The 257500-nt window shown below is 43.7% G+C and overlaps 12 protein-coding genes and 1 pseudogene across 14 annotated transcripts in view; 5 read left to right on the top strand and 8 right to left on the bottom strand.

Annotated features, from left to right (window-relative positions):
* Window positions 1-9042: 9042 nt before the first annotated feature.
* On the bottom strand, window positions 9043-15989 carry lrrc69 (leucine rich repeat containing 69). Of its 2 annotated transcripts, none has more exons than XM_030347670.1 (9): window positions 15617-15989; window positions 15394-15520; window positions 11044-11116; window positions 10636-10831; window positions 10485-10556; window positions 10218-10319; window positions 9876-10055; window positions 9442-9552; window positions 9043-9254 (listed from the first exon to the last, which is right to left on the bottom strand). In XM_030347670.1, the coding sequence occupies exons 1-9, from the start codon at window positions 15875-15877 to the stop codon at window positions 9207-9209; spliced, it is 1170 nt and encodes a 389-aa protein (XP_030203530.1). In that variant the 5' UTR covers window positions 15878-15989; the 3' UTR covers window positions 9043-9206. The 2 variants fall into 2 exon arrangements, with proteins under 2 accessions (XP_030203530.1, XP_030203531.1); XM_030347671.1 differs by having other exon boundaries at window positions 10242-10319.
* A 269-nt stretch (window positions 15990-16258) lies between these two features.
* otud6b (OTU deubiquitinase 6B) lies at window positions 16259-21076 on the bottom strand. The gene is made up of 8 exons (XM_030347672.1): window positions 20480-21076; window positions 20118-20257; window positions 19787-19909; window positions 19283-19483; window positions 17617-17737; window positions 17439-17500; window positions 17238-17344; window positions 16259-16583 (listed from the first exon to the last, which is right to left on the bottom strand). The coding sequence occupies exons 1-8, from the start codon at window positions 20553-20555 to the stop codon at window positions 16499-16501; spliced, it is 915 nt and encodes a 304-aa protein (XP_030203532.1). The 5' UTR covers window positions 20556-21076; the 3' UTR covers window positions 16259-16498.
* Window positions 21077-26180: 5104 nt separating this feature from the next.
* Window positions 26181-33260, top strand: LOC115535339 (ras-related protein Rab-5A). The gene is made up of 6 exons (XM_030346389.1): window positions 26181-26368; window positions 27946-28147; window positions 28458-28609; window positions 29062-29184; window positions 30138-30231; window positions 30671-33260. The coding sequence occupies exons 2-6, from the start codon at window positions 27982-27984 to the stop codon at window positions 30784-30786; spliced, it is 651 nt and encodes a 216-aa protein (XP_030202249.1). The 5' UTR covers window positions 26181-26368; window positions 27946-27981; the 3' UTR covers window positions 30787-33260.
* A 1331-nt stretch (window positions 33261-34591) lies between these two features.
* On the top strand, window positions 34592-54417 carry kat2b (K(lysine) acetyltransferase 2B). The gene is made up of 18 exons (XM_030346386.1): window positions 34592-35240; window positions 36965-37091; window positions 37210-37355; window positions 37488-37574; window positions 37730-37911; window positions 45942-46133; window positions 46860-46963; window positions 48097-48222; window positions 48891-49024; window positions 49766-49974; window positions 50339-50465; window positions 50543-50653; window positions 50911-51054; window positions 51170-51284; window positions 51380-51416; window positions 51541-51604; window positions 52643-52727; window positions 52855-54417. Exons 1-18 carry the CDS (start codon window positions 34764-34766, stop codon window positions 53046-53048), a joined length of 2661 nt encoding a protein of 886 aa, XP_030202246.1. The 5' UTR covers window positions 34592-34763; the 3' UTR covers window positions 53049-54417.
* Window positions 54418-54614: 197 nt separating this feature from the next.
* On the bottom strand, window positions 54615-63760 carry sgo1 (shugoshin 1). 2 transcript variants are annotated; one of them, XM_030346387.1, is made up of 10 exons: window positions 63628-63760; window positions 63313-63450; window positions 59889-60103; window positions 59623-59675; window positions 59458-59519; window positions 58396-59319; window positions 58014-58145; window positions 57477-57641; window positions 56192-56369; window positions 54615-55066 (listed from the first exon to the last, which is right to left on the bottom strand). In XM_030346387.1, exons 2-10 carry the CDS (start codon window positions 63446-63448, stop codon window positions 54910-54912), a joined length of 2022 nt encoding a protein of 673 aa, XP_030202247.1. In that variant the 5' UTR covers window positions 63449-63450; window positions 63628-63760; the 3' UTR covers window positions 54615-54909. The 2 variants fall into 2 exon arrangements, with proteins under 2 accessions (XP_030202247.1, XP_030202248.1); XM_030346388.1 differs by having other exon boundaries at window positions 56192-56300.
* Window positions 63761-68032: 4272 nt separating this feature from the next.
* On the bottom strand, window positions 68033-114780 carry LOC115536270 (zinc finger protein 385D). Its single transcript, XM_030348052.1, has 7 exons — window positions 114604-114780; window positions 98377-98472; window positions 97711-97864; window positions 88164-88469; window positions 85244-85455; window positions 82706-82807; window positions 68033-69605 (listed from the first exon to the last, which is right to left on the bottom strand). The coding sequence occupies exons 1-7, from the start codon at window positions 114712-114714 to the stop codon at window positions 69363-69365; spliced, it is 1224 nt and encodes a 407-aa protein (XP_030203912.1). The 5' UTR covers window positions 114715-114780; the 3' UTR covers window positions 68033-69362.
* An 8939-nt stretch (window positions 114781-123719) lies between these two features.
* Window positions 123720-129486, bottom strand: LOC115535613 (ras-related protein Rab-25). The gene is made up of 5 exons (XM_030346968.1): window positions 129119-129486; window positions 128356-128551; window positions 124825-125018; window positions 124440-124520; window positions 123720-124238 (listed from the first exon to the last, which is right to left on the bottom strand). Exons 1-5 carry the CDS (start codon window positions 129153-129155, stop codon window positions 124123-124125), a joined length of 624 nt encoding a protein of 207 aa, XP_030202828.1. The 5' UTR covers window positions 129156-129486; the 3' UTR covers window positions 123720-124122.
* Window positions 129487-130938: 1452 nt separating this feature from the next.
* On the bottom strand, window positions 130939-139349 carry ubqln4 (ubiquilin 4). The gene is made up of 11 exons (XM_030346967.1): window positions 139133-139349; window positions 137923-138074; window positions 137520-137695; window positions 136845-137107; window positions 136600-136758; window positions 136184-136406; window positions 135849-135988; window positions 135242-135325; window positions 134951-135066; window positions 134505-134814; window positions 130939-132819 (listed from the first exon to the last, which is right to left on the bottom strand). The coding sequence occupies exons 1-11, from the start codon at window positions 139274-139276 to the stop codon at window positions 132667-132669; spliced, it is 1920 nt and encodes a 639-aa protein (XP_030202827.1). The 5' UTR covers window positions 139277-139349; the 3' UTR covers window positions 130939-132666.
* Window positions 139350-140642: 1293 nt separating this feature from the next.
* On the top strand, window positions 140643-143528 carry LOC115535633 (lens fiber membrane intrinsic protein). The gene is made up of 5 exons (XM_030347007.1): window positions 140643-140850; window positions 141566-141780; window positions 142150-142299; window positions 142630-142764; window positions 143156-143528. The coding sequence occupies exons 2-5, from the start codon at window positions 141606-141608 to the stop codon at window positions 143215-143217; spliced, it is 522 nt and encodes a 173-aa protein (XP_030202867.1). The 5' UTR covers window positions 140643-140850; window positions 141566-141605; the 3' UTR covers window positions 143218-143528.
* A 1791-nt stretch (window positions 143529-145319) lies between these two features.
* tinagl1 (tubulointerstitial nephritis antigen-like 1) lies at window positions 145320-188590 on the bottom strand. The gene is made up of 12 exons (XM_030347006.1): window positions 188404-188590; window positions 175051-175364; window positions 172866-172932; window positions 164099-164191; window positions 163864-163978; window positions 160634-160760; window positions 160184-160334; window positions 159729-159915; window positions 155525-155570; window positions 154000-154123; window positions 149082-149127; window positions 145320-148838 (listed from the first exon to the last, which is right to left on the bottom strand). Exons 2-12 carry the CDS (start codon window positions 175355-175357, stop codon window positions 148677-148679), a joined length of 1425 nt encoding a protein of 474 aa, XP_030202866.1. The 5' UTR covers window positions 175358-175364; window positions 188404-188590; the 3' UTR covers window positions 145320-148676.
* LOC115536422 (uncharacterized) lies at window positions 183175-183290 on the top strand (annotated as a pseudogene).
* A 21215-nt stretch (window positions 188591-209805) lies between the features above and the next one.
* LOC115536146 (rap guanine nucleotide exchange factor 5) lies at window positions 209806-214479 on the top strand. Its single transcript, XM_030347830.1, has 6 exons — window positions 209806-210012; window positions 210193-210243; window positions 210373-210460; window positions 210665-210729; window positions 210836-210890; window positions 211216-214479. Exons 1-6 carry the CDS (start codon window positions 209965-209967, stop codon window positions 211332-211334), a joined length of 426 nt encoding a protein of 141 aa, XP_030203690.1. The 5' UTR covers window positions 209806-209964; the 3' UTR covers window positions 211335-214479.
* A 19205-nt stretch (window positions 214480-233684) lies between these two features.
* Window positions 233685-257500, bottom strand: part of rapgef5a (Rap guanine nucleotide exchange factor (GEF) 5a) — a 44334-nt gene continuing 20518 nt past the window's right edge. The window contains exons 10-26 of the mRNA XM_030347275.1: window positions 253877-254022; window positions 252563-252663; window positions 247727-247805; window positions 247208-247352; window positions 244984-245075; window positions 244559-244589; window positions 244245-244323; window positions 242068-242217; window positions 241478-241575; window positions 240031-240153; window positions 238887-239065; window positions 238191-238281; window positions 237954-238004; window positions 237742-237829; window positions 237415-237479; window positions 237254-237308; window positions 233685-236940 (exon numbers count right to left, since the gene is read on the bottom strand). Coding sequence (XP_030203135.1) covers window positions 236822-236940; window positions 237254-237308; window positions 237415-237479; window positions 237742-237829; window positions 237954-238004; window positions 238191-238281; window positions 238887-239065; window positions 240031-240153; window positions 241478-241575; window positions 242068-242217; window positions 244245-244323; window positions 244559-244589; window positions 244984-245075; window positions 247208-247352; window positions 247727-247805; window positions 252563-252663; window positions 253877-254022 — 1692 coding nt within the window. The 3' untranslated portion in view covers window positions 233685-236821. The remainder of the gene's footprint in view (window positions 236941-237253; window positions 237309-237414; window positions 237480-237741; window positions 237830-237953; window positions 238005-238190; window positions 238282-238886; window positions 239066-240030; window positions 240154-241477; window positions 241576-242067; window positions 242218-244244; window positions 244324-244558; window positions 244590-244983; window positions 245076-247207; window positions 247353-247726; window positions 247806-252562; window positions 252664-253876; window positions 254023-257500) is intronic.

The raw sequence follows: 257500 nt of genomic DNA, 5'->3' as shown, positions 1-257500 counted from the left end.
GATGGCTGCTGCTATACTGTAGATATTGATAAATTCAACCATGTTTTTCACATAGTTTTAAAGAGCATGCAAATGTTTCCTTTTTATGTAATGTTACACGAAATAATCATGTACTGCATATTGTCTTTGGAATAACTTTGACTGCGTGTGTGTGTGTGAGTGTTTGTGTGTGTTTGCCGTGTGTATGTGTGTGTGTTTGTGGGCGCGAGAATGCGTGTGTATTCTTTTATGCGCGCATACATGTGATTGCTGGCTTGTTTGAATGTGTATGCATATTCATATTTCAGTGTGTTCCTGGGCCTGCTGCATTATACTGCCCCCACCACCACCATCTGGTACCTGGTCAGCCTCGCTGCCCTCCAGAGGGCACCTGGCCAGCAGCTTGCTCACCTGGCCTCCACGGGCCCCCACAGCCCCCTGCCAACCTCCACAACTGGCCGGGGCCAGCACACCGCCAAGGGAAACAGATTGCAGGGAAGACAGCAACAAACCTGTGGTACGTTGTGAGACACTAAAGACAAACTAAAGAACTGTTTTACAGTTTTTTTGGTGTTTTTTGTGAAATCCACCTGGTAGACCTGGAAGTTTTCAGTCTACCAGGATACAGGGGGAAATAATGGACAGTTTAGACTCCCGGCTACGTGATAGTTTGTAGCCTCAATAGACTCTCATCAGATGAAATGACAGAAAGATGGCTTTGCCAGCCAAACAATAAGAATTTCTCCATTTCCACACTAATCTTTTTCTTTGCATCAGCTGAGAGATTAACTCCCAACATAATCACACTTTAATCCACAATGCAGAATATCTAGCAGTGCCAGCTTCCCACTTCCATACCAGCTTGCGCCAGTCTGCGGCGGGTAGGCAGACGATGCACTTGGCACAGAATGCCAGCTTGTCCTCTGCTATCAATTACACTCCTTCCTCCCTGCAAGAAAGGTGCTCTTTGTACTCCATCACACACACAAACACACACACACACACACACACACCGAGCTACACAGGTACTGTACACACAGACAGCCACACACGGCCGACACCCAGCGGACGCAGGGGGACAGACACCTGCAGAGTGTTTGTCACCTCTTCTGTTGGCATCTGCGACCGCATGGCATTGTGGGAGAGACGACCATCTGTTGTCACCGGGGCTGGATTGGAAAGGGCAAGTGGGCATGAGGCATCAAGCTGCTCATTCTGCTGGCGGCTGCCGTGTGAGGTGTTGTGCTGCTATGTCGCTGCCGTCCCCGCGCATTCCAGAGGCTCTTACCAAAGTTGCTATTCCAAACAACTATGTATATAACGCCATTGTATACATACGGTTGATCCTTATACAGTTTTAAATGATGATTCACGCATCGTCAAATTGATATATGCATGCTGAACCTGTATGTAGACATCCCACCCCCCCAAGTAAGTGTAAATCAAGGCAAAATATATTCACACTAATAGCTTTGGTTCATTTTATACAGGCACTATACTAGGAGTTTATTAGCACTTTACAGTTGTATTTGTTATGATTTTATGAAAGAGACAAACATGAGTTGGTGTGAAGATCGTGACAATAACCATGTTCCACATGCGCAACACTTGTCATTTGACAGTAGTTGATAGTTGCAGCAAATGCAACTGCCTTAATTGTTCCTTGTGGGACTGTTTTACTTAGATAAAAGCAATACAGCAAACTCTATTTAGTTAGCCTAATAATATATGGAGGTGAAAAATGTGCGCAAAGGAAGAAAAAATAACTGTGTTATATACAGCTTTTGACAGTGCTGGGTCTATGTTTAATGAATCAACACAGAAGAAAGTAAGCACTGGTAAAGACCATTCAATGAGTAATGCGTTATGAGTCAAAATATTTACCCTTTTAGCAGTGTCACCATTCATGCCTTGTGAAAATGTCTTACTGAAAAGATAAATTGGGATGCTAGCACAACTAGGGATACATAAAACAAGCAAAAATCGATATCATTGTGAAGTGAAAACAATGCAAAATACAAATTCTACACGTGGCAGCTAAAGACAGAGAAGAAAGGATACTATTCCACATTTCCTGAAGAACATGTGTACAAATGTTACTAGAAAAACGATGGTTCCAAAAAACAAGAAAACGACTATAAGGCAATTCTGTCATCCGTTGGATGAGTGAATTGCCTTATACATGCCTGAATGTAGTCATAATATCGATGTATAACTCCAAAAAATACCCGAAGAGGTTATTGTCAAGACAGAAACATTTATTGACTAGCCTGGTAAATTAAAATGTGGCAGCTAAAGTCTGAGGAGGACACTATAGGCCACATAGTCCTAAAGAACATGGGTACAGCAGTACAAACAATGGGAGTCCATACAAAAAAATAGAAATAGACTTGAAGTCGAGAAAGAGAGAAAACAACTGAAACTACCAATCTAAAGCATGCCTTAACCCATATCCTCCTAAAAGGACATGTGTTCAGTTGTTGGTTGACTGCTCGCTAGTCTTGCACCATCCCGCATCAGGGACAGATGTTTGGCCAGCCAAGCCTGCGGCGCCACAGGCACTGTGTGTTGTAGAGCAGATGTTGCTATACCTGGTGTCCCCGGCCGCCTGCCGCTCCGTAACGCTGGCCATGCACCGACGGCAGGTCACCTGACCCACATGCTGGGCTTCCAGATTGTGTGTTGCTGTCAATCACCTTGACGAAGCGACTGCGATGGAGATGTTTGGGACGTAAGCCGGAGAGAGAGCTCATGGGGACGACCCATCCGGACGTTTAGAGAGCTGAGAATTTGTAGGTGTAGTATTGTATGTGCTTCCACTTACAGATCGAGTAAGGAATCGTATATTTTGATAATCAGAAGGTAGTAAAACCAAGTCCAAAGAGTTTAACATTTCAAAAATGTTGACACAAAAGAGATGAGGAGCAAGGTGCTATATGGAGAAATGTAAATTACAAAATTCCAACACAATCAAACGCAACATGCCTTCTTACGGAGCGGGAAAATTGTTTTGAAGTAGGTTAACATCAAAAAGTTCTCCTTTTCAGCTTCCCATGCCTATGTCTTTGCTCCCAGAATAATCACTTAGCTCTCTCATAAAAACAAACAGCAGCATGTAGGCCTACTCCTTCCCTATTAATATCAAATCCTCATGTTCTCGAAAATATTTGAAGACCTCTCAAGATAAACAGATGTGTTCCATTGAAGTCTCAGCGATGCGTGATTGTGTGTGTTTATTTAATATATTTTTTGGTTGCTGTTATTTCGATAACAAAGGGCGGGTGGTAGGGGTGGTGTGTTTGCGGCGTAAGTGGTACTGACCCAAAACTGCCAGAGAGAGAGAGAGAGAGAGAGAGAGAGAGAGAGAGAGAGAGAGAGAGAGAGAGAGAGAGAGAGAGAGAGAGAGAGAGAGAGAGAGAGAGAGAGAGAGAGAGGCCGTCCTGCCGACCGGGTTCTATAGTCCCCTTGCTCCCCTTAATGAGCAATGGCTCCATAATGGCGCAGTTTCCTCCTTCCAACCCTAGAGGACAGACAAATATATATTAAATCTAAAAATATATAGCTAGTGCGTATGAGTCACTATTGCTTCAGGTCAGAACTTCCAGGTCAGTCTAGCTTGATGAAGGAAAATCTGAAGAGTTGTTGTCTTGCACAATCTCTGCCATCTCTTTATTGATATGCATCAAGGACTGAAAGGGGGGAGGGGTGGTCCTTTCATCTCCTTTCTCATATTTGGTTACACTTATTAGCTTTAATGGTCACACATCTGTTGTTACCCATCTGATAAAATGCTTAGAATTTATTTATGCCTATGAATTGTAATAAAGACAAATTATTCCTGACTTCGCCACATGCATTATCGCCTCAGTTCATCAGACATACCTCAACGATTTCGCGCATTGTTTAATTTTTAGGGAGGGGGGTGGGGGATATACATATATAGCGAGAGAGCGAGCGAGCGAGTGAGCGAGAGAGCAACACTGCCCTCGAGTGGCGGCCGTGCGATAAACCAACACAAAGGAATTGACGCCAGTAGCCGTCAAACAGACAACACCCTGGCCGTGTGCCAGCAGCGGCTCGATACAGCGATACGTCAGAGGCAGCCAAGCGAGACAATAGATTCCCCTGATTGGAGCGGTGGACTCTTGTGGCTGTGACACTGGCTCTGAGCTCTGAAAATCGAATGGCTGTTTTTCCCTCCTCATCCTCCTCAGAGCCACAGGGCAGCTAATACAGCAATCAATGCTACTCATTTGAAAAGCACCACTTATGTGTTTGTGTCTGTTTGTGTGCATGTGTGTGAGGAGAGTAGAGGATAGCAGATAGATACATAGAGACCAGAGTCAAGTCAGTACGCTGAGATGAGGACAGCAATCATAGATTTGTTTTGTGTGGGGACCCGCAAGGGTCTATCTGAAAAGGGAGAGGTTAAATGTCCCATTTAAGACATGTTATTGATAAGTTAAACGTATTACCCCGGCTTATGAGTGTCAAATAAGCAATATACGCCCTAGCTACATTTTTGGTAAATAAGAATGTACCTACCGGAGAGGTAGCAGAGGAACACACCAATGATACATTAAGGTCAACCATCTCCGTAGAAAAAATTGTTTGAAACCAGTTTGAAATCAGAGGCCTATGGAAGACATTTTGACTGCAGCCGGGCACAATTTACCGATGTTCAAATACAGAACGTTACCTTAATATTTGAAGCTGCTAAGAAGTGTTTTCTATTCTGTCCATTAAGCAAACTCAACTTTGGGCCTTGTGTTTCTGTCAATAACCCACATATATCGCTTATGAAAATGATCATAACCTTGATAATTTGTTCTGAAGCTACTCTGCACTCTGGCTGGTTGTTCATTTTGAATTATTATTGATTGTATGCTTTGATTGTTCTCATCCGAAAGTCTCCGTTGGATGACTGAATTGCCTTATAGATGCCTGAATGTAGTCATAATATCGATGTATGATGAAAAGGAAACGTTGTCCTTTTGAACCGTACCGTAAACGCTAAAGATCTTGTGTCTAAGAGGCTCTTAAAACCTTGTAGAACTTCATCTCCTGCGATTGCACCAAAATAAATCAGGAACCCATCACTCTAAAGACTTTCTAGCGCTAAGCCTTTCCAGTGACAAGAGTGAAAAACAAAATACCCACATACCAACAAGATAATAGCAGTCATGGTGCAGAGATAACACTCTAACAAAGACGGTATGTAATGAAGCTACCACGGCACCTCTCTTCTTCCATACATCATCCTGACTGAACGCTCACCCCCCTCGCCCCCTCCGCGCTGCGCCACCCATAGTAAATGACAATTTATGCACCAGCTACTTTATCATTCTTTCCTCCCTTCATCCACCACCACCACCATCCCGTGAGGTAGCATCATGTGAGAGATCTTCTTCCACCCACTGCCCCCCTCCAACATCCCGACCCCACCCCTACGCCCCTCCCCTCTCCCAGTAATTATATCAGAGCGAGAGAATGAGTTCATTAACATATGCTGGGCATGTCAGGAATGTACAAGCGCCCCTTTTGTAGACGCTGTCAGCGTGCTGCTCGTCCTTATGCCGCCTCCTCTGAGGACGCCACTTCCTCATTTGCATACACGTCAATCAAGCCAGAATTTGTTTATTATAGATATACACTATCGAAAAACACAATCACACTCACTCTGCCTCCCGCTCTCTATCCCTCTGGATGTGGTGGTCAGAAAGGTTGTGTGGTGTAGAAGGTGAATGTGTTTAAGGGCACACCAGGGTTTATATTAGCATCGAATATATGGGAGAGACACAATGCATAGGAGGGGGAGGGCCAGGGGTGAGCTAGCAAACCGTCATTATCCCGGCAGCGTGGGCGGGTGCCGCCTGGAACCGATTGTGATCGCATTAGTTAAAGTGTTCTCGAATGAATTCAGGCATTATTCTACATGCTATCCGTGTGCGTGGCTATTTATAATGCATGCTCATGGGAGAATGTGTGTATTTGAGGTCCTTTCTTGATCCAACTTGTAGAGCATGGCATTAGGCTTACACCAAATGTGCACATAGTTGACCCTGTGTGTGTGTGTGTGTGTGTGTGTGTGTGTGTGTGTGTGTGTGTGTGTGTGTGTGTGTGTGTGTGTGTGTGTGTGTGTGTGTGTGTGTGTGTGTGTGTGTGTGTGTGTGTGTGTGTGTGCATGCGGCCAGAATTCGAAATGGTCGCCTGCCACCAGCCAATTGCGAATAAATTGGTCCTTTTGGCATTAGCTAAAAATCTCAGGGTTACATATGAAAACAATGACTTCCACTCTGGCAGTTTGTTTGCGTGGAAATAGTGTCCCCAAAAAGTGTTTGTGGATGTGTGATTGTGTTTAATCTTTTTCACAAAACACTGGACACCAAAGCGACCGACAGACAGACTCGGCCTGGGGCCATCGAGCTGCTAGTGCCCCCCCCCCCCCCCCCCCCCCACCCCCCCCCCCAGGAACGCTTGAGGAACCCAGCATCTGGCGTCAAGAGGACCCGTCCTGATCTGGTGGCCTTTCAACCCCACAGCTATTATCACGGAGACACTTCCGTGCACTGACCTATTTACTGCAGCTAAGGGTGCATATGCTATGTGTCTAGCACCGTCGAGCTCCAACACCAAGCTAAATCCAGCTAGTGAATTGTGTACGTAGAATGTTTCTCTGTTCAGTAACAATGATGTATGAATAGTTTGAATAAATAGAAACAACTTGCCTTGCTGCCATAGTTCCAGCTTAGGTCATTTTTAGTCATATTGCCACAGACAGACAGGAAGCAGTCATCAATCTGTGATAAAATGCATTATTTCAAAAACAGAAGCAGATGAGTTCTGAACAAATGATCATAATTAGTGAATATCGGGGACTAGCCCCCGAGACAGAAGGTCGAGGGTGCTATTCCCCACTATTCACGGAGGCTGTGGTGAATAATTGTTTTCAAATATATAACACGTGAGCACTCCAAAAATAAACAAGATAACACTTTCTGCCGGGATTTATTTGTTTTTATTCGCGGTTTATTTGTTTTTAAAGCGGGATATTTTGAGATGAAAACAATATCTAGAGTTTGAGATCTCAATCATGGGATATTGCCCAATATCCCGAGTTTAAGATCTCAATCATGGGATATTGCCCAATATCCCGAGATAGCAAACACAATCAAATTGCGCCATCATAGGAGGGCCACAAATAGCGTATACTAATGAAAATTATCATAAAAGATGTACTAGATTTCTAAATGGGCATGGAGGTGAATTGCGAAGTTATCATCATCAGTTAACAATCAATTAATCATATTGATTAAACTATGTAATAAAATCAAGACTTTTGAGGAAATAATCAACTGTAAGTCCATTTAAAGAAATCGAAATGTCTTAATAGTATACACTAATATACATTATACACTTTTTCATACGTAGCATACCGCTAATGCTTAGATGATGCGTGACCTTGTCAAGTTGGATTTGAAAGACCTGAACACATCTCAAAATTAAATAATGAAGATACCTTTTCGGTGATCAAGGGGATTAAACATGCCAAATGAATTAGTGTATTGTACAGTTACAGTACACAGATGTGCATCCATACACTTAACGTATTTACCACAAGCATTAAATATCCCTCATTCTCTTAATGATAACCATGTCTCAACCGCCACTGTCTGTCGGCTCTGGGTCTCACCTTGCCCCTGCAGCCATTATTCAGTTCTACAGACAACTGAAGTCCAGCCAAATCGCATATCTTTTGGTAGTTTAAAACATATTATGTTGGACATCTATATAAAAAAAACAATATAAAAAAATATACAAATAACAAATGGATGAATGCCAGACTTTAAGCACGGAATGAACAAGTTCGCTACAGGGAGTTTAATCTACATTATCTAAAGAAATATGGAAACCCGAGTAAGGATAGGAGAGAGGAAGGAAAAGAGTGCCCTTCTTTGTACCTGGTTCGATGTCTCCCCAACCCCCCCCCCCCCCAGAACGTGTCTTTACTGTGACTGAGGACCTGATGACCATGTCCATCAAGGCCTAAGCTCTGTCTCTCCTCCTCTCCGTCTTGCTCATTGTCACCACCGCTCGCTCTAAGTGCTCTTTCGCCCACATCACTTGGAAATTGATTGAAACAAAATGTCACAATTATGCCCTGTAGCTTGCCGCTTCAATTATTCATCAATTAGGGCCCGGTCTCTCTTTTCAATCCCTTTCTCCCTCCCCTTCTCTCTCTCTCTCACTCCCTCTCTCCTCCAAGCAGACTTTTCATTCAGTTTGCCTGAGATGTATGGATCCCCTGCTGTTAACCAGTCCAAAGTCATTAGTTTCTGGGTTTGCAATTAAACCTGATGCATAATGCATGAGGCTCCGGCGCTCTGCGGCGGCCATGGCCACGGCTACGGAACGAAGCTTCGCAAGCTCTAGAGGCGTGGATAGGAAATTAATTTGCTGAAATGAAGTTCTCTCCCTCTCTTCCTTTTTTCCTCCCTCTGCCTCCCTTCCTCACTCTCTCCCCCTCCCTCACCGCCTCTCCCTCCCGTTCTTCATTCCTCCCTTCCTCCTCACCCATCCACGCACACAAACACACACCCTCCCTCTCTCTCTCTTTTACTTTTCTCTCCCTCTCTTTCTCCATCTCCCTCTCCCTAGGTCTCTCTCTCTCTGTCTCGCCCCGTTCCTCTCTCTTTCCTTCTTCCTCTTGCTATGTCTCTCTCTCTCATTGGCAGGTTGAACAGATGCTCCTATCTCTGGATAGAGGGCTTTTGAATATCTGGGACCTCTGTGGAGGTAGATCAGTACAGGGGTCCCTTCAGACGCACACACATTAGGACCAATACATTATATTTCGTTTTGACGAATGGTTTGACTACTCTCGGACCATGATGAAAACTATTTGTTTTAATTCAGCCCTTTTTTTTGCAATAGGTCACTTTTTGCAATAGGTCCAACCAGGCCATTATAATGAAAATAAAATAGTAGCTATTAATTGTTGGCTGCTACTAAGCCCCAATTTAACTTTTGTACAACAAATCACAACCAAATATAAATTAATAGTTTTCATTTCTAATTATTGATTTATTTTTAAAAAAATAGTCATTGCCCAAATAAAAAGGCAAGTATACAAAACTAAAAACTGATATTAGGTGACCAATTTGTGTTGTACATGCTGTATTATTGCTCATATACATTCTATGTTGTTTTCTGACGCGCTGCGGTGGTTATCTACTGCCCTCTAGTGACCATCTTTGCATAGGTTGGCATAAGTTCTGAAATCATAAAACAATGTTCCTCTCAGTATTTCAATTGGTAATTGTTAATAATGCATACATTTTTGTGAATTAATAATAATGTCATAACATAATTTAGTCACATTCCTCACCAAGTGTATCAAGTCTTTGCAAATAAACTAATTTACGAGGATATACTAGAAATGTTGGGACTATACAAACTAACCTCATCACTATGCAAAGAGACGCCATAGTAGGAGTGGCCTTCCCTGTTGAAGCACTCGTATGAACATAGTACAGCTCTCACCGGAACGGTCCGCAAACTCATTTTCATGCCCTGAAACACAAGACAGACACACAAAAAGACACAACCACATGGGCACACACGCATGCACACACACACACACACACACACACACACACACACACACACACACACACACACACACACACACACACACACACACACACACACACACACACACACACACACACACACAACCAACCAAAACAAAAAGGCATTAATGGAATTAGTGTTCCGAAAAGCCATTTGTCTCCAAACTTACCCCAGGGGGAAAACCCAGACAAAGTAGAGAAGACAACCTGTTTTTATGTTTTTGTTCCTGCGTACATTGATGAGTAGTAGCAAGGCGCCCATACCTTTTTTACACGGAGAAAGTGCACACACTCTAACCAGAAGTTGAGGATTGGGCCCAGACAGAGAGGGCAGTGGCCCCAGCCAGCTAATATAGCCTCCAGGTAGGGGTAGAGAGGAAGGGCCCTATGGACCTTAGAATGCTTGTTTCTGTCCTCCAACAGCACCAATCTAGCGGCCAGCTCCTACAAGAGGAGGTTATATATTTAGTGATAAAAGAGAAATGATTACTAATTCATTAATATCAATATAATTTCATCCAGTGACATGTACACATTAAATAAAATAAAACAAATATACAAAGAAAGAGAAAGACATGTTTTGTTTTATCAAAGATATTGCTTCACCTTTAGTGAAAAAACGGTTTTAACCTGCACAGAAGTTATTGGTAGTTGCTGGACAAATTGGTTCCCTTCACAATAAAGTTCTTGCAGTGGCAGCATATGAAACTGTAACACAACAATAACACATTTTACTCTACTACACTATTGTAAAGGTCAGATATTATTCCATCATGAAGTTAATCAACTATATACCCAAATACCCAAAAATGTGAGTGCTCTTAAGAGGATAAAGCGAAAGACCGAGCGACTCATAAGAGGATAAAGGCCTACCTCAACAGGGAACATGGACAGTTTATTTCCAGCAACGTCTAGAGTCTTCAGCTTTGCTAATGCCCTGATACCCTGTCGTGGAAGGCATAGTATCAGGGATACAGCATTTGTTTTTCCGAACAATTGGAGAAGAAAATAAAAGATGTGATACCTCTGGAAGAACCTTTATTCGGTTTCTGGCCACATACAACCTAGTGAGCTCTCTGCAGCTGTACAGCTCCCCAGGGAGCCAGGACAAGTGGTTTCTGCTCAGGTTCAGTTGGATCAGGTTAGAGAGCTGTCCAAACTCTGGAGGAAGAGCTTCCAGTTTGTTGTCAGTCATGGTGAGACGCTCAAGTTTAGCCAAACTAAAAGACAATAAGAGTTGTACGTTATAAACGGAAGAGTATAAGGGCCACATGTGATTCTATTTTTGGAGTTCTGAGTTTAATCTCAGAATTGTGACTTTAAAATCAGAACTCTTCCTGTTCTGACTTTAATCTCAGAATTCTGTGATTAAAGTCAGAACTCCAAAAGAATATCACATGGCCCTTATCCTTTTCCATAGATATGAACCTACCTTTTAATCTCAGGCGGAAGATGTTGAATCTTGTTGTGGTTCAGATTGAGGACAACAAGATTTCCCAAACCAGCTGAAATGAGACAACAACCATTTGTGTTGTAGCCAACAGTTGTAATGAGACCAGTAGTATGTTAATGAGTCCATTTGTGTGTTAACGTTACCCACCACAGACCTCTGGTGACTGTTGTAATGAGAGCAGTAGTGGGTTAATGAGACCAGTAGTATGTTAATGAGACAAGTATTATGTTAAAGAGACCAGTAGTGGGTTAATAATATTGCTTACCACAGAGCTCTGGTGGTAGCAGTAATGATAGAGCATTAGTGTGATAATGTTACTCACCACAGACTCGTTGTGACAGTTGTACTGAGACCAGTAGTGTGTTAATGTTACCAGTAGTATGTTAATAAGACCAGTGGTGTTGATGAGACCAGTAGTGTGTTACTAAGACCAGTCTTGTGTTAATGAGACCAGACTAGTCGTTGGTTAATGAGACCAACTCATTTGAGTTCCAGAGAACATGTTTTTGAAGCTGTTTGCTGGAAATAGCTTTTAGGAAAGAAAATCTCGCCTACCGCTATTCCCCTCAGAATGTGCTGTTTCTGGTGTCTATAGCTTTAATGCAAATGAGCTGCTGCCCATTGACCAATGAGCTGTCAGACTGAACCACAGCATGGAGGAGAAGGGATTGTTGCCGTTTGTGGACTACTGAAGCTCTATATAATATAATATAATATAATATAATATAATATAATATAATAATAATAATATTATATATGGGTATTTACATAATATTATATCTAATATCACGGCCAAAACCTATGTGCGCCTCGGATGGTATTATGAATCATAAAGACTGCCTGACGTCTCTGGTACTTCCACAACAAGTAAAGACTCGTAGTGGGGGATATTTCGGTCATGGTTGAGAAGAATTGGGGGAAAGGAACTTTGGCCTTGACTCTCTGAAGTCCATGAACCGCGACAGAGAGGAGAATTGAACTCCGGGAGCTGAGCTACCGGACTGCTGCCGAGCTCCCCACGCCGGAGCTGCCAGCTTCGACGGCAGTTCAGCTACCGGAGTACATCGCCGGAGCTGCAGGACTGCCGCCGAAGCTTCGGCGGCGGCCGGACTGCTTCGAAGGCGGCGGCCGGACGGCTTCGACGGCGGCAGCCTGGCAGGGGTAGCTCGGCGGCAGTCCAGTAGCTCAGCTCCGGGAGTACAATCCCTTTCTCCTCTGCAGAGTTTACCACCGGCCACTAGGGGATGGATTCAGAGCCGGACAGTAACGGAGTACATTTACTTGAGTACAGTACTTAAGTACAATTTTGAGGGATCTGTACTTTACTCAAGTATCATTTTTTGGGAGTACTCATGACTTTACTCGAGTACATTTGAGAGGCAAATATTGTACTCTTTACTCCATTACATTTCTATCCATGACCGTGAGTACCCGTTACTCCTTCTGAAAAATAAAAAATAAAAGGAGAAAAGAAAAATCACGGAAACCCTCAATTTGTTGTTTCCCTCTCAAACGTGATTCCCTCTCAAATTGATTAGGACAGCCTTCAGCCTATCAGCAATCACCTTCGCTTTCCGCCAAAGCCAACTCCATGGTCAGAATTAGATGAGAGACGATTGTTGATTTGATTGATAAAAAAACGGAGAAACACACATACATAGAATTGTTAGCTGAATTTTCTTTTCTGATATTGCATATTTATGTAATCTGAGCAATTGTTTTTATGTTCTTGAGTATACTGTTATACTGTATACTATTGTGCTATTGCCATGGTAAAAAGATGACAATTACTTGATTTTACTTTCAATTCCTTTTACATTCTCCAAGGTGTTAACATTTTTCATAACTCCATGCAGGACGTTTCTATACATAAATGTAAGCACTGTGGCAGTAGTAATGCAATATTTAGAAAACATACTCTTGTACTCTTGATACTCAAGTACTTTTAAAAACAAGTACTTCAGTACTTTTTCTTAAGTAGACATCTGACTGTAGTACTTTTACTTGTACTTGAGTAAAATTTAGCAAGGGGTATCTGTACTTTTACTCAAGTAAGGAAGCTGTGTACTCTGTCCGCCTCTGGATGGATTACAGACCGCTGGCTGGCTCAGTTAGGAGTCAACCTTATTGTGTTTGCCAGCATTACAGACGCCATTATCATTCTTGATTACTATAGTTGTTGTTGTCAAGGTTGGTTAAGTTCCTGAAGATATTTATGTTAGACATGTGCACATAGGAATAACTGGTTGTAGCTTATGTTGTTATCTTGTGTATTCTTCATCGTTGTCATTAAATAAGAAGTTTGACATCGGGGAGTGTATTTCTTCATCCTCCATGTCTCCTCCTCCGGACAGTCCGGCAGTTCCGGCAGGGGGAGCCACCGAGTTCCCCCTGCCGGTAGTGATGGGTCGGTCGCGAACGAACCGGTTCAAAGAGCCGGCTCTTTTAAGTGAACGATGGGAGTCGTCTCCAGACTCTCTTCTCTCATTAAGCAAGCAGTGAGGGGCGGTGATGCGCCCCTCACTGATATTAGAAAATGTAATTTTTACTTTTGAATACTAATACGTTGTATTGATTTTGAATAATTGAAAGTAATATAGGCCTACATATATACCAGTGGTTCTCAACCTTTTTTGAGCAAACGCCCCCCTGACCTTACCCTGATCCTCTGGCAGCCCCACCCCCCCCCCAATAAAAAAATAAAAATAAACTAACAACCCCACTCACACTCGTGTTATATTGCTTAAAGTTGTCAGTGCATCGTTTTTCATTGATTTTGCGTTGGTCACTAATAGCAATGAATGCCCTCTGAGTCGGTTTTGGTGCAAAAAATATACAAATATTCATGACATGCAATAAAACTTCCAGAGAGGGAGGGAGAGAGAGAGAGAGAGAGAGAGAGAGAGAGAGAGAGAGAGAGAGAGAGAGAGAGAGAGAGAGAGAGAGAGAGAGAGAGAGAGAGGGAGAGAGAGAGAGAGAGTTGAGGAAGAAAGAAAGAAAGAAATTAAGAAAAAGAAGAGTTGAGGAAGAAAGAAAGAAAAAGAAGATTTGAGGAAGAAAGAAAGAAAGAAAGAAAGAAAGAGAAGAGTTGAGGAAGAACGAAAGAAAGAAAGAAAGAAGAGTTGAGGAAGAAAGAAAGAAGAGTTGAGGAAGAAATAATTGGATTGAACATTCATTCACCGTGACCACGGTGCGGGCACTCCCGCGACTCCCGGCCGCCAGGTCTCCCGTCGTGCCCCGGCCGCGGCCCCCTGCGGCCCGGGCACCGTGACATTGGGCACCGCGACCACTCCCGCGTCTCCCGTGACTCCCGCCATGCCCCGTGAACGAATGAATGAATTCATTCGTTCAACGAGGACTCCACGAAAACAGATCGCACGCAGAGGCCTAATAAGGCCTATATATTTTGTATTTGAAATGCAACGGTCTTTTCGTGGAGACTACGCTCAGAGCAGCTGGAACTGAACAAGAGGAAGGAGGAAAATGGGCTATAACAAAATTTGATATTTTTTTCTTGCTATCGGCCATGTTTGATTGTGTTGTGTTGGTTATTGAACTGTTAACCCGCAAACTTGGGTTATGTTTATCAGTGTTACTATAGAGATCATGACGATAGCTGATGTAACGGGAGTCCGGGCGTGTGCAGGACCGAACCGCGCTGTATTATCACTGTTCCACTGCGAATAGACAGTAAAAAAGTAGCTGAGACGGTAGAGGGGTTAGAAACCAATAAATAAAATATTTATTTTTCACCCCAAAAAATATATATATGTAAAAAAAAAAGTTTAGAAACCATGATATATATGGATCAAATATATAGGCCTACATATATAGGGATCAAACTTGGCTAAATTGTAAAAGGTATATGTGGTAACATGAAGAGCCGTTTGGGAGCTGAAAGAGCCGGCTCTTGTTGGTGAGTTGATCCAAATGATCCGGCTCACTGAATAGAGCCGAAATTCCCATCACTAAGCTGCTCATCCCCTGGTCCACAAAATCTTAGCTATGCTCTGATTTGAGGGAAGTGGAGAAGTGAGAGAAAATATTCAAGTGTGCCAACTCGCTCGTTTGGTAACAGTAGGCAGGGTACTTTTAGAAATGCTTTTCGAAGTTTGTATTCGTGTGGGAGCACCAGAGACCCAAAACAACACCCCAAATCCCAGGAAGTGTTGTTTTTATAATATGTCCCCTTTAATGTTACTGACCAGTGACTCGTGACAGGGCCGTGATTCGGTTACCAGACAGACCAGTAGTGTGTTAATGTTACTCACCATGTTAATTTTAATGTATGTTAATGTTACCTACAGTTGTAAAGTTAATATTACTCACCACAGACTAGTGGCGACAGGGCCGTGATTCGGTTACCGGACAGATACAGCTTCTTCAACCACTTAATGTGGCCCAAAACCGACGGGATCTCTCCGAAGGCATTGTTACTCAAATGGAGTTCAGTCAGCTTGAAGACAATATGAAATGAGGGATACATTGTATTTAAGTTCAGAAATATAACCGTTTTCCAGTGTCTATTTGAAGTATTAACGTTATAACTCACATTATATAGGGACGTCAGCTCTTCGGGCAGGGCTCTAATCAAGTTATTCTGTAGACGTAGGACACACAGATTTTGAATTTCCGAAATCAATGTTGGCACGCTGGTGATCGCTTTACCAGATAAATCAAAAGACTTGGCATTTCCTCGAATAGCTCTAATAACCGACTTCTGAGCCATTGTTTTAGCAGGTGATGTTTCCATGGAGACTCCCGAGGTGTTCGTAATGTGGACACTGGCGGCCTCTAGCGGTGAATCCCTCATATAACGATGTCTATATTTGTATGACAGTTTATGTTCAACTGTACTCTACGTGTAATTCAACATAACTAACTTCATTAAAAGATCCAAATAATACGCGAATGTCCGTTATATTTTATGCATTACGATGATGGGTTCACAAAATCATTGTGCACACATACATTTACATATTCTGGCCGTAACACAATGCACCTCAAGTAGGCCTATATATATATATATATATATATTCACAAAATAGAAGGAACTATCTATTCATTCTCAAGCTTGTTTAGAGATAAACTAAACATCTCAGTCAGTGTCTAATATAAATACAAATGAGCATGCCTTACACTTCTTTCATAAATGGTAGAAGGTTTTTTGCTGGGTTGAGGATTTCTCCATGAGTTCACAAAAAATCCACTGAATGTTTAATCTTAAGCCTCAGCTAGATTCAGTCACACTCATTTGATACAACCTGGGAAAGTTAACTACTCACACTGTTCCCTTTATACCAAGCAAGCAGATACACTTTTGTTCTCCTAATGCAGCACACTAAGCCTCATTAAGACACTGTGTTTCCCATGAGATGCCATGCTTCCAAAAGTGTCACAGCAGTAACTTTTGAAGCACTCATATATTAGTAGCTCAGCTATCTTCTTCGGTGGCAGGCTCCTTTAGACGTTCCACAGAGTTGTAGTGCTCTCCCAGGCCGTAAGCGTGACGCATGTAGCTGAAGAAAAAAAAGGAAAGTCTTTATAATAAGTACAATTCAACCAGAGTGCGAATGGTAAAACAAAGCTCTCCTTGTTCAAAAATACCATTTACATCTGTTGGCCAGTAAAGATAGCTTTCATTAACCAAGTCATTTATGAAGGACAGAAAGGGGAATGTGAATGCCATTATTTAATAACCCATTACAACCTGACATTTAGAAATGAAAAGGATTCAGGGAATCATCTGCACATAACCAGAGTAATCGGAAGGGAGGAGTATTATTGAAGCTTTTATTTTCGCTAGACCTCGATAGAATTACCAACCAATACCAAATTGCAGCATCGGTTAAGGAAATATAGCCCAGAAATGTAAATCTAAAATTGCTTGTATAAGCCATAAATCGGAATGTTTCTTGTCCATGCGAGTCAAAAATGACGATATCCGATTTATTATAAACATTATTTTGCCAAGAAATGTAGCAGTCTTAGTTTGAATTTAAACATGAAGTGTTCAGTATTCGTCATCCATGGGCCCTTGGAATCACCCACATACATCTCAGTGGCTGACCCAGCTAGCATAACAACCAATATGACCACTAGGTGTGTCAGGCCCATTAAACCAAACAAGCATTGCAACATGACTTCCATCAATTCAACCAAAATAAACTCACACAAGCGTGATAGGGGGACTGTCGTACTCCTCTCCTATTTTTATATCCAACGCATCCGCCTGGATCACTTCTATGGGAAGCTTAAGGACTTCAGTAAGTGCTCGCAGCTGGGGGCAGAACACAACAACAGAAAAGCATGTTTTACTACTACTTACTACATTCATGGTAAAACACCAAATTGACATTGATACGTGCGTATACCTCCAGCTGTCCGCCCCAAGCTGCAGTGTGATCAACTTCATTGCAGTACTTCTCAAAATCCTCTGGACACACACACACACACACACACACATACACACACACACATTAGTGAATCCTTTTTATGACTTGGTGAAATGGTTTTGTTTCTGCATATTTGACATGCCTCCAACAGTTGTACCTGCACTGTACATGTCACCCGTGTTGGGGTGGGTGAGGAATGGGATGAAGTCGTCAGTATGACCTCTCATGTGCTCAGCGGTGCACGATCTTAGTCCTTTTAGGCTCATGGTTAAGCCTGGCTTTAAGACAATACAAAAACAGCTTCAGATATTCACCTTTGTCAACACATTTGAGAACTCATAATTTATGAAAACAATTAATCACAAATGGCAGCAAAAGCAGTATATATTTGCCAATAATAAATCGGTATCACAATATTATTATTTTTATATATATATATATATATATATATATATATATATATATATATATATATATATATATATATATATATATATATATATATATATATATATATATATATATATATATATATTAGAGCTGTCAATTAAAATATTTAATCGTGATTAATCGCATTAATGTCATAGTTAACTCACGATTAATCGCAAATTATTTTTCTATGCTAAATATCCCTTGATTTTTTTGTCCCATAATTCTTCTCATTTTAATTATCTTATCAACATGGTGAAGTGCATCGGCTTGCCGTGTGCAAATGATTTTTTATTGATAACAACATTGGCATATACACTGATCAAAACAGGACGATACAAAAAAAGAGCCTATAGTGCAATTAAATGACTGCTTTGAACAAATGTCATTTGAACATAGCAGTCAGGCTACTGCTTCTTTGTTTTGAGCCAAAGAAAAAAAAAAAAATACAAAATAATTGCGTTAATCGCGCGATAAAAAATTTAACGCCGTTAAATTTGGTTTGCATTAACACTGTTAATAACGCGATTAACTGACAGCTCTAATATTAATATATATATATATATATATTAGTGCTGTCAAGCGATTACAATATTTAATCGCATTAACGTCATAGTTACCTCGCGATTAATCACACTTTTTTTTAATATTCTAAATATCCCTTGATTTCGTGCTGCTAGCCCTTTAGTGAGATCAGAGTGTTGAGAAGAGACCCGCAGTGAATTAAACCCGGTCCACTTGACACCGGGCAGGTGGTTGACAGTGGTAGGCCTACCGTAAAACTTAAATAGCCCAGGCTTTTATTTGTTTCAATCACTGAACTTAACGTTTCGGGGCTGTCGGGCTGATTACTGCGGGATAACAATATTGAGTTTATAAAAGTTCCTTGCAGCGCCGTCCGGCAGCATGAGCTGTGCCCCCGCAACCTCTCACTCACTCAACAGACACAATACTCAAACTGTCAACATCGCAACAAGTCAATTTTGTCTAGAGGGGAGTAACTAAGCGGCCCCTCCCGAAGTGGTACAGCCCAGGTGGGCCCTTGAACTCCGATTGGTCAGAAAGACGTAACAGCTAATGACAACTTTGAACTCTCGGGCAGGATCGAACAGAGACACAAACACTTTTAAGGAGTTTTTCACCCGCTCCGTATCCTTGCTTGCCCCAACAAGTCTGTGCGGCGTGCTTATTGTTTTGTTTCTGGTGTACGCGCAGTTAAAATTGGTTTGCGTTAACGCCATTAATAACGCGTTAAACTGACAGCACTAATATATATATATATATATATATGTTATGGATAACATTACAGTCTAATATAACGATCAAAGATAATATATGGTCTTAAGAGCATAACTATCATTAGCTACAGATGAAACAGCTTCTAAGATACGTACCAACGCGCGGCGGGCTAGCTGGTCCTCTATTGCGCGGTACAGGCAGTGTCCGTCGGACGCAATCTCCTTGATCTGCAGCTGGCGCTCGGAGAGCTTCTGGGCCAGCTTCAAGCCCTCCTGGTGACGGGCCCCCAGCAGGTTATCCACCTCCGCCTCGGCTATCCGGCTCTCTCGCTCCTTCTCCTGAGCAGCCTTCTTATCCTGGAAGAGTGGTTAGAGTGGTTAAGTGGTTAGGATCTAAAAAGGTACTGGGTTGAAACCTGCAGCCCACAGTCTACCAGTAGTCCAGGAATATAACTGTTTTCCAGTCTACCATCCTTGAGCAAGAAACCCTAAACCAACCACTGCTAACCTAATTATGAACTAGGGGATAATAGATTCTTATTCCTTCCCGTTTCTTTTGGGAGAATTTAACCTATGGGTGACAAGTGTAAAGCTCTTTAAAAAATGATGAAAGCTTGGCCCCCCATTTAAAAAACAAATATACCTGAGTTAGAGTCTCACCCTTCTCTTCTGAGCCTTGGTGGGACGAGGCAGCTTCTCGTCGGCTTTCTCCTGGTCACCATCCAACCCGAGGCTCTCCACGCCATTCACCACCTCCTCCACCTTTACTGCCTCTTCCACCACCTATCCGACCAATGTAAAGTTAGAACCTAGTCAATGATAATAATGAATAATAATAACGTTTGAATCCAAAAAAAAACCGGTATAATTTTCAAATACTGAAAAGGTTTTTTTGGACTAGACACGGCGATGTCTTGTCTTTAGGTATGTCGAGGTAGAGAATGAACTGCTGACATGCTGCATGACATTGATCACATTATTTGGCCTTTACTTGCGTAGCTTTGAGCTGACTGATTTCCTCCTCTTGCTTCAAGTTGAGTTCAGCTTCTAGTCTGCAGATGTCTTCTGTCAGATGTTTGCGTCTCTTTTTGTCGTTCTTGGGGACCGTATTCTTCATGCTTTGGATTGTCGCTGCAGATATCGCACAAAGCTAGATGTATTAATTGCGTATACACTTTTGCAAGGTCCGTGAGAGGGGGACAGAGCATCGCATACAATTGTGAATTATCAGATGGTCGAAAATAAACACAATGAAATACAGCTGTTCTTCTAGTCGAACATGGCTAATAAAAGCCTGCATTTTAAATTGAGCCACCAACACATCGGCCATGAGAGACGGATCATTTTAAATACCTTGCAAGTCTTTCTTTTCCCTGCGGTGTTGCTTTGCCAGAAGCTCCTCTGGACTGCCTAAAATATCCTCCTCCATGTCTTCTTTGGGGGATTTGATTGGGTTGAAATAGAATTCGAGCAAATCCAATCACACAGATATCCTCTAACCCTTTGCTATTATACTTCCAAAATGCTTACTGAAGATAAAATATGAATTGGATCTAAAGAAGCACGTGAGGCGGGGGTTCCCGGAAATGACAAAACCTTGACAAAACGGGTGGAGCCTCTTCTTCTTCGCTCTCCTATCATACATCGGAAGGCCATTAGCGCCTCCTGCCAGTTATGCTATCGATTTGTATGGTACGCCCGTACGTCTGACCGGTCTCGAGAACGTGACGTAGTTTCCTGGCTTGCAGCACTTATGGCGTGTTCCTCAATCCTCGGACGAGTTGCAAAGTCGATCTCTTACAGCGTAGCTGTATCAAGGCCTAAACACACCGGCGCCGAAGCGGCGCGTAAAAAAGTCTGCCCCCATTATTCCGGATGTACTAGCCCACACCGGCGCCGACTAGCCGCGCGGCAGCTTTCCGCGCCGCGCCGCCCAACCAGTCTTCGATCCAATATTCTATTCCCTAGCGTCGCCGCCCCTGAAAAGGCGCTTTTTAAAAGCTCGTTTGTACATCCCGGGTCCCGTAGGCACCTCCATATCTACCCCTCACCACTGGATGTCGCCCTCTTTCATTTGTGAGAAACAATTACGAGAATGGACGATGAGAGACTCTTCGTCGAGGTGGAAAAATATGTCGAATTGTATGACCAATGTTCCCGTCATTACAAATCCAACTCCAAAAAGGACATTGCCTGGAGAGCCATAGCTCTGGAGATTGGCTCTTCAGGTGAGAATTCCACAATGGTGGACTAAGTAGGTTACCCAAACCATTAACCATAATGGGAAATAGACGAAATCAGTCACATACAGTATAACCACACCATGTAGGTAGAAACCAGATTACTTGTAATATTTTTTTTTTTATTTAAGGCAAGGCAACCTCATTTATATAGCACTTTACATACATGAGGCAGACTCAAAGTCCTTCATATAGAAATACAATAAATATACAATACAATAAAATAGATAGGCTAAGTAGAAGAAAACACAGGCAAAGTTCAAAAATGCATTGTCATGTATTAACTGTCTCTCAGGGTTTAAGGAAAAATAACATAAGTGTCTCGAGCACGCAAATAAAATAGACTGCAGAGTCCAGCACAGCAAAAATATCACTATTTATCCCGAGGGATCAGATATATGTATGTATACACGTATATATTGTGGCAACCCGCTCCTCGAATGAGCCGGGTTCCAGGTATAAATCACGCTTGGCAGTGAGGGTTTAGCCGATCACGGCATTTATTACAGACAACTTAAATCATATAAGGTACTCGCGGTCTCTAGGGCCTCCGTGGGCCTCTATGGAGGTAGATTTGTGTCTTTATTATGCAATCAAAAATAATAGGTTTGAGAGCAAAACTTTCCACACTGCAATCAAAAAATAGATTTGAGAGCAAAACTATCGACACTGCAATCAAAAAATGTTTTATTGCAAGATAAATTAATGTGATAAAAAAAATATTAATGGGAATCCAAAAGTTTTGTTTGCAAACCCAAAAGTTTTGTTTGCGAATCAAAAAGCTTTGCTTGCGAATCCTGAAGTTTTGCTTGCGAATCCAAAAGCTTTGCTTGCTGTTGAGCTGAATCTCGTGGGCGGGACCTACGCCAAAAGATGTAAGACACGTCTCTATTGGCCAGTCTCGATCGGAGTGACAGCTTGGCAACATCCACAGTTAGTAACGAGAGAGGGAGTTCTATTTCATGTAGGCTACGCCGTCTAGGCTTCGCCTTATGGGCTTGTCCCGTGCGCGCGCTTGCGTGCCCTGAAAATCCCGTAGGCCTCCCTGTCAGCCGACAAGGAGACCATGGCAGAGGAGAGCAGGGCGATGTTGTTGACCGCCGCCGCGGATTGAGAGGCACAAACGAACAGGCCGACAATCTGCTTCTGGAGGCGGTCGGGGGGCAGCGGCTTTTCGGATGTTGCCAAGCTGTCACTCCGATCGAGACTGGCCAATAGAGACGTGTCTATCATCTTTTGGCGTAGGTCCCGCCCACGAGATTCAGCTCAACAACAAGCAAAGCTTTTGGATTCGCAAGCAAAACTTTAGGATTCGCAAACAAAGCTTTTTGATTCGCAAACAAAACTTTTGGATTCGCAAACAAAACTTTTGGGTTTGCAAACAAAACTTTTGGATTCCCATTAATATTTTTTTTATCACATTAATTTATCTTGCAATAAAACATTTTTTGATTGCCGTGTCGATAGTTTTGCTTTCAAATCTATTTTTTGATTGCAGTGTGGAAAGTTTTGCTCTCAAACCTATTATTTTTGATTGCATAATAAAGACACAAATCTACCGCCATAGGCCTCTAGGATAGGGCTGGCTCGGCCCTTGCTGTCTCCGTCACTCGTCGGCCCTTTCCGTCTGCTCCCGAGTGCCTTTTAAAGTCTTTCCCTGGCTGTGTCCAGCCAGGTGTCTCCCATCCCGCTGATTGGGGTTCGGTTGGTGCTCTCCGTCGCCGGCTGGTGGGTGACGGTGGTATCGGCCATCCCGGACCAACCCCCGGACCCAAACCCTTCGTCTTCTCCCTGCCCGCCTACGGCGCAGCAGAAGAAGGGCAACCACCCTCTGTCTGGCAACAATTGTTCTGTTGAAATAAAAAAAACTCAATAAAATGTAAAATAGCTTGTGTTCAATTAAAATGGATAACTACTGTCTGCATACATGTAAATGTGTGGCTATGTTAAGGCTATATAGATGGATAGATATCTACTTTATTTGTCCCAATGGGGACCAATAAAGCCATCCAGTAGCTCAATACAATAAATATACACACAATAACAATTGGCCTTAAAAGGTGACTGCACTATATACAAAAAAGGCTTAATAGAAGGTCCTGCACTTATTGAGATGGTTGATGCAGTAGATGAATAATTGCAAAATATAAAATATATAAGAAATGACAGTAAATAAAACGATAAAGTGCACTACAAACTAAGTTGGTAGATCTGCTGCTTGAAAACATACTTTCACTGCGCAGATTATACATTTTTTCAAATTATTCAGCAAAAAAGATGGAAACTAATTAAACTAGGATACAATAGGCTACTCACCCATTGGCCTAAACACACCGGCGCCGAAGCGCAGCGGCGCGCATTTCACGTGCCGCCTGAGAAGTATAAAAGCAGGAAGTCACCTGTCAATCAACCGCAACAAAGAGACGAAACGCCATAAATGAGTAGCCTACGTAGCCTAGTTTATTTATTTTCCATATTTTTTGGCTGAATAATTTGAAAAATGTATAATCTGCGCAGTGAAAGTATTTTTCCAAGCAGCAGATTTATCAACATAGTTTGTAGGGCACTTTATCGTTATATTTACTGTCATTATTTTATATTGTGCAATTATTTATTTTATATTGTGCAATTATTCATCTACTGCATCAACAATCTCCATAAGTGCAAGACCTTCTATTAAGCCTTTTTAGTATATAGTGCAGTCACCTTTTAAGGCCAATTGTTAGTGTGTATTTATTGTATTGAACTCCTGGATGGCTTTATTGGTCCCAATGATGGCTTTATTGGTCCCCATTGGGACCAATAAAGTAGCTATCTATCTATCCATCTATATAGCCTTAACATAGCCACACATTTACATGTATGCAGCCAGTAGTTATCCATTTTAATTGAGCAAGCTCTTTTACATTTTATTGAGTTTTTTTTATTTCAACAGAACAAATAACTGTTGCCAGACAGAGGGTGGCTGCCCTTCTTCTGCTGCGCAGTAGGCGGGCAAGGAGAAGACGAAGGGTTTGGGTGCACCCCATCAATGAACGGAGACAAGAACAGGGGGTATACCACAATCTGGTCCAGGAGCTCTGTGTAGATCCTGAGAGGCACGCCAATATTTAAATTCGCCACTAGGAAGTGTGCAATGGCAGAACCGTATGGAGTAGTCATGATGACCTATAATCTAGTTATTATCCCTCTCTGGTATACCTGCATATATATGTATATACTTTTTTTTATCCCTCGGGATAAATACAGTGATGTTATTGCTGTGCTGGATTCAGTAGCCAGTGTATTCTATTTGAGGGCTCGAGACAGTTATTTTCCCTTAAATCCAGAGAGACAGTTAATACATGATCTGATACCAGAGAGACAGTTAATACATGACAATTCATTTTTGAGCTTTGCCTGTGTTTTTCTTTTACTTATCTATTTTATTGTATGAGTGTTTCTATGTGAAGCACTTTGAGTCTGCTTCATGCATGAAAAGTGCTATATAAATGAAGTTGCCTTGCCTTACATAAAAATATATATATTACAAGTAATCTGGTTTCTACCTACATGGTGTGATTATATGTGACTTGATTTAGTCTATTTCCCATTATGGTTAATGGTTTGGGTACTTAGTCCACCATTGTGGAATTCTCACCTGAAGAGCCAATCTCCAGAGCTATGGCTCGCCAGGCAATGTCCTTTTTGGAGTTGTCTTTGTAATGACGGGAACTTTGGTAACACAATTCGACATATTTTTCCACCTCGACGACCAGTCTCTCATCATCAATTCTCGTAATAGTCGGTGCCGGTGTGGGCTAGTACATCCGGAATAATGGGGGCAGACTTTTTGACACGCCGCTTCAGCGCCGGTGTGTTTAGGCCTTTGGTTCATTCTGACAGCTCATTGGTCAATGGGCAGCAGCTCATTTGCATTAAAGCTACAGACACCAGAAACAGCACATTCTGAAGGGACAGAAACTGTCACGCTCTACTGAAGAGGCTGGCAGATTAGAACCCAAAAGCACGACTTAGAGACAAGCAAATTACAATGATGTTCTGGTTTACTTTGTCAACCAAATCAGCAGGGACGAGGCGGGGAACGTAGTCGGGGACGGGCAGGATCGGGAAACCGGGTCGGGAGATAGGCGAATTGCTGTAGACTTGCATGAACAAAACAGCGAAGACAATCTGACACCAGGTGAACAGTGTTCAGCTAATTTATAGCCTCCACTAATCACCTGATGCAGCCCAGCTGCGAGGGGTGAATGAATAGAGTAGTGAAGGAGGCGTGGCAGACAGACCGTGACAGAAACAGAGGGGAATAGCGGAAGGCGAGATTTTCTTTCCTAAAAGCTATTTCCAGCTTCAAAAACATGTTTTCTGGAACTCATATACTATGTTTACTTGTTTGGAAAAAAACCTAATATGTCTCCTTTAAAATCATAATTTCACTGTTCATTCAACACTTGGTGTTCCTAGTGTACTAGTTTAAAGCTTTGAGGTCAAACCACTTTGCAGGATCATCTGGCTGAGAGGCTGTGAAGTTTCATGAGGCGTCATCTCGACACCAGTTAATGGATGTAGGATGTAAGGATGTGTTACTGTTGTGTTTACATTATCATTCCATTATCATTAGAGATACATATATAGTAAGGTGTTTTGTTATAATAATATCGTGTGTGTGTGTGTGTGTGTGTGTGTGTGTGTGTGTGTGTGTGTGTGTGTGTGTGTGTGTGTGTGTGTGTGTGTGTGTGTGTGTGTGTGTGTCATCTGAAATATATTTAATTTAATTGACTGATGACAATTTCATTCTTGGAGAGCATCCGTGCGTGTGTGACGTGGCGGAGGGGGGGAGACAGACCGTGTTTGTGTTTTGAGAGAGAGAGAGAGAGAGAGAGAGAGAGACAGAGAGAGAGAGAGAGGGTGTGTGACAGAGAGACTTGGTTCCTTTATGTGTTGTTCTTTAACATCTCTGCGCTGCCCTTACATCATTGATTCGTGGTGATCATAACCCGAGGTAAAGTGCTAGTGTTGTAACGTTATGATGATCAGTTGTCAGTGGGGTTAGCTTGTTGATGTTTTGGCTACACTGTAATGTCTAATGTTTTTGATTGTTGATATGACACGCTATTAAACATAACGTTGTACTATCGGATACGATTATCTAACCTTGAATTGACATGTAGCTCACATGGTTTTTGTCTGTTGGTGTCACATTAATCAGGTCAGTGGGTGGATTGCTAACGCTTAATGCTAACAGGCTAACGTAAATGTGAGGGGATCGGACCCAATTAGACCCTGAAACCACTAAAACAGGTGCTGGTCTGATATGGATCAACACACACAGCTGTACATGTACAGACGTTGTTTGGCTATGTGCCTGTGACACATTGCAGCCCCGTTGTATTGTCAACATGCTAGTTAGCGGAATGACAACAACACGCTATGTAGCCGGTATTTATAAGCTAGCCGATAGCTATCAGCTACCCGATTGCTAAAAGCTATCTGGTAGCTGTCAGCTAGCCTATAGCTATCAGCTAGCCAGACAACAAAACAAACTGGAAAACGGCCTCTATAACTTCAACATAAATGCCAGCCTCGAGGTTTGATGTGGCTATGGGTTTATTATATCCGTGTTAACCTCTCAGACCTTATTGTTTATCAATGCTGTAATACGATGGTTGATTTACTTTTTTTAAAAAATCTTAATTTTGCTAACAACCAATTTATTTTGCGGCTGTCACAAATTAAGTTCTGGCCAATCAAATGGCTAAAAATATGTATGGCCAAGGCGTTAATATTATTCACATTTTCTCTACACGTGTCAAGAGACACGTAGACAACGTTACATATATCTTTATTCAGTTGCATTATATATACATTGTACAAGAGTAACCACCAACTAACCATTGAGATACACTATCGACTTCCACAGAACTTCACAACAGTGATATGCACATGTGTTGCTTATGTTTGAATTACTCATAGGCTAGTCATTTTAAAAAAAAAAGACCTACAATGTTTTAACATCGTCCCTATAACTGGCTTTAAAAGGAAACCACAATGACATTAAATCACGATAACTATCTGACAGACCATTAAATTCCTATTTTATCACAGGTGGTGGAATATCACGTGTGTTTATAATTGTGAAGCCAATTGTTTGCGACGATGCCTAAAGCCCAGTTCAGACCAAAGATTCTCCTCGAATAGAGATCCTAGCAAACGTTTAATTTCAGGAGAATTACCCACATATTACTCTATTTTTCGCATTAAAAGTATATTATCAATTAGAAATTTCAATATTTTGGTTATAAGGAAAAAATACAGATTGAATGTTTATTAGCTTGAGATGACCCAAGAAAATAACTAGTTTTCTAGTTGTTATTTCGTTATCATGCCTTTTATATTTGAAATATTTTTTGGCTTGTGTCTTCTCTTTCCTTTATTTAAATTCTTACTACATGTTCTACTATTAAGAAAGCAAATGTCTGCTCAAATGAAAATATCTCGACAGGAAGGTGAAAATGCATCCGGTCAAACATTTAAAATAATGCATGTTATTTTCTTAATATTTTGCCTCTCACTGTTTAGCCAAGTCTGATACAGGACCCAAGGCGATCTGTTTAGATGGCCAATCGCGGAGGAGCTACGAGACCCAATGGGCCTAATTCGGCAAACAAGATTTGCCAGTTTAAGTTGGTCCTGCTCGGGGAGTCTGCGGTTGGCAAGTCCAGTCTTGTGCTTCGCTTTGTCAAAGGACAGTTCCATGAGTTTCAGGAGAGTACAATAGGAGGTAAGCCGCACACTATTTGATAGAACCTGGGAGGGGGTTAAATATTTTACAGATGAATTGTGGTAATTGTATATCATTTTGTATATTTAACTATGACTGTAAATGTTGGAGGACTGAGATGTGTGATAGGATGGAGATATCTTTTTCAAATTAAAAAATATTGAGTATGTGCTGAACTTTTCTGCTGAAACTTTTCCACATAATAGTTATGCGGCGATTTATGGAGTTTGTCGTCATAGCCATACCCTCCTTTTTTTTTCGTTCACCAATCTTCATTGAAATCTCATTGTCTTCTGTCTTTCTTCTTCAGCTGCGTTTCTGACCCAGACCGTCTGTCTGGATGACACGACGGTGAAGTTTGAGATCTGGGACACGGCCGGCCAGGAGCGATACCACAGCCTGGCACCCATGTATTACCGGGGCGCACAGGCCGCCATCGTAGTCTACGACATCACCAACGAGGTACGTTCATGCCTTCACATTTTTATTTTATGAGATTTTATTCTCTTCTTTTTGTCGCAACGTATGTTGCATGCTCCTCGGCTCAGACTGTTCAACTACTAAATGAGGGCAATTGTATTTGGGGGGAAAAAAGGGAGACGCAAAGAACAGGGGAATTACTGACAAAGGGACATTTCCCAGATTCTACTCGCATGTCTCCCTAACAAAGTTACGTAGTTACGTGGTTCCAGTGCTGGCTGAGGTTACCTACAGCGCTTTTGTCAACATTAGCTTACTACTTATCAGTGATTATCTTTAGTACGTGTACAGATACATTTACTTTATTGATCGACGTGGAATTTATTTGGTGCAAAATATGCTAAAGGTCTTTGCAAGGAGAAACCCTGTGAGAGATTCACTTCTAACAGGGAACCTCTCTCCCTCGTTCACTGTGTGGTTGTGTGTGTCTATAGGAGTCCTTTGCTCGGGCTAAGAACTGGGTAAAGGAGTTGCAGAGACAAGCAAGCCCCAACATTGTGATTGCCCTGTCGGGTAACAAGGCTGACCTCGCCAGCAAGAGAACCGTAGACTTCCAGGTCTGAACAAATATTTGCCCCTCACCATTGTCTCAACAAGGATTTTCTTCTTTACTATTTAGTCATTTAGTCATTTCTCATTGGCTTTGTGTAGACCCCTCGCACACATTTATATTTATTCTTTTTTGAGGGCCGCAGTAGTTATATCCATTAGGGCCCGACCGATATTGATTTTTGAGTGCCGATGCCGATTATTTTCAGAGAAAAATTACGATTTAATCGGCCGATTAAAAAAAAAAAAAAAGAAAAAAAAAAAAGCATATAAAACGTAGTTTTTGATACCTTAAATATACTTTAAACACTTTTGACGAATATGTGAATTGAATGCAGAACCTTTGAGTGTTTTAGAATACATTTACAGTCAAAAATGAGTAATGTAAAATAAATAACTAACTCCCAATGTGCTGCGCTCGTGAGCAGTGACTAACACGTGCGTGCTGAGCAGTATGGTCTCACCGTTAGGGTCTACAGTATAACAAATGAACATGGCCTGGGACCTAAAGAAAAACAGGCACAACATGCTCAAACAACGCGTCTTGTGTACATTGGTGAGGTGAGCGCGCAGCTGCCTGAGCGAGCGTGCTTTCATGTTGTACGGTAAAATTCAATCTCCTCTTTTTTACTCCAGCTAAAGTTGTTAGTTACCAAGGCGAGTAGGAGCGCAATCTGCAGGATACTAAGCGCAATAACATTTAAAAAAATAAATAAAAAAATAAATAAAAAATCGGTTGTAATCTGCGTCTTTTTGGCCGATGCCGATTATTTTCAAAAAGGCTATAATCGGCCGATTAAATCGGCAGGCCGATGAATCGGTCGGGCCCTAATATCCATACACATGTTTGGGCAATGATTTATATGTTGTGTGCGTGTATTTAATCTTAATATCTGCCTTTGTGTTTGTTATTGCTTGAAAGCAGCTGTCAAGCAAATATATAATTGGTGTGTTTTGACAGGAAGCCCAGTCGTATGCAGATGACAACAGTTTACTCTTCATGGAGACGTCAGCCAAGACCTCTATGAATGTGAACGAGATCTTTATGGCTATCGGTGCGTTTTACTGAATACTTACTTTTTTTTTTCTGATTGTACGTAATCTGCTTATTCCTTGAAGCTTGATGAATGGCTGTTGTACACTAGGGGTAATTGTTCAATATCATGGTTAATGGTCTTATTGGTATCCCATAGTTATTAAAGCAAGATTAGATTAAGATTAGTGATGAGTGATAAATTACACAAATATTGACGGCAGCGAAAAGGGTTTGTAGGGTATCATACCTTTTTTAGATGACCATATGTTTAATGCAACGATGCTCAAGAGGTGGACTTTTTTTGAAATCATAAGCATATATAGATGTATGTAGATAGATTGATTGATAGATAGACGGACAGATAGATATCAACAAACTAACCAATACACAATATTTGTGATTGTTCTCATTCATTTGCTATTTGTTTGCATGTGTATTTGTGTCTGTTTGCTCCTCAGCTAAGAGATTGCCCAAGAGCGAGCCGCAGCCGGTTGGGGCGACCGGCGGGCGTAACCGGGGTGTGGACCTGACGGAGGCAGCACAGCCGGCCAAGGCCCCGTGCTGCAGTACCTAACGTGTTACAGCTGCCGCTGCCGCTGCCTAACTCCCATCCAACCCTCACTGTCTCCTCTCGTCTAGTAGTAACTAACGAGACCCCCATTTTCCTCTCCTTCTCATCCATCCATGACCCAAAACGCCTCTGCACAGTTCCCAACCTGACTCGTCTGAGTCGTCTTTCCAACGCTGGTCTGCACACAAGTCCTTCCAAACTCTTCTCTGCAGTAACCATTGCAATGGCCCGACTGTGAATTCAAAAAAGTGCCCCCCTTCAGCTTTTCCATCCCTCTCCCTCCCTCACCCTACCAGTGTCTTTCGATTGTTTGACTGTTGCGTTTGGATATTGGCTCCGCCCTTGCCTTCTCTCTTACCTGTCTGTTTGTAATCCCAGGTGGAGCTGAGAGGCAAGGCACTGCTTATTTTCTCCAATATAATTTTAACTTTTTGGTTTGGTAAGAAGAGTTAACGCATGTATATTTAGGAGTGCTGAAGTGAAAAGAAAAAGTATGAAAATGTAACATCTTTGAAGTCTTGAGAAAAAAGAAAAAGGAAAATTATGAAATACCTCTTGGCTTAAAAGTGCTCTCAACAGAATGGGAACATTTTTTTAAAATCCAAGACTTCTTCCTGCCCACCGATGTCTGGACAGACGCGGCACCAGGTTCTCCTGTTCTGCCTGCCGAGATCAAACATAGCACAGGGGTCCCCGGACCCTCCTTCCTAATGCCTTCACCAGCCCATCCATAAGGATCCATCCATTCCCCTCTTGTGTCTGCTTCCATGGTCCCTAGTGGCGTTGTGCAATGTCTTGCAGTGTTCCTCACTCTGACTTCAGTGTCTGCAAGGACCCTTGAGATGTGACATGATTTCCCCCCCCCCCCCCCCCCTCAAATATCAACCTCTCTCGCGCATGCTTGCACTCTTTCAAGAGACACAGGGAGTCCTTGAGTCTAACACCCAAGCAGTGACGGCATCTGCTTGTCTCCTAATTATGCAACCCCACTTATCCACCGGTAGTTAGGAGAGGAGTGTACGACATTCACACCTTGCATCGACTGCTTTCCATAATTCTCCTCTAGACACGTTCTGTAATGGGGGTCAGGTTGTTCAAACAAGAGGCTCGACCGTTACTTGTCTCCGTAATTTCTCCTTAAGCAGACCTTGGCTTGTTTTCTGACGAGTTCCTTGAAGTGTGCATCTTTTTTTTGCTGCCTGGTAAGATGATGACTAGGATGGTGTTGAGGCTTTGGGCATATTCCTACTTTGAGTCGAAAATAAGTTGTGATTTTCTTTTTTCTTTTTATAGAAGGTGCTTTAGACACTGCTGTGTGCCACCATATGCAGGGGTGACCTGGGATGTTCATATGGTAATTACTTCTGTACACACACACGCACTGACACGCGCACAGCCATTTGCACATGCAGATCCAACATGGAGACCGTAGAAACCCCTACCCTTCCTCTTCAATCCATTTTGAGACACCTTTGTACATAACACATGATTAAATATACATACACACCCTGTTATATATATATATATATATATATATATATATATATATATATATATATATATATATATAATTGTGCACAAACCTGCATTCGTTTCCTGCATTCTTCTCCCCCCCACCCCCCCCACACTGTTACATTAGACACGCAAAATATCCAGTCAGTAACCTTTTTGAACGGTTTGTCTTACTCATGCCTTGCACTAATGACGCTCATGGATATATCTTGTCATAATTACAGCCAGTGTGATATAAATATATATATACATATATAAATAATATACTGTAAATAGGGTGTTGCAATGTAGTCTACTTTTTTTTCAAATTTGCAATTGATAGGACTAATGCTTGCTAGGGAGTTGTCCGGAAGTTCATTGAAAAAATGTAATACTTGTACAGTTTGTGGTTAAAAAACAAAACCGGTTTGGTCTAGGTGTGGAGTTTTGTTGCGATTATTAATTTTTTTCCCCACACAAATGGTTAAATTATAATCAATGGTGGTCTTTATAAATGTCTTTAATGCTATTAACAAAAACATGAAATAGCTTTTATGGTCTGTCTTGTACTTTTTCTCCCAAAAAAGAAAGAGATTATATTTCAACGTTTGGTCTTCTCATTTGTTTGTTTAACGTCTTTCTCTCACATTTCACTATATTTGGTTCCCCTTTTTGGTATCAGACAAGCAAAGAGAACTTAAGATAAAACTTCACATCCAGAGTGGGAGGATGTAGTTTGCCAATAATGTCTGTATATTTCTGACTGTTGGAACAGTCTTCACCCGAGATCGAAGAGACACTGGTGCATCATGGGGAATGAAATTAACATGTAGTAGGGTATATATATATAAATATACGTCGTACGTATTTCGTTTTTTGCTGTGGACAATAAATTGCAGCCGAAAACATAAAAATGCAAGCATTTTACAAAAATGTATGTAATGACCAAATAAATACTGAAATAAATGTGATCATTCATTATTGAATTTGGGATTTTAATCTATGTGTGAGGGTAAGTCTGGGAGTGTGAAAATTAGCAAGCAAAGTGAATTTCCTCCTTGTGCTTCTAAAATAAATACTAGGAGTGTAATAAATCTTTCATTTGTCCTTGAGTTGAGGAACACTGTCTTTATGTAATCAATGTGATGACAGTTCTATCTTGCTTTAGTGATGTCTATAAGAGGTCAATGACGTGTCTTAACATGATTTATAACTAGAAAATGCATTTCCTGCAGAAAAAGTTGATTGCTGTAGTGCAAAGTGAGGTTGAATAATGTTTGAGTAAAGCCACATAGTTTACGACCTAAAGAAATGTTAAATGGCTTAAATCAAGTGAAGGATCTAAATGGGGTAAACATGCACAACATTTAAACATTTTAAAATGGTTGGAAACAAATAAAGTGAAGAGTTAAACAAATAGCTAATGTGATCCAAGTTTGAATATATTTGAGATAAAATATAGAATAGGTGAGCTGTTCCGAGTGTGTGTGTGTGGTACTTAGAAAAGTATGTTATTGACCTTATTCCTTCACATCTAGTAAATCGAAATAAGCTCACAAAAAGATTGAGGCTTATAACGTTGGACTCCTTTGAGTCTCTGCTTTCATATGGCATATCGTTTATGCATTGTTTTTAGCATTTAGTTGACTTCCATTGTAGATACAATAATATTTAAAAAATAGAATATCTTAGAAAGTTGGAATTGAGTGTCTAGGTGAAAAATTGTGGAAGGAGTAGGGTCCCGAAGTCTGTAGAAAGAAGGAATTTATGAATAAAGCTTAAGAAGAAAAATAGTTGAGTACTGCATGCAGCACTCACCTAATAGCATACTTTTCCAAGACTCACACTCTCTCTCTCTCTCTCTATCAGAATAGCACAGCTATTCTATATTTGATCTCAAATGCATTCAAACTCTTTCACTTGATCTATTTGTTTTACTCTTCGGTTTATTGGTTTCCAACCCTTTTATAGTTGGAAACCATAAAATGGTGTGCATTTAAATGGTGCGCATGTTTACCTTCTTTACTCCATATAGGCTCTACTCAAATCCCTTCACTTAATTCATGCCATTCAACCTTCCTTTACGTCTGTGACTTTAGTAGCCTAAAACATTTATAGCCTCCCTTTGCACTACAGCACTGACAGCATTTTCTGCAGGAAATACTTTTTCTAGTTAAATATGAAACCTAATACTCATTTAAGGCTGATGACTGATTCATCAATGTGCATTGATTGCTTTTGAACAATGATTAAGTTATTTCCATCGTTACATTTGACCTTGAATTCCTGTAATAAACACATTTCTCTGACCTCTCCCCTATTATACTAGTAGATAGGCCGATCCCATTTAGCCCCCTAGTGGAAAAAAAGAGCCCTGCAGGTAAGAAATTAAAAACAAGGATGAGCGCCATGTCTGATCCTCCGGTTGTGTAATAGACAACCAAACATCAGAACTCTCTTCCCCCTCCCGGTGGGGATCCATGTGAAGGATGGCCGAGAGTGCGGGGATACAACAGGGTTCTCCTGCCGTCGGGGCTGCGGGCTCGGCCCCGGCCGCCCCGGGAGCCGGGGGGACGGCGGGCTCGGGCTCGGCCGCCCCAGCAGCGGGGACTGAGGGCTCGGGCTCGGTCCCCGCAGCCCCGGGAGCCGGGGGAGTGACGGGCTCGGGCTCGGTCCCTGCTGCCCCGGGAGCCGGGGGGACGGAGGGCTCGGGCTCGGTCCCGGGAGCCGGGGGGACGGAGGGCTCGGGCTCGGTCCCGGGAGCCGGGGGGACGGAGGGCTCGGGCTCGGTCCCGGGGGCTGGGGGGACGGAGGGCTCGGTCCGGGGGACGGAAGGTTCGTTCCGGGGGATGGAGGGCTCGGTCCCCGCGGTGGGCTCCGCTAGGATCGCTGTGAAGAAGGCGCAGCTCCGCTCCTCACCTCGGCCCAAAAAACTGGAAAAACTCGGAGTGTATTCCTCCTGCAAAGTATGTGATTTTAGATTATACGCGATCATGGTAGATGTTTTGGAAGTGTTCTTCTTCTTTAAACCCATTTTTTCATGCTGGGCAGCGACAGTTTGTAAATTGCAAACGCAGCAGAGGAAGCCATTGGCGTACCATATTTATTTTCATTTTGCTTACATACAGAAATGATAAAATAAAATAAAATACCGATTATGCATTACTCTGCCAATGGGATGAGCCCCCTCCCCCCCTACATCCGTCAGCCTCCTAGTCTTTACTCGTCTCTCTCTCTTGACGGGGGGTCGAGGGAAGTAAACACTGGTTTGGCGCTCAGTCAGCTCCTTGTGAGTGTTGTTAACCTGTGTTTGTGCACTGTTGAACAACACCAGTTCATTCCACTATGAAGCGGCGTTGTCTGCGTATCGTCTTCTAAACTTGTGTTTGCATATCGCATTTTAACGAGTTCTTAAATATCTGCAGAGAAGAGATAGCGTCTTTGTTTTGACAGGGTGACAGCTGCTGGAGGGGGGCGGAGTGTGTTGACGTTTTAAGGCGCATGCTCTGTGCGCAGGCCAGGCTGCCCTATAGACACACTGCTGCTTCTCTGTGCGCCAGGCCAGGCTGCCCCAGCGACAGAAACAGGGCTGCTGCTCAGGGCTCATGCTACACCCACCTCAGAGCTCCCCCTACACCCACCTCAGTGCCCACCCTAAAGGGCTGATTTTGGTCCCACGTTCCTGCAACGCAAGGGGGTTACGGACCCTTTACGTCCTTGCAGACCCTCCCTTGCGTCCACCGCAAGGGCCTGACGTGCGGCTCTCAAAAATGTTAACCCTCTGTCGAGGCGACGAAGCAGCAAGGGCTGTGATTGGTCGGCTTACTAAAACCTGACGTAGAACCATAAAGATTCACGACTGTGTCGAAGCGTCTGCGTGGATATTGCGTTGCGGGAACGAGGGACCATAATCAGCCCTTAACATCCACATCAGTGCTCACCCTACCCCAACCTCAGTGCTCAACCTACCCCCAGCTCAGTGCTCACCCTACACCCTACAACCGCACCTCAGTGCTCACCCTACCCCCACCTAACAGCTCACCCTACACCCTACACCCACCTCAGGGCTCAACCTACCCCCACCTAACAGCTCACCCTACCCCCAGCTCAGTGCTCACCCTACCCCCAGCTCAGTGCTCACCTTACCACAACCTCAGTGCTCACCCTACCCCCAGCTCAGTGCTCACCCTACACCCACCTAACAGCTCACCCTACACCCTACCCCCACCTAACAGCTCACCCTACCCCCAGCTCAGTGCTCACCCTACCCCCAGCTCAGTGCTCACCCTACCCCCAGCTCAGTGCTCACCCTACCCCCAGCTCAGTGCTCACCTTACCACAACCTCAGTGCTCACCCTACCCCCAGCTCAGTGCTCACCCTACACCCACCTAACAGCTCACCCTACACCCTACCCCCACCTAACAGCTCACCCTACACCCACCTCAGTGCTCACTCTACACCCACTTCAGTGCTCACTCTACACCCTACACCCACCTCAGTGCTCACCCTACACCCACCTCACAGCTCACCCTGCACCCACCTTAGAGAATCCCTCCCAAAATGTAAGGTGGAACGGCTCAAAGATTTCCCTGAAACGTTGTCTATCCTATATCCTGCTGTGAACTACACTCAGCGTACCAAGGTTGTAAACACCTCTCCCCCCCCCCCCATCTTTTTGCCAATGCGCAGGCTGAAGGGGCTTGTAAGTGCAATGGCTGGAAAAGTCCAAACCCTCCTCCTACACCACCGAGGACCGACCAACAGTCGAACGCCGTCAACTTGCAGGACCCCTGTCGAAGCTGCTCACACACTCTTGGTATGTATCAACATAGACCAAAACATGGCCTCAATTGACTACACAAGTAGCTAGTAATTAAAGCGGTCCTTTCTTTAAAAAAGGGTTGTGTACATTATTTGTGTGATCTGTTTGTCAGGTGACCATGTGACTCACCTGGAGAACGTTTCGGAGGACGAGATGAACCGACTGCTGGGCATTGTGCTGGACGTGGAGTACCTGTACACTTGTGTGCACAAAGAGGAGGACGCAGACACCAAACAAGTGTACTTCTCCCTCTTCAAAGTGAGCATCTGTTACGCCGCCCAAAAATAACATGGAAAAAAATGTCCATTCCTGCCTGTTAGTGTCTTGGAGATGACAACTTACACACCTGTTTCCTGCTTTGTCTCTCTCCCTCCCTCCCTCTCCAAACAGCTTCTAAGGAAGTCCATTCTCCAGATGGGGAAGCCCATGTTGGAGGCCCACGATAATCCTCCCTTTGAGAGACCCAGCATAGAGCAGGCAAGAACATGCAAACACATGCCCACAGTTTTTCCTGACACACAAAACGGGAACCAGGCCCATCCAGACCATCTCCACTCAACACTATACTCATACAATTCAGTTCATCTCAAAGCTTATTAGGTATCTTATCTTCTCTGTGGTCTCTTGTATAGGGCGTGAACAGCTTTGTGCAATACAAGTTCAGCCACCTTCCGTCGAAGGAGCGGCAGACCATCGTGGAGCTGGCCAAGATGTTCCTGAACCAGATCAACTACTGGCAGCTGGAGACACCGTCCCAGAGACGGCAGAGGGGGCCCAACGAGGACGCTGCTGGTTACAAAGCCAACTACACCAGGTACCACACTCCTGCCTGCACCCAGAGAGCAGAGTTGATCTATGCTGTTAGGGTAAAAAGGGCTCTAGTGTTTTCTTCTGAACATCACGGACCACTTTGGTAATGGACCGAAATACATCGGACAGTTAAGTCCATGCCCAAAAAATATTTGTAAATTTATTTTGGGGTTATAAATGGTGAAGACACACTTATACACAAACTTTAGACGCCCTATTGATTCGTTAACCAGTACTAACTCCATTGGGACTTTCCAGACGGATGTTGAGTTGGTTAAAAGGATGTGTGGGAATGCAGTACAACTGAGAGTTTTTCCGGACCTTTCTGAAATGTGCTCACAGACAAAAAAAACAACAACTTTGGATAGCCTTGTTGTCCAGGTGACTCCCAGCTGGAAGGTATTTTAGTTTCAACTGCCTGATGTTTGCTGTTTACATTAGGGGTGTAACGATACATGTATTCGTATTGAACCGAATCGGTACCGACGTCACAGTTCGGTGCATGGATTTACACAGAGAATACACGGTATTAAATTAAATAAAACTGGCGTGCAAATTAATTAGTGTAATGCCGAACGATCTGCGGTCTTCAGAGACAACTGAGATGCCTGAAAGGGTGCAGGCAAGTTCGAGCTACACACCCAGTTTGGTGATTGGCGAAACGGTGAAAGCCTCGTTTATTGAAGAAAATGTTGCACAAAAGTTTGCCGTCCTTCTTGGACGTCCTACATGGTTGATCTTTGCTCATTGTGCGCGTTCTTCTTTTTCCTTGGATTTATTAGGAGGCTACACTATGTCGGGCTGCTATGAGGTCACAATGCAGTGTTTCCCACACATTGACGAGACTATGGCGCCCCGCCATAGTCTAATTTGGGCCGCCATAGTCTCTGCGTGCACATGAATTATTATTATTATATATATATATATATTTTTTTTTTTTTTTTTGCTCAGACGAAGTTCGTGTCGCTCTCATTGGGATTGCATGAGAGCAGAGGCGCTGCATCCCATTAGGCATACCAGGCAATTGCCTGGGGCCCCGGGCCACCCCCCCCCCCCCCCCCCCCCCCCCCGTCAACAATCGCTTCATACCCCCCCCCCCCCTCCCCCCCCATAGTCTCCAAAATTTCTGTGGGAAACACTGCAATGCCAACGTAGCTGCCGCGGCTATCGCAATCCGGTTTACCCCCCCCCCCCCCCCCCCACCATAAGGGTACTGTCAGCGGTGGAAACGCGAGCCGTAACTGAGCTGCACCGAAACGCACCTTCACTGTTCCACCAAGCCGCACCGAACCGACCCACACCCTCCGGTGGAAATGCGCAAATTCTGTGTACTTTGCAGATTCATAAATAAGACATGCTGAATTTTCAGTTTTAGAACTGATTGTCTCATCTGGAGTTGATGTGGGGTACTTATTGTTTACTGTTTACATCTTAGATTACACAGTTCAGGCTGTTGCAGCTAGCTCAGTGGAGAGACAGTATGGCACTAGGTGGTACAACCTGAGACAATAAAAAAGAATTGCCTTCTGCATTTTTGTTTTTCCTTTTCCCTTCATTGTACCGAACTCGTACCGAACCGTGATGTCTGAACCGAGGTATGAACCGAAGCGTGACTTCAGTGTATCGTTACACCCCTAGTGTACATACCGATGCCTCAGTCTTGACACATCATCAGTGATCTGCCTGGAATCATCAGACGTTTCGGGTCTTTCAACATAGTACGCCCTCCTCTAGGTGACCCAGCCGGGGCTGATCTGACCCCAGCTTGTGTTGAGGTGGCTAGATAGCTACCATGACTCCATGGGTCTCCTCTTTTGAGCCACAGCCATTTAGGCCCTCTCTGCCACAGCGGTGGTACGGCGGATGGCTCTCCTCCTTCTCTCTCCCTCGATGCCCAAACGGCTGAAGGCTCTGGTCGGGCTGCAAAACCCCTGCATCCAACCTCCACCGGGAGACACCTTGCTCTCCAACCAGCCTGCTGAAGGTCACTGACTAGTCCCGCGTACTTGGATAGCTCTCAAAGGCTTTCCAGGCGGTCTTCTCATCTCTGCTCCCCAGCTCTGACAAAGACAATGGTTTTCTTGGAGGGTCGGAACCGCATGCCTTTCGCTGATGACTTCAGCGGTACCGTCCATCTCCAAGTGCCCTGGTGCAGCAGCAGGATGTGTTTGAGGGTTCCTCGTTTGGAACACAACGGGCATGCTGGTGTCTCGGCTAAGCCCCATGTGTCCAGGTTTGATGGGCTTGGAAGTACATCATATACTTCCTGGATGAGGAATTTAATGCGGTGAGGCTCGGCTTTCAAAAGCTCAGCCCAGGTCACTCTCGTCTAAACTGCATTCTCCTATCTTGTCCAAGATCCCTGTTGCTTCATTCCCACTTCCTTGACGGTCCTTGTTCCTTCAACTGCAGCTCTCACCTCCTCCTGAACAAGGCGGCGGAGTTGGAAAGGAGACTAGCCCAGCTCTGCTAATGTGACCACTCCCACCATGCTCCTTTGACGCATCCTTGCCTCTGCCTCTTGAACTGCGACCTCTGCCCTCAACTTCCTTCCATTCAGATCACGTGAGTCCTTGTACTGAACAACTTCTCTAGCTCTTGTTACCTTAAACTCCTCCAAGGATTTGAAGGGCAGTTGCAGTTTATTGGTGTTCCAGTAGAGTACGAGGCTGCTCAGGCTCCTCGGTTATCCAAGCCATCTCCGGAGGTGGCTACTTACCCTCCTCTCTAAGGTCTCCACTGTTGGGATGGGGACTGCATGGACAAGGAGGGGCCAAAGGATCCTTGGAAGAATGCCGTGTTGGTATATCCATGCTCTGAACTTTCCAGGTCGGCCTAACTTGTCCACGGATTTCAACCAGCCATCCAACTCAGTGCAGGTCGACTGAATAGATGTAGTTTTTCTCAGAGAGCGGTCAAATACCTTGCCTAAGCTCTTGAATGGCTTCTCTGAGATGGTTACGATGGCTGGGCCTGTGATGTTAGAGCGGAATTTGTCTTCCACCTTTCCTATCCTCAGCACCATAGACCTTGATTCTGTCATGACTGTGAGGTCATCCATGAATGCCCTGATGGGGGCTTGCCGTTGACATGATTTCGATAGGGGCCCGCTGCACTCTGGCTCAGCAGACTTGGTGAGCATGTTCATGGCTAGGCAGAATAGTGTCACAGAGATCGTGCACCCTGTGATGATACCAATCCCAACCTTGTGCCAACGTGATGTTATTGCTCCTGAAGAAACCCTCATCCTGAAATTGGTGTAGTAATTAGCAATGAGGTCTCCACACTTGCTTGGGACACGATATTTTGTCAATAATCAACTTGTGTGGAATGGAGCCAAATGCATTTGCCAGGTCAATCAACAGTAGTAACAGGTTCCCCTTGTTCTCTCTTCCCTCCCTAATCAGGGACTGTAGGTGTTCTGTTCAAGGTAGGTACACAGCCGTTTGGAAACAGTGCTGAGGGACATCTTTGCCTCGACACACAGTAGGGAGATGATGCAGAACTGGTCTAGTTGGGTGGAGTTTTCCTCCTTCGGGATCCACACCCCTTCAGCTACTCTCCATTGATCTGGGATCCTCCTTCTCCAGAAGACTTGCAGGATTTTCCACAGACGCAGCAGGAGTTTGGGACAGTTCTTATACACTTTGTATAAAGTGCCACTCAGTCCTGGAGCGGAGCTTGCCCTTGCTTTGCGGATGACCTCCCTGACTTCCTTTAGCTGCAGCTCTGACATGTCAAACGCAGGCATAAGGTGCATGTTCGCACCTTATCTCGCTTTGGATAAAAGTGTCTGCCAAATGACTAATCTCTTTCACAGAGCTGCAAACTTGTCGCTTTTCGGCAACAATCGCCGTTTTCTTGGTCAATTTGGTCATTCACGTGAATCGTGTAGAACCGGAGAGTTTTGTTTTTGGGGGGAGGGGGGGGGTCGAGAATTGCGAAAAATTATTGGATCGTTCTTATGATTGACATTTCTCTGGGCCAATCGGAATCTCAGCACTTGCTTCAGAATCTTTCTTATAATTGACATTTCTCTGGGCCAATCGGAATCTTGAAGCACACAGCGCCAACTGAGCTCGCCATTGGATGAGACGGTCGCCTACCGCTCATGCGCGCCAAACAACGCAAGAGAGCTTGCGAAACCCTCGTCCAGAGGGGTGTTCCACGAACGGAGGTTTACCAAACACTGAGGCCCCGTCCACACGAAGCCGAAACAGGCGAAACCGTTACGGTTTCGATCTATCCGGTTTCGCAGTATCTCCGTAAAGACGAAGCCAAGCGAAACCGGGTAGATCTGTAGAAACGCTGTAGTACACATTCCAGGCCCATAAGGGGCGCTGGTTCTGCTACAGAAATCTTTGTTGTTGTGAGTTCTGAGACTCCGCGGGCTTACAGTCATTGGCTAGAGGGTCGAGGGGTGGGGCGATGATGTCATGGTTTACGGTTTCAGTCGGTTTCAGGCGTCCACACGAATCCAAAACGAAACCGGGTAGATTTGAAACCACCTCCGAGGGTGGTTTCAGAAGTTTGCGGTTTCGGTCAGCGGATTCGTCGGCTTCGTGTGGACGGAAGGCCGAACCGTACAAGACCTTTGCGGTTTCGCCATGAAATCGGCTTCGTGTGGACGGGGCCTGAGTTAACGCTGAACTCTAGGTTGATTTACCCTGTGCCGACTAACCCAGAGTTTTCGGTTCGACAGCAGCGGTTATGCATTAGTTCAATCAACTCGGTTGGTTAACACAGGGTTGTGCGCGTCACCGCCAAACCTAAAAAGACGTGATGTATGGATCATGGAAACCCTGTTCGAAATGGCGAAACGGGCCGCTTATTTCAATGAAATGGAACTTCAGGTTCTCCTGGAGAGCTATGACGAGGAGAAGGACATTATCACAAGAAAAGGGAACGCTAAAGCCTCTGCAACCCGGAGAACCAAAGCCTGGCAGCGGATCGCTGACCGCGTAAATGCGTTAGTTACACCCAGAGGTGGGTAGGAACGCGCTACATTTACTCCGTTACAAATACTTGAGTAACTTTTTGGATAAATTGTAATTTTAGGAGTAGTTTTATTGCAACATACTTTTACTTTTACTTGAGTAAATATTTGAAGAAAGAACGGTACTTTTACGCCGTTCCATTTGGCTACGTGACGGTCGTTACTTTGTTTTTTTTAGATCTTTTCTTTTATTACATGCGAGATCTATTTCTATCACGTGAATATTCCTTAGCCCAAGTGAAGGAGTTCAAGTACCTCGGGGTCTTGTTCGCGAGTGAGGGTACTATGGAGCGTGAGATTGGCCGGAGAATCGGAGCAGCGGGGGCGGTATTGCGTTCGCTTTACCGCACCGTTGTTACGAAAAGAGAGCTGAGTCGCAAGGCAAAGCTCTCGATCTACCGGTCGATCTTCGTTCCTATCCTCACCTATGGTCATGAGGGTTGGGAGATGGCCGAAAGGACGAGATCGCGGGTACAAGCGGCCGAGAGGCAATTGAATAACGCCTGCACACACACACAGGCACGCACGCACGCACAACGCAGAGTGGTAATCGGGAGAGTTGGGAAAATTCCCTGTGGCCCGTTAACGGGGGGCGCCGGGTCAACATCGACTCGCAACCAATTCGGTTTTGTCTAGAGGAGTAACTGAGCGCCCCCTCCCGAAGTGGCACAGCCCAGGTCGGCCTTGAACTGCGATTGGTCAGAAAGACGTTACAGTTAATGACAACATTGAACTCTCATGCAGGCTCGAACAGAGTGACACACAAACACACACACACACACACACACACACACACACACACACACACACACACACACACACACACACACACACACACACACACACACACACACACACACACACACACACACACACACACACACACACGTTGATGTATTTAATTTTGCAAAGATTTAATTTGTTATTGTTTTAGTTCAAGGGTTATACTTTTTTTTTTTAAAGACCTTATTTATTTAATTTAAAAGGATGTTATTTACATTATCTTTATTTGAACATTGCTGTTTTATATTTTGTTGGTGTCTATTTTGTACCGTTTGTGTTGCTCTGTTTATTTAAAAAATAATTCGGAGAAACTCAGTACTTGTACTCTTGAGTACTTGAGTAGTCTTTTCACTGCATACTTTTTTACTCTTACTTGAGTAATTATTTTTACGAGTACTTTTACTTCTACTTGAGTAATTCTAATCTTAAAGTAGCAGTACTTTTACTTGAGTACACTTTTTAGCTACTCTGCCCACCACTGGTTACACCTCAAAAGCATGATCCTTAATATTTGAGCCATGAATATATAAATATCCCAGTTAAGCATTCTTAAAGATCCTACCACATAACCCCTTTCTTCTAAAAAAAGATGTACTCCGATGGCTTCCAAGCGGTCAGCGGATCAAGTAGGACTATAGAAATGAAGTATAAAAAACATAAAAACTGGTAAGCTTTTGCCACCATCGTATTGGTATAAATTTAAATTAGCCATTTTTTTAAGCAAATCGTGAATAGGCCGACAGTCGGCAGACTGGATCTGGCCCTCAAATTGTCTTGACCCCGGTGGAGGAGCTGTTAATAAACATAAATTCAGGGCGCCCTGGCATGGAGGTGGTACCTGGAGGTACCTACCTCCTCAGAGAGTCAGGGGCCATACCCCACTAGGGCTGTCAAAATTGCTCAAAAATGACATTCGAATGTTCGTTTGGAAAAAAATCACGAATTCGAACTATTCGAATATCTGGTTGCCTATTTTACGCAGTTGCCGTCAATATGTCAATAATGCGACAAAACCATGGTTCAAATTAGTGGGATATATATATATCATATGAACAGCCCAGTAACGTGGAGGCCTAATCATGAAAAGCCACAACTTTGTATCGCTTGCATTTCACCACCACACCTGCAAGCGCGCAAACTATAGCAATCTGAAGAAGACGCCCGCTTCTGAATGTTACAAAGTATGCTAGTGGTAACGTTCCTTGCTTTGCTTACCATTTATCGAGAAGGCCTATTAAAATCGATAAAGAAAAAAATGCATGTCGCCTACGTCTTCCACCATGCCAGCGAAAGGGCCAGCACTACGCACCGTTCGGATTCATGAAAAAAAAGCTGTCTCGGACTTTGCCGAGAACATTGCGTTATAGCAGCTTTCACCAGCCAGACTACTAGCTCCCTGAGCTCTGCTTCGGATGCTTATTGAATGGCATAGCCGAGCTGGAATACCTATATCCAAGTACGGAAACCCCGAGGGGATAAAATACATTCGCTCTTCACAATACTAGTCTGTTACACTTGTACCGCGGGAGTGTTTTTTCACATTCGAATATTATGAGGGACATCGCGAACAGACAGAGGCTCATTCACAAAGCAGATAGAGGCGCTTGTACCGCGGGAGTGTTTTTTCACATTCGAATATTAATTTTCACGTTCGAATTCGCGTTTTTGGATACATTTCGAACGAATATTCAAACTTCGAATATTCGTTGACAGCCCTACTGGTTGAATGTAGGTTTTTGTGTTTTCTTGTATTTTAGATTTTTTTTGCCTTCGAAGTAACACATGCAAACCATGTGCTTGCCACAGCGCATACTATTCCAAATGTTTATTTTTTTTTTGGTAACTGGGTAGAAAACCTAAAAGTGACAATTCATCAACTTCACAGAATAATAATTATTTTTTGTCTCTCCAATAATAAGAGACAAAAAAAAAAATGGTGACAGTTGTAAATAAAATATTTTTTATAAGCCTTAAGGATGTTTTGACATTGATTTTTGATAAAGAGTTTTGTTAAGTCACGCTTAGAGTAGTGTCATTTGTATATTACAACAAAAAAGAAATCCCCCTGTGACACTGTCACCTTTTTTCCTCTGAGGAGTGTGCAGGTCTGCTTTCAACCATCATCAAGACCACCTCCTTTTTGATAAATATAAATGATTCAATTATAACATAAGTATAATCTTTTTATAAAAATCGATAAATATAGCGATATATATGTCTGTCTTTTTTTTTATGTGATGCACTCTTCCTTCCAGGTGGCTGTGCTACTGCAACGTGCCTCAGTTCTGCGACAGTCTCCCCCGCTATGAGACCACGCAGATCTTTGGCTGCACACTGCTGCGCTCCGTCTTCACCGTGATGAGGAAGCAGCTGCTGGAGCAGGCCCGGCAGGAGAAGGATAAGCTGCCTCCCGAGAAACGCACCCTCATCCTCACACACTTTCCCAAGTAGGAGATCACACTCACACACACATCTTTGCACACTTTCCCAAGGCAAACACACACACACACACACACACACACACACACACACACACACACACACACACACACACACACACACACACACACACACACACACACAAACATCCTCACACACTTCCCCAAGAAGGAGATCAATCTCACAAGCACACATCTTCACACACTTTCCCAAGTAGGATATCATACACGCACGCGCACGCGCACACACACACACACACACACACACACACACACACACACACACACACACACACACTTCCTCTCACTCTTCCCCAAGGAGGAGATCCCACACATACTCAGACAGGACAATGAAAAATGGTCATTTCATATCATTCATTCAGCCAACCCTGGTGTTTGTTGATTATTTACAAGTTATAGGCGGCTTGTACATATCTAATTTAGTTATTTGCAATTATGGAACAGTATAAGTTAGGAATATGTATTTTATTTGATAATTTTCTCAAGCTCTGAGAAGTATTCTCAGGTCACACATCTTCCTTATATTTAGCATTGTCATACAAATTGAAATGATTTATCTGTGAACTAACGGGAACTACTTCAAGTACGACCAGCTGCTATGAAGTTTAGTTGAGGTCACTTTTAGGTAACTCTAGCAGAGTCACTGTTTTATTCTAAAACAAGGGAATGCATTGTGGAGCTGCGACGACATTATTGTGTTTACCTCTGGCCTAGATTCCTGTCTATGCTGGAGGAGGAGGTGTACAGCCACAGCTCCCCCATCTGGAGCCAAGAATTCCTGTTGGGATCCACGGGACTACAGATCCCTATCCACACAGGTCGGACCTGCACCAACAACCCCATGCAATCAGGAACAGAAAAACAAGAAAGCTTGATTCTGAATACTGAACTGTGTGATGTATTTCCTGAGGATACACACACCACCTGCATGCAGCAGTAGCATACTTGGAGTAATAACCGGATATAAGAAACATTTAGATGATTTAATGTTTAACCTTTAGTATTAACCAGTTAAAGATCTTCTTAACGGTCAACAGGTTAACAATGGACGTCCCTACCTACTATGTTGATTGCTTATGCTATCTTGTAACAGTTTCCTTATGACGATCCTGTGAGTGTTAAAATAGTCTTGTGTCCAAGGGTCAGCAATGAGATCTATACAGACAAATTAAAGCCAGTATCTATGTCTGTAAAACGATTAAGTGTGTGGTACTTTCTCAACATTAGGCCATATGCAAAATAAACATTAACGAAGGGCACATCAGTACATATTTATTTGGTTTAATTACAGTTTACGTGGAAAAAGCCGGTTGCAAGCAGTACAATGCTATTATAGAAAGTACGACACATCTAAATGAATTAAGCGTAGACGTAAATAAAAAGAGGCACTACAAAAATCTACAAAAGACGCTATGCTCCGCTGTTTCATACTGCTGTTTCATACTGCTGTTTCATACTGCGTATATTCTGAGCAAAATCAGCTACATTTCGTAGATGGAAAACCTGGATCAGAGTCCTTGGTCTCCAGCCATTTCAATCCAGTCTGCAAACCCTCTATTGCTTCCCTCACTTTCGGGGAGGCTCAGTTCTTCCTATAATATTACTTGTGTGAATGTGGTTAATATTTTTAAGCTCTAGGGAAACATTTCTAATTATACCGTGCCCAAAAATTTGGGTCCAAGAATTATAGTGGAAGTCGCTCTAGATCGATGCGCGTTATTTCTAAGGTATATTCGACCTGCAAGCACTCTGCCCGCACGGGCACTGTGCTCTTCTCCCCAACACTGACTCTGGACCTGTTCTCCAGTCAGGCAGGGTGATCTCATGTGTTTCAAGGGAGTGACTTTGGGAGAGGCCTGTAGTAGTTTTTGGTTTGAGACTTTCTAGCTTACACTGGCTGGTTCCTCAAAATTTTTAACACTTACTTGAACAGACTTATCTTGTGTTGCAGTGATCAGTGCATCCCCGGTGGCCAGACCGCTGTACTACAGTCCCAGTCCCATCCAGGTGGAGATTGTGAGCTGTGGCAGCGTTAGTCCTGCGAGGAAGATGGTGTCTCTACTGGAGATGAGCACAGGTACTCGTAATGACCAGGAGATATGGCGAACATACATATGAGATGATTCAGAAATATTTGAAGCGTGGGCACAACATTAAACTTTTAATTGTTTTCCATCAGTAGTTTTTTGTGAACTGATACATTTCTCACACACTCTCCAGTTTGTTTGTTGGCTCATATTGCAACAACTAGCTTATAGCTTAAAAAGCTGGATGTATCTGTAGTCAATGCTGATTGACAGTGATGCTAAAAGGCTTGCCATCAGTACCTGGTAAATGGACTGCGTTTACAATATTGCTTAACATTCACCCATTCACGGCGGAGTCAACCATGCTTATCGGGAGCAATAAGGGTTAGGTGCCTTGCTCAGGAACACTTCGACACTCAGCTAGGAGGTGCCGGGGTTCGACCTAGCAACCTTGCGGTTACCAGTAAACCCGCTCTACCACCTGAGCTACTGCCTCCCACAGTACCTCTGTCTTTGTAATATATAATCGTACTATCGACCCTGCCAAAACCCCTCCCACGTTAGCCACCCAGCAGGTGAGCTTTATTGAGTTATTTTAAATCTGTGTCCCACCTACTCATTGGGAGGGGCTCCATCTTACAAATTGCGCATTTAACTATCGTCTCCTTATATTTCTAAGAAAGAAAAAAATGTTGTGTCTGTTTTGTTCTCTGTGTAGTTGGAGAGAAGCGTAAGCCTTCGGAGCCCCTCCCCCACGAGGACGCCAAGAGGCAGAGAGTGGTTGGAGACATCCCCCAGGAGCTGATCAACGAGGTCATGGCCACCATCGCCGACCCCGCCGCCATCCCAGAGGTAACCAGGGACTGGGGACTTCCCCTTAGCTCCTTCGACAATTACATTTATTAACCAAAGCCTTGTTTTGTTTCTGCCCAAACTATTGATGATGTTGATTCACTACATTCAACGCAATACATATAATAATACGTATTATTCCTTGATTAGCCATAATTTGTTCCCTTCCAGATAACCTATCCCCATATTTTGGGTACTTTATTTAGGGGTCCTACGAAACCGTAGGAACCCTATTGTAATGGCTGGTATTATTATTAGGGGTCCTACGAAACCATAGGAACCCCTTGTGTAATCGTTAGTATTATTAGGGGTCTTACGAAACCATAGGAACCCTATTGTATTCGTTAGTGTTATTATTGATTGAACCTGACTTTTTGTTTTAAAAACTTTTAGAACTCGTGAAATGAGTAGGGGAATCAAAAGATGGGCCAGAATAACACATAGGTGGCGCTATGACAAGGCCTGGAAGGTCATAATTTTAACAGGCTGCCGTTACCATTAGGAAGCTGCAATATGCATGAAACTTGTTATACTTGCACCATTCATCATGATGAACAACTTCAAATCACAACCCTTACTGTCAGACCATTTGGATATTGTGCAGTGACCACAACATGACCAAACACCCACATGTCACAGAATAAACAACAATAACCATATGGGACTACAATAGTAAATGATTCTGTGGATGAACAGTGGCCCGCCCGGTTTTGGTCATGAAGAACACGTCCTCTTCCTCAGACCAACCTGCTGTCAGCGCACTCTGCGCGTGACGAGGCAGCGCGGCTGGAGGAGCGCAGGGGGGTGATCGAGTTCCATGTCATCGGGAACTCGCTGAACCAGAAGCCCAACAAGAGCATCCTGATGTGGCTGGTAGGCCTCCAGAACGTCTTCTCCCACCAGCTGCCCCGCATGCCCAAGGAGTACATCACCCGGCTGGTGTTCGACCCGTGAGTGGACTGCCAATTTCACGTTGAGCTCATCTGTGAGGGGTTAAGAACAGATAGTTCTGGATCCATCCCACACGGGACTTCTCTGTATGCTTTGCACATTAGGAAAAGCCGACTTTATCTTGGTCTATGGATTTCTCCATCTTAATCTTAAGCTATTTATCTATATCTCTAAAACGAATATATAATTCCAAGGTCAGGAAACAGGTTAGTTAAAACCCACACACCCTAAGCTAACATCTCAAGGATGTCATTTATTTTCCTGCGGTTCAGCAGTTATATGATTTGCCATACTCGTATGTATCTTCTGATACCTCCATGTGTCGACATTATAAAGAGGAACTTTAACTTCCTCTTGTCACAGGAAGCACAAGACACTGTCGCTGATCAAGGATGGCCGAGTGATCGGAGGGATCTGCTTTCGGATGTTTCCCTCCCAGGGCTTCACCGAGATCGTCTTCTGCGCTGTTACGTCCAATGAGCAGGTCAAGGTGAGGCGAAGCCCCGCCCTCTGTGCTGTTCATCTCTGATTGGTGAGTTTGGACTTGTTAACCTTTCTGTTGTGCAGGGTTATGGCACCCATCTGATGAACCACCTGAAGGAATACCACATCAAGCACGACATCCTCAACTTCCTCACCTACGCAGACGAGTACGCCATCGGATACTTCAAGAAGCAGGTCGGATCCTATCCATCAAATGCATATTGATCACACACACACACACACGTCTGCTCATCCAAAACAGATACAATTCTGTCTCTCTCTCTCTCTCACTCTGCCTTGTCTCTCAGCCTTGTCTCTCTCTGCCTTGTCTCTTGCTCACGCTTCCTTGCCTCTCTGTCCCTCCCACTCTGGCTCTCTCTCAGACTTGTCTGTCTCTCGCTCTCTCTATCTCTTTCTCTCAATCTCTTTGCCTTGTCTCTCTCTGTCATCAGGGTTTCTCTAAAGACATAAAGGTTCCCAAGGCGAAGTACGTGGGCTACATCAAGGACTACGAGGGGGCCACACTCATGGGCTGTGAGCTGAACCCAAGCATTCCCTACACAGAGTTCTCTGTCATCATCAAGAAACAGAAAGAGGTGTGTGTGTGTGTACATGGGTCGGCGGAATAAACCTCCCAAATGTTCTCCGCTCTTTTTGGATGGAACTTTTTGTCACCTGTCTTTTTAAACACTGGCTCTCTCCATCCCTCAGATCATCAAGAAGCTGATGGAGAGGAAACAGGTGCAGATCAGGAAGGTGTATCCGGGGCTTTCCTGTTTTAAGGAAGGAGTCCGGCAGATTCCTATCGAGAGCATCCCAGGAATACGTGAGCTTCCATATTCCTCTCATGCATTGTGTATTGTGACTACTCTTCATCTAGTGAAGGCTGTGCCAATGATATTCAATTATTTAAACCAACAGGTGAAACTGGATGGAAACCCATGGGCAAAGGCCAAGGGTAAATGGGATTTGAGTTTATACACCTGTAGACACTCTACTTGTTCAGAACATCATGTAGATATAACCGTTCCCATATTCAGCTGATGTTTCAATCTGACTCGTTTTGCTTTGGTTTGTTGTAGGAAGGAGCTCAAGGATCCAGACCAATTGTACAGCACTCTGAAGACCATCCTCCAACATGTGAAGGTGAGGGAGCTTCACATTTATTTATACTGTAGATAATTTACAGACAAGCTCTTATTTAAATAGTTCAGGGTATATGCAGGAATCATAGAGATGAATTTACTACCTTTTACTACCTTTTTTACTACCTCCACAATATTTATTTCTACCAACACGACATCAAGCAGCGGGGCGGGGGGTATGCTAAGCACCACTTACTACTTACTATAAGGTATAAATGTGACACTGCCGCGATCCCTGTAGCCCTAGTGCTGCTGCTGCTAGCACCGCAAAACAACGACATAGAGAGTAGAGGTCTGCACTCCTGCGGGACGCGACGCAAAATAGTGAAGCGCGGGACAAAAAAATGAAAGCTCATTGCGGGGGCGGGCGGGATGATAGAGGTGCATTTGCGGGTGCCGGATGATACACTGCACTCCCGCAAATTAAATATGAGGGTAAAGTAAAATATACAAATTATCATGAAGCCCTCATCAATAAGCAAAACCTACTTTTCCAACAACTTTTACTTCATGGTCGAAGCAGCAGCTGATTCTTTTACCTTTCATTTTTTTAATATGTGACTGTTTCGTGTTTCAGTTACTGAGGCCTATTTAATGTTTTGTATGGTTGAAAACATGCAGGCTTACCAATAAATATGTTACCAATACTGGTAGCCTAATGAATTATGGCGACCAGGCTACTCAGTTCAGGTCCTGTTAGCACCGTATACTGTATTTTTTAGGCTAGATGAAGTTAAAACATGTAAACAGATATTAAGCAAAAAAATGGAAACTCATTTTATATTGAGGTGGTGGTGAAAAATGTACTACCAAGTCAAATTGCGTGTTACCTTTTACTACCTTTCAAGGGCCTTAATTTTTTATTTTATTTTTTACTACCTTTTACTACCGCTCAGACACCCTGTAGTTAGTTGTAAGTAGATAACCAAAGGAGCTTTTACCCTGCTCTTTGGGTGGTTGTCTTACGGTGGTCGGTGAAGCCCTTTCAGACTGATTATGATCAAGGGCTACACAAATCAAATGTTCTGTTGTGTTCTAGAGTCACCAGAACGCTTGGCCCTTCATGGAACCTGTGAAGAAGACGGAGGCTCCTGGGTACTACCAAGTGATCCGCTTCCCCATGGGTACGTACGGGATAGTCCGCCATGTCTGCTCAGAACTAACACAGCTCACCATATCTTGTGTTCAGTGGGTAGGATCGGGGAGCCTCATTAGAAAGTGCAGCCATCTGTGGTGTTTATTCTCCAACAGACCTGAAGACGATGAGCGAGCGTCTGAAGAGCCGATACTACGCCACTCGCAAGCTCTTCATGGCCGACATGCAGCGCATCTTCACCAACTGTCGGGAGTACAACCCGCCCGAGAGCGAGTACTACAAGTGTGCCAACTTACTGGAAAAGTTTTTCTACACCAAATTAAAGGACGCGGGGCTCCTTGAGAAGTAAACACAAACTATCTTGAATTCTAGACCCTCACCAGGACTGGTTTCTATCCAGAGACTGAGGACTGATCTTGGCATTCAAACGGTTTTGTGGTTATCATCGACAAGATGAGAGGGTTTCTCATGTTTGGGTCTCAGAACACAGCGTTTATGACAGATATCAAATGCATGCTGTTACAAGATGCAGAACCCGTTACTTTAAAGTGGCATTTACGCTAATAGGAGCCAGACACTAAAGTTCACACAGCAGGGACAGCCCCCTCTCAGGGGCCAAGGCTGTCTCCAGTAGGCTGGGATTGTTGCCAAACTAGTAATGTTGCTTGCCATGTGACGCCTAGAACAAATTGGAAAAGGACAAATGACGAAAAGCCGTGTGATTTGATGCGCCGATGGCCATGCAGCTAGCAGTACTTTCCATCGAAACAAAAAGTTAAGAGTGGCTTTAAGTGGAAATCATTTCAGCCATGCCAAGTTGTCAGAGCGATGTTGGTAAATCGAACCAGCGTTTCCGCCCTCCCCCAGCAAAAAGTTTAGGTAATGTTTTAATAAGGCTCTCTGCTTCCCGCCTTCTTGTTAGTTTAGAGACGCTGAACTCCCGAGACTAACGAATAACAAATTCAAGTTTCAAAGACGCACCTTACGCTCTCTTTGTGTCAGTCTATCAGTGACTCCTTCCATTCCACTGTACCTCTCTGTTGACTCAGGTATAGAGATCAGAAACCTTATGTTTTACCATCGGAATCATCGCTCAACTAGTGTTCCCTGTGAAGAACTGGAGAACGTTAGAAATGAGGATCTTCTGTTTCTTTTGTTCCTGTTTGTTTGAACAAAAATAAGCTGATGTGTTTGATGTCAATCATATCAAATTTATCGTTCACCACGGAAAAAATCGAAAATGAATTAAGTGTTCACACCAAGTTTATCCTGCCAAAAAAAATGGAACATTTTAATCATTTTAAGCACTTAGCCTGTGTATTTCGAATGTGTAGGTCTATTTTACTTTCAGGGCTTGAAGCTCCTCTAGATAAGCTGCATCAGGCAAACTTTGAATAATTAAGGCACTTTTTCGTTTTTATAATAAGCATTCTTTAACAAGGCAAATTTTTCACCTATTTTTGTTAACTAAAAAGCCTATCGCCGTTGACTTACAGCTCATTTAATTATCTAGTTTTATTCTTATTTATGTTCTTTAATTTAAAAGGAATAGTGCTTATGGAAGGTCTTAATTTATTATTTTTCTTCTGCAGATTGAGATTGCTACCTTTGTACTTTGGAGATAAATGAAAGATTGTGCAATACCATGTCGTTTTTGCTGTTTTGTATAAAAGGAAATGTTTGTACTTTTCGAGCTTAAAGAACAAAAAAAAACTGAATTTTTTATTGTCTGAAAAATATTTCATGCTCTTTTACAACTTGCTTTAATGAAATAGCATTAGCTTATTTTATAGACAGAATAAATAGAAGTGAAACGATGTGTCGTCTGTGTGTGGTTTGAAAACCATTGTTTGGCCACAGCAATTTTGGATATAATATTTATATATTTAGATAATGGGGATCGTATTGCCTTACATGTATATATAATCTCAATGTTTATTATCATTAAAAATCAAAAAACAAATGTTAAATGAAATGAAGACATCGACGATAAAAGGCTCAAGTTAGGGATTCTGACGCTCCCATTAGTTAAGGCCCCCATGAAGTTCAAGGTCACAGAAACCATTTACAAAAGAAATGACCTAAAAAAATACAATTCACTACGTTTTAGGTTGGAAAAGTAGTTTCAGTTTCTAATCACAATAATCCCGCCTGCTCCAAATCACATAAAAACATCGCTCATATAATCAACAAGCCCAGATCCGGAAGCATCAGCGGCATCCCACAAAGGACTCGTTGTACTTGAGCAGCGGCTGCTGGCTCTTCCTGGACGCCCCCTTCACAGACCGCCGGGCCCCCGGGCTTGGTTTGAAGATCGGGGACCGCAGGAACTGCAGGTCTGTGTGCTTGTCACCGCGTCTCAGTTTCCTGGCAGGAATCGAAAAACGCATTAACAACCCGATGTGGTCGGTGTTGTAAATACAGGATGTGTTAACACGCAACTGACATTTTAGATTTTATTTTCTTAGCTTTACTTGAGCTTTTTGTATGCATTGTCCCTAATGTGCATTTAAGTAGCAAGTCGATGCCCCTTGCCTCGTCACAAGAATTTCAATGGACCCAATTATAAGCACACAACAGCAGCATTCAACCACAAATCTGTTTACAAGACACCGATTGGTGGGAATAAACAGGATTTGTGGAAACAGATATTTAACATAAACGCTCTAGGCATCAAAGAATAGGAAACCCCCTGTAACTGCAACGTCTAGACCCACTGTTGTCAAAGTGGGGTACGCGTATCCTGGCGATACGCTGAAGGATTTAAGGGCACCCATGGAACCTAACCAAATACCCGTTCCCTTCATCTGTTTAAACTTTTGTTTCTTACTGGTCGTAGTAGATACTTATACGTCACTGTTAGTGGACCCTAAAGTGTTCTGATCTAATCTCCAATATCTCATTACCATTTGAGAATTGAGGTATATTGTTTATTTCGATATCTAATGCCACAATAACAGCACACATATCTAAAAAGTAGAGCTGTCAGTTAAACGCGTTATTAACGGCGTTAACGCAAACCAATTTTAACGGCGTTAAACAAATTATCGCGCGATTAACGCAATTATTTTATTTACAAAAAAAATATTTTTTTTTTTTTTTTTTTTTTGGATCAAAACAAAGAAGCAGTAGCCTGACTGCTATGTTCAAATTACATTTGTTCAAAGCAGTCGTTTAATTGCACTATAGGCTCTTTTTTTGTATCGTCCTGTTTTGATCAGTATGCCAATGTTGTTATCAATAAAAAATCATTTGCACAAGGCAAGCCGATGCACTTCACCATGTTGATAAGAGAATTAAAATGAGAAGAATTATGGGACAAAAAAATCAAGGGATATTTAGCATAGAAAAATAATTTGCGATTAATCACGATTAATCGTGAGTTAACTATGACATTAATGCGATTAATCACGATTAAATATTTTAATCGCTTGACAGCTCTACTAAAAAGGCATCTCAATCAGTGCTGCGATCTACGTGGGCACTACTCACGCGCCGAGTGACGGCTCCTTGTAGTCCACCGTCAAGGTGCAGCGTCTCTTGCGGCTGGGTGTGGAGCCGTCGGAGGGGCAGGACCCCGCTCCTGGGACCTTCAAATAGGCTGTGGGGGACATGTTGGTCACATCACACAGACTCAAGCCCCGCCCCACTGACTTCACACCAAACCCACCTGTATGTGAAGAGGTGAACGAGAAAGAGAGGAAGGGGTGTTCATTAGGATGTACTCATGTACAAGTGAAGTGGAGGGAAGTTTGTGCACTGAGAAAAAACACACAGACAAATCTTTGAAAGGACAAATGGAATGCCTACACCTGTGCAGAATAAACAGCAAAGATATATGGCTATCAATCTTGTGTAAAATGTATCGGCAATTCTCTCACAGTTTGCAAAGATCAGATTAGATTATTTTGCCATGGCAGGTAAAAAAGTAAAACCTCAAATGATCTTAAAGGTACCATGGCATGATTATTATGAGTTCCCCTAGCCTGCTTATGGTCCCCCAGTGGCTAGAGATGACGTTAGGTGTAAAACGAGCTCTAGGTATCATGCTCCGCCTTTGAAAAATGAAAGCTCAGACCCTCCGATTTCGAATTTAGCCCAATATGTCGTCATATGGGGCCACGTTACCTCCCCTTTCTCTGCCTTGCCCGCCCCGGGGAATTTGGCCTGCCAAGGAGCTACGACGTACAAGCACCAAGTGTGTGTGTGTTTTGTTGAAGGGGACTTTTTTTTTGTGTGGACCAGTGGACGAGCAGCTCCGGCGGGGGGAACTCGGCATGATAATATATATTATATGATATCTATGTATAATATGATATTATCTAATTATAGAGCTCAAGGACTCCCGCCGGAGCACCCGGAGTGTTCTAGATATTTACAGAACACGGCCACAAGCTGGGTGCGCCTCGCCAATGCGTTACATCTACTGTAAACACGAGCGCAGCGTGGGCGCAAGCTGCTCAGGGCCACACCCCCACCCTCCACCTTGACCCGCCTCTAAAAAACAGCACGTATGTGGAAAGCTCATTGTGGGACTGGCTTGTAGTGTCTGTAATTCTGCACCAAGGCTGAATTTATTGAACGTCTTCAAGTACTGTATTAGGGGCCCACTAACACCTATATAAAAGCATCCATAAAGAAGCATGCCATGGGACCTTTAATATTGAACCCTGTTTCAGACGACCAAAGCGTTTGGAAACCGAAACACTGCCCTACACCCAGATGACACCCTACACCCACCAGGGTGCCAAGGAGGGGGGGGGGGTGGGGGGCTTACGTTTCTTGCATATGTTGGTGGTCTTCCGGGGGCGTTTGCTGGGTAAGGCGGGGGTCGTGGGGTCCGAAGAAGAAGGGTCCATGGAGATGGACAGGACGCTGTCTATCCTCATCATCTCAGCCTTCAGGCCCGGCGTCACCACCAGCACGCCCGCCTGCTGGAGCTCTGCACACACACACACAGACACACACACACGCACACACACGAACACACACACACACGCACACAAGCTAACGTTAAAAGCGGTAAAAAATATATATATACGCTCTATGCAAATGCAATGCATTATTATTATTAACGTTGCTCTGAGGAGTGCTATGGGAGTTCTTCATAGGTTGGCTTGACTGAGATCACCAGAGTCAACCAAATTAAATTTTTCCTTTAAATTCCTTTTTTATTCTCATTTGCTTGTACTGATGTTGCGGTTATGCCTCAATTTCCCTGAAGGGATGATCACACATCCACCCATCAGTGAGGATGTTAACCAGTAGAGGTGCCCTCAGGAAACAAAGGACAGGCCTATTCCTCGAGACTAACCTGATGGGCTTTCCTGGTTGGCCGTTTTTGGGGCGGGGCTTCTGGAGGACATCCAATCAGGGGATTCAGGGCAAGGAGGCGCCTTACTCTCTTGCACCATAGCCGTATTTTCTGTTTCCTTGTCTCTAAAGACTTTATACACACACACACACACACCATTTTTATGTACATCGAAGTTAGTGACTAACTCTATAGATCAACATCCTAATACAACAAAACACAAACAAGCCTGAATACCATTTTATATAGGAAGGCACTAAGTATTGAGTTTGCGTTTTATTGTTTTACTCTACTTTTCACTGTACAGCACTTTGAGATTGTGTAAATGAAATTGCTTTATAAACAAAATGAACAATTATTGTTATTATTCTGAAATGCTCACCGGACACTTCCTGTTGTGGGTGGAGGACCACCCTGGTGACCCTTCTCCCCCTGCGCCCAGGCAGCGTCCTGCTCTTCTCTGGGGAGCTGCGTTTCCTCCGGCCCCTCCGAGGGACGTACAGCTCCCCCTCCGACTCAGGCGAGGACAGGGGGGGCTCCCCCGGGGGGGATTCCCCCGGGGGGGATTCCCCCGGGGTACCTGCGTGTGGCTTCGTCAGCGGGCTCTCTCCTTCCCCGTCTCTGTGGACGGCCGTCTCGGCCTGTGCCGTCTCGGCCTGTGCCGCCTCGGCCTTGGCCTTGAACGGGGTGAGGTGGACCGCCTCCTCGCAGTCGAAGTCGAACGTGTCGTTGAAGCCCAGTGAGGTGTTGAGATTGTCGGCCGGCGGACCCTGTGCGGCAGGGGGCCTGGCTGAGCGGTCCCGACTCTTGGAGCGGGTTCTGCTGACCTTGGTGTTCTCCCAGGGTTTCTTCAAAGGGCCCCGCTCCCCCTTGCGAGACCTCTCGGGGTTCCGCGCGGCGGGCTCTTGTTTGACCCGCTGTGGCTGTTGCTGCTGGGTGTGTTTCTTGCGAGGCTGCGGCTGGTGTGTGGATATAGCAGGGAGCGGCTCGGGGGTGGAGTGCTGGATCCGATCGGAGCCGATAGGGTCGGCGGGCCCTGCAGTCGCTCCTCCTGGCGGTGATGCTCTTGGGTTCTGTGCGCTACAGTCACTGTGTATGGGGCTCGCCGTCAACAGCCCCCCCGCCACCAGCATGCCCTCCGCCATTGTGTCCACAGAGCCCCCAGGTTTGCTGAACGAGCACCGCTGCTGGGTCTGCTGGGAGCGTCTCCGGGTGCAGCTCTCCGCTCTCCGGCGCCTCACGCCCACAGTGGAGGGCAGGGTGAAGACGAAGGCACTCTCCCCGGCCTCTTCAGGTGCCGGGGGTCCTGGACACATCCGTGTTATTACTCGTGTTGCCAGACGGACATTGCAATGGTTGTCATTTATATTAACTTTTTTACATTTAGTGTCAAATTAAAAGCTGTGTGAGGTCCCTTAAATTGTATTACTAGTTTTGTGAATACCTTGAATTACAGTTGGCTTTTCTTCTGATACAGGGGATTTGTGAGAGGTAATCTGTGTTTGCCTGAAACATGGTAAAAATAACAAGTATTACATGACTAAAGTCAGTATATGATAAAGAATTATAATTGTTATTGATGATTAATTATTTCAGTTGCGACTTTTACCTTGACAATTCCAAAGGATTGTGGGAGGCAGCTTCAATAGAAGTGGAGTCACACTAAAAGAAAAAGAAGATAATGGAATTCAGGAAGGAATTACAAACACATAGAACCGAACTCAACGTTCTTCCATTGTAACACATTAGGATCAGGCAACAGCTGCTGAGACCTCATATACCCCTGACCTTGGAGGACTAACGTACTTACTAACTAACATGAATGCCTTGCTCTTCTAGGACTAGGAGGTATCAAAACACCAAAGACTCGCTCACCTTCCTTGCCGTGGCGTCCTGGTCCGTGAGTTCCTGGTCCCGGATCCTCCTCTTGAGCAGCAAGAGGTGGAGGAACAGCGCCTGCTGTTCCTTCTTCAGCTGCAGGACCACCCCGTAGGCCTGCCTCAGCTTCTCCTTCTCCGCCTGCAGGGCCAGCGCCAGCGCCGTGTTGTTCTGCTGCACCCCCTGCAGGATGCTGCCGCTCGAGTTACACACTGATGGACCAAGGAAGATCCGGTAGTTTAATGTTTTATTTTACTTTGGTTGGGCAGCATATTATACAGGAGCAGTTTGATTTGAATAAATATACGGATGTCATGTTTTACATTTAAACTAAACTAAACTGTAGCTTATTAGGCCAAAGAAACTCTCTGCTTGAGAAGTTAGTTTGATGTTGGCTATTCAACAGATATTCAGATATTCATTTCCTATGGAAAATTGCTTTTTGCTCAATAGCTTCCAAGTTTTGGGACCTAGACACCCCAGACCAATGCCGACCTGTCCTGCTATGTGGTACTAACAAAATACACCTCACTAAAAATTCATATTTTGCACCTCCTATTTTATTTAAATATTTTAAGAATCCCATTCATTTCCTTTGGAAAACGGCTTTTTGCTCAATAGCTTCCTAGTTATGGGACCCAGACCGATGTAAATCTGTTCTGCTAAGTAGCACTAATAAGACACACCACACTATATGTCTTGCACGCCATTTTCCCAAAATTACAATGTGCCTACTGTCCTTATCAGTTGCACATAACTCCTGTCTTGGCCCAACTTCACTGGTTACCTATCAAATTTAGAATGGATTTGCAAGTTTTGCTTTTTGTTTTTAAAGCCCTTAATGGGTTGGCACCCCATTATTTAAGCGACCTACTAAGTCCTTACTGTCATTCTCGGCCTTTAAGATTTTCCTCTCATTAACTATTAGGCTATCTGTCCCAAACTCTTGCCTAGAAACCAAAGTTGATAGGGCTTTCTTTCCCCGCCTCTGGAATAACCTCCCTATACATAGAGTGGCGAAGTCACGCCCCTTCCGGTAGAGCCCATGGGACCTATAAGATCGAAAAACATGAATGGGTTCCAATGGAGAGAAAGTAATTGTCGGTCTTTATATATTTTTTTCAGTCTAGGATAAAAGCATCGAAAGAGGTGAAAACCATTCGAAGAGTTTGACCGTTTATTGTGCGATTGTACAGTTAAAGGCTGTAGCGAAAACACAATGAGAAAGACTACATGTCTCGTATGTGCCGTCACGCTCCTTGCGACTGGCGTGGACAAGACAGACAATCTCCCCATCGGCATAACTGAAACCCTCCACATGCCAACTTATAATGGTTTTCACCTCTTTTAATGCTTTTATCCTCCCCTTGGAAAAAACCTAACATTATCAAACTTCTTCACGAAAATGTTTAGTTTTCTTTGCATGAAAAATTAGCATTTAAATCCACAAACAATTTATATGTAATCCGGGGCATAGAAAGACTGGGATCAGAAAATAATTACTTTCTCTCCATTGAAACCCATTCATATTTTTCAATGGGCTCTACCGTAAGGGGCGTGACTTCGCCGCTCTATATAAAACCCTCCTCCACTATCGGTAGTTTTAAGTCTAATTTAAAGACCTATCTTTTTTCCCTGGCCTTTAACATTCAATCATTTCCATTTGGTTGTTATTTTATTTTCTTCATCAGCATTATTCATTCATCCCCTACCTACCCCAACCCCACCACCCAACATTGTCTTTGTTTGATCTTTATTTTATGAACTGTATCACCAGTATCATCAGCCTGGTAGTATTTCTTCACCTAGTCAATAATAATATTCAGATCATTATTCCTTTTTTACATAAATTATTATCTTTGTTATTCATTTGATGTTTGTTTTTTTTATCTTTTCTATTTAGCACTATTCTATTGATTCACTTATTTTCACTTTTAATTAATTATTTGTATTTTATTATCTTCTATATATTTTTTTTTTCTTTTATTTTGTGTGCACTTTGGGTCAATTTAAAATTGTGTTGAATGTGTTATATAAATAAACCTGACATGTCTTGACTTCTCTATTGTATTGCACTGTTCTCACATACTCATAATCACGTGCACGGGCTCTTTTGAAAGCTGAGACTCTAGATCAGATTATAACAGACACAATAACTGTGTCTAGTACACAGTTTAAACATTTTAGTAATATGGGTAATATAGGATAGTTGTGATCTTAGAAGCACACTGAGCCCTAGCCCCATATGTCTTTGTCAAAGTAGATCAATATAGAATGATAAATGAAATTTTGACAAATGTAAAAGTATCAGTGTCAATTTTTCTCAGTGTATTTTTGAAGATAGAGAAAAAAATGCCTGTTCACCGACAATCCATACTGTAATCAAATAAGAACCCCTTTGAGTACAAGCACAAGTAAGGGCTTAAATGAATGGTAGTCATCTGTGGAGGGGGGCATATCAGCATATATCAGTCATTGTAACTCACACCATACAGTTTGACATGGAATGCTGAGTACCTTTCGATAGTATATAGTCTACCATTGACTTAATACAACTCATCACTCTCAGCTCTCTCCCCCCAAGTGTACCGAGTTGGGCACTGCAAGGCAACTGGTTTTGCACCTCCTATTTTAATGTTTTCATAGTGCCTCTTTAAAGACAAACCATTCATTTAATATTGAAAATGGCTTTTTGTTCAATATTGTTGCATCGAGCGTAGGCACAGTTCCGGGCTTGTGTAGCCCGATAATGCATCGTCTAAATGTTCTTTGGGTAAGTCCACATAATGAAATGATCACTGAAATATAGAAACAAAATGCTGAATGGAAAAATACTTTGTTCCATTCCAATGCTCCTGCTGGTGCCCCTGGTGGAAGATAAAGCCAAAATCTGTTTTCTGATATCTGGAAGAAGAATATTGTAAATGAAATAGTAGGTGCAAAAAAGTACAATTAATTAATAAATTAACCAAAAAATACACATATACCAGAAGGGCTCTGCATTTTTCTTTAGAAAATGAATAAAATTGTAGTGGGAAAACATAGAATAAGGTGTGTTTGATTAGTATATCATAGCAAAATAGTTCTGCATTGGTCTGGGGTGTTTAGTGTTTGAGTGAGGTGTGTCTTGTTAGTACTACATAGAAAGACAAGTCTGCATTAGTGTGGGTTGTCTGGGTCCAATAACTCAGAAGCTATTGAGCAAAAAGCAATTTTCCATAGGAAATGAATATCCGAAAATCTGTCGAATATGCAACATCAAACTAACTTCACCACGGTCTGATTGAGCATATGCAATGAGCTGCAATACATTCTGGTATATTGCAATAAACGCATTCCTATATATACTTGTTATTAACGTAATACTGCTGTAACATGAACCGAACATACGATCATTGTCTATTGAGTGGTCGTCCCTCACCATTTGTCTTGTTGATCCTCTTTCCTCTTGGGGCTGAGGCACCAGCCAGCCGTTTGGTCCTCTTATCCCTCATCTTCTCTTTAATGTCGTCCAGACTTTGCTTGAAGGATTTCTTCTGCCCCCTTTCCCTCGCCATATCTTATGATAATGACAATGATAATATAGATCAGTGGTGGGGATCATCAGGAGGAGGCCTAAAGACCCACAGGGTTAGGGCTAGGTTTCATGTTAATGCTAGCATGCTGGATTTAACTTAACCGCCGACCAACTCTGTCTAATAAAGGCTCCTTAACTTCAACAGCAAACAGACCGTACCTGTTTTATGTTGTCATGAATAATATCCAAATTCGTTTGGAAGGTAAATAAGATAAAGAAGTAGCGTGTTTCAGTTATGCTTCCGTTTTTCTCTGTTGCTTCACATTCAAATTGTCCGCTGCGACTGATGATTGGCACACAGCAAAGTGTTACGTCACTTCCCCTGTACTGACCGACGATGGCCACGAGATGGAGCCAAATACTATTTATTCTACTATATATAATATAATATATTATAATATATTATACTATACGTAATACTATATATCCTACTATATTTTTAACTATATATTCTAATATATAATACTATATATTATCCTATTATCCTATATATTATACTATATATAATACTATATACTGTACTATATAGTATGCTATATAATATACTATATATAATACTATATACTATAGTCACTATATATTATAGTGCATATCATACTATATATTATACTATATAGAATACTACACACTATACTATATATTATACTATATATTATACTGTATATAATACTGTGTATAATACTATTTATTATACTAAATATTATACTAGATATTATACTATGCATAATGCTATGTATAATATTAGATATTATACAATATATTATACTAGATACTATACTATATATAATACAATTTAATACTAGATATTATACTAGATAACTATTCATAAATGCATAACTTAAATATCTGTTAACTAATAAGGCATAATGGAATTCTTAAAAAGTTTAACCAAAATAGAGAGAACGATGGATGAGTGGATGGAAGGTTAGATGGACCCATAAACAGATAGATTGATAGACAAATAGATAGAAGGACAGACAGACAGCAGACAGACAGACAGACAGACAGACAGACAGACAGACAGACAGACAGACAGACAGACAGACAGACAGACAGACAGACAGACAGACAGACAGACACATAGAAAGATTGACAGATTGACAGTAAGTATGTGCTGGGCTGTCATCTCAAAGGACTTCAGAGTCCTATCCCCTCTAAAGGGTGGGTAAAAAAACATTGAGAAGGAATTGAAACCTTGATTCACATAATCAAGTTAACTTAATCACATTGAATTATCAACATTAACATTCTTATATGTCACCAACCATCCAAAAATGATGACTGACACTGACATTGGCAATAACCTTTGTCAAATTACGATAGCAACTGGGTGACCCACAGAGAGTTACATCCAGAAAAGTGTCTCCTTAGCCAGCTTGTCCTGGGACTCCGCTGGCCCACACACAACAACCACTACATCAGGCAAAACCAAATGATCAGAAAAAAAAGGAAAACTATTTGGCACGTTGGAAAGAGACCACCAAAATCCAGATTCAGTTTGCATGCTTGTCCCTTAACAGAGAATACACAGTTGCAGAATACCTGAACACCGTGACCGACCTAGTTGTGATGAGAGAAGGACCTCAAACTCCCCATAAATAGACTAATCTCCCTCGACTGACATTTTCCAAAATGATTGCCCTATTGCACGCATCCTCCATATTGTAAATACTGAATATCTTTAATGTATCTGTTAATAGGAGATACTTCCATTTTTATAATATCCCACAATTTACTTTTTATATATCAAGTACTTAATATTCTCATATCGTGTGTAGGTTTTGTATTGAATGTTTTATACTTTGACCTCTTTATTGTTAATCTGCTTTGGCAATGTAAATGTTTGTTTCTCATGCCTGTAAAGCTTTTTAGGGGTCCAAGCAGCAAAGCTCAAAGCCCTATTGTTTCTGTAACGTTTTTTGAATGCCCCCAAAGGTGACGCTATTTTAAAAAAGTATGAAATAGCCTTATTTCTCCTTACCAGATTGACCTGGACTCAAAATTCTTTCATCATATGAATCTCTAAAATCAGATGTATCTTTTTCACCCTGGTCTTCTGCTCTAAAACTTTTTACTTTTCCCATAATTTCATAGAAAAGCCAAATGTCCACAGTCTCAACCCATTTTGCCTATATGACCATTTTGTTATTTTATAACTACCATACGGCTATCATTAGGTGGATACCATTAACAGTGCACATTTCAGATCTGTACTCTTTTAAGAAAGCCCTTAATTCTCTTGTGAAATGTGTGCTTGGAGTTTTTTTGATGTTGTGTGCTTATCAATCGACATTTTCACGATGTGAATGAGGCTTTTATGCAGTTGAGGAATTCCAGTGGCTCAACGGGATAATGCTGTGTACTGGTGATCCTTAGGTTTGGAGTTAGAATCCTGATCAGAGCATTATGAATATACTGAACACGACATTCTGTCATTGCCAATCATTTAAGAAACACAACATTGAACAGCACCTGAAATTCATCAGGCAATCAACATTCCTGCTCATTCGTTTCCAAGAATCGGTCTGCCAAGAAACAATATGGCATTTAGGGAAACTTCTTCGTTAACCATTTTCCTTCATAATGAACTCTGTCATATTAATATTTCTTCCATTTGTTGAATGTTGAATTTCCCCAGAATTTCAAAGATTTTTCAGGTGTTTGCTTAAAAGAAAACCCTTAATTCATTTGAGAAATGTTTGCTTGGAGCTTTCTGGATGTTGTGTGCTTATCAATAGACATTTTCACCATGTGAATGAGGCTACATTTCAGGTTTGTCAGTAGCTCAATGGGATAATGCCTTGTACTGGTGATGCTTAGTTTAAGAGTTCGAATTCCGATTAGACAATTATGAACATGACATTCGGCCACTGCTCTGCAGCCCAGTCACCTGAAAGCCAAGGCACAGTATGGCATTAATGGAAACATCAACATATTTTCTTCATAGTTATATGTCATATTTATATATCTTCCATTAATGTGTTCTTGACTTTTCATTTTGCTCAGACCCTGTTAATCACCGCTTGCGGTTATATTTTTAATTGAATTTAGTGCCCCTCAGTCACTGGATTGCATAAGTAGAGGTAGGGGAGCCATCAGCCAACACAGGCTCCTTATGGGGGGACAAACATGGTGACACCCCAAGTGGTGGCTCAGAAGGATACAAAAAGACAGAGCGCAACTGTTCTGTCAGACAGACATACAGGCAGGTAAACACAGACATTGACGGATAGTCAAAGAGGCAGGCAGGTAGGTGTAGGTAGGCAAACAGACAGACAGAAAGACACAGAGACAGATGAGACACACAAAAAGGGATTGATTTCAATGTCAGAGTATAAAACAGAAGTCAGGTAATGAAAACGGACTTCCTACTACATACGTGTGTAAAATCAAGTCAAAGCCAACAGTGGAAGAAGAACTTTCTCGGAAAATAGTGGGTTAGTGTTTGTAATGAGCTGGATATATGTTGAGACTGTGGGATGAGCCACAGCAAATGCCTGGCTCCTCCTCGTTCATATCACAACAACAGAGCATGCTTGTTAGGTAATCTCTGTTTCTGTGATTAATGATAGTCAAAGCCAAAATAAAATAAATGTATTTGTTTGTTTCCGTCACAATACTTTTGGGTTAATATTCACAAGGTTGAGGATCTGGATCGTTTGAAGAGTTGTTCCAGTCCAGCCAATCACATAATCTCCAGGGCTCTAGATAGACAGCTCTGCGGGGGGGGGGCATTGTACCTTCCAGCTATGCCTATGAAGAACCACATGGAGACATTTCTTTCGTCCTCTCTCTTTCTCTCTGTCTCTCCATTTCTCTTTCAGCTCAGTCCCCTGGCTGCTCAAACAGGCCCTCAAATGGACCAAACAGCAGCGACCTCAACAAACTATACGCCTTGAGTGCAACAACAGCAACAGAGCTACAGGGAACACTGTACAAACCTCAAGTACTTAATATTCTCATATCGTGTGTAGGTTTTGTATTGAATGTTTTATACTTTGACCTCTTTATTGTTAATCTGCTTTGGCAATGTAAATGTTTGTTTCTCATGCCAATAAAGCTTTTTAGGGGTGCTATTAAGCAAGACATTCATCCCTAAAGGGCTTTAGAGCTTCTTCAACGCAAGGAAGACAGAGACAAAGATATCAAAATGCCCTTTGGATGCGTCTTGCGAATAAACAACTCCTCTTCGACCGTGGCTGGATAACAGTCTCTAATATCTACCATATTGCACCCACCATAACAGAGATTTAGTACATAACAACAATAGAGCTAGTTAATTAAAAGAAGTAAAAGCTAATGTCCTCCAGGCAACGATGAAAGAACGCGCAACATTCCTGCTCTGCCTTCCATAGAGACGAAGGGGGCTGAGGAATAGGAGTAGAGCTACCAGATAGATAATCAAGGAGAGCCTTCATCTGGATGTCCTCTATCGTTCATCGTATTTTGGTAACAGTATGAGGAACCGTGGCAGGATGAGCGTGGTTGGGTATGGTTGCACACATGAAGCCCAGAGGACGAGAGAGTATGAAGAGGCAGAGGAATGACTTCTTGAAAGAGGAGATGTTTACTTTGATCTAGATGGGTTGTCTTATCCACGGATTCCAGACCGTGACTACTGGGGCACACACACATTAGTAGAGCGAGAGAGCAAAGGGGCTTTTCATTTTGAGCGTGACAATGCCTCCACAGCAGCAGAGAGATGTGTACTTAATGCATTTTATTTATCACTTTTCTTCTCCTTTCTATATGCTTCAGCAGGACCATATCTGGAGGATATGGTCATATCATATCATACCATATCATTACTGTTTCTATATTTATCTTAAAATCCAATACATGGACAATTTAAGATCTATCAAAAATATAGATAGATGTTTGAGGTACTCTCAGGCACACACACACACACCTGCAAGGATTGTCATTAAGATTCTGCCATTCACAATTCAACACCATTACTATTAGAAAATAATACAAATCTGAAATCCTTCATGCTAGGGTTTATAGTCACATACATCTGGAAAATAACCTACAGCTTCTTCAGCCACCAAGGAAGACTTCTTACATGTGGTTTTAATTTGCGGTCTAAATACTTTACTGATTCATAAAGACTTGGTTGACCAGGGAACAGAGATACAACTTTGTTAAGTTACAGAAAATGTGAATCCTTTGAAACTAAATAAGTGATGAATACAGCAGGTCTTCCGATGAACAGAAAAAGATGGCATCTTTTTTTAATGCAAAACTCTCTTTCATCCTCTTCTGCTATGTGTATCGTCAGCACAGCAACCATGCAGTAAACTGCGGTACCCCTAAAAAGACTACATCTGTAGGAGACGCACCACACACACACACACACACACACACACACACACACACACACACACACACACACACACCGAAGTAGCAGCCACATGTGTTTCTTGTTCAGTGGATGGCGCCATATGATCAAACGGATGCTTTGACAAGGGAAACCATGAGAGATGGTCTTCTCATGGAGAAGACCATCTCTGTGCAGCAATCCTTGCTGCAAAGGAGACTTGTATTCACTTTCCAACAAGTTCATCTTTCTGCACATACTGTATCTGCAGCTGATCACAACGCAATCCTGATTGATGGTTTTACATTACGCCAAAGTCCAAAGATATGTAGTCAGGGCTATGTTTTGAGATTAGTCCAAGAATATCTATCACATCAGATGGCCTCGGGATTTCTGTGTGTGTGGGTGGTTATTGTCTGAAGGCCCCGGGTCCTTGCCGCCTTAGGCTCACGCAAATATGGCATAAGCTCAAACCCCCATAAAGAAAACACAGACATAAAGAATAAGCAAAACAAATAATCAAAATGAGAGGAACTTCCAGTTTGTTTTATTGCTGTCCGAGTTGTAATCCAAGTCAGAAGGGCGAGAACAAAAGCGGCGTGTGTGTGGAGGAGCAGATGGGCATGACCGCCGGATGCAGCAGAGTCTGTTGGAGCTGCTGGTTCTTAAAGAGGGCGGGGCTGGAGGTGAACACGGGCCGGAGGTGAAAGGGGACCATGGCTGCCACTGAAGCAGCGCTAAGGTGTCGGTGGAGGAGACAGGTGGAGCTGGTCAGGGTTTTGGCCAGGTCGGGCTCCTTCCGCAGTGCAAGGCAGACCTGCAGAGAGGACAGAACGAACACGTTATGCCACGGTGTTAAGGAGGCTTTACAATGATAAACCAACTAAGGTGTATCCCAAAGAAGCAGGGGGGAGAAACGGTCAGAGCTTGAGGGGAAATTGCATTAAGCATTACAGTGCACATAGCATGCACGTGGCAAAGTGAGAAAACCAGGGCAATAAAGTTGGAGAGAGCATTCAAAGCAGTGGCGGTTCCTTAGAGGAGGCAACGGAGGCAACGCATCGTGATTTTCGTAAAAGAATTAAAATAAATTATTATTAAAAGATATTTATTTTTCAAAATTATCTATGTGCAATGTGTGTTTATTACTGTATAATTACATGAAAATGTAGAAAATGTTAAAAAACAACAACTGCGAAGTGCCTTTGCAGGCGTGGAGGCTGGCCGACGTTACTCTCAGCATGTTGTGTCCAGGGTTGGCCACTGAAGGGAACGGAGGCAAAGAGGCCAAAACCCACTTTTGCCGCCTTTGAGAATAAAAAATAACCAATCACAATTCAGTTTCACTGTTGCAAGGTAAATCATCTATACCATGTTAAACATAGGAAGGGAGGCCAGCCTCATCTACTCCTTGCAACCAATCACAAATCAGTATTTTTTTAAATAATGTTCTGAGCAAATTCGTTCTTTCTAGTCAGTTGCCGCGGCTAACAAAGATTACGACTAACAACGATGTCAACATGGAGGAGAATATGATTCAATATATACAAGAACACAATTTTCGAGGCTACAGTTTGAGCATAAAAGAGAATGGAAGACCAACACCGAGACTGAACTTGATCCAGACCACAAAAGCAGGTGGCTCACGAAGCTTCAAGGAGGAGAACTACGCTCGGACGGAATGGCTAGCTGGCTCTGATCGGAAATTATTCTGTTGGCCTCGCATTTTGTTCAATGAATCACCTACACCTAACCATGGATTAGCATTGGATTTGATGACTTAAAGAAGAACTTGCAAAGAGCCATGGAGAGACATGGCAAGTCCAATAGCCACATTAACTCCAACTTAAAGTTGAAACTGTTTGGACGTGTGCGGATGGATGAAGCCCTCAGCCAGGCAGCTAGCATCGCTACCCAGCGCCACAATGGACTTGTGAGAAGAAATCGGGAGATACTACGTAAAATAATTATTGCAGTGGTATATCTTGGGAAGCAAGAGCAGGCCTTCCGTGGGCACAATGAGTCAGCTGAATAGCCTTAATAAGGGGAATTACGTTGAATTGGTGGACTCTAACTGTGAGGTAGATCCTGCTAGCTCAACATCTAGAATCAGCCACAGTTTTCAAAGGGACATCAAAAGCCATAAAGAACGACATCATTCATAGCATAGCAATGGTGATTAAGGCAGACATCGATCGCGAAATTAGTGCAGCTCCATTCATCGCCGTGCAAGCTGACGATACAACTGATGTGTCCTCTGTCATCAGTGTCAGATCTCTGTCATCCTTAGATATGTGAATGAGAAAGGGAATGCGTGCGAACGATTCTTAGGATTTGAGGATGTCAGTGCAGAAAGAGATGCCGCGGCTTTAACTGAAGTTGTAACGGGAACATTAAGAAAGTACAATCCGGAGGAGAAATTAATATAATCTACACTGTTGTACGCATATCGTTTACTCTGTCTTGGTTGTTCAGGGATGGCTGTCCCATTAAATGTTAGTTTACTGTTTTGGTTTTCTAACGAGGTAAACGAGTCGCGCATTCGTGTGCCCAACGTGAGGAATTGTCTCTTTCCATTTAATGCAATTTCCACAATATTTTATTCATATGATTGGAAGATATGTGTCGTTGACCCTGTAGGCTGCCATGCCATGCATTACATTTAAGCAGCACGCTCGCACCAAGAATGAACTTAACTTTATGAAGTTGAACTTTGTCTGCACGTTTAATTAAAAGTTTGAAGCATTGTGCTCTGCTGATACACTGTTAAGTGTCTAGTTTATTTTAGTTATTATTCTCTCTAACGACGCCTCCAAACGATGCGTCACGCGAGTATGTTTTTTCTAAAGTTGTGTAGAAAAGACATGCATGTGCGGGTGCACTGCGCACGTTCATGAATGCACGTTCACGTTTGCCTCCCTGGTGAGCTCGGCCAGGAACCGCTACTGATTCAAAGACGGAGTGATGGTATAGGCAGGGTATATAGTCTATAGCACAATTGCTTCAACCTTATCCATGCTGAAATGGGATGTGGATGGATTGGCATTGTAGAGATCATGGAGGTTCAGTTAAAATGATGTTGAACATTGTACACTTAAGCTGTCCTGGCCACTTCTAAGGCAGGTGTTGGCCGGTATCACCCCGGCTCCTTTCCCACAATTCTATCTCACATCCCTTCCCCTTAATACAGGGAAGAAAATTGTCAAAGCTTAAAAGTAAATAAAAATAAAGTTCAAAGGATGCCCCCCGATTTCTTGACTCTCACTCACTGTTTACAGGGACACAGCAATACCCGACAAGACACACCAAGACACACCAAGACCCACCAAGACCCAACATGACCCCAACAAGAAACACCAAGATCCACCAAGACACACCAAGACCTTCAAGATCCACGAAGACACACCAAGACCCAACCAGACACAACATGACCCCAACAAGAAACACAGAGACCCACACACACCAAGACACACCATTACCCACTAAGACCCACCAAGACACACTAACGTTGAACCTCAATTCACCCCTTCACCCAAACCCATACTCCTACCCCTCACTTTTGTGCGGTCACGCACTGGATAGGGGTGTCCCGATTGTCATTTTATTGAGGGGTAGGGGGTAAGGGGGAGGGCTTACAACCCCTTGAAAGTAAGAATTTCGATGGCCAAACTAGCAAACGCGGGTTGCGACTTGCTCTCGCAATACCTAGGGAGAAAATGGAAAATCAAGAAAAATCCTAGGCAAGATGGCGGGCGAAACATTCAGTCTAATTGTTTTCAAACGTCCAACCATTCCGACAATTTCTGTTTCCATTGTCGGAGTTAGGGTTAAGGTTAGGGTTTAGGGGAAGGGTAAGGGTTAGGAATGGGGGCATGTCAGAATGGGGGCATGTCTGACTGGCAGCATGTCGGAATGGCAGCATGTCGGAAATTGATTGACATGCAAATAGTCAAGGCATGGGGGCACTACTTAAAATGGTGTCTCATCTCAGATGGTTTGTAGTGTTTAGAACCCTTTTCTTTGCCGTAGTCTTGTTGTAAAATTACTGTTAGGTTAGCACGTAATTTGCCCTTAAAGGAATTTTGGAGGATCAATCAGCTTATAAAGCCTGGCAGCATACAGAGCTTTTGCAGTGGTGCAGAGGTGAGGGCATTGAACCTAATCATGCCATACTGGTTATCGGTGTAGATGAAGATCTTGCAGTGGGCCAAATGGAGAATGTCCTAGCGATGTTGGGGACGTGGAAGGAAATTCAGCAGTTATGCTGGTGGCCTTTTTGTTCTTTCCGCATGCAAAGAAGCGGTTGCTTCAAGTTGGGTTCCCCCTGAAGTGAGGCCTGCTGATAGTGAGGCAGTATGGGAGATTGTGAAAGCTAATGAAACTCCCCCTGCTCCTGATGATTTTTCGTTGAGACGTTGAAAATCTTCTTAGCAACTGAGGGTAAATCAGTAGCTGATTTACAAAGTTTTGCACTCCTTCTGTTCCCCCTGGAGGGAATTCACATTCAGTTCTCTAGTCTTTAATTTATGCTATCAGTAGAGCTAATAAAGGCCAGACTTAGAATCATAGATATCGCCGTTTTAGGATTTTCTCCGGTATCATTGCAGCTCGGCTGGGGAGGATTACTGGTTAGAACAGGAAGTGAATGGCCTGAGCAGGAAAACGGAGGCAGAATCCTGGAGGATTCTGCAGAGTGTTTGAGGGGTCTTAACCCGTGCAAGCTCTGAAGAGTATTAGAATGCACTGGATAATGCGTTTGGGTCTGCAGAGTCTGGCAAGGACCTCTATTTCTCTTTTCGCCTTATACAGCAGAAGTTGTCTGACTATGTCTGGAGCCTTGGACCTATTCTGGCCAAGGTGGTTAAGAAAGGTGGTATTTCAGCCCGAGATAAAGGACAGAGTGAGAGTTGAACAGCTGCTTCGTGGAGCAATTGGTTCTGATTGGAAGACTGCGGTTGAACGAAAGAAAGGCTTATACCCTCCTGATTTCCATAATTTACTTACCGAGATCAGAACGGATGAAGAACATGAGTGGACACGGTAAAGAGTGAATACCCGTGTATAAAGTGTTGCTGCATGAGATGAGTCTGCAGAGACTGAAACAGACATGATGAGGAACTGAAGGCTGACTTCAAAGCTCTTAAAACCCATGTGTCAGAGATGAATAAGAGGCCTTCTTTCGTTGAAGAGGAAGCCTATGTTCGCGCGTTAACATCCCAGTCATTCCAGTCAGGCAAGGACGCAGCTGAAGCTGTTGCTTTGCAAAAGAAAGTTAACAGATTAGAGAAGAAGATGAAGTCTATAGGCGGTAATGTAGCTGAGCAGCAGGTTGCAGCTGCTGCTGTTGCAATGAAGACTTCTGATCGTGGGTCTTCTGCACAGAAGCAGAGTTTTAGGAGTGATGGTGACCGCTTCTGTTACCGGTGTGGGGAAGACAGTCATATCGCAAACAACAAGTGCTGGAAACTGTTCCTGACAGTGATTTTAAGGATTAAACCACGCATTGTTCGGTCAGAAAACAAGCTGTGCAACCATGAAAACTGCCTCGTTTCCTGAGGGTCTGATTGGTCTGCCGTCTACTGTGCAGGTGAAGGTGAATGGTCACCCTTGTACAACGATGGTCCATTCTTTTTGAGAAATGGTATGACAAACACTTATCGGATGTAACCATCCGATAAGTGCCAGATAAGTGTCTGGCTTGGCCATTTGGGCCCTTAGTGATACAAGCTACCCATACTTAGGATATGTTGTAGTCAACATGCAGTTCCCTAAAGAGCTTGTTGGGAAACCAGAAACATTGTCAGTGTTGGCTTTGATTTTCCTTGGCCTAACATGCCATATCAGGTCCCAGTGTTTTTAGGCACCAACGCTAGCTTGTCTCACCGACTTGCTGCTCTATGCAGCCATCAAAAGAGTGAAACTCTGGCTCGTACTCTATATCAGCTGTTTTGGGCTCAAGAAAGAGATGGTTTCACAAAGTGTTAGCGAAGGGGACCTAGATTAAACTGTCGGTTTGATTGGATGGATGGACTTTTGCCAGTCAGAGCCTGAAGGCATAGTTGTGGGGGAGGCGAGTGATGCCACGCCATTGCCTCAAGGTGTGATGTTTCAGCCTGTGGTAGCCCCAGGTAAGGCTATTGATCCTAAATGTATCTCTCTGCTACTGAAGGATGAGTCAAAGAAAGAGGTGAAGATACTTCAAGGCACACCACTACTTAAAATGCAAGTAGCTGACTTGGTGAGTTCGCCAGTGACTGGTGAGACATCAGAAGAGATAGACCCCAGGACTTCCGGTGGAGAGGGGAATGGAGTAGACGCATGCATCGCGCTCTCCCGCGCTGACCTGTAAAAACATACCTTTTCGCAACCCAAACCCGATTCGACTTCTCAGTAAGAATAAGTAATAGTTTGCACATGCCTCATGGCCTCCGGAACCAGGCTGGCTAAGGAAAAAGAAACCTTGAGAGACGACTCGACTGCCATGGCTAGCCAGATTAGCATGCCCGCTCTGACTACCTTGCTCGAAGAACACCGTCGCTCCATTTCAGCGACGCTGTCCGCCGAGCTCAGGTCGGCGTTTATCCCTCTCGAAGCTAAACTAGACACGGTGCAGGCTACTGTGACTGACTTTGGTGAACGAATTGCGAGTCTGGAGTCCAACGCCAATTTAACTGAAGAACGCATCCAAGCTCTTGAAGTATCATGCTCCACCTTATCAGAGACTTGTGCTAAGCTCAAAACCAAAAACATCGATCTAGAGGGAAGAAGCCGGCGTAACAACATCAGGATTGCCGGCCTGCCTGAGTCCATTGAAGGCCCACGACCCACGACCTTCTTCTCGGATGTCCTGAAGGAGATATTCGGGGACCAGGTGCTCCAAACTCCGCCAGAGCTAGACCGGGCCCACCGATCCCTAGCTGCTAAACCGCGACAAGGAGACAGGCCCAGACCCGTGATCGTCTGCTTACACCGGCACCAGACCAAGGAGCTAATAGTCCGGGAGGCCCGCAAACGGAGGAATGACCTGAAGTACCGTGATTCGCCGGTCCGCATCTACGAGGATTACTGCCCCGACGTGTTAGAGCAACGGGCGGCCTACCGCGATGTCATGGCTAAGCTGTACAATCTGGGCCTCCGGCCGGCTCTGCTCTACCCAGCTAAACTCCAAATCACTAAGAAAGATGGCAACAAGAAACGCTTCTCCTCAATCGAGGAGGCCACTGCCTTCGCGGGTTCGCTGCCCGCTCCATGAGGTTACCTCACTGACCCGTCTCATCGGCTGATGTACGGGCTAATCCATTAGCGGCTAATGTTAACAACACTACTGGCACGGGCCTCGGGATGACTCGCCCAGCTGGTAAGAGCGTCTCGACAGGATAATGTTTAACACACATTGACTGTGAACTCTTACTAGTGTCGTAAGATGCTCTTCGAACATTGTGACTCTGTTACCTTCTGTAAATCTCACCTGGGCTTGTTGAACCGATGCTAAGTATGGTGTTTACCCCTGTTTGTTTTGGTTAGCTTTGCCACTTGGCTCATTTAACTTTAACCTCTGACCATGCCTTTTACATTTTATTAGGGGTAATATCAGTTAAATGTTTAATACGAAGATGTCCGCTACATCAGTGTGAATCCGCATAAATTGACTGTTTTGCTGTAACGTTCAATTGGTCTTAAGCCATAATGTTGGAGGTGCTTAAACTTCCTTTGGTTAGCTATTGCTTTTTTCTTTTTTTTTTTTTCTTTTTTTTCTGTACTGAATGGGTTATACACGTAATCCTGCGGGAGTGCTGAAGTCATGGGGATCCGTGAGTATAAAGAAACTGGAAGCTATACAGGAGTTTTTGAATGTGTTTATGGGGAATTTAGTTGTATTTTTTTTTTTTTTTTGTCCCCCCCCCCCCTCCCCCCTCCCAGGGCATCGCCACTGTACATCTTCACTTAACAAAGGGTAAGTAATGCAAAGAACAGCTACACCTCAAGGTCAGGGCTGCAGGTTTGTGTCATGGAACGTTAGGGGAGTCAATGGAGCAATCAAGAGGGGCAAAGTGATTTCACATTTGAGACAACTTAAAGGGGATATTTATTTCCTTCAAGAAACTCACCTTAAGACCACTGAGATTTCACGTATCAAAAGACCTTGGATGAGTCATGTATTTCACTCCAAATTTTCCGCAAGGGCGAGAGGGGCGGCCATTATTGTAAGTAAAAACATAACATTTGAACCAACCAAATCTATTGAAGATCCCAGTGGGCGTTTTGTGGCCGTTTCAGGCAAGTTGTTTGACATCCCAGTTATTTTAGTGAGTGTCTATGCCCCTGTATGGGATGATGACAAATTCATTACTGATCTTTTCTCCTCCCTCCCAGACATAGACAGCCATTACCCGATTATAGGTGGGGATTTCAACCTTATTCAGGATCCGATTCTAGACAGATCCTCGTCTAAACCCTTTACTCTCTCAAACTCTGCCACTACACTGAGATCGTTTGCAAATCAACTTAGCCTATGTGATCCTTGGAGAGCTCTCAATCCATCCACCAAAGCCTTTTCTTTTTTTTCCCATGTCCACCGTACGTATTCCAGAATTGATTTTTTTTTTGTGGATAGTAGGCTGCTGAACTGGGTCAACTCTAGCGAGTATCACAGTATAGTGATCTCAGACCATGCTCCTACATCAGTTGTCATAAATTTCCCAAACCACAACCCTACACGCACACAGTGGAAACTTTCCCACTTTTTACTGAACAATCCACATTTTAAAGGATTCTTTCAGGAGGAAATAGTCAATTATTTTCACGCAAATGACACCCCAGACATCGCTAGAAGCACTCTATGGGAGGCGTGTAAAGCATATTTGAGGGGTCAGGCGATTTCATTTGCTTCCCGGCAGAAAAAAGTGGACACGGAGAGGATGGTATGGCTCTTAGATCAACTAGTTAGTATTGACACACAATATGCCGCCGCTCCTACTCCCTCTCTTTATGACCAACGTCTCAAATTTCACGCTGAGTTTGATCTTTTGTCAACATCCAAGGTTGAATCAAAATTGTTAAAAACAAAGCAACGGTACTTTGAAATGGGTGATAAGGTGGGCAAACTCCTGGCCCATCAGGCTAGAACTGCAGCTCTCTCAAGACTAATCCCCAGAATAAAGCTATCATCAGGAACAGTAGTCACTGACCCCAAATTGGTAAATGATGCGTTTTTGAATTTCTACTCCGACTTGTACACGTCTGAGTACTCACCTGAAATTTGGAAGAGCCATAACCCCCTGGAGATGTTCTCATATCCTAAAGTCGATAGCAGTCTGTCTGACGAACTAGGGGCACCAATCACAGCGGCTGAGGTACAGGAGGCGATCGGGCAGCTACAAAATGGAAAATCCCCGGGCCCAGACGGGTTCGTGGTAGAATTCTACAAAGCACATTCAATCCTAATATCCCCACATTTGGTTAACGTTTATAATGAATCCTTTAATAGCGGCAGATTGCCACCAACCCTATCGGAAGCTAACATTTCTCTTTTATTGAAAAAAGACAAAGACCCCCTTGAATGTAGCAACTATAGGCCCATTTCACTTTTAAATGTGGACCAAAAGATTCTCGCCAAGGTCCTGGCCTCTCGTGTGCAGCAAGCCCTACCAGCCCTAATTTCCACAGACCAGACTGGGTTCATGGCTGGAAGGATCTCTTCATCTAACACTAGGAGACTTCTCAACATCATTGGCTCCCCCAACCCTGTCTTACCTGAGGTGGTAATTTCTTTAGACGCTGAGAAAGCGTTTGACAGGGTTGAGTGGGAGTATTTGTACTATGTCCTGTCTAAATTTGGTTTTAGCTCTGACTCTATTGCATGGATTAGACTGCTTTATGAATCTCCAACCGCCCATATCCTTACAAACGGAGTGAGGTCGCCCCCTTTCGCCCTCCGTCGGGGTACCAGACAGGGATGCCCCCTCTCCCCCCTCCTGTTTGCTCTAGCTATCGAACCACTGGCCATCTGGCTCCGGGAGGAGGGGAGAGTCGAGGGCATCACCAGGAATGATGTCACCCATAAACTGTCCCTGTACGCAGACGATTTATTATTATATGTGTCAAACCCTGCGTCGTCCATCCCTGTTATTACAGACATTCTAACCTGATTTGGCAAATATTCTGGTTACAAATTAAATTTTAATAAAAGTGAACTTCTTCCTATCAATTCCCTGTCTAAGAAGATGCCACAGTCTTCTTTTCCATTTAGAGTCGTTACAGAGGGGTTTCGATATTTAGGCATATTCATCACTGCTTCTTTTAATGACCTTTTCAACAAAAATTTTCGCCCTCTCATTGATAAGTGCAAGCTTGATCTGGCTCGCTGGTCCTCCCTCCCTCTCTCCCTATCCGGCAGAGTTAATCTGGTAAAGATGGTGATTCTACCTAAATTTCTCTACTTGTTCCAACATATTCCAATTTTCATCAGACAATCCTTTTTTCAGCAGCTAGATCAGACAATTTCATATTTTCTGTGGTTGAATAAGCCCCCCCGTATTAGAAAAGCTGTCCTACAACTCCCCAAAAAGCTGGGCGGTCTTGCACTACCCAATCTTATCCAATACTATTGGGCATGTAACATTAATAAACTCATTAATTGGATTGACAGAGGAGTTGCCATAGGCCCCTCTTGTGTTCAGTTAGAGCTACGGTCCTCAAAGTTTTCTTTACAGTCCCTCCTTACTGCGCGACTCCCCCTCAAGATTCATAATATTTCACAGAACCCTGTTGTTACCAACTCACTAAAAATTTGGATCCAATTTCGCAAACACTACGGCTTGAATGAACCCTCAACTTTAGCACCGGTTGTTAAAAACCATTTATTCCCACCCTCCCTGTCAGACCCCACCTTCAATTTGTGGCGTAACAAAGGTTTATTACATGTCAAGCACCTTTACAAAGATAACATATTTACTAATTTTACAGAGCTTGCAACTAGGTTTGCATTACCTCAATCTAATTTTTTCCGGTTTCTTCAGGCCAGGCACTTTGTTAAAACCAACTACCCTCACTTCCCTAACCACCCACCCGGGTCTCTGATTGACTCCCTGCTCACCCTCGATCCTGCACAAAAGCGTTCCATTTCCGTGATCTACAATGCTATTGACTCCCTTAACCCTGACCAAGCTACTCGTCTGAAACAGACCTGGGAGGAGGAGCTGGGAGCTCCAATTTCAGATAATCAGTGGGACCAAATCCTTAAGCTAGTTCATACATCCTCTATATGTGCCAGGCACAGTTTATTACAATGTAAAGTTCTTTTTAGAGTGTATTACACAAACGTCCGACTGGCGAAGATTTATCCAGACACCAGTGACAGTTGTAATAGATGTAAGCAGTCACCTGCTAATCACACACACATGTTCTGGTCCTGCCTGAAACTCACTGGCTTTTGGCGCCAAATTTTTGATACACTCTCAACAGTGCTTGATATAGACCTTAACCCTGAGCCTTGCACGGCCCTGTTTGGCTCCCCTCCACTCACTACACCTCAACTCCCTGCGTCTAAGCGCAGGGTATTGGCTTTTACAACTCTATTGGCCAGACGTCTTATTTTGTTTAAATGGAAACATGTTCTTCCACCTTCACTCAATAGCTGACTTAGAGAAGTCCTAACTCATATCAAGCTTGAGAAGGTTAGATTCTCACTGGCGGGTTCTGATAATGCCTTTAACAAAACATGGCAGCCCTTCTTGGAGTACTTAGATAGAACTATTATTCACCCAGACAGTGACTAGATGCCCCTCCCCCCCCCTAACCTCTTTTATTTTTTCCCTTTATTTTTATTTATTTATTTAATTATTCATTTTCAATTTTATTTATTTCAGTATGTGTCTTTCTTTCTTTTCCTTTGTCAAACAGTGGGTGGGAAGGGGAAAGGGTTAATAATGGTTCATAGGAGCAATTCTGGCTCAATTCACGTCTGTGGTTGCTTTCAACATACACTGTGTAAGACTACCAACTGCTAATTTTCTTACGAGATTCATTGCATACACTGTATGTGCGAATTGCTGTATGTGAACAAAAAACCGAATAAAAAGATAAAAAAAAAAAAAAAAGAAGAGATAGACCCCAGTCAGATTGATTTTGGTGATTCTCCTACTTCTAGGGAATGGAGAGGGACTTGTGCAAAGTGTTTTCACTCGACGAATGGGAAGTTGGCTTGGCCAACGGAGTGGGGCATCGCATTCGTCTGTCAGATCCCTAACCTTTTCAGAAGAGGTCCATACATTTGACGCCTGCCAACATAGAGGATGTATGTAAGCACCAGTGGTGTTTCCTCCCGGAGGCCAAGGGAAGCCAGGCTTCCCTGTTTTTTAGACTGTAGCCTAGTTGTCATCCAATAAAAACATTTATTTTAACAGTTTTGGTTATTCTTTGGTGCTGTGTTGCTGTCATTTCATCCACATTTTCTCGTCTCATTGAGCATTTCAAAATAAATTTCAATTTCAAAACAGCGCCCCTCTAAATGTTAAATACTGAATACGCGGTAAAACACGATATTGCACACTGCGAGGAAGCCCTTCTGTGATTAGTCAGCAGGGTGCCAAAGGAAACCACCGAGCCCTTGGCTTCACACCAATCGAATCATAGCATCAACATCAACGTGAACAAATAGCGGGAGATTAGCACGTTTGTATTTTTATCATATTATCGTATAACCAAGTGCAGTTATGGAGGGTGCTGATTTAAAGTAGGCCTATTTAGTATTATAGGTCTAAGTATTTAGTAATCTTCCGCAGTTATTTTGTTTGGCAAGTGTCAATCGTTGGACGCGCACATGCAGCATGAATGCTTGAATCGCTTGATGTAGTAAACACGGAAGTAAGGCGGAAGGTAGTTTGTCGACGTCAGTTCAAGACGACGCCACTGTCAAATTTGCGGGAAAGTTGCGGTGGTTGGTTTAAATTGCGACACCGCCAGGTTCGAAATTATCATACATGGTATTTCTGGTTCTTGCCACCTCTTAGGCCATAGTTCTAATGCTAGGCTGAGGCTACCTTCCACCACGTCTCACCAACGTGACGTCATCGCGAGTTCCATTAGAAAACACCCGTTACTACAAACACTGGACTTTTACACCATTTTGGAGACATTTTTAAAATGACATGCATATATTGAGTACTTTGTGTACCCATTAATCGACAGTGGTAGTTAACCTGCAATACGGCTTTTACAGCGCTAGGGGCTGGCTTAAATCAGGTGTATTCTGCCGGCCTTAGGCCTATCGCATTTGATAGTAGAGGCTTGAGTGCTGCAGAAAAGAGATATCATACTCCCCAGCTTGAGTTTTTAGCCCTTAAGTAGGCAGTTGTGGATAAGTTCCATGATTATTTATACGCGGTGAAATTCACTGTGATGACGGACAACAATCCTTGACGGAAAATAATTTGCGACAGGATAGGCTTAAGGGGTAGGCTGAAGGGGTATGGGTGAGGGTTTGGGTGAAGGGGTGCATTGGGATATGGCCAAAGATACACAAAGACATACCAAGACCCACCAGGACACACTAAGACACACCAAGACCCACAAAGACGTACAAAGACCTACCATGACCCACCAACACACACAAAGACCCACCAAGTCCCACCAAGACATATAAAGACCCACCAAGACACAAAAAGACCCACCAAGACATATAAAGACACACAAAGACACACTGAGACCAAGGAATAAGAGAATAAATGCATTCCATGGAGTGGGCCCTTAAACATCACACACACACACACACACACACACACACACACACACACACACACACACACACACACACACACACACACACACACACACACACACACACACACACACACACGGAGGTGGTGGGCTCTCACAGGATTTCTGACCGCATAAAGCCAGGGAGGGAGGGGTACTCACAGCCTGGAGTCCGTGCTCTCGTGGGGTAGGGGGGTAAGGGCTGAACTTGGGCTTGGCCGGCTTGCCTGCTGCCCGGTCTTTGTGTCTCCTGCTGCTGATGTGCTGGAATGTTATAAACAGAGAGAGGGACAGAGAGAGAGAGGAATATAAAAGAGAGAGAGAGGGATAGAAGCACAGACACAGACAGATGTCAATAGGCCCAGCGCCAGAGCGGAAAGCCAGCCGAAACAAATTTGCTGTATTTGGGTATTCACGGGAAGAGAGGAAATTAAGGAAAATGTCACCAAAGTTCTCCATCTGGAAATGTTTATGTTTTCCTCCTCCACATTTATCAATGTCGGAATATTTGTTAGCAGATTTTTAAAAGAATCAGCGAGTTTGGATTGACAGGTGCATACAGATGGACATCAATAGAGAACCGTTCACAGGTTCCGGTCCAGATCAACTGATGAATGACCACCTGGCTCAAATATTTACGCTGTTAAACCACCCTGAGAGCAGATTAAGTGTATTGTTGTGATCACACAGGTACACTGTAAATAGATGGCCTGTAAGGCTCAGGCGGGTGCAACATGCCAACCCACTAGCACAGGAGCACTACAAGTGACTGTACTTGCCGCTCTACTCTTCTCGCTTTACACCTCTGACTTCTGTTAGGACTCTGAGCTGTGTCACATTCAGAAGTTTGCTGATGACACGGCCATTGTGGGATGCATAAGGGGTGATAGTGAGGAGGAGTACAGAAGCCTTGTGAGGGATTTGTCATCTGGTGCCACACAAACCACCTGCAGCTCAACACCTCGAAAAACCAAAGAGGTGGGCATAGACTATGGGAAGTTCAGACTACAGCGTAGACCAGTTCAGATTGAGGGGGCTGTAGTTGAGAATGTTGTCTCCTACAAGAACCTTGGACTGTGGCTTGACAACAAGCTGAGCTGGGCAAGTAATACAGACCATCTGTACCAGAAAGCCTAAAACAGGCTATACTTCCTGAGGAGGCTTTGATTATTCAACATCTGCAGGAAACTCCTGTGGATGTTCTACCAGTCTGTGGTCGCAAATGTTCTGTCTACGCGGTGGTGTGCTAGGGGGGCAGCATATCTAAAAAGGACTCATCAAGGCTGGACAAGCTGATCAGGCAGGCCGGCTCTGTGGTCGGCAAGAAGCTGGACTCTCTGGTGACAGTGGCAGAGAGGAGAACAATCAACAAACTGCTGGCTATTCTGGACAATGTCGGCCATCCTCGGCACACTGTTATCAGCAATCAGAGGAGCTCGTTCAGCGATAGGGTGCTCCTCCACAAGTGAAACACCAAAAGACTGAAAAACTCCTTTGTCCCCCATTGCCATTCAACTTTGGAGGATAGAGGTTAGGGTGGAGCACCAGGCCTGACCCACCACCCACTACATAACATTACACTATATCAAACACAACTTGGCTGTTTGATACAGTTTTCGTGCACTGTGTTTTTGCATTGTTTAAGCACTCCTGCATGTAAATATTGGCTTGTATACTATGAATACTATTGTATATTGTGGCAACCCGGCCCCGACACGGCGGCCCTGGAAGCCCAGGGGGCAGGTAATACTAGCAGTCTACCACCCTTTTCCCCCAGAGGGCGCTAAGGGTCGCATTGGCACGGTCCCACTCAACCCCGGGTCCTGGCCCCAGGACCCGGTCTAGAGTTTGCATTGACGGGTGATTCCCCTTTTTTCTGTTTTTTGGACTTAATAAACGTGCCTTGTTGGCAGTTTGAGCATCAGAGACTCTTGTTCATTGATCGGAGGCGGGCTGATAGAACCGGGTTACCACAATATATTCTTGTATATTGTTCCCCTGCATTTACATTTTTAGCATTTTCGATTTAGCATTGAGCATTTTGTACTTTTTCACATTTATAGTTTTTTACTCTTATTTTATTTTGTAACATGGTGTTGGCTGCTGCTGAAAGTGCAATTTCCTGAGGAAACTTTCCCGAGGGATTATTAAAGATCCTATCTAACCTATCTTGTGTGTGCTGAAATGGCCGCAACACCTGCAGCAACAGGTGGTTAGGATTGGAACAGTTTATTGGTGATGGAACAAGATGTCTAAATGTATGCATCTTTCGTTTATTCTATGAAAGCAAGTAAATACATCTTGGTCTAGGTTTTTAAAAATTACATTTTCATTGGCCTGAGAAATTCCCTCATCAAGACAAGATAAAAAAAAATAAGGTTTTTAGCCCAGAAGGATCTTTCTGTGCAAAAATTGCAAAAATATGTATTCTGTTTTCACAAGGTAGGTGTGGCCTTTGATATCAGTTGCCCCAATCGTAATAAGACCAGTATGCAGTGTTATCCTGAAATGAGGGCATACTTTATTTGGAGTAGTTTGCACATTTTCACACCCTATCAATGAGCTCTAAGGTAAGTTTGTTGGCAAAGCCAGAGCCTGTGAAACCCTTTGAGGTTGTTACAGTGATGTGATGGCAGGAGAAATAAACTGTTTTGTTTTTGTTCGATTTATCGCCAACTGATATTTTTTCCAACCACACACCTGTTTGAGCTGCGTCTCGGAGTTGACGTGCACGTCGCAGATCTCGCAATGGAACGTCATGTTCTGCAGTCCCGTGGATGCAACCAAGGCTGCCACAGTGGGGCCTGCAGCAGTCGCAGCAGCCGCATACTTGGCCTTGACCCCTGATCTGGGGAATGACTTGATGGCTCCGCCCCCTCGCCTTGCCTCCAGCATGGTGCTGTGTTTAGTACCTAGAGAGAGAGAGAGTTCTTCAACTATAGTTGGCCCTCTTCTTTCAGGCGTGGGCGCTGTGCCACCATTCACCAAGCAGACATCTCAATACACATAAAGGGGGAGCCACATCAACTCTGACACTCATCCAACAACAGCTACGATTCTCACTCGCATCGTCCAAGGACAGCTTCAGAACACGGCGATCGAGAGAAGGGCGTTGCCCGATAAAAACACATTTGATTGCCTTTGTTTGAGAGAGAGAAAGGACCATGGTCAAGTTGCATCTATAGTAACTTATTGTTATTTTATATAAAAAGTGCAATATGGATGCAATGCTTGAGATTGAGTTTCTCAGTGGTGGTAGTAGTAGTGGAACACTATTTAACGGCTTATCTTTTTAATGTACATCTACACTTTTTTTAAAAGATTAGCCGTTAAATTCTATCCATCCATGGACATCCATCCATTCTATACATTGCATACCGTAGAGTTGACAAGGTGGTGAAAGTTTAAAATCTATCCCACCAAAAAATCCTGGCCTCCCTCAAAGCCACTCCTCCAAAAAATTTGACTAGCTTGCTTTAGCAATGAGTCTTCCGAGCCTTGTGGAAAGCTTTTGTCAGAATATGACCAAAAATGCACTGAGATAAATTGCCTGGCTTTAATCTTTGTGCAAAAAAATAAAAGCTACTTGAATAATCCCAGACCCATTTAGAGGTTTAGTCCTAGTTCAGTCTATGGAAATAAACACAAAAAAATAAATGTGAATGCCCATGTTTTTGAAATGCAGGTGAGATATTTCTGATTTAAATTATTGTGTACAATCTGCATTTGTGCATTGACACCAAACTAAGAGATAATTATCAGCTGCTTGAGCAGCAACACAATGCTTATTTATTATCCTGTTGTGGGCAACGCTTTAAAACACAGGATTTTTTTATCATTACTATTATATTTTACTGAACCTGAACATAAATTAACATTATCGTTATTATTATTGTTAGAAAAGCCTGTACAGTGCTTGTTGTGGATTCTATTAAACACCCGATACGGTACACCGTGATGGCTGGACTGAGTATCGGCCCATGGAAAGAGTTCAATGATACGTTGGTAAATATAAATTTGTTTGTAAAATTAGCTCATACACAATAAAACCGTATTTGCCTTTGCTATCTCTAAAACACCAAAAGAACCGTTAATATTATGAAACATTCTAAAAAGCTTGTAGATGGATGGTAAGGAATTTCAAGGGCAGTGCAACATAAAATGAACAACTTTGGTTTTGTTTGTATTTTTCCTCACTTTCCCACATCCGATCATCTTGCAGAAAGTGCAGAAAGCTTTTCTGCTTGTTACGGAAAACTATGGTGGCGACTTCAGCCCAGAAGCAAACTCATTTCTAGTTTAATAATTTGAACGTGTGAAACAAAATGCGAATTAATGTACTCTTGATGACATCCCCATTGCTATCACCGTCTATTCAGCCTCCTCTGCTGTGTTATAAAAAGGTCTAATATTTGAAGAAGTGGCAGATGTCTGCTAAGCTAGAGAAATTTAAGGCTACGTTTACACGATGACGGTCTGAACAGAAGACGCAAAAGTGGCGTCCCGTATTCACTTTTTATTCTGCGTTTAGACAAGCGTATTCGGGAGGAAATCTGCGTGCATACGGTGACGCAAAAATGTGTGGAATTCGACTGGGTATGCATGTCAGGCGGCTAGGTGGTGCTGTGATACACTATCACACAACACCGCCATGTCTGAGCGCATGCGTAGAATCTTCCTTCTTCTCTCATCCGTGCCGCAAAAAACTAAAAGATCCTTCTCTGTGCATTAATTCTATCTGTACATATCCTGTACATTTCGTGAAAAGACTCCTGTACGCTTGTTAGAGCTGCCAGAGCAGCTTGAAGGTCCGACGCATGGAAATAATCTGACATGTTTGTTTATTTCCTTGTACTGGCACATGTATGTGACGTAAACGCGTACGCGACGTGAGCAGATCTGAGCAGTGTTTTGCGTCTTGGCAGTGTAGACGTAAACGCTACGGCGGAGCGTATTCAACTTTTCCACTCTGGAGGGTTTCAGATTTATGCGTTTTCATGCCCCAAAAACGCTGTCAACGTCTAAACGAAAGGCACTTCCGATAAAATATTTTGTCGTTTTTACCCGCAAGCGTCCTCGTGTAAACGGGGCCTTAAGTCCGAGCCAGGGGGAGTATTTGCGCCCAACGAGAACGCCCCTCAATAAGGGCGTGAAACAGCTCGTTTGCGCTCACACTTTACTTCCGTAACAGTGTGACGTCAGACTGTGCAGTGGGCGCTGCTGTAGAGCAGAAATCACACCTCCCAGGTATCAACAATGTTTACAACTTCTTAGGGGTGTGAATTTGCAGACACCATCGCAAAGCGTCAGACAAATCACAGCAGAGTGGGCTACTCGGGAGGGGGGCCTTAAGGCGATATGACACAAAACAGAACGCTTTTGATAGACAGTGAAATTGGTTTTGCGGAAATCAACAATGTGAGAATAATAAGGGGTATTTCTAACATACAGGAATATAAACCTAGTCTAACAATCCCTCCAAAAGCAAATATTAACCCTAAAAAAGCATGATATGGGATCTTTAATAACACCATCCTATTAGACTACTCTAAACTACACTAAACTACGCTACAGCTCACTACACTTGACCACACGCTGAACAGACAGAGTTCTTCCTTACCGCTGTTATGGGCCTGGAGCTGGGAGGCGGAGTTTACGGCCACCTTGCAGAGGGAGCAATAGAGCAGACGAATGGCTTTGTCATCCTCACTCTCTGTCTCCTCCCCCGCTGCCATCATCTCCTCCACAATCTCCATCCCCACCTCCCCCACCGCCGTCTGGCCTTTTCCATCTCCGAGTGGTGCTGGTGGCCCCGATGGGCAAGGGAAGGTGGTGGAGGGGTCAGGCCCCTCCCCCTTCAGGGTGGCCACGCCGGTGCTACCCAGAGACTCCACCTCCTCCCGGGTGGAAGGGGTAGCAGCCCAATCTAAAGGCACGAGATAATAGACATCAAGAGAAAAGTTGGTGAAGGGAGGACGGAGTAAAGTGGTGCTTGAGTGTGAGTGTGCTGTTGATTGTTTGTGCGCCGTCTGTGCTCGTGTTTGTTTGTGTCTGGGCTCAAGAAATACCGGCTCCAAATGAAAGTGGTGGGAGGTTTAAGTAGAGAGACAAACGTTTGTCCAGTGTTGTTACCAGAGAAGAAGAGAGAGGAAATCGAGCAAGAGAGAGAATCAGAGAGAAAGGGGAAAGCAAGATAGACAGAAAAGATAGAAGAAAGAGAGGGAATGGAGAGGAAATGAATAGAGAGCGAGCAAGCGTAAGGGTGAGGCTTCACTGGACAAATAAGAGAGAGAGGAAGATAAAGAGTCTCTGCCGAAGGCAATTATGAGCCCCATCAACCTCCGCATTATATAGAACTGCTTTAAAAACGGTCAATAAATCTGGACTCTATCTATTGGGTTTGCCAGCTGGTTCAAAATACTCAGATTTAGATGTTCACTGCGCAATAATATCAACCATTACCATTGGTGGTGGTTAGGTCCCCCCTTCACTGTAAAGCGTCTTTGAGTGTCTAGAAAAGCGCTATATGAATTAAATCCATTATTTTATTATTGTTACTGATCTCTCTCTCTCTCTCTCTCTCTCTCTCTCTCTCTCTCTCTCTCTCTCTCTCTCTCTCTCTCTCTCTCTCTCTCTCTCTCTCTCTCTCTCTCTCTCTCTCTCTCTCTCTCTCTCTCTCTCTCTCTCTCTCTCTCTCTCTCTCTCTCTCTCTCTCGTAATCTGAAGAGCTGCCTTGTTTAGCGACTACGACTTGAAAATAGTCTCTCCTTCATTGTGTGTGTGTGTTTCTAATAATATATATCTTGTGCTGTCTTTGGCAAATAGACCGAACTGCAGCCACTTCATCACGGCTTTGCTTCTATCATATGAAATTTACTCCTACATGCGTGGAGAAAAAAAACGAACATAGGCACCCCACGCCTATGTTCGTTTTGTGTGTATACAGGCGGACAGTGGAAGGTGTGTGACTCAGACTGTCTATGTTTATGCTGAATTATAATGGCCCACTTCCTGGTTATGCCTTCCTCGGCCGCTGACTTCTCGAAAGATGAACTGCTAATCGGGAAGCTCAAATCCCTGGCTGGAGACACTGAGACAAAGACCCTCTTCGACGCCTACCAACACGACAAGCCATTCCAGCGGAATGTTGACCTACTTGGTAGCACAAGTACCATCCTCCTGAAGCATATGAAGGCTGCGTTTAAGCTCCTTCTATCAACGGCTCAAGTGGATTTCCCAACCCTTGGAGCGCAACTATCTACCTTCAAAGGCACCACGAAACCTGCATTTGCTACAGCAATCGTGCAATTCATCCAAGATGCACGTACCATCACCTGCCTCAAATGCAGCCAGGACTACTCCCCCTACAGCTCTGAGAACACCACCAGCGAGGTAGTGTGCCTCATGTGCTGTAGACCCAGACATCTCGGGTGTTATGCAGACACCTTGATAGACGAAGAAACTGGCATAGTTTTTCTCTGCAGCATTTGCCTCCCTGCTAGGAAGAACCCGGCTCCGGATTCACAGGTAGCTCCCCCTGTCGAATTGGAACCTGCTGATAACACCAAGCTCAAGTCAACTGCCCCTCTCAGCGAGCGTCTGGCATCTGATAGCGATCCCAGCGACAAGAAGCTCCTCCAGGACTCCGAGTACGATCGCTCCAAGCCAGTCTGCCCCCTGCTCCTGAAACATGAATGCTCCCATGGAATAACAGGACTAACAGGCGGTCCATGTGCTAACTACCATCCCACGTGGTGCAAGAAACACATGAGGAACGGTCCCGAAGGCAAACGGGGCTGCAAGAAAGGAGATAAGTGCCGTTATTTCCATGCTTCACTCTGCCTGAATGGTCTCGCCACAAAAATGTGTCTCAACGAGAACTGCAAGCTGATACACATCCGTGGTGTGAAGCGCTCTAAAGATGAGAAAACATCTAACAAAAAAAAAAAACCGCTGCAGGAAAGAAGACAACGTTCAGTGTCGAACGAAAGCCCACTTCTAAGCCCGTCAAGCGCAGCAGGAATGATAGCGTGTCATCCCAAAAAACGCAAGCAAACAAAAATTCCTCCAGCCCCAAGCCCCTGAACCACGAGGATTTTCTCAAGCACCTGGCGCAGATGAAGGCAGACCTGACAAAGGAGGTCACCAAGGATCTGTCCTCCCTGATCCAGACGTCATTCCAGACAATGATGGGGCTCCACCATCAGCAACGATTCAACCTGAACAGGCAGATGTATCACCCGTCTCCTATGCAGTACTACCCAGAGGTTCATCAATCCCTCTATCATCATCCTCCTCCTCCTCCTCCTCCTCCTCTACAGGGTTACGCAGCATAACATCCCCTCCCCTGCCAGACCCCGAAGGGATTGTAGGACGGCCATCTCCTCTCCCAATATCCACCACCTTCCTGCTAAACGTCCAGGGAATGGACCCGGGGATCAAAAACCAACGCTGGAAGATCAAGTCTCTTCAGGAGAACGTTGCATCGAGCACGCTGCATACCCCCTTCTTCATCCTCACAGAGACCCATCTGAAGCCCTACCATCTCGAAGCCGAGACCGGAATCCCTGGTTATACCACGTTCCGGGCTGATCGGGACAAACGTGCCCGAGGTGGAGTAGCCATCTATCTTCACAACACCATACCCGCTGACATGGTGAAAGTTTACTCCAACTCCTACTGTGAAGACGCACTGATCTACAACGCAAACTCCAACTTCTTGCTTGTCGGAGTGTACCGTCCCCCACTAGCACCGTTGGACATGTTCGACGACTGCTTGTGCGTTATACAAGACTTCATCAACGGTATAACAGGTGTACCCGAGCTGTACATCGCTGGAGACTTCAATCTCTCATTCATCGACTGGTCGACTAGGTCTATCAAGCCTACCTCCAGTATCCTAGCCTCTGACAGGAACACTGGTTTAGCAATACTAGAGTTTATGTCCTCCAACTTCCTTGAGCAGCTAGTAGATGAGCCGACCCGGAAGGACCTGAACATCCTTGACCTCATCTTCTCCAACAACACTGACATGATTCATAGCATGTCAGTCTCAAAGACCGAGAAGTCAGATCACGGCTCATGTCACATCCCGGCTCAAGGGAAGGACAAAGGAGGAGACCACGCAAGACCGGTAGTTTTACCAAATTATAATTTATTTAAACCTATTCAAAATTAAACTAATAAATGATGCGTGAACGTCAGTAGTCAGTAACGGGTGCGGTGTCTGGGTGAGTGAATGAGTGTATGGTGTGTGTAAAGCAGCATTAACTCAACCTAACTAACCCAAACCAATACCAAAACCAAAACAAACCATTCGTCAAGAGAGAGAGACCCAAGTGGCTGACTCCTGCAGCTTTTATAGCTGCAGGAGGGCAGCCAGCATGGGTGTCGACGATCAGCAATCAGCTCCTGGCAGCCTGCCAATCAGGAGGTGCCAGGAGCTGTCACCCCCCCCTCCATAAAAACGACCTAGGAACCTACGGACTACGAACTAAGAACCTACGGACTAAGGGCCACTGAATTTAGCCTGAAAGGGACTACTCAAAACCGGCAACAAAGCTACCACCTTATCCCCTTTACAAACAACCACCTCTTTACCATACCAACCACCTCTTTACCATACCAACCACCTCTTTACCATACCAACCACCTCTTCACCATACCAACCAACTCATCACCATACCAACCAACTCATCTCCATACCAACCAACTCATCTCCATACCAACCAACTCTCACCATACCAACCAACTCTTCACCATACCAACCAACTCATCACCATACCAACCAACTCATCTCCATACCAACCAACTCATCTCCATACCAACCAACTCTTACTGCTGTTTTAACTGCAACTGCAGCAACTCCTTCTGTTGTTCAAAGGTGAGACTCCCCCCTGGTGAAACCATCGTACTTGGTAAACCCTTACCTTCATCAGAAGCCAAAACCCCTTCCTCCATCAAAGTCGCCTTCAGGATACGTTTGATTGTGTCCTTCAGACGTGTGGCTGCAATTTCAATTCCGAAATGATCAGCAATTTTCAACAGTTGGTCCTTTGTACAGCTGTCCAGCAAGGTCTCAGAAAGAGACTGAATAAACGCTTCTACTACCGCAGCCATGCCAAAACAGCTTTGATCACTGGGATGCCACTAGAATAAGAACTTCCCCCCTAACTGCCTATCCAACCCTGAATAATCTTGACCCTAATGTTCATGCAGCTTGCGGTGGGTATTTACGCACTGTAAACCAGCCGGTTTGAAAGGCGACCTGCAAGCAGGCAACCCCCAATATCCTTTGGATGTGCCCCCGAGACAATTGACATTGAACAATTGACACTAACCACGCCCCACAGCACTACAAAAAGGGAAAAACAACAAAAGAAAAAAAAATTCACGTAACCCAAAGGGGAAACGCAACAGAAGCCTACCAGGGAAAGTTCAAACTCAGACATGAGCTCACCAGACAATCAACTCTGTTAGCCTAGCATGAGCCGCATTACCCACTATGAACCTGCTCCCAAACCAACTACTAACCTGTCCTATATGATATTCCTCCAACCTGTTCAACTACTCAATGCAACAACTTATTGACGAGCCCCCATGTCACATCCCGTCTCAAGGGAAGGACAAAGGAGGAGACCACGCAAGACCGGTAGTTTTACCAAATTATAATTTATTTAAACCAATTCAAAATTAAATTAATAAATGATGCGTGAACGTCAGTAGTCAGTAACGGGTGCGGTGTCTGGGTGAGTGAATGAGTGTATGGTGTGTGTAAAGCAGCATTAACTCAACCTAACTAACCCAAACCAATACCAAAACCAAAACAAACCATTTGTCAAGAGAGAGAGACCCAAGTGGCTGACTCCTGCAGCTTTTATAGCGGCAGGAGGGCAGCCAGCATGGGTGTCGACGATCAGCAATCAGCTCCTGGCAGCCTGCCAATCAGGAGGTGCCAGGAGCTGTCACAACATCGTGAGCTGTACTCTCCTCCATCCGCAGTTCCTGCTGAAGCAACCAGCCAAACTGCAGTATGCTCCTACTTCAGCTTTTGACGATATCAACTTCAACTCTGCTGACTGGGACTCCATCAACAATGCACTTCTTGCTGTAGACTGGTCTACAGTCGTCAATCCAACGACACCACAAGATGTTGCTTGGGACATGTTTGAAGGTATCATCGTCCAAGTTTGCAAGAAGCATGCTCCTTCACACAACCACAAACGCCAAGCCGCCGCATCCTCATCCTCTTCAAAGATCCCCAAGTCCCGAAGAGCTCTCGTCCGTAAAAAGAAGCGCCTCAACGCCAGGATCAACTCTATCAAGTACAGATTCGCAGGCCCTGCTCCTCCACGAAACGTCACCAAGCTTCTAAAACTTAATGACGAGAGAGCTGCCATCGAGCTGCTTCTGAAAGCAGACATCAAGCAGCAACGCCTGGGAGACTAATTAGCTGCCATCAGCAAAATAAAGACCAACCCCAAGGCCTTTTACTCCTTTGCAAAGAAGTCAAAGTCTCCTGTCTCCTCTGTTGGCCCCCCTACTGGACAGTGACGACCAGCTCCAGTCAGATCCCGTTAGAATGGGCAGTATATTGCAGGAGCAATATGCAAAGGCATTTAGCAACCCCGACAAAGCTAACCTCGCTGAGGTTCGTGTATCCAAGCTTGTCGCCCAGTCAGAGTCGATAACGGATATTGACTTTGACAAGCACGATGTCCTTGATGCTATCAAAGAAATGGGCCGCTACTCAGCTGCTGGCCCGGATAAGTTCCCAGCCCTCATCCTCAAGGAATGTGGAACCGTGCTCGCCCCAGTAGTCACTCAGCTCTGGAGATCATCACTCAACTCCGGAGAAATAGCGACAAAGTTCAAGAGTCAAAGCGTGATTCCTCTGTTCAAAAAGGGAAAAAGATCGGTAGCTGCCAACTATCGACCTGTCTCCCTAACATCTCATCTCATCAAGATGTTCGAACGGGTCTTCCGTGCTAAGTTAGTTGATTTTATTGAATCCAAGGATATCATCAATCAAGATCAGCATGGCTGCCTGACCCAACTCCTTCACCATGTTGAGAACATCATGTGTGATTTGAATGCTGACGAGAACGCTGACATCCTCTATCTGGATTTCAGTAAAGTATTTGACAAAGTCGATCATGCTATTCTGCTAAAAAAACTTAATCTCTACGGCATCCAGGGAAAAGTACACCAGTGGCGCTCCAGCTTCCTACACGGCAGAACGCAGCACGTTGTTATTGATGGTGTGGAATCCAACATCATCAGGGTTTTGAGTGGGGTCCCACAGGGCACTGTGTTGGGTCAACTACTTTTTATTTTGTACATTAATGACTTGTTCTCAGTTGTTAAACACAGCAAAGTAAAAGTTTTTGCTGACGATTCTAAGCTGCACAAGAATATCAGCTCCCCGTCAGACTGCCAGCTTCTCCAAGAAGATCTGCATGCGGTAGTTCGTTGGGCTAACAGCAACAACATGGAACTAAACGAAAATAAGTTCCAACTTTTACAACACGGTAAAAACCAGGATCTGAAGCACCCCTACCTTTTACCATCTGGGAAATCAATATCCTCAGACGACGTTGTAAAAGACCTTGGTGTGTACATCGACAAGGATCTCCGATGGCGCCAGCACATCTCCAAAAAGTCAACCGAAGCCTCTGGCAAAGCTGGCTGGGTATTGAGGACCTTTTCAGTCAGAGACAGAAACACTATGATGTTGCTCTACAAAACATACGTTCGCTCCATCATCGAATACTGCTGTGCTCTCTGGTCTCCCCACCTGCTCTGCGATATCATCATGGTTGAGTCTATCCAACGCTCATTCACTGCCAAAATAGCTGGCTACACGAACCTCAGCTACTGGGATCGACTCAAGCAGCTCGACCTCTACTCCCTGCAGCGCCGCCGTGAGAGATACATCGAGATTCTCGTCTAGAAGATCTACCACGAAGTGATCCCCAACAATGTTAACATCGTCTTCCAACATTCACAAAGGCGAGGTGTTACATGTTTGCGACCTCTCGGCAGCTCCAAGTACAGCAGCATCAATACAATGAGATTCCATTCCTTCTCATCTACAGCCTCTGCACTGTACAATGCTGTACCACCAGACATCAAGTCGATCCCAACCCTTGACAAGTTTAAGGCAGCACTTGATAGCTTTCTCCATTCTGTTCCTGACACTCCTCCTACCCCTGGCTACACTGGGGCAAACGGAAACTCTCTGTTGGAGTGGGCTGGTAGCAAGAGTCAATAATTGCTATCTACTATTACGGGAACGTTGGCGGTGGAGATACTCGATATCTTGGCCTGAGCGATCCAGCTCGAAGCCAACCCAAGGTACCCAAGGTAAGGTATACAAACACACACAACACACCACAAATACCAAGGCTTCAAAGAGGTTGACAAATGTTGCAGACACTCTCCCACACATCTGTAGGCCTTGTTCTAGAGATGGCTTTAAACACACACACACACACACACACACACACACATACACATTTACTGTACACCTCTCTATAAATGCAAATAGACACATGCACACATTGTTCATGGTGTGTTCTGTACATTGGGGTTGATCTGTTGAAAAGGGGCTACAGTACAGTGAGAGGCGACAGAAGGGAAGTCACCTGTGGAGGCTTCTCCAGTGAGGAGAGGGAGGAAGAATCCTTCTTAACATTGTTAGGAATAAAAAATGTAGCTTGGCCAGACTACTGTAATGAATGAATGCCTTTAAATATGACTACTTTAATGCCTTTGTATATGTAATGTTCGTTTCCCTGGGTAAAGGGACATTAGCACCCCCTATTGCCTATTGACAAATACTTCAGGGAGGACGTTCCTCCCTCAGCCTCCATTGACTCTCATTCATTTCCCCGAAAGTGTTGGCGGCCGGTGAATAACATGGGGCTCAACTGGAGAGAGGAGGAAAGTCCTCCTCTGAGGGGGCATAACTAGCTAAGGGATCTGGATTGCGCCAACGTCTATTCACGAATAGGCTGGAGCCCGAGTTCCGCTATGAACCAATAAGCAGGAGCCCTGGCTGCGCTATGAACCAATAAGCAGGATACAGCCCGGAGGGAGGGGTTATCCCCTCAAGTCTCTATGAGAACCAACAAACCCGCTCAGTCGTATGCCTCATTTCCACCGAGCGGTGCGTTACTGTTCGTTCCGGTACAGTGCGGCTCTGTTCGCTTATATTGGCGTTTCTAATGCCAAAAGTTGAGCAAATTTTTCGACACTCCTCCGTTGGGTTACCAAGCCGTCTGAAAGGGTGGCGAAAACGTGGAGCTACACACGCCGTTATTCTGAAAACACTTTAAAAATATCCCCTTTTGTATGTCCAGGTAACTGATATCTTTGAAACACAAACAGAGAGGAGGATTGACTTGATCAATTAATGATGTCCCTCAATCTTAATTGGCTTTACACCATCAACAACATTCTGGAACATCCATTAACATCCACATTTGCCTGAAACAGTGTTAGGCTTACAGCCCATGTAAATAGTTGTGAAATAATGTTCTTGTTGTTCTTTTAATTTTTTGCTACTCTGACCGTTCTGTTTGATATTGTGGAAAGGATGTTAGTGAATGATTGAGAGCATGGTGCATTTTAAATGGCATCACCTTTGGTCTTGTGTCTTAATTTTTCTTAAAACAATTGTAGCTGAAAATAAACAGCCAAATTACAACCAATAGCTTCAGTCATTGAGGGCAAAAATAGTCCCAGATAATTGTATTGTTTTACGAATCAAGATTAGGCCTGATTTGACGAATTGGCTTTACATCCTTTCCTTCTTTCCTTGTAGTCCAAGACATGCTGCCCACCGACTTTCAAAGTACAATGCTGCCACTGGTGGATTTGTATACATTTTATTCACATAATTATCCCTCCCTTCTATTTTGTAGTTCACCAAAACACCCTGAAACAACTTGAGTCTCACATACTTATGCCACCAAACGCCACTAACAGTGCAAGCAGGCCAATGGCAACCAAGCACGCAGTCCTTCCTCCCTCACTTTAAAATCCACCAGCCGCCACTGGAAGTCACACATTAAAGTCAGGGGAGCTGAGACAGCCAGACCACACGCGAGCAAGGAAAAGCATGCATGCATTTAGACACACACATGCATACACACACACACTACCTAGCAGTTCTGAGCTGCAGGGCTCTGTGTCTGGGGGGTGTTTTTTTTTTTTGATGAGCGGTTCAGGGGTCCAGGTCTTCTTGGTGTCCATGGAGTCCAGAGCCTTCAGCCTCTTGGCGTGCTTGGTGCCGCTGTAATGGGACGAGGCCTGCATCTGCACACACACGTCAACAAAGTGTGTTTCAGATCTAGTCCACACCCCATATGGTTACCTCAGAGTTCATCGACAGCTGACACCCCCAGGCTTTTAAAAAGCAAAACTTTTAAATAGGGACATTGTCGATACATAGAAAGAACATTCGATTCTCCAAACAAACCTACTGGCTTGGATTTGTCCACACACAGTTTTCCCAGGATGTAGTAAAAGTTAGAAATTGAAGTCAGATAAGATGTCTTTCCGACAGCTACCGACATCCACATATTCTTTCGGGAGGTTTATTTCACGCAAGAGTCACAACAATATGTGTACAAAAATAACAATCATTCAACGGTGACATTCAAATTCACAATTCATACAGTTGGGTGCTCGCTCAGAGCCAAAATAAATGACTTTTCTCTGAACTGACTTATCAAACAAGTAAAACATGGCCAGTACAGCATTAGCCTCCCCGCCCTAAGAATCCATGTAAAAGCACGGAAAAAGGGAAATAATACAACCCCACCCACCTCAGAGTTGAACTTGAGTCTGCAGACGCCGCAGGAACTGTGTCTCCTCTTCAGGGGCAGGGTGAGCGTGTAACCAGGCACCAGCAGGGAGTCCGTCTGTAACCCGAGGGCAGCCCCGTTGGGATAAGGGTAAGGTAACGCAAGATGTATACCAGACAGGTAATCAGTACTCTGACTGTTTCCACATGCTGATTAAGGTTCTGAACACCGATCGCTGTGTGTGTCAGAGAACATGACAGATGTGATCATTGCATCCCATCCTGATTGGAACCATGCATGCCCAAGTCTTTGTTGTTTGTTTTTGCCCTGTGAGATTTCAGAGCAAACAAAAGGTGACACTAAAGTATACACTAAAGCTGATTCTACATTCTGAAAAAAGCAAAACTAAAGTGGATGCAGCTTTCTCCCTGTCCCTGTGTCCCCTGCCCTGCTGTCCTTGAGTATCTTTAACTGCATCTTAATGTATAGAATTCTAGTGCCTTGAGGTCATTCTTTATAAGCACAATACGGTTTACCTAAACGATTATTGATCTTCACTGTGCTGGCTGACCAAATGATCTACTGAACAACACAATACTAATACAGCTTACTTGTTCCATCAAAGGAAACAAACAATGGAAGATGCCATTAGGATACAAACACCATAATGACACAGTGCCCTGCTGCATGCATAGCTTTTTGCCAGTTATCTGATCTCTGCTTCCAGATGCAATGAATCAGTATGTAAGTCTAACCTATGGATAAATTAGATTCACAATGAACGGTAACAGCATAAAGAGAGAGAGTGTGTGTGTGTGTGTGTGTGTGTGTGTGTGTGTGTGTGTGTGTGTGTGTGTGTGTGTGTGTGTGTGTGTGTGTGTGTGTGTGTGTGTGTGTGTGTGTGTGTTCACAGGGCATGTGATGAGTCTGTGCAGTAGTGTTGGAGTAGTAGTGCTTGTAGTTAGTGTATGCTGCATGCTACTTGCTACTCTCTGCTTTCAGCTGCTGCCACCGGATAGCCCTTTGTTATCAGGGGCGAAAAGAGGAGCCGAGTGCGTAAGTCTCCTCAGCCGGTACATAGCCTCTCCACTGCCAAGATCTCGTACACGCCTCCAGGTGGCACACACATGGTAACTGGTCCCTTGCGGTCCCAAGCTAAGTTGTACAGGATCTCGGAGCAGCAGTGGGCCCCAGAGACGTGGTATGCAGGCCCATCGGTGAGTGGAAATTCCCTGTTGCCCGTCAACCGCTGTCCCAGTTATGGGTAAATAGCCCCAGCTTGGGTAAAGTGAAGACCCCAACGGCGGAGCAGGCGGAAGATGGTTGTGTGAGAACCACCACAACGGCTGGGAAGGCGGAAGAAGGCAACCCCATAGCCACGTGGGTTAACTCAGGAGAGTACAGTGGCTAGGGGAGCAAACCCAGAAAACAAACCTGCACCTGGGGAGAGGCACAGGCGGAGTCCAACTGACTGGACCACCGGCAGTCCCCTGCAACTCCTGCCAGACGAAGGTCGTCATGGGTTCCCTCATGCCACTTGAGGTCCATCTGGTAGGTGTGAAGATGGTGGCAGTGAGGTCTGCGCACCCACACCCTCACCTTAATCCTCACCTATGCGCAAGCCTCTTGCCCCCCCCTCCTGTGGCGTTGTGGAATGGTGGTGGGTACAGGCCAAGGATGTGGCTGGGGGTATCTAGCTGAACCATGCTGAACCATGCAATGGAGTGATGGTCGTTAAGACTGTTGGATGGAGCAGCGCGTCTTTTCGGCAGCTTCCATTGCTATGGAGCAGCCCCACACTGCTCACCCCTGAGATGGGGAAGGACCTAGAAAAGGTGGTCGAAAGATGTTATGCTCCCCATTCTCCAGATGGTAAGCCGCAACCGTCGGAGCATCCCCCCTCGCGGTCGAAAATAAAAGATAAAAATAAGCTAAGCATTGCTTCGTGGTACGTTCGCACACTGCTGCACCTGGCTGGAACTTCTGATAGGCCCGACCGCAGGACAGCACTGGTGGCCCTGGAGCTTGCAAGATACATCATTGACATAGCAGCTCTCAGCGAGACAAGACTACATGGAGAGAACTCCCTGTCAGAGGGTGGTGCTAGGTACACTTTCTTCTGGAAGGGGGTCCCCGAAGGCACACGCCGTAATCATTTGGTTGGCTTTGCTATGAAGTGTAAACTGCTACAGCGCATTCCGGTATCCCCCATCGGCATCAATGAACGACTGATTGAGTTTCTGTCACGCAAGAGGCTTGTATGTTGAAAGTATGTTGAAACTTACGCCTTCATAGACCTGGGAAGCACAGCAATGTTCTGCACGGGAGACCAGCCAAATAATCTGCGCACAAACATTAAAGGAAAACCAACACAAATACTTCTCAGAACCATGGGTCAAGACAAACCTTGAGAACAAAAGCTCATAAGCAGCTACGTAATATTTGATCTGGAAGTGTGCAGACTGGAAGACACCGGAATATTGAGCAACCAAAGATGGAAAAGAAAACATACCCAGGCAATCAGCTATTCAACAGGTGGCCTTATCTCAGTGGAGTGCGTTTGCCAGAACTGGAAGAAGATGTAGGCGTACTTATTGGAGCAAACTGTCCGAAGGCTATGGAGCCATGACAGTCAATAACAGTCAACCTGGAGGCCCCTATGCTGTTTAGACTGCCATTGGATGGGTAGTGAAGGGGCAAATGAGAAAGGAACTGGAGGATACAGAGAACAAACTAGGGATCGACCGATACAGATTTTTTAGGGCCGATACGATACCGATATTTTTTCATCAGCCTTAGCCAATATGCCAATACGCCGATACGCCGATACCGATTTTCTTGAGCCGATATTTAGAGCCGATATTTAGAGCCGATACTGCTTTTGCTCCCTCAATCATAAAAATTACACTGATAACAAATGTTACAAGTCTCAATTTAAAAAAAGGAACATTTATTGAACTTCAATATAAAAAACAATATTTAACAAATAGTAAAAACAGGTGAGGTAGAACAAGTAAGGACAAGTAGATGAACAATATTTAACAAATATTAAAGACAGGTAAATATCGGCGAAAATCAGCCGCGTATCGGCCGATACGATACACGTAAAAACCGCGAATATCGGCCGATAATATCGGCCGACCGATATATCGGTCGATCCCTAGAACAAACCCCTTTGATGCTCTGTGAACAGGATCTCATTGATTGAAGTTAAGAAGTTACTTGTCCAACAGTACAATACTGATTTCCAAGAGTGCAAATATGATGACAAGGAAGAGTTGTCGCAAGAAGATAAATATTTCATGCAGTCTGTGCAGAAAATGGCATCTCTGGAGAATGGACAGCATTGGATTGCCGCTCAGGAATAAGAAGCTCCAAATGCCTAATGACCGTTGTGTGGCGTAGCAGCACATAGCCAGTTTGCACCAAAAACCTTGGTGAAAACAGGGTGTTCTACATACCACACCATGGGGTGTATCACCCTAAGAAATAATATATATGATCGACTGCAAAGCCTTGTTTCAAGGCCAGTCTTTGAATGCTGAATTACTACAGGGATCCGATCTGACCTACAAGTTGGTTGGTGTCCTTCTAAGATTTGTGAGGAGCCAATAGCCATGATGGCAGATATCAAGTCACTGTTTTATGAAGTCAGGTGCCAGAATACGGCGCGGCTGTGTCCAGACGCCGTCAGGGTCTCTATGTTTAGACTGTGCATTTTACCTATTTTTTTTTATATTTAATCTTTTTTACTGATGTGACTTTTAGTATGATCACATATGATCACCAAATGCTTTTAGAAATAAGGGATCAGTGCGGCATATTTTATGTTAGCACGTCTTTTGACAGCAAGTCGGCGTTTCAGCCTGAGATTCTCCGACAAACTGACAAACTGACGTTAAATAGCGACAAGCCCTGGAAACGGTCAAAACACAGAGGGAGAAGAGGGGGGATCCGGGACAGACTGAGGAGGAAGGACGCAGGCGGAGATGGCGCACACGTGTCGCGGGACCATCAACCTGGTCACGGCGCACATCGACACGGAGGACGCCTGCAGCATCGTGCTGAGCAGCGGGGGGCGCACGTACCACCTGAAGGCCAGCACGGAGGTGGAGCGCCAGAGATGGGTCACAGCCCTAGAGCTGGCCAAGGCTAAAGCCATCCGCATGATGAATGACCAGTCAGCTGAGCGGACTATCAGAGCGTCCCTACCCAACGTGAAGGACATCTACCACAAGAGGGTGGAGTCGAACATCAGGAGGGATGACACACACCCCAATGCCAGCCTCTTCACCCTGCTGCCGTCGGGTAGACGCCTACGAAGCCTCAACTCAAGGAATTTTTAATTCAACACCTTATTTTTAAATTTGATTTTATTTACTTTTTTTATTTTATCTAAATAAATTAACTAATTTATTTTATTTTATATTTTTATTTATTTTTGCACAGTGTGGAGCATTGACCCTTTAACATTTCACTTCAATTTATTGTATGTGACAAATAAAAACACTTGAACTTGAAAAGAAGCCGTAGAAATTGTTTAAAGAATGTAGCTACAGAAGAAGATGCCGTAACATTGGCAAGTGACCTCTGCACCTTGTCTGCCAGTGGAGTATTCAATCTAATGAAGTGAGCAACAGCTGGAAGCTGGCTGTTAATGGCCATCCCCGAAGTACACAAAGCCAGAGAAGCAAAAGACTTAGATCTAAGCCATGATGCATTGCCAGTCGAAAGGACTCTTGGCATACTGTTGGATACAGACTTGGATGCTTTTACTTACATCATGAAGATGCAAGACAAGCCGATAACGAGGACGGGCTTTTTATCCGTCAAGAACTCTGTCTACAACCTCCTTGTCTTCTTACGCCGGTCGTCCTGCCGGCCAAACTTCTGCTAAAAGAGCTTTGTAAGGAGCAGCATGGTTGGGATTTGAACATTGCCAATAAACATGCTGAAGATTGGAAAAGATGGAAAGAAGATGTTACTCACCTTACTGACTTCCACGTGAGCAGATGTTTATAACCTCCAGACTTCGGATGCACTGCCGCAGCACGTTATATCATTTCTCTGATGCCTCAAAGTATGCATACAGCACTGTGACTTATCTGCTGCTAGAGAACGAGCCAGGCAGGCAGGGCCGTAGCACCAAATCCTGGGCCCCTATATTATAGGTACTGATGTACCCCCCTGCGCCAGGTTGTTGAGGGGAAGTTAATCTTGAAGATTAACTTCAAGAACTTTAACCGTCTACCTTCTGGACAGACAGCACTACCATACTCAGGTATATCGACAATGAAACAGCTTGATTCAAAACTTTCGTTGCGAACAGAGTTACACTGATTCGTGAAGCCCTCCAAGCCGTCCGGCAGGAACTACCTCGGAACAGCAGAAAATCCTGCAGATCAAGCCAGCAAGGTACTGAAGGCCAAAAGGTTTGATGCAAGAAGGAACATGGATTAATGTACCAAACATCCTGCTGCAAAGTGAATATGATTGTCCCAAACAACCTGTGCAAAGGAAGGAAAGCCTTCAAGACGACCCGGATGTCAAGAACACAGTAACAGTCAACATAGTCATAGTCGAAGATGACGTGGAACCTATGAACAGACAAGCCAACTCCAACTCATCCATAAAGCCACCTGGGTGTCTGCTGACCACACCAGAGAAAATCAGATAGACCACATCTGCATAAGCCAGAAGTTGAGACACTCTTTGCTGGATGTAAGAAGAGGAGCAGATGCAGGACCACCAACTCTTCACAGCAAAGATCAGGCTGAAGTTAAAATGCATGAAGCACAGGAAAGGAAGGGTCTAATTCAACACACAGCAATTTCAGGATATAGCTACATCGAAACTTTACAAAGTGGCACTTCTATGGAAGTAAATCTGTCTCAGCGGATTTTGAAAATAAAAAGCCATTTACTTTTAAGCACTGAATATTTATGCATTGAAGTAACGTATCTGAATTTGTTACCTCTGAATTTAAATGCAGGCACGTGCCGTCCATATGGGCAGGTGGGGCAGCGAACTACTTGCAAAGGCATGCTCCCAAAAAGTAGTTTCTCAGTAAATCATGGCTTCAAGAATTTTTTTAATAATGTGAATTTCACATTAACTATCTATAGTTTCTGTAGGCTTTCCGACTATGGATGATGGTGGCGATTCTAGTTGAGTTTAACGTGTCATGCAATGTGGGGCAGGACAGCTCAGCAATCGTGTTCCCCCGTATGTTTATCGCATAACCCTGCAGGCTGCAATAAGAATTGCAATCCGCGCTAAAAGACTCCTGTGGTCGTAAAGTAGTCTGCCCCATGGTCATATTCTAGAACTGTTATTCTGCGCGTATCTTTCGTCGTTTCTATATCAGATGCAAATATGGCGAGTGGCGTTGCACCTGTGATTAACAGTGTTGAGATTCCGTTAAAAAAAACATTTGAGAGGTTCAAATTGCTTAATTAAATTTACAACATAACTTTCTTCTGAGCATGGTATGAAAATAAATAATGGCTATGTGGTTGCTCAAAGAGAAACGCTGTGTTTTGTTTCCCATGTCTACATTGCGTCATTTGAAACAAAATAGAGGCAGACGAGAAGACGCTGCTCGGCCCCGTGAACGGAAAATTCAAGTTTGAACAACTCCCAGACGGAACTGTAGATAGCAACACCGTTATCTGCAATCTCTGTAGTAAGGAATTTTCCTATCACCTGAGTTCATCAACCTTTAAATATCACCTCAACGCAAAACATTTGGTAGCAAGCTCGCAGGTACGAGCTGCCACAGCCCCTGAAGCTGGCGCTAGAGGCCAGCCACGTAGAGCCACACTCGACTCAGATGCATTGAATCTTGAGTGAGATGGAAATGTTATTAATTGGATCTTAAAGGCCCACTATGCAACTTTTTTAGCCAAAATTACATTAAGTATGCAGGTTGAGAGTTATGCTGATGGTTCTGCATCCATTTCTGGGTTGATTGGTGGGTGTGTCATTTACCCATGTCGCCTCTCCAGTGAAAAAGCGCATATGCAACTTGATCTGTTCGGACCGACACAATCCGGATGTGACGCAGCGGAAGTATCCTCGAAATGTAGTCAGATTGTAGTTTCGAAAATGCTTTACGGCACAGACACACACCCAAACATGGCACCGGCTAGATATAAACAGCCAGTTGCGAGGCAATTGTTGTCCGAGGTAGGAAACCCAAACGCCGCCGTGTTTGGGTGCATGATAGAGTTTAGATCGGGTTAGATTAAATAATCTCGGATATAAATAACGATCTCATCTCATCGTCATCCGTTTATCCGGGGTCGGGTCGCGGGGGGAGCAGCTCAAGCAGGGGGCTCCAGACTTCCCTTTCCCGGGCCACATTGACCAGCTCTGACGGGGGGATCCCGAGGCGTTCCCAGGCCAGTGTTGAGATATAATCTCTCCACCTAGTCCTGGGTCTTCCCCGAGGTCTCCTCCCCAATGGACGTGCCTGAAACACCTCCAAAGGGAGGCGCCCAGTAGGCATCCTTGCCAGATGCCCGAACCACCTCAGCTGACTCCTTTCTAAGTAAAGGAGCAGCGGCTCTAATCCGAGTTCCTCACGGATTACTGAGCTTCTCACCCTATCCCGAGACGCCAGCCACCCTTCTGAGAAAACTCATCTCGGCCGCTTTTACCCGCGATCTCGTCCTTTCGGTCATCACCCAACCCTCATGACCATAGGTGAGGATAGGAACGAAGATCGACCGGTAGATCGAGAGCTTTGCCTTGCGGCTCAGCTCTCTTTTCGTAACAACGGTGCGGTAAAGCGAACGCAATACCGCCCCCGCTGCTCTGATTCTCCGGCCAATCTCACGCTCCATAGTACCCTCACTCGCGAACAAGACCCCGAGGTACTTGAACTCCTTCACTTGGGCTAAGGACTCATAAATAACGATAATCGGGTTAAATAACTTCACATGGTGTGTCTGGTGTGTTTCCAGCATTCGTAGTGTTGATCAGCAGATATATAGTCCGCCAAGACGTTGAGGTTGCTTAGCAGCCAGAGACTCTGTCCATGCAAGTGAACGGAGCGTTCACTCTTCGTCATAACTATCAAACCAAACATCCTTCACATTCACCGAGCGAACATTCTGAAAGTAAAATGCACATTTCTCGCTAAAAATGTTTCCATAAACGCATTTAATGGCGTAATTATGTTACTATTTCCACCCAGAAAAAAGAAAGATGTCGGCCGTATGCTTCTGTGCAAGGGTCACTACTATGGTCACTACAGTAACGAATTGCTTTACGGCACAGACCCACAAACACGGAACCGGCTCGATATAAACACAAGTCACTAATGGATTGTTATATTCATCATATATCAGCCGACTAAAAAGAGACAGAGAAACCCAATGTCGGAGGAACAGAAGAAGAGAAAAGGGAGACAGACCGACAGAGAGGCCAGACACGAGTAAACGTTGGGCAAGCTTTTCAGGAATTGCGTGAACTGAAAGAAAAAGACTGCAAATCAGACGCCGACTCGGCCGTGTTGCTTTTGAAATTGAAAGTACCCTTGGGTGAACTTTGTCTGCGTAATATTCTTGATTCTGATAGTCTCTGTACACATGTGTTTGCTCAACCATTTTTTTGAGCCCTGTAAAAATTGTTTTCTCGACCGTTTTGTTGTGAGCCCTGTTTGTTTCTAGCTTGCTTGGTTGCAACCATATAAACACCTTTGTTTCCATGGGTGTTTTGCTGTTCGTCTGTCTCGTCCCCCAGATACAGACTGAATCCCCGAATCCAGGTTCTTGTTTATTTCGATTATTATGTTGGCCAAACCTCTTACACTGATTGTTCTGTTCAACCTAAGATAAAATAATTATAACCTAGGGTATAAATTCTCCCCGTCAACTATAAAAAATGATGGATTTATGTTTATTGCAATGCAAAGACACCATTTAAAAAATGTATAACCTTGCCTACACTTTATGAACATCTATTTCGGACATGGCTCCGCGCATTCGCCGGCTTCTTTGAAAACAAATGCACATGGCTCGCGTAGAAGAGCATGGGGAAGGGACGTCAACGAGTTGTTACGACAGTGTTGTGAAATATCTACTACGAAGCTTTAGGGGGCGCTGTGTAGAGAACTGTGCGTGCCAAAACCAAGAAAACAGCGAAGACATGCCCGAAGTTGCATAGTGGGCCTTTAAAATGCACCGTATGTTAATGAAAGATATGTTTTAAATAAAAGAGACATTGAACTTTAAAGTCTATTATGTCTTCAATTCATTAAATCACCCATCTGCCATAATTTACATTATTATTTTGAAATAGGCTGCTTTCTCGGAAAAATGTAAGTATGCGATTAATTTAGATTAATTAACCACAGAGTCGTTGTTACGAAAAGAGAGCTGAGCAAGGCAAAGCTCTCGATCTACCGGTCGATCTTCGTTCCTATCCTGACCTATGGTCATGAGGGTTGGGTGATGACCGAAAGGACGAGATCGCGGGTACAAGCGGCCGAGATGAGTTTTCTCAGAAGGGTGGCTGGCGTCTCCCTTAGGGATAGGGTGAGAAGCTCAGCCATCCGTGAGGAACTCGGATTAGAGCCGCTGCTCCTTTGGCCCCGTCCACACGAAGCCGATTTCATGGCGAAACCGCAAAGGTCTTTTACGGTTCGGCCTTCCGTCCACACGAAGCCGGCGAATCCGCTGACCGAAACCGCAAACTTCTGAAACCACCCTCGGAGGTGGTATCAAATCTATCCGGTTTCGTTTTGGTTTCGTGTGGACGCCTGAAACCGACTGAAACCGCAAACCATGACGTCATCGCCCCACCCCTCGACCTCCTAGCCAATGGCTGTTAAGCCCGCGGAGTCTCAGAAATCACAACAAAAAAGATGATGTCGGACTACAAGCTTGTAATCGTTCTGCAGCATATCATGTCCCTTGTTGGGTTGCTAAGCCATTATTTATTGAGAATCTAGTTCGCCATCGTAGAAGAGCTGTTTGTTTGTGTTGTTAGTGGTTCGGGGGGCAGCCTCTTCTTCTTCTGGATTTGTGTACCAGAAGCAGCGCCCCTTATGGGCCTGGAATGTTTACTACAGCGTTTCTACAGATCTATCCGGTTTCGCTTGGCTTCGTCTTTACGGAGATACTTCGAAACCGGATAGATCGAAACCGTAACGGTTTCGCCCGTTTCGGCTTCCTGTGGACGGGGCCACAGGAGTCAGCTGAGGTGGTTCGGGCATCTGGCAAGGATGCCCACTGGGCGCCTCCCTTGGGAGGTGTTTCAGGCACGTCCAGTGGGGAGGAGACCTCGGGGAAGACCCACGACTAGGTGGAGAGATATCAACACTGGCCTGGGAACGCCTCGGGATCCCCCCGTCAGAGCTGGTCGATGTGGCTCGGGAAAGGGAAGTCTGGGGCCCCCTGCTTGAGCTGCTCCCCCCGCGACCCGACCCCGGATAAGCGGATGACGATGAAGATGAAGATGAAGATAACCACAGAGCCTGTTATTAATTAGATTAATTTTTTTAATCGCTTGACAGCCCTAATATATATATATTAGGGCTGTCAAGCGATTACATTTTTTTTATCTAATTAATGACAGCCGTAATATATATATATTAGGGACGTAAAGCGATTAAAAAAATGCATCTAATTAATTACAGGCTCTGTGGTTAATTAATATAAATTAATCGCATAGGCCTACTTACATTTTTCCGAGAATGTATTTTAAAATAATTTAATTCAAGTAAATTATGGCTGTCAAGCGAACACAATATTTAATCGTGATTAATCGCATTACTGTCATAGTTAACTCGCAATTAATTACACTTTTAGAGTCTAGCCTTTTAGAGAGATCCGAGAGTGTTGAGAAGGACAGTGGTGAGACCCGCAGTGACTTCAACCCGGTCCACTTGACATCGGGTAGGTGCATGACAGTGGTAAAACGAAAAAAAATTTAGTTGATTAAACTAATGGTTGAAAATCATTAAAAACTTCTAAAAGTAATTGTATGTTAATTCATAATGTGAAAAACTGTTGAAGTTCATAATTTAGTGATGTAGTAATGATAAATAGATATATAAAAAAAATAGTAAAAAAATAAATATATTCAACACGCGGGACCATGGCGGGAAAAAGGCGGGCATATATTTTAGGTATTACGGTAACGTGTGTAAATTAATTTAGTTTGGAGTCTGACGTTGATGGAAGCTACACAGTTTTTGACCATGCGTTAGACGTGCATAAGACCGTGGATCTTGATTTGTATTTCCTACCTACTCATTCAGTCTACAGCCTCCTTCTGAATCTTCTGACGATGTCTTAAGCTCTTTGATCTGTGACACATCTGTGATTTGTGTTGAGTATGGATATCACCACTTGATTTAGACACCAGCCTTTTTGTCATATGTGTAGGAGATCAAAAGATATACAACGATTATTTGACGAATAACATTGTGTGCGGTTGTGCATGGTATGTATGACATGTTTGTGTAAAGTGTGTGCCTGTCTCATCTCTGTTTTTGTGTGTTTTTTGTGTTTAAGTGCATGTGCTTATGTGTGATATGTGTGCATGCACACCCATGACTAGAATAATGTCTGAAGCCTGAAGATGTGTGGGAGAGTGTCTACAAGCATTTGTCAGCCGCTTTAAAAGCTTGGTGTGTGTGTGTGTGTGTGTGTGTGTGTGTGTGTGTGTGTGTGTGTGTGTGTGTGTGTGTGTGTGTGTGTGTGTGTGTGGGTGTTTGTGTTTGTGATGTTTTCACACGCAGGTCGGAGGAGCGAAATGAAAATGAGCTGAACTACAGATGAAATCCTCCTTGACACTCTCCAAATAACAGTTTGTTTGCATCCTATGCACACACAAACACACATACGTGACCAAACTATTTAGCATGAGCCCGTACACACACAGACACAGACAAACAAACACACCAGCTAACACAAGCACATACATTCAACACATGCATCAGTATCCATGGTGATACATATGGGGATGCACATCAGGGTAAGAGCATTAATGGAACAAATGCACACTTATAGCATCTTCATTCGTACACAAATCATTGCTCACTAACGCACGAACGCCTACGCGTTTGAAAAAAATAGGAATTTCAAGAGAGCTCAGAGTTAACATGTGTCCGTGCCCACTTACTTAACGCCCGCATCTTTGCGTTATCAGCATCGCTATGCATATTTCTTACTGAGGAGGATTCCCATCACAACAGGAAAATATATTTTATGGGACTTCATTTCATTCCCACCGTCACGATGATGATGATGATGATGATGATGATGATGATGATGAAGGAAACTCTTTTGGGTGAAAATCACCAGGCAGCATAGGTTGTCAAATACGGTCAAATACTAATTAAATATATCTGTGTTTACTGCAAAAGTGTCGTAAGAAGATTAAGGTGAGAGGAGAGCTAGAGGAAAGGAGGGAGGAGAGGAGGAATGTGTGGTGATGGGGAGCACTGAGATGTAGACATGCGCACACACACACACACACACACACACACACACACACACACACACACACACACACACACACACACACACACACACACACACACACACACACACACACACACACACACACACACACACACACACACACACACACACACACACACACACACACACACACACACACACACAGTCCGTCCACACCAGAAGCGAATTGAGCGACCAAATCGCCGGAAGTCATTCACTTTCTATGGGCAAGAGCGACCAAAGCGACTAACTGTCCGTCCACACCAGAAGCGAATTGAGCGACCAAATCGCCGGAAGTCATTCACTTTCTATGGGCAAGAGCGACCAAAGCGACCAAAGCGACCAACGCTACCAGCGGCCAAAGTTGAGCGACCAGAGCGTCAAAAAGAAGTTGAAAACTTTTTAACTTTATGCAAATGACTATTATTCGCTTCAGCGACCAAACACTGACAGCCAATCGGAATGTAGACGCTCTTCGCTTGCGTGGATCCCAGGGAACATCGGCAGGCACTTTGGTTCCTACCTACCTTTATTCACTCACTGAACAAAATGTCGGCTGAAGTATTAATCGCGGCTGTAACTGGGCACCCGGTGTTGTACGAACCCACCCTTTTTCAGTTCAGAGATCGTAACGCCATAGTGGTTTGGATATCAAGTGATGATAAGCGGGAGTATTTATAGGCTACATCTAGAACGTTCGTATTTAAGCGGGAATCATTATAATTTGCTCTACATGCCACCAATCTAACCAACCAATCGCGTGTAGCATGCTTTAAACAATACCAAAAAAGTTTTTGAAATCGTCACATAAACAAACTAATCGACAAGACGAGGCTCACACCTCAGGCTCCGTGAATAGTGGGGAACAGAGGGATAAAAGACAAGAGATATATCCCTTGCATTTATCCCTCTATTCCCCACTATTCACGGAGCCTGAGGTGAATAATTTTTAATTAAATAGTCTAGATAGATAGATAGTCAAGTCTTTATTAATACCAAACGACACAAATCGTCGGGAATCCATTTAGGTGGTTCGTCCCACACAGGACAGTAGCATACAAGACCACACAGAACAAGTCTGACTGGACATACACACAATTCACATTAAAACTAGACACGCGTTGATAGATAGATAGACAGAAAGGCCTAGATAGATAGATATGTTCCATTATTTGCCTTGCGGAGCCAACCAGTCCTGTGCACGTAGGCCTATGCAAATTAGCCATGTGCGCTAATGTCTATTTGTTTTGAATGCGACGAATGAGTGCAGATCATGATTTGCAGATCCAGATCAGTGAAACATATTTTAACTACTACAGCACGCAGGGTTTTTTGTTCTCGGTTGTAATTAGCCTACATTTTAGGATTTTTTGTATATTGGGGGGAATCACTGTCCTACTTGTTGTCGAAGCACTTTATCGAACAAGCAAAACCGTCTCGGCAATATGGCCAAGGTGTATGGGAGAGTTCACTATTTGATATGGCTGTCTGTAGGGCCTACTAAACGCATACGGCTCCTTTAAATGCGTCTGCATAATCGAATTGTACGTCATGAGCGACTTGAGCGACCAAAGCGAACAGAAAAATTCGCAGCGAAACTTTGTGAGCGACAAAAGCGTCTTTGACGCTATGGTCGCTCCTGGTGTGGACGTACAGTAACGCTACCAGCGGCCAAAGTTGAGCGACCAGAGCGTCAAAAAGAAGTTGAAAACTTTTTAACTTTATGCAAATGACTATTATTCGCTTCAGCGACCAAACACTGACAGCCAATCGGAATGTAGACGCTCTTCGCTTGCGTGGATCCCAGGGAACATCGGCAGGCACTTTGGTTCCTACCTACCTTTATTCACTCACAGAACAAAATGTCGGCTGAAGTATTAATCGCGGCTGTAACTGGGCACCCGGTGTTGTACGAACCCACCCTTTTTCAGTTCAGAGATCGAAACGCCATAGTGGTTTGGATATCAAGTGATGATAAGCGGGAGTATTTATAGGCTACATCTAGAACGTTCGTATTTAAGCAGGAATCATTATAATTTGCTACACACATTAAAACACATTATTACACATTAAAACTAGACACGCGTTGATAGATAGATAGACAGAAAGGCCTAGATAGATAGATATGTTCCATTATTTGCCTTGCGGAGCCAACCAGTCCTGTGCACGTAGGCCTATGCAAATTAGCCATGTGCGCTAATGTCTATTTGTTTTGAATGCGACGAATGAGTGCAGATCATGATTTGCAGATCCAGATCAGTGAAACATATTTTAACTACTACAGCACGCAGGGTTTTTTGTTCTCGGTTGTAATTAGCCTACATTTTAGGATTTTTTGTATATTGGGGGGAATCACTGTCCTACTTGTTGTCGAAGCACTTTATCGAACAAGCAAAACCGTCTCGGCAATATGGCCAAGGTGTATGGGAGAGTTCACTATTTGATATGGATGTCTGTAGGGCCTACTAAACGCATACGGCTCCTTTAAATGCGTCTGCATAATTGAATTGTACGTCATGAGCGACTTGAGCGACCAAAGCGAACAGAAAAATTCGCAGCGAAACTTTGTGAGCGACCAAAGCGTCTTTGACGCTATGGTCGCTCCTGGTGTGGACGTACAGTCAGACAAAGAGAAAGAGAGAGAGAGAATGTCTGGGGAGGAGGAGCTGAAGGGCTTCAGTCAGTTTTCTTCTCCTTCTGGGTTCTTGGAGTCTGACGAGTGAAAAAGGACTGATAGGTTTTTTGTTAGAAAGGTGGGAAAACTGCAAACAAATGCAGCTGTACTCATTGGCAGTGCTCAGATAGCCATAGTGTTACTGTGATACTGATACTGATTATGGAGATACACAAACACACACTCTATAGTTAATGCAGTAATTAACAGTGCATTAATGGTCTAGTAATCCTTTACTAATGGTGTTCATGTTTACATATGTTGTGAATGTTAAATAAGGTAATGGTGTTCAGGTTTACATATGGTGTTCATGTTAAATAAGGTAATGGTGTTCAGGTTTACATATGGAGTTCATGTTAAATAAGGTAATGGTGTTCATGTTTACATATGGTGTTCATGTTAAATAAGGAAATGGTGTTCAGGTTTACATATGGTGTTCATGTTTACATGTAATAAGGTAATGGTGTTCATGTCAACAGAGGTTTTCATTTATACATTATAACAATAAGGCTAAATGTTAATGCTTTATACTGCATTAACTAATATTAATTAATGTTTACAGATCATTAGTTGGCTGTTAATAAACTGCTAGGTAATTGTTGATGAGCTGAATGCTAGTGTTCAATGAATGTAATGTGTTAAGACATTATTTAAATGTGTTGCCAAATTTTTTGCCCAAATACTTTTCATCATAATATTGTTTTTGTGTGATTGTGATGATTGTGTGTTGTTGTTTTAATCACTGCAGGCTACCTGATTCCAAGATTTATGCAAATGCACCGCAGCCCCTGAGTGGACATCGCCACGGAAACGATGACACATACGCCCTTCACACACGTTGTCGCCTGTACCCAGAACGCTGCTAAAATAAAAATGTTAGATCTCCACTGTGATAAGGACACTGTGATTGACAGCTCCAAGGAGGAGGGAGGAGGGAGGGCTGGAGAACCTGGACACAAGCCCCTGTTTCACACAAGCCACACAGGAATAGTAACAAACAGTAGTGCAGACTCTGCTTCCTCTGAATAAAGCGCTCTGTCTTACTGGTTTGGGGGGAGGGTGATGACCATGGCGATGGCGACTGGGGACATCACTCACCTTGCCGAACACAGGCAGGAGCCGCAGGGGAAGGTGATACTTGAGGTCAGACGAGGGCGGCGACACACCCAGCACCGCACGGGCCAGTGGCGGGAGACTGCCGTGGGACATGTTACCTTGAGAGAGAGTGAGTGGGTGAGTGGCTCAGTCAGTGGGTGAGTGAGTCAGTGAGTGAGTCAGTGTGTGAGTGAGTCAGTGGGTGAGTGAGTGAGTGAGTGAGTGAGTGAGTGAGTGGCTCAGTCAGTGGGTGAGTGAGTCAGTGAGTGAGTCAGTGTGTGAGTGAGTCAGTGGGTGAGTGAGTGAGTGAGTGAGTGAGTGAGTGAGTGAGTGAGTGAGTGAGTGGGTGAGTGGCTCAGTCAGTGGGTGAGTGAGTGAGTCAGTGAGTGAGTGAGTGAGAGAGAGAGAAAGAGTTAAGTGGAAATAGAATGTAGCATAATGGATTCAAAAATACATTCTATTCTGCATAATTTGAGCATTCAAAATAAAACCAAACAGTTTGTTAACACATTGCCAGGAAATAAGAAATGAATCATGTTCACAGCTGTTTTAGTCTATAAATAGTTATGTATTTGTTCAGAGTATACGCCTACTGGTTTGCATGGAAATGTCAACATTTAGCATGAGATGATGATGATGATACTAATACCGACTTATACTTTTAACAATGTATAGTTGTGGAGACAGTAAGCTAGTATAGGTACTTAGGAAAGTCCTGGATCATAAATTTGACTTTGATGCCAACACTGCCTCTATCTGCATAAAGGATAATCAGAGACTGTTTTTCTTAAGGAAGTTGAGGGGTTTTAACGTTGACAGATCAACTTTTACTTTTGCAGTCAATTTTTACTTTTGCAATGATTTGTTGTTTGTCAAGCTCAGCATGGTGAACGTTTTCACAACAAGTAAACTTAGTATTTGAGTTCCAGAAAACATGTTTTTGAAGCAGTTTGCCGGAAATAGCTTTTAGGAAAAAAGATCTTGCCTACCGCTATTCCCCTCTGCTTCAGTCCCTTCAGAATGCGCTGGTTCTGGTGTATGTAGCTTTAATGCAAATGAGCTGCTGGCCATTGACCAATGAGCTGTCAGACTGAACCACAGCATGGAGGAGAAGGGATTGTTGGCGTTTGCGGACTCCTGGAGCTCTATGTCTATATAATATAATATAATATATTATATATATATATATATATATATAATAATAATGATATTATGTATCATTATTATTATATATATATGTATTTATATAATATTATATCTAATATCAAGGCCAAAAGCTATGTGCGCCTCAGATGATATAATGAATCATAAAGACTGCGTCTGACGTCTCTGGCACTTTCACAACAAGTAAAGACTCGTAGTGGGGGAAATCTCGGCAATGGTTAAGAAGAATTGGGAGAAAGGAACTTTGGCCTTGACTCTCTGAAGTCCATGAACCGTGACATTGGTAAGAAAGGGATTGTACCCCAGGATCTGAGCTGGCGAACCCGCCGCCAAGCTCCCCGCGCTGGAGCTGCCGGACTGCCGCCGAAGCTTCAGCGGCAGTCCGGCAGCTTCGGCGGCAGTCCGGCACACAGACTTTTTTCAAAGTCTGTGTGCGTGTGGGAGCAACAGACTCAAAACAACACCCCAAATCCCAGGAAAAGTGTTGTTTTCATAATACGTCCCCTTTAAACTTTGCAAAAGACTATTAGCAACAACTTCAATGATCTTGACCATGTTTATGAAGTTGAGCCACTCAGAGGGTAGAGGCCATCCCTGCTGACCCTCAACACACTCTACATGCAGAGGTTGGACCCCTGCCATCAGGGAGGAGACACTTTCAAAAGGACTTCAAATCAGATAGATACCTGAGATAATGTGTGCCTTTAGCTGTTGGGTTTTTAAACAAGCTGTAGGCCGAGCTGTTATTTCACACACAATGTCAGGATGACATCTACTGTATGTTATATATATTTATGTTTTTATGTTTTTTATTTATTTGATGTTTTGTATTGGCTGTGTTGACTACTTGGCTGTTTGTAAACCAAATTGCCCCTTGGGGACAATAAAGACTACTAGCCTACTACTATGAGGGAGTCAAATTATCAGAATAGATAACATATTCAAAATAATACCGTTTAACAACTCAACTCAAGTGCCATCAAGCTCCTTAACCGAATTTGGAGAACTTTGGGCTCACGTAAACTGGTTGTTGTCTCCCACTATGATCCCAATGAATGAGCATTAGCGCTCCAGATACTATGATGAGACATGAGCGTCCCAAGAAGACTTATCACGACACACACACACACACACACACACACACACACACACACACACACACACACACATTCAACACGTGCATAATCAACGTTCGTGCATGGGCAATCTGTATATGTATAAGTGGAATATGAATAAGTGGTTGGTAATTAGTGCTGATTGTGCTGCGTGGCGTTTTTTGAACTGTGGTAACAAAACAAAACATCCGCGCATTTCTTACCGTTTGATCCCAGTCTGATTGGGAGGAGCAGAGCGGGTTTGTAATCACAATAATCAACATTGTAATACAAATAACAAAATAGCACCACTCCACCATTAGGGCTATCCAAATAAAAGTCCTTAAATCAGCTATATGGAGCAGTCCACATCGACTACATACCGGGTCCGTCCTCACTATTTATTTTTGATGAAAGACACGTTCAGGATGTCCTTAATATTACTTTATATTACATTCCCCCCTCATAGGCCACGCTACAATCACCAGGCAGCCTACTGTTCCCAGTAAGAATTTGAAATGTTACTACCTGACTATCAGCGAAATAAAATGCTTACATTCAATAGCTACCTAAAATGAATAGGCCTATATGAGCGCATCACTGCTCGGTACTGACAGACTGCCATACAGACCATCAGTCATCATCAGTCTCTGGAGTCCCACAGTTCGGGACTGACTGCACGTTGGGAGTTCAACAGCAACAAGTGTTACACACAGGGAGCAGAACTCGGATTAATCACAATATGTTGGCATTTTGTCTTTAATAAACAAGAAAGAGCAGCATTGAATGTACATACCAAAGAACATCGTTGCTCCTTTTTGTTCAGTGAGCAATACTCGAGTGTGTGATAATAGAAATCTCTCCCATCGCTCAGCAGGGTTGCGTCTCCTCCTTCTCTTTCGCGCTGCTGCACCACTATGCTGCTGCTTGTTGGGATCTGAATCCTTTAGCACCACCCCTCTCCCTCCCCACCACCCCCTCCCCACCTCATCATCAACTCAGCCCTCCAACCCCCCCCCCCCCACCTCTCTTCCTCCCTCCACCTTATCATCAACTCAGCCCTCCTCTCGCAGCGATCCTGCACAACACTGACAACAGTTGATATCGGAGACGTGTGTGTGTGTGTGTGTGTGTGTGTGTGTGTGTGTGTGTGTGTGTGTGTGTGTGTGTGTGTGCGTGTGTGTGTGTGTGTGTGTTTGTGTGTGTGTGTGTGTGTGTTTACACGTTTTACACATACGTTTACATGAAAATTTGTTGGAAGGTTTGAAGCTCCATACAGGCAACTGTTGATTATCAGTGCCATGCTTATTGCTTAGCTATATCTCAAGGTTATTTTGCGTATTAAGAGTGCATATGTGTGTATTCAGGATAAAACATTTAAAGACTAGCAACACAATGGAGACGCTGACAGAGAAAATAGGATAGGCTACAGATCCAAACCAAATATATGGGCCACAACCTACCATATCCAGGTCTTGTTTTTGGCCAATCCACTAACAAGCCATTGATCCGTTAAGAAAGCCATTGAGGCTGTCAAATGGTTACCTCTGCTTTTATTTTGAAGAAAAGGTCAACAAATACATCCTGAGCGACATTCACCTGTCATTCATTCACACCATTTGCCGATCCCGAGATGAACCTCGGTTACTTAGCTGACTGTGAATTGGCCCCTAAAAAGTTGTTATCTGGCCCAAGTCATCGTGAGAGGAGCAGGCGGGGAGGGCTTTGACGTACACAAGGGGGAGAGGACCGCCCCACGGTCTTTCTCTAATGTTACTCACACTGACTTAGAGGTTGTTAAGAATACTACAGTTAGTCAAACACTGCCTGCTTTATTACTCTATTACTGCACCCACAATTTCAATGTTTTTTTATTCTGTATTTTTTTTGCTGCATTAAAACTCGCTAACTAAACTAATTATGAGTAAGAATTAAGAACAGGCTAATAGCCTAACGTTACTGTGCACGTATTGCAGCAGCACTTATGAATCTGATATAGAAATGAAAGATAGCATGCAGGGTTATGCGATAAACATAGAGAGGAATCGCTGAGCTCTGCCCAAAAATTCCATGACACATTAAACTAAACAAGAATCACCAATATCATCCAAAATTATTGTCAACAGACCAAAAATAGTTGGAAAGCATGCAGAAAATAAAGATAGTTAATGTGACAATCACATTATTAAAAAAATCGAGTTGGAGCAATGATTTACTGAGGAACAATTATTTGGGAGCTTTATTTTCCAACTGCTCAATTGTTTGAATTCATGTTATGATCTTATAAGCACATGTGGTTTATTATGTCCGTTTTAAATCAGTTTAATTAATAAGGTGACAAGTTGATTTAAATCACAGAGTATGATGCTGCCAAACAACTTCTTTACACTGTAATGTAATAAGAACTGGGATGGGGGAAACAGAGGTGTAAAAGTTCTAGGCCTGAAGCAAAGAGTTTTGTGATTGGCCAGTGCATGTAGGGAAAAGCCACACCGTGTAGGAATATAACCTGGAGCCCGATGCCAGATCAAGAGTTCTTGCAAACCAACTCAAGTTTTGTTGTTACATCTGAGTAAGTGATAATAAAGTCTTTATCTTTTAAACCCTGTCCTTCTTGACCTCTAGTATTTTGTAAAAGTATTCAAGTGTTGTTTTTTTATCCACATATATATATAATATATATATATAATATATATATATATGAACCTCCATCGGAAAATTATATATATTTTAGATCGATGAAAGACAACGGCTGTTTGCATCATGTTTCAATATTTACTCATGCACAAACACTACAGTTGCCATGGCAACCGTGGTATTTAATGTTATGTTAAGTGGACTGGAGCTGAGGCTCTGAGTTTGTTGATGGCAACCTGTTAAATTGTGGGTCAGAAACTGTTGTCCTGACCCCAGATGGATCCAATAGAAGAGCCAAACACAACAAGTTGTGTTATGATATTAGAGGATTTTAAGGAATTAATTGCCCAAGCTGTATGGGAAGATAACACACACACATACAGAGTGTACTAACAGCCCTCCCACATGCACACACACGTTCACCTTTAAACACAAATACTCATTCACAAACAGAAACGTTTTTACACTGCAGAATATGCCCTTCTTATGCTGCCTTTTTCCAGCATGGTCCGAGGTAATAAAACGGCTTGATCTTGCACCCCAATTTACCCTCTCGGACCCTACACATATTGGCGGTTTCATTGTGATGTAAATGCGATTACACGGCTCTGCGGTTCCAGGGTAGAGGTGTTGCTGCGTAGTCTCTACAACAGAGACAACGCAGCAATATGAACATGAGTAGTTCTAATTAGAGAGATGTTGAGATCCACAAGCTGCTGACCATTATGGGAGAGAAGGTTATGCAGTCGCATTTAACGAAGATATTGAAAGATGGCGCTCTACGAGAAAGACGAGGGTCTTTCCTTATGTCGGGATAAAAAACATGTGGTCAGCAAAATAAAGAATATGTTGGTGTTTTCGACCTTGTAAATAGTTAATCGGGTTTGTAGCCTACACTCAGATGTATACGCATTCTTGCACGTGGGTGGCTTGAATAATAAAAAATAAAAACACTTAGAGTATGTCAATTATTCTAAACAGGTCAACTCTCCGGGCGTAGCCCTGCCTACTCCAATGAGCAAAGAAAGCCGGCTCCGTGACGAAGGGGGATTTTACCCCCCCTCGGTTTTACACAGGCAAGACAGTGAAATTGCAGGTCATGCCAAGTCGTGACCGTACCGGCTTGGCAGTGTAAAAATGCCTATAGAGTCACATAGACAAATACATCAAATCACACACGCTCACAGAGATACAAACACAGACACACATACAAATATATTCAAACACAGACAAAAACACACAAACAGACTCCTAAATATAGACAAACTACAGTACATGCTCAAGTACAAACACACAAAAACACATGTACACCGATAAAGTCAAAGACTCCCGTTTGAGGATGACCCCTGAAGTACAAGAATGGCTGAACTTCACACTCCCAACATCTCCTCACTATCCAAACATCTCCCATCTCACCAACTACTCACCATCTACTATCTCACCAACTACTCCTCATCTACCATCTCCCATCTCACCGTCTCCTCATCATCTCCCATCAGTGATGGACTGTGAAAAGCTGTATCTGCAAGTTGCGCCCATGGGCCGCTGGTGGGTGCAAATGCCAGGGCCGTTTTTGATCCGAGTCCGTCACTGTCTACCATCTCACCATCTCCTCAACATCTCGTCTCCTCACCATCTAACTCACCATTTACATTTAGGGCATTTAGCAGATGCTTTTATCCATCATTTATCCATCATTTACCATCTCACCATCAACTCATCTACCATCTCACCATCTCAACATTTCACCATCTCCTCACCCTCTACCATCTAACCATCTCCTCACCCTCTACCATCTCACTATCTCCTCACCCTCTACCATTTCACCATCTCCTCACCCTCTACCATCTCACTATCTCCTCACCCTCTAACCATCTCACTATCTCCTCACCATCTCACCATCTCCTCACCCTCTACCATCTCACTATCTCCTCACCCTCTAACCATCTCACTATCTCCTCACCATCTCACCATCTCCTCACCCTCTACCATCTCACCATCTCCTCACCCTCTACAATCTCACTATCTCCTCACCCTCTACAATCTCACTATCTCCTCACCCTCTACCATCTCACCAACTACTCACCATCTAACCATCTCCTCATCATCTACCATCTCACCATCCACCATCTTCTCAGTCGAAGCCGCCTCTGAGCTCTCTGCCAGGCATTTTGGAACTCAGGAACAATAGCACACCACACAACCCCAAAGCACATTTTGCTGGTTGCCATAACAACATAACCACCAGTAGTAGGCATCCTATTTTTTTTGTGCACTGACAATTGGCATTTTCAATGCCCCCCATCTAATCACAGAGGAGAAAGAGTGGCTTGCCCGGTAACACAGATGTGTTCATATTCATGTAGGCAGCAATACCCCCATAGTCACAAATACAATCTCACAAAAAACACAACTTCATATAGGTTTCAACCTCACCTGCCAACAAATGACCAACCCAGTCCCAATGAAGTTGGTGTGTATCTGTTGAACTGTGCACCTACGTGTGTGTGTGTGTGTGTGTGTGTGTGTGTGTGTGTGTGTGTGTGTGTGTGTGTGTGTGTGTGTGTGTGTGTGTGTGTGTGTGTGTGTGTGTGTTAGTGTGTGTGTGTGTGTGTGTGTGCGTGTGTGTGTGTGTGCATCATCAGTGTAGAGAGACTCTAGTAAGACTCTTCAGTACATGCCACAGAGTTCTGAGAAGCCATAAAAAACACTACACCTGACAAAAGCATGGAGAGTATACTGTGTCGTTGTTGCTTAGCTACATTACACCGCCTTTATTGATGTGTGTGTATGTGTGTGTGTGTGTGTGTGTGTGTGTGTGTGTGTGTGTGTGTGTGTGTGTGTGTGTGTGTGTGTGTGTGTGTGTGTGTGTGAGTAGTCAAATTCAATGGAGAGTTATGTGCTGGTGCGCACCAGTCAAGGTGTTGCCTGTTCTCCTCTTGTTCCCAATGTGGTTGGTGACACATGGCACATGGCTAAATACAACATAAGCTCACCTGCACAGAGAGAGATAGAGAAAGAGAGCGAAAGAGATACTGTATAGAGAGAGCGGGAGATGGAGAAGAGAGAGAGCGAAAGAGAGATTGGATAAGCGGGAACTCTGTGTTTGTGGGTGAACCAGAATGTGAAAAGTGAGGACGAGCTCAAAATATGTATAGAAGATATATATAGGCACGTTCAAATATCACAGAAACCAATTCAACATTTACTGATTAATTCATTGTCCTACTAATTGCTGGTATTCATCGTACCTAGGCCACATAGAACCCAAACACACACACACACACACACACACACATACATACAGACAGACACACGCAAATACTCACTCACGCATACACACACACCTAGATGGACACAGAGATACACACACCTACTGCACATGTGTGAGCCAGAGACTGTATCTGTCAGAAAGATGTCGGAAAGGAGTGACACCTGAGATTTAACATTCTCAGACGAGCTGCACAGCGCCATCCATTTAAAAATATCGTCTGCAGATCTTCTTTTTGCCCTTGCTGCCGCGATAACACAATGAGGCCCGCGAATGAGCCATTGCTTTGCAGTCTCTCATTAATCTTCAAAGGAAGGAGATTTTGGGGACGCCTGAACATATTGACTCGTGTCACAGCACGGCGTGAAGATTTTCAAAAGAGCATGAAAGCCATAACTAATAAAGATGAGTGCCTGCCTGAAAACATATGTTATTGTGGTACATTTATCCTATATATGAAAACTAAAGACGTAAATGTTAAGGCTAACATAGCTTACACCTTATTGGCTACCAACACCTTGCTCTAGTATTTGCTGTTCTCAAAATGTGTCGCCTATGACATTTATTCATTTAGTTGGGTGGGGATCGCTCCCTTTGTTTAAAAAACAGTTTTATCAGGACTTTTTATAGTGTATGTATTAATTAGTGTGAGTGTTTTTCTGCAGCTGGACCTTAGAGCTGTTTTTTGATGTACCCCCGACCCCCCTCTTCTCTGTGTACTGGGCTCTAGAGGTTAATGAAGAAGGTTAAGGGGATTAAAGGTTGTTTAAGGTGTTGGTATGTGTGTGATTCTTTCCCAGACTACACTGACACCTACAGGCCACGGTCAACACAGTTTAAGATGGTGTTGAAAAAGGGTTGCAAGGCCCACGCTATATCAATCCCACCTCAAATGAATCCAATACTCCAGTGTAGATTTCTGTCGGTATTAGAGATGCACAGAGACCAAAGAAAAAAGGCAAGCTTTTTTTATAAGATTACATTTATCCTACTGGATTCAAAACATAATTGTGAATAAAATAACTGAGGCAAAATATTGCAGTGTCATCTTTTAGCATTTACAACCATTCTTTGCAATGGTAAGCACCAGCTTACCACCACCGTTCTACATTTAGGTCATCCATCCATATATTAAATACAATTTCTGCACTTTAGAGCAACCACATCTTAATCTTTGGGTCCAAATAGTACCGACTATCAGTTTATTTGTGGCAAGCAGTCGGTTGACCTTGACAGCTGAACACGATGATGATAGTGATGATGATAGTGATGATGATGATGATGATGATGATGATGATGAGGATGATGAGGATGATGATGATGACATGTCTGTCACCAGAGACCCTGGTGGTCTTTTCAAAGGTTCTTACAGCAGGTTCTCCCCTCATCCTTGGGCTCGATGGGGTTGGACAGGGTCACTGCGGAGATGGAGCCTCGCGTCACCTCTTTGCTGGCCACCTTCTTATGGATAGCTAAAGGAAAACACAGGAATCAGTAGAGGATCCTACACGCGCACACACACACACACACACACACACACACACACACACACACACACACACACACACACACACACACACACACACACACACACACACACACACACACACACACATTCACACCTTTGACCTTGTAAAATAGGGCTTATAGCTTTTTGCAGGTACAGAGCATACCTTTGAGGACCTCACTGAAAGCAGCCTCGACATTGGTGGAGTCCAAGGCTGACGTCTCCATGAACATGAGCTCTCTCTTGTCTGGTAAAAGAAGATCAGATTCAATATCGCAGTTCACTTATCATGCAAAGCAAAGGATATCTTAGAATCACAGCTCACTGGACGCATGTACAGTCGTTTTTCACTCCTGTGTTGAACATATATTTGCTATACTAGACTTCCTAAACAATAACATTTGATAACATGCACACATACATCGGAATAAAACAACGACATAACAGCTCTTCAGAAATTTGGAGAACACTACTAAAATGCATGTCTATACAAACGGCCTGATAACTATTCAATGACAAATCAATGAGAGAGATTGATCAGGAGGTCGGACCTGCAAAGTCTTGGGCCTCCTCGGTGGGCACGGTGCGCACGCTATCCAGGTCGCTCTTGTTGCCCACGAGCATGACCACGATGTGGGGGTCCGCATGGTCGTACAGCTCCTTCAGCCAGCGCTCTGCGCTCTCATAGGTCAGATGCTTACTGATGTCATAGACCAGCAGTGCTCCGACGGCACCCCGGTAATATCTGGCGTAACAGAACAGAGGAAACCAGGGTTACGCTTCACGTTGCGATGTGCTGTGAGGGTGTCACTACACAAGCAAGTCCATTGTGATCAACAATGTACTTAATATTTAAAAACATCATTGAACAGCATTCCAAGAGTAACAAACTAACCTCTGTGTGGTCACATGCTATACCACAACATTATTCCATATTAATCGCATGCTGTCACAGGTTGTTACCTTATTGCTGTGTAATTACAATGTAATAAGGATACGCTTCTGTCAAGTGTTACCAAAACCATGTCAGCAGCCTGATAATTATAACCTATGTTAACAACATGTGTTTTTGTCTGTATATGGTGTGTGTGTGTGTGTGTGTGTGTGTGTGTGTGTGTGTGTGTGTGTGTGTGTGTGTGTGTGTGTGTTTGTGTGTGTGTGTGTGAGTTTGTGTGCGTGCATCTGAATGTGTATGTATGTGTGTGCGTGCTTGCGTTTGTATATATGTACTAAAGAAAATATTATTAATTACTTTCTGCCCAAATTAACCTGCTAAATTAACTTACATAATTTATATTACTTTACAATAATTAGGTCAAAGGTCTAAGTTGCAAACATGATTATTATACGTAAGAATTGTGGAATTTTTGGATTAAAAGAGTAATTTGAAATTAAAACAAGGTTTTAATACAGTGAACCTTACGATAAATAGAGCAAGTACATTATTCTTTTCCCAAAAGTGTATACATGAGGTACCTCAGGAGTTTGGTCAATTTAAATAGCTTTAACCACTTCCAAACTTGGGAAACTAATGTCTGGGAACTGGAAACAACAAATATAGTCAATTAAGGCCCCGTCCACACAAAGCCGATTTCATGGCGAAACCGCAAAGGTCTTGTACGGTTCGGCCTTCCGTCCACACGAAGCCGGCGAATCCGCTGACCGATACCGCAAACTTTTGAAACCACCCTCGGAGGTGGTTTCAAATCTACCCGGTTTCGTTTTGGATTCGTGTGGACGCCTGAAACCGACTGAAACCGTAAACCATGACGTCATCGCCCCACCCCTCGACCCTCTAGCCAATGACTGTTAAGCCGGCGGAGCCTCAGCCTTTATGCGCATGCTCGCCTCTTCTTACTATTTATTTTTGTAGCAGAAGCGGCGCCCCTTATGGGCCTGGAATGTGTACTACAGTGTTTCTACAGATCTACCCGGTTTCGCTTGACTCCGTCTTTACGGAGATACTCCGAAACCGGATAGATCGAAACCGTAACGGTTTCGGCTTCGTGTGGACGGGGCCTAAATGTACGTGAACTGCTCCTAGATTAAAATGAGTCTCTTCAGACTGATGCAATCTGAAAGTGAAAGGACACATTTAAATAAGGTCCTACGAATATGTAGAGCAATTGGTAATCTGTAAAAAAATCTATTTGAACAAGATATTCTAAAATAACCCCTCGAGAGTTCTCCTGATATCAGGGGCCCTCACCCTGGGGCCCCTTCTAGACAAAACCACGCAAGGAAAAGACTGGTTGGAAAGGTTAAAATCGGCCAAAGCATTTATGACTGCAATTCGGTTATCCTGCCAGCAGGTGCCAACTAAAAATGGTAGTGCTACCCTTCAGTGCCAGTTTCATGTCTGAAACATGTTGAACGGTCCAGTTGATGTACATCTGCAGTTGCATTAATATAAAATGATGAAACAGTCATTACGCGCAATTAAAAATAACTCTATTCTTGTTAATACCAAAGGTAGGTCTTTGTGAAACATTAAAGGGGCCCTATTTTATCGCAAGGGTGGGCTCAATTAGCCATCACAAGCCATTTGAATCTGCCTTTTCCTTAGTGACAACATAAGTGGGCGTTGTCATGAAAAAATACCAATGTTGTTACCTTTTAGTCAAATAGGCTTTGTTTTCTATTCCGTGTATTGTCTTGCCACCCTGCTTTTCCTCAGTGTCGTCTAAATGTTTACCTTTGTGCTTGGGTCAGCCACCTCACCATTGCAGAGATGTCGTCTAGAATGTTAACCTTTGTGCTTGGGTTAGCCGCCCCACCTTCCTCAGTGGCATTTAAATGTTAACCCTTTTGCTTGGATAACCACCCTACCTTCCTCAGCGTTATGGATGGGCAAAATGATTCTTTTCCGGGAACTAGTTCTTTCAGTTCAGTTCACTATAACGATTTGTTTATTTGATTTGTTCGTCACGTCATTTGGTGTCTGCCCCCACGTTTACCCAGGTGCCATTGCAACACCACTGTTACCTCTCATTGGCTGAATCTTTGAGAACGTTGTAGACTCAATCAATATAAGTCGCGGGGAGACGAAGCTCTGTTCGTTTGTATATTTTATTTACGTGACCATATTTTTGGTTTATGCTAAAAAAAAAGAATCAAAGAACCAGTTCTTCTTGTTTTGGGGAACCAAAACAAGAATCCCGAACGTCGTTCACGTTCGGGATTCGTTTGTTGTAACGAATCGGTCACGACCGACTCATCCCTACTCAGCGTCAATCAAAATGTTAACCTTCCTACTTGGGTAAACCTTTCACAGGGGAGAAGGCATCCCCTTATGCACTCTTCTGCTTGATGAGAACACAGGCAACTCTGTGTCTTGGGTAAACATTACCTGATTTGATTATTGACATCTACAAAGTGGGGAGGATGGGAAACTGTATAAATAGCTCTGCCACACTGTATTCTTGACTCACTCTGCTAGAGAGGAGTCTAATGTATGCAAATAGGTTATGTGTTTACAACTATTGTGTGCTTTTTGCATTTAGAAATCTCATCTGTTCTAGACGCAATATCTCTTGAAGGAAATTGCCATGACAGCGTCCTTCTACATGGAGGTGCTGAAGGAGCTGGTACAGACAGGGGTGATTAAAACCTCATCAGGGGTTGGCCAGAGGTGAGTCATGAGGTCTGGATCGTTGGATCAAGGATATCTTCATTGATGATAAATATTAAATTAAAATAAACGCTCATATTTTTAAGTATATGTAATTTAAATCTACAGAGATGACTCATAGAGTTGACAGTTGCAGTAACACAGAGCGCAGTCACTGTCACTCAAAGTAACCACCTAGGCCTTAATTTGAGTCAGGAAAAACCCTGTTTATATCTGTATGTGATTTTTGTGTGTGTGTGTGTGTGTGTGTGTGTGTGTGTGTGTGTGTGTGTGTGTGTGTGTGTGTGTGTGTGTGTGTGCGCCCGTGCGAGTGCGTGTGTGTGTATGTGATATGTGCGTGTACGCGTGTGCGTGTGTGTGTGCGTGTGTGTGTATGTGATACGTGCGTGTACGCGTGTGCGTGTGTGTATGTGATATGTGCGTGTGTGCATGCGTGTCCGTGTGTACCCACGCGGAGGTGATGGCCCGGTAGCGCTCCAGGCCGGCCGTGTCCCAGATCTGGGCCTTGATGGTGTTGGTGTCCAGCTGAACCGTCCGTGTGCTGAACTCCACCCCGATGGTGGTGCGGCTGTCGTGGTTGAACTCGTTCTTGGTGAAGCGAGACAGCATGTTGCTCTTGCCCACACCAGACTCACCTATCAGAACCACTGGGGGACAAGAGGAGATTCTGACACTCAAGACCGACCTGTCAGGGCATGCCATAGCAAGAAGCAGTCATCCAGCCAGCCAAATCCTCTTAAGTTGTCTATTAACCTGAGAGGGTTTGGCTGTCCTGCCCGGTGTTTGACTTGATGACATCACACAGCCGCAGTATTGCTTCACACGACCACTCCATTGAACTTCTGATGGAATGTAAGGATCGAACCGAGTTCTACCGAGTCATGTACTATGACGTACTGAAGCCAGAAAAAATGAATCTTTCACAACAATAACACTTCCCCATATCGACTTGCAACACATCTAGAACTTAAATACCGCATAATCTGGTCAGAAGCCAAATAGTAAATACATCGTTACTTCCTCCTTTCCAATCCCCTCCCTGTATGCAACCCATGGCATTTTTTCAGAAATCTCAACAGATCCTCTCGGCTACGGCAACGACAATGGAATGTCTTAAGGTCAAAAGCTGGCTCTGTTCTCTTTCAAAAATAACTTGAAACAACGTCAAAAATAGAAGAGGAAATGATCCACTTAGAACGAAAGATGTCACTCACCTTTGAAGACAAAGTTGTAGGAATCATCGGAACCCATGCTGTGTTCAGTGTCTGCAAGGATTCACCTTACGGTCAATAAGCCCGGAGCCGGGAAACACCATCAGATCCCCAGTGTAGAAGGGAGAAGGGACAATGTGAGGAGAGAGCAACAGCAGAACAAAGCCCATACACCGCCAACATACAGTACACAAAGCTCTTTTTCCACTCTCGCCTAGAGAACCGAGTGCAGTGGATTCATGAAAACGTAGTAAGGAAGTGAAGGAGGAAAGAAACAGGTTCAGCCTGACCCTCCCTCCTTCCTCCCACCTCCTTCCTTCATTTGCAGATAGGGGCAGTGCCGGAGTGAACAGCGACCAGCCACGGCCGAGCCACGGACAAGAGTTCCTGTTGCATGACAACCAACTGATCAGGTGACAACATAGGGAAGGGAGGGAGGACGGGTGGAGAGCAGGTGCAACAGGTAGAACCACTCACACACAAACAGACAGGCTCCACCCCAACCCTGTTATCCAGCTCTACCGCTCTCCGTTTGTGCCACTGAATGACACCCAACACTGGGCGAGGAGAACAAAGAGAACTCATTTGAATGTCACCAGGGAGCCCGGAGGCTAGCAGGGAGTGGCTCAATCCCAATCCCTCTCACAGGCGCGTGCCAACTGTCGTAGCGTCAATGAGGATCTTTCTGCATTATAACAGAGCGCAATGCTTTATGTTGTCATTGTAAAAAGAAACACTAATGATCACGTCTACCACCAAGAAGGGTGGGAGTCCTACTGGGATATTCAGAGGAGTTTCCAATTTGTCACTTGGTGTGAAAACAGCTTGAAAAACCAGAAGCCTTCAGACAATACAGCACGAGGCAAGGGTGTAGCAATCATTATGGAGGTGTGGGTTTAAATCAATGTAAGCCAACTATATATATATATTTTTTTATCTACCACTTTATAGAACACAATATGAATATGTGATCTACATTCTGACAGTACACATGCATGCTCATGTTCATTTAAAAAATGTGATTTTGGCAACATTTTCACAAAACTAAATTGTGGGGGCACACACAAGTGGCGATCCACTATGCAATACACAATACACAATAAAGTGGTTTAATTTAGTTTTTGTATTGTTTTTCAAGTTAGCGCTGATTTTCTTTTACATGTTTGGTCGTAATAGCAGCAACACCATTAGGTCTTTATTCTGAGGCTACAAAAATATGAATAAAAAAAAAGATTGAGGCATTTTCATATAATTAGAGCGTGAAATGTGTGAGAGGTAATATTCTAATAAAATTGTGAAAAACTTTTTCTCTCTGAAATATCAACAGTATTTGAAAAATACTGAACATTTTCAAAAGGTGCGAGAGTTTCTTACAATGTGAGCCTTGGAACCAGTCATTTAAATCAAGAAGGATCAATCCAAAGACCAACACAGCCTGTCAACTTCTCTGGGTGAGTGACATGAAAACTTCAGTAGATGAGGCTCAGGATAAAGATTATAATCCACCATACAGGGTGATTCAATTTGTAATTCACATTTTGTATACAATATGACAAAGAACAAGACACTTATTTAAAATGATTGTATATATACTTGAAATTTAAAAAGTTACATCTACACTCCATTTATTTCACCCCACCTCCAAGCAACACACCCCTAAGATGAAGGAGTTCAAGTCTCATAAGAACCTGCAACAAAATTTGTTAAAACGTGAAATAGACGATCAAAAGATTGTGTTGCAAATATGCATCGTATGCGTTCTAGGCCTGGTGCCAGAAGGTAAAATGTTGCAATACACTGATTTCAAACCCTGCCCAGGATCATTGAGTGTTAATGGTTCAGAGCTTTATTGCAATATTCCAGGAATGAACAGCAATTTTCACGATGATTGAGCCAAATAGGAGCAAACAATGAATCACAATTCTCTAGACCCTTGAGCTCAGCCACGGCTGCGGCCATTTAAATGGATCAACTCATCCATGACATGTAGACAGACTTGAACCACTAACAACAATTACAGTTAAAGCCATTAGACGGGGAACCAACTTCTAGAAATATATTATAGTATGCCAAAAAAAAAAAGACATATCACTGTCCATTAAATTACACTGCGCCAAAAAGTTTTTTTTTTAGCAAGATTTTTTTTATTATTCTTTTTTAGTACAGTACTGTTAAAAGTTAGTTCCAACATGTTGAATTGGGAGATGTATTTGTATCAGCTGAGGTCAACAGACAAAGCAAAGCTATAGAAGCAGTTGCCAAGGTTACCACAACTACAATGCTGAGATTTCCAAAAGCAAAAAAAAAAAAACTAGAAGTTCAATTTACATGACTATATTTCCACCATAACAAAATAATAGACTTTCCATTATGTCTTTAATCATTTTGATTTCAGATTTATTTATTTTGTTTTAGGTTTGAGACTTGCAATAATTATCTATTGGTACTATCTCCACCTCAAATCGTCTTAAATTGGTATGGATAAAATAGAAGAAAAAATGATCTTCCTGGTGTTCCTCTTCAACTGGTTCTCAATGATTATGGTGAAAAATAAATGACTTCTTTCTGCGTGAAAGCCATTCTAGATATTTGGCCGAAAATTCGGGTTTCCGACCAATCCTGGATAATTGGTCGTGCTAAATTGATGTCAGTTAAGAATGCCTTTGAGGGAAGGGAGGGGTAGGGAACGACGAAGGCACAGAGGTAGTGCTTTAAAGGTGGAGAACAGCCATTACCCGTGGCTAGAGGGTGGGCAAGCCGTTCTGGAATGACCAATCATAAAATTGAAGTGTGGGAGGTGCACGTCATTAAGAAGCGCTTTATAATTTATTGTGATTTCATATATAACCCGATGGCCTGTTCGTTCAGAAGTCTAAAATAAAGGTGAGTGAGAGTAGAGGGAATAGAGGGGCGGTGTTAAAGAGTTTAATGAACAAAACAAAAAAAGGACAATCTCTTGCTTGTTCTTTCGAGACCGTCTAAAAAAACGGGAGCTCCACAATATTAAAAAGCGATAACTCAGATTATGTATATATGTAAATGTGTAGAGCTGAGGACAAAGCCACATTATGTCACTCTGGATTCAAGCTCTATTCTAGGCATGTTTGTCTGCAAACAAGTCTCCCCCTGACTACAACCACCCACGAAAAAAAAAAAATTAAATTAAATAACTGGTTGTGATTCTCATTGCTGATGCAACATAACACCCCCCTCAGGTAAGGAAATGGTCAAGTCCGCCACTGCAGCAGTGCACTGGAACAGATCCCTGTGGATGGCACCAACAGGATTGGGGAAGGGGGGGAAAAGAAAAAAAAGAGAAGGAGGAAAAAGAAGGGTGGGGAAAGAATCGGAGACGCAACATGTCCGTGTTTCTTCTGCAAAGGTTGAAACCTCTTCACTGGTATTTCTCTTGGTTCTGCCAGACTTCTGTCAGGGTCTTCACGAAGATGTATGGATGACAGCGAGTGAGTGTGTGGCTTGTTGGTTGGTTGGTTGTGTGGGTGGGACGTGTGCATGTGTGTGAGTATGCACGCTTGTCTGCATGTGTGTCTTTACGAGGGCTGTGAGCCCAGCAGTCTCTCGATGGCCGCGTTGATGTCGCCCCCGGTGGCGATGAGGGCCTGCAGATTGGCCTCTCGGTTGATGAAGCCCATGGCGCTCAGCTGGTCCAGCTGGGACTGGAACCGGACTTCTGGTGTCTGGGTCTGCGGGGGGGGTGGGGGAGGGAATCTTATTAGACATCTGGACAATTGGGGTATTTCATTTTGTAGCGCAGTCCATATATTAATATAATAATTGTTGTTGCGTTGTAAAGCACAAGCATCTGTATGTTTTGCGTGCTCTTTGGCGTTATTTCACCTCCATCCCGACACACCTGTGTGCTTTGGGTTGACGGACCCTACCATATATACTGTCTACATAAGCTTGAATTAGCTGCTAATAGCCTACCAAAATCACACCTGGTAAAATAGGGGTGCATACATCTTTTTTATATGTGAAATATACTTACCAAATCAAATATCATCTACAGGCTCAAGAAAGTCATGGCATGGCACCAGTAATGATGTAAGAGACAGTAATTATAACAAGTGGACAAATGCTTTATGAGGAGATGTATCTCATGTAAGATCAAACATGAGACCAAGATTAATAACACATATCTCAACCTTTATTTAGAAAAATTCTGGGGTCTCATGTATAATACAGTGGGATCAATACTAAAAGTGTACTTGAATCACAGTCCACGTGGAAATTGCACACATGTATCAGTGTCAACACACCCTCTAAACACCCAAATTCAACAATGAAGGTCAATGCAAAGCACTAAATGAACGTTGATATAAATGAGCCTGCAGATAAATGGTACGTTAGGAGGAATCCTGGCCACAAATGAGATGAAGCATACTTTTTTTTGCAATTGGGTAATGTGGATCTCAGAGAGCAGAAGATTTGTGTTTGCTTAGGCTATATCTTTTCAAATTGAAAAAGTGCTTTGGGAATATTATGGCTTACTACAAGCACTTGTACAAATGTATTTAATATAGTTTATTCTTTAATGCAGTTCTCCTGTGATGTTATGGTTAAATTTAGCCTTTGGATCTGACGTGCCTGTTATTTCAACTTGTTTCCTTAACCTGGCCACCGTAATGGACAACTGGAGAATGCATTCATTTTCATTTTAATGTTTTTGATTTTTTTTAAACCAAAAATAGATTGACCATGTATTGTCCACTTGGAATTTTCAGAGACGGATACAGCCCAAGATGTGACAAACAAATAGTCCACTTTAGTGTTCCAGCATTAAAATGCAGTCCGTTGAATAACACTCATTGTTTGGTGTGAAGCCACAGGGCAGTTTCCTTCAACGTGGTGCAGCAGGTGCTGCTAGGATTGGTCGGATCCAGATAAGATAGACGTGATATACGTCAATGAGGACACATGTCCAAAGTGCAGCAAAAGACCAAGTGCCCCTTTCTCTTTGGCCTGAACTGAATAACTAGGTCGCCATTTGACATTGAGGGTATTTAGCAGAGGCTTTTTTCCAAAGCGGTTCATACCAACAGTGACCACAGCGGAGTCTACCATGCAAGGGACACCTCGACACGAGGCTGGGAGGAGCCGGGGATCGAACTAGCAACCTGCCCACCACTTCCATTTTTGCTCCTTGTAATTTCCAGTTTATTTTTGGTCATTGTTTTTGTTTCTAATTACTGGTCAGGAGTGAATATCAGTTCATATAACACAAAGACATACTTTTAGGGGTAAAAAATATATGCATTCTATTAGGTATATGCATGTGTGTGAGCAGATGAATATTTTTCAATCAACCATTATTTTTCACAGTACTCTAAAATCTCAAAATCTGTGTTTGCATGCGCTTGGAACGTACCGTTGCAGTTCCTCCTCCTCCTCCTCCCAGTCCTCCACCGAGTCCTCCTCCCAGTCCACCACCGAGTCCTCCTCCCAGTCCTCCACCGAGTCCTCCTCCCAGTCCTCCCAGGCCCCCTCCGAGTCCTCCAGCTAATCCTCCCAGTCCTCCTCCTCCCATTCCACCCGCACCTCCGGCAAACATCTGGAGCATCTGCTGCATCAGCTGCTGCTGGGCGGGGTTTGTTCCCGCGCTGGGGGAGGGGGCGGGGCTCTCTGGCACCACACCCCCAGCGGCGGGGGGCATCCCGGGGATTCCACCCGGGACCAGACTTCATTGGAGAAAAATACAATTAAAAGCTGCAAAATAATTAACCTGAGCAGGTCCATAGAGTGTGTGTACGACTGTTTGGGCTCATCGAGAAGGTGTGCCAGTGTGTTTGTGTGCGTGTGTACGTGCGTGTGTACCTAGGCATAAGTCCCGGTGCTTCCGACTGCAGTGTCTGCAGGCCCTGCTGGATCTGCATGAGAGCCTGCATGGCCCGGGGGTTGGTCATTACCGAGAGCGCCTCCGGGTTCTGCATCTGTCATCACACACAATGGTTCCATCAACAGCCAATCACAACCCGATCCTCCGTTTGCGCAGCTACAAAGACCCTTTGCAACACATCCTTAAAAGCCATAACAAGCAGTTATCCATCCATGTACTTGATGCATTGCATCAATCAGTGTGGATGTTGCTGCAGCTGTGGATTTTACCTGCTGCAGGAAGACGGGCATATGGGACCTGAACTGTTCCTGCAGTTGCGGATTTCCGGCAAATAAGGGGTTGTTCATCAACACCTGCAAAATAAGTGGCGTAAGAATACATTGATTCTTCATGTGGTATTGACATTAATGTCACCTTAAAAATCTGTAGTAGAATATACCCAACACATCTTCACGTCTTTGGCCATAATAACAATAACTATACACCTTTAGTACCAGTGTCTTACAATCCCATGAGCACATAGATATAGCATGAGTGCTCATATTTATATTCCCGCCATAGAGTGGTTATTCTGTGCCGAGCACCAATGTCTAAAAAGAGAAGAGTCAGAACCATTCTCTCCTGATTATTGTTCCTTCAAATCAGATTTGATTTGCTGTAATTTAAGGTGGGCTTATAGAAAAGCTCTGCGCGTGTGCGTGCCAATGGGCTGCCACACAGCAAGCTTAGCCTGCCGGTTCAATCCCTCATTAATATTCAATACAACCTGTGAATAAAGTCCAACATAATCAGAGTCTAATGGGATACACGATCAGAATATCAATGAGCGGCCCGTTTTCTAGATGCACTCTCTAAAAATGCGTTGTGTGTTCGAACCTGGGACGCCAACTCAGGGTTCTGAGAAAGCGATTGCATCATGCTGCGCATGTAGGGGGCAGACAGCATGTTCTGCATCAGCTGCGGGTTCTCCGAGATCTGCTGCATCAAGCTCTGCATACCGGGGCTGTTGAACATGCCTAGAAGAAAGACCAAGACATTTAATGAGGTGTGACGTTTTGGGGGGCGGGGGGTGTTAGATATCTTGCTCAAGGTTGCCAACAGGTAGTCTGCGGACAGAGGGGTCAATGATCAAAAACACCCCTGACCACTAGAATTCCTGTAAAAACAGACTCAAAGAGAAGTGTGGGAATGTACGCGTCTCTTCTCTTTACCGTTCCCCAGACTGCCTGCGTTGATGCCCAGGGGGTTTGTGACGCTGGGGGTGGTCCCAGGGATGGTGCCTGGGGCGCCTGCAGGGCCCCCCCCACTCTCGGCAGGGTTGGTGGCGCTAGGAGGCCCCCAGGGGTTGGGGAGGGGCTCCCGGTTCTCTGTCCGTGACGGCTGGATGCCAGAGTCATTGGTCCCCCCCAGGGCTGAGAAGGGGTTGCTACCAAACTGTGGACAGGGATCGTTTTTACTGCATTTGGTCACATAGAATACAATTTAGTCTAAATGTGACTAAAGTGAGGCTTAGCGTGATCATAGGAAACTACAAAAATAAAATGGCCTCGAAAGATAGGTTTCTAATTAAAATTGTGACCATCCATTTCTAATTGATGCTGAACAGATGAAGGTCTGGTCCACCCACCTGTTCTCTGGCAGCGCTGAACATGGGCTCCTGGATGTCGGTGTACATGCGGCGGAGGGCATTGTACCCCCCGGGGATGCTCTCCAGGTTGCTAAGCGCCCTGTCCTGGTTACGCATCATCTCCTGCATCATGGCTGGGTTCCTCGCTAGCTCCATCGTCTGAGGAATACAGAGCGCGAGTTCAGCACCGATCCTATACTCCCTGAGATAAACCCGAGAGGACGTTTGGAGTCGGACGGCCTCACTTGTCTCATGAGCTCTGGGTTGTTGAGCATGTGGGAGATCTCCGGGTTGCGCTCCATCAACTGCTGCATCTGAGGGTTGGCCACGATCATCTGCCGCATCATGTCCGGGTTGGACATCATGTTCTGCACCAGCGGGTTCTCCATGATCTGGGACAGCATCTCTGGGTTGGACATCAGCTGCCGCTGCATCTGCTGCTGCAGCTCCATGAAGTTCCCAGAGCCCATGCCAAGGCCGGCCAGGTTGGACAGGTCGCCGAAGCCAGCTGGGAAGAAAGAGGGGGGAAAAGATAATCATGAAAGGCATGAATTTATGTGTTACTATTGGAGTATTTTTAACTGAGAAGCAGTGGCTTCGCTCAGTTCCTTCTAATGTCAAGTTGAGCAAGAAACCTTAAATGCCCAAACACCTCCTGACAAGCTGGCTTTTGCCTGCATGAAAGTGCTTTACAAAAGAAAAGGACTGTAGTAATTAAGAAGACACTTTTAATCGTTGAGGAGCAGGTAAGTGAATTACCTACAGGTAAGCTGCCGACAATGGGGAACCCAGTACTTTTTGGCTGAGAACAAACACCCAAGACACTAGACTACCCCCCCGCACCCCACCAAGGGTTTATAATGGTATCCTGTACGTATGGGAGTGGGTCTGTAGGATAAGATAATGCAGGAGGGACTCACATAGTAGGTTAGGGGTCTGTGTGGGAGGCGGGGCCGTGCCAGCGGAGCCTGCTGCTGCTGTGGTGGTGGCAGTTGAGGTTGCGGAGGTGGGGTTGGCCATCGGACTGGGGGTTGAAGCATTGCCCACTTGGCTGGAAGTAGAGCTTGTGGACGAAGAGCCAGCGCCGTCTCCAGCTCTAGAGACGGAAGGATCAGAACTGAGAATCTGGCATACAGTCTGCAAACAAGCGATGGTGTGAGTTTGCAGAGATAAGGGGGGAGATAGGGGATGAACAGATAAGGGATTGCGCAGCATTTAGTAAAAACACAGAAGACCAGTGCAAACGGGGAGTCCTAGATCAGGGAAAAACATTTAGCGACGGGCGTTGGGGCGGGAAGGGTTGTCCCTGCTGCATTTCCTTACTTCTGTGCCGTCTTAATTACTAAGTGTACTGTCAGGCCGTCCTTGATGCCGTGCTGGTTGAGGCTGTCGCCATCCTTCAAGATCTTTCCGGCAAATATCAGAACCAACTGATCCTGTTTGGCCTTGAACCGCCGCGAGATCTCCTCCTTAAACTGAGAACAGAGAAGTGCGAAAGGGGAAATAAATAAAGGGACAGCACCGAAGAGACACCGAGTGGGGGGGAAAGATGTGAGCAAAATTAAGAATCGTTGTAAAAAATAAGGAGGGCTGGAGCAAACCAATGTGGCGAAACTCTAACATACTCTCGTTCACAATATAATGTGAAACCAAGCCATTGATCAGCAATGTTCAATTTGGAAGATTTGTGCTTGGATTGATTCTTACATAATAATTGCACAAAGCTTGACACATAGATAAAGAAATCATGACAAATGGATAAACCTTTTCTGAAGATATTCTACCACTCTTAAGATAAATTAGTTGTGGCCTTGGTTTCCAATAACCACATTCTCTCACGATAGTTTCCTACCATATACATCACTGATAAGACTGAAGGTTTCCAAGACATGCCATCTAGCGAATATGGTGGGGAAACGTAAAGACTACACATAATGACTGAAATAAAACAATGTATTCATCTTTATTCTAATCAAAAGCAATACAATCGAGGAGATACTCTCTATTCTATCCTGATGTGCAGGACTCAATGAAACATGTGGAAGAATGATCTAGAGTCCATACCTTCTGAGAGCTCATTTCACCCCACTGCTTGATCAAACAGGTTGAGTAACATAGTAACATAGTCTATGGTTATTTTAGGTTATATAGATGTTACATTACGTTTAACAAGAGGACAGCCCATCAGCTGACAATTGTTTGGCTAGCTAACATTAGCCCACAGTGGAAGCTCATCCGGCTAGCTGTCGTTAGCTAGCTAGCCGGCAGTCCACCTCACTCACATCTCCACTATTTATCCAGACCGCCTCTCTGAGAAAAACACTTTACAGTTCATATCTTATACTGTCTAATGTATTGAGCCGACAATCGATTCAATAGGCACATCATATCAGTAGGCTAGTAATGCGACAAATGCTAGGTTAGCTCGTTAGCTCCTAGCTAGTGTGTGCTAGGCTAAAGTGGGCAGGGTTAGCATGACAGCGTAGCCCCGCGCTGAGCGCCTCGGTCGGCTAACCCTAACCCCGATACACACCTGGGTGACGGAGGCGTCTTCACTGATGGCGATCTCCTCCTTATCTTTGGGGGTTTTGACTGTGACCTTGATAATAGTTCCCTCCGGTGCGACAGTTTCATTATTGTTGTTATTTCCAGGATCCGCGGCGCCGTTGTCAGCCATCTTTACTCCTCCGATGGAACAGCTTGGGTTCGTCAGCTTCCGGGTCAGGAGAGGTCACGTTTCTTTCCAGAACGAACCATTGGGACGCATGCGCTTCACATCTTTGGTAAAAAATAAATAAATAAGTATTGATATACATGATATTATATATAGATTTTTATAAATAATATTATTTTCAATTTCATAATGATGTATGGTCATCTTTGAGAGTTCCCCATCAGACAGACAAATACATAACTAGTGGGTATTTATGGTTCTATTATTATTAATTAATTATTAAAGTGTTTATGAAGTTGTGTAGTGAGGTGAAAATAGGCCTTTGTAAATGTAGGTCTGTATGCAAACACATTTAAACACGTTTATATATAATTATGTAGATGAATAAATATATCCTAACAAATTGAAGTGCTTCTTTCATCAAATTCCCGGCTGTGTTGGAAAAATTGTGAAATAATGGTTCTGTTAGTAGATTAATGGATTATAGGCTGGCCTAGTCCATTAATCTCATCATCACCAAATGGTCTGTATTTGTAGTCTTCTGACATTTAGCTAATTATGACGCTGAATGACGGGTTGAAAAGAATGAATGATCTGTTCAATGTCTGATAAACTGACTTGGTGAAATGCATTGTGTAATGAATTCGGGTTAAATTAATCTAAATTTCACTATGTCGTCATTTTCTTGTGATTGTGACTCACTTTCCTATGCATGGCCTGTGGGCTTTTTTTGTGTGTCTTTATGTGCATTTCTATTTTTCTGTTTATGATTTGTGTGGTGGGGCGAGCACATACTGTATCTACACATGTACTGTATATATAAAAAACATTACTTGAATATGAATATACTGCGTATATATATAAAATACGTAGAATATATAAAACATATAACCACAAATATGGAGATACAGTAATGAGGCATACATCCTATTGCAGTAAAAAGAAGCCTGGTGGTGTGTCTTTGTCCACAACCCACGTGATCTCTCAAAGCAAAGTGTCTATTTCAGCATGTTGCATTCACTCCATCAGGAACGCATACCTATGCATATCCCCTGTTCTAGGGCACGCCGACTGCAAACAAACAAAACAACACAAAATATACAGGGGAGACCCCCACCACCACCCACCCATTCCGGATCCAAAACCAAACACACACACACACACACACACACACACACACACACACACACACACACACACACACATACACATGCACACGCACACGCACACGCACACACACACACACGCACACACACACGCACACGCACATGCGCACGCGCACACACACACTCACACACACACACACACATACACACATACATACAGACAAATGAGTACTGGGTTAAAGCCCCCCTCCCCTCAGCATCATGCCATTCAAATGGCATGATGCTATACAGGAACATGGGGTTGGTCACAATAGATTGTGCTTCCATCAACAGAAAACAGAGGGGCTAACTTTTTGGATTGTCGCCCACGGGAACTCTTTCTCTCACTCTGTGCCACCAACATCTGTCCCTCTCTTCCCTTGCCTCGTAGAGGTGGTTTGTCAAGAGGCTCCATTTACTAAACGATAGAAGGTAAGTAGTGCCACCGGGGAGTTTATCTTGCGTGATGCATTTACATTGTCCGTCATAAAACAGTTGGCATTGACAGAATATGACGAAAAAATCTGCTGGGGAAATGGTAGCGAATTCTTGGTGAGGATGCCTGAGTTATAACTGACATAACCTTGTATCATACTGTATCAATAATTGCTTCTGCTGAAATAAAATCGATTTTTACTGGTGGTTAACATAGCACAAAGTGAGTTCTGAGGGATTATGTGCATCTAGATCATTCCATAGGATGAGGAACATGCATGAAGAAAGGTTTGTAATATTATACTAATACACGGCTGGTAACATTTGATGGTATTTGCTTTGTTTGATTTGTACATTTTTACCTTCACATGTCTCCCGCTGATACTTTCGTACATTACATGCATATTTTTTAAGCTAATTTGATATATACATAGTTTTGTAGATTTATTTTGGCTGATTAACCTGATTCTGTGTTATTTAAATTAAAGACATTATTAATAGGGCCATTGTAAAGATCAATCAGTTATCCAATTACATTTTCATTAATTGGTTTTATGTTATAACTATTATAAGTCCTCTGCTCTGTTTTTTGGATAGTTTGCCAACATTCTAAACCATATTCAATGTGTTAAGCCCTCTACTCAAACATGTACCTTCCTGTAGCATGCCACCCTTCAACCCTGAACTCTTTTCTCTGTGTCCTTCTCCACAGTGATAGGTGCTCTGCAGCAGGCCTACAATCTCAGCTCAGGATGTACAGTTTCATGGGAGGAGGCCTCTTCTGTGCCTTTGTGGGCAACATTCTGCTGGTGGTGTCCACTGCCACAGACTACTGGATGCAGTACCGTCTGTCCGGAAGCTATGCCAACCAAGGCCTGTGGAGGTACTGCATGGCCAACAAGTGCTACATGCAAACCGACAGCATAGGTAGGAATAAGGTTCACATACGTGTGTCTTTTGGTTTAATCTCCCACAGCCCTCTACCCTAGGTTTGAAAAATAACTTTGAATCGGTTTTAGAAACAATAAAAGCCGGTTAAAAAATTTGAACCATCAACCAGTTAAATCAGGTAGAGCCACCTGATCAGACCATGCGTTATGACATTTGTTTGAATAATTTGGATTTATTGCAAAAAAGGAAATGAAGCTGTTATATAGTCTGATCAAATAAAATAAAAACCTTTCCATACAAGAAAAACAATTATCCCAAGCAGGTGGAAAATGGCATCCTTTCACAAGTGCACATGAGAAACAGCGAAACAACCCTATAGTAACCCTTTCTCCCTGAACTCTACAGCCTATTGGAATGCAACCCGGGCCTTCATGATCCTGTCGGGGATGGCCTGTTTTGCGGGCATCATCGCCGGCATCATGTCCTTCGCCCACTTCTCCTCCTTTGAGCGATTCAACCGCTCCTTTGTTGCAGGAATCATGTTCTTCGTCTCCAGTGAGTAGGCTGAACAGTGGAAACTCGTCTCCTCCATACAACTCACACCTGAACACAGATACGCATGCAGTGATTCACCTTAAGATCTAGCTCTTTAAACACACACACAAAAACACACACACACACACACACACACACACACACACACACACACACACACACACACACACACACACACACACACACACACACACACACACACACACACACACACACACACACAACCGCACATACAAAATATAACACACGTCACACACATGCATAAGTAACACACACAAATAAAATACTCATTATAATACTACATTTTATTTATCTTTTCGTCCCAAACAGCTTTCTTTGTATTGCTGGCCATGGCGATCTACACCGGTGTGACAGTCAACTTCCTGGGAAGGCGCTTTGGTGACTGGCGCTTTTCCTGGTCCTACATACTTGGCTGGGTCTCTCTCCTCATGACCTTCTTTGCTGGTAATCAGAGACGCAATGAGTATCTTAAAACCTTGGAATGTTACCGATGCATGGTAACTAGTTGTTGTAGTTATTATCGAAATACTGGAGAAAAGTTTTTTTTCACATTTTATAGTTATGTTTGCCTTCTAACACAAAATTCAAGTCAAGCTCAGTAGAAGCCACTTGGGCCTTGTTCGTGTAGCACACAATGCACTGTGTGATACACAACATTTCTTCTTTAACACCAATGTCTTTATTATGATTGATTATTTGTTTAATACCCTATACTGTATATTATAGATATAATATATATATATACACATATATATACACACGTATATATATATAGTATATATATCATCTACCCTAAGATGATTGATCAAGGAGTATACCTTTTTTTGTCTTCCAGGTATTTTTTACATGTGTGCCTACAGAATGCACGAGTGCAGGAGAGGCAACGGCCCACGCTAGAGGGAGACAAAGAGCCAAATGAGTCCGAAAGGCCCGTATCCGGACCACATGATGTCAGAGTACATCAATGTACACCTTCTACCATAGAGAAGAGTTGTCAGCATCAGGAATTAATAACAATAATTATACCTTGAATTTATATTACTGATTGTCAACCTTGGTCATTTTGGTCTAATTGATGAGATGGAGATATTTTTATTGTTGTAATACAATATTTAGCATCATTTCGGAAATGTGTAAAGAGAAAATATACAAATATATTTAGTTGATACAAACAAATTTAATATTTCAATAAATTGCCTCTTCTCATATTTGGTGGATGTTTTATTCCTGTTGATTTTAAGTGCCCCACCAGTCCAATGTACAGTATAATTGTTGTTGAGAAAAGCAAAAGATCAACTACGAGAGTACCGGTTTGGCACTGGAGTTGTAGCATGCAGACTAATATGGTCGTACACTGTAGTGTTTATCTCCATCCGGACAATCTCACTCCAATCATCATCAAGAAAGACCAGCAAAATGTGCGTTTCCATTATGGTTTTGATAAGGGAAAAACGGTGGAAATGATAAGGCTATGTCAATGCTTCTATTCTTTGATTTGATATCAAGATCTTAGCAGTGGGAAAGTTAAACTTGCGGTCAATCTTCAGTTGTTTTTCTAATGAAGGCGGGCTTCCTTTGGCTTCCCGCCGATCAAAACTAGCATTGTTTCAACACCTAGGCTACCTATTGTTGATAACAGGGTTTATTTTCTGTTACTCTATCTCGCTTTAATCTAGTCTTCTTCCATTCTCTGCGGTGTTTGTGTTTATTATTCCTCATTAGCTGCAAGATATTTCATAGTAATAATGAAAGCTTAACAATGATAATAACAACAGTTTGCTTTATCGACACGTTTCCATGCTTGGTGCTTCCAGAAGCTTCTGTGATGAATATATGCATTGTATATCTTAGGTGTTTTACTGGGATTATATCTTGGCCTGGTTAAAGACAGATAGATGGGGAGGATAAGGGTAAGCATGAGAAGATGAAATAAGGAAAACATCTATATTATTTACTTATTGATATTGTACTTTACGAATCATTATCATCGTCATCACAAACATGCCACATAACACTACACACATTAAGATGAAGTCATGAAGACTAGTCATTATTCAAGGCTAGTATGACATTTATTTAGGAGAGGCACTGGCAATTTATGATTTTATTATTACATCATAAATTCTGCATTTTTGGCCTCAGCCAATGTGTAAGGAAAAGTCAAGAAGAGGTGATGCAGTCCCACAGCTGGCTACATGGGTTGGTAAATGACATCTTCTTTGATTTGCAAAGTATGTGACTGGAATGCAAGGTCACCCCATGTAGCAGACAGTAGGTTTCTAATATCCTACTTAGTGTTTGTTCAACAGTTTCGGTGTGAAAACCCCCTGGTGGGCTATGTTTCTTATGTTACAGCTTGTTTAAAACAGGTGAGGATTTTCGAGGCACGCAATTATGATTGACTAGACTTTAAGCTCAGCAGTGCCCCTCTGTCTCCAGAGGATCCTCGCAAGCAGATGTTCACATAAAGCCTCGTTCATATGTAGTAAAAAAAACACACACAGTAATACACAAACTGACGTTGGTTGGGTCAATTGTCATTTCATTGCTAACTTAAATAAGAAAACTTTCAATAATAGAACGGATCAATAAATAATTATCACTATATCGCAAATATTGTATCTCTGTTTAGAACTCTGTGTGTGCACTTATGTTCGTTAATGATTGACATTTCAGTTTAGTTGCCCTGCTTTCCTACTGTCTGGGAGCTCTGGCGGGGTTACTGAAGTGACTAAAGAGGTTCAGCTGACACAGTACAACCTTATTCAAACTGAATTATCCAAACCCGCCTCTCATCCCATAGACTGCACATCCTAAACCCAACCATCAACCCTGTCCTGATTCCCCAGTTCCCCTGGAATGCTGGGCACAGATCCTTGTTTTTTCAGACCTAGTTCCCAGCTTTTCCATGTATGTGCAGCCCTTCTAAAGGATATGGTGGTAAAGAGTCTGGATCAATGTAGTTTGCCAATTTAGAGTCAAAAACATATATATTACTATTGCTGTTTATGAAAGCCTTTATTGGGCCACAAAAGTGAGATATTTTGTGGTTTTGAATGAAGTGCACAAGATGCACCAGACAGAGTGATATTAAAACATTGCACAGGAAACAAAGAAGGGTAGGCCTAATGGCATATAAATGTATCTTTTCATAAATTAAGTATACAAATACAAAAATAGAGAACATGGAGTTGTGCCTTTGACTTTAACTATTTATTGGACTGGAGATGTAGAAAGCTGGAGAAAAAGGACAGGATAAGGTTCCCTTAAAGGGGTCTCTTTGGTTTGTTTTCAGATGGAAGGAAATAATCATAATTCCAAGCCACGTCATTTTCTCAACCAAATGAAGATTAGCGGATATGCTCGCTTTTCGTAGACTTGCCATCAATGAGATGTGCTAAAATTCGGACTTTGGGTCAAAATCACAATAATTTCGTCTAGAATGAAATACTAGCCTGGTTGTGTCTCATCTGCAGCTAGCTTATCCTATTACCTATAAAGACGTCTGTTGACTGAGTGCTTGGGAATGGAAGCGCACTCACATCAGGTTGATAACAAGCCTGCCACTCATTAGATGTAGGGGAAAAGTCTGAAGAATGAAGAAAATACCATGATAATGACTGTTATGGTAGCTTATACTGGTCATTAAGAACTGTTTAGCTCTGTTGCCACATTTTAAACATCTCCATTGATTACAGTCTACGTGAAACATAAAAACGATTTAAATTGTACTGACATTTTTGAGTTTTGAACAACTACGAGGCATTGATAAACACTTAGCTAGTTGGCTTGCTAATGATAGTATAAAGCAGGGGACCCTCTACAGCATCTCACCGTATTTTAACAACACAGATTCAGCGAGGATTTAGAACATCACTATGTGACCAAACCTCCTTCTTAACGCTTGACAACTCCACATTGCTTATTTCTTGTCCATCCGACCCTGCTTCACAACCTTTCATGTCTATCTATGGTCATCATTTAGCACCGCACAGCTAAACTGGAGGGGAAAAGCTGATGTATGGGAAAAAAAAAGCAGATTCTCAGCTAGCTTAAAGGCTAGCTTTGCATAAAGCTCTTTCGAATGCAGTTAAAGGCATTCTAGGTCTAACAACATTACTGTATAATGTCTTAATCCTAAAATACAGTTCATAAGCCTCAGTTTGAACACAAGAAGCTGACATTTTCTAAGGCAAGGAACACACAAGGCTAAAGATAACTGTATGGTGTGGGGATAATATCTACATAGGCAGCAACATGTATGATATTTTACTTTTAAAATGGCCTTACATGCAATACATTATACTGTTTGATATATGATAATATGATCTACAATAAGTCAGTATTAAATACACTTGGCTTAAACCCCTCCTGCCCTCTGGTGTTTGAAAACAAATGTGATTACCAGTAGGCCTATGTGCATTTTTTGTGGAGTGGGGAATAAAGAATGATACATAATTTTCATAACAGGTAATAGAATGCAGAGTACAGTACAATTACAACAATGAAAAATTGACATCTTCAGCTCACATTGTAACATAGCGTACACACATAGGACAAATTAAGTCTACATTACAGAAAGACTATATTCTTCACCGAAAATATTGCTGATTCTTTCAGGCTTTTCATAAACCAATCTATGACCATTGTCGTAATGTTTGCTACGCTACAGGTTGGAAAGAACGAATGAAAGATCGTAGGGTAGAGGCATAAGAAAATGCATTAAGTTGGAGCTCAATGCCCCTTTTTCAGTGTTGTTGAAGGTGTTTGAATTGAGTGGCAAATGGCAGAACGGATTTGGCAGAAATGGAATATATTATATTCATAAATGTGTATTAATTAGTGTTTAATCCCATGAAAATAAGAATCGTTGTGGTTTCTACGTAGGGAGCAAGTCCTCTGCCAGAGTGCTCGCCATGTTACACCGCTATTAATCTACACAAGCCCAGCTTCAGCTTTCCCTTAAAGTGTAAGCTTAACCTGCTGAGTGTGTAGAGCTAGGAGTAGGAGTAGTTTGGCTTATTTGATGGGTTTTATGAACACCCAAGTTACTTTTTGGGATATCTTCATGGTTGAAAGCACTTTTTGTCAGTCCCTTTGGATTAGGGAGTCATCTTAATAAATGTTATGCAAGTGACACGATAAGTGACCGAGAAGCTTAACCCGCACACGCACACACCACACATGCACACACACACACACACACACACACACACACACACACACACACACACACACACACACACACACACACACACACACACACACAAATACACACCGTGGCACCATACTATAAGTTGTGAAGTAGCTTAACCCAACTGAGCAACCAACTGAATATTAGTTGCTCTCTGCAACCTTACTGCTAGATGCCACTCAATTCTACACACTTCACCTTTAATGGAAAGTAGTATTCACACTGCAAAATAAAAGCATGGGGAGAAAATGTTTTCCACAAAGGTTTGGGATATAAATATTAAATACTGAAATCTCTTAGGAAAATCCACCTTTCTGGTGGTATTGGCCCCAACAATCAAAAGTACTTGCACCTACGTTGTTGTGAACATCTATGCAAGATAGTGGCCTTAAAAAATAAACTTTTTCTACAATCATTGTGCTTTCTAACACACTCATCGCCCTATCCTCGCCGCCCTCCCTTGGGCATTCTTTTTCACTACTTATAACAGTGTATTCATCTTTTCATTGGAATGTATAGCTATTAACTACTCTTTCTATGTAAATGTAGTGAGTCTGCTTTGGGATCTTTCCATATAATTGTTACACCCTTTCTCTATTGAAAAATAATTGGGGTGACAGAAGATCTCAAGGTAAGTCCCCTCTCTTCTCCCAAACTGCCCAATACCCTACAAGGCTTTAAAGTAAGAAAAATAAAACTACAACTAAAGCTTTTATATGAAACTATATTGTGAACATGTGTATACCAGAAAATGAGGATTCTGGAAAGTGTGGTCTTTGGCATAGTCCTGAGTTGCTTAACTATTACTTGTACTACTACAACTTACTACTTTAATTACAACTTAGTTAATTCGTACATTAGTGAAGTGGTGTCAAATATATTTTCATATCCTCATCTCTTTTGTAACTTCGCTAAAGGGGTGCTAGACACAGCAATAGTTACGGGAATAGTAATGCAGACCCCCATCGTCATAGGGTTTAATGTGAGAGACAACATAGGTGATATGGGTCATCTTGGGTATAAACTGGCCTTTCCAAGTATACCAGGTCAGCGGAAGCTGTTGGAACTACAACTGGTCACTTGTTATCCTCCAGGGCATGGTAGGTTCCAGAACAAAGAAGATCGCCACATGGGAGCTTTTGTGTGTCGAAGGAAAGGGTCTCTAGTTGCGTCGGTGGCGGTTGGGTTCGTTGTGCATGTCCTCCATCGTGACCCTCCCCCACACGCCGATCACAAAGGTTTCAATCTCACACTCATTCTCGCCACGAGCGATGCGAAAGTAGCCGTCCTCGCCCCAGTTCTTCCCCCAAGAGTTGGCCGCAATCTGACGACAAAGTGAACGAGACATGCAAATGGGAGTTAAAGGACCTTAGAAATAGTGGAAAGAATCGACTAAATACAAAGGAATGTAGTAGACTAACATAGTAAGAATAAAAGTATAGTAGGGTAAACTGTATTGTTGTTTGTTGATGGTTGTGTCTCTTTATCAGATAGTCAATAGAGTAGGCAACTGAATGCATTTTAGGGTTTAGGATTTCAACAGCTTTGATAATGAGGTAAAACTTACCCAATATTTCTTTGGGAGTCCATTATAATCTCTCTCCTCTCCCCATCTGTTGTACACAGGAGAAATGATTGACAATTATAATCAAATGTAAACAGTACTTAAATACTAAAATATACCTTCAGACAATCTTTTGTAATATACAGTAATCTTTGATAATGCGGGACATGCTGAATCAATAATCATCTTCCAAAGGCAACACTCATGGAATGTGTTCAGGTATTTCATTTATGCTACGGCTGACAATGAAATTGAGGAAGGGTCTGAAGTGTTTCCTACTGAAGAAACGTCCTTTAACTTTTCAGACTTTAACATCCTGAAAACATAAGTTAGGGTTGTGTACAAAGAATGTTAGTGTAACTTAACAAACACACACACACACGCGCACGCACGCACCCCCCCCCACACACACACACACACACACACACACACACACACACACACACACACACACACACACACACACACACACAGGTCTAGATGCTCAGTAAACAGAGTTCCCCCTTTCCGCTGATACTTCCTTCCCTGCAGGAAACAGGGAGTTGAGACATGGAGAAGTAGGAAGTGGACACTGCCTTATTCTCATAATTTTGTACACAACACTGAATTGAAACTGAATCCCATCACCATAGTTTCTACACACACACACACACACACACACACACACACACACACACACACACACACACACACACACACACACACACACACACACACACACACACACACACACACATACTTTGCATGCCAACTTTGATACAATCTCATAGCCAGGAGGCGTTATTCTGAGAAAGACTTAAGATTTATTGACATCCCAGATGTCAATTGTATGTCGCCATATTTCCTGTATCAGTCCCTGACCAAAACATGCCCACAGGAGTGCTGGCTCCCATCTTATTTATCCACTTAAGGCCTTCCAGTTTCCAAGGAGCCCCCCGGAGAACATTGCTTATTTTGGTTGTTCTAAAAGGAAATGGAATGCAGAGGGGGACATTTCTGAGCAGATAACACTAGCCTTCACTTGGTCTTTTTTGAACATTGAGTCTTCATGAGCTCCATGTTGGTTCTTCAGGGGCCGGCAACTATAAACAGTTAATGTCAACAAATCAGTTGGCATCTAAAATGTAAAATAGGGCCAATTTTGTGAAATATTTTCCATTCGGTTTTGTGTGTTTGTGTGGGTATGTGTGTCTATGTGTGTATTTGGGGGTTTGTGTGTGTGCTTGCTTGTGTGGATGTGCATGGGTCGATGAGGGCGTGGATGTGTCTGTGTGTGTACATGCAATAGCAACAGTCAGAATCAGCCCACAGCTAATAGCTTATCTGTTTGCCCAATCGGCTCTCTTGGTCCCCCTGGGACAATGAAGGCCTGCCCCCCGCCCCTCCTCTGTGTGCCCGCCCTCTCCACAGCACACCTCGTCCCACACCCCTGACCTGGTCTCGGGCTCCTGATCCCTCCACGTCCTCTGTCCGATGTGGCCGGGATTAGCGTGTCAGACAATGGGCTTTTCACCACATTGGACCTCAATGCTCTCTCAACAAACTTTCCCAGGCCCTGGGCTTAAAGAAGCACACCGCGTCGGGATTTGGCCAATGAAAACACACAGATGTGCCCCCCTGATGGCTGTCTGTCGCAGGCTGCGACCATCTCCTCCTCCTCCTCCCTTCTCTCTTCTAACTCTGCATCCTCTTTTCCCATCGCTCCCCCTTCAATCAGCTACCTTCATTTAGCCGTTCATCCCTCTATCCAAAAACCTTTGTCCCTTTATCTTATCATCTCATCAGATCTTATCTATCCATCTATCCACTTATGCGTCCAGTCAACCATTCAACCTTCATCTTTCCCCTTCACCCAGGTCGTTGGGGTCATTGATAATCATTTCTTACATTTATATAGCGCGTTACATTGAAGGGGGGACCTCACTAACCACCAGCGCAAAATAACGATGGCAACAATAAATTGAGTCACATCAGAAACTAAACTCATGCATCTTCATCCACAGCATCAGCAGAAATCTCATGACCTATCAAGACTACTGCACGATATCGTCCTCTCCGCTGACCTATTAAGAATACTGGTCCTCCCCACTGACCTTTCAAGGCTAGGGAATTCCAGTGTAGCGTTACTTACTTTACTTACTAACTTTTACTAGCGTAAAAGTTAGGGCGATGTAAATAGAACACACACTAAGGTAAAGAAAATATACAGGTGGGAAACATCACTCATGATCCTAAGTTTAATGTTGGATGCCTTAAACATGTCAAATAAATCAGAGATATTAGACCCACATACACAATGGAATGTGATCATTGCAACAACAACAAAGATGTGAAATCCACGTTTTTGAGAGAACCGGGTGACCCCTCCGTTATGTAAGTCTCTTGAACAATGTCCAATCAGATAGACCTTCATCTAGATAGACCATGATCACAGATATCTAGTTTGTTTTGACTAAGCGAACACAGGCGGTGTCACAAAAGCATAAGGTGTTGAGAAAGCATAAGAAACATAGGACAAAGGCAGCTGAGGGACGATAAACAGACAGACAGAATGACGGAGAGACAGACCGGCAAACTGACTAGCAGAAACAGTAATATACAGATGGACTGACTGGCAGAAAAACTAGCAGCAGATGGACACACAAACACACACAGACACAGACACACACACACACACACACACACACACACACACACACACACACACACACACACACACACACACACACACACACACACACACACACACACACACTCCTCTTTCTAAATACAAAAATATATATTTTGATGCTTGCGGACTACAATGTTATTGTCAAAGCACACTTAAAAAACAGCCAGCTGACTAATTCCCAATGACACAGCCAACTATTTACTGAAGGAAAAGTGTGTTGATGGCCCTATATTAGGGGAAACTCCTCCAGACTGAGCACCACCTTCAAAACACAGGGGGTGGAATTAAGTGGTACTTTTCTACTGCAACGCTACTTGGCCTTGACCATGGGGGGGGGGGGGGGGGGGGGGGGGGGGGGGGAGGGGCTGAGCAGGGTGGCTAGGAGTGTGTTTCTGCGTGTGCTGTGGGGGAATGGATTATAGTTCTGCAGTTGTATGACAATGACGCGAGCACAAGCTGAGGAACAGAGGAGGATTAGGGGAGGTGAGTGGGGAAGGGTGGGCGCTGTGGGTGTAGGGGCGGGGCGGGGTTCTTGTAGACAGGGATGGGCGTGGACAGGTGATCCAGGTGTGTCTGTCGTCTGCCTGGCCGCATTTTTTGCGGTCGCTTTGGTTGGTGGATGGGGGAAAGAGAACTCTGTCTGGGCGGACAGAGGATCGGAGCAAACATGTGTCCTGTAATGTTGCAGAACGGAAGGGAAGGGCATGGGATTGCGGCTGCAAGTGCGCGCGCACACACACACACACACACACACACACACACACACACACACACACACACACACACACACACACACACACACACACACTGATAGAATGAGTCACACACATAAGGATTTCTTTGGTATATAAATGATTAAAACCAAATCAAGAATCTCACTTTAGGGGATCAATAAAGTATCGGCCTATAATAAAAAAAAAAAAAAAAATTCATGTTTGTTTTGCTAGTCTTGAAGAAATATTGAAGAATCGATTCCTCTCCGTCAGACCCTGTGTTCTGCCAAGGTGTAAACAGTAATTTGTTGGGTATGCAGGAAGTTACCCAGACCAGTTGAGAAGGGCTGGGATGCAGGTATAATTATTGTCTCATCGACCGCACTGTTGTGAGATTCAGCTCTGTGCTTCGACGCGAGCCATTGAAAAGGGGAGGAGAGTCAAAAGGGTTTCTGCACTTGTCACATGTTTAATAGCGTTAAACCATCAGGTCATGATTAAAATGTTAATAGTATTGATTCATCACTAAAACAAAAGAGGGTCAGGTCTGTACTGTAAAGAAAGAGGAAAAACACATGACTAGATTCAAAATCTAGTCATGTTCATTCCTAGGTCTGAAGGGGATGTATAAATGCTATCATTAAAAAAAATATTTTATATGTATTATATTTGTAAGGTTGACAGTCACATAGGCCTTCAGCAGGCTCCTCCACATACTGGATATTTCAAACTGTTAACATTTCATACTGACAATTTCAACACATAGTATGTTTCTAACGGAGGTCAAATAAAACAAGCCTTCCAAGCTAATTCACAGCCCACACACTGCCTATCCCAGCATCCGCCCTTTTCAAGCGAATCATGGCTGTAGTCATTGCTCCTAGACACAACTATGACACAACTATGCTTCCGGCCGGGGCGGATCTTTCTTATTCACTCACACGCCCACACACAATAACTCACATGTACGAAAGCATGAACACGCATACTCATACGCATACAGAGACACACAAACGATGTACATGTCAAAGGATGGGTCCTCCTTTTTCCTGGTAAGTTTCCCAAACCTGTCTGCTTCTGACAGGGCGATGGAAATGGAGCATTAGTGTTTAGTTTCGCATTCCTTCACATTTTTCAAATTGGTTCTGTGACCTCATTTTTTGAGCACACAAAGTTTATACACACGTGAAGAGGACACACATTGAATGTGCCCTCTATGTGCATGGCAAGTTTCTGCTTCCTGTTTGTGATGCTGACTTGTGGTGACGTAATGTTTGTAAATTAGCAAATATTGAATTTGCCATAACTCCTCCTTTTTTACACAATCTATATCAATCCAAAGATTTGTATTCACGCAAGTCCATGGATCATGTTCATCCAAACACCAAGTTTCAGAATTTGTCATCCATTGGGGCAGCCATGAAAAGCGTTTAGCAACGACCGGATGTTATAGCAACCCCTATAGGAATTTCAGCACCAAACCTTTTGGAGACCTGATGACCGTGGATATAGGCATTAACAATTAACAGTGTCTTACCCGAGGATCCTGACGGAGTGTGTGCCATGTCTGCGGCTCTGTGGCGGTTTAGTGAGGCTGACATCTGTGTGTTTGTAGATGCCGCTTTTGTACACAAAGAAGTCCTCATGCACCTCCATAATCGCTGCCAGAACAAACAAAAGGGGGGGAAAGGATTTACGGGCGGACGTTGAAGTGCAATAAAACACAGGCATTCCCAGAGTTATTCACGGCCCATGCAACGTCTATCCCAGCGGCAGACCTTTTCAAGCCAATCATGGGTGTACTCATACTCCCAGACACAAATATGCTTCCGGAAGGAGGCTCTTTGTTATTCACTATCACTCGCAAACACACTCGCACACACGCACACACACACACACAAACAAGCACACTCACAAGCATATTCACATGTTAAGAGAGGGGTCCTCTATGTTCCTGGTAAGTTTCATGTTCCTGCCTCCTTGTTTCGCAGACTTGCGATGGGATTGGAACAATATTGCCTAGCTTAGAATTTACATTTTTCAAATAGCTGTTGTGACCTCATTTTTGTTTTCTGTTTCCTTCTGAGGCTGACTTGAGTTTGATAGAATTATGTTCACAAACTAGCAAATATACAATTTGCCATAACTCCTGTTTACTGCGGATATGTATAGATATTTGAAAACTCTTATATGCCTATATCTCCACCACGGAGATATAGGCATTACCAATCCAAAATAATAATAGCCAACCACAACATAACAATAGGTATCCACAGATGCACTCTAAATACCTAACAAGAAACACAATGGTTACCATTGATAAGAAAGGTGAAACCATTACGTTCAAAGGGCGATTCATCTGAAAGTATTTTCTTTCTTTCACCTGATAGGAACATTCAATGATTATCCACCTGTGTATATGCGTTTGTATGTGTGTATCAGTCTGTTCTTGTGTGTGTGTGTGTGTGTGTGTGTGTGAGAGGTTGCATGTCATAACCCGAACACACGCACCTCCAATCCAAAGGCTAACATGACCTGAGGTCAACCAGAACTCTATCTAATACATGCATTCTTCACATACACACATGCACACACACACACACACACACACACACACACACACACACACACACACACACACACACACACACACACACACACACATAATTGTCTATTTATAGAAGTACACTTGACAGCGGTCCAGATGGGTGCAAGAGACTGAGCTGCCCGAAAAGCATATCACAGTTCAGAGCCATTAAGCCCCGTCTCTAACCAGTGGAGGAGGATACGGTCAGAGGTCAACCCCTGGTGAGGAACCTTCAAGGTTGATGAAAAGGTCAGACATGAGCTCAAAGGAGATGAGATGCATGGCTTGCTCAATAGGAGCTTACGTATTTGAGATACCTCTTTGGTTAACTAGCAGACGGAAGGTGATTTATGAGTAATGTTTAAGTTAGAAGAACTGAAACACACATGCACACACACTCACATGGACACACACAAACATTCCCAGACATCCGACCCACACACACACACACACACAAACATATTGATCAAAGTACCTTGCACGGGGCCATTATCCATGATCTCCTTCATGATCTCCTTGTCCTGAAGTGGATGAAAGATGTTCATGAGCAACGGTGGAAGATGATACGAGCAGGAAGTAAAAAGATTACATGACAGTCAAATGGATAGTCTGAAAACAAGCCGGGTGGCTATAGTCCCCCCCGCCCCCTCGCGGCCCTTAATGCCTGGCTTATTGACTTCACAAGCGTAAAAAAAAAAAAGAGTGTAATTTCAGGAGGCATCAGCCATCCGTTAGAATGATGGATGGGGTTAGGGTTAGAGCTTTGACAACAAACCACATGTTTGCCGCCACCTGGTTTTAAGTACCACAGATTTGCAAGTGGCAACATGTGGAGAAGGCGTCTGGAGACAATTTTATTGACCGTTACGACATGCTGTTCACCGGAGACCCGACCCCCCCACTATGACCCCACCCTTTGGACAAGGTCATTGGCGTCCTCTCTGTGGACAGTGTCGGAGAAATACAGAGATCAAAAGTTAAAATGTGTTGACTTGATTAAAATCAAGTTTACATTCTCTGGTGTTTTTAATGAACATTGATTTATGTTTAATTGGTTTGTCCTATTCATGATTTTTTCTTTGCTCCTGGTTATAACGCCATTCTCTGAATTGAAATAAATCCTCATATCCTTTTGAAGTTGGATGTTGTATTATTCCTCCGACATAATTATTGTTCGGTTGTATAGCTGTATATACGTAGGTGCTCATTCATACATGGTCATGGATTTGTGTTCCAGTCAAATCAGGGTGAGCTAGACGGTGGCTACATAACGACCACTGTAAACGCAAAATATTTATATAATAGATACCATTTCATGAATGAAAATGTATTATTCAAATATATGTCTTGTCACATAGAATTGATTTGACATGATGCAGTTAGTGACACGCAATGCAAAAATGTTACTTGTAATGTCCAACAAACTAGTATCACGCAATTTCATGCTCATGCTCAAAAAAATGGATCTATTGAATCGTGTCCCAGAGCATGATTGTACGATTATTTTTTCATGCTACACAGAATGAAATGTAAACCATGCATTTCAAACGGGAGATTTTTTTCGACTTCAGAAGGGGGGGGGAGTATACCCTCTAGCTATGGATAGTTCTAAACAACACTATTTGAACTGGACCCCCCAAGTTATCGTTTATATCCATATGCATTTGTTTACGACCAATTGCCATTATTTCATTTTCTGTTACATGCACGCATATATCCTGTATTTAATACATGAACATTTTATATGAACCCAATATTCTGAACAACCCCCGAACATATTGATTCTAGATTCCTGTGATAGTTGCGGGACGCTGTGATGCAACCAAGTGTATGAGTTCCGTGTTAAGGGTCATTTACACAAACCTAGATGAGGATTTATCACCCTTATAGTGCACTTCAGTTATTTACAAATTTAAAGATAAAAGATTTGAGTGTCTATTCGTACCCTTGATACTTTTAGCATTGGCCAATGGCCACACAGTTTGGCTAAAAACACCCATTCCCGGGCATTCGTGTACTTCGCACATTCCCGGGCATTCGTGTACTTTATATGAATGGGGTTCATGTATTTTATATATTCTATATGGCCTATATGTATTGTTAAATGTAATGAAGTCTAATAAGATACATTATGTACAAAGTTCTCTTTTGTAGCGTGATATAGTTGTATGAGTAGAACAGTGTGGCCACAGTGGCCGAAGCGGTAGCGACGCTTTCTCTGTAATCAAGAGGTTGCGCGATTGAATTCCCCTATTGTCTGATTATCATGCATTTATGATCGCAACGCATTTTGTCAGCCAGCCAGACCTCCTGTATCATAAAGTTTAAAATATGACTTACACATTACATCTGAATCTAGTAATAAGTCAAAAATTAAAGTAAGCTGTTTTACTTGCATGTTCTATTGAGGAAGCTAACAAGGCAAAATAGTGTAGCTATTCCCAATGCAATCATGGGTGATTACAAATGTATTTGAGGAGTCTGATCACCACACTTAAAAATGTTTGGAGAAGATTTTGTCAGGGTCTGAAGCAGTTCTTATTTTTTTTATTACACATTGTCTGGTCAATATGCCAGGGTAAATGCACAGGGGTGAAATAGCCTCACCCTAAAAAATGTAGCTGGCTTTTACTCCAAACAATAGCTTTGGTACAAACCACAGCTCACAAGTGTCGCAGCTGAGCTACCCTGACATTCGTAGCCAGAAATTCAACTTAAAAAATAATAACCCGTAGGTAATATATTTTCCGGAGTAAATGTAGTTTCCCTTGTGTATGAATGAGGCGTAGAAAGTCGGTATTTCTCACACTCCTGAGTTGATGACGCGTCGGTCTGCATTTGCATGTCATCGAGTGGCACCGTAAATGATGATCAGCCTGTTGCCTTTTGTTCGCTGAATGGTTAAAAAATAAATCACAGTTTCACACGAAAAAGTGTACCATCAGAAGTTTCCCTCAAGGCTAGTCCTCAAAATGTTGTGAAGTGCAAGACCACAAATGGTTCAATTTAAACAGCCTATAATTTTTAAGTGTCAAAGATTAAATGATTGTTAACAATTTACGTAATGAATTGCATGTTATTTTTGGATATTTTCTCAACACATTTTTATGCAAATTTATTCTTCCACATCAAGAACCAGCAGTTGGGTGAGTGGTCTATAGCTGGCGCTGTGGTATGGGTGTCCCGTGTTCGCCTCCTGAGTATGTCATAGAATTCTTGGCATTGGCATTTTTTTGTTATTCCCTTTATGTCAGAGAAAGTAGGCCTAACAAATTTGTTTTTATGTAACAAAAAGTATATTTATATTTATTTTACATTTATATAGTATAAATGAATGCAGGTTTTCACCTGTATCCATGTTCTTTTTTCATTGCAGAGACCACTTATGTTGAGATAATTACTATGGTTAGTCAATTTAGAATATAGAAACATAATGCATGGCATGAAAAGTTATTTGATTTCTCCAGTAATCCTTCCAAATTACTAATTGCATGGATCCGGGGATTGAACCCCGGACGACCATGTAAAAGATATCTCGACACTGCAATGAGTAGGGGACTTCTGAGTCAAGGACTTTAACAAGTAAGCTATAGACCTGGGGTCTCTATTATATCAAAGAGTATAGCAACCACCTTAGCAACCTTGACAGCCCCAGGGCGTGGACACAGGCCCTTTGAAAATAAATAGGCAAAAAAAGCGTAGGCATGTCCTAAGTTCAGAGCCGTTATTGAGAAACTACTACGTTTTCTGCTGTGGACCAACGTAGTTATATTGCAATCTGGTGAAAGAGTTTTTAAGGGACGTGGTTAGTTTCAGGTTTTGAGGAGGTCTGCTGCAAAATTCTGTAAAACCTCCTGAATTTAAATGCAATGGTTTAAAAGTCGTTCTGCGTAGCGTCATTTCAATGCTCCCATTGAAAATGAGTGGGTTTACATTTAGTTTTGTGTAGCACAAAATAGTCTGAGAAGCGCTCCCATTCAAAATGCATGGGTTAACATTTCGTTCTGTATTTCACGAAAAAAAAGTCGGACAATTGTGCTCTGGGACATGATTCAATAGATACATTAAATAAAGCATATATAGTTTAAATACCAGTTAAAGCTACTTCCTAGGCTAACATGAACTTATCTGATCATCTGAAGGCTACAGCTACAGGCCAAGATAAGCCTGCATTCCTACCACACATACACAGTTACCGACAAGACACTTGATCTGATGTAGTCTTCCATTATCATTCACAATGAGGGCGGGTACGCGTGAATGAAGGTATGCAACAACACCACAAAAGCATAGCAATAGAAGGACCGCCACGTGATAGAGATTACAGTCTACAGCAGCGCCAGGAATTCTCCCCAATGCACAGCAGGCTTAGACACAAGCCGGTGTCTTTACTGTGGATTAAAGGACCCTTTTTTGCAAGCGGAGCGTTTAGAATCGATGAAGTAATCGTTTTGTGGTGGATGTGGGTGCATGTGTGTGAGAGAGTGTTTTTAGATTTTAGTCTTAGCATGTGCGAAGGAACAGAAACATCATTTTTGAATGTATGTTCCGGGAAGGTGTATGTTGAATGTATGTTCCGTGAACAGGTCCCCATATACCTGTTCACCTGGCTTTTTAGGGTGTTAGAAAGGGTCCCCATGGACATATTCCCCCAGGTTTGGAGTGTGTGCCGCTCTTACGTTGGAGGAGAGCCTGTATGGTGGCGTGGACTGGAAGATGTCGTTGTGGTAGTTGCGTGAGTTGGGGCATCGGTGCGTGGCCTGTCTCTTCCCACGGCCCACCGAGCGGCTCTGCATCATGCAGCGGCCCGCCTCCACGGGGGTCTGCTTGGGCTGGACGTAGGGGTAGCAGTCCTCCGTCACCACCCTGGACCAAGGGATGGGCCAAAGGTTTAAGGACGTGCATCAGCAAAGCAGAGCACAACGGATGGAGCAGATCTCCACCTTCGGTGAAACTCAAGTTTTCAAAGTTACTTTTTTATAGTCACTTTGTATACACATTTATCCAAAGCAACTTATAATGAATTTAAGATACATAGGAGATATGGAGTCAAACCATTTATCATTACTTGTCTATCCTTCCCAATATGTTATGTTGCGTGACGCATTGGATTTGCTGCTTGTGCTGCCTTTACCCTCTTCTCCTCAGGAACCACCAGGCACCGTCAATGCGCCCCCCCGCACAGCCACCCTGGTTGCGCGTGTCACAGGAAATGAGGTTCTGCGGCGAGAGCTGGGGAGTCATGTGACCCATTGACTGGATGGAGATGCGGTCCGAGGCCACCGCTATTTGACCAGACAGAGAAGCGTCCAAATGAACGTCAGAGCGTGCTGATGGTTTGCTCAACATTAAACGTCATTTTCTATTTCTAACATTCAAACTGAGTAAAAAGTTGAGGTTTTAGCTCTTACTTAGAGGGCTAGCTCCAATTTCCTATCAACTCCAATTAGCTTTTGTTTAACATTTTAAGTACGTTGAAATTTGAAATGGTTGTAAGGTAAAAATAACTTCCGTTTTTCACTTCCTTCATAATAAGGTCATTATATTATCATTATCCTCATCACATCACTATCATGACACCCACATGCGGTAGAGAAGGCCCAGGAGGCTGCACAGTTGCCCTGGTCCAGTGGCTCGTGGATCTTCCCGGGCCACTTCTCCACAGCGTTGAAGTATCCAGGAAGGTGCTCGCTCTGTGGGTCCATGTTCATCTGCATGGAGCGGGGGGAGACCAGAGTTATTATGTATATTTTTATGTCCCTCACTATGATATAATGGAGCACATGCAGTATTTAATATTCAGAAGAAATATCCTCATCACCAAAAATGGATTTTGATAAATCAGGACAGAAATATGCTTAGATATATATTAAGGGGTCATAGTTTGTGGTTTGGCAAGCAGGTAAAGAAGTGCAGTCTAACTATGTGAACCAAACTAAATACTAACACAGGGCTGCCACAGAGGAGCTGCCAGGAGTAAGATGTCTCCTTTGGAGGCAGATTTCATTATTCTGCTCAACAACTGATGATTAGGAGCGTCATGCCCAGTATCATTCTTTCCCACTGTGGAGCATTCCCAAATATCTGATGCCCCCTCCACAACACACAGACAGGCTGTCTATGAAACCATTTGGCCCTGAGCAGTTTATGGTTACATCAGAAGAGGAGAAGATAATGATACCCTACTACATGGACACCATAGACTTTGTTTTCACACCACCCAGACTAATGTCCATTCATGCTGAATATCCTCATCCTCCTCATCGTCATCCGCTTATCCGGGGTCGGGTCGCGGGGGGAGCAGCTCAAGCAGGGGGCCCCAGACTTCCCTTTCCCGAGCCACATTGACCAGCTCTGACGGGGGGATCCCGAGGCGTTCCCAGGCCAGTGTTGATATCTCTCCACCTAGTCCTGGGTCTTCCCCGAGGTCTCCTCCCCACTGGACGTGCCTGAAACACCTCCCAAGGAAGGCGCCCAGTGGGCATCCTTACCAGATGCCCGAACCACCTCAGCTGACTCCTTTCTAAGTAAAGGAGCAGCGGCTCTAATCCGAGTTCCTCACGGATGGCTGAGCTTCTCACCCTATCCCTAAGGGAGACGCCAGCTACCCTTCTGAGAAAACTCATCTCGGCCGTTGTACCCGCGATCTCGTCCTTTCGGTCATCACCCAGCCCTCATGACCATAGGTGAGGATAGGAACGAAGATCGACCGGTAGATCGAGAGCTTTGCCTTGCGGCTCAGCTCTCTTTTCGTTACAACGGTGCGGTAAAGCGAACGCAATACCACCCCCGCTGCTCCGATTCTCCGGCCAATCTCACGCTCCATAGTACCCTCACTCGCGAACAAGACCCCGAGGTACTTGAACTCCTTCACTTGGGCTAAGGACTCATTTCCTACCCGGAGTAAGCAATCCACCGGTTTCCTGCTAAGAGTCATGGCCTCAGATTTAGCGGTGCTGATCCTCATCCCAGCCGCTTCACACTCGGCCGCCAGCCGATCCAGTGAGTGCTGAAGGTCACAGGCCGATGATCCAATGAGGACCACATCATCTGCAAAAAGCAGTGACGAGATCCTCAGACCACCGAACTGCAACCCCTCCCCACCACGACTACGCCTCAATATCCTGTCCATGTATATCACAAACAGGATTGGTGACAAGGCGCAGCCCTGGCGGAGACCAGCACCCACTGCGAACGAAACTGACTGGCTGCCGAGAACACGAACACAGCTCTCGCTTTGGGAGTACATATTCATATGTACTCGCATATTCATGCTGAATATGCAAGTATAATTAGCAATTATTATAAATTCATTGAAATTTAAAGAAAAATAAGTGTTATTAATTTGAAACAGCTGTGATCGTTCAACTTTTACCACATCATCTCTGTCTTGCTCCTGCTCTCCCAACCCCTTCAACAACATTCAATATTAAATTCATTAAATAAGTGTATTGTAAGATCAGTGAATTGTGTAGTGATTTCCATCAAATATCACTGCTTAACATTCCCCCTGGGATTGGCAGCCCATAATTGTCTCATAACTCATCCAAACATCCTCACAAGTTTGTCTGTATTCCTTCACTCTCAGATGGTTGTGATTGCAAAAAGGCACGTGATTCTGCATACCGTCTGACTACTTTCACATACATGCCCTCCACTCAGCCAGGGCTGCATTCCTCTCAATTAATCTTTAGCTATTCAATGAGCAGTTACACATCATCACAAGCTGATGTCCAACCAAGGAATGTGCCCCGTTTCAGATAAAAGGAACTCTTGGTTAACGATCAGTCAGAGTCAAACCTCTACATCACCTGCTCCTTACGGCGATGCTAACCCTTGACACAGTGCGTCTGATACTGTTAATAAAGACAACTAGTCTAGGCAGAGTAGGGGAATTATGAATGAGACTGTGATATGGTCCCTGACACAGGTAAGGACATGCTGATGAAAGGTAGATGGGGGTAGAGGGTGTTTGTGTCTGTTGGGCGGGGGAGTTAGGGGTTTAGTCAGAGAGAGAGAGAGACAGAGAGAAAGAGAGAAAGAGAGAGAGAGCGAGAGAGAGAGAGAGAGAGAGAGAGAGAGAGAGAGAGAGAGAGAGAGAGAGAGAGAGAGAGAGAGAGAGAAAGGAATGTGGGTAGAAGAAGGGAATAGAGAGATAAATAAAATGGTGTGATTTCGATCCAGGATGCATAGAGGGATGGATGGATAGAATGAGGAGGAGGAGGTGCCAATTTATTCTGTAACAGGGCTGTCTGGTTTCGGTTTCATCTTGTGAAATCTGTATACAATCTAAATACAATCAACACGCTCAAGAGAACGAGAAAGAGAGCAAGACCGAGAGATCGATAGAAATTGGTTATTGGTGTGTCACTACAGACAGACAGACAGACAGACAGACAGACAGACAGACAGACAGACAGACAGACAGACAGACAGACAGACAGACAGACAGACAGACAGACAGACAGACAGACAGACAGACAGATGGACAGACATAGATGATAGATGGACAGATGAAAGTTATATAGACAGAGATTAAAGACAGATGGACAGACAAACAAAATATATATATATATATATATATATATATATATATATATATATATATATATATATATATAATATATATATATATGATTTAAATATATAGATGACAGAATCATAACCATACAGACATAAGGAGAGACAGACAGACAGACAGACAGACAGACAGACAGACAGACAGACAGACAGACAGACAGACAGACAGACAGACAGACAGATAGATAGATAGCTGACAGACTCATACCCATACAGACAGATGGACAGTGTTACCTGGATTTGGTTCATACTCATGATGGTTCTAGACGGCCGCTGGGTGCCTAGTCGGTACCGGATGCCATCTTCCAGACTCATGCCATAGAAATGACTGTAGTTAGTGGCCTTCCATCTGCAAAACAGCACAGAGCACTGTGTAGTGTGTGTGTGGGTAGGACATTGAGTAAGTGTGTGTGCGTGTGCGTGTGCGTGTGCGTGTGCGTGTGTGTGTGTGTGTCTGTGTGATCTTTACCCATAGTCCCCTCTGTTGACAGACTGGATCATGTCGTTCTCTATCAGACAGGCGTTCTGCTCACACTCCCAGCGTCCCGTGGTCCCACATGTACTGTAGTACAAAGTTGTACACAGAAGTACATTGTAGTATATAGTAGATCACAGTAGTACATAGTAGTACACAGAAGTACATTCTAGTATATAGTCGATCACAGTAGTCTAGTAGGACAGAACAGTTGGTAGATGCATAAAGAGATAGAGGAATGAAGAGAGCAACGGGAGAGAAAGAAAGAAAACGGTTAGTATCAACACTAGGCAGTTCTATACTGTGACAGGTGTTACAAGGACATATGAGATCCTGTGGACGCATGGCATAACCTGGAGCCATTTGACTTTGGTGCTATACACAAAGTTCAGTTGTCATTTCTAAGGATACAATTAACATCCGTGGCATACTGGTGAAGGAGTTGGACTGGTAACCGGAAGGTGGCCAGTTCGAATCCCGAACCTCCACGGATGAGGTGCCCTTGAGCAAGGCACCTGAAACCCCCACCTGCTCCCCGGGCGCTGCACCGCGGCAGCCCACTGCTCCGGTAGTGCCGGTGTGCCCCCATGTGTGTAACTGCATGTGTGTACCTGTGTGTGCACCTGTATTTGTGTACCCCACGTGTGTGGACCTCTGTGTGTGCCCCCATGTGTGTAACTGCATGTGTGTACCTGTGTGTGAACCTGTATTTGTGTACCCCACGTGTGTGGACCTCTGTGTGTGTATGTGTTCACCCGCTACCCGGATGGGTCAAATGCAGAGAAAGAATTTCCCCCTAAAAAGGGATGAATAAAGGACTTATAAAAAAAAAACATTAAAACAACCACTAAAAAAAAAAAAATCAATTCAGTTATATGAGAAGGATGACATAAGAGATTGAGTCTGAGTTTGGAGTTCATCAGGGGAGTCAAGTGGAACTGAATTAGAGAGAAAAAACAGGGTAAATAGGGAGGGGACATTTCTCGTCTAAAAGCCCATCTCCTTTATTAGTCAGAGTAGTCAGAGCACAGCAAGGGGAGCAGAGAAGACAACAACTTCTATGGAGGATGGAGTACATAACTGGGCAGGATATTAATGGTCACGTCAAGACATTTAGCTTCGGGTTAAAGAACAAAACAAAACAGAGCTATAGAGGCTTCTTACAGTGGTATAGAGGGAGAGAGATGTGTGTGTGTGTGTGTGTGTGTGTGTGTGTGTGTGTGTGTGTGTGTGTGTGTGTGTGTGTGTGTGTGTGTGTGTGTGTGTGTGTGTGTGTGTGTGTTTATACAATGTTCATATTGTCAATTTAAATAGATTAAACTACTTTATTTTTATATTTAAATGATATCAGAATAAAATACACACTCTGAACTCAACGGTTGATTGGGATGTGTTAAGGCCAAATGAAATATCCCCTCTCCAAGAACATTCCTTCCTGCTGCTTTTTTTAGCAGGTCATCTGTCACCTTCCTCTGGCAGGGGGTAAAACACAGGAATACCTGGGGCCCGCAGTGGCCCGAAAGGGAGGTCCCTGTTGCCTTTGATTGAAGGAAACAGATAATGGCTTTGTCCTTCTGGAGAGGTACCTCACCAATACTGCCGTTAGAACTCACGGGTCCAGAGGTCACATTCACCCAGAATAGAAATGGATGGAAAAACATGGACTCACAGACCAGCTCAATGACAGACGGAGGGCCGGCCAGCATTACCCGGACTAGAGTTATAGGTCCCTTTTGGGTCATGTGAGAGGTCATACCAATACTTCTTTATTAGAGACAGACAGCCTGTATGCTCAACCAAAACACAGAAACACACATAGACATGCATAGGTACACGATGGACCCCCGTAACAAACAACTGCCTATGGGCTTCTGAAAACACATATTATAATGACATAAGATGGACCTTGATTTTAAATTGTATTTTGTTCTGCAATTTGGACCGTACGCTTTGATTGTTCTCAGCCTAACCAGCGTCATGGCTTTGGATACAAGGGGCCATTTAACGACTCAATGTTTAATGTTATCTAATAGGCAAGGCAAGGCAAGGCAAGGCAACTTTATTTATGTAGCACTTTTCATACACAAGGCAGACTCAAAGTGCTTCACATATAAACATTGTCATACAATAAAATAAAATAATAGATAAGTAAAAGAAAACATATGCAAAGAAATGGGTAAAATAGAACGTTAAAAAGGCATTTTAGTGTTAAAATAGAAAATAGAGGCAAAGTTAAAAAAGCTTTTAAGAAAGTGCGATGTATTTAAGATTTAGCAGAAAGCTAAAGCAAACATGAAAGTCTTCAGTCTTGTTTTAAAGGTGCTCAGAGTTGGAGCAAGTCTTAAATCCTCAGGGAGTTTATTCCAGCTATTTGTTGCATAGTAACTAAATCCTGCTTTCCCATGTTTCGTGTTTACTCTGGGGATAATTAACAGATTGGTCTCAGAGGATCTTAGTGGTCTAGAAGGCTTATGTAGTGGAAGCATACCAGTTAAATATTTTGGGCCTAAACCATGTAGGGATTTATTGGTTAGCAACATGATTTTAAAATCAATTCTCTGACCTACAGGAAGCCAATGTAACGATTTCAGAATTGGTGTAATATGTTCACATTTTTTGCATTGCAGTAATCAAGCTTACTAATGATAAAGGCATCTACAAGTTTTTGTAAGTCTTCGGTGGACATGAGCCTTCTAAGTCTTGCTACATTTTTAAGGGGATAATATGCAGATTTTGTAACTGATTTGATGTGACTGTCGAAATGTAAATCTGAATCCATGATAACCCCTAGATTTCTGGCTTTGATTGAGGTTTTCAGGGACAGAGAGTGAAGGTGTTGGGTTACTTTAAGCCTTTCCGTTTTAGAACCAAATACAATTATCTCGGCACATCCATTCTTTCACTTGCTCAATGGACTGGCACAGCAGATCTATGGGCCGATAGTCATTTGGTGATAGCGATACATAGATTAGTGTGTCATCAGCATAGCAATGATGGTCAATATTGTTATTTTGCATGATTTGCCCTAGTGGGAGCATGTAGATGTTGAATAAAGAGGGTCCTAAGATCGAACCTTGTGGGACTCCACATGTCACGTTGGTTGATTCTGATACAAAGTCGCCAATGGAAACAAAGTAGTTCCTATTTTGTAGGTAGGACCTGAACCAATTTAAGACTGTGCCTGAAAGCCCCACCCAGTTTTCAAACCTGTCCAGAAGTATTGTATGGTCTACAGCAGGGGTACTCAATTGGCGGACTCCGGTCCGGATCCGGACCCAAACGCAATGAAATTCGGACCAAGACGAAAATCAATATTATTATTATTTATTTTTTTTTATTTTTTTTTTTTATATGATCCAAGCGTGTGATTTCTCAATGTGTTTACAATCACGTATCTACATCGTGCCCAATCAAAATGTCCTATCAGCGGTTGTATAATAACATCACCATGACATTGTTGCCACGAGCGCAAGTGTTTTTTCCCTCCGCAGTCTGTCGGCCCGTTCGGGCAACATTCCTCGGGGGGGATTTAAGGCACGCAAGCATGCATGGTTGAGAAGGAATTGGGGGAAAGGAACTTTAGCTTTGACTCCCTGAATCACAAATCAACATGGAGGAGAAAGGGAATATTGCCGGTGCAGACTCCCGGACACCCGCTGGTGCTCAGCTCCGGGGCGCTCTCGGACTACCGCCGGAGATTGTCCGGCGGGTGCTCAGCTCCGGGTGCCGGCACTCCTGCCGGGACCCGGAGCTGTCAATCATAGTGGCCCTGGCCCACATTGGCCCTCTTGGCTACGCGCCACACAGGTCATCATTGGCTACAACAACGCGGTCAGATTTGCGAACGGTGTTTCTTTAGCTAGCAAACATCATGGCGTTCTCCAAACTAGAAAAAAAAAGAAAGGTGGATTCCGAAAATCGTGAATTTGGGTGGACCGACAAATATGCATTTGTGCTGCCTGCAGGGAGCACAAAACCAATGTGTTTAATCTGTAATGAGACAGTTGCCCTTTAAAAAGTGAAATGTGAAACGTCATTACGAAACAAAGAATGGCCACTTCGAGCAGAATTACCCACAAAACTCTGAGGTAAGGGCCGGAAAAATAAGCCAAATGCAAGCATCATACCAAGCAACACACACTATGATAGTCAGGTCAGCCACACAACAGGAGCGTGGAACTGAAGCCTCACTGCGAGGGGCATGGGTCTTAGGCAAGCACAAAAAAACATTCACTGATGCGGAAATCGTGAAGGAGTGCATGAAGGAAGTAGCAATCGCTCTGTTTGAGGAAACTCAAAAAGATGACATCATACAAAAATTAAATCAAATACCCCCCCTCTCTGATTCCACTGCAGTAAGACGAACTGAAATCCTTGCTGATGATTTATTGGACCAACTGAAATCTGCTGTTAAAAAGGCTAAATGCATTTCACTGGCTTTGGATGAATCCACAGACAACACAGATGATGCCCAACTTCTGGTGTTTGTCAAATTTTTTGATGAAGAGAAGGGGGAATTCTTCGAAGATGTGTTAGGCCTCACAACCCTTCATGGGTATACAAGAGGGGATGAAATTTATGAAGCAGTGATGGAGACGTTGAGAGACCGAGAGATAGACCTGAAGCATGTTGTTTCCATTGCAACTGATGGAGCCCCAAGTATGAGAGGGGAGAGAGGGGACTAGTGTCCCGCTTAAGGTTCATCACCCTGACCTCATAGCATACCACTGTGTCATTCATCAGATGGTTTTGTGTGCCAGCCTTGGAAAGGAGTACTCAGAAATCATGACAACAGTAATGAGACTTTTTTTTGAGGGCATCATCTGCTCTGCAGCATTGCTTGCTGCGCTCATTCCTCAAAGAGGTTAATGCAGAATTTGACGATTTGCCTCTACACAACAATGTCAGGTGGCTTAGTAAAGGCAAAGTACTGGAGCGTTTTTGGACACTACAGAAAGAGCTAGAAACGTTTCTGTTGAATCAGAAGAGTCCAAAAGCAATACCATTTGTGGAATTCCTGCAAAGCAATGAAAAAATGGAAATTGATGCATTTCTATCAGACATTACTTGCCACCTCAATGATCTGAATTTGAAGCTCCAGGGCAAAAATAACACAGTGTGCATCCTCATGTCAGCTACCTGTGCTTTTCAAAGGAAACTATAAATATTCAAAATTGACATTCAGGAAGAGGGCCTGCTTCACTTCCCAAAACTGAAAAGTCAAGCTTCAGGAACACAAATGGTAAAAAGATTTTTTGCACACTTCTCATTCAAATCATAAGTATGAAAATTGAAGTCACCAGTTATAACTAGTCAGTCAAATTCTGTGGAGATGCTAGACAATAATTCTGTGAAGTCATTGAAAAAATTTGCAGTTTCAATACAGCACTAAGGTATTCGAATGATGGAAAATCACCAAATAACATCTGTTTCCCCTGAAATACATTTTTAAATACAGCAGCAACCCCTCCCCCTCATAGTAACCATCGTTATCATCCTGAAAGCCAACAGTGAGCTCCATTTAGCAGCCTTGACTAGCAATGCAAAAGTGCTGTTATCAGAAGCACGTTATCTCCAGTATTGCCAGATTTCCCGCCCAATCTGGCCCAATCTAGCAACACTAGTTATCTCCCTTCTCCTGAAGAATGGGCCGGCCCCAGCAGCTGGCATCTCTTCAAAGACCTGTCTAGGGTCCCAAGGAAATCATGCTTAGAAGCAAGGTCCCCTGGTATCAAATGAGCCGGATGAAACACTCACTAGACTCAGGCCAAGTCTTAAGAGGCGATAGGAGCTGAGGAGGCGGCTTGTTGCACATCATTACTGAAGGATGAACAAGGATGCTGACATCGCCAGAGACCACAGGAACCAGCTGTTAGTGGGATGGGAGCCTGCCTGCTACAGAGCAATCCTCCAGATTCACAAACATGTATCTACACACACATAAACACACACACACACACACACACACACTCTTGCCTCCATGAGGGTGTGGAAGAAGGGGGAGCTGATTTGAACGTGATGACATTTATTGAGGCTGGGCTTTGCAGGATGGCTGGCTGTCAGGGATGCGAGCAGAAAGGGAGGAAGGGAGGGGTGTACGATGGGATTACAGCGCATAAGTGCGACTCGTAGGGAGAGGAGATAAGGACGGAAGGACATGAGATTAGGAGGGAGATGGAAAGTGGGAGTGCGGTGTGAGAGGTGGGAGACCGAGTTGGAAGCGTAAGTGTGTATGTGTGCGTCTCTGTGTGTGTGTTCATGTGTGGGGGTTCTCCTAATCATGTGTGTGTCGTTGTAATTAGTGTTAACAGCCACAACACTCTTTTGTTTGTGTTTGACACAGTTTGGTTCCTGGCGTCCGTACGTCCAGGAAAACATCAAATTCCTTTCTTTTTGACCTGGAGAGTTCATCTTTGCAAAACATCATCCAGTAGGCCAGGAGCGCCACTATTCGCCACATTTCCCCGTCCGATACATATCTGGTTGATTTGAATTGAGACGGCCCCCGGATGGATGGAGTGTCAGATTGACACAAGCCCGGGGGGCACCAGGGAGGTCAAGCCCTGGGGGGGACCAGGGAGGTCAAGCCCTGGGGGGACCAGGGAGGTCAAGCCCTGGGGGGGACCAGGGAGGTCAAGCCCTGGGGGACCAGGGAGGTCAAGCCCTGGGGGGACCAGGGAGGTCAAGCCCTGGGGGACCAGGGAGGTCAAGCCCTGGGGGGGACCAGGGAGGTCAAGCCCTGGGGGGGACCAGGGAGGTCAGGCCCTGGGGGACCAGGGAGGTCAAGCCCTGGGGGGCACCAGGGAGGTCAAGCCCTGGGGGACACCAGGGAGGTCAAGCCTGGGGTGGACCAGGGAGGTCAATTTTGGTCAGGTCTGGACAAGCAAAGATAAACACCAATTTGAACTGGCCAGACAAAATAAATATGAATTGGCCATATGAGTGGTTGTTTTGAAGTCAACATCGACTACACATGAGATAAGAGGGTGTTTGTATAATGCTGCATACATGCAGAACACACGCACCAAGCACACACCTATAACCAAACAACCACAAGCAATCTGCATTACAGTAGATATTGTAAGTACAGGGCTGATAGGAAGGGAAGTTATCTGTGCCTGAAATTATCAAATGCATTCGAAGACACCATAGAGAATTGCCTTTCTTGACAACAATAAAAGGAGCGGAACTCGCACACCATGTAGCCGATGCAACAAAAAATTTTTATTGCATAAAAGTGTAAAGTGCTACCCAAAGTGCGTGCAAAACGTTTTCAGTGCCATTCAGACCATCCTCAGTGCAAACATACCAAGGTAAAATACTTCCTCACATAGACTACGCCTAGTTGGTGGCAGACATGTCAATCAAAAGGTCAGGTAGGTTGACGTGTTTGACTAGACATTTTAAAAGGCACCGCTCACCCATTTTCACTTTTCTTGACAACATACATGGCCAAGCTCAAGCCTGAATTCAGGCACCACGCCTGAACTCTATCAGGCCTGCAAGTATAGGGAAACCAAAAGGAACAGTGGTTGAGAAACAGCAAATGAGAGGGAGGTGACAAACCACTTTAGACAGCAGGTGAGGAATCAACCTTTCTCTTCTTCTCCATCTCTCCTTTCCACTTTCTTTCACTTGACCTCCATTACCCCGCCACAGCCATCTCTCTCATTTATCACTCTCCAACCCCTTCAGCCCCCTTATGCTCCTCTGTTTAGTGTACCAGGGGCTGCACCTCGTCCATATCAGTGTCTCCTTAAGTGACAACAAACAGCCCGCCATCGCTGTTGTCCCGGAGAACCCAAGATATAATCCCCTTTTCTTTGACATGGAGGCGAATTATAGGGCTCATAAACAAATTGGATATTGGGTAAATCTATCTGCTGGGCCCCTGAGCTCCATCAGATAATGTGATCTCGGGAGGGGGAAGTAACCAGACCTGACATCAATGAGATTCCGATCAATAGCAATCTAAATGGCAATAATATTTTTCTTTGTTAGTGGTGAAATGGTTTCATACAGAGAGTTTGGAGAACTCAGGAGAACCGAGATCTGTTTAGATTACTCTTAGTGGGGTTTTGGTTACAGGAAGACGCTTTTGTAATCTAGGTTGATCAGACAGACAGACAGACAGACAGACAGACAGACAGACAGACAGACAGACAGACAGACAGACAGACAGACAGACAGACAGACAGATATCCCCTGTAGTGGGATTTGTTCTTTTGTCTCTCTATGCTAAAGAGGAGAGGAAGTGAAAGGAGTAAAGGGGTATGAGGAATGTGTGTCAAACTATAAACTTCCTTCATGTCCACCCCAGGCCCTCTAGGACAGGGGCTCTACGAGGCATTAAGGATTCAATGGTTTTATAGTAGCAAGTGTGTAAGTGTGTGTGTGTGTGTGCGTGCGTGCGTGCGTGCGTGCGTGCGTGCGTGCGTGCGTGCGTGCGTGCGTGCGTGTGTGTGTGTGTGTGTGTGTGTGTGTGTGTGTGTGTGTGTGTGTGTGATATAGAGTGAGCAATAGAGGGAAGGAATGAGGGAGAGGGGGAGAGAGAGAGAGAGAGAGAGAGAGAGAGAGAGAGAGAGAGAGAGAGAGAGAGAGAGAGAGTAGTTCAACCATAGGGGAATGTCTAATGTAATGAACATACCTTCCTCAATGCAAGATGTATGCATGCAGTAATGTTTAGGAATACGTAAGAGGAGAAGAGGAAAAGACAGGTGTACGTCATTCAGCAGTATGGACGGCTCATCACGATACATACCATAAGTTACAGTTCTCCTTGTAGGTTTGGCCTGATAAGAACTTATTTCCGTTTCTTACACATTGGCCTAGGGAGGAGGCAAACACAGGCATGTAACACTCACAGTGATTCAGCAAAACACACAAAGAAAACGTTTTGAAAATGAGATACTGTCAACTGTTTGAAACAAACTATCTATGTGTGCTTGTGTCTTTCTGTGCATGCTTGTACCTATGTGTGTGCACATACACATACACACTTGTAGGTGTGTATGTGCATGTGTTTGTGTGTGTGCTTGTTTCTAATAATTCTAGTCTAAGTCACTGTGAGCTCCAGTAATACGGTGCAGGAATGCAGCGTTGGCGTCCATCCTGCCTCGCTGGGTTCCCAGGCCCAGCCTTAACCACCTTTAGCACACATTCAGAGTAAGGGTCACCACACCTTTCTTTGGCTCCATTATTGGCCCGGGAACACTTATAGGCTGTTCCGAGTCGGCTTAGCTCAGGAGGTAGAGTAGTTGTCTTGTAACCGAAAGGTTGCTAGTTCGATCCCCAGCTCCTCCGAGCGTGTGTTGATATGTCCCTGAACAAGACACTTAACCCTAACTGCTCCTGACGAGCTTGCTTTCGCCTTGCATGATTGAATCTGCCGTCGGTGTGTCAATGTGTGCATTAACTGATGCCCTAATTGTAATTCTGTTTGTTTGGTGCAATTTTACTCTACGCTGATACTTTAAATCTCTATATTGTGGTTTTATGATGTCTTGTGTTGAAAGGAATATGTTAGATGAATTCAATTAATAATATCCTATTATCTAGGGCTCTGCGTTTAATCGAATTTTGATCACGATATTGGCGTCAAACGATCACACAATTAACGTAAACATAATAAAAATGTTTATGTTTTATAGAAAGGGCAGAACAGCTTGATACATATCTGTACATCATTTTAGATTGGAACATTTTCTTTTTGACCATTTTGTGTATTTTTTAAAGGCGAAATTTCAAAGGTCTCAGTTACAAAAAATATTGGAAAGACATGCTAAATAAATACAACATGTTTCCAACTCAAAAATAATCATTTGAATAGTAGTGATTTCAATATTGACCAAAATAATCGTGATTTTGATTTTCCATTATCCATGTAATTGTTTCTTCCTTGCCACTGGTAAAGACAGTGTACATAAAGGTGTTCCTCAGACACCAGCCCTTACAGCTCTTACAGCCTAACAGAGCTCTTTGGATTAGCTAACAGAGCTCTGTCTAACTGACAAACTGACTATCAAAAAGGAAATATTTGTATATTTGTGTTTGTAGTTTTATAGTATAGTGCAACCATTCAAATATTATTGAAAATCTTTTTTTAAACTCAGTAATAATCAGAAATATTATTTAAACTCAGTAATTTAGGTATTTTTACTACACACTGGCCGGGATCTCTTCAAATGTATAAAAGTTAAGTTATGATTATTTTCCTAAATGGTTTGATTTTACAAATAACCCTAAATGGAAACATACGTGAATAGAAATGGATATGCTTTTTCGAGTAACACAGTGCCTTGTGTTTTTTTTTTTTTCACGTGCGTATGTGTTATAAGTAAACCCCCAGTGTTTGATAACATGTCCGCTAGATGAAAATCTGCCTCTTCTGACATCAAAAGTGGGCGTGTCCACCTAGACGTGTGCTGGATAGATCACTGTACCAGCCTACCCAGTGGACTGTAGCAAATCATACATCAAGATGGTCACGCCCACTTGTGATGTCAGAAGAGGCTGATTTTCAAAACAGCTTGTAATGGCTAATCACCCTCACCCCTGGTTGTATAATAAGTCACCGTTAAACAGCTTTTCCATTTGAATAAAGGCTCTCAAAAAATGTTAATTCTACTTTTATTATTATAACTTTTTCAAATTGAATTGACGATTTCATTGTCACTTTGCATATTAAAACACACTTTGAATAACATATTTTCAAATTACATTATTCAATTGAATAATGAATTGTCAATTGCATAATGCACTGACTTATTGAATTGGAAATTGCAAATTGCATTGCCATTTGAATTTTGCTACATATATGCTTCCATAGGTAAGGCGATTTGACTTTCTGAACAGAGCCTTAGTTTTTTTAACTAAATTTGAAATGGCGGGAAAAATCGAAAGAATATGACAAATATTGAATGAAAGGGTTGTAACAATGAACTAACCGATGAAGGGGGGTTCGATGCCCAGGCAATGTCCCCAGAAGTCAGGGCAGCAGTCTGACACGGTGCGGTTGCAGAACAGGTCGCAGTAGCAGATGGTGTCAAGGTAGGGCACGGTGCACAGGTCGTCTCGGCCTGGACAGCAGCCCCCCCTCCTCTGGCAGTAGGAGCCAAACGGGTCCCTTATGCCCCCACGGTGCAGGGGGCTGGTCAGGTCCCTCTTCACCCTCTTGCTGGAGAGGATGCGATCTGCACTACCCTCTCCGACCAGCAGGAGCAGCGTGGACACCATCAACAAGATGAGCTTCATGCTTTATCTGTCCAAAGGATTGCAGAAAAATAAGGTTTTTACAGTTTACTTTTTTGGATAAAAGTCAATGGATGAATTAGAACACAGTGATGGATCTAAATGGGCCTCTGTAGGCCTATACCTATGTGGATATCTTAGTACTACAATAGCAGGCCTTTTGGACAAGTTGCTCCTTCGCATGTGCCAAGCAGCCTGCAGCTCACGCAGTCTTACCAGCAGCCGTTGCAGTATGGTGCGATACGGTTAGGTGTGGGTAGGCTGGTCTCACAGGAATCCGTGCAATGACCACGGACGCTTAACACAAAATCCCGGGAATCCTCACGGAAACACGCCAATTTCCGTGATATGGCCGCGGATTTTGATCCAATGCAAGTTAGTGTCACTCATATTCCGTTGCACACACACAAATCCCCTTCTCAACGACCGAGTCGACCATGGGCACTTAACTCAAAATCCATGGTGGCCTCACGGAATCACTTAAATTGTCTGCGATATGCCAACGGAATTCGCTTCAATGCAAGTTAATGGCTCTCCTATTCCGACCGTAGCACACACACAGATCCCCGTTTCAACAGCCGAGTCAACCTCGTCTCACAGGGATCCGTGAAATTACCATATATATATATATTTAACCAATAGATCACGCCAGGCTGTGGTATGTGCTCATTATACCACTGTTAAGGGGCGTTGTCCGGCCCTGACGCGCAGCGGAGGGCCGGCGACCCCCTCCACAGTGGTATAATGAGCACATGCCACTGACTGAAGTGATCTATTGCTTTTATACAACGGTTACTGTTATGGCGAAACGAAAGTCATAGACACACTACATTTAAAAAGAAACCAAGTAGCCGTTTTATTAAAGAAAACAAAAAAGTAGTCCCTCCTGGCTGCCGCTATGCATCGACGGTCGCTATGCAACACACTTTAGCGTCCCTCCGAGAGAAGGCTCCGATAGAGCGGTTCGCCGGCAATTTATCCTATGGAGCAGTTCACTCGCCGTGTGCCTAAGCTTTCGTTAGTCTCTCCATCGCCTTGCTCATTCCCGGAGTAACAACATTTACATCCTCTCCATCATCCAACATATGTTTTACTTTGTAACTGTTTCTACTTCCAGGCGCGGAGTGATATGCAAACTTTCACAAAATGATCGGGCGTCATAGCAGTTATGTATACGCTCATTATACAACAGTTGGGAACCAATCAGATCGCTGGATTTAGGTCCCCTGTTGTATAAATATATATATATTATATATATAGATGAAATACATATTGACGGTATGGCACTATATCCCCGTTCTTGCCAATGCACCCATCTTGAATTTAATAGACCATTTTCGTTGCTTCGAGGAGGTCTGGTGGTTTCCGGACATAATAAATAAATAAATATGTATTGTGAAATAAATTCATATATATAAATATGTATGTGTATATATATATATATACATATATATATATATATATATATATATATATATATATATATATATATATATATATACATATATGTATGTATGCAATGCATATATATATATACATACACATACATATTAATACATAGGTATTTATATTTATTATTAATTAATTATTATTTATTTTGTTGCTTCGAGGAGGTCTGGTGGTCTCCGTATATAATAAATAAATATATATATAAATACATATGTATATATATATATATATATATATATATATATATATATATATATATATATATATATATATGCACAAACATACATACATATTTATATTTCTTCATTTATTATATACGGAGACCACCAGACCTCATCGAAGCAACAAAAGTGGTCAATGGTCAGATACAGATCTCGTTATATCAATAATTTATATCGATGTAACGAGAAAGGATGTAATGATAACGCCAAGAAAATAAAGGCTACATGGTTATAATAATTTCAATGTAATTAACTTATAAAGCGTATAACGAGACAACGAGACGATCTAGTTGTGGGCCAGCAGAGGCTTCATTGTTACCAAATTCATCCTATAGCCTTATACATAATAGTCAAACTCCACATGTCAAATGTATGATATGCTGTAGGCCTACGTGTAGGCTAGTTTTTTATATTATAAATATTTAAATTTGGTCTGTTTACACCTGAACCACATTCCTAATAGAAAAAGTAAACCATGTTAGTTGGTGTTACAGCCCTCTTGATTGGATTGGTGGAAGTGAATTGTCAATGGTCTGATACAGATCTTGTTATAACGATAATTGCTACATGGTCTACTTATAATGTAACTGAATAATTGTATTTTTATATATAAAGGTATAATTGATTCAATATTAAACCAGATTATTTTCTTCAGAAGGGGGAACGGATTTGTCAAAACAACAATCCTATGGTGGTTGCCATCGACCGCCCACTTCCACCCAATTCTTTACGACCTAGGGCCATTATATCATTTTCTGTAACATCCACGCATATATCCTGCATTTAATACATGTTCATGTTATATGCACAATATTCTGAACAAACCCCTGAACCTATTTATTCTAGATTCCTGTGAGGAGCGGGACGCTGTGATGAAGAACATTAAAGCTATACTGTACGATGTGAGAGAGCTAGCATGATTTGAAATTAGCTTCTCTTCGGAGTTCCGTTTAACTCCTCCCCCACCCTTCAGGACTCCCTGCCCCCACCCCTCGACACAGAGCCGCGCACGAGCGCGGCTGCTGCTTACGGCTTACTTCAACGGCAACCATTGCGTCACTTTTCAGGCCATTCAACTCCCTCAGCTGTCGCCATCGCTGAAAAGCTAATCCAATATTTATTCTCGTTTTTCCTCGAGCAGTCTCCAACTTCTTTTTTGTTGCTGCCTTTTCAGTTTCTGTCTTTCTTTTTCTTGCCTTTTTAAAAGGATGAACCGGGGCAAGTAACGGTGGCAGTGGTAACTTCAGTTGTTTCTCTTCCATTGTGTAAACGTTGTAGGCTCACTAGGTCTAGTCCACTGTCATGAACTAGTACTATGACAACAACGCTTTCTTTGCCCTCCGTGAACGCGCTCAGGCCGGCTCAGTCTCGTACACAGAGGGGAGAGAACGTGCAGGCTTGTGATTGGTTCTTTAGATCCGGGCACAGTGTCTCCGATTGGTAAGCATTTTAACAGGTTTTTAGCAGATACAGAATTCGTTTTTTTTTCGCTTCTTTTTCATTGCCCATAAGTTATTTATTGCTGTCAGGATGTAAAAACCAATTTCAACAACATATTAAAAAGTGCATATTACTGGATCCCGTACAATATGCCTTTAATGTACACAATGTATGCACTGTTCACGTTGCAAACGACTTCATGAGTTCAAACATCTCTGCTCCATTCTTTTCTCTTCTAAATATCCCTTGATTTCGTGCTGCTAGCCTTTTAGTGAGATCAGAGAGTGTTAAGAAGGACAGTAATAAAATATATTTGGTAAGATGGATACACGAAGAGAGACCCGCAATGAATTCAACCCGGTCCACTTTACATCGGGTGCATGACAGTGGTAGGCCTACCGTAAAACTTCAATAGCCCAGGCTTTTATTTGTTTCAATCACTGAACTTTCGAAAAAAACTCTTGCTCAGCAAAGATGGGAAATACTATAACATTTATTATTTAAACCAGTATGGATATTCCTACTGTACGTAGGCTTATACACATTACCAGGCTATCGAATAACGCCTACACACGGGTAGAGGTGGGTTTCGAGAATCGATTCGATTCCGATTTTTAAGTTTCAGAATCGATTTTTTCCGATTTTCTCAGATTCCATCCGATTCGATCCAATTTTTATTTTAAAACTGCTCACACTTAATAAACTGAGAAGTACTGAAACTGGAAGTATAAAATGTAAACGTTGAGCATTTTTCTTTAAAGTGCGAACATAAGAACAGAACATTTTAAACTGTAAAAGCACTGAATGGCGTCTATATGAGCATGTTCAAATCTGTTCTAAAACCACACTCAAGATTTGTTTTCAAGAATATGCAGCACCCTAAGTGTTCAGGGGAATCCCATGAATATTTTCCATGAATATATAAAATATAAATTTTTAACTTATAAAATTCGAAAAAAAACAAAACTTTTTTTTTTAAATTAAATTAAAAAAATCGATCTTTGCATGTACGAATCGATAATCGGTCATTAATATGCGAATCGATTAAAAATCGGAAAATCGATTTTTTCAACACAGCTCTACACACGGGGCTGTCGGGCTGATTACTGTGGGATAACAATATTGTGTTTAAAAAAGTTCCTTGCAGCGCCGTCCGGCAGCCTGAGCTGTGCGCCCGCAACCTCTCACTCACGCAACAAACCAGCCGCAACAACTGTCAACGTCGCAACCAAGTCGATTTTGTCTAGAGGGGAGTAAAGGCTGATTCATGCCTCCGGATCCGGACGAAATTCGTCCGTCGCCCCAAACGTTGTCTCCGGAACTACCCTTCATACCTCCGTCTGGTTTCAGCGTTGTTATGGATGTTACGTGATAAATCCTCTAGAGGGCAGTGACTGTCGTTTCACAAATGAACGGCATTGACAATCGCAAACATGACATGATTTTGATTTTGCTTTGTGTCATCCCAAATCGGCAAAAAAAAGTGTGCGGTGGCATGTGACACCCCTCACCAACCCGCAGATTATCTCCTCAAAATGTTGTTAAATGACCAGTTACAACTCATTGCCAAAGCAGGGGAACAATAAAATAAAAAGGTCAGGTATATATTATAATTTAAGTATAAAACGTTAAATACAATATATATATATACATATTAGATATTATACTACTTTCGCAAATGGTCTGATTTTTGACTCTATACTGCCGCCTCGATTTCCGGTGGTATTGCTCAGTTTCTCCCGGAGCACTCCGGATTCGTAAGCTCAGAGGCGACGGACCCATTGACGGACGAAACACCTCCGGGACCAGACGAAACGGTCCGTATCCGTATTTACCGTAGGGTGTGAATGGGCCTTTACTGAGCGGCCCCTCCTGAAGTGGTACCGACCAGGTGGGCCTTGAACTGCGATTGGTCAGAAAGACGTAACAGCGAATGACAATATTGAACTCTAGTGCAGGCTCGAACAGAGTGACACACAAATACACACTTTTAAAGAGTTTTTCACCCACTCCGTATCCTTGCTTGCTCAAACAAGTTTGTGCGGCGTACGTGTTGTTTTGTTTCCGGTGTAGCTAGATCCTTTAAGGTGTTGTAGTTTTTCTAACGTGACTAGTTGTTGCTAGACAGCAGGTGAAAAAACTACGTTTGCAAAGCCAAAAGAGCGTTAATCGTGCGGTAAAAAAATGTATGCCGTTAAAATTGGTTACCGCCGTTAATAACGCGTTAAACAGACAGCACTAATCTATACATATGGTCATTTTACGGATCCCTGTGAGACCAGGTTGACTCAGTCGTTGAAACGGGGATCTGTGTGTGTGCTACGGTCGGAATAGGAGAGCCATTAACTTGCATTGAAGCGAATTCCGTTGGCATATCGCAGACAATTTAAGTGATTCCGTGAGGCCGATTCTGTCGACCAATTAACGGACGGCATGTGTAGTTCCACCTTTTCGGCACCCTTGTGCCGAAAAGGTGGAGCACTCAATGTGTGTACGATGTAAGTCGCTTTGGATAAAAGCGTCTGCTAAATGCCCTAATTGTAAATTGTACAAAAGGCTAAAGCAGATTTGTACATAAACAGAAATAGTTTTAAAAGTGTAACAGTGTTTATTATATTTAAAAAATATAGGCAAAACCTTATCAAAAGTGCAACTTTTAACATCAAAGGACCAAGTGTTCAGCATGTAAACAGTTTATTTGTCAGGAACATTTACAGTCGTGCAGTTTTAAATTACAAATCCAAACATTCAAGCTAAGACATAAAGAACAAAATGTAATCAAATCAAAGATACACCACTTATTGTATATATTTTTTCTTCATTATCAAAATTTAAATGTAAAACTGTTCACATGAACACTTTTAAGTAAACCTTAAAAAAATAAGACAAAAGGGCATTATGCATTTAAAATAATAATAGCTGCTATAAACAAGTGTTGATGACATAAAAACAAAATAAATAAATATGTAAACAAATCAACAGAACAGAACTGATGTATTCCTATTCTCTCCATCAACGAATAAGATGCTGCTGATCAAGCATCATGTATGTATGCATCTCTATTCACTTGAGAATCGACTGAAAAAAACGGAAAAAATGTCAACATATTTACTTTGTTTGGTTTAAAGTGTGATCTAAGAGGCGAATCAATGTACCCGCTGGCACTGTATAGTCTCTCAGATGGAACACTGGTTGCTGGGATAAAGAAAGCTTTCTTGCAATCCTGGCAAGATGAGCCAGCTCTTATGCACGGCCCCTCAACCGCACCAGTGGATCTCCGTCAGTTGGAATGGATGGCAGAGAATTGTAGACCTTGACTTCCTCCTTCACTGAATTTTCTGGGGTGGCTCGAACTGAACGTCTTTGCTGCCTTGTTGGGAAAAAGTGTCCCGATTAATGCCACACTCCGACACTGAAGGAAAATGTGGGTTCTAGAAAGAATGCTTCTGGTACAATGTTATTCATTTCAGCAAATGCTTATGGCATTGCTGATTAAAATAATGCCATTTCCTTTCCTTATTAGTGCTGACCGTTGTCCTAGGTAAACAAATCTGCTTGCGCCATTCAGCTGATCTAGCTGCTAGCTCGTATTCGGTTGATTCCAACATCCATTTAATGATATATGGTTAAATACCGTAGTCACTGTCAAATAAAATTGTTCAGCAAACAAAGTTCATGGCATTTTTTATGCCTTCAACTAGCGCTAAATAATGCTATAAGAATAATGTTTTCACAGTTTCACTGTCTCATTGTGAATGAAAGTTTAGCTGATTAGCTTAGAATATTAGCTTCTGGATGCATTCTAAATACATACGCTGGGGTAGGGCGCTGCACATAGATTACTGTTTACTTTATTGACGAGTTAATAAGTTAGTCAGACGGATCCTTGCTTTCTCCCTCAACTTATCTCCATGCAATGAATTTCAGCTAAAACGTTAACGTTAACTTACCTTGCATTGGCTATAAATTTGTGGGTGATGGTCACGGAGATGAGATTGCTGCCTTTAGCAAAAACTATTTTCCTGCACGTTCTGCAGACAGGATAACTGTCTTCAATCAACTGTCCCTCGGCATTCTTATAATACCCAAAATATGTCCATACTTCAGAGTTAGTCCTCTTAGAGGGCTGATAGATGTCCTGAGCGCTGTCGTCTCCTCCTTCCGCCATGATTCAGACTTCAAGAAAGTTTAAACGCAGGTTGTAGGCTACACAGTGCGCCTGCCCGACAATTTCGGCAGACTGGGATGAAGCTGTGAATGATTAAACACAGATTCCACACCGTGGTAATCCAACGAGATAATACTTTTATTTGAAATGAAAACGGTAATTGCTATTTTCGACTTTTTAGAGGGGTTTACCATAAACACCGGTAACCGTTACATCCCTACTGTCCTCCTTGAGCCTCCCGAAATGTCTTGAGATATTGATATCCCCCCTCCCCCCTGTTGATGACTATTTTAGTTGTTTAATTTTTATAATGTTTTCTGTGCAGGCTATTTGTGACTGTAGGCTACTGCTGCCTGTCTTGGACAGGAAACTTGAAAAGGCGATTTCTTATCTCAAATACGTATTTTTCTGGTTAAATATTGAAATTAAAAAACATCTTAAACTCTCAAGTCAGGTAGCCTTCTCCTTGAGCCACCCAAAATGTCTTGCGATATTGACATCCCCCCTCCCCCCTGCTGATTGCTTTAATTGTTTTATTTTTCTACAAAGGCCTTACCACCATTGACACGCCCAATCTCGTCTGATCTTGGAAGCTAAGCATGGTCTGGCCTGGTTAGTTCTTGGATGGGTGACCGCCTGGGAATACCAGGTGCTGTAAGTGGTGTCGGTTGGTGGCCAATAGGTAGAACTCTTCCCTCTGGCCTTAATACCAATCCCGATGCCCCAGTGCAGTGACGGGGACACTGTGCTGCGGAAGGCGTCGCCTTCGAAGGAGACGTAAAAACGAGGTCCTGAATCACTGAGGTCATAAAAGATCCCAGGGCACTTATTGCAAAGAGTAGGGGTTTCCCCGGTGTCCTGGCCCCCTAATCATCCTCCTGTATGATTGGCTGACTCATTAATTCCCTAACTCTCCATCTCAAGCTGGTGTGTGGTGAGCGTTCTGGTGCAGATTGGCTGCCGTGCGTCACCCAAGTGGGTGCTACACACTGGTGGTGGTTACTGAGGTCCCCCCTTCACTGTAAAGCGTCTTTGAGTGTCTAGAAAAGCGCTATATATATTCAATCCATTGTTATTATTAATGTTTTGTGTGTAGACTATTTGTGACTGTAGGCTACTGCTGCCTGTCTTGGCCAAGACACTTGAAAAGAAGATTTTTTTAATCTCAATTACTTATTTTTCTGGTTACATATTAAAATAAAAAAACATCTTAAACTCGTCAGGTAGCCAATGTACAATCCATCTTATCTTGCCATCGCACCCGCCCCCCCCTTCTCCCTCTCCCCCTCAAAAGCCTCTGCTTTAGTTCACTATAGTTAGGTAGGTTGCTGCCTTAGCTGTTGTTACACTTAGTTCATTTCACTAAGGTCCTTCTGTAAATGAACAAAACTTTCAGTTTCAGAAGAAGCTGTTTGATATTATTTTCAACTAACCAATAGTATTTGCCATGCATTTAAAAAATGTCAATGCAATTTGAGCCCTGAATAACAGTAAAGGCTATTGAATGTAGAATACTACACTTTCGATTGAACAATTACCCCTGTTACCCATAAATTGACTCATTTTATAATGCAATCAAATGCTCACTAGGGAGAACATTATTATGATTGCTTCATAAGGTAAGGAGAAAATTATTATGCTTGCATTGCTATGCTTTCAATACGTAATAGGTGAACCAAAATGTTATACGTTGTAACATTATAGGCAAATTGTAATTATATTATGTGCGCAGCAATTTGTTGGTACAGCTAACCAACACATGCAAACAGACCTCACACATTAACGCTCAACACACTTGGATTGCAGTTCCAACCGAGCTGGCAGAAAGGACCTAACATGAACCATTCACTTTCGGTTTCCTATCTCTTTTAACCAGTTGAAATAATATAAACTCAACCTCACCTCCCAGATTAACAGAATGGTGAACACAGGACCTTGCAGCCCGTCTCGTCTCAGACCTGTATGCGTTTCGGGTTCCATAAAGGGACCACAACAATTGTCATAACTCACCTGACTTCCTGGTTTTGTTTATCATGTAAAGAATTTGTTTTAATTTGTATTTAATTTTGTTTTATTTACGATTACATGAACAGTGTGGTGTTAGTTCCAATATGATAACTAGGGGTGGGAATCTCTTGGCACCTCACGATTCGATTCGATTCCGATTATGAGGTCAACGATTCGATTCTGAAGCGATTATCGATGCATCTCGATGCATCTCGACGCAACAATTTTTTTTATGTACATTTCCATGCGTGATTTTCACAAATATATATATACATCTGGGTTTGCTACTCAGAGTTTGCTAATCCTTTCCTACTTTTGTGATGATCATTAAAGACATCAACAGATGAATTAACTTATCTAATATTTCATAAGAGAGAAAGCTTTTGTCACAAATATGACTTTCTATGAACAATGTAATAATCAATGCAGCTTGCTATGGAAGCATGCAAAAAATAAGTTTCAGTTTTATTTTCTTTCTAATCTTTCTTTTCTATGTCATTAAAGGAAAAGCTGCTCTTGAATTAGAAGGAGTTCTTGTGTCTTGAGTTTGCTCACATGCTATGCGTTGGCTGAATCGCAATCGTGTCAAGACAAATCAGATTGGCCAATACACACTGAAGATAAATTCAATAATTTAAAAATCACAAAAATTATCCCACTCTGGTGAACAGAATGTTGCAGCAGGCAATGATTATTAATTTATCTGCATCAAGACAGAATCGTTCTAGCGAGAATCGCGATGCATCGAAGAATCGATTATTTTTCCCACCCCTAATGATAACCATTGTACGTGAGCCATTATCAAGTGTGCTACATTTTTGTTTATCTAAGAAGGACATGTGTGGCTAGGCTTAACCTTTGGATGACATTATCACACTGGACGTGATGACTATCATGGCTAGAGTAACAAAGAGACTTCCTGCAGTCCCAGCTATTCATATACACGCAATTGGTTGAGGAAACCCAACCAGCTACCCAGCTCTGCTTCAAACATACGCCACCACCTCTAACCCCACTGGCGGCTTATTGACTTCAGAAATACACAAGTCTTTAACACACATGTGTGAGATAATGGATGGAGAGAGAGAAAGAAAGAAAGAGAGAAGGAAAAAAAGAAAGAAAAAGTGTATCGAACAAACAAACAAACAGACAAACCAAAAAGAGAAGACTCAGGAGATAGGAGATTTAGGGGGGAAACAGAAGCAAATGAGGACAGATAGGAAGGCTACAAACACAAGCATGCAGCGAGTATGTTTCGGACAGCTGTATTGACAATGTTTCTATCAACACTTAGAGCGCTCCGGTGGGCTGGTTGGCCTTTACGAGCCTGCCCTTAGTAATGGACTGACAAAGGGAAAACAATTACAATATCTTCAACAATCACATTTTCCATGTAGATAACATTCAATTAATCAGAAATCCAGTCTAGACATTGTTAATGTGGTAAATAAATATTCTAGCTCGAAAGGTGATTTTTAATGGAATATCTACATAGGTATATAGAGGCCCATTTCCAGCCATCACCCCTGTGTTCTAATGGTATATTGTTTAGCTAATCATGTTAAAAGGCTAATTGATGATTAGAAAACCCTAATGCAATTATGTTAGCACATCTGAAAACTGTTTCCTGGAAACATGAAATTGTCTGGGTGACCCAAAACTTTGAACGGCAGTGTATATTTAATATATGTAAGACCATAATCATCCAGTAATATATCAGTGACTTTTAACCCAAACTTTTAAACGGTAGTGTGTATACACATATATTGAGAGTGAAAGAGAGAGAGTTGTTGTGGTCTGGATAGAATAGCTTGACCGGCTGCTTCCATGTAATCAGCCTCATCATCAGTCATTCATTTTCCAATCAGGGCTCATAGAACAATTACTATGATACGACTGAAGCTGTGGAAATGCGTGCCTGTGCTTTTCAATAGAAAATAACGCACAGACAGCCTCACGAACACACACACACACACACACACACACACACACACACACACACACACACACACACTCATGGCATATGGTGGAAGGAGCAGCCACCACCCCCTCCCCGTTCATATTGGACACCAGAGCATGGAGTGTTCTGTAGTGGCCGATTGAGCAACAGTGCAATAAAGCACCCAGGCCAGGCTGTTCAATGAGCTGCTGAAGAACGAGGGGTCCCACCGTTGACCCCCCTAAAGAAACCCTAATAGGTCCTCCTCGAGTATCTGCTCCCAATAATCGGCAACATGCAGGCTCAGCCAGTCTCGCTACAGCTTTCCACTTAGTTCTGCTCCACTTGGGCAATGTGTGTGTGAGGCCACAAGGTCTAGGAGGATCTGTCTCCTTCACTAGAGTAGAATGGGATATCTAGAAGAATACAATAAAAATCGAATTGGGGATTACACAAATGAAAAAAGACAACTACAATAAATTCTTAATACATAATTGTGTAGATAATTGTTTTTTCCAGATTAAAATAACACATTTGATTCAAGCCCACGGAGCGTTTATTCAACACTGGCAAGTGGTTTTATGTCCTTTAATCGTATACAAAGGAAACCACACATACGTTTTATCAATATTGAAGCAAGCAGCAGAGAGGCAGAGGAACTAGCGCTTATCTGCCCATCTACTGTGCATTTATAGAGTCAGACACCAGACAAGTACACGTTTGGGCGCGATTGCAGGAACGCAGACACAGTCATTCCCCAAAACACCCACACAGACAGACAAAGACCGACAGATGGACAGATGGCCACAAAGACAGAAAGACACACTCCCACATGCAGTTTGACAAATAGCATGTGACTTGCACTCACTTTGTACACAAAACAAGCATAAGACACGACTTCTCCTAAGAGTTCCACCTGTTCCAATAATAAGGCATGATTCTTGAGTACTTGAGAATCTAATTAATATGAAGAATGATTCTTTCCCTCTTGCTCCATCTCTCCTTCACTCTCCATATTTCCTTCTTTCTCCCTCCTTCTGTCCTTTTCTTTCTCTCCTTCTTCTCTTCTTCTCTCTCCTTCTTTCCATTCTCCCTCCTTATTTCCTTGCCTTTCTCTCTCCCCTGAAACATTCACAGCATTGTAAAGTCCATTAGGCCTACTCACCCAAAGTGCCACAAGAGAATGAACTTTGAATCACTGGTGCAGACGTCAGACACAAATTAAAGTCAGTTTATCTGTCTCACAAACCTTTTACTGCTGAGAGAGGGCAGTCCAGAGAGGTAGCTTATCTTACTTCTCATTTTAAAAGAAAATCTACACCCATTTACCAAAAACCTCATGCATGAAACTGTAAACATGATGATATACTAAATACCTCTGCCGTTATACCCTCTTCTTCAAAAGTTATAGCTGCTTCAAATTCGTGCCACTCATGGAACTAGTACATGCTCCAAGTTGTTAAAAGTTCACTCCTATACAGTCGTCATAATACTCAGCCATATTTTCTCACTACTCCCAGTAAGACGATATTGACCAACTTTTTACAGCACTCCAAATTTCAATTAGGCAACTGTAGGTTACAGGCTACAGTAAACACAGTTCCAACACTGGATATAGACCAGGTTCAATTGAAGGCAGTTATTCGTGGTAACAGAAATCTGGAATGAAGTATTAGTATGAGCATTAATACTGTAGTACAGTAAGTATAAGTACTGTAATATAGTGACACATAGGTTGCACCTGCCTCCACCCTGCCATAGAGACAGGCAGGCCTAGAGAGTAGGCGGTGATTGAGTGAGTTCTTAAACTCTCAAAGATTCTTACCTTTTCTTTAATTTCAAGCGGAAGAAAACAATTTTGCTAGTTTATAATCCCACGGAATCAACACTTCTGTCCCAAGTTGACGATTGTTCTGGAACTCTCTCTCTCTCTCTCTCTCAAGTATATGTGATAGAAAGTCCGCCCCTTTATTTTCTCTCTCTGTTTAGCTCACTGGCTCTGTCCCCTCTCTCCCTGCCTTCTCTCTTTATACACCAGCAAGACCACTCCCCCAGTCCCTGTGTTCACTGCCTCACTTTGCCCACTCCATGCCTGGAATGCCCTCACTCTGACATGTTCTCTTTACCCACCCCCCTTTCTCTCTCTATGCATTATTATAATCCATCTCCATTTTCAGTTTTTTTTCCATTATCCTCTGTTTTAAAAATTTGACTTTCTTTTATTCTGCCTCATCATACCACTTACGGAACCCATTGTTTCACGTTTTTTTATGGTTTTCCTTTTCCATGAGCGGTTTATTAATTAGCCATTAGTATCATATGTGTTAACTTTAATCCGGATAATCTCTCTCTCTCCTCTCGACACTGAAGACTGAGGAGCCCAGCTGTCTGCCCTCTAGTGGTCAGAAACAACATTACACCTTTAGCCCACACTGCAGGGCTTTGAAAATGTTGAACTAGGCTGCAGTAGGGGTTGATCTTTGGTTGCTGTGTTGTTCCCTTGGCTGCAATAGGGCTGATTTACAAAAAGTAAAATAAAATGCGACAAAAACTGTATTTCGCTACGATACTTGATTTGAAACATCAACGGACACCACTAACCACTCGGTTAGTTGCATATTTCTGAAAACGATTTATGTTTTTCTAACTCTAGGTCTATGATTGTAGGTGTAGCCGTCTAGGCTTCGTCTTCTGTCCCTGTCCCCTGAAAATTTCAGCTCTGCACCAATCAACGTGGGCACCACCCACATTCCCCCCGGTAACGGATATATAACCCGGCGCTGTTCATCCTTCATGCTATTCTTTCAACAATTGGAGGGAAAAGCAGGTGGGAAATTAGAAGGCTAAGCCTACATCATAGAACTAGAGTTATAATAACTATCGTTCTATTTCATGTAGGCTATGCGGTCTAGGCTTCGCCTTATGGGCTAAGGTGAAGCTGCGAGCGGAGCCCAATCAATGTACCACTGCTGGACCCCAGTCATAAAGACCTAGGTCACAGGGCACATCTGACTCAACCCGTATTTCATATAATCTATAAAAAACAGGCGATGCAGACGAACAAAGCTTCTCCTACGTCCGCTGCCGCTGGGGGCGGAGCTAGGAAAAAAACCAAGCCGCCAACTGCGGCGAGCAGCAAGGCCCCTCTTATGTCTGCTCCCGACGAGAGGTGATAAAAATATAAACTCTTAATACCAGCGTAATGCTGGGATGTCACAATGAGGCAAAGCAAAGACGGTGTAGCCTACATGAAATAAACAGCGACAAAGAGCAGCTAATTCGGCACATCAACGCAGCGAAAAAGCTCTTACTTTACAGAGAACACACCAAGTTTACGACATGACCGTATGCGACGGTAGACTAAAAGTCTACACAAGCTCACAAAACCTTCTCAATAAACGCAAAGCGTATAAGCGATAGGGGTTGCGGATCAATTATAGTATAAATTGGAAATTAAAAATGCTGGTTACGAACCGTGACCAAAGCCAGAATAATCTGTCAATTCCAGCGTAATGCTAGGTGGGTCACCACAGGGTGACAGTAGAGAGACTTAATCGAGGAGCAATGTTGCAAATCGTAACAGCTCCGAGAGACAAACCTAGCCAAGCCTGGCGCCTTGAGGCGCTGTCACGTTAAAATTGTACCGGGGGCGAAAATTGTACCGGCCTACGTCATCAGTTGTTGACAGCTTGACAAGTGATTTGATTGGGTTGTCCGTTGCCGGGCAGGTTTCAAAAAACATTCGGCTCATGTTTCCAAAGACGAAATAACATAATACAGATAACGGATCGCTAGATAACACTTGTTTTTACTTTATATTTGTATAGTATTGAATTGTTTAATATAATTTAGCTAGTAAACTGAGTGTTTAAAGCAGGTTTCAAAAACCATTCGCGCTTATGTTGCCGAACACCAATTAACATAATACAGATAACGGATCGCTAGATAACACTTGTTTTTACTTTATATTTGTCCTCATCCTCATCCTCATCGTCATCCGCTTATCCGGGGTCGGGTCGCGGGGGGAGCAGCTCAAGCAGGGGGCCCCAGACTTCCCTTTCCCGGGCCACATTGACCAGCTCTGACGGGGGGAACCCGAGGCGTTCCCAGGCCAGTGTTGAGATATAATCTCACCACCTAGTCCTGGGTCTTCCCCGAGGTCTCCTCCCCACTGGACGTGCCTGAAACACCTCCCAAGGAAGGCGCCCAGTGGGCATCCTTACCAGATGCCCGAACCACCTCAGCTGACTCCTTTCTAATGCCGCTTTTCCACTGCATGGTACCAGCTCGACACGACTCGACTCGACTCGACTCAGCTCGCCTTTTTTGCGTTTCCACCGCGAAAACATGGTATCTGGTACCTGAAGTGGCTGCTTTTTCTAGTACCGCCTCGCTCTAGGTTCCAAGCGGCTGAGCCGATGCTAAAAGGTGACGTCGGCAGACGGCCGGCCACTGATTGGCCAGAGAGTGTGACGAAGTCACGAGAGCGACATGGCACCCATGCTGGTAACAGCCATAGCAGCTCCGCAGCCAACATATTCCACTTCTTCAACATGCCAGCTAATAATACGAACACGAATACCATCGCATCGATGTTCTCCATTGTTGTTATGTGGGTTCTGTCCATGTGTGGGTTACGTAGGTGTTGTTTGCGTCGCGTACAAAAATACGTCACGGCCCTTTCGCGCAGCCGACCCCGCCCACGTCCCGGAGGTACTATTTGCGGTGGAAAAGGACCCGCGCTGCTACCGTGTCGAGTCGTGTCGTGTCGTGTCGTGTCGAGTCGAGCTACATGTGCGGTGGAAAAGCGGCATATGTAAAGGAGCAGCGGCTCTAATCCGAGTTCCTCACGGATGGCTGAGCTTCTCACCCTATCCCTAAGGGAGACGCCAGCCACCCTTCTGAGAAAACTCATCTCGGCCGCTTGTACCCGCGATCTCGTCCTTTCGGTCATCACCAGAGGTGGAAAGAGTACTAAAATATTTTACTCAAGTACAAGTACTGTTACTCTGTTGAAATTGTACTCGAGTAAATTTACCGGTCAAAAAATCTACTCAAGTAAAAGTAAAAAGTAAATAATTTAAAATGTACTTTGAGTAAAAGTAAAAAGTTACTTTTTTACAATCAGTGTTTTCTGCCTCTACTGTGATGTGCAAAAGCCCACCTGGGAAATCGAAAGCCCACCTGGCAAATTCCCATTGTCATTGTGACACAGCACACAGTGCTCACTGCACACAACAGAGCTAGAGCTGCCGGCGCGCAGGGGCACAACGTTCAGTTTTTTACATCCCATAATTCATTACCAGAACACGTTTTTTTTGTTTCAGTGAGATTTTTTTTTACTCAGTAACGCTTGTGCTGTAAAATGTACCGAAGTACATTACTCCAAAGAAAATGTACTTAAGTAAAAGTAAAATTACACATTTTAAAAAGTAGTTAAAAAAGTACACAAAAAAGCTACTCAATTACAGTAACGCGAGTAATGTAATTCGTTACTTTCCACCTCTGGTCATCACCCAGCCCTCATGACCATAGGTGAGGATAGGAACGAAGATCGACCGGTAGATCGAGAGCTTTGCCTTGCGGCTCAGCTCTCTTTTCGTCACAACGGTGCGGTAAAGCGAACGCAATACCTCATCCGCTGCTCCGATTCTCCGGCCAATCTCACGCTCCATAGTACCCTCACTCGCGAACAAGACCCCGAGGTACTTGAACTCCTTCACTTGGGCTAAGGACTCATTTCCTACCCGGAGTAAGCAATCCACCGGTTTCCTGCTAAGAGTCATGGCCTCAGATTTAGCGGTGCTGATCCTCATCCCAGCCGCTTCACACTCGGCCGCCAGCCGATCCAGTGAGTGCTGAAGGTCACAGGCCGATGATCCAATGAGGACCACATCATCTGCAAAAAGCAGTGACGAGATCCTCAGACCACCGAACTGCAACCCCTCCCCACCACGACTACGCCTCGATATCCTGTCCATGTATATCACAAACAGGATTGGTGACAAGGCGCAGCCCTGGCGGAGACCAGCACCCACTGAGAACGAAACTGACTAGCTGCCGAGAACACGAACACAGCTCTCGCTTTGGGAGTACAAAGATTGGATGGCCCTGAGGATAGACCCCCTTACCCCATGCTCCCGCAGCACCTCCCACAGTTTCTCCCGGGGGACCCGGTCATACGCCCTCTCCAGATCCACAAAACACATGTAGACCGGAAGGGCATACTCCCAGGCCCCCTCCAGGATCCTTGCGAGAGTGAAGAGCTGGTCCGTAGTTCCACGTCCGGGGCGAAAACCGCATTGTTCCTCTTCAATCTGAGGTTCGACGATCGGCCGAACCCTCCTTTCCAGCACCTTGGAGTAGACTTTACCAGGGAGGCTGAGAAGTGTGATACCCCGGTAATTGGCACACACTCTCTGGTCCCCCTTTTTGAACAGGGGAACCACCACCCCGGTTTGCCACTCCTTTGGCACTGTACCCGACTCCCACGCGATGTTGAATAGGCGTGTCAACCATGACAGCCCCTCAACACCCAGAGCCTTTAGCATTTCTGGCTGGATCTCATCAATCCCTGGGGCTTTGCCACTGCGGAGATGTTTGACTACCTCAGTGACCTCCACCAGGGAAATTGACGACGAAACACCATCAACCTCGAGCTCTGCCTCCAACATAGAGGGCGTGTTATTCGGATTCAGGAGTTCCTCAAAGTGTTCCTTCCAACGTCCGACGACCTCCTCAGTTGAGGTCAACAGAGTCCCATCCTTACTGTACACAGCTTGGATGGTTCCCTGTTTCCCCCTGCTGAGGTGCCGGATAGTCTTCCAGAAACACTTTGGTGCCGACCGAAAGTCCTTCTCCATGGCCTCTCCGAACTTCTCCCACACCCGCTGCTTAGCCTCCGACACGGCAGCCGCTGCAGCCCTTCGAGCCTGTCGGTACCTTGCAACCGAGTCAGGAGTCCTCCAGGATATCATGTCCCGGAAGGCCTCCTTCTTCAGTCGGACGGCTTCCCTGACCACCAGTGTCCACCACGGTGTCCGAGGGTTACCGCCCCTTGAGGAGCCTAAGACCCTGAGGCCACAGCTAGCCACCGCAGCTTCAGCAATGGAGGCTTTGAACACCGCCCACTCTGGCTCAATGCCCCCAACCTCCACAGGAATGCCAGAAAAGCTCCGCCGGAGGTGTGAGTTGAAGATACCTAGGACGGGGGCCTCCTCCAGACGTTCCCAGTTCACCCGCACTACTCGTTTGGGCTTACCAGGTCTATCCGGAAATTTCCCCCATTCCCTGATCCAACTCACAACCAGATGGTGGTCGGTTGACAGTTCCGCCCCTCTCTTTACCCGAGTGTCCAAAACATGCGGCCTCAGATCAGATGACACGATCACGAAATCGATCATCGATCTTCGGCCTAGGGTACTCTGGTACCAGGTACACTTATGAGCACCCTTATGTTCGAACATGGTGTTTGTTATGGATAATCCATGACTAGCACAGAAGTCCAATAACAAACGACCGCTCGGGTTTAGATCAGGGAGGCCGTTCCTCCCCACCACGCCTCTCCAGGTGTCTCCATCGTTGCCCACGTGGGCGTTGAAGTCTCCCAGCAGAACTACGGAGTTCCCTACTGGAGCCCCATACAGGACTCCATTCAGGGTCTCCAAGAAGGCCGAGTACTCTGAGCTGCTGTTTGGTGCATACGCACAAACAACAGTCAGAGTTTTCCCCCCTACAACCCATAGGCGCAGGGAGGCGACCCTCTCGTCTACCGGGGTAAACTCCAACACCGCGGCGCTCAGCCGGGGATTTATGAGTATCCCCACACCCGCCCGGCGCCTCACGCCCTCGGCAACTCCGGAGAAGAATAGAGTCCAACCCTTATCCAGGAGTACGGTACCAGAGCTGAGACTGTGCGTGGAGGTAAGCCCCACCAGATCTAACTGATAGCGCTCCACCTCCCTCACAAGCTCCGGTTCCTTTCCCCACAGCGAGGTGACATTCCACGTCCCCAGAGCCAGCTTCTGCCGCCCGGGTCTGGTCCGTCGAGACCCCTGACATTCGCTGCCACCCATGTGGCTGCGCACCCGACCCCAACGGGTCTTCCCACAGGTGGTGGGCCCATGGGATGAAGAGAGGGGGGGTGCCACGTAGTTTGTTCGGGCTGTGCCCGACCGGGCTCCGTGGCAAACCCGGCCACCAGGCGCTCGCCATCGAGCCCTCCGTCTGGGCCTGGCTCCAGACGGGGGCCCCGGGCTTCCTCCGGGCCGGGTCACATCTCCTCTTTTTACGTTATTCATTGGAGTTCTTTGAACCATTCTTAGTCTGGCCCCTCACCTGAGACCACTCTGCCATGAGAGACCCTACCAGGAGCACAAGGCTCCAGACAACACAGCTCTCAGGTTCACAGGGACACGCAAACCTCTCCACCACGATAAGGTGACGGTTCCAGGAGAGGACATATGACTTTATATTTGTATTGTATTGAATTGTTTAATCAAATTTAGCTAGTAAACTGAGTGTTTAAAGCAGGTTTCAAAAACTTGTCTTGTCATGCTCAATGAAGGAGTGCAATCAACGAGCATGAAAGTTTGCGAATGTTCAAGAACCTTCCTACGTCATTCGAAGCGATCGCCCGTTGCCAGGCAACAGACAATCGCGTCGTCTGTTGCCAGGCAGTTTTGGAATTTGTCAACAACTGATGACGTAGGCTGGTACAATTTTCGCCCCCGGTACAATTTTAATGTGACAGCACTGCTGTCACACTAAATTTGTACCGGCTGCCAAGTTTGTACCGGGCGCGTCATCCATACGTAATCCATTCCAAACCTGCCTGTCAGATGATCGCGTCGTCCGTGAGCGCAAACGTCGTCCGTTTGCGCTCATGTTGCCAAAGACGAAATAACATAATACAGTTAACGGATCGCTAGATAACACTTGTTTTTACTTTATATTTGTATTGAATTGTTTGATCAAATTTAGCTAGTAAACTGAGTGTTTAAAGCAGGTTTCAAAAAACATTTGCGCTCATGTTGCCAAAGACGAAATAACATAATACAGAAAACGGATCTAGATAACACTTGTTTTTACTTTATATTTGTATTGTATTTAATTGTTTAATACGAGACTGTTTAAAGCAGGTCAAGGACGAAATAGAACAATACAGATAACGGATTGCTAGATAGAAGGTTTGCGAATGTTCGTGAACCTTTCACGTCATTCGACGCAATCGTCCGTTGCCAGGCAACGGACGAAGCGATCATCTGTTGCCAGGCAGATTTGGAGTGGATTACGTATGGATGACGCGCCCGGTACAAATTTGGCAGCAGGTACAAATTTAGTGTGACAGAGCCACAGGTTGAAGCGTATGCGTCCTTTGAGACCCCCTTTGATATATAAGAGACCCTATACAGCTTACTTAAATGTTGTAGACTCAGTCACCTATTGCATCACTTCCTTTAGGGCTTCGGCCTCCTAATTGATCATTGTAGTAGGCTATAATTGAATGCCCTCTTTCATATTACCTCCACCACTGGGACGTGGCAACAATTCTCCAAATCCATATGAGGAGGGGGGGGATGCTTGTGGACAGTAGGGGTTTACCCTAGGCATAAATAGGAAGTAAAATCAGGAGAAGGAATGACCTCTCACAAATATTTATTGAATAAATTGTTTCAAATAACCCTCCCTCGTTAAATCAATGAGCTTGGTGTTTTGCTTTCAAAAATTAGTTATAGAAGAAGTCTAAACTGCAGAAAATAAACACATCCAAGCTGCCTTTTAAGGATACCTTGGAATATCTGTCTATTTTTCAACCATCGGACCCTAGTTTACGACAAAAACAACCCAATTGACGGCAGCTCCTTTGCCGCGTGGTTTTTAGAGCCACGAGTATTAGAGGGGCCGGTCGATAGCAACCACCATAGCAACCATGACGGTCAAGTGACTGGATTCAGCCAGAGAATAGCTGTGTTCGAAATCGTTCCCTATCATGGATGTAGTGCACTAAATAGGGTGCACGCCATTTTGTAGGGTGTTCGAATTCTCAGTGGTCCACTATATAGTGGACTGAAAATAGGGTACATAGATGTTTCCTACATGTTACTCCCGTATACCACAATGCAATGCGGTTGTATTTTTCCAGGGGAGAAGAAGAAGCCGAATGACCGCGAAAACTAATACATTTAATGATGGAGTCTCCGGGTTTCGTTTAGAAATGTCAACAATTTATTTGGGATTTGACATAGAATATTTAACATTAAAAATTAATTAAACAAGGAAATGTAACATTCAACATCAATACAACCTCCAGCTTTCGTCGTGAGTGCCAGGTTTGTTTACATGATGTGGGCGCATCTGTCTGCGTCACACAAATACCCGGCGCATTTACTGACGCAAATGACGTTTAGAAATGTTCAGCGTAGTGTCCGAATTCTCGTTCCCTATTCCCTATATAGTGCACTATATCATGTACACTATATAGGGAATAGGGAACGAGTGTATAGGGAGCGATTTCGAACACAGCTAATGTCTAATATGAGGAGAACTGGCACTCGCGGGTTAGTTCCGGTTTTCTGGACTGGTTGCAGTAATAATCTTTGACCACGCGGGGCGCTCGTAGGCGAGTCCAGAATGAATGGGAGCCAACGGGGTTTTATCCTCCGAATCCACTTTTCTCACGATGTAATTTTTTGTCAAGTAATTTGAAAGTTTCTATCAAAGGGTGGGGCTAAGATAATAAACTCAGCTGAATATTGCATTTTTTAAGGTCACGTATCTGTTCTAAAAAGGCGTTAAAAACATGCGATGACGTCACCCACTGTAATACTGTCAGAGGTACTGCTTTACGGCAGTTTCTAAAGCACTTCCCTTTTCCCGCAATGATTATGAGCCATTTCTTTCTCCTAAAATAGAAACCTGGATTAGAATCATAATTTTAAGACTGCATCAATTTAGTTTACATCAGTAAACAATCTGCTAGAGAGCAGTGTTCTGTTGTTCTCCTCATGCCTCTTCCTTTCTTGATCTCTACAGTCGGACCTTGATGCTGTGACAACGGACAAGTCTTTTTCCTCTGTCCTTTTCCCCTGCCTCTGTTCAGTATGTTCAGTGTTGTTAAATCATTTCTCTCTTTTTTTTATTAGTTACTGTTCTTATTGTGTTCTTGTTAGTGTGATGTTTGAATAAACTTGCTGTTGCAATGTTGGTATAATGTTTGTATAATTACTGTTATACAACTGTTACTGTTTCAATGTGACCCAGACCATATTTCTCATTTAACAAACATGTGTAGCTTATAATGTGTTGCATGGCAGAGCAATTATATTCAATGGCTTAAAACAAACCCATCTGTAAAGATCAGTGAATGCATAGAAATCAATGACAAGTGGTGTAGATGGTTTTCCCTCTGTGCAAGGTCATTAGCCCAAGTCCTACAAGAAAAAATAACGACTGGAATAGCAGATGTTGAAGTTGTTAAATCGTTAACTAACCATTTGTATGGAACACTCGGTTAAGGTAAGTTAAGTGCTTGCGTCTCGACACTTTAGAGAATGTCTAGCGCGCAACTTGAATTGGCCATGTGCGATATTACCCGGGCTCCAGCGCCACTTTCCTTACAAGGTGAAGCCTCAGGTAGCCTAGGACCATTCATACAGGAGCAAGCAAGAACGTTACCTTTTTCTGTCCTTCGGAAACGAAAAGACGGACAATCCGTTTCCACTGTAAGTGCAGTTTATCATTGCACATTTACGAGGCATTTCTTTTTTAAACTATCTTTATTTTCGAAAAATAGACAATGACAGATTAAATGATATTGAGCGGGATATTGACTGTATTATTTAAGGTGGTCATACCGTACCTACCATGTATGTAACACATTGAACATTGAACACAAGAAATTGAAGAAATTCCATTTATGCCCATGTACTTTCACACCTCTTTTGACTAATGTACGGCCAACAATGTTTCTAATGTGAAGCTTCAGCTTGACGCTCCGTTTTCCCTTCGTCGCATACCTCATCCACTATCCACGATAATAATCCACCGGACCACGACGTGATGTTTTTAAAGGGTTTACTTGTCCAACGCAAAATACAAAAAACAATCCTTTTCCACAATGAGGTTCTTATTAGAGGTACGAGAACGAGAGAGAAATTGAGAGAGGTTATCTAAAAAAATAAAAGGGCCTGCAGGAAAATATAAATACAGTACGCAAAAATTGAGTTAACACGTTTCTGAATGCTCTTCAGCTTCAGATGCCGTCAAGAGGGGTCTCTGGTCGTAATCAGTCGCAAGTCCGTCCCTGACCAATCAGCGTTCATTAGCAGAATGCTAGCGTGTATGGCCAACAACGGCCCAAACTGTAAGAAATCGAAAGGACATAAGTACTCACTCATTTGACTTTTGAACCATAATCTATATTGAACTTGCGGAATCTGCAATAAAATTTGCGATATTTCAACGACAAGCAGGTGAAAGAGGCATAATTAGCCGTTTAGCCCCATAGACTCCCATTCAATCTGGACTCGCCCGCGATCACCCCCAGTGGATGTCTCATGGAACTACAACCAAAATCGGTACAATGGGGCGTATAGGGAGTAGAGATGCGCGGTTGGCGGTTGCAACCGCGGACTCCGCGGTTAAACCGCGGATCGGGCGGGTGACGTGACAAAAAATTATATTTTAATTAAATTCGGGCGGTTGGCGGTTTAACCAACGAAATTCAAAAATATATACGCATTGTTAAATGTCGTTACCTACTTCCAAGCACATTTTGAAATAATCCAATTCTCATCAGGCAGTAAATTGGCCTCTCTGTCTCTATCACACACACACACACACACACACACACACACACACACACACACACACACACACACACACACACACACACACACACACACACACACACACTAACGGAAGCAAAAAAGTTTAAATTAAGTGACGATCCGTCCCATGTCGCGTCTCCACAAACCTGCAAGTCTCGTAGATGAAACTGCCTGGGTTATTTTGTTTCGTATAATTTATATTTTAAAGCAGCCAGTCATTGTAGCCTACCACTCGTGGAATATGGAATTTCAAAGAGATGATGGAGTGATTTGACTCAGAAGTGACATCAGGCATTGGCAGCGCGAGATGTGCAGAACAAGTTAAACTTCTAGCTCAGTAACATCAACACCTAAGAAAGAAGGTAAGAAAAATAGTCGGAAAACTTTGATTTGCAAGGCAAGCAGGCAAGTGTTGGGCTTGTTACAGTAGCCTATATAGCCTTCAATGCGGTGAAATTTCGGAATTAATAGGCTCGAGTCGGCGTTTCCTTAAAAGGCTATCTTTCATTTTGCAAAAAAAACAACACAGTAGGCTATATTACCATATTAAAATGGTGTACCAAATTGCGTTTTATTACAATGATAAAAATGTGTAGGCCTACTAGCCTATGGTAAGGTCAGGTTTCCCGATGTGCTTGGCTATTTTAAAGTTTCTCCCTGTGCATCGATCGGAGACAGACGTCACTTCACTGATAATATTCTGGGGATAGGCTACAACATAGCCAATAGGCTTTCATACTAGGGACTTTATCCTTTAAATATCTTTGCGGCATTGGATCAGTCTCCTTTCAAGAACAGGCAAGAACTTTCTAGCCTCGCGTCAGCAGCGCATATACCTAAAAACAACAGGCGGATGGCGGGCGGGTGCGGTTTTGAAAATTGGTCAAAAAAATTGATGCGGATGGATGGCGGGCGGATCAAGCGTTTTGTGATGCGGTTGCGGATGAAATAATAGCCCATCCGCGCATCTCTAATAGGGAGTGCCCAGGCTCTTCGTAGACGGGCTCTGATTCAGCCCCGTTGAAAAAAATAGAATACCTCCCTACACACTCAGTAGTAGATTAATGATATTTAAATTATTATGACCATGAAGACTTTATTTGCATGGGTTTACATTTCGTTGTGTAGCATGGACAAATCGGAGAAACACTCCCGTTCAGAATGCATTGGTTTACACTTCGTTCTTTGGAGCACGGTTATTTTTATTTATTTATTTATTTTCCGTTTTTGAGGAGTTGAGGATTTTTCTGCAATAATCCAAAATCCAATGGAAAACCCTTTGGCTTTTTGTCAAGGGAACCGAGGGCGACGCTCACTTCCGGGTTTGCCAACATACGTCATCCCTCTCCACCATTCTATACTGTAAAAACACATGTTCAAGTTGAATGATAATGCATGAATTTATTCTTTATTCTGCCATAGTAACACGGTAAATAAATGGCAAAAATAGGCTGAGAACGAATTCGTATTTACGATATTGTAGGGACCCTGGGACAGTTAAATAGTTTGTGTGTTATGTGTTGCATTGTATTTCGTTGTCCGTTATGCCCAGAGCCGGACAGTAACGGAGTACATTTACTTGAGTACAGTACTTAAGTACAATTTTGAGGGATCTGTACTTTACTCGAGTATCATTTTTTGGGAGTACTCATGACTTTACTCAAGTACATTTGAGAGGCAAATATTGTACTCTTTACTCCGTTACATTTCTATCCATAACCGTGAGTACCCGTTACTCCTTCTGAAAAATAAAAGGAGAAAAGAAAAATCACGGAAACCCTCAATTTGTTGTTTCCCTCTCAAACGTGATTCCCTCTCAAACTGATTAGGACAGCCTTCAGCCTATCAGCAATCACCTTCGCTTTCCGCCAAAGCCAACTCCATGGTCAGAATTAGATGAGAGACCATTGTTGATTTGATTGATAAAAAAACGGAGAAACTCACGCATACATAGAATTGTTAGCTGAATTTTCTTTTCTGATATTGCATATTTATGTAAGCTGAGCAATTGTTTTTATGTTCTTGAGTATACTGTTATACTGTATACTATTGTGCTATTGCCATGTTAAAAAGATGAAAATTACTTGATTTTACTTTCAATTCCTTTTACATTCTCCAAGGTGTTAACATTTTTCATAACTCCATGTAGGACGTTTCTATACATAAATGTAAGCACTGTGGCAGTAGTAATGCAATATTTAGAAAACATACTCTTGTACTCTTGATACTCAAGTACTTTTGAAAAACAAGTACTTCAGTACTTTTACTTAAGTAGACATCTGACTGTAGTACTTTTACTTGTACTTGAGTAAAATTTAGCAAGGGGTATCTGTACTTTTACTCAAGTAAGGAAGCTGTGTACTCTGTCCGCCTCTGGTTATGCCAGTTGTTCTGTGTGCATGTATTGTGTTCTTATATATATGTTCTTCTTGTCAATCAGTGTGGGGGCGAATCATTAGGTCAGCTGGGGGAGGGCATTGGAAGAACACGAGGGTGGGGGCCTGCACGTGAGTGAGACCGTGTTGGGGGTTGCCGGGGTAACCGGGGTTTGTTTTGGGTGGGATTTCTGCCGTTGGTTACGGGTTTCAGTGACCTGGAGGTGCGTTCAAGTTCAGCGAACATAGGCGAACGTTCGCAACGAACGCGTTGACATTAAACAATTAATTTTGAACGATTTTTGAACACCGTTCTAAACAAACTGTAAGCGAAAAAAATGGATACGAAGGCCATGGTATTAGCGGCAGCCTCCATGTTAATGGAAGAGTTTACAGAAGACTAAGAGGGTTTGCAAGTGGTCGACCTCGTTGAACGCCTACTGCAGACAACCAGTACGGACAATTCAAGAATAGAGGGCTACGTCACCGAAGTTGTACCCACTTACTGCGATATAACGTTCAAATCGCATTTTAGGATACAAAAGACAACAGTTGAATTAAGGGTGTAGATAGGCTATATGAAACGTTTTATCTATTGCTTTCTGTGTAGGAAAGGAGTTAATGATTTCAATATAGTTTAGTTTAATGCCATGGCAACGAATGTCACGTAGCCGAAGTGTTTGTGGAGAACTACCTCTTCAGACAGTTTGCCTATGTTCGTAAACGTTTGCTTGCTTATGTTCGTTTAACGGAAAATGTTTAAAATCGTTCGCGAACGTTCGCCTATGTTTGCGATTCTGAACGCACCTCTGGGTTCACATCAACATGGGTGACACACAAACACACACACACACACACACACACACACACACACACACACACACACACACACACACACACACACACACACACACACACACACACCAACCCGGTATCACGCCAAGGCGTAAGATAGATACGTCTGTCCACATCGCAAGGCGTGTTCAGGTTCACGCTTTGCCTGACCAAAGCGTCACCCTGAACACGCGTCCTTCTCCATTCGAAATGAATGGGGGAATAGCACCAACAGGGGGCGATACGTTCTCCTAGCATTTGGTGAAATTGTTACGTAGCCATATTAATCGTTATTATCTGAATGGGAAATGCAATATTTTAGGACAGATACACCATTAAACGTGTTTCTAATGACATTTCTAGCGAGAAATGTACATTTTCCTTTCATAACATTCAGTCAGTGGTTGTGTCTGATCTTTAGTTTTATAGTTATTGGGAAGATTTTATCGGCTCGCTCGCATGTTTCAACGACGTCAGGTTACTAGGGACGCTGCTTTCGCTAAACTAGCAGCTCACGTGTTTCCTGCGTTTGTGTTATTGAACCGTTACTTTATGTAACTTTAAATGATATCATCGTGTTAGAAACACGTATATCTGAGAGCAGGGGTGAAGTATTGTTTAGATTGCTGTCAGGTTAGCCTGCTGCAGCCACATCCTCTCGGTACAGTTGTTATCATTTAGCATTAACTAAGCCTGGCCACCAGCGAAGAAGAAGAGGGGGGGGGGACACGTTTGTTGATGGGGGGGGAGACACGTTTGTAGTGGGGGGGGCACGCTCGACAACGAGAGTTGGTTTATATTGAACGCTCGACAACGAGAGTTGGTTTTTATTGAACGAGACTTCAACACGGAACAGCTGCACGAAACGATGGTCACGTCACTCTCGGTGACGGTGTCGACAATAATGAACACACGAACAATGTTAATAGAACAACACACAACCACATAACATCCCGAACCCATTAACCCCACTTAATCCTAACAACAAAACAAGTTAACAAAAGCCCCATTTGTCAACTGAGAACCCCAATTCCCAGAATCCCCCGCGGCTCCGGAACACGGCGTAGTTTATATTAATCTTATTATCTGAATGGGAAATGCAATATTTTAGGACAGATACACCATTAAACGCGTTTCTAATGACATTTCTAGCGAGAAATGTACATTTTCCTTACATAATCTTCAGTCAGTGAATGTGTATGATCTTTATTAATCTTTATTATCTGAATGGGAAATGCAATATTTTAGGACAGATACACCATTAAACGCGTTTCTAATGACTTTTCTAGCGAGAAATGTACATTTTCCTTACATAATCTTCAGTCAGTGAATGTGTATGATCTTTATTAATCTTTATTATCTGAATGGGAAATGCAATATTTTAGGACCGATTCACCGTTAAACGTGTTTCTAATAACATTTCTAGCGAGAAATATACTTTTTACTTGCATAATCTTCAGTCAGTGATTGTGTCTGATCTTTAGTTTTATAGTTATTAGGATTTGATCGGCTCGCTCGCATGTTTCAACGACGTCAGGTTGCTTTCGCTAAACTAGCAGCTCACGTGCTTCCTGCGTTTGTGTTATTAAATTGTTACTTTATGTAACTTTTAATGATATCATCTTGTTAGAAACACGTATATCTGAGAGCCAACCCAGTCGCCAAAAGCATACGTTGACAGTGTACTTTTCGTGAACACTGGATTACGTCGCATTTCAACATAAAATAGCGTATTATACACACACACACACACACGCACGCACGCACGCACACGCACAGACACACACACACAAGCACACACACGCACGCACAGACACAGATACACACACACACACACGCACACACACGCACACGGTGCATTTCGCTGCTAAAACAACAAAAAAAGAATATTCCCTCAAATATTATTACTTTCAAAACGTTGGCCAAAATGGCCAATAATATCATTTTTTATTTGGGATGCTTCTAGGACATTTTGGGTGGATTTTGACGGTATGTGGGGGGCACGTTTTTGGCAGGACCTGGCAACCCTGCGCTGTTGCCCGAGATCTGGATCCACCCCGGCGTGGTGCCGTCTCCTTTTGACCTTTTGACCCCAGACTTCTGGGGGAATCGCTGAATCAATTCATTAGTCAATCAGAAGCATGTAAATATCTTCCCGGTGGCGTAAGAGGACGAACAAGGTGTCCTTCAACATCTACGCTTCCAGGAGATTGCAACGGTGCCACACATGAGCATATTCGAACATGTTTAATGGTAGTAATTAGCTGTCGAAATTGGAGGCCTTAATCAATACTGAGCAGCTATTGATTTGCTTCCCGATAAAGATTTGTCACAAATGACATGTTATTTAGCATCTACACGTTGAGCTGAGTCCAATGACACCAAGAACGACACTCTAGCTAATGGTAACATGTATTTTACATGGTACACCTAGGTCTAGGACATGATCTCGGTGTAGCAAGAGGCCGAGCTTGATCTCATTGGACTCAGCTTAACGTGTAGATGCTAATTAACATGTAATTTGTCAAAATTCTCCATCGGGAAGCAAATCTATAGCTGGTCATTATTGGTAAAGGCCTCCAAAATCGACAGCTAATTACTACCCCGAAACATATTCAAATATGATCATGTGTGGCACTGTTGCAATCGTCTCGAAACGTAGATGTCAAAGGACACCTTGTTTGCTCTGTTGCACCACCGGGAAGATATTTTCATACTTCTAATAGATTGATTCATATTTTAAGGTTCTCGGAGTGAGACTTTAAGTGGCTGCAGCAGAAGTGTTGAGACGAAAGATGATATCAAGAGATTTATAGAATATTCCCATTCACATTATGATTCTTCGTCGTAACATCCGACCAAACATCCTTTACATTCACAGAGCGAAGATTATGAAAGTCCAGGCTCAGCAAGTGCTCCATCTCGTTGCACCTGGACCCAGCGGCTCGCTTGCAAGATTTTGGCCTGAAGTTCTTCCCAGACCTACACCCTAGCCATCCAACATGCATATCTGAGAATCAGGCCTCTCTTTAATAATGACAAAAAGTTATGAGAGAAACACACATTAACTTTTTGTTATCTCATAAGCGGCGTGGTGCCGGCTCCTTTTGACCTTTTGACCCCCGACTTCAAAAACGTGGCCACAGGCCAGCTGTGTCTACATACCTTTAGCCACAAATGTACACCTCCATCCCACAAAAAATGGGGACTAGAAACTAACCTCTGTCTTATGTACATTTACTGTACTGTTGGAGGTCACGCCCCTTTGCCGACCTTTTCGAGATAGCTAGGGATGCTAAAATGTTTACACACATTTCCCGGGGCCCCGTGTACAACATATCCGAGATTTGGAGTTCTAGCCCTTAGAGAAAAAAAGTTTTCCCAAATGGAGTGTCAGAACTCCAAATCTCAGATATGTCGTACACGGGGCCCCGGGAAATGTGTGTAAACATTTTAGCATCCCTAGCTATCTCGAAAAGGTCGGCAAAGGGGCGTGACCTCCAACAGTACAGTAAATGTACATAAGACAGAGGTTAGTTTCTAGTCCCCATTTTTTGTGGGATGGAGGTGTACATTTGTGGCTAAAGGTGTGTAGACACAGCTGGCCTGTGGCCACGTTTTTGAAGTCGGGGGTCAAAAGGTCAAAAGGAGCCGGCACCACGCCGCTTATGAGATAACAAAAAGTTAATGTGTGTTTCTCTCATAACTTTTTGTCATTATTAAAGAGAGGCCTGATTCTCAGATATGCATGTTGGATGGCTAGGGTGTAGGTCTGGGAAGAACTTCAGGCCAAAATCTTGCAAACGAGCCGCTGGGTGCAGGTGCAACGAGATGGAGCACTTGCTGAGCCTGGACTTCCATAATCTTCGCTCTGTGAATGTAAAGGATGTTTGGCCGGATGTTACGACGAAGAATCATAATGTGAATGGGAATATTCTATAAATCTCTTGATATCATTTTTCGTCTCAACACTTCTGCTGCAGCCACTTAAAGTCTCACTCCGAGAACCTTAAAATATGAATCAATCCATTAGAAGTATGAAAATATCTTCCCGGTGGTGCAACAGAGCAAACAAGGTGTCCTTTGACATCTACGTTTCGAGACGATTGCAACAGTGCCACACATGATCATATTTGAATATGTTTCGGGGTAGTAATTAGCTGTCGATTTTGGAGGCCTTTATCAATAATGACCAGCTATAGATTTGCTTCCCGATGGAGATTTTTGACAAATTACATGTTAATTAGCATCTACACGTTAAGCTGAGTCCAATGAGATCAAGCTCGGCCTCTTGCTACACCGAGATCATGTCCTAGACCTAGGTGTACCATGTAAAATACATGTTACCATTAGCTAGAGTGTCGTTCTTGGTGTCATTGGACTCAGCTCAACGTGTAGATGCTAAATAACATGTCATTTGTGACAAATCTTTATCGGGAAGCAAATCAATAGCTGCTCAGTGTTGATTAAGGCCTCCAATTTCCACAGCTAATTTCTACCATTAAACATGTTCGAATATGCTCATGTGTGGCACCGTTGCAATCTCCTGGAAGCGTAGATGTTGAAGGACACCTTGTTCGTCCTCTTACGCCACCGGGAAGATATTTACATGCTTCTGATTGACTAATGAATTGATTCAGCGATTCCCCCAGAAGTCTGGGGTCAAAAGGTCAAAAGGAGACGGCACCACGCCGGGGTGGATCCAGATCTCGGGCAACAGCGCAGGGTTGCCAGGTCCTGCAAAAAACGTGCCCCCCACATACCGTTCAAAATCCACCCAAAATGTCCTAGAAGCATCCCAAATAAAAAATTATATTATTGGCCATTTTGGCCAACGTTTTGAAAGTAATAATATTTGAGGGAATATTTTTTTTTTGTTGTTTTAGCAGCGAAAGGCACCGTGTGCGTGTGTGTGTGTGTGTGTGTGTGTGTGTGTATCTGTGTCTGTGCGTGCGTGTGTGTGCTTGTGTGTGTGTGTGTGTGTGTGTGTGTGTCTGTGCGTGTGCGTGCGTGTGTGTGTGTGTGTGTGTGTGTGTGTGTAACACGCTATTTTATGTTGAAATGCGACGTAATCCAGTGTTCACGAAAAGTGCACTGTCAACGTATGCTTTTGGCGACTGGGTTGGCTCTCAGATATACGTGTTTCTAACAAGATGATATCATTAAAAGTTACATAAAGTAACATTTTAATAACACAAACGCAGGAAGCACGTGAGCTGCTAGTTTAGCGAAAGCAACCTGACGTCGTTGAAACATGCGAGCGAGCCGATCAAATCCTAATAACTATAAAACTAAAGATCAGACACAATCACTGACTGAAGATTATGCAAGTAAAAAGTATATTTCTCGCTAGAAATGTTATTAGAAACACGTTTAACGGTGATTCGGTCCTAAAATATTGCATTTCTCATTCAGATAATAAAGATTAATAAAGATCATACACATTCACTGATTGAAGATTATGTAAGGAAAATGTACATTTCACGCTAGAAAAGTCATTAGAAACGCGTTTAATGGTGTATCTGTCCTAAAATATTGCATTTCCCATTCAGATAATAAAGATTAATAAAGATCATGCACATTCACTGACTGAAGATTATGTAAGGAAAATGTACATTTCTCGCTAGAAATGTAATTAGAAACGCGTTTAATGGTGTATCTGTCCTAAAATATTGCATTTCCCATTCAGATAATAAGATTAATATAAGCTACGCCGTGTTCCGGAGCCGCGGGGGATTCTGGGAATTGGGGTTCTCAGTTGACAAATGGGGCTTTTGTTAACTTGTTTTGTTGTTAGGATTAAGTGGGGTTAATGGGTTCGGGATGTTATGTGGTTGTGTGTTGTTCTATTAACATTGTTCGTGTGTTCATTATTGTCGACACCGTCACCGAGAGTGACGTGACCATCGTTTCGTGCAGCTGTTCCGTGTTGAAGTCTCGTTCAATAAAAACCAACTCTCGTTGTCGAGCGTTCAATATAAACCAACTCTCGTTGTCGAGCGTGCCCCCCCCACTACAAACGTGTCTCCCCCCCCATCAACAAACGTGTCCCCCCCCCCCCCCCCCCCCCCCCTCTTCTTCTTCGCTGGTGGCCAGGCTTAGTTAATGCTGAATGATAACAACTGTACCGAGAGGATGTGGCTGCAGCAGGCTAACCTGACAGCAATCTAAACAATACTTCACCCCTGCTCTCAGATATACGTGTTTCTAACACGATGATATCATTTAAAGTTACATAAAGTAACGGTTTAATAACACAAACGCAGGAAACACGTGAGCTGCTAGTTTAGCGAAAGCAGCGTCCCTAGTAACCTGACGTCGTTGAAACATGCGAGCGAGCCGATAAAATCTTCCCAATAACTATAAAACTAAAGATCAGACACAACCACTGACTGAATGTTATGAAAGGAAAATGTACATTTCTCGCTAGAAATGTCATTAGAAACACGTTTAATGGTGTATCTGTCCTAAAATATTGCATTTCCCATTCAGATAATAACGATTAATATGGCTACGTAACAATTTCACCAAATGCTAGGAGAACGTATCGCCCCCTGTTGGTGCTATTCCCCCATTCATTTCGAATGGAGAAGGACGCGTGTTCAGGGTGACGCTCTGATCAGGCAAAGCGTGAACCTGAACACGCCTTGCGATGTGGACAGACGTATCTATCTTACGCCTTGGCGTGATACCGGGTTGCACACACACACACACACACACACACACACACACACACACACACACACACACACACACACACACACACACACACACACACACACACACACACACACACACACACACACACACACACACACACACACACACACACACACACACACACACACACAGTGTCTAAGGCCTCGTCTCCACCGAGCGTAGCAGTTCGGTATGGTGTGGCTTGGAGCAGGACAGCTCAGTTTTCCTTCGCCGTTGTCCAGAAACACAATGCGGGTACTGTTGTTTTTTTGTTTTTTTTCTGTCTCATGGAAGTGACGATTCTGTCAACCAATCAACGGACGGCTTGTGTAGCTCCACCTTTTCGGCACCCTTTCAGACCGCTTGGTACCCAAACAGAGGTGGACCGCAAATAGGAGTGGCTCAGTGCGCTTATTTGGGGGCCTTGCACTACTTTTGGCGGTGGAAGCGGCATTAAGCGAACCTTGCCGCATCTGACGTACCGAACCGCATCGCACCGCTCGGAGGAAACAAGGCCTGATTGTTTTGTCATTGGTTAGTTTTTGTCATGTGTGACTTTCAAAGTGTTCTGATTGGCTGCTTTGTGTCATATGTCTTGTGTTCAGCTGTAAAGCCCAGAGGAACTTGAACTCCGCCTTCGCCATCATAATGGGACTGAACACGGCCTCTGTCAGCCGGCTCAACCAGACCTGGGAGGTGTGTGTGTGTGTGTGTGTGTGTGTGTGTGTGTGTGTGTGTGTGTGTGTGTGTGTGTGTGTGTGTGTGTGTGTGTGTGTGTGTGTGTGTGTGTGTGTGTGTGTGTGTTTTATCTAGCATATTTTAATATATTACTTTATATTATATTATATATCTCATGTTCTTACCATTTCCTTACAGAAATGTCCAGGAAAGTTTAAGAAGCTGTTCTCTGAGCTGGAGCTCATAACGGTAATAATCTTTCTAGTGGTCTTAGTAACCAGTTGTTTAAACAAGTTCTTACTGTCTTTGCTGTTGTTTTTCTATCATAACTACTCTCTCTCTCTCTCTACTCCCCCCCCCCACACACACACACACCAGGACCCCTCCCTCAACCACAAGGCCTACAGAGAAGCCTTCAAGAGAATGAAGCCCCCAAAGATCCCCTTCATGCCCCTCTTGTTGAAAGGTACACACACACACACACACACACACACACACACACACACACACACACACACACACTTGTCTATTACACACACACACACACACACACACTTGTCTATTACACACACACTTACTAACTCTCATACATACACACACACACTCATCTCATACGCACAAATGTGACATTGATGTTGAGCATAGCCTAATACACTTGTTTTCCTTCTAGATATCACCTTTATCCACGAGGGAAACAAGACATTTCATGACAACCTTGTCAACTTTGAGAAGCTGGTAAGTCGCTTTCCTATGGTTATTTAAGAAAATACATATATAATTACCATTAGGCCATATTACAGTTTTCTGACCGTTTTAAACTGTGTGCCTTGCTATTTCACAGCACATGATAGCCGACACGGTGCGTCTCATTCGCCACTGCCAAAGTGACCAACCAGGTAGGTCGTACCCTCAACCCAGCTCATGCTAATACATGCCTTTGCATATACTGCCCTCTGCTGGCAGGTGGCTGTACCGCACAACCTAGTGGTCTCCTACTGCTTTCCCCCTCAGTTTCCAAGCAACCATTTTCAGGGACACTTTCTCTTTCAAAATGAGAACCTCAATCCTCACATGCCCTCTGCCTCAGTGCGCGCACACATGCATGTGATTTTATTTTCTTGTGTTGATGGGTGATTTGGAGCAAACTTTGAAATACATCTCTGATTGTGTATATATGTGTGTGTGTGTGTGTGTGTGTGTGTGTTTTGTGTTGTCTTTTAGGGAACGAGGTAACCGGGGGCGACAGTGCAGAGTTGCGAGCGTGCGTCCACTGCCTGCACATCATTGACAATCAGCAGACTCTCTTTGAGCTCTCACACAAGCTGGAGCCACGCGCCTGAACAGAGACGCACTATCAAAGCACACACACACACACGCACGCGCACGCGCGCGCGCACACACACACACACACACACACACAGTAAACAAACACGCCCACCGATACACACTATTCTTTTGGACCCGTTTGACTGACGCACGGGTCCAGCCCCGCGGGTCCCGGGGTTGGAGGGGTTCCCGGGGTTGGAGGGGGTCCCGAAGGTGCCATAAGGCGCTCCAGCCCGACCTTTGCCCTGCATTGGCTCTCAGCTAGAACCCTCCCCCTCGGGGTACACTTCATAACAGAGGGACCCCCCCCCGCTCAAGGCACCGCCCTATGAACCCACACCCAGCCCGGAGCTCTGCTGGGGGGGGAAGGACCGGGGGGAGGAGCAGGCGGCTGTTGTAACTCGTTTGTACGATATCTGTTTGACTGAATCTTTGTGCTGATTGGTGCCGTGGAAAAGAGCGGTGGGTATTCATGAGGCTGGTCCACTGGTGGGATGGTTCCTTAAGGATGTGTTTTGTATGTCTCATTCTCGGAAGCCTCTCTGAGCACCTGAAGAGGCTTGAATCATTTCAGATTGTAAAGAGCAGGATTGGTCCTAAAGCACCATTTTTAGTTGTTTTCTTCTGCCTAACTGATATTCTATCACATCCTCTCTTCTTTTGAGGCTGGATACGTGCATAAAACCATGTCCATATTACAATGAAAACACCTGTCTTGTTGTGTATGTATTTTTGTATTGATTGATTTCGCACTCTTTTTGTTTGATGCTTGTTTGGTAGTACAACAGCGTCAGCGGCCAGGAGCAGAAGAAAACATTAATGTTAAGGCTTGTAAATGGAGCAATTGTGTCACGCTTCCGTCCGCCTGTTTTTAAAGTTTTGAGAACGAGATAAAGAACCGAGTGCTTTACGTGCCGCGGTCCAGCCGTGGACGTTTATATTTTTTTTCTATAAATTAACTTTCTTCGTCAACTGATCTATTTAAAACAAAAACAAAGTGACTGATCCTGTTTGACTTTGTATTTTAGTAGCTCTACGTGTCTCTGTGCCAAAAGTCCACCTTGAAGTGGGGTAGAATATGCAGTATGGTTATAATTGTGCAACAAATCACAGCGGCAAAGCTCCTTGGCTCGTACGGAGATCTCTGCCTTTATGGTCTTATTTATTATTATTTGTCTTCCGTTTTTTTCTTATTCTCCATTGAATCCTTCCTGTAGTAACGTGCAGCCCTATGGCGACGTGGACCGGTGCGCTCCTGAGTTCACTCGCTCAACGCTTCACACAACGCCCTCATGACTGATGTCACTTCATGTCGGATGCTTGGTACCCCATTATTCTCCTGTGGTTGCTACGGATACACAGGGCCCACCCATTGTGTATCATTGTGCTTTATTTCTCTTCCTTTCGCTATCTTTTATTTAAATGCTCAATAGGTGTTGTGTTTATGATCCAAGCCAAAGCTGAGGTTTCTTTGCTGGACCGGTCGAACTTGGTATACTAAACGGATAGTGAAATCGTAATTGTTAAACTGATTAGTAAGCAGTTTATAACATTGCTGAATTACTGACTGAAAAAAATATGTGTTTTGTTCACAAATATTTCTGTGTACATGTGTAAATGATGCAGAAAACAAATAGTGTGTTTTGACTAAATAACACTCCCACTCTACGGTTTATGTGTGTAACTGTGATGTCAGTCTGCATTGCTTCCTCATCATTGGGTCTTTTAGTTTCCCGAGGCACAAGGAACATTTAGTAAGAATGTGGCTACGTTTATCTCTGACTATCATTTCCACTGGTTGGTTATTTTTAAGAATCCATAAAAAGTATTTTTGGGGCTGCAAAAAGGGTCTAAACCTAAGGTTAACAATGATGGACTCATCTTAACGCTGTTGATGTTATTTTCCTAACTGCAGACATTCCTTATTGCTACCAAAAGCATGTTTTGTTTCACTACTGCTCACAGGTTTCTGCTTTCTATCTACTGGCAAGCCAACCTTACCTAAAGTGCCATATGCTTCTTGAAATACATTCAATCCCAGATCGTTTGTATTCAAACATCTGTTTTAATGTATATATCAGTTGGAGGAATCGAACAAACCCTTGCAAATGGCCAGAAACGTCCTTACACTTGTGCTTCAAAACAACACACAGGTCAATTAAGCAATCAAGTGGTGAATTAAGTTACAAGACACATTTAGGACTACACATTTCTAATCGGACAGCAACGGATATTTAATGCCAAACCTTTCCCTTATTACAACAATCATAAAGTTTTGATTCCTAATCCTTCATTGTGGTACCTTTTTTTATTTTTTGTAAACTAAAGAAAGGTTGTCAACGGACCTGAACCACTCCAAAACAGAATCCAAATTGAGTGTCATGATGTCAATTCCATCAACATGTATTGGTCAGCCCTACTCTGATGGTGAATATACATGTTACACTCTAAATGAAACTAGGTGAATGTTGAAGGACAAGGCCCTGTTTAGTCCAGCTGCACCTTTCACATGTGTTCTACTGAAGTCAGCTCACATTATCAGCTCCTGGTTGGCTTCAGAAGGTTGGGAAATGTTCCATGTTGTAACAGAAGTAGCCTCTGTATTGATTTCTGATTCGCATTTGACGTGTCACACATTTGCTCTCTAGATCTTAAATTGCTGCTAGTTATTTATTGTGATGGAAACATGTATGTTGCAAACTCTGTTGATGTGCCATGTTCAGAAGATCTTCAGGACAATTTGGAGTTACATACGTCATTGAAACTTAAACATGTTTTATGTTTTTTATTCATTTACCAAGACCTTTAGAAGGGAAATAGACTACTGTATTTGGCCATTGTCATGACTGTATATTTCAGTTTGTGTACAAGCTCTAAACTTGTTTGCATGATATAAAACACACGTTGCCCCAAATTCACACAATGAAAGAGAGGACAAAGTATTGTTAATGTGTAGATATATGATAATGTTTGGAATGTTATTATTTATCTGCTGTTGTGAGGAAAATACACATTATAAAAAAGATTAACAAAAAGCAATAGGTTTCCCATGTGCGTCCTCAAATTTTGGATAGCTGAAGTATTTTCTAAAGCAACAATTTTACTACGTCAAAGATTTATTGAAACAGAATAAATTACAGCTTTTATGTGACATGCTAATGAGCCTTTTGCGTTTTTTTCGCTTTACGCCTATTGTTCATAATTCTGTTTATAATGTGATAACCACTGAGTAGCCATACAATTGATCCATTGCATTATGCATCTGTCGAAATACCTGTCGCAAAGGTAGTGCGGGTAGATCGTGTTACTCGTGCCAATCGCTACATTTATTTGCTATCCATTTCGGGAAGATTTTGAAGTTTTGAGGATTAGGGAAGAGATTTTGATCAAGCTGATATAGAGCTTAAGGGCTCATGGACAATTTGGGAATTTACTCACAAAGAAAAAATCAGGAAATGTGCTACCTCCTTGGCTGCATTATTTTGCACTATCTATTTTTAGCCATTATTTTCAAACGTCCCTCCACTCTGACAATTTCTGTTTCCATGGTCAGAGTGGCGGTACTTTACTTTTTTCCAAACCTTCCGCCATTCCGACATGAGCTCATTCATATATATTGCATTAGCCTAAACTATTATCATTGTACTTTAATTAATTAATATGATTATTTCTTAGTTTCATGCGATGTAGTGTCCTACACTGACATTCGTCATTGGTGATTGAGACAGTCACGATTTTGAGTTGCGTGTCCCGAGTCCCAGCAAAAGCCTGTCGGGATGCTAAAATGTCCTGGTTTCCACCATCCACTATGAATGAGTCCCCTTTTGTCCACGATTACTGACCAACATGGTCTTATTATAGCCCGGTCATTAACTTAAAAAACACATAGAAAGATTAAAGCATCCAGCATGTGATTTCAACAATGTGTGAGGGCATACGCAACAGGGATAATCGCACAATGGAATTCTGCACGATTTAATCTGCACACAGTGGAAAGCGTTCGTCCACTGGGCGGACGAGAGCTGGCAGGGGATGTTCGCTCATTTCAGAAGTGGGGAGATTAGGCCTACAAGACAAAAATTAATTTAGAATTTGCTGTGTGTCTGCCTGGCACTAATGCTACCGTTGAACAGATCTTTATTCCATCATCAACAATAGTTGGACTGACGAGATGAACCGCATGACCGTTCCCCATGGGCGTCAATTTGGTTTGAAATGTGCTGGGGACAGAGACGCATTCGGAAGTGCATTTTTAGAAGTGCTGGGTACAATGAGGATGCACTCTTTTTTCTCTCTTTATTGCCGGTAATGAAAGGTTATGAAAGACGGCATAACCATGTAGCTAATTACTGAGGAATAAAATGTATACAAAATCTGTCTGGCCTGTTTTATGAAGAAAACGTTTTCAAAAAGCATCGGACATATGACCCACTATGTTCTGCTCCATGTATCCAATGTTGACAACGTGACATGATATGGCTAAGCTAACAACATGAACAAGAGGAACTAGGAAAGGAATTTAACTGCGTGTTTAAGTTGTATCAAGGGTCAAAGGTGTGGCTACACACAGCACTACAAAAGTCGTCAAGATTGAAAAAGAAAAATATATATTTGTTGTAATATAAACTAGCATTCTGACAAAACCTCATGAACTCCCCCCCACAATTATTCCAGAATTCAAGCAAAGCATGAATAACCAAAAGTCACTTTGTGTCAACAAGAGACTGACTCCACCGACTATCAATTGCAAGTTAAAACCGGCACAAAAGACCTCGCCACAGCACCAGCAAATCTTAAGCAATAAATATCGCGTCTTACCATTATTTATGTGGCAGTGGTCTGCAGATGCATCCCGTGGTGTAGCCTACCACATCCATTTAGTTCAACAGGTTATCGTTCTGATACTGTCCATGGTACTATCCACCTGCTCTGGTGCTTCTTACCTATGTATTCATGCTAAAATGAATTGATTGTCTGATGCCTCATCATCCCAGCCAAAGAGTAAGGGTATTATTAGTAATGGCTACTTGCCAAATCGAAAAAATAACTTCACACAGTGTGTCTTTTTCCAATGTATGTGTTATCATTCGTAGCGTTGATCAGCAGAGAAATAGTCCGCCAAAGACGTTGACGTCGCTTAGCAACCGAAGATGCTGGGGTTGAAAGTTACCGGACTACTTGAGGAGTGCTACAAAAGACGTCATTATTATTATTGATTTTTTTAAAGTGGTGGGCACAAAATGATTCTTGACGAAATCTGGTGGGGACGCGTACCCGACGTAATCGACGCCTATGCCGTTCCCACCGTAAAGGTACGAACACACCCAACGCGTACCTGCGTAAAGATTTACGAGCGTAACGCAGCTAAAATGTTGCTTGACCATTTTGTGTCAAAAATGGTCCTACGCAGCTACGCGCCTACGCTCCTACGCGCCTAGATGAGTCCATGTCCATGCAAGTGAACGGAGCGTTCCCTCTTCGTCATAACTATCAAACCAAACATCCTTCACATTCACCAAGCAAACATTACGAAAGTAAAATGCACATTTCTCGCTAAAAATGTTTCCATAAATGCATTTAATGGCGTAACTATGTTACTATTTCCACACAGAATAAAGAAAGTTGTCGGCCGTATGCTTCTGTGCAAGCTCACTACTCTCTGCCAGTGACGTCGGGTCAAGCTCAACGCTGATTGGGCAACGCGGCTAATCGTCATGCGTATGAGCGTAAAAAGTTAAATTTTTTGAACTCCTCGCGTACGCGCGTATATGTACGCGCGTATATGTACGCGCGTAAATATACGCGGCTCATACGCGGCTAACGCGGGTAAAATGTTGCTTTAGCGCATGTAACGCGTGTACGCAGCTCATACACGCGTAAACCAATGGTTCCCTATGGAAAAATTGCCGATTTTATACGCGTCGTACGCGGGATACGCGTTTGGTGTGTTCGTACCTTAAGGCGTTGCTTATTACACAAGCCAATTTTGATGACACCCAGGCCCGCCGCTCCCTATATGCAGAGTACGCAGAGTGCATAGGGCACCAAGTACCTGAGGGGGGCACCAAAAATTAAGGTTTGTAAAAAACGTAAAAAAATAAAACATTAATGAATGAAAAAAATATGTAAATTAGTTATGAAGAGGCCCACCACTTCATAACTTTTTTGTTCTTAATTGTATAACCTATCACTCAATTTCGGCAAATTAGATGTTTTTACCTAATATAGAAAAAGGGGCTCTCCTCTCCCCCCCCGCGTAGGACACCGAAACGGCCAGCAGCGGCCCTGATGACACCTGTCCACAGCAGCAGGCTGTCTGCAATTGTTTTTTTCGATTTTGAAGCAAATTTACTCCTCAAACAGGTATGTGTAGGCTAATTTGAAGAGTGTTCTTTGTGTTGAGGTCGTGTTTTTGGAGCTCTACGAGGACGTCTTACACACACGCACGCACACGCACACACACACACACACACACACACACACACACACACACACACACACACACACACACACACACACACACACACACGGATCTGGCGCGCGAGGGAATATTTACTGGCCCTTTTAGTGGAAACCTATAGGTAAAAAAAAAAGTTGGGGATATTGTATAACAGTCAATAGGTGCATTTCCATCCCCCTGATTTTATGCGAACTTTGAAGTATCGAATCAGTAAACGGTGATGGAAACACCAAAATTCGCATAAAAATCCTCTAATTCCTAAAAAGGTTTATCCGCTCGCTTGAGGTGGTTTTTGAGAAATGCGAAAGAGAGTAAATTCGCAAAATGGGAGATGGAAACACACTTTTCGAAACAGCTGTGACGTAGCGAACTTTGAACACACAGGACTGACAGTCTTTCCGATTTCCGCATAACGACCGGCCATAGCAACCCTGCCGACATCAACGTGTAACGTCATCACCCTATTCCGCTCCAACCACTTGATGGAAACGCACCTAATTGGAATTACTTTTTTGCGAACTTTCTAAAGATTCGCATTGCCTTTTAGATGGAAACGCAGCTAATGTTTAACGGATTTCCCTTCTATGGGAAAAAAAACTGTTGGTTTATTTTTGTTGATTTGAGAATTTGTGTGGAAAGGGGTGGGTCAAGGGCGGGCTATATTCTCGCGTTGCTCCTTTGTAAAGCGCTTTGTATTGCCTTTGGGCCGATATCAAGCCCCCAGGAACAGTGCATAATTCCGCAATCCACCAGTGCTCAGCGGCCAAGCCTGGTATTACAGTCGTTTTAGCGGGCTGTGGACGGGTCCCTTAATTCATGGGCTGTGTCCCAATTCAGGGGACGCATCCTTCGAAGGGTGCATTCGAAGGGCGATTGCGTCACTGCGACACGTCAAGGGCTGTCCCATTTCGAAGGCTCCTTCAAATGCGGCCGACAAATGCAGCCTTCTTTTCCCGGATTTGAAGGATACACCAGATGTATCCTTTACGGCCCAACATATCCCAAGATTCATTGCGTGTTTATAAAGTTCAGACTCCTTTGCTTCCTAACATCTTGACTGTATCAGTGATTTCCCTGGGTACACCAGCTGATGGGTCTGTGTATATATTGGGCACTTGATTTTCGTTTCAGAAACAGAAATATATAAACGAGGGGTAATATGATTTTTGTTTTAAAATACAAAAAGGTGTATACAAGGTGTTTTTCTTATAAATTCAATAAAGATACAAATTTGGGTCAGAGAGAGCGGAAGCAGCAGTTGCAGCAAATTACATTATAAAATGACAAAACTATGTAAAAACTTTCTTTTGCATTAAAATAAAGTTGGGACTATTTTAAAAAGTTCAATTTCATTAACACGAGCCATATAACGTTAAACTAATTAACGGTATATTTTAAATAATTATTATGTAATCGAATCAGAATCAGAATCAGAAAACTTCTTTGATCCCAGGGGGGAAATTGTTTTGTTTCAGGTGCTCCGTAGTCCGTACCAATAGAAATTACAAGCATAGAAGATAAGATTATAAAAAATAGAAAATTATGAATAAAATACAATAAAATAAAAGTAAGAATAAAGTAAGAAGTGGACATCTAAGTGAAAGCGGACTTCTCTGAATGGGTTGTATAAAACGGCTCCATATTTCTCCTCCGCCTACATCCATGATAGGGAACGATTTCGAACACAGCTCTGAGCTGTTTTCATAGGAATGAATGGGCGCTATTTTGGAATCCACTGTCCATTCTATAATATGTCCATGCTCGATGTGAAGTTAACTGCGCCCATTCCTTGATTCGTTCTGCCGCGGCACTGCAAACAATTAATTTCATTCCAATGTTCGTGCAATTCACTCAAATAGTGATCCTGCATCGAGTTTGAATCCAATGGTCCAGTTGAATAAATGGTCCAGTTTTAAGTTTCATAGAATATTTATACCTTCCCAGGGCATGTTAAATAAGTGCACGCTCTGCCACTCGTAACACACTTGTAAATTCAGTCGTCAATTGATGGAATGGATTATTTCATACATCATCCCAACCAAAATTTGGAATTAATCAAATAAATTACAGATAACTAATACTGAAATGGCTACTTTCTGGTTGAACACATTTAAACAAAATAGTTATTATCCCCCAATGTTGACCTGAAGTTGGCGCCACTGATTGATAGACTGTCGGAATAGCGTCACTAAAAGGTGTCGGAATGGGGGCATGTAGAAATGGCGGCATGTCGGAATGGCGGCATGTCGGACTGGCAGCATGTCTGAATGGCAGCATGTAACCGTACAAAAGGGTGCTAGCTGGGCTAGCTGGTAACTGAAATATCTGCAACACAACACACAGACAGGCCCGCCGTTCCCTATACGCAGAGTACGCAGGGCACCGCCTACCTGGGGGGGGCACCAAAAATTAAGGTGTAAAAAAAAGAAGAAATTACATTATTGAATTATAACAATATATTAATTAGTTATGAAGAGGCCCACTGTTGTGTTTTTTCTTAATTATGTAACACCCAGGGCCGGTGCCCGCCGGTGCTCCCCCCGCCCCCGCTCGGAAGTACTGTCCAGGGCACAATTTACTGTCGAGCTGCCTAGGGCACCGAAACGGCCAGCAGCGGCCCTGCACACAGATGTCAATGAACTATCATCAAATTTCTTATTTCTTCACATTCTGTCGATAATCGCAGTTCATTTTGAAATATTTTCAATTAATGGTAAACGTTACACCATTTACCATTACTGACCTTATTCCTAAACTTAACTTCCAATACCTTCACCTGTCCATCGCTAACCTTATACCTTAACATAATCATCTGTAACCAAATACCTGAACTACACCATCTCCAACCTGATACCTAAGATTACCGTGTCTAAGCTAATCTCTGATCCAGCTGTTTATGTTTCTGCTGAAATACACTTGAGTGTAGGCTCGCACAGAGCCTGGACCGTCTCATCTGATTGTGGAGTCCTGATAGCAAATGGCATTATAAAGACTAAATGCAAAGAAGATGAGAAAATACAATTTTCTTGGTTGAATAACTTCTACGGATTTAGATAGATTTTTCCGACTAACAAGCTGCCGACTTGTTGTCCCAAGAGCCCTTTGTATCAAGGAGATAAACCATTTGCTGCTCGGGTCCCTAAATGCTTTCCCATTTAAACTTTGATCAGTAAAATCTGTTTCAACTTTTAAAACACTTTTGGATTTACAAAGGCTTTTATTTAATCATATTTTTATTATTTTTCTGTTTTCTGTTTTAGTTTTTACATGTAAGGCCTACAAATATCCCTTCTGTGATATGATTATTTCTTGGTTGCTGTTTTTATCATGGCAATCTATTGTAGGCACCAGTCAAAGTGAAATATAATTTAATAATGAAAACTGAAACTGATTTTGTTTCATCCACCTCTTGTTTATAATGCAATCTCAGTAAATCCAACATGAAAATATAGTATTTTGATTGGTCATATTTTTATGGTTATGGTTAATGACAGTTTACACGAGCTTTGCAAACAAAAGAAGAAACCTTTGTGCACGACACATCTTCCCATCCAGCAGGTTTTCCATCAAATGTTATGTGGGCACAATGTTCCCCTCCAAGTTGGTTGTCTGGCTGGTTCTCGTTCCAATCAACAAATTCTATCATTGACCCGTCGCTCCACATCCACCAGCCTTCATTATGCAAATCACTGAATCCTATCCAATGGTTCGGTTTGGATGAATCAAAGTTCTCTATCAGGCTGGTGATGAAGCTCATTTCGTCAGGGTGATGGATAGAGACCAGGTTAGCGTTCCAATTCCGGCAGGAGAGCTCAGCTTCCGCCCAGACCCGTGGGCTTGCAACATATCTGTAGCAGTCGGTGCCATAGCTATACCAGTACAACGGACAGGAGCCGCGCTCAAGCTTCACATAAGAGTCAGTTGAAGGCTCTGTAGGCGGACCTGCCAGGGCAAGGGCGTGCAGGCCACACAGGAGAACGGAGCGCAAGAACATTGCTTGACTGTCCAACTCCATTGAGCTGTGTCTGGAAATGTGTGAAGAGGTAGTGAGGAAGGCTCTATTTTTATTGGCTTGATGAAGGACATCTGCATGATGCAATAGATAAAATGTAACCAATAATCAGACGTTATTACATCGTGTCATTGAATACCTACTACTGCAAACGGCAACAAAGAACCCACCCAGCAGTGCCAGCACAGGTGGCATATTTCACATGAAACCTGTAGGTTAGTCTAATTTTGCATCAACTCAATAACAAGTAGGTAACAGTAGTTTAAGCAGTAAAATGCTGCTTTAAGACACATCTTTTCGGCAAGAAAGGTGTCAATTTGAGGGTGAACATGGAAAAGATATTGCTTTTATGTTTTCTCTTCCATATTCTTCTTTTAATCCAGATAAATAGTAACATTCTAAACTTCAGAATGTACATAATAACAGGATACAAAGTAGCGACTATTGTGAGAATGTTGGCCAACTGACAACGGATGTACATTGCAAATGCTAGCCTGTAATTTATTTCCGAAACAGAACACAAAATACGGACTGACTGACATGAGCAGCATACTTAGCACTCATCCTCTGGCATCTAGTGGCCAATATTGGTCAACAAGTAACATCTTTTCAGCTTAAAAATTTTAAATAGACAAACAAATCTTACAAACTGAGCTGCATGTATGAAAATTCCTGCAATTTCTTCCAAATTGAGTTCAGTCCTTTCCTTTAATAAATTGGGAAACCCATCTCCATAGCTACGCTCAGGCTGATAATCCACAATCAGGTGGCTTCACTCCAACAGAACATTTGTGAAAAGTCCAGCTGGACTAACAAGAACATTTTTACTGTTTTTGTTAGTCTGATGAATATTTTTGTATCCTGTTGAATAATTGTAAAGCCAACCACACGTTGCAAAAGTGCTAATAAAATTGAGGATTTCTATTGGGAACCTCATGGCATATTTAAAAGGGGAACGACTAAAATTAAGTGTTCAGAATGCTTTAGTCTTGAGACTGGTTGGTTGCATTGAAGGAAAGTTCTGGCGTTCTCGTATTTTATCTAATTGGTATTTGCAAGTTTGTTAGAATCTCATAGGAACTGTTTTAATTGGAGGTACTTGTGTGACAAGATATCTTTGTCGACAGCCATAGGAGAGCAGTCTAGTTGTGGATAAGAGAAGGGCCATCTGATGCCAATACCAACCTCCCGCTGATCAATTACTTTCAGAACAAAAGATGGTTAGATGAAGACGTCTGGCAGGGAGGAGGATGAGAACAGGATAGAAGGTGAAATATATTTATCATAAGAACTGGGGGTCAGAGAAAGGCATCCCTCAGGGAGGGGCATGAGGGCAGGGAAAAGGTGTCTTTGACGAACAGTGGTGGTCAGATACAGGGCTCTGAGAGGGAGGGAGGACACAGCATGAGGCAAAACCATGTCTAACTGTCTAACAAATAACAATATTACAAAAAATATTAATTTAAATATTTTGTTATGTTTTTTTGAGGTTGATAAGAGAATAGCAGAAGAGAGAGTGAGCATTTAGTACAAAGGAGAGGGAGAGGGCAACCTGGTCTCACAGGAATCCGTGTAATGACTACGGACGCTTAACTCGAAATCCGTGGCCACATCACGGAAACACGCCGATTTCCGTGATGTGGCCACGGAATTCGCTCCAATGCAAGTTAATGACACTGATGTTCCGTGGCTCACGCACGGATCCCCGTTTCAACGAGCGAGTCGACCACGGGGATTAATTCAAAAACCGTGGTGGTCTCACTGAAACACTTAAATTGTCCTTGATGTGTCCACGGAAGTTGCTCCAATGCAAGTAAATGACACTGATATTCCGTGGCACACACACACACAGATTCCCGTTTCAATCTGTGTGTGTGCCAAAGTTGACCACGGCGGGGGCTTGACTCAAAATCCGTGCTCCGAACGCGTCGATTTTTGACGAACGGTCAGTGACTTTGGCTTCAGTTTCTGACGCAAAAGGGTACCCTTGTGCTTCTTTTTTCGACGCATGGGGTTTTCAACTCGTTACAATGTAACCCCTTCACGGGGGACCCGACGGCTGCGCAGAGAGACGCTATGAGCATTCATCCCATTGGCTAACGGTGGACCTTGCGCTTCTTTTTTCGACGCAGGTGGTTTTCCACTCATTGCAATGTAATCCCTCCACGGCAATATATGAAGCTATGAGCATTCATCCCATTGGCTAACGGAAGAGCCGATGGCTGCACATAGAGACGCTATGAGCATTCATCCCATTGGCTAACGGAGGACCATGTGCTTCTTTTTTCGACGCAGGGGGTTTTCCACTCATTGCAATGTAATCCCTCCACGGCAATATATGAAGCTATGAGCATTCATCCCATTGGCTAACGGAAGACCCGGTGGCTGCACATTAACGGCGAAGTTACAGTGAAATCTGTGACATTCCTCAACACAACTACACTAACGTGTCCTTGTTAATTACAAAAAATGTATGGGTTAAGTTTATGGGCATCAGTTGTCCTGTTTTGTGTTTTGATTGAGAGAAACAATCGTTTTTTTGATCAGTGTTGGGTAGCTGAGGTCGTTGATATAGAGGCCACGTCCGTGCGCTTTTTTTGACAACTGACGGAGCAACCCTTTCTCATCAAAAGTCAAAGTCAAAGTCAAAGTCAGCTTTATTGTCAACACTTCACATGTACAAGACATGTGAGGGAATCGAGAAAACGTTTCCCCCTATCCCGCGGTGAACATATAAAAAGTGCAAAGGCACAAACACAAATATACGAGACAACACTAAAAATAGACAAGATAGACAATGACATAAAATATAGGAGTTCTGTATGAATAAAATAAGTAAAAATAATTGTGCAAAGAGGCAGTCAATACTGGCAGCAAAAAGTCATGTAGTAGTGCATTTTTTAAATAGATAAATAAATAAATAATAGCAGCAATTTCAGTCTGTATGGTGTGTATTTAAACTAGTAATAGTAATAGTAATATTGCAAATACAGTTAGTCCACAGTGTAGCAAGGCAGAAAGCAGGGGGGGGGGGGGGGTATTTCAGCTTACTGACAGCCCTGTTGATGTGGCTGAGGGGAGAGAGGGGAGAGAATTTAGTTTCTTGACAGCCTGGTGGATGAAGCTGTTTTTGAGTCTGGTGGTGCGGGCAGAAAATTAAAAAATTACGTTCCCAGAGAACTATTCGGCATTCTCAATTACGTTTGTCTAAAAAACGTATTTTGTCCGTGATTACGTTTTATTGAACATATTGTAATGACCTCGCCGGTGACATAACGATGTCGAGTCATTAGTAATTGAAGGAACTTTTAATGAACCAAAACCAGGTCACTGAAACCCGTAACCAACGGCAGAAATCCCACCCAAAACAAACCCCGGTTACCCCGGCAACCCCCAACACGGTCTCACTCATGTGCAGGCCCCCACCCTCGTGTTCTTCCAAGGCCCTCCCCCAGCTGACCTAATGATTCGCCCCCACACTGATTGATAAGAAGAACATTACAATACATGCACACAGAACAACTGGCATAACGGACAACGAAATACAATGCAACACATAACACACAAACTATTTAACTGTCCCAGGGTCGCTACAATATCGTAAACACGAATTCGTTCTCAGCCTATTTTTGAATAGGCCATGAGGTTCCCAATAGAAATCCTCAATTTTATTAGCACTTTTGCAACGTGTGGTTGGCTTTACAATTAATCAACAGGATACAAAAATATTCATCAGACTAACAAAAACAGTAAAAATGTTCTTGTTAGTCCAGCTGGACTTTTCACAAATGTTCTGTTGGAGTGAAGCCACCTGATTGTGGATTATCAGCCTGAGCGTAGCTATGGAGATGGGTTTCCCAATTTATTAAAGGAAAGGACTGAACTCAATTTGGAAGAAATTGCAGGAATTTTCATACATGCAGCTCAGTTTGTAAGATTTGTTTGTCTATTTAAAATTTTTAAGCTGAAAAGATGTTACTTGTTGACCAATATTGGCCACTAGATGCCAGAGGATGAGTGCTAAGTATGCTGCTCATGTCAGTCAGTCCGTATTTTGTGTTCTGTTTCGGAAATAAATTACAGGCTAGCATTTGCAATGTACATCCGTTGTCAGTTGGCCAACATTCTCACAATAGTCGCTACTTTGTATCCTGTTATTATGTACATTCTGAAGTTTAGAATGTTACTATTTATCTGGATTAAAAGAAGAATATGGAAGAGAAAACATAAAAGCAATATCTTTTCCATGTTCACCCTCAAATTGACACCTTTCTTGCCGAAAAGATGTGTCTTAAAGCAGCATTTTACTGCTTAAACTACTGTTACCTACTTGTTATTGAGTTGATGCAAAATTAGACTAACCTACAGGTTTCATGTGAAATATGCCACCTGTGCTGGCACTGCTGGGTGGGTTCTTTGTTGCCGTTTGCAGTAGTAGGTATTCAATGACACGATGTAATAACGTCTGATTATTGGTTACATTTTATCTATTGCATCATGCAGATGTCCTTCATCAAGCCAATAAAAATAGAGCCTTCCTCACTACCTCTTCACACATTTCCAGACACAGCTCAATGGAGTTGGACAGTCAAGCAATGTTCTTGCGCTCCGTTCTCCTGTGTGGCCTGCACGCCCTTGCCCTGGCAGGTCCGCCTACAGAGCCTTCAACTGACTCTTATGTGAAGCTTGAGCGCGGCTCCTGTCCATTGTACTGGTATAGCTATGGCACCGACTGCTACAGATATGTTGCAAGCCCACGGGTCTGGGCGGAAGCTGAGCTCTCCTGCCGGAATTGGAACGCTAACCTGGTCTCTATCCATCACCCTGACGAAATGAGCTTCATCACCAGCCTGATAGAGAACTTTGATTCATCCAAACCGAACCATTGGATAGGATTCAGTGATTTGCATAATGAAGGCTGGTGGATGTGGAGCGACGGGTCAATGATAGAATTTGTTGATTGGAACGAGAACCAGCCAGACAACCAACTTGGAGGGGAACATTGTGCCCACATAACATTTGATGGAAAACCTGCTGGATGGGAAGATGTGTCGTGCACAAAGGTTTCTTCTTTTGTTTGCAAAGCTCGTGTAAACTGTCATTAACCATAACCATAAAAATATGACCAATCAAAATACTATATTTTCATGTTGGATTTACTGAGATTGCATTATAAACAAGAGGTGGATGAAACAAAATCAGTTTCAGTTTTCATTATTAAATTATATTTCACTTTGACTGGTGCCTACAATAGATTGCCATGATAAAAACAGCAACCAAGAAATAATCATATCACAGAAGGGATATTTGTAGGCCTTACATGTAAAAACTAAAACAGAAAACAGAAAAATAATAAAAATATGATTAAATAAAAGCCTTTGTAAATCCAAAAGTGTTTTAAAAGTTGAAACAGATTTTACTGATCAAAGTTTAAATGGGAAAGCATTTAGGGACCCGAGCAGCAAATGGTTTATCTCCTTGATACAAAGGGCTCTTGGGACAACAAGTCGGCAGCTTGTTAGTCGGAAAAATCTATCTAAATCCGTAGAAGTTATTCAACCAAGAAAATTGTATTTTCTCATCTTCTTTGCATTTAGTCTTTATAATGCCATTTGCTATCAGGACTCCACAATCAGATGAGACGGTCCAGGCTCTGTGCGAGCCTACACTCAAGTGTATTTCAGCAGAAACATAAACAGCTGGATCAGAGATTAGCTTAGACACGGTAATCTTAGGTATCAGGTTGGAGATGGTGTAGTTCAGGTATTTGGTTACAGATGATTATGTTAAGGTATAAGGTTAGCGATGGACAGGTGAAGGTATTGGAAGTTAAGTTTAGGAATAAGGTCAGTAATGGTAAATGGTGTAACGTTTACCATTAATTGAAAATATTTCAAAATGAACTGCGATTATCGACAGAATGTGAAGAAATAAGAAATTTGATGATAGTTCATTGACATCTGTGTGCAGGGCCGCTGCTGGCCGTTTCGGTGCCCTAGGCAGCTCGACAGTAAATTGTGCCCTGGACAGTACTTCCGAGCGGGGGCGGGGGGAGCACCGGCGGGCACCGGCCCTGGGTGTTACATAATTAAGAAAAAACACAACAGTGGGCCTCTTCATAACTAATTAATATATTGTTATAATTCAATAATGTAATTTCTTCTTTTTTTTACACCTTAATTTTTGGTGCCCCCCCCAGGTAGGCGGTGCCCTGCGTACTCTGCGTATAGGGAACGGCGGGCCTGTCTGTGTGTTGTGTTGCAGATATTTCAGTTACCAGCTAGCCCAGCTAGCACCCTTTTGTACGGTTACATGCTGCCATTCAGACATGCTGCCAGTCCGACATGCCGCCATTCCGACATGCCGCCATTTCTACATGCCCCCATTCCGACACCTTTTAGTGACGCTATTCCGACAGTCTATCAATCAGTGGCGCCAACTTCAGGTCAACATTGGGGGATAATAACTATTTTGTTTAAATGTGTTCAACCAGAAAGTAGCCATTTCAGTATTAGTTATCTGTAATTTATTTGATTAATTCCAAATTTTGGTTGGGATGATGTATGAAATAATCCATTCCATCAATTGACGACTGAATTTACAAGTGTGTTACGAGTGGCAGAGCGTGCACTTATTTAACATGCCCTGGGAAGGTATAAATATTCTATGAAACTTAAAACTGGACCATTTATTCAACTGGACCATTGGATTCAAACTCGATGCAGGATCACTATTTGAGTGAATTGCACGAACATTGGAATGAAATTAATTGTTTGCAGTGCCGCGGCAGAACGAATCAAGGAATGGGCGCAGTTAACTTCACATCGAGCATGGACATATTATAGAATGGACAGTGGATTCCAAAATAGCGCCCATTCATTCCTATGAAAACAGCTCAGAGCTGTGTTCGAAATCGTTCCCTATCATGGATGTAGGCGGAGGAGAAATATGGAGCCGTTTTATACAACCCATTCAGAGAAGTCCGCTTTCACTTAGATGTCCACTTCTTACTTTATTCTTACTTTTATTTTATTGTATTTTATTCATAATTTTCTATTTTTTATAATCTTATCTTCTATGCTTGTAATTTCTATTGGTACGGACTACGGAGCACCTGAAACAAAACAATTTCCCCCCTGGGATCAAAGAAGTTTTCTGATTCTGATTCTGATTCGATTACATAATAATTATTTAAAATATACCGTTAATTAGTTTAACGTTATATGGCTCGTGTTAATGAAATTGAACTTTTTAAAATAGTCCCAACTTTATTTTAATGCAAAAGAAAGTTTTTACATAGTTTTGTCATTTTATAATGTAATTTGCTGCAACTGCTGCTTCCGCTCTCTCTGACCCAAATTTGTATCTTTATTGAATTTATAAGAAAAACACCTTGTATACACCTTTTTGTATTTTAAAACAAAAATCATATTACCCCTCGTTTATATATTTCTGTTTCTGAAACGAAAATCAAGTGCCCAATATATACACAGACCCATCAGCTGGTGTACCCAGGGAAATCACTGATACAGTCAAGATGTTAGGAAGCAAAGGAGTCTGAACTTTATAAACACGCAATGAATCTTGGGATATGTTGGGCCGTAAAGGATACATCTGGTGTATCCTTCAAATCCGGGAAAAGAAGGCTGCATTTGTCGGCCGCATTTGAAGGAGCCTTCGAAATGGGACAGCCCTTGACGTGTCGCAGTGACGCAATCGCCCTTCGAATGCACCCTTCGAAGGATGCGTCCCCTGAATTGGGACACAGCCCATGAATTAAGGGACCCGTCCACAGCCCGCTAAAACGACTGTAATACCAGGCTTGGCCGCTGAGCACTGGTGGATTGCGGAATTATGCACTGTTCCTGGGGGCTTGATATCGGCCCAAAGGCAATACAAAGCGCTTTACAAAGGAGCAACGCGAGAATATAGCCCGCCCTTGACCCACCCCTTTCCACACAAATTCTCAAATCAACAAAAATAAACCAACAGTTTTTTTCCCATAGAAGGGAAATCCGTTAAACATTAGCTGCGTTTCCATCTAAAAGGCAATGCGAATCTTTAGAAAGTTCGCAAAAAAGTAATTCCAATTAGGTGCGTTTCCATCAAGTGGTTGGAGCGGAATAGGGTGATGACCTTACACGTTGATGTCGGCAGGGTTGCTATGGCCGGTCGTTATGCGGAAATCGGAAAGACTGTCAGTCCTGTGTGTTCAAAGTTCGCTACGTCACAGCTGTTTCGAAAAGTGTGTTTCCATCTCCCATTTTGCGAATTTACTCTCTTTCGCATTTCTCAAAAACCACCTCAAGCGAGCGGATAAACCTTTTTAGGAATTAGAGGATTTTTATGCGAATTTTGGTGTTTCCATCACCGTTTACTGATTCGATACTTCAAAGTTTGCATAAAATCAGGGGGATGGAAATGCACCTATTGACTGTTATACAATATCCCCAACTTTTTTTTTTACCTATAGGTTTCCACTAAAAGGGCCAGTAAATATTCCCTCGCGCGCCAGATCCGTGTGTTTGTGTGTGTGTGTGTGTGTGTGTGTGTGTGTGTGTGTGTGTGTGTGTGTGTGTGTGTGTGTGTGTGTGTGCGTGTGCGTGCGTGTGTGTAAGACGTCCTCGTAAAGCTCCAAAAACACGACCTCAACACAAAGAACACTCTTCAAATTAGCCTACACATACCTGTTTGAGGAGTAAATTTGCTTCAAAATCGAAAAAAACAATTGCAGACAGCCTGCTGCTGTGGACAGGTGTCATCAGGGCCGCTGCTGGCCGTTTCGGTGTCCTACGCGGGGGGGGAGAGGAGAGCCCCTTTTTCTATATTAGGTAAAAACATCTAATTTGCCGAAATTGAGTGATAGGTTATACAATTAAGAACAAAAAAGTTATGAAGAGGTGGGCCTCTTCATAACTAATTTACATATTTTTTTCATTCATTAATGTTTTATTTTTTTACGTTTTTTACAAACCTTAATTTTTGGTGCCCCCCTCAGGTACTTGGTGCCCTACGCACTCTGCGTACTCTGCATATAGGGAGCGGCGGGCCTGGGTGTCATCAAAATTGGCTTGTGTAATAAGCAACGCCTTAAGGTACGAACACACAAACGCGTATCCCGCGTACGACGCGTATAAAATCGGCAATTTTTCCATAGGGAACCATTGGTTTACGCGTGTATGAGCTGCGTACACGCGTTACATGCGCTAAAGCAACATTTTACCCGCGTTAGCCGCGTATGAGCCGCGTATATTTACGCGCGTACATATACGCGCGTACATATACGCGCGTACGCGAGGAGTTCAAAAAATTTAACTTTTTACGCTCATACGCATGACGATTAGCCGCGTTGCCCAATCAGCGTTGAGCTTGACCCGACGTCACTGGCAGAGAGTAGTGAGCTTGGACAGAAGCATACGGCCGACAACTTTCTTTATTCTGTGTGGAAATAGTAACATAGTTACGCCATTAAATGCGTTTATGGAAACATTTTTAGCGAGAAATGTGCATTTTACTTTCGTAATGTTTGCTCGGTGAATGTGAAGGATGTTTGGTTTGATAGTTATGACGAAGAGGGAACGCTCCGTTCACTTGCATGGACATGGACTCATCTAGGCGCGTAGGAGCGTAGGCGCGTAGCTGCGTAGGACCATTTTTGACACAAAATGGTCAAGCAACATTTTAGCTGCGTTACGCTCGTAAATCTTTACGCAGGTACGCGTTGGGTGTGTTCGTACCTTTACGGTGGGAACGGCATAGGCGTCGATTACGTCGGGTACGCGTCCCCACCAGATTTCGTCAAGAATCATTTTGTGCCCACCACTTTAAAAAAATCAATAATAATAATGACGTCTTTTGTAGCACTCCTCAAGTAGTCCGGTAACTTTCAACCCCAGCATCTTCGGTTGCTAAGCGACGTCAACGTCTTTGGCGGACTATTTCTCTGCTGATCAACGCTACGAATGATAACACATACATTGGAAAAAGACACACTGTGTGAAGTTATTTTTTCGATTTGGCAAGTAGCCATTACTAATAATACCCTTACTCTTTGGCTGGGATGATGAGGCATCAGACAATCAATTCATTTTAGCATGAATACATAGGTAAGAAGCACCAGAGCAGGTGGATAGTACCATGGACAGTATCAGAACGATAACCTGTTGAACTAAATGGATGTGGTAGGCTACACCACGGGATGCATCTGCAGACCACTGCCACATAAATAAAGGTAAGACGCGATATTTATTGCTTAAGATTTGCTGGTGCTGTGGCGAGGTCTTTTGTGCCGGTTTTAACTTGCAATTGATAGTCGGTGGAGTCAGTCTCTTGTTGACACAAAGTGACTTTTGGTTATTCATGCTTTGCTTGAATTCTGGAATAATTGTGGGGGGGAGTTCATGAGGTTTTGTCAGAATGCTAGTTTATATTACAACAAATATATATTTTTCTTTTTCAATCTTGACGACTTTTGTAGTGCTGTGTGTAGCCACACCTTTGACCCTTGATACAACTTAAACACGCAGTTAAATTCCTTTCCTAGTTCCTCTTGTTCATGTTGTTAGCTTAGCCATATCATGTCACGTTGTCAACATTGGATACATGGAGCAGAACATAGTGGGTCATATGTCCGATGCTTTTTGAAAACGTTTTCTTCATAAAACGGGCCAGACAGATTTTGTATACATTTTATTCCTCAGTAATTAGCTACATGGTTATGCCGTCTTTCATAACCTTTCATTACCGGCAATAAAGAGAGAAAAAAAGAGTGCATCCTCATTGTACCCAGCACTTCTAAAAATGCACTTCCGAATGCGTCTCTGTCCCCAGCACATTTCAAACCAAATTGACGCCCATGGGGAACGGTCATGCGGTTCATCTCGTCAGTCCAACTATTGTTGATGATGGAATAAAGATCTGTTCAACGGTAGCATTAGTGCCAGGCAGACACACAGCAAATTCTAAATTAATTTTTGTCTTGTAGGCCTAATCTCCCCACTTCTGAAATGAGCGAACATCCCCTGCCAGCGCTCGTCCGCCCAGTGGACGAACGCTTTCCACTGTGTGCAGATTAAATCGTGCAGAATTCCATTGTGCGATTATCCCTGTTGCGTATGCCCTCACACATTGTTGAAATCACATGCTGGATGCTTTAATCTTTCTATGTGTTTTTTTAAGTTAATGACCGGGCTATAATAAGACCACGTTGGTCAGTAATCGTGGACAAAAGGGGACTCATTCATAGTGGATGGTGGAAACCAGGACATTTTAGCATCCCGACAGGCTTTTGCTGGGACTCGGGACACGCAACTCAAAATCGTGACTGTCTCAATCACCAATGACGAATGTCAGTGTAGGACACTACATCGCATGAAACTAAGAAATAATCATATTAATTAATTAAAGTACAATGATAATAGTTTAGGCTAATGCAATATATATGAATGAGCTCATGTCGGAATGGCGGAAGGTTTGGAAAAAAGTAAAGTACCGCCACTCTGACCATGGAAACAGAAATTGTCAGAGTGGAGGGACGTTTGAAAATAATGGCTAAAAATAGATAGTGCAAAATAATGCAGCCAAGGAGGTAGCACATTTCCTGATTTTTTCTTTGTGAGTAAATTCCCAAATTGTCCATGAGCCCTTAAGCTCTATATCAGCTTGATCAAAATCTCTTCCCTAATCCTCAAAACTTCAAAATCTTCCCGAAATGGATAGCAAATAAATGTAGCGATTGGCACGAGTAACACGATCTACCCGCACTACCTTTGCGACAGGTATTTCGACAGATGCATAATGCAATGGATCAATTGTATGGCTACTCAGTGGTTATCACATTATAAACAGAATTATGAACAATAGGCGTAAAGCGAAAAAAACGCAAAAGGCTCATTAGCATGTCACATAAAAGCTGTAATTTATTCTGTTTCAATAAATCTTTGACGTAGTAAAATTGTTGCTTTAGAAAATACTTCAGCTATCCAAAATTTGAGGACGCACATGGGAAACCTATTGCTTTTTGTTAATCTTTTTTATAATGTGTATTTTCCTCACAACAGCAGATAAATAACATTCCAAACATTATCATATATCTACACATTAACAATACCGTGTCCTCTCTTTCATTGTGTGAATTTGGGGCAACATGTGTTTTATATCATGCAAACAAGTTTAGAGCTTGTACACAAACTGAAATATACAGTCATGACAATGGCCAAATACAGTAGTCTATTTCCCTTCTAAAGGTCTTGGTAAATGAATAAAAAACATAAAACATGTTTAAGTTTCAATGACGTATGTAACTCCAAATTGTCCTGAAGATCTTCTGAACATGGCACATCAACAGAGTTTGCAACATACATGTTTCCATCACAATAAATAACTAGCAGCAATTTAAGATCTAGAGAGCAAATGTGTGACACGTCAAATGCGAATCAGAAATCAATACAGAGGCTACTTCTGTTACAACATGGAACATTTCCCAACCTTCTGAAGCCAACCAGGAGCTGATAATGTGAGCTGACTTCAGTAGAACACATGTGAAAGGTGCAGCTGGACTAAACAGGGCCTTGTCCTTCAACATTCACCTAGTTTCATTTAGAGTGTAACATGTATATTCACCATCAGAGTAGGGCTGACCAATACATGTTGATGGAATTGACATCATGACACTCAATTTGGATTCTGTTTTGGAGTGGTTCAGGTCCGTTGACAACCTTTCTTTAGTTTACAAAAAATAAAAAAAGGTACCACAATGAAGGATTAGGAATCAAAACTTTATGATTGTTGTAATAAGGGAAAGGTTTGGCATTAAATATCCGTTGCTGTCCGATTAGAAATGTGTAGTCCTAAATGTGTCTTGTAACTTAATTCACCACTTGATTGCTTAATTGACCTATGTGTTGTTTTGAAGCACAAGTGTAAGGACGTTTCTGGCCATTTGCAAGGGTTTGTTCGATTCCTCCAACTGATATATACATTAAAACAGATGTTTGAATACAAACGATGTGGGATTGAATGTATTTCAAGAAGCATATGGCACTTTAGGTAAGGTTGGCTTGCCAGTAGATAGAAAGCAGAAACCTGTGAGCAGTAGTGAAACAAAACATGCTTTTGGTAGCAATAAGGAATGTCTGCAGTTAGGAAAATAACATCAACAGCGTTAAGATGAGTCTATCATTGTTAACCTTAGGTTTAGACCCTTTTTGCAGCCCCAAAAATACTTTTTATGGATTCTTAAAAATAACCAACCAGTGGAAATGATAGTCAGAGATAAACGTAGCCACATTCTTACTAAATGTTCCTTGTGCCTCGGGAAACTAAAAGACCCAATGATGAGGAAGCAATGCAGACTGACATCACAGTTACACACATAAACCGTAGAGTGGGAGTGTTAATCAGTCAAAACACACTATTTGTTTTCTGCATCATTTACACATGTACACAGAAATATTTGTGAACAAAACACATATTTTTTTCAGTCAGTAATTCAGCAATGTTATAAACTGCTTACTAATCAGTTTAACAATTACGATTTCACTATCCGTTTAGTATACCAAGTTCGACCGGTCCAGCAAAGAAACCTCAGCTTTGGCTTGGATCATAAACACAACACCTATTGAGCATTTAAATAAAAGATAGCGAAAGGAAGAGAAATAAAGCACAATGGTGGGTGGGCCCTGTGTATCCGTAGCAACCACAGGAGAATAATGGGGTACCAAGCATCCGACATGAAGTGACATCAGTCATGAGGGCGTTGTGTGAAGCGTTGAGCGAGTGAACTCAGGAGCGCACCGGTCCACGTCGCCATAGGGCTGCACATTACTACAGGAAGGATTCAATGGAGAATAAGAAAAAAACGGAAGACAAATAATAATAAATAAGACCATAAAGGCAGAGATCTCCGTACGAGCCAAGGAGCTTTGCCGCTGTGATTTGTTGCACAATTATAACCATACTGCATATTCTACCCCACTTCAAGGTGGACTTTTGGCACAGAGACACGTAGAGCTACTAAAATACAAAGTCAAACAGGATCAGTCACTTTGTTTTTGTTTTAAATAGATCAGTTGACGAAGAAAGTTAATTTATAGAAAAAAAATATAAACGTCCACGGCTGGACCGCGGCACGTAAAGCACTCGGTTCTTTATCTCGTTCTCAAAACTTTAAAAACAGGCAGACGGAAGCGTGACAAAATTGCTCCATTTACAAGCCTTAACATTAATGTTTTCTTCTGCTCCTGGCCGCTGACGCTGTTGTACTACCAAACAAGCATCAAACAAAAAGAGCGCGAAATCAATCAATACAAAAATACATACACAACAAGACAGGTGTTTTCATTGTAATATGGACATGGTTTTATGTACGTATCCAGCCTCAAAAGAAGAGAGGATGTGATAGAATATCAGTTAGGCAGAAGAAAACAACTAAAAATGGTGCTTTAGGACCAATCCTGCTCTTTACAATCTGAAATGATTCAAGCCTCTTCAGGTGCTCAGAGAGGCTTCCGAGAGAGCCATGAGACATACAAAACACATCCTTAAGGAACCATCCCACCAGTGGACCAGCCTCATGAATACCCACCGCTCTTTTCCACGGCACCAATCAGCACAAAGATTCAGTCAAACAGATATCGTACAAACGAGTTACAACAGCCGCCTGCTCCTCCCCCCGGTCCTTCCCCCCCCAGCAGAGCTCCGGGCTGGGTGTGGGTTCATAGGGCGGTGCCTTTAGCGGGGGGGGTCCCTCTGTTATGAAGTGTACCCCGAGGGGGAGGGTTCTAGCTGAGAGCCAATGCAGGGCAAAGGTCGGGCTGGAGCGCCTTATGGCACCTTCGGGACCCCCTCCAACCCCGGGAACCCCTCCAACCCTGGGACCCGCGGGGCTGGACCCGTGCGTCAGTCAAACGGGTCCAAAAGAATAGTGTGTATCGGTGGGCGTGTTTGTTTACTGTGTGTGTGTGTGTGTGTGTGTGCGCGCGCGCGCGTGCGTGCGTGTGTGTGTGTGTGCTTTGATAGTGCGTCTCTGTTCAGGCGCGTGGCTCCAGCTTGTGTGAGAGCTCAAAGAGAGTCTGCTGATTGTCAATGATGTGCAGGCAGTGGACGCACGCTCGCAACTCTGCACTGTCGCCCCCGGTTACCTCGTTCCCTAAAAGACAACACAAAACACACACACACACACATATATACACAATCAGAGATGTATTTCAAAGTTTGCTCCAAATCACCCATCAACACAAGAAAATAAAATCACATGCACGTGTGCGCGCACTGAGGCAGAGGGCATGTGAGGATTGAGGTTCTCATTTTGAAAGAGAAAGTGTCCCTGAAAATGGTTGCTTGGAAACTGAGGGGGAAAGCAGTAGGAGACCACTAGGTTGTGCGGCACAGCCACCTGCCAGCAGAGGGCAGTATATGCAAAGGCATGTATTAGCATGAGCTGGGTTGAGGGTACGACCTACCTGGTTGGTCACTTTGGCAGTGGCGAATGAGACGCACCGTGTCGGCTATCATGTGCTGTGAAATAGCAAGGCACACAGTTTAAAACGGTCAGAAAACTGTAATATGGCCTAATGGTAATTATATATGTATTTTCTTAAATAACCATAGGAAAGCGACTTACCAGCTTCTCAAAGTTGACAAGGTTGTCATGAAATGTCTTGTTTCCCTCGTGGATAAAGGTGATATCTAGAAGGAAAACAAGTGTATTAGGCTCTGCTCAACATCAATGTCACATTTGTGCGTATGAGATGAGTGTGTGTGTGTATGTATGAGAGTTAGTAAGTGTGTGTGTAATAGACAAGTGTGTGTGTGTGTGTGTGTGTAATAGACAAGTGTGTGTGTGTGTGTGTGTGTGTGTGTGTGTGTGTGTGTGTGTGTGTGTGTGTGTGTGTGTGTGTGTGTGTGTGTGTGTGTGTGTGTGTGTGTGTGTGTGTGTGTGTGTGTGTACCTTTCAACAAGAGGGGCATGAAGGGGATCTTTGGGGGCTTCATTCTCTTGAAGGCTTCTCTGTAGGCCTTGTGGTTGAGGGAGGGGTCCTGGTGTGTGTGTGTGTGGGGGGGGGAGTAGAGAGAGAGAGTAGTTATGATAGAAAAACAACAGCAAAGACAGTAAGAACTTGTTTAAACAACTGGTTACTAAGACCACTAGAAAGATTATTACCGTTATGAGCTCCAGCTCAGAGAACAGCTTCTTAAACTTTCCTGGACATTTCTGTAAGGAAATGGTAAGAACATGAAATATATAATATAATATAAAGTAATATATTAAAATATGCTAGATAAAACACACACACACACACACACACACACACACACACACACACACACACACACACACACACACACACACACACACACACACACACACACACACACACACACACACACACACACACACCTCCCAGGTCTGGTTGAGCCGGCTGACAGAGGCCGTGTTCAGTCCCATTATGATGGCGAAGGCGGAGTTCAAGTTCCTCTGGGCTTTACAGCTGAACACAAGACATATGACACAAAGCAGCCAATCAGAACACTTTGAAAGTCACACATGACAAAAACTAACCAATGACAAAACAATCAGGCCTTGTTTCCTCCGAGCGGTGCGATGCGGTTCGGTACGTCAGATGCGGCAAGGTTCGCTTAATGCCGCTTCCACCGCCAAAAGTAGTGCAAGGTCCCCAAATAAGCGCACTGAGCCACTCCTATTTGCGGTCCACCTCTGTTTGGGTACCAAGCGGTCTGAAAGGGTGCCGAAAAGGTGGAGCTACACAAGCCGTCCGTTGATTGGTTGACAGAATCGTCACTTCCATGTGACAGAAAAAAAACAAAAAAACAACAGTACCCGCATTGTGTTTCTGGACAACGGCGAAGGAAAACTGAGCTGTCCTGCTCCAAGCCACACCATACCGAACTGCTACGCTCGGTGGAGACGAGGCCTTAGACACTGTGTGTGTGTGTGTGTGTGTGTGTGTGTGTGTGTGTGTGTGTGTGTGTGTGTGTGTGTGTGTGTGTGTGTGTGTGTGTGTGTGTGTGTGTGTGTGTGTGTGTGTGTGTGTCAACCATGTTGATGTGAACCCAGGTGTGTGTTGGTTCTTACTGTGCTGCGATCTTGATGAACTTCTTCAGCAGCTGCACACGCTTGCTGAGCGACACGCACATGAGCACCTCGGACATCACCCACTGCTGCACCTCGTTGCAGCGCTGCAGCAGGACCGACAGCGCCGCCGTGTGGCCGCTGCGGGGAGGGCGGCTCAGGGTGTAGTACACCAGCTCCTGCTGTGATGGTGGGGAGATGAGAGACGGATCAGTTCAATGCACGCAACGTTGAGGATTTTGTGTGCGTGCGTGCTTAAGTGTGTGTGTTCGTTCGCGTGTGTGTGTTCATTCATTCGTGTTTGTGTGTATGTGTGTTCGTGTGTATGTTAGTTCAATTGTGTTTTTATGTGTGCATGCATGCGTGCGTGTGTATATATATATATATATGTAATATTATAAAGTATTACGCGCATTTAAAAAATAAACCTAATTATGCACACATACAAACACACACACACAAACAAAATAAAAAATATAGGTCTTCTACGTTATCTAGAGCCACTTAAAAGACCCATCCCAGCATGACAGTCTCTATAGTGGCGATGAGGAGCTCTTGCCCTGTTGCCACCACTACCCTGGTGGTGGAGCGTTGGTGCAATCCCCAGCAGAGACAGCCCACCACAAATTAGCATTTCCTCAAGCCGGGAGCAGCAGATGTTAGGAATTCAGTCCGATTCATTGGCTGTTTGTTTGATGCTTTCAGCACTATGGTTTGGTTCCGCGACACTATGGTTTGGTTCCCCCCCCCCCCCCCCCCCCCCCCCCCCCCGCCTAAGAGACAGCGCCCAGGGAGAGCAGCAGCCACTCTGAGAGGATCTCTGGCCCGACCTTCTGGAAGACTTCTGCATTTAAATGCATGTATTAAAGCGTAGCCTTGAGGTGTGTGCATAACACACAAGTGGGCCCACGTGCGTGTGTGTGTATATGCAAGTGTGTTTTGTTTTTGGGTATATGCTATGCAAGCTTGTGGGTATATACAGTATGCATGCGTGTATTCAAGTTTCTCTGTGGGCAAGTGTGTATGTATGCGTGTGCATCTGTATACATGTGTGTGTGCGTATGCAAGTGGATACATGCGTGCGTGCGGCTGTATGTATGCTCGTGTATGCGTGTGTGTATGCATGTGTGTGTGTACGTGCGCATACCTCATGGATGGAGTTGAACAGGCTCCAGTCCAGGTGCGTGAGAGCTGCCGCCACGTCCCAGGTGTTAATCCCCAGGAGACGCACCGCCCTCCTGCCCAGCTCAGCACTGTCTGTGAGAGCGGGCTGTGAGCGCACACACACACACACACACACACACACACACACACACACACACACACACACACACACACACAAACAAGGGTGAGAAAAAATTGCTGATATCCGCACCTCACCACACATGAGAAATAAGAATGCACTCTATCACACACACACACACACCGTGTCCCTAGGGGGGGGGGGGCTGGGAAATAAATACACTCTTAACAATCTATTCCATAGCAGCAATAACCGACTCCCTAAATAGGCCACATGTTCAACACAAGGCTGCGGTCTGTTGGGGATTCAAGACATGGAAACGCACAAAGACACTTATGGAGCAAAATCAAACACGGACGGCACATGCAAACGTATAGAGCAAAGAGAGAGCACTCACAAACCGATATAGCACACAAAATCAGACACACACACACACACGCACACGCACACGCACACACACACACACACAGAGACAGAAAAGAGAGAGAGAGAGAAATGAAACTTATAGGCCACACAGAAACACAGAGTGAAACAAATGCATAAAGAATACACAAACAGAGAGCAATCACAAGCATATAGAGCAAATAAAAATAGGGCGCTAAAAGAATACAAAGAGCACAAACAAGGGGGTACCAACATATAGAGCAGACCCAAACATAGAAAGCACAAACCAACAGGGAGCAAAAATAAACACATAGAGCACACACCAACATATAGAGCAGACACAAATATATAGAGAAGACCCAAACAGAGAGACCACGCACACACATAGTGCGCATAATAACATACAGGACACAGAGAGCCAACACTCACACATACACACATGGATCTGTGATGTAGGAATATATTAATGCATGTGGAAGTAAATGAGACTGCACAGCGGCTCATTGCCCCGGTTTGCCAGCAGCCGCTCAGAAAGTTCAATACAGTTCTCTAAACGTCCTCGTCTTCATCTAATATCAGTCATTAAGTCGTGCCTTCCAGCCAAACAAACTGCTGGGGCCAAAAAACGGGTTTGTTTTGCGGTTTGAAGCGTAACCATTCCCACCATTTCATTATTGCTTTCTTTGCGTGATTTGGAGGTGTCAAAGTTGGACTTTCCCCGAAAGGTACCAAAGACGTTACACTCCCTTATTGAAAAACAGATCTGATAAAAGGAAATCATAATATAATCGTTTTCTAACATTGTTTGAACACACGTCTTGATGTCTGTTTCAGCTAATGGGAGTGGATGTTATGCCCAGATGGCAAGGCAAGAAAAAGCAATTTATCGCCAACTTAAGCTTCCACCCGTGCATGATCTAGAACATCGATGCACAGATGCATCCGAGCAGAGCGCCGGGGGGCATACCAGGACTTCAGTGAGGTCCTTGCGACAGACTGCCAGTCTTCCTTGAGGGGTGAGAGACTCTGAATACACGCAGTCACTGGGCTGCAGCAGACGACGCTCTGTGGACACAGAGAGAGACAGAGAGAGACAGAGACACAGAGAGAGGGAGCCAGATAGTCCGACAGACAGAGAGAGATAGGGAGAGAGAGAAAAAAAACATTGAGACACAGTCAGTCAGTCAACATGAGACAAGAGTGAAAGAAAAAGAAGGACGAGTCAAAGAAAAAAAGAAGAGAAGAGAAACGGAGCAAAAAAGCAAACCAACAAATACGTATTTCATTGACGTTATCCATCTATATTCTATAACCTCAATAACTAACACTGAGGTACCCGGTCAATCTGCAGGTGCGTTGAAAAGTGAGTGAGTGAGTGAGTGTGACTGTGTGTGTGTGTGACTGTGTGTGTGTGTGACTGTGTGTGTGTGTGACTGTGTGTGTGTGTGACTGTGTGTGACTGTGTGTGTGTGACTGTGTGTGTGTGTGTGTGTGTGTGTGTGTGTGTGTGTGTGTGTGTGTGTGTGTGTGTGTGTGTGTGTGTCAGGGTTGAATCACCTCCTGTGTGCGAGACCACCGCCAGCACCATCTCCTCCTCGGACCGGTCCAGCTTGGATCCCACAATCCTGAGCAGCTCGTTAGCCTCCAGCATGCGGTGGGTGTGCACGCTCAGGTACGAGTCCACGCTCACGTGCACGTGACAAATGACTGAAGGGACAGGAGGGACACGATGGCAAATTGTCAATATTGTGTGTGTGTAACGCCAATGAGCTGATGATACATTAAATAATAATACATTCAAATTTAATTGCGCTTTTCTAAATACTCGAAGACGCTTTACAAAGTGAACACAAAATTGTATAATTGAATGAGAACGTATAAATAATTAAAAAGACTTAAAATAAAATAAAATTGTTTAAATAAAATAAAAGCTAAAATAGGTAGACAAAACTAGGAATACTTAAAAGGAAGAAGGGGGAGAAGGGAGGGAGGTTATTTTGTGAAAGCGATCTTGAAAAGGTTGGTTTTGAGGGATTGTTTAAATGATGGGAGTGTGTTTGGATGGTCAATGTAGTTTTAGAAAAACACTCTTTAAGATGGCTGACTAAAAGCACAACAGTTGTTTAAATGCTTGGGTAAGTCCTTGTCTATTGTGCGTCCGTGTGTACGTTCACGGTGATGTCACAGCACACAATTCTTTTAGCTGATAATACATTAAAAGGTTTTCCAGTTGCAGCCCAGTCGTCATTTCCCAACGCTTTAAACGCTACAATACTGCATATTTCTCAAGAGATGGTTCAGCTGGTTAACCGTTTCATTAACATTAAGTCGTCTTTAATTTGGAATAATAAAAGATAATTAAACATGATGCTGGGCCAGGCTTGTAAAACCTATGAAATATATAAACTAAGCACAAAAAGTAAGGAAATTTGTGTTTGGTTGATTATTTCTTTGTGGTAACAATGCTTTTTGGCAATAAATCTTATACTGTTGGAAAGCCTGTATATTTCCCTTTCAAATGGTGCTCCATTTGTAAGGAAAATGCGCTTGTGGGATGAGCAGCAGAGCTGAGTATGTGGGTTGCGCCCATGAAAAATGTGCCAAATCTTCTCTGCCAATGCCAAACAGCTTATTCTGCCATTGACTCGTTTGGTGTTTGGTGGATTGGATGATTGAAGTTTGAAGAAACAAGACATATTGTCAATTCAACAATTCATTCATTTCACAGACAGGAGCCTCAGTAGCGTGTGGAAGAACCATACACAGCCACAACAGCCTGGCACCTCCTCCTCATGCCGGTCTGGACTCATCACTGAACATAACGTTCCTCCACATGTTCAGGTTCCAGTGTACGTGTTGCCGACACCAGCGCAAACGGGCCTGACGGTGAAGGGCAGTCATGGCAGGCTCCTGGCAGCCCTATGAGACCGGAGATTGGCTGCGTGTAGTCTGTTCCGGATTGTCTGGGCAGAGAGCCGTCGGCCATATCATCCTGCAAACCTTGACTGCAAATCTGTAGAAGACAGCCTACGGCACCTAAGTGCTGACAGGGTGATGAAATGGTCTTCTTGGGGTGTCGTCTTCTTGGGATGCCCATTTCGCGGCCTGTCTTTGACATCCCCCGTTATATGGTAATTGGCCTTCAGTTTGGAGAGGGTACTAGGGCTCACTCCAAATAATGCCGCAACATGGTTTTGCGGATCACCAGCTTGAAGTTGCCCTATCACAAGGGCCCTATCCAGATCAGTCAAACGCGGCATGCCCATTCTTGGAGCAGACACTTACTGACTGTAGCTGTACTTACAGTAGTAGGGCCCATGCTCCCAGGTACTGCCAATCAGGTGTCAATCAGGTACCTGATTGGCAGCACCTGGGGGTACCAGAAGCTCAAAACAAGTGTCAATAGCAACAGAAAAATAACCTGTTTGGCAATGGCAGAGAAGATTTGGCAAATATTTCATGGGCGCAACACTCATACTCAGCGCTACTGCTCATCCCACAAATGCATGTTCCTTACGAATGGGGCACCATTTGAAAGGGAACTAAACAGGCTTTCCAACGGTATACGATTCATTGCCAAAAAATCATTGTTACCACAGATAAATAATCTACCAAACACAAATTTTCTTACTCTTTTTTTTTTTTAAGTTTATATATTTTCTAGAGAGACAGAGACCGAAAGGGGGCGAGATAGGAGGGTTCATATTGAGCGTGGTGGCCTCCCTGCCTCTCACCTTCTCTGTGTTCACTCTTTGGGCTTCTGAGCTGCACACAGTTCTCCTTCAAACTCAACTGCTGGTGTAGAGCCTTAGTCTGAGAGACAGAGACAGAGACAGAGACAGAGAGAGAGAGAGAGAGAGAGAGAGAGAGAGAGAGAGAGAGAGAGAGAGAGCAGAGACAGAGAGAGAGAGAGAGCAGAGAGAGAGAGAGAGAGAGAAACATTTTCAATCATCTAATGCTACAGTTTTCGTGAAAATAATCGATAGATCTTAATAGATGATATATCACTTAAAAAGTGTTTAAGTCTGGATGGTATTATATCACTCACCTTCTGAGATGGAGGGCAGTCATCCACCGTGCTGTAAAGACAACAAAACACACACACACACACACACACACACACACACACACACACACACACACACACACACACACACACACACACACACACACACACACATACACACACACACACACACACACACACAGGAGATGCATAAGAAACATGAGCCACTGCACCACTCACACAATATCTACAGACACTCATGCAGTCCACAAAATCAATCACACTTGTAAACAGCAAGATTCTTGCACACACATACAATATCAATCACCCTTTTAATCACACAACACAATATTAACATTTGCTAAATAATCACACACAAAATATGAATCTCACACACACACACATAATATTAACATTCGCTAAATAACCACACACAAAATAACAATCTCACACACACACACACTCACTGTCTGCGGCGCAGCAGCTTCTGAAACTCCTTCAGGTCTTTCTCCAGAGTGGGGAACTCATAGAGGTCCTCTAACACACACCTGTACAGAGTCTACACACACACACACACACACACACACACACACATACACACACACACACACACACACACACTTGAATCAATGCATTAACAAATAACGTGCTACAGATTACAGGCCTGGCATTACAGTTCATCTGTTGATCTGAATCCTTTCAGTAATGCGTTTAAAAATGTTGGCCTTTTTAGGCCTTTTTTTTAGAGAACCACGTGTATTTTAGCATCCATCAAAACTTGTGGGTGCATCCGCATACATATTCACATGTATGCACACATATTCTATCTGTAAATTCCACGTTTGTGTGTATTTTGGTGGATGCTTTTCTAATCTGATGCATGGAAGAATACCAACGGCTGCATCCATTTTAGCTAGGGCCGCCCCGATGGAAACCCTTCGCTCTGGGCCTGTTAACGCCAGACGCCCCTAACAGAGCCAGACAGGACCACTTCTAACCAGTTTGATGCCAGGGCCTTTATAATGCCTTGTCATCGTGTCGCTGCTGTGGCCAAAGATTGATATCCACCATGGTGGAAAGGATATTTTTCACTCCATGTCATCCACACAGACAGACAGACACATGACCATCTGTAACGTTGGATGTTTCATTGTTTTTCGGGGGATGATTCAGAGTAGGGAGGGATGGTTTAAGGAGGGGGAAGGCAGACCACTGTAGACCAGTGTTAACCAGCCCGAGTGAATTGACAGGGAGGAATAAGGCGACACGTATAATCCACATCGCAGCCAACACACACGGAGCGCTGTGTGTCTTTGTGTGCAGCTATGTCTTTGTGCTTATGCACCAAAGAAAAATCTAATCAGAATGACTGAAGGAAGGTGATGACATAACTGTCAGGGGATACGAGTGTTGCTATTTGTCCGATCCAACACACACACACACACACACACACACAGAGCTTATCACCGTCATTGACCCACTGAGGCTCCCCGTCCCCATCCATCTGTTACTAGGCAACCATCACCTGGGTTACACTTGGCGATACCCAATGCCAACCCTCACATGTGGGCTGCCATGGCGACCCGCGCAGCAGAGCAAGGAGTGGAGCATCATAAGAGTTTGCACGACACATGCATGCACATGGGTGCACGTGCACGCTCATGTGTCTGGGCTCTTGGTTGTCACAAGGATTCAATATCTGACTGATGCAGCCATGTGTAAAGAAAGGGGACGGAAGAAAGAGCATTGAGGGGGCTGCCTTTGAAGAGTCAGTCAGTCAGTTGGGGGGGGGGGGGGGGGAAGAGAGAGAGAGAGAGAGAGAGAGAGAGAGAGAGAGAGAGAGAGAGAGAGAGAGAGAGAGAGAGAGAGAGAGAGAGAGAGAGAGAGAGAGAGAGAGAGAGAGAGAGAGAGAGAGAGAGAGAGAGAGAGAGAGAGAGAGAGAGAGAGACTGCCTTTGAAGGGCCAATCAGTCAGAGGGAGAGCGAGAGGGATGCAAGGCTGTTGAGTGACCCTATGAAGGCCTGAAAGGCCTTGGTTCAGTTCCTCCTTGTTTCATTCTCATTGGACATGACAGCAGAGCCAATAAAAAAAAAAGAGAGAGAGAGAGAGACCTCGGGCTGGACAGAGATAGAGAGCTAGAGCTGAAGAAGAGACATTTGACGGTCAATAATTAAACGTCTGGCTCAGAAGAAGAACAATGATAAAAGATGAATGATAAGGCAGAAGCATCGGGACGATGTGAGGGCGCCGAGACCACCGAGACAAACGGATCAGTTGCTGTGGGCAACAATGACAGAGCCCATCCACCTCGGGGCTTTAGGAACCTTCATGAACACCGATGGTCAGAGAGCCTCCATCGGAATAACCTCCCACGTTATCGGTTAGAGGCGACGTGGTCCGACACAGCTCCGCCGCCTTCAAACCCCCAGGTCTATCACCTCATTGGACGCAGTCGACGTCCAATCAGACTCCTCCCTAGGGATCTCCGTCAACGTGGGGGGTTTGGGGGGATAACTGACGCTATGAACCACATAACACAAGCGTATAGCGTATTGCACTCTCTCCTGACAGAGCCACCCTCATCATCATCACGCTGTCTGCTAATGGACATCAAATGAATTATTCACCAGAACAGATCATATCGTCACATTTATCCCCTAACGAGGCCCGTGGTGACACCTGGGCTGTTACCTTCATGAAACCCTTGACATGCTCCTCGTCCCGGAGGAAGTCCTTGTTTAGCCGGCTCCAGTGAGACACCAGCTGCAGTACCTTGCGCTTCCTGAAGAGGGCGTCCTTCCCTTCCTCCTGACCCCTGCAGCGCACACTGCTGTAGGTGAGACCAGTCAAGGAGGCAGCAGAGCAGTAGGTGGTTTGAAGAAGGGGAGTTGATGGGGGGGGGGGGGGGTGTGTGTGTGTGTGTGTGTGTGTGTGTGTGTGTGTGTGTGTGTGTGTGTGTGTGTGTGTGTGTGTGTGTGTGTGTGTGTGTGTGTGTGTGTGTGTGTGTGTGTGTGTGTGTGTGTGCGCATGTGTACGCGCATGTGTACGCTTACGTGCGTGCGTGTGTGTTGGGTGTGTGTTTGTGTATATATGTGCCACGTGTGTGTGTGTGCGCGTGCGTGCATTCGTGCGGGTGAGTGAGTGTGAGTGTGTGTGCGTGTGTGGATGTGTGCGTGTGTCTTTCTGTGTTTTCTGCATGGTTAAGGATATTGGCCAAGCAGCGCCTGGCAGAGGTCGCTGGTGGACATGAAGACCAGGTACGTCAGCAGGAAGTCATCCAGCAGCACCTCTGGAACACAGGAAGCCAAACACATGAAGGACAGCTGCAGTAGGTGGCTGATGTTGAGGCTTTTATCCAACGCGTCATTAACTGATTGAGGGCATCCATTCTTAGCATGGCAAATCATCAGTGGTTTTCTCAGATGTACACCAGCAAATTAATACAGAGAGATATTATTATATCATATATATAAGGGCGGCATTGGGTCAGGATGTTGAGAGGTTAACTGGCAATCGGGAGCTTGCTAGTTCAAGTGTCGAGGTGTCCCTGAGCCCCACTGCTCGGGTGTGTGTATGTGTATATGAATGGGTAGATGTTAGGAAATAATTGTAAAGTGGTATGAGTGGCCACCGGTTATAAGGGTGCACTCACACTAGGCCATCTGGCCGTGGCCGTGGCCGTTTTAGCACCTAACCGTGCTCAAATCTGAGTGTGGCCAGTCTGGCCGGGCCGGGCCAATTTGGCCACTTGGGAGAGGTGTGCTGCTACGGCACGGGGCGCTACGGTACAGATGCTAATGAGCCGACACGCGCACACGCACTGCTACGCAACCTGAGCTGGATGACGTATAGTCCATGTGACGACCATGGACATAATAAAGTCGACGAGCCTTCTTTCCCATTAAACGGTAAACATATTTCCAAATAAGCAACAGACTCAGCAAAGTGCGAACTGTGTTCTGTGTGTTGTTGTTGTCCATTGTTGTTAGAACTCTGACTGGCGGCAGACTTCATTATGGTCCATGCAGCGGACGCTTGGTGATGACGTGTTACTTACGACGTGATGACGTATGTTCAAGAGTCTACCGTGGCCAGGCCACAGTTGCGACGCCCAACGGCCACGGCCAGATGGCCAAGTGTGAGTGCAGGCCAGAGTACAATGGGGCCATTTGAGGTGTTAGGTGTGAAAACGGCCAACGGCCACGGCCAAATGGCCTAGTGTGAGTGCACCCTAAAAGCGCTGTATAAATGCGGTCCATTTATCATTTACCATATACAGGTCAATTAAGAGGCAGGTAGGGGTTGAGACTAGCCTGGCTATTACCAGACCAAGCCAATCATAGATTGCACGTTGGTCTGGGGAAGCTGCCGTCATTTTCTTCTGCACAAGAGGCGTGATCAAGGGGCCTAGTTCAACTGACTCTGTACGCGATTGGCTGCTTGCCGTCGCTTCCCTGTTGTCCTTGTGTTAAACCAGCCAATAACGCGCCATCCGAAAAGCCAGCTTGGTGATTGGCCCCCGCAAAAACATATCGGAAGCAGAAAGAAATGTATTGCTCCAGACACTTGTGCGGGGCGGACTCAATTCGCCAGAAGAATGGGCGGGGCTACCCAGGCTAGGTTGAGGCCTCTTGCTCAAGGAAACCTACAGGCAGTCACTGGGAATTTAACCCAGGACCTTTGGGTGGGGGAGGGGAACTAGCAACTACTGTGCTATCCTGGCCCTCCAATCACATTACATACAATTAATTAAACCGCCTTGACAAAACTGGGATCGAGAAATAGGCAAGAGAGTTAAAAAGGAATACCACAGCCGACCAATGAAATCACTGTGTTTCCCCATGTCGAACCAAGACTAATTTTACACACTTAAGATAGACATTAAGACCCTGCTCATCTCACTAGTTAAGAAAGTTGTACAAGAAGTACATGTTAATGAGCGTGAGAGTTGCCTTGCCCGTTGTCTGCCACTGTGTGTGTCTGCCACTGTGCGTGTTCGTGTGTAGGCGTCTTTGCTCAGCAGGTGGTCAATGGGTTAGAACCAAATATAAACAGCCCTGAGGCAGATGGGTAATGAGCCATTGTTAGTAGGGGGGGGAAACCCGGAGCAGTCACAATCCCACTTTTTATCTTTCTTTCTCCGGGAAAACATGAGACCCAAATATGGATCTCCTGGGCAGGGGATGCAAGGGGAATCAATTATACATGAGCGAGCAACGGCCCAGCCATCAATAATAGATTAACCATCTCCTCTTTAGTGAGGAGAAAACACTGCTTTTGCTCCCAAAGGCTGAGGGCCCGTGCTCACAACCCACTGGCCCCTTTGCTCACTGGCTCCCTGTCGCATACTATGCATCCTTCACTTCTCTGACTCTCATTCCCATTGTAATGCTTCAAGGCGCCCCCCTCTCCCTCCAGCTCCCTCTCTTGCTCTCTAATCAAGGGATAACTCGTTTTCTCTCCAACTCAACCTCCTCTCATTTCATTTTGACCCCCCACATCCTCGCCTTTTTGCCTGTTTTCTTCTTTTGCTCCTTCAGTTCTCCCCTCTGCTCTCCTTTCTCTTCTCACCTCCCCCCTCCCCTCTCCCTCCTTTCCTCCCTCTCCTCCTCTCTCTTCTCCTTTCCCCCCTCCCCTCTCCACACCCAACCTTCCTCCCCTCTCCTCTCCCAACCTCCCTCCACTCTCCACCCTCCCTCTCCCCTCCCATCCTTCCTCCTCTCTACACCCTCTTCCCTCTCCTCTCCTCTCCCTCTCGCCTCCCCTCTCTCTACCCTCCCCTCTCCTCCCCCCTCCCTTTTCATCTCTCCCTCCCTCCCCTCTCACCACCACCCTCTCCTCTCCCCTCCTCCCCTCCCCTCCCTCCCCTCTCCTCCTATCACCTCCTCCCTCTCCTCTCACCACCACCCTCTCCCCTCCTCTCCTCCCCTCCCTCCCCTCTCATCCCCTCCCTCTCCTCTCCCCTCTCTCCTCCCTCCCCTTTCCTCCTCCCTCCCTTTCCTCTCCCCTCACCTCCTCCCTCCCCTCTCCCCTCCCATCTCCTCTCCTCTGATCTTCTCACCTCCTCCCTCTCCTCCCCTTTCCCCTCTTCTCCTCCCTTCTAATCCCTCCCCTCTCATCTCCTCCCTCTCCATCATAATAAACATCCATTTTCATCTTCAACAGCTCGCCCTCTGTGTCCGCTAGTCGGGCGGCACGTACAAAGTCAGATGCGCTCACGTGTGTAACGTCTCTCTCTCTCTCTCTCTCTCTCTCTCTCTCTCTCTCTCTCTCTCTCTCTCTCTCTCTCTCTCTCTCTCTCTCTCTCTCTCTCTCTCTCTCTCTCTCTCTCTCTCTCTCTCTCTCTCTCTCTCTCTCTCTCTCTCTCTCTCTCTCTCTCTCTCTCTCTCTGATGAATAACACATAGTGGTGTGACCTTGGAGACTATACCGTTGTATCACTAGTGATATAGGGTTGAGAGAGTGCGAGAGGTACTCGGCTCATGGTGAGGTTACGGCGGCTGAACTAATCATAGTAATCAGCGGTGGGCTGGGTTTTGGTCCACTGTTGAGTGTTGGTAGCAGCGATGGAGAATAGGGGATATGTTGGATGAGGATGTTTAATCTCTCCATGGTCTCTCTCTCCCGCTCCTTATCCCTCTCTCTCTCTCTCGTTTTTCTTCCTGTTTAACATAAAGTACAGCTAACCCCCGGTAAAACGGCCGGCTGATTTACTACACATCCCTAGAGGGGCCGCACACACACACACACACACACACACACACACACACACACACACACACACACACACACACACACACACACACACACACACACACACACACACACACACACACACACACACAATTATTAATATGCAGACACGCTTAGAAGTGCAGACAACGGCGATCAAACTTGCAAACTCGCTTTATCCCGCGCTGTGATTTCATTTTCGTTCGTCGAGTGAGTAAGGAAGTGAGCCAACTGGCAGAACGCCTCCCGGTTAACCTGAGAACATTGAACTCATTGACAAAGCGGGGGGGGAGTGTAGCCCTGTTTGATGTAGGAGGTGCGGTCGTACCGTCGGGCAGGTCTGGGCAGCCCCAGGGAAGCCCCGTGCTCCTCATTAGAGGAACTTAAAGCTCTGAACGCCCCGCATGTTTTCCTGCCTGTCCCGACTAAACGCTCGCAGACCAGCACGCTCGCAGACCAGCACGCTCGCAGACCAGCGCGCACGCGCGCGCGCACACACACACACACACACACACAAAACACACACACACACACACACACACACACACACACACACACACACAAAACACACACACACACACACACACACACACACACACACACACACACACACACACACACACACACACACACACCTAGCTATTAGCTCTCGTCTGTGAGTAAATAATATATATGCATAAATGCAAATGTCCCACTATACACTCGCGTCAACCCTGCAGACACATGCAGGTACATGCACACACACATGCACACAGTTCAACATGGCCAGTGATGCTTTCGGTACAGAGCTTTTTGTGTAAGCCCAGTGTACACGGCAGGGGTGGGGGTGTGGGGGGGGGGGGTGAATGGAAGGAAACACGACGGCTCAGGGCTCTGCAGGAACACGAAGCGTTGCACTGGAGGAGACATTCCTGGGAGTCAGTGGATCAGCAGATCAGGGGATGCATGGTTCACAGATAGCTGTGGTCAACCATTAAGAGAGAGCGAGCGGCTTATCCCCCACATGACTTCACACACACACACACACACACACACACACCCTCCTCTCTCTCCATAGCCACTCAGACGAGGGGCATCAGGATGCAGGAATACTCTTTTCGGAAGAGCGTCCCGTTCATGGATGTGTGTTGGGAAAAACTGTTCAGACCATGGGCTTTGCAAATGTACACACAACCTACGTTTGTCTGTGTTACAAGTCTCAAAAGTGTTTATTATTTTTTGTGTTAGTGTTTTTACGAGCGAGAGTGACAGAGACACAGAGAGCGAGAGGGAGAGAGAGAGAGATCAATGTGATAGTGGTGTGTGTGTCACTCACCGCTGTCCCGGCTCTCGGGCGCTCCTCGCTCCTCATCCAGCCGCAGGTCGCTCAGCAGGTGCTCCAGGATCTTCAGGGGCGTCCCGGACACCACTACATACCTGCAGGGTGAAGCACCGCCACAGCACTCGTCAGCCACAGGCCAACCACCGCCACCGCCGCCAACGCCAACACCGCAGTCGCTCCTGCCCTCTCCCCCAAAATCGTCCACTTCCTCCTCGTCGATGAAGCGCAGGTAGGGGACGTCGAAGGTGGGCAACACTGAAGAACCGTCGATACCCCCTTCCTCCCCATCATAATCATTATCATCAGCCTCAGTGCCATCACTGTCATCGTCATCGTCGTCATCGTCGCCGATGTGATCCACCGCCTCCGCCTCGGCGAGCGTGGCGGGCCGGGTGCTCTGCTTCATGACGCTTTACTACCGGATGGCTGCTACCCCCCTTCTCCAACACCCCCCGCGGGGCCCGAGCCCAGTGCTCCCCCCCCACCCACCACCACCTCCACATCTACAACCCAATGTTAACCCAGTTGAGGTAGGGCCGTCGCGTCTGTCAGGTCGCCTCCGGCACAGCTAAAGGTCTTACTCCGTGACAGCGCCGAACGCAGCGAGAGAACTGGCTGTTCCTGACGATATAACACATCCACACACACGCAAACATCCTCCTTAACTTCCTTGTCAGTGACACTCCCTCTATGGTGCTCGGGGCACAGCAGCACACAAAAACAAACCCGCCCAAACACACACACATACACACACAAATACACAAATAACACATGGACATGCCTCTTTAAAGGAAATGTGCAGAACACATCCCTGGTCTGTGTGCAGGGGCACGTGTGCTAGAATACACTGAATAATCATTTAAGCACACACTGGAAACCTTTTAACCAGCATGGCCAACAGCAGGGCTGGCATCTTGGTTTCTGCTGGGAAACAAGAAAACGATTCTCCCTCTTCACTCGACCGCAGCCCAGAGCCGGGCGCTAAAGCGTACATTGTCTTCTTGCAAATTATCTCTCTCTCTCTTCCACGCTCTCTCTCTCTTTCTCCCTCTCTCTCAGATACACTGAAACACACAAACAACAAGGCATACACACACACGCATACATTCAACTGAAAACACACGCATCGGCACAATCACGACGTGACAGGATAATTTATGCTTTTCTGGTTTTGCGTGTGTGTGATAGTATGATAAGGGAGTGTGTGTATGTGAGGGTGTATGTGTGTGAGTGAATAGTTGTGTGGTGGGGCTGGAGAGAGGGAGGGAGAGAGACAATTGGCAGACTGGAGGCGCTAGGCGGGCTCACCTCCTGTCACCGTCCTCCTCCCTGGCCCCGCCCCCTGAAGAGGTGGGAGAGGGGCGGTCAGACGGGGACGTAACCGTTGACGATACCCTCTGCAGCACCAGGACGTCCCGCCCCCTCTCCTTCAGACACACCCTCCCCACCGCCTCCTGAGAGAGAGACAGAGAGACGGAGAGACGAAGAGACACAGACACAGAGAGAACGTTTCGTTAAAGATCTCCCATTATTCTACTTTTCTGGTCATCATTTCTTATTAGTGACTCCTATAGAGCATCCTGACACGAATCACAGCACAAAAAACTATGTTCATTTTCGGGAAACTGCATTCTCTGTCAACACTCGGCTTTGTCCTCCTCCGCCCCCTCTCCCCCCTCCTGCCAACCCCACTCCGTTGCAGGGGCGATTCTAGGGAGTGTGGGGGCCCTAGGCAGAGGATTGTTGACGGGGGGGGGGGGTATGGAGCGATTGTTGACGGGGGGGGGGGGGGTATGGAGCGATTGTTGACGGGGGGGGGGGGTATGGAGCGATTTTTTTTTTTTTTTTTTTTTTTTTTTGGCTCTAGGGGGCCCCCTAGTAGTGGCCCGGGGCCCCAAGCAATTGCGGGGCCCCAGGCAATTGCCTGGTATGCCTAATGGGATGCAGCGCCTCTGCTCCGTTGTGATTGGTTACCTTCCGGAAGAGCATGTTGCAGCATTACCATACATGGAAAATCTGGATTGTTCTACGTAGATAAATCCCGGAAATTTGAACAAGTGAATGGCGACCGGTGTCCCTAGTGTTTAGCGCTCTGCACAGCCACCCCAGACGGTCAGCAGGGTATACATCTAAATGCATGTATGCCATTATATGACACTTTGGTATGGTTAAACATGACTATAAATCATTTTAACAACGTTTATAGGTCATAAAAGTCAAAAAAGTATAATGGGTGCTCTTTAAGGGTCCGACCGAAGTTCCTGTTTTTGCTAGGATATTTCTTTTAGGATGCAAAACATTCCGAAATCTGATATTATCTGTGAATATATGTATATATATACAGCCTCTATATATTTATTTAACTTTTATTCAGAAAATAATTAACACGTTTTAAGTACCCTGCTCCTAACAACACAATCAAATATATTCATAAGAAATCAAAAATGTTAAATACTAAATAAACTTAAATGAATTGGTTTGAACAGATTCAACAATTAACTAGTGTTTAGCGCTCAGCACAGCCACCCCAGACGCTCACCAGGCCGGGTATACGTCTAAATGCATGTACGTCATTATTTGAGACTTTAGTATGGTTAAAGATGACTATAAATCATTATAACAACGTTTATAGGTCATAATAGTCGAAAAAGCATAATAGGTGCTCTTTAATTGACAAACATACTAAGAAACACCTCAACAGTCAGGCATCGGCAAAGGACAAGAAGGGTGATTTCGAGGGGCAGGTATACTTCCGACCAACACCAAAACAACAACTTAATGGTGCATCCGATCATTATAATTACTCCTAACCACAGGACTCAACAATATCATTACTAGTATCCAGAGGGCGGTATCCTGCACGCTAATGCCCCACGTGCAGTAGAGCCTACTGCTGGCTGAGCACAGTGACGGAAAGCTCTGTGCCGTTGGGTGTGTCAGCGTATGAGCTTTGAGAGGAACACAAACACCAGATTTTGAATGCATAGGAATGCAGTTAGACTATCACATACGAAAGGGAATGCATGGACCAGATCCAGCTTGCACACACACACAGACGAGTTGAATGGAGAAAGGGCAGAACGGAGTAAGAAAGGATTAATGCACAGACAGAGAGGACACACACACACACAGAGACGGGGAGATAGAAACAGAGAAGGCTAGAGCGATCAGATGATGAAAGAGGAATCCCATCAGAGAAGAGATGAAGAGATCTATTTTGTGCACCTGCTACTCCCGCCACCCTCCCCCCCCTGAACCGTCAGTCACTGACTGCATACCATAAACAGGAAGCTCATCACCTTGAAGACAGGCCTACACATCTGAGCACACACAAAAATATAAATTTTGATGTGTGAAGGACTATAACAACATAATTGCAGGAAATTAATTGAGGAATAGCACGCTCAATTGAAAACAAAGCAACCAACAGTTATTTTCAGCCACATTTTTATAAACTGGAATCTGGGATACCAGTGGGACATGAGAATGAGCCTTGGGCAAGCAAAGACCAACACTGTGTGTGTAAACATGCTCTGATGACTCATAGTGTGGTGTCCTGTGCAGGTGTTCAATTCAGGTGAATCCTTCGTCTCTAGCCATAAGGCCTTTGGTTGGTGTGGGTGTGTATAGTAAGAGGTTGGAGTTATGTCAGGGATTCGCCGAATTAAAATCACTATTTATTTTAATTTTTTTTACTCCAATGACAGTAGGTCCCGACTGATATATCGGTTAGCCAATCATATTGGCTGATATTTGGGTTCCAAAGATCTATTAGTATTGGTGGAAATGGGCTAAAAGGCTGATAGTCTCCTTAAATAGCCCATACTAAACCAAGTCATCTACAGGCGGTAGTCCTGCCCTACCCTGTTCCTTCACAGCGCCACCATCTCGGCTACAGTTTGGAGAGGGGGATTGTGGCGATGCAGACATTTAGCCTAGTTGATGTTGAGGATTTTTACCACTACAATTCTGAAACAGTTTGGGCAAAACACGTTTTATTTGAATACCGCTTCAAAAAGAAAAACGACCCAATCACAAGTAAGGGCTGTGTGGAGGAAATCAGGGGTCAATAGAGCCAATCTCGGTCCGGGTACGACTCTGTTAAGGTAGAGCTTCAATGTTAAGAGGGCCACACACCAGAAGAGCGACCGAGCGCCGTGAATGACAGCTTTGTACGGTAGTAAGGACAACACACAGCCTCATATTAGATTTTAGGTGTTGTTCTGTGACTTAATGAGTGGTAATGGATAAAGGTTCAGCGCTGGAGGTTACTGCAGAGCTGTATGGCAGCACTGGTGTGAGCGCTCTCAATGGACACACCACCCACTAAAGTCCCAATCAAGACCAATGGCTTTCAACGTTTGGGAGTACTTCAAATGACATTAAAGGTGGTTTGTATCATTTCCAGCTAAGCCTACATCGGTGGACTGCTGTGGTCGGACAGAGCCCAATCTAAAACTAAATGAAGGTACAAGTATTCTCGTCCCTCCCCAAAGTCAGTCGAAAAGCAATCCTCTCTTTGAGTCCTCCTCACATAAGACTTTGCTACCGCTTCTCAAAATCCAGGGATTTGAACCATCTCATTATCTTAATCCCAAAAGTGTATCAAATCCCTATGAAAAGTCTAAGGAAAACTCCTCGCGTATAACACTCCAAGTACGTCATCCTCGATCCGACAAGATTGTCGCTTCAGAACCAGTTGGAACAAAAGGAGTATTCCTGATGAGCCCCATATCGTGGTGGCAGCCACGTGGCCGCTGCCTCAATGCCTCTACCTGTGATGGGGTTGGGGCACACTGTGTTGCACTAGGTTGGGCGGTGTGTTCTCCAGCAGGTGGAAAACGCACTCAACATCAGTCGCAGCTTTAAACTTTCAGGCTTTTTTGGCCTGTTCTTCAAATGCTGTGAAGTAGAAAGGATTTCAAATTCCGA

This window comes from Gadus morhua, chromosome 22 (assembly GCF_902167405.1).
Source record: "Gadus morhua chromosome 22, gadMor3.0, whole genome shotgun sequence".
Classification (NCBI taxonomy): domain Eukaryota; kingdom Metazoa; phylum Chordata; class Actinopteri; order Gadiformes; family Gadidae; genus Gadus; species Gadus morhua.
This window is presented reverse-complemented; position numbering and strand designations above follow the sequence as displayed.

Excerpts from the sequence above, each read along its gene's own strand:
- lrrc69 (XM_030347670.1), bottom strand. The coding sequence starts at position 15,877 with ATGAGGGATTCACCGCTAGAGGCCGCCAGTGTCCACATTACGAACACC. Across the intron at positions 11,117-15,393 it reads CCTGTCGCCACTAGTCTGTG|CTGGTTTGGGAAATCTTGTT; the intron begins GTGAGTAATATT and ends GTCTCATTTCAG. Across the intron at positions 10,832-11,043 it reads CTTCCGCCTGAGATTAAAAG|TTTGGCTAAACTTGAGCGTC; the intron begins GTAGGTTCATAT and ends ATTGTCTTTTAG.
- otud6b (XM_030347672.1), bottom strand. The coding sequence starts at position 20,555 with ATGGAGGAGGATATTTTAGGCAGTCCAGAGGAGCTTCTGGCAAAGCAA. Across the intron at positions 20,258-20,479 it reads GGAAAAGAAAGACTTGCAAG|CGACAATCCAAAGCATGAAG; the intron begins GTATTTAAAATG and ends CGATATCTGCAG. Across the intron at positions 19,484-19,786 it reads CCAAGGCTCAGAAGAGAAGG|GATAAGAAGGCTGCTCAGGA; the intron begins GTGAGACTCTAA and ends CCACTCTTCCAG.
- LOC115535339 (XM_030346389.1), top strand. The coding sequence starts at position 27,982 with ATGGCCAATCGCGGAGGAGCTACGAGACCCAATGGGCCTAATTCGGCA. Across the intron at positions 28,148-28,457 it reads TCAGGAGAGTACAATAGGAG|CTGCGTTTCTGACCCAGACC; the intron begins GTAAGCCGCACA and ends TTTCTTCTTCAG. Across the intron at positions 29,185-30,137 it reads AGAGAACCGTAGACTTCCAG|GAAGCCCAGTCGTATGCAGA; the intron begins GTCTGAACAAAT and ends GTGTTTTGACAG.
- kat2b (XM_030346386.1), top strand. The coding sequence starts at position 34,764 with ATGGCCGAGAGTGCGGGGATACAACAGGGTTCTCCTGCCGTCGGGGCT. Across the intron at positions 50,466-50,542 it reads CGTCCAATGAGCAGGTCAAG|GGTTATGGCACCCATCTGAT; the intron begins GTGAGGCGAAGC and ends TCTGTTGTGCAG. Across the intron at positions 52,728-52,854 it reads AGTGATCCGCTTCCCCATGG|ACCTGAAGACGATGAGCGAG; the intron begins GTACGTACGGGA and ends ATTCTCCAACAG.
- sgo1 (XM_030346387.1), bottom strand. The coding sequence starts at position 63,448 with ATGGCGAGGGAAAGGGGGCAGAAGAAATCCTTCAAGCAAAGTCTGGAC. Across the intron at positions 60,104-63,312 it reads GAGGATCAACAAGACAAATG|TGTGTAACTCGAGCGGCAGC; the intron begins GTGAGGGACGAC and ends TTGGTCCATCAG. Across the intron at positions 59,520-59,622 it reads AATCCTTTGGAATTGTCAAG|GCAAACACAGATTACCTCTC; the intron begins GTAAAAGTCGCA and ends ACCATGTTTCAG.
- LOC115536270 (XM_030348052.1), bottom strand. The coding sequence starts at position 114,714 with ATGTCCCACGGCAGTCTCCCGCCACTGGCCCGTGCGGTGCTGGGTGTG. Across the intron at positions 98,473-114,603 it reads TCCTGCCTGTGTTCGGCAAG|ACGGACTCCCTGCTGGTGCC; the intron begins GTGAGTGATGTC and ends CTCGGGTTACAG. Across the intron at positions 88,470-97,710 it reads CTGCAGCTCAGAACTGCTAG|ATTGGGCTGCTACCCCTTCC; the intron begins GTAGTGTGTGTG and ends TCGTGCCTTTAG.
- LOC115535613 (XM_030346968.1), bottom strand. The coding sequence starts at position 129,155 with ATGGGTTCCGATGATTCCTACAACTTTGTCTTCAAAG. Across the intron at positions 124,521-124,824 it reads GGAGGCCCAAGACTTTGCAG|ACAAGAGAGAGCTCATGTTC; the intron begins GTCCGACCTCCT and ends TTCTTTTACCAG. Across the intron at positions 124,239-124,439 it reads TTTCAGTGAGGTCCTCAAAG|CTATCCATAAGAAGGTGGCC; the intron begins GTATGCTCTGTA and ends GTTTTCCTTTAG.
- ubqln4 (XM_030346967.1), bottom strand. The coding sequence starts at position 139,276 with ATGGCTGACAACGGCGCCGCGGATCCTGGAAATAACAACAATAATGAA. Across the intron at positions 138,075-139,132 it reads AAGACGCCTCCGTCACCCAG|TTTAAGGAGGAGATCTCGCG; the intron begins GTGTGTATCGGG and ends CTCTGTTCTCAG. Across the intron at positions 135,989-136,183 it reads CGCAGGCAGTCTGGGGAACG|GCATGTTCAACAGCCCCGGT; the intron begins GTAAAGAGAAGA and ends TCTTTCTTCTAG.
- LOC115535633 (XM_030347007.1), top strand. The coding sequence starts at position 141,606 with ATGTACAGTTTCATGGGAGGAGGCCTCTTCTGTGCCTTTGTGGGCAAC. Across the intron at positions 141,781-142,149 it reads CATGCAAACCGACAGCATAG|CCTATTGGAATGCAACCCGG; the intron begins GTAGGAATAAGG and ends TGAACTCTACAG. Across the intron at positions 142,765-143,155 it reads CCTCATGACCTTCTTTGCTG|GTATTTTTTACATGTGTGCC; the intron begins GTAATCAGAGAC and ends TTTGTCTTCCAG.
- tinagl1 (XM_030347006.1), bottom strand. The coding sequence starts at position 175,357 with ATGAAGCTCATCTTGTTGATGGTGTCCACGCTGCTCCTGCTGGTCGGA. Across the intron at positions 172,933-175,050 it reads CATCGAACCCCCCTTCATCG|GCCAATGTGTAAGAAACGGA; the intron begins GTTAGTTCATTG and ends CCTCCTCCCTAG. Across the intron at positions 163,979-164,098 it reads GTCAACAGAGGGGACTATGG|ATGGAAGGCCACTAACTACA; the intron begins GTAAAGATCACA and ends GCTGTTTTGCAG.
- LOC115536146 (XM_030347830.1), top strand. The coding sequence starts at position 209,965 with ATGGGACTGAACACGGCCTCTGTCAGCCGGCTCAACCAGACCTGGGAG. Across the intron at positions 210,244-210,372 it reads CTGAGCTGGAGCTCATAACG|GACCCCTCCCTCAACCACAA; the intron begins GTAATAATCTTT and ends CACACACACCAG. Across the intron at positions 210,461-210,664 it reads CATGCCCCTCTTGTTGAAAG|ATATCACCTTTATCCACGAG; the intron begins GTACACACACAC and ends TTTTCCTTCTAG.